Genomic DNA, 269,251 nt, shown 5'->3' on the forward strand with positions numbered 1-269,251 from the left:
CAGGGAGAGTTGAGAATTCCCTGCCAAGTACCCAGTGGCCTCAATGTGCGGCTTTTGTTGTTGTTGTTGTTCCAGGTTTTTTTTTGGGGGGGGGGGGGCGGGATGCTTCCTCATTCAACTTTGATCTGCCAGGCATATTAACCTTAGAAGAGTGGAGCTTTTTAGGGAAGGAGCACAGCCCAGTGGGACCTGGTAGGAACAAAGCAAGACTCCTCAACATTTCTGGGGGAGAGAGAGAGAGGCTTTGGCTGGTTGCCTCTGAGGCAGAGCCTCAAGAACGTGGAAGGCGGAGCTATGAGCAGCTGAAAATAAGCTCCTCCCACTCTTGCTTTTGGCTCCTCCCCTAGATAGGATAGTACTCATTTCCTTGGAGATTCTGAGCATAGCTGTCAACTTTTCCCTTTTCTTGCAAGGGATCCTATTCGGAATAAGGGAATTTCCCTTAAAAAAAGGAAAACGTTGGCAGCTATGATTCTGAGTAGGTCAAATTTTCAGGTCAAACCCAAAGACAGAATTTTAAATTGCCAGGGTTGGTTTCCTTCCCAGACACGGCTGAATTGTTCAAATGTCATGTGTAGTCTTTGTTCTTTCAAATTATTTCTTTCTTTTTCTTTTGAGGGGGCTGTAACATTGTCGTTCTGGATTTTGGAGCTGGTGGGGAGGGGAACATGATAGAACTGTATGAAGTTAATGTGCAGCATGTAGAAAACGGATCGGGAAATGTTTTTCTCCAATTCTCATAGTGCCGGAATTCGTGGACATTCATGAAACTCAGTGCTGACAGATTCGGGACGGGCCAAAAGGACTACGCACAGTGTGTAGTTTGGTTCCCACAAGAGGCAGTGATGGCTACCAAAAAACGGATTTGTGGAGGATAACTCTGTCAATGACTGCTAGCTGCAATGGCTGCTTCAGTATGCTTGTGAATACCTGTTCGTGGAAACCACGGGAGGAGAGAGATCTCTGTTGTACTCAGGTTTTGTGCTTTGAAGATACCTGGTTTGCCACTGAGAACAGGAGGCTGTGCTAGATAGACCAATGGCCTGATCCAACAGGTCTCCTGGGTTCTTACAAAGCAAGAGATGCTTCCTTTCTCCCCCCTCTCCAATAAGAGTAGAGCCTGGGAGTCACGCAGTGAAATTGGCAGTAGATTCAGAAAGCCACACTCAATGCAGAAATCACTTAAAGTTAAAGGGACCCCTGACCGTTAGGTCCAGTCGTGACCGACTCTGGGGTTGCAGCGCTCATTTCGCTTTACTGGCCGAGGGAGCCGGCGTACAGCTTCCGGGTCACATGGCCAGCATGACCAGAGCCAGAGCAGCGCACAGAAACGCTGTTTACCTTCCCGCCAGAGTGGTACCTATTTATCTACTTGCACATTGACGTGCTTTCGAACTGCTAGGTTGGCAGGAGCAGGGACTGAACAACGGGAACTCACCCTGTCGCGGGGGTTCGAACTGCCGACCTTCTGATCGGCAAGTCCTAGGCTCTGTGGTTTAACCCACAGTGCCACCTGCGTCCCTAGAAATCACTTAGGGCACTGGAATACCATGAGTGCTGGGTTTAAAATGAGATAAGATTAATTTGTGGCGGTTAGATCTAGTGGCCGAAAGCCATGAAAGCAAAGTGGGGGGGGGCGCGCTCTGATTCAGGACAGAATGCCTTTGAATACCAGTTGCTTGGGGGGGGGGCAACAACAGCCCCTTATATTCACCTCTGTGGGTACCTGTTCCGTTGCAGAGGATCTGTCATAATGCGTTCAGAGTGGCTCAGTCGCTAGAGCCCGAGACTCTTGACTCTCAGGGTTGTGGGTTCAAGGCCGACGTTGGGCAAAAGATTCCTGCGTTGCAGAGGGTTGGACTAGATAGCCCTCGGGGTCCCTTCGAACTCTGCAATTCTATGTTCTCCTTCTCAGTGCCACTGATTACCACCCATTCAAGGATACTGTCAACTATAGAAAAGGACCTGAATATGGTAAGTCCAAAGTTGTGTTCTACCTATTCTGGGGAGATGCAGCCAGGCATGTGACACACTCATGGGGTAGCTACAAGTCATATGTCACTGGCAGCTGATGGGGCCAAAGGCAAGGAGATCAACAGTAGGTGGCGTCAGAGCCAACCAACTCTACTTCTGCCCCCATCCTCCTCTCCGCTGAGTTCTCCAAGGGAGACCCAGAGACTTAAGGGAAACTGACAGGCAATGCCAACCCCTAGACAGGTTGTAAGTAAGGCAGTCAGGTGAGGACAAACCAATTGGTAAAGGTAAAGGGACCCCTGACCATTAGACCCAGACGCGGCTGACTCTGGGGTTGCAGCGTTCATCTCACTTTATTGGCTGAGGGAGCCGGCGTACGGCTTCTGGGTCGTGTGGCCAGCATGACTAAGCCACTTCTGGCGAACCAGAGCAGCACACGGAAACACCGTTTACCTTCCCGCCAGAGTGGTACCTATTTATCTACTTGCACTTTGACACACTTTCAAACTGCTAGGTTGGCAGGAGCTGGCACCAAGCAACGGGAGCTCACCCCATCGTGGGGATTCGAACCGCCGACCTTCTGATTGGCAAGTCCTAGGCTCTGTTGTTTAACCCACAGTGCCACCCGCGTCCCTCCAATTGGTACATTTGCCCAAATAGACCAGCATCCATGGTCAGATGTTGCTTTCTTGCTTTAGTTAGAGCAGAGCCACATCGAAGGAGGCAAGGATGAGATACAGGCTGCAAGGTTGTCCCCTTTTACCTGGGAATAAATATCTGCTTCACTGCTAGTTTGGGCTGCATGAACAATGGTGCACTGAATGGAGATCCTTCTAACATTTTGCAGGATGCTAGTATGTGAATGAACCATGCTTGTTGGAGTGGGGGGGAGGACGGGAACCGGGGCAGAGAAGAGGCGGGTGTATCCCGGCAGAGAGTGCTTGTCTGGCCAGGACCCTGAAGCAGAGCCCTGTGCAAACTGTAAGATTTTGTTGCAGAGACGCCTGGCCTTTCCTATGCATCTATTGCAACAGGGATAGTCTGCCACCTAGTGCCAGCATCTGTGATTGCATGACTGCATTAATGCTGCACAGAAATAGTAATAGTGCTGTAATGAAATGTTGCAATCTATGAGGAGCGCTTCTGGCTAGGCTGCCAGCCATACTTGCCTCCTGACAGTCCATCCCACCCCTCTCCTTATTTTCCTTTTCCAGATGACTGCTGTGCATGTTTAGTCCTTGTTAAGCTGTTCAGAAAACGGGAGAGACTTTTTTGTTGCTACTTGGGCGCATTTCAGTATTCCCTTAAACATGCTGGCCTCTCCTGCTTGTGGCTTTGCTTTAGGGATGTATGTGATGTCTATTTTGAACAGCAAGCTGCATCAGTTGAAGTCACCTGGCAAAGCTCTTTTTCCTCCTCCTGTACATCCAGCTCAAGGTTTTCTGGGAAGTGGTATGGGAGCTGTTCTGTCACTGCCAAGAACAGTATGGTGGCCTAGATAAGCCAGTTTTCTTTGGTTGGCTCAAGCAGGACTCTGGTATGATGACCTCAGGGTTGGACTCCTGCATTGCGCTCTGCATGGGGCTGCCTTTGAAAGCGGCCTTCGAGGAGCGCAGAACACGGCCGTCCTGGCAGCTGACACAATTCAAGTCAAGCAGATCATAGAACCACCAGTGCTGTCGAAACTGCGATTGACAATTCAAAAGGCTGCTTTTGAGCAATAGAGCTCATTACAGCTCAGGACCATGATATCTTCTGGAAGGCACCTCAAAATATGAACCTGCCCAGATGTTTAGACCTCCTTCTGAGGCCATTTTCTATGTCTCCCTCTGAGGGAGGCATGGAGGGTGGTGACACAGGAGAAGGGCCCTTTCAGTGGTGGCTCCCTGTCTCTGGAATGCTCGCCTCAGCGAGATGTTGTTTGTGGCTACTAGTGTGGGGGCCAATCCTTCCTGTGGCTGCTTATTATGGGGGTTTTTTGTTACATTTTTATAGTATGACCCATTTATATTAATATATTTAAATGTGCTGGAGTCTCGCTGGAGACTTTTGGTAACAAGCAACAAACAAGAAGAATAAGAAATAAGAAGAATAAGAATAAGAAACTACAATAATTTAAATGGAGTCTCCATTGTCAGAGGTTATGACCCTTGTTACAAAAGGAGGCAGTTCCTTGTCCACTGTAGGAAGTCTGGCCTAGATGTAACTTTTGGTCTGAGGTGGCAAAGTTACACTTCCATTCTTACAGGGTCATTGTTGTCATTTTATGAGCGACAAAGAAAACTTTACTCATTAGAAAAAGCTTTGACAATATGTATTTTCTTTTAATCCATTGGTTGCACTTAAAAGATAAATAAACTCTTGAGCAATAAAGAAAATATTCTGCTCCTGACAAAAATAAGGCAGTACACAATATTCATAAAATACTATTATGCAGAAACATTATAATAAACAGGTACAACAAAGTTTGCACAGTTAAATTCATTAATTTTTTGTGTGTTTTTGGTTGTGTTTCCTTTTTCTCTGTGTGTGTTTTTTTTACATAGTAAAGTGTCGTATATAATACATTCTCCAAAAATGTAGTGCACTGTGTTTTCATTTTTAAAACATGGATGAACCCATCAGGGTTTTAAAGGGCGTTTTGGGGATTTTAAAGACTTCTTCACCTTTCAACTGAATGAAAATGCACACAAAATCGGAAAAGCGGTTTCCTCGCCTGCGACACTGTCTGGCAGAACCATGCATGTTTTGAACACCTAACTTCGCACAAGGAAGAAAGAGAAAAAACAACAGGACTAAGGGACAAACCGTGTGAGCATGCCAGCATTAGCCAAAAAAAGAGAGTCAGTTTCCTGATTTAAGACTTTCCCCTCTATTGCATTCCAAGGGAAAAGGAACAAAACAAACCCAACTAGCTGGAAGTCAGCGATGCTTTGGGGGCTAGCTGCCCCAACTCCCATGTCTGTTTCTCCAGCAGTTAAGAGTACTGGGTCAAATCCCGCAACGGTCTATATAACAGAAAAAGCTGAAGAACAACGAGGCAGCATAAAAACTGAAAGATCCTCGAACTGGCAACAGAGAAGGAAACCAGGGCAAGTAGACATAATTATTTCATGCATTTGTAGAATTCAGCACCTCGTTGGGCTCCACAGCTTGGCTGGTTGGTTAGTTGTTCTCTTTTTTTAAAATAAAAATAAAAATCAAGGTTCTTAGCCCTCATTGTTGTGCAGAAAAAAACGGGACTACCTGCCTGCTGCCTTCCCTTTCCCACTATTTTTTTGGTGAGCTTTCTCTGTCTGTGGCTGGTTATCATAGTTTCCCTGTTCAGGGCCAAACACTTCAGGGTAAAATGCTTCATAGGGGTGACGTAAGTAGAGGGAAGCCTGTTTTTTGGTGCTTAACTTCCACAGAGCTTCCGCTGTGCCGCAAACGCTGGGAGATGGGGCTCTCTGGTTTGCAGACGAGCTTCAGAGATATACAGGCTCATTTTCTGGCATAAAATCCTTGCTCTATGCGCAACCTCAGAAGGATGCCCCACCTCGGTCTATGCCCAATCTCGTCACAAAATTTGGCGCAGCTTGACATAGATGCTGCTCGCTTATAACAGGGAGGTGCTCTTGAAATACTGGCAAGAAGGTGGGGCGTTGGGAAGGATCTCCTGCAAGTGGGTAGGTGGGTTCGGAGACGGACAAGACCTTGCACACATTACAGTGGGGGGGCACACATATCAGTCTCCCTTCTGCCCATGCTGGCCACCGTTTGACCATCCCTGTGCTGGGAAACTCAATTAACGCAACAAACCGGAGAAACGAAAGACACACAAATATTTTTTGGCCCTGAATTACAGAGTCTGCAGTGAAGACTCTCAGGTGTGTGCGTGCGCACAAACACACCAACACACAACTTCAACTCCTGGTGGGAAGCCACCTTGTTTTTCCTGTGTGCTTTTTCTTCTCCTGGAAAGAACTCTCTCGGGTATTTACAAACATTATTACATGGAAGAAGATGCCAGTAAACCATTAATTGAAGTGACAAGTGCAGGCAAATTCTCGTTCCCCCTTCCTCCCCCTAAAAGGGTGCAGGGCAGGTTGCAGTTGCTGCTGCTGCCGTAGCCTCAGGCAAACCCTCTCGTTCCTCCTCTTTGTCTGCGCTCACTTGTTCTCAATCAGCGTTTGCACTTTGCAGACCAGATCTCTCGCGATCTTCAGGATCTCCTGCGCGTTGTGGTGCTCTGCCATTTCTGCACAAAACGCACAACAACAGAAGTAAGAGGAGCAGGAGGACCAGTAGTGCAAGGAGCCAGAGGCAAAAGTGAGTGGAGGAAGCTGAGATTGGGAGTATACACTAGTGGCCAAAATTGTGGAAACCATTTGGAAAAAGTGCATTTCTGAGGTTTTTTGGCTCATAGCACCATTATTATTATTATTATTAGTAATACCATAAAATTATATATCAATGGAAAGATACCGGTAATTTAATGAAGAATGTAATGCAACAAAGTTTGTTCACTTATCTGTATTCTATCAAAAGTTATAGCCATATAACCCGAAAAAGGAAGCACAACTAAGTGTTTGATATGCAGCTTTTTTTTAGTTGATATGCAGTTGTGCTTCCTTTTTCAAACCTCAGAAATACACTTTTTCCAAAAGGTTTCCACAGTTTTGGCCACTAGTGTATATATCAGCTCTTTGTTTTTGTTGTTGTTTAGTCATTTAGTCGTGTCCAACTCTTTGTGACTCCAGAGCACACCAGGCACTTCTGTCTTCCACTGCCTCCCACAGTTTGGTCATGTTTGTAGCTTCCAGAACACTGTCCAACCATGTCATCCCCTTCTCCTTGTGCCCTCAATTTGTATATCAGCTCCTAACAAGCTCAATTGACCAGCTAGCTAAGCTTTCACTAGAGGAATACACAGCAAAACCTTGTTTGGGATTAAGGCTATTCCAGCCCCATTACTTGCACACTTGCAATTTAGAGGACCAGAGCTGTCCATGTAAGATAGATTAATTTCTTCTTGCCGCAGTCAGGTTGCGGTTACCCGGCCCACCTTGCCGAGTCACAATAGTCCATAGCACAGTTTTCTGGACTAAATTTGGCAAAGGAGTTCTGGATGCTTTAACTGAAGCACTACGTGCTCATGTAATGGCCATGTTAAAACTGCAGAGCACCCTTGGGTCGAGATGGCCTTCTAAGTGTTTCTTATCAGTTAAAAACGCTGAGCCAAAACAGCTGCTCTTCCAGCTCCTGTTCCCCAATTAAAGATATGGCTATTAAGCCCACACATAAAACAGATACGCTCCTTGCCTGCATATACCGATTCACATTAACCGCTGAGCTATCTTCACCTGGAAACTACAAAGAAAAACCCAACAGCCCCATTTTCGGAAAAGTTCCATGTCAAGGAAAATGCTAGACTAGGACGCTGACCCTGCTGAGATGCAGAGGGTGCCTTTTTCTTGTTGCATAGCAACACTCCATTCACAGGAGCCCCTTCTGTACTCCGTTGCACGTCATCCCAGAAACAAGTTCACAGCTTTCAGCTTGAGATGAGAATAATCAGAAAGGAAAGCATTGCTTTATTTCCAAGTGGAAGCCTTGTACCTGCCGTTGCTCAGGCATTTTAAGAAACAAAACAACCAAAAAATTATTAGAAGAAGCGCAGTTTTGAAAGTTGCAGCCTGCTCTCTTGATTCAAGGTGGCACCGGGTTGTATCCAAAAACAGACAAATGTTTGCTCCTGGATCTCAGGAACCGTCACACCAAATTTGGTGACAATCTCGAGTTGTTCTGAAAGGTTTGGTCCACCGCCTTGATTCAAAATGGTGTGTGGTGGTATCTGAACACAAACAAAAACCTGCTCCTCTGTCTCAGGGACTATCATGTCCAACCACAGAGAACAGGTAGAAAAATAGGCAGCTTTCCAAAATACAGATGATCGGGACTGAATTCTGAGCTGCTCCTGTCCTCCCTCTGCCCAAATCCCTTGCTTCCTAAACAAACAAATGAAAAGCTTTCCCTAAACACCCACAATCTTAAACTGAACAACATCGAAGTCCTTGATAAAGGAATAGAAAAAGAGAGTGAAATTGCATTGAGCTCGGCTCCCTTACCATTAAAAAACTTGATGATATCAGTAAAGTCCATGTTGTTATCGCGGATAATCTCTCGGTAGGCCTCTACCAGTGCTAAGGCAATGAAAAGGACAAAATGTTCTGAAGAGATGTGCTTTGCTGCCCAAATAACTTCCCACACTGTAAAAACATCCTCGTACAACAATTCTGAAGGGAAGGAACAAACATTGCAGAGAGCATCCTGTTACTCAAATGCATCATGGTCACAACAGTTTTCTTGACGACATTAATCCCCCCCCCACTGCCCTCCCCCTGGGGGGAAATTAAGACTAATATAAATAATCTCTAATGGCATCTTTAGACTTGGAGGGGTCACCTGCCAGGGATGCTGTTGCTGCATCCTGAAATGGCAGAATCTGCACTAAGCGCACGTTGGGGTCAGACTAGATGACCCCCAAGATGCACGCAACCCTTTTGGTCCCATGATCAACATGTGGCTCAAGCATCTTACCTCTCTTAAAATCCAGCAGGAACCAGCGGTAGCAAAAGTAGAAGTGAGTGTAATCCCCATTCTGGTGCATCAGTTCGAAGAGTTCGGAATCCAGAATCTTTGGGAGGAAATGTGAAAACAATAACAACAACACAGAGACAAAGTGAGTTCCAGTTTTAAATATTTGACAACACAGATATCCGAGCTACAATACAGCTGTGCAATCAGGGGCTTGAAAAGTCTCAGGATTTTGAACCGTGAAGATTTGGGAGCAGGCCACACCTACCATGGCCTGACTGTCAGGTGAGATTATTGGGCCTCCAACTCAGAGCGGGGAAGGGCTGGGGAGCTCAAGGCAGAAGGAGGTAGGACACTTGATTCCTAAGGTGCCACAAGGCTTTTCTCGGTGAAGGGGCTGCAGCTCAGGGTCCACGACAGAACCTGGCGACCTTGGGCAGATGATGGGTTCCCAGCTGGCCATCACATTGAAAAAGAATCCCAGCCAGGTGCTGTGACTGGCACTGGGGGCCATCTTAATTTCCCACAATGCCCTTCTTCACACGTTCTTCTCTCTCCCTCTCTCTCTGCCACTCTCCTTTACAATATCCTCTCTTTCCACCCTTTGGCATCCATTATTCCCCTCACTCGAACCCCAGTCAACCATCCTTCATCATCTCTTCCACCCAAGCGCACGGGCTCCGGATTTAAGTCTGCAGACACCTCCCTGCCCTAACGTTCCCTTCTTCCAGACCTGCCGGCCTGATCTCATGCATGTGTCTACTCAGAAGTAACGTCCCAGGGAGGCGTTTGAGCTGCCTTCACAACCCTGCCGCAGAGCTTCTGAGAATTGCACGGTTCCTATAGGAACTGGCCCCCTGCCCAGAGACAGCAGAGGTGGGGAGCTGCTCCAGCTCCTCCCTCCCCACCGTCCTCAGCTCTGGGCTGCCAGGTGTTCAGAGAGGAAACTGAGCAGAGGATGCCCATCTGCACAGACGCCTGACCACAGAGTGTGCCGGCTAGAGCATCTTTCCAAAGGATTCTAGGCCACTCTAGCTGCCACACTCTGTGGTTGAACCTCTGAGCGATGCCCTCCTCTGTGCAGGGATAATGGGAAGAAATGGGAGACGCCGCGCTTGTGAGCTGGGAATCAGATACAGTATGTCTGAGGGCCACGCAAAGCTTGCGTACCTCTGGGTTTCTACCCATGTGCTGATGGGGCCTAAAGGGAGTGCAAATGGGTGGCAGTGATGCCATCCTGCCCAACAGCCCAAAATCTGCAGCCAGAGCTGCTACAAGATCAACAGGAGCGCCATTGGACAAATGGGATGTCTGTCCCAGCGTTCTTCCAGGAGACTGAAGGAGGGATCAAGTCTTGTTTGGCCTTTAGGTGCCAGGCGAATTCTGTGCCATTGACTAAGTCTGCCAACCTGGTGCCCAACAAATGTTTGAGACTACAGCTCCCATCAGCCAGAGCTTGCTAGGGGTGAACACAGAAAGCTATCTTATATCGGTGGCTGGATATTGATTCATGTAGGTCAGAACTGTCTACAATGATTGGTAGCAGGATTTCAGAGAAGGGTCTCCCATTTCTACAGGAGATGCTGGGGATCATTCCCGAAGCCTTCTGCACATGCTCTATAGTCCCTGCAGTCAAAAACATATGGAGAGCACCAGCTGCACTAAAGCTTTGGGGGGGGGGCTTTAATTGTGGGCAACAAATCATTGGTTTAGTGCTGCTGTTTGGGTGGATTGTATTTAATTTGGTTTCAGTCTTTAGTCTTGTGTCCATTGTAATGTTGCTAAACTGCCTTCAGCTTCAAATGGACGGAACAGGACAGCTAAATATTGTTGTTTTTTAACATAGGCATGCAAAGCCCCACCTGGATCAGGGACCTCATGTTTGCAAAATGTGTGTCCATGGCGCCTCCGTTAGGGAAATTTTGACTCATTCTCTTCATGAGATGGGTGAAGCAACTGTAGGCCAACTCGTCTGAAATCAAACGCAGACAGATGTTAATTTAAAAAAAGAACAGTGAAGCAATGCTTTTTAAAAGGGCAAATCTGTTTTTAAATCAAGAAACAGTGCAATCCTATTATACATGTTTACTCAGATGTAAGCCCTGCTGTGTTCAATGGGGCTCACTCCCTAGCATTTAAGGTTGCAATCTAAGACTGCAATCCTAACCCCACTTTAAACCCCATTTAATCCAATAGGACTTACTTCCAAGTAGACATGTTTAGGCTTGAACTGTGAACCAGTACATCCATCAGTTGTATTTATTTATTTTTTAAAAAAATATTTATTGATACTTGCCCATAGATATACAAAAATTCATACTCCATGCAAATTATCTATTATATAATACACAGAAAAGAAATGCCTGATCTAAAAAGGAATGGAGGCAGAAAGAAGAAGAAATAAATAAAGGAAGACAGGAAAAAAGGGAAAGGAGAGAGAAAAGAATAAAGATAAAAGACTTTCAGTTCTCTGTCCTGCAGCTAAATATAGTATTCACTCATTAACATCCAACCATTCTGCCTTCTGTATACCAATATTTCTTCAAACTTCAATTCCAGATATTACAAGTTCATTTTCTCTCTCACGCAAAAAAAGTCCATCAATCAGTTGTATTTAGAATAAAATTGTGTCAGGGCCAGGGGCCAAGTCCAGCCATCTGATGTTTCCATGACTGGGCAACTGCAGGACATGGGCCAAAATCAGCAGAGTAATGGAAGTTCATCTTCATGTAGAGTACAAAGGAGTAAAACACACAGGCAGAGTTCTTCAGTAAAAGTTTACTGAGGTTTTTAAAAGCATACAGAAACTTGCTGGAATCCTCAACAAGGCAAAAACCTCCCTTTTGCAGAAGCAAAAACACATGGTATATACAGAAACCAAAATAGAGAGAGAAAAAGAAGACGATGAAGAATTCAGGCAGTGCTCAGTGGCAGGTTTATATCTCTGTCTCTAAGCACTGACCTTGAGTTCTTAAAGGACTCTAAGCATAACAACAGCTGTGGATGTGCTTTGTCCAGAAAGCACGAGAATATTCTAGTAACTTCTAGTAAATCCAGGAAGATTCTGCATCCACCCCTGATAAATTGAATAATCAGAAAAGGTGGCTTTGGGATAGCTTACGTCATTGTAAGCTAAGGTAAACTATGGCTTAGCATGAACGTGCAACTGTGGTATAAATGAATATATATTTTTATATGGGGCTGCACAGATACCATGAAGACTTCTAACCTTTGTCGAGTATAACCATGAGTGGAGCCAGCAGGTCACACATTCCTTGGACGTAGCCAACGTCTAAATGTTCCCAAACGTAACTGCAACAGAGGGAAGAGAAATGGAGTCATACGCTTGAAACGTCTCTTAAATGAACTGCTTCCGATTAAAGGGCAAATTTGCAAAATGCAGCTTGGAACTTTGGTCGAGCCAAAACAAACTAGGATCTGGCGGAAGGTTCTCAAGAAGCTCCTCTGAACTTGGAACGTCCTCCTGAAAATTTGAATTCTTATTCTCCTAACCGGGTTTTCGAACTATATTATCGTTATTCGCTTCTGTAGCTCTCCCAAGCTCCACTCCTTGCTCCAACAGGCTCCGCCCTCAAACTGTCAGGCTTCACCCCTGCTGAATCCCAGACTCCGCACCTGGGAGCATCCCGGTTCCACTTACCTGCACATAATGTTCCGTAGTTTCTCCAGGTTCTCAGCAGTGAAATACCAATAATTCCGATCACACCTCTGTACATCTTTATCGATTCTGTGCAAGTTTAAGGCAACAGTGTCCAACATTTCTATCTAGAAGATACAAGTACACGTCACAGAGGTGTTGCTGAATAAAACACGACTTCTCTGTTGCAATCTGATATTTTGGAAACTTGAGTATGTTTTAAACACACACACACACACACACCACTACCAAATTTTATTTATTATAATCATCATTGATTTATTAATTGCCTTCTGTGATGGGGGGGAAGAGAGCAAACCAAGGCTTTTAACCACCACCACCCAAAAAACCCCAAGAGGTTCAAATGCATTTTTCATTGCATTTCATTCTTTCTCTACATCCAACATGAGGACTAGTATCTTAGAATTCCTTTGGGAATTCTGTGTGGGACCTACTCAGTTCTGCAATTCCGTGTGATTGATGCAGATCTGTCAAAACATAGCATATGAAGGCCCCCCCCCTGGACCAGGTCTAAGGTTCCCCAACTTTGAGCTAATGCAGGGGTTGTCAACCTAGTCCTTACCGCCCACTAGTGGGCGTTTCAGGATTCTAGGTGGGCGGCAGGGGGTTCCACAGCACAAGCTGAATCCTCCTTCCATCGAGCACTGGTGGGCAGTAAGGAAATTTCACCATCAAGAACGATGCATTACTGGGCAGTAGGTACAAAAAGGTTGACTACCCCTCATCTAATGCATCCCAGTCCTTCATTTACATCAGGAACACGGCTTATTTCATTCTGTGTTCAAGTGCAAGAGCAACCCTTGTGAGGAGACAGCAAATCTACTGGACCCTTTTCTCCCATAAAAACACCCATTTGCTGAGCTCTTCAGCGGAGGCCCTGCTTCAGGCACCCTCGCTTATTAAGGCCACTGGGCGCAGGGCCTTCTCTGCAACAGCACCCCAGTTATGGGCACATACTCCTCAACCTGCAGAACTTACAGAGTCATTCCTCTAAGCAACACTATATTGCTTTAGATGCCTGCTGAGAATTCTTCCGTTGAGGCCTGTCTATCCAGACTCAAGATTGAGATGCTTATATTTCTTCTCGAAAGTTTTGTTGATTTTTAACTTTGTTAAAATATGTTCAGCTTTGTTTAACTTTGCAATATGCCCTGCCAAAAAAGAGGGCATTGTTTTAAGTTCGGGGGGGGGGGGGAGAGAGGGCAGGAGATGGCAGGGCCCAATGAAACAGACCTAAAGGGCTCAGACTTTTTGGATCACCAAAATGCAGTATTCAGAGAGTAGGATGGAAGAGTGAAGTTGTGGCTCTCTCTAGATGCTGTTGGGACTCCAAACCCCATCAGCCTGAGCCAGCAAGGCCAATGGTCAGGGATGATGGGAGTTGTAGTCCGGCAACATTTGAAGGCCCACCAGTTGCCCATCTCTACAGGGTCCCTCTTACCTACCGTATAAGACGCAGAACACACAGATATGGGCTCCTCTGCAGGTTCCTTACAGTCCATCTGGGAACAGAGCTGTTCCTCAGTTACTAAGTCCTGAGGTTCCGAGCCCTTGGCTTGAGGGTCCTGGTCAGAATCTTGCCTCTGTGGATCGGAGCCAGCTTCCTCCTCAGCCCCGTCCTCAAAGCAGACACTCTGCCCGTCATCAATGCTGGACAGGATGCCCGACGTGACAGAGTAATTCCGGGAGGACGGGAGCCCGGAGTCGGGGGAGTCAAATTCTACCGACTGCTGCTGCTCCACGGCCACAATGACTGTTGGCGCATCGCTGCAGCCCCCGGTCAAAGATGGGTCTTCCTGAACCTTCAGGTCTCGCTCTACCGAGTCCATTTCATCGACGGATATAAACACCTGAAGGGCAAGATGTTTACCATGAAAGGAAGGAAGGATTAAACGAACACAGCAGGAAGGTGAAGGTCTGATGCACCACCTGATACAGTTGGAAGAACCGGACATGGAGGAAGGGGTGAATTTATTTCATGGGCACAAAACACCCCATGTATGAGATAAGGCAAGAGGTCCAAGGTCAGCCAAGCCAGTCGCTATGGCAATGGCCCAGTACCCTCTATATAAGTGATTAAGGCATGTCAGCTCATTTGTCAGTCCATGAGTCCCGCCCATGAGTCCGAGTCTGTGTTACGTTTTGGAACTGCTGGAGCAACAGAAACGCTTTCTACTTGTATATATCTGTATCTGCAAAGGCTACAAGCTTTATGTATAAATCAACGTCCAGAACTGTATTGCTGAAGCCTTATCTTCCGCAGCAGTAAACTATTTTGGACCTTAAAACTGCCATGGTGTGGTGACTAGAACTTGGATGAAAAGCGGCACAGAAATATAATAAATCAAATCAAAATCAAATCAATCTGCTGGGGGAGAGGCTGCAAGCAGGCTGTGGATGGGCCTAGATGGGGGTCCAGAGCCAGAGCCAATGATGGGCAGGGTACCCTGTTCCCTCTCCCTCTCTGTGCCACCTCTTTCTCCCCATTCTCATTCCCTTCTTTTGCACCTGCATGAAACTAGGGCAATGGCCAAATGAAATTAGGCCTTAGGCCAACTGGGGCTCTCAGGCCTCTAGTTGCTGACCCCTGGTCTAGATTTATGGACCTTCGCTCTGACCCAGCAAGGCTCTCTGCACTATGTCACAGCAAAGAGGTGTGTAGAACAAGGCACATTGCCTTACATCGTTGCTGATGGTGGAGTCCCTGTGGATCAAGCGCTGCACGTGGCTGTCTATGCTGCTGCCAGAGGAGAACTTGGTGGCTGTTTGAGACTCCTTCTCCCGAAGCTTCACAATCACCTCGCAGGCTTTCCACTCGGCCATCACTTTCTGATACCTGAGCGCAATTTCCTCGTCAACCTTCAGAAAGGAAGGGGGAAAGGCTGTCAGGAAGTCATCTCTCGAAAGGCCTTGGGAAACCTCTGCAGGTTTTCATTTAAATATATATATTCTTTATTTAAAAAAAAATCAAAAGTACAAAATTACAAGTGCATAGAGATAAGACACACACAAAAAGAAGGAAACAAGAAATAGTATCCACGTAGAAAACAAGACAGAACAAATAAAAATATATATACTGTGTGCATTACAAAAAAAGGGGGGGTTCTGAAAGGTTTTCACAACAGGGAAAGCTGAGGCTCTTCAGACGATGCTGGACTACAACTCCCATCAGTCCCAGCCTGCCTGGCCAGTATTGAGGGATGATGGGAGTTGTAGTCCAGCAACCTCTGGAGAGCCACAGGTTCTCCACTCCTGCCCTAGACAACAACCTTAAGCCAAGTACCCTTGTTTAACAGCATTGGAATTAACTCGCAAGCTTTCTCAGAGGGCTTTAAATGAAGGCTTAACTTCTCCTCAGGTGCCTTTCAAATCTTCTGAAGTCTTCACTCTAGTCCAGGATCCACTGTTTCCTCAGCTCCACTGCAATCCATCACCACTGCGGCCTCAGCTCTCCCAAAAGTGACTGGGGGAGTCTTGCACGCCTCTCCTGCAGCAATTCTTAGCTTTTTCTCCCAAGTCAGGGCTGGGAAGCCTGTGGCCTCCCAGAGATTGCTGGACTATAACGGGGTGGCCCGTCCCATTTCGCCGCCTGAGGCAAAACAGGAACATGCTGCCTCCTGCTACCTCAGCCCTGAGTCGCACGGTGGCAGCTTCTAGCAGAATCTCATTGAACGCCACTGCTAGCACTTTTCCTCACTTCTGTGGTGGCAGTGGCAGGTCAGGCACCGACCCACAGGATTTTGCTGCCTCATGGACCAATTGGCCACGCTGATGGGAGTTTTGAGCCTGAAACGCCCCTGAATTATAAACTCGTCTTGTTCATGCGCACCCGGGGTTCTGGTGGGAGAGAAGGGGGCCCAGGGTTGGGCAACATCGCCAAATGAAAGCTTTCAGAACCCTAAGAGTCGCTCTTTGACTCGCCACTAATCTTATCTTAGCTTCAAGAAAAAGAGGAGGGGGCTAGCAGGCTGGGAAAAAGAGGCAAATTGTCCTCCTCCTCCTCCAGACTTTATCTGCACACTTGTTTCTGGCCAAAAACCCCAAGGTCACGCTGACCTTGCAGCCTGCAGGTGTTCCCATTTCTCTCCTGGGACAGAAATGAGAAACTTCAGGACTTTGCAGATGATCATTCATTTGTCATTAGCATCTTAACCTCCGCCAGTGAGCTCTGGGTAGATTCTTCCTGTTGCACATCTATTGCCGATTATAGCCATCATTTGTCACTCCCGCCTAGGGAATAATTACATTTTGGTTCGCCGTAGGGAGATGCTGGAGGGTTGCATACACACTGCACTTTCACTTATATGTTGTTGTTGTTGCTGCTGCTGCGAGCATTACCTGACATTTTCAGAAGGTACAATTAACATTATTTGGTTTTCAGGAGCAGTTCACGTGCTTTTTATATTTTAAACAATTCATGTTTTAAATCGCAACCCTGGAGATAAATATAAGCACAAGCTGGGTCTGCACAGCGACCCACACTTTTTGCTATTTTCATGGGGGCTGCTCAGAAGCAAATCCTCTACCTTATCTCTTGTGGGGGGGGAGGTAACAAGCAAGACATCACCAAACCCACCCTAGTAGTCTGGTGTACCCTCAGGAAAAACAATTTCTACGTTACCTCTGGGGGGGAGGGTAAAGGTTCTGATGCCAAAAAATAACACAATTCTCCTGTTGTTTATGTGGTTTTCTATTCAAACACAGATTTACCAAGCTAAATGTTATCCCATCACAAAAATAATGCCAGGTTTGAATTCCCCACACCCAAAAACCTAATTTTAAGACTCCTCACTGAAGCGGGTGGCACTGTGGGTTAAACCAGAGCCTAGGACTTGCTGATTGAAGGTCAGCGGTTCAAATCCCCACAACGGGGTGAGCTCCTGTTGCTCAGTCCCTGCTCCTGCCAACCTAGCAGTTCAAAAGCACCTCAAGTGCAAGTAGATAAATAGGTACCACTCCAGCGGGAAGGTAAACGGCGTTTCCATGCGCTGCTCTGGTTCGCAAGAAGCAGCTTAGTCATGCTGGCCACATGACCCGGAAGCTGTATGCCGGCTCCCTCGGCCAATAAAGCGAGATGAGTGCTGCAACCCCAGAGTCGGTCATGACTGGACCTAATGGTCAGGGGTCCCTTTACCTTTACTTATAGGTTTCGCTCCCTAAAACAACATACCCTAATACACAACGAGGCGGCTTTGTTAGGCCTGGTCTCTTCAGGGTACAGTCTTGTTCCTGGACTTCAGATTGGAAGCAGAAGGTTTCTCAGCCCAACTTAGAGGTGCTGTGAGCTGAACCTGGGACGTTCTCTGTGCAGGGCTCTGAGACTGAGCCAGCAAGAAGCCACAAGGAACTCCACACCCGGCTAGCATTAGCGCCAAAGTGATGTGCCAAGGAACCCAGGGGCAGGACAAATTAGGAGGACGGAGACTTGTCAAAAACCGTACAGCCCGGTTACCTGCCTGATGTCAATAGGCAGGGAGTTCCAAAGTGTAGGTGCTGCTTCTCTGAAAGATTGGGGGATTTAAAAAATGAAAGAAGGGTGGGGCTGAAGGGCTACAGCCTTTGGGGTTGGGCTAGATGACCCTTGGGGTCCCTTCAAACTGTATGATTCTAACCCCTTTGTATCTCAGTGGTTCCCGTCCCTTGGGGGGTATTACCCAAGGGGTTGCCTAAGTGGTAAGGGGCAGTGGGCGTAAATGACTCTCAGGCTTTAAAAAGCTGTTATTGCTGGATCGAGGTCATCCATCTTGTTGAATTAATTTATTTAAATAGGTTTCAAATGGATTTTGAATAAATGTGCAGCTAATTGTCAGCATTTTGTATTTTATTGCATCATTATCTTCCTTAGTGGGTTGTGCAGAATGAAATTCTGAATAATGCTTTTAATAGGATTGTTGTTGTTTAGTTATTTAGTCATGTCCGACTCTTTGTGACCCCATGGACCAGAGCACGCCAGGCACTCCTGGCTTCCACTGCCTCCCGCAGTTTGGTCAGACTCATGCTGGCAGCTTCGAGAACACTGTCCAACCATCTCATCCTCTGTCATCCCCTTCTCCTTGTGCTCTCCATCTTTCCCAACATCAGGGTCTTTTCCAGGGAGTCTTCTCTTCTCATGAGGTGGCCAAAGTATTGGAGCCTCAGCTTCAGGATCTGTCCTTCCAGTGAGCACTCAGGGCTGATTTACTTCAGAATGGATAGGTTTGGTCTTCTTGCAGTCCATGGGACTCTCAAGAGTCTCCTCCAGCACCATAATTCAAAAGCCTCAATTCTTCAGCGATCCGCCTTCTTGATGGTACAGCTCTCACTTCCATACATCACTACTGGGAAAACCACAGCTTTAACTATACGGACCTTTGTTGGCAAGGTGATGTCTCTGCTTTTTAAGATGCTGTCTAGGTTTGTCATTGCTTTTCTCCCAAGAAGCAGGCGTCTTTTAATTTCCTGACCGTGTCACCATCTGAAGTGATCATGGAACCCAAGAAAGTAAAATCTTTCACTGCCTCCATTTCTTCGCCTTCTATTTGCCAGGAGGTGATGGGACCAGTGGCCATGATCTTAGTTTTTAATAGGATAGGGATGTGTTTATAGAACCAAGGGAATGGGGCACCAATATAGTTTGAGAACCACACTGCCTTATCTGGTGAACCTGCACCATGCATCTAGGACCAAGCCTCCCTAGAGAAACCGAGATTGGCCTTTGTCTGTTGGTGCACACAGCACAGGATTGCTGCCAAAAGTTCTTCTGCAACCCTTTGTAATTCAAAATGCCCCGGGTGGAACTGAGAGTGCAATGGAGACACTTTGCCATTGAACCTCCCTGTCTTAACAGCATCTTCAAGCAACACTCCTTCCCCCACACCCACAAAAAAAGACCAGGTCGGTTACCAAGCATCTAAATATAACCTGAAGTACTCACCCGACCCATCTCCTTCTTGGTCATGCCAAACTTGTAGTGTCCCAGCAAGAACGGCCACACCTCCTTCCGAATGTCATGCTGCACCCCACCATAGTAAACTTGCCGGAGGAGCTCCAACTCCTTGTAATTCTGAGCCAAAGAAAGGAGGGAGAGAGATTTGTTTTATTATTTTTATTATTATTATTTTTATTATTATTATTATTATTATTATTATTATTATTATTATTATCATCATGAAGACTATTACAATGAGTTAAAGTAGAAAAAGAATACATAAAACATTTTAAAACAACATGACAGTAAAACATAATTCAAATTGCTTTATAACATATACGCAAATGGATGAACTTACCGTTTCCCTCAAATATACATTGATTCCTGGGTCACAATGGTTTCAATAAATACCGTAGGTTCCAAATATCATTACATTTTCCCACACATAATCTTTTGTCTGCAAGTGATCTGTTAATGGGCTGCAAAAGTTGTCACATCTTCCATCCATTGACTGAAAGAGGCCATATTTTCCTCTTTTCAATGTATCAGTATCAATCTTTTTGCAGATGTAAGGGCACAGAGAATCCATTTAACTTGCCCGATTGCCAAGCCCCATATATTAGGTATATAATTTAAGCTAATGCTATGTTCTGGAAATTTTTAACTCTTTCCTCATTATCATAACAAAATAATAATAAAAAATCCTTCCAATAGCACCTTAGACAGCTTTGTTTCGACTACGGCAGACCAACACAGCTACCTACCTGTAACTCATTATCATACTTATACAACCAAATATTTTCTTCCAGAAATTTGCCAGCATCTAACACTGTATAAACAAGTGTTTCAAAGAAGCATGGCTGCAGAAAAAACAATGCAATGACCCCAAACTGAATGTTGAAATCCCGCACAGAGCAGGAACGAACTCCCTGCGTCATCAGCAGATGTGTGTGCTGAATTCGACTTTAGAATCGTAGAACTGTGGAGCTGGGACACTCAGAGTCATCTAGTCCACCCCCTGCATTGCAGGGATCACAACCACCTCTCCACCTGCTGCACACCTGGCTTGATCTGTGAGGCAGGTAGGCATGGTTTAGAGATAAGAAGGCCTAAGAAAAAATGTGGGAAATTTGGGGGGGGGTCCTAATTTGAGCAGTGGGCCCAGAACCCCCCCCCCCCAGAAGGGTGTATGTGGCTAGTATTAATAACATTAATTTATTACAGTCGTACCTTGGGTTACAGGCGCTTCAGGTTACAGAGTCCACTAACCCAGAAATAGTACCTCGGGTTAAGAACTTTGCTTCAGGATGAGAACAGAAAATGTGCGGTGGCAGCAGCAGGAGGCCCCATTAGCTAAAGTGGTACCTCAGGTTAAGAACAGTTTTTGGTTAAGAACAGATCTCCAGAACGAATTAAGTTCTTAACCTGAGGTACCACTGTATTTATACCTCGCCCATCTGGCTGGATTTCCCCAGCCACTCTGGGCAGCTCCAAACAGAATGGTGAGGCCTAGTGTGCCAAGTTTCATCCTTACTCTAAAGCAGTGTTTCCCAAACTTGGGTCTCCAGCTGAACTACAATTCCCATCATTCCTGACAGGCTAGCTAAGGATGATGGGAGTTGTAGTCCAACAAAAGGTGGACTCCCAACTTTGGGAAACACTGCTCTAGAAGATTTCTGGAGGACCTGCCGGGGTCAATGACTAAAAGGCTCTTCGGTGGAGGCTCTCTTCCACTCCTGGCTATCTGGGGCTATCATTTTCCTGCCTTCCTTGGGAGCATCATGAGGCATCTGATAGAAAACAATATACAAGAGAAGATGGGTCTTAATCTGATTCAGCAACATAATAAAAAAAGGGGGGGGCGAACCCATCAACACTTAACCTGATTGCATCTCATAATGGTTTCTTAATGGCCCTGTTATCATCAAGTGCATCTTCAATGGGCTCAGGGCTATTTAAGCAAATTGATTTCAGAGAATCTGCCGAAGGACTAGGAGCCTTACGGGTTCGAGCACCAACTCCACACATCACGGCGGCATTCATGGAAGGCCTGTTAGCATTTCGACTCAGGACGCCCTGGGCCAGAATCTTCCTGCTAAGACCAGGGGAATCCTGCCAGATCAGACGACAACAAAATCCGCCCACTGCGTTTCCTTTGGTGGCCAGCCAGAGCCCGAGAGCAGGGCACAGAAGCAACAGATCTTTCATGCCATTGACATCTTCTCCCCCGGCAACTGATGCTCAGAGATACACTGCCATGGCTCATGGAAGTTCGATTTCTGCTTTCAAGCTGGGACTCATCATCAGAGCCCTCCTCCCACTCTGTGGATTTATCTACTTCCCTTTTAAGGCTGTCTAAGCCAGTTTGAAGTTTTCTGGGTTGTTGTTGTTTACAATTGAGTGTGTATGAATTTTACGAAATAGATCAATAAGCCGGTGGTCGTTGGCCACTTCCAAACTGTCTGCAAGAGAAAGTGGTCCTCAGAGTTAAAGTCTCCCCACATCTGATTTTATAGATAGATGGACAGAATGGAAAGAGGGAAAAGCTATTTGTGCGCATGTGCACTACACATGGTGTGTTTCTGTGTGCGCATGCTTGAGATTCTTATTATATCAAGCAGCAGAGCATTTCTATAAAATCGATCAGTACAGAAGACAGCCTCCTACCTTCTTGTCCTTCTGATATTTGCTCCAGACCTCTTTCGTCAGTCCCCCCGCGGCACTTGTGGGTTTGTCCGGAGGGATGATGGTGTGGCTTACCAGGGCAGACAGGTGCGTCCGGACGGTGGACAGGTGGCGGCAGTAGGCGAGCCCTGAGTTCGAGGGGGAGGAGAAAGAAAAGGATGGTTAGTGGAGAACTGAACGATCTGGCACTTTATGAGTGCTTCACACGCTTTTTAGAAAGTTCTTTAAACGGGCAGGATCTGGTGTATGGGGGTGGTGGTGAGGGTTTTAACCCTTTTCCCCAGTGCAGGTTAAGGACTGTAGGGCGCCATATGGGGGTTAACCCTTTCGACGTGCAGGTATGGACCGCAGTGCATGGAGAGGGGGAGAATTGTAACCCTTTCCCCATTCAGGTAAGGACCACAGTGTGCTGTAAGGGGAGGGTTGCAACTCTTTCCCCATGTACATTAAAGGACACAGGAGGGCACAGAAAAGGGGGAGGGTTTGGATCCTTTCCCCAGGTGCCGGTTAAGGACCACAGTGAACCAGGGTGAGGGTTGTAACTCCTTCCCCACGCAGGATATGAACCACAGTACATGGGGCAGGAGAAGGGCTTTTAATTCCTCCCCCTTTAATAATAATTTTATTAGTTTTCAATTACAGTCCAATAATAGCCTCATTTTAACAATACCAATTTATAATACAATTATTAATATCAATCGTTCAAATACCGAATTACATAATTTAGATAAAGTGCCCCCCCCCCCGCAAATGCTGATTAGATGGTTTGATGATTTTCTTTATTTCTGCGTTCCAAAATCTTATTAATTTCAATTACATTCCGGTCATCATCATAATCCCTCATACAACACCTGCAATATTAATAAACTTCTATTCGTGTGGACACATTAAATGATTTCTACAACTACAAGTGAGGAACTCAAAACTAAATCCTTGTTCTTCCAGTGTATGGCAATTATTCTGTCCGTGGTGTTTCTTCCTGGCCCTGTAAGATGTTATGTCTTTCTTTCCCCTGGCTGTTGCTGTTATCCGTCATGCTTTGGGCAGAGCTGATATCCCATTGTTGTTGATTTAAGAGGGGAAGGGCTTTTAAGACCCTTCTCTAGGCATTGCAGTACCACTGAATAAAAAGGCAAAGGTAAAAGTAAAGGACCCCTGGATGGTTAAGTCCAGTCAAAGGCCACTATGGGGTGCAGCGCTGATCTTGCTTTCAGGCTGAGGGAGCTGGCGTTTGTCCACAGACAGCTTTCTGGGCCATGTGGCCAGCATGACTAAACCACTTCTGGCGCAACTGGACACTGTGACGGAAACCAGAGTGCACAGAAATGCTGCTTACCTTCCCACCGCAGTGGTACCTATTGATCTACTTGAACTGGTGTGCTTTCAAACTGCTAGGTTGGTAGAAGCTGAGACAGAGCAATGGGAGCTCACTCCATCATGTCAACTCAAACTGTCAGCCTTCTGAATGACAAGACCAAGAGGCTCAGTGGTTTAGACCACAGCACTATCTGCTCCCCTAAATATCACCCTTGAATATCACCCCACGTCCCAGCATGTTATTCGCTCCAGGAGAGAACTTTCCATTGGTACCTGTTCCCTTCACAATTTCCAGAGCGGTTTAACCATTAATCCCTGGGGTCCTCTAGGAATTGTAGCTCAGAGGAGTCTCTTTCAAACATCGGAAGACTTATTTGCAAGCAAAACACGATACATCTCAATTGGGACAGCGGACTTACAACGCCCCCCCCCCCACTTGCAAACATTTACTTACATCCATAGAAGGCTCTGGAAATAATCTGTTTCTTCATGCTTTGGCATAACATTTTTAGAGGGGTCCTGTTGAAAGAAATATCCAAAGGCTTTAAACTGACAAATGCACATGTTAAAATTTATTTTTAGAAGAAACTTCTCAACAGCCTGGCATAAGCTTTTGTAGATTACAGTCTGCTTCATCAGATGCATGGTGCAGCTCCTGAGTTTATCATTGGAGGTGTGTGTGTTGTAAACAGTGAGGTTGAAAAGAAAGCACAGAGACAGTGCTGATTACACTAATTTTGTTTTTCTGTGTTCTCAACAGTTTTGTGAATTAACCCTCGTCAATCACGCGATTGCCGCCAAACCATGCACGCTAGCAATGAGGGATGGAGGAGAGATTACCGTATTTTTTGCTCTATAAGACTCACATTTTCCCTCCCAAAAAGTAAGGGGAAATGTGTGTGCATCTTATGGAGCGAATGCAGGCTGCACAGCTATCCCAGAAGCCAGAACAGCAAGAGGGATCACTGCTTTCACTGTGCAGCGATCCCTCCTGCTGTTCTGGCTTCTGGGATTCAGAATTCCACCCCCCCTTGTTTTCCTCCTCCAAAAACTAGGCGCGTCTTATGGTCTGGTGTGTCTTTTAGAGCGAAAAATACGATAAATTCAGTACGCACTTAAAGCACAGATCTGTAAAACCTGCACTTCCCACAGCCGTATGCAAACTGAAATGCACTTATTCTTTGATATTTGCACTAACACAGAGAGGCCCCCCCCCAAAGCAAGGTCAACAGATGGGCAGTTCATTTCACCTGTCGTGGATGCAGGTGCAGCAGCTGGGAACGTCGTAAGGGGAGCTGCCAGTGGAGCACGAGAGGCAGGAGGACCCCTGGCTGCACGGGTCCAGTTGCCACGACAACAAGCTGGCCCCAAACCCCTGCATCTCTGACGTGTCGCCGATATCTAGGCAAAAGAGAGAAATGGAGGGGAGGTGGGGGAGAGGGAGAAATATTTAGCGCTATATCCTATATCAGTCCTTTGGGCTGAGATTTGGAGGGGAGGGAAGAGGAGAAATATGCTGCAAAGATTTGCAGTGTGCTTCCCCTCCGATACACCCCCGACCAACATCAACAAGTTGCAACACTCTGATTTCTCCCTGCTTCTGTTTTGCTCCATTTGGGGCAAATATAGCTAGAAAAAGAAAAAGTAAACATTGCGACCCTGATTCCGTAAGCCACAGAGAGTCAGCATGGTGCCTTCCAGGTGTGTTGGACTACAACTCCCATCATCCGCAGTCAGATGGCTCGTAGTCGGGGATGATGGGAGTTGTAGTCTGTGGCATCTGGAGGGCACCAGGCTGGGGAACCGCCACCCCTTTATTTCCCCTCCCTCTTTTTAAACCGGATGATGCCTTTCATAAACAACTGGCTGTCAGCTCATCCATGATGTCCATTAAGGCAAATGGCTTGGGCCGAAACCAGGCAGCCGTACCGAAAACATGCAAGCAAGATGCGGGTTGGCGAGGTTATCTCCCCACGGCTGCGCTTTCAGATTTTGGCAGGATAGGGTTAGAAAATAAGAACGGAGGAGGAACTCCAAAAACATGCAACTTGGCTAGCTGACACAGTGTGTATTCACGTTTCCAAAAAGTGGCCTGTTTCAGGGTGGGGTTAGAGCAGTTAATGGATTCAGCTATTAATGCAACAGAAAGTGTTAACAGAAAGGTATATGGGTTGGATCGGAGAATGCGGTTAGTATTATCAAAAAAAAAGAAGAGAGAGAGAGAGAGATGTTATGTTCATGCTATAGAAGCCAAACTCCATTAAAGCAAAAGCGAGCAGGGAGGATAAAAAATGCTCTTCACCTTAATTCTTCAGGAAGGAGCTGAACAAGCCAGTATTTATGGCAACTTCCCCCACCCCAAATCCATTTGGCCAACCAATCTTAAAGGGGTTGGGAGTGTGGTTTGGGTTTTTCCTCCCCTCCTCCCCCCCACCCCTCCACAAGACAAGAAAAAGACAGCTTTGGAAGGTCTTTATTGATTAAAAGAAACCATATCCTTTTAAGGTGAACCCCACAGAACCTAAGAATTCAGATGAAAGGTACCAGAACTGGTGAAGAATTAGAGTGAACAGCATCTTCAGAAACGAGAGCTCATTTTTGTTTGTTTTTGCTTTTTGTTTTTCTTTTAAATCGGGTTTCCGCAAATCTTCCTGATCAATGGCCAGATTTTCAGCCGCATGCAAGAAATGTCAAAAGGGGGTGGCAAGGAACTCAAAAGCAAAATGGAGAGCGAGGTGGGTGCAAGAGTGCTGTCATTATGCTGTCCAGAGGAATGGTCAAGGCGCCAGGGGTAGGCTGGGAAGGAGAGACTCTGGACTTCAAGGTCTTATGGCATCTGCTTAAGTAATGCGCATTGCTTGGCAGAACAACCTGGATGTTTTCTCATCCTTGGTCCCAGTATTGCCTCTTGTAGCAGGGAAGAGGAGGGAGACAAAACTAGCATGAGTTGGCTCTGCCTGTCATTGGCTCTGGCGCCACCTACTGTTGGGCTCCTTGCCTTCTGTCCCATCATTTCTAATGTGCACAGGGCTCCTCTATAAACATTCCCCGTACACTGAAAACTAGGAAGTCAGGGAGACTTAGTCTTCTTCCTGACATGCTAATTTTATATGTGAATGGATTTTCTTCCCTTTATCCCTAAGAAATCATGTTCCTGACACTATAGATTGATTTATTTATGAGAGAGAGACTGACTTTGGGGGAATTTCCTTTTAAAAAATATTTATTTTGCTTGTTTGCAATCAGATTTATATCCCGCATTTTCCTCTTTCCAAAGAGAGATGTGCAAAGTGGCCATAGAAAGCCTGCAGGACAAAACAAAGAATAACCCAAGTCAATTTAAAAAGGGGTACAAGTATGGCAGCCCTGGCTGCCAATATTGCTACTTTTCGGGCGTTTTGGAGTGCCCCACCCTCAGCCCTATGGAGGGTGTGCGTTCTGGATGCCACGTGGCTCTTGCACACATGCATGTAGGTATGTGGAGCTATTGACATGTAGGTGCACACGGGGTTGGGGGTTGGACTAGACTCTACAATTCTATGATTCCATGCTCTTCCCTGCTTGCTCATCCAGACAGCAAATGTTGCTGGCCAAGTGCGCTGGAGTGACAAAGCACCAGGCCATAGGAGGACAAAGCAACCTCAGTCCTGGGAGTGGGGCAGGGGGGAGAGAAATGTGGCCCTCCAAGCTTCTCTGTTCGGCCCTGAGAACTCAAGCCAGGCCACACCCTTCACTGGCCCTACTTCACATCACCCCTGTGTGTTTTCTGCCTGGCTGAGATGTGTCTTCAAACTCTTGACCATGCCTGTTACTTGCCTGCATGCAGGAGGGTATATCTGTAGAAACTAGCCCACTGTACAACAGGTAGCATGACTGCCTGTCGCTCCACCCCTTTTTACCTCTGGCCACGCCCACCACAAGCATTTGGCCCCTAGAAGGCTTCCCAGAGGTGAATGAGGCCCTCAGGTTACAAATGGTCCTCCATCCGTGTTGGAATAGGATGGGAGGACAGAGGCTCGGGCTTTGATCTGGCGCCCCAATTCCCTTCTTCACCGTTTTGCATCCGCCCAGATACCAGTTGTCGGAGCCCGAGTGTGGACAGATTCAGACATGCGGTAATGGTTGTTATGGTTCTGGACAGTCAAGAGTTAACACTCCAAAAGCGTTCTTATTAACTGGGTGCACTGCCCACATGATCCGGGCATTTCCCTTTGATCTGTGCTCTGTGGGGGCTGAGCTCTCTCTGGAGAGCTGTCTATCTCAGAACGTGGGCAAGGTAGTTTCGTTTTTGTTAGAGACAGAAAGCTGCAAACACGCAGCTAGATTCTGTAGGTTTTCTTTTCTGTTTGTTATGCTTCTAAATAAAGAGTGTTAGAATAGAAGCACTGGTGTCGAGCTGAGTTATTGAAGACACAATGTCGACACAGGCAAGCCATTTTACGCTGCATGTGAACTCTGCTATTATCCGGCAACTGAGAAGAGTGGCAGCGCGCGAGTGGAAGCTTGTGGGCACCATTGAAGGTTGTTGGAGTGGCAATAAATTCAGATTTATTGCAGGGCCGTTGCAGCAGACTCAGTGGGTCAAAGGATTTACGACCCACAAACTTTAACAATGGTTTTCCTGGAGTGGAAACTGGAGACCTGCGTGCCACCATCTTTGGCAGGGGTGGGAAGCTTGTGACCCTCCAGATCTTGCTGTGCTACAACTCCCATCGTTTGCTACGGTGGTTGGGAGTCCATCTGGAGGGTTGCAGCTTCACTGCCTACAGTATAAACCTGGGTTTTGAGTAATGCTGGTACGAGAAAAGGCATTCGACCCGCAAAAAAGACTCGACTCGAAGTATTTATATCAGGCCTGACCAATCTAGAAGCTTCACATAGGCTGCCAATCAGGAGGCCCAATGTTACACCCACAGTTCCCTTGTCCGCCTGAAGAGGCCTTTGCACACACCACCTTAGAGGCATGGGCAGGAATTTGGAGGGGCAGATGTGGGGACAGCAAAGTAAACCCTACAAACATAACATAACATAAAACATAACATAACATAACATAACATAACATAACATAACATAACATAACATAACATAACATAACATAACAACATAACATAAAACATAACAACATAACATAATGAAAAAGGAAGGAACAGGCAAGTTGCTCTCTAAAGAAATTAGAAACAAACACAGACATTTTGCCTATCATCTCAGGTTCGACAAATGCGAGAAACCTTGTTTTAAAAAATGAAAACTGGGATTGTAGGGATTATGGGTTGCCCAGCAGGATGGGGGCAACTACCCCCTTCTTCACTGCCACCCCACTGTGGACAGCCATGTCTTCAAGCTTTTCTGGTTCAAGGTTCCTGAGTACTGAGTGCAGACTACCATCTAAGCCAGCCTTTCTCAACCTGTAAGTCCCCAGATGTTGTTGAACTACAACTCCCATCACCCCTAGCTAGCAAGGCCAGAGCTCAGGGATGATGGGGGTTGTAGTCCAACAACATCTGGGGACCCACAGGTTGAGAACCGCTGATCTAAGCAGAGAAGAGAAAGGAGTTAGTGACTGTAATGGAAACAGGGGACAAAAGAGCCACTAGTCTCTTAGGTTTCCATTTGCCTTGCAATTCCTCTGACCCGGAAGGAGGCGCATTAAGGCTGCAGCAATGCCAGCACCGTTGCACGTTGCGTGCGAGTGTGAGAAAGTATGTTTTGCTCTGGAGCTGTCAGGGGGTGGGGATGAAGAGGGAGTGGGGTTGCGGGGGGAGAAGGATAAAAACCTTTCATCCTTTTAGGATCTGTGAGGTTCCGATTGCAGATCATGGATAGCATTGCGTGCAGCTTGTCTTCGTCGTCCTCGTCATCGTCGACGGAGGCAGAGCGGCTGGCAGCTAAGTGGTGGTAGTTAATAGTTACTGCTCAAAGAAAATAGTGAAAGAGGAATAAGAAAAACAAAACGGGCATTGGGATCCACCAGTCAAGCTTTGAAAGGACATGTCTGAAGCAAAGGGAACTGGGTCCTCCACTCCACAAGGGGGCAAACACAAGATTCTGACATCATGGATTGGTTGGAAGGCCACCTTCCAACCAAAGGCCCATTCATCCATCACTAAGAGCTGAGCATGAACGGCGCAACAACTGGGGTTGGTGCTTCCAAAAGTTGTCGAAAGATGGCTTGCCTACTCAGCCAGTCAAGGAAGACTGCACACAATTGTATACATCCCCCCACCCCCAATGTCACAAACAACCTTCCAGAATCACAGATTTGTAGAGTTGGAAGGGACCATGACGTCCTTTAGACCAAGCCCCTGCAATGCAGGAATCTCAGCTAACACATCCATGGCATGATGAATCATTGGACTACAACTCCCATCACCCCTAGTCACTAACCATGCTGGCTGGGACTGTTGGTTTTGGGAGTCCATCTGCATCTGGAAGGTTGCAGGTTCTCATTCCCTGTGGTCGATTCTTCCATTTCATTTTATTTTTATTTTTAAAAAGAGAGACGCATGCTGCCAATGACTGCATTGAATGCTGCAACTCACAATTTTCTGTACGTGAGAATTTCTCATGGAAAATCAAATGCAATGCCAATTTGCTGGTAAGTCTCTCTATCTCTTTTTTTTTTAGACTAATTGGGTTTTTATTGTATCATATGTTGAAAACTCTTAATAAAATTGATATAAGAATAGAAGGCCACAGGTTCCCCACCCCTGACCCTGATGGTAGTTCATTAATTATTATTTTTTAACGGCGCTGTATTTTATGGTGTGATCTATTTTTACGTTGCCTCGAGGGCAATTTAAGTCAAAAAGGCACGGTGCAAATGTTCTAAATAAGATTAAAAACTTCAAGGAAATCCCCAATGTCACCGCTACCAAAGAAATTACCATCATCTACGTAAAATGAAAAATCAAAACAAAGGAGGTTCTTACTGTTGTCATGCCTATGGCCTGGGTAAATGATCCTGAAGACATAATCTGCAGCCGTCTCCATAGCCACCGGCATTTCTTCCAGATCCACAGACCTGTTGTGGGTGTTCCGTTTCCGGAGTTTGGGGAAAACTTTGCCCTACAATGTAAAACAGGGCAATCCAACAGGATGTGACTCAGAGAGAGGCTGTAGTAGAGAGTTCTAAATCCCTCTCTCATGACACTAGATCTCAGGGGTTTCCAGACAAAGCAGTAAATCCAGGGCAGGCCAAAGGAGGGCTTCCTTGCAAGATGTGGAAGTCAATAGCCGGAAGAGGTGGAAAAAGGAGCAGGGCAGTCTCTTTATCAATGGCTAAGGTGAAACCTCCATGTTCAGAGGCAGTCTATCAGTGAGTACCAGTTGCCAAGGAGCAACAACTATCGGAGAGGGCAATATAACCTTCAAGGCCTGACTGGGGGCTTCTGAAGAGCATTCGGCTGGCCACTATGAGAATAGGCTTCTAGCTTAGATGGCACTTTGGTGCAATCTAGCAGGGCTCTTTTTGGCCTCTCATGGAGAAGGAGGAATGGTCTATCTTGCTCTGGCTATTTTTGATGTGCAACAAGGGTGTGCCATCAGTTATATAGCCATAATGGCACTCCCCCCTCCCCACACACGAACACACAAAGGTCTGGGAAGGCTTGGATATCCTGGGGTTTGCCGATTGCATCCTCAAACAGTCCAAAGTGACTAACTGCGGGTGGTGGACTGGACTGGATATCCTGGAAAAGGGCACAGCTGGGTGGCTGGCTCCCAAGCAGCAGCGCTCCACCCTACAGTGGAGCAGTCCTCAGCAGCTGCTTGCCAAAATACAACCTCCCCCTTCATGAAATATAACCGAGTACTAGTTGGTTGGGCGAGGTACATAGCCGTCAAGAGCTGGTAAGCATATGGTTGGTCGAGACTGGAAGAGAGACCCTGATTGGACAGAGCAGAGTGGGGAACTGGGCAGGTCGATGGGGCCGCCCACCTATCAATTGCCGCTTGAAAATAAACAGTGCAGGTATAAGCAAGCTTCGAAGGTCCAACAGGGAGTTGATTGCTGGGGCTGCAAAGCACCTCACACAGCTTATGGGGACTCTCTGCATGGATCCCTACAGGTGCCAGCTTCTAGGCAGCTGATAGATGGGGAGCCTGTGACTCTACAGATGCTGCTGGACTACAACTCCCATCATCCCTCTCCATCGGCCTTGCTGGCTGCTGTGGCTGATGGGAACTGGAGTCCAGTGACATCACAAGGGCTGGAGGTTACCCATTACTGTCCTGTCAGGTCCATATGGAAGGCGTTATTTGCCAGGCTAGAGGTCTCACCTTTCCCTGCTGGGACCACAGTGGAGGCTCCAACTGTCCACGGGGCAGAAGGCCATTTTCAAGGCAAGAAAGGAAGGCAAGGAGGTGTCCGCCAGGCGGGAAGTGAAGCGGGGGCCGCTGGATGCCATCTTGACTCACCAGAACCAACGTCCCCCCTCGCTCTGCTGCAGGAATGAATATGCCTCAATGTTAGCTCTGTTTACGTAAGTCAAGAGGAATCTAAGTAGAGTGGTTAATGTGTGTGTGTGGGGGGGGAAACCTGGCCATTGTGCACATTCCTACCAGGCCTCAGGGAGAATGTGCACATAATCTTTCCATGAATCACATTTCCTGGTCAATATTCATAATCCCCAAAAGGCTTTGGAGAACGTGCATATTGCGAGTGAATTTTGTACATTCTCTTGTCATTGTGCATAATCCCCAGCAAGTCTTGGAGAATGTGTGCAAGCGTTTGACCTCCCCGGGGTGCAAGCCTGGGCAGTGTGTATGGAGGTCCTGGGCTGCCCAGACAAGAAGACCCCACCTCTCGCCCTCAATGATGTGCATATTGTGACTGAATTTTGTACATCTCTGGGCAATATGCATTTTCTCCAGTCAATAGGAAGGTGTGTTGTGGGCCGTGTAAGATTAGGCAGCGGACCAGCAGCAGCCTGAGGAGTGCAGATTGCACACTGCTGAACAAGAAATTGGAAAAGGTGGCATGTGTCTTGGAGAATCTGCATACTGACCGGAGAAAGTGCATATGGTCCAGAAACCCTCTGGAAGGTCCCAGATTCCCCATGACAAAGGGTGTATGATACTTACGTTGCTGATGGCAGTGGATGCACACGATTTGGCTAAATGGCACAATCAAGGCATAGTCCCAGTAGATGCTGAACGCATGTAATAAGATAAACAAACAGAAATACAAGAGGTGATCATTTCTTCAAGGCCCTGTCAACCCAACATAAATTTGTTTAATTACTAAAAAAAAAAAAAAAAAAAATGTCCAGTAGCATCTTAGAGAACAAGTAAGTTTGTTCTGGGTATAAGCTTTCGTGTGCATGCACACTTCTTCAGATACTTGTTTAATTACTGTTTGATTGATTGGCTAATAATCCAAGCTTTTGTCAAGGCAACGCACAACACACAAAATTAGTATCAGCACAAAGCACCCGCTTTGGGGCTAGAGGGGTTTTGCACATGCCCCTCTCTGCCCTCTGCCCAGGTGAGAAAGAGGCAGTATCAGGGTTCAAAGACACATCCTAGCCTGGGGAGCAACAAAGCAGAGCCAGGGAGGGGTGTGACCTGCAAAGAGATCTGAAGGCCTGTGTCAAAATCCGACCCAGCAGTAAATCACACCATTCAAAGCTGAAGTTATCTCTTTATTAGCAAAAGCACGATCTTCCCAGACTTGGCAGGAGATCAAGCAGCTCATTCCTAGTAGTCTTACTCCATGAAAATCAGAGACTAAAGGCACCTGTTTATGTCTCCTCCTCTCCAGGACCTTCCCCAAGCAATCAGAGACTGTGCCTGCATGTAGCCTGCCACTGCTCCACCCATTTCAGCCCTCTTCTGGTTCTGGGAGACCAATGGGAAGGGGAGCTTGTTGCAACAGGAAGGAGAGACACCAGGGTCTCTTCACCAGCCAGACTCCCCTCTGCCTCTGCTTCAGCTTCTGCCTCTGATTCTGGACTTCCCTCTGCCACCGATTCTCCCCACTCACTAAGCCCTGTTACCCCTCATCTTCCGAAACCACCTCCTCTTCCCAGTCTTCTCCCTCTTCTCCCTCATTGTCAGCCCACCACCACTCCCTGGGCTCTGAGTCTTCTTCCCTTGGGGGTTCCCCAGCTGGTTCCTTTCAGCGTTCCTAGGTGTCCAGCCAGTCTGTGGCAGCCAGGCAGAGAGCCCCAGGAGGACCACATCTGCACTCCCCTCCCAGGCCTGAGGTTCCCCACTGGTGCATTACAGCGAATGGGGTGCTTGCCCCAAACAAGCCCAGTCTGCCCTCAGCCAGCCCCCTGCCTGCCAGACTTCTTTCTTACACCCAGCAGTCGCAAGGGCCACTACTGCGTCTTACCTTTTCTCAAGCTCCGAGTCCCCCAGCGTCCCGTTCATGAGCTGGTTCGGCGTCCATTTCAGAGTCAGGGAATCAGCTGACTGGTGGAGAGAGAGGTAGCCCGGGATGGCCTCCATGTCATCTTTCTGTTTGGGAAGCCAGCCAAATAATAAGGAGAGGAAACGGTTTAGGACAAATGTAGGAGAAAGAGAGCAACGTTGTGCACTGCAAAAACGAGAAGAGCCCTGGTCAGTCCAGACACTGAGGTCCAGCTCCAGGGGCCTTCTGGCAGTTCCCTCCCTACAAGAAGTGAGGTTACAAGGAACCAGGCAGAGGGCCTTCTTGGTAGTGGCACCCACCCTGTGGAACGCCCTCCCATCAGATGTCAAGGAAATAAACAACTATCTGACTTTTAGAAGACTTCTGAAGGCAGCCCAGCTTGGGGACGTTTTTAACGTTTGATGTTCTATTGTGCTTTCATATTCTGTTGGGAGCTGACCAGAGTGGCTGGGGAAACCCAGTCAGATGAGCAGGGAATAGATAATAAATTATTATAATAATATTATTATTATTAGGGACACTGCTTCTGCACATCCATCCCCAAAGGGCCTCAAACCTTTCAACAGCACGGCTTTGAACTGGAAAGAAACTGGGAGCAGGTGAGGCCCTGGGCTGCAAATCAGAAAGCAAGCAGAGAAAAGTCTTTTGCTCCCTCTCTCATAGCACTAGAACATTTTCCTCCAAGAATTGATTTAATCTTCTATTAACGCCATCCAAGCCATTAGTCATCGCTGCCTCCTCTGGGAGAGAGTCCCGCAATTTAACTATGCCCTGACTGTGCGAAGAAGGACTTTATTTCATCAGTCCTGAATCTCCCGACATCCAGCTTCTGTAGATGTCCCACCAATTCTATTGTTAGGAGAGAGGGAGGTATAACATTTCTCTGTTGTTTGTCCTCAACTTCGAATACACAGCCAGCTTCTAGGCAGCTGTGAAGGATCAGTAAGGCTGCAAGATGTCCTGTTGAGCACAGCAAAGAGACAGAGAGCGAGGGAGAGGAAAAGGGACCAAAAATAGGAGATGTGTGATGTCAAAGCCGGGGTCTCCTTGACCCAGGTACCTAGATGTAAATGAAGCCAACATTCTGGTCTTCCCTTCATTGACTTGCATGAATTGGTGACTCATCACAATGCTTCCAACCCTCTCTGTCCTGTTTGTGACTCATGTCTTTAAATGAATTCCCTTGTCAGTGTCCACTTCATATCTTTTAATTCTGTCGTGAAGCGACACATGTCCCCAGCTGGCTTGAGATGATGCACTTAACAGCCAAGATTCTGGAGAGATCGTGATATTGGCAAACGAGGTAAATTAATATATACCCCTCGCCAGACTCTTTTCTCTCCTTCAGTACCTTGTTGGGATTATCAAGGCGTCAGGCTAAAAGTGACTTAAACTTGGGTTATAGAATCATAGAGTTGGAAGAGACCACAAGGGCCATCGAGTCCAACCCCCTGCCAAGCAGGAAACACCATCAGAGCACTCCTGACATATGGTTGTCAAGCCTCTGCTTAAAGACCTCCAAAGAAGGAGACTCCACCACACTCCTTGGCAGCAAATTCCACTGTCGGACAGCTCTTGCTGTCAGGAAGTTCTTCCTAATGTTAGGTGGAATCTTCTTTCTTGTAGTTTGGATCCATTGCTCCGTGTCCGCTTCTCTGGAGCAGCAGAAAACAACCTTTCTCCCTCCTCTATGTGACATCCTTTTATATATTTGAACATGGCTATCATATAACATGGGTTCATCTGCACTCCACATCATACCACTCTGGACACTCATGGCCTGCCCCTAGAGAATCCTGGGAACTGTAGTTTGTTGAGGGTGCTGAGAGTTGCAAAGAGGCCCCTATTCCCTTCCCAGAGCTACAATTCCCAGAGCTTCCCATGGAGAGTTATTTGGGTGAAGGCCCAGCTGCTTAAAGGGGTATGATACTGCTTTAAAGGTACAGCAGGGCTGGGTAACATCTGGTTTTCAGCATTGCGATATATCAGTAGCTAAATACGCGATATGCTGATACAGTGGAATCCTGGTTCTTGAATGGCTTAGTTGATGAACAAATTGGCTTCCAAACGCTGAAAACCCGGAAGTAAGTGTTCCAGTTTTCGAACATTTGTCGGAAGCCAAACGTCCGACGCAGCTCCTGCAGCCAATCGGAAACTGCGCCTTGGTTTTAGAATGGTTTTGGGAGTCGAACGGACTTCCGGAATGGATTAAGTTCAAGAACCAAGGTTCCACTGTATATCACAGTATGGAATGTATCTCAGCTGCTTCTTTCTCTCCACCTTAGGGGAGGAAGAAGCAGCTGAGATACATCACCCTAGCCCTACTGAACAAGCCCCCATACCCCTCTAGCTCACGCAAGTTGGGGGGGGCAGGATCTGTATGGGGGCTTGCTGTATGGGGGCTGGGAACAGAAGCAGGATTCCTGGCACCGTTTCCTCTTTCTAACACCAATATGAAACGTCACCCCAGGCAGATGTGCTCCTCTGCCCCACGCCACACGATCCAAGCACTTACGGGCTGAACCAGGACGTTGTTCTTTCCATACAGCAAGTGCGTCCGGGAATTCTGGTGCAACGACTCGACGTAATCCCTAGCTGAGGCAGCAAAGCGATCCTCCGACATGCTTCCGCTGGAGTGCCGTTTCCGTATCTGGGGGAGGACGGGGACACGTAAGGATACCGTTGCGTCGGCTGCAATGGGCAACTGTGAATAACCTGCTTTGTTGAGATAGGTGGCCTCACATTAATTATATTTTCATTGTTAAGTTGTGGTTATTCTTTGGCCCAGAGTTTCCCAAGCTTGGGTCTCCTGTTGGTTTTTGGACTACAACTCCCATCATCCCTTGCTAGCAGGGATGATGGGAACTGTAGTCCAAAAACAGCTGAGGACCCAAGTTTGAGAAACTCTGCCCTAACCCAAATGGAGTTTTGAAGGGCACGATCTCCTCATATCGATCCGCATTTGCTGCCACAACTTTTTTTGGGCGGGGAGCACAGCAAGGAACGAGACTCAAGCAATCGCCTGATCCTGTTCCCGTGGTCATGCTGGTTCAATGGGCAATGGTGATACAAGCCACCAAAGAGAAGTGCCCTTTTCTGGGATGGGGGAAAGCTTCGCTCCATATTAGATTTCCGAAAGAGGAACAGCGCCGCATTTCGCAGCAAGGCCGCCATCTGAATTCCTCAGAAGGAAATCCTACTGATTTTGATGGGCTTCACTGTCCAAGGAAGAGCATTCAGAAGTCCAGTTATATTTTAATGTTCAGTTTTATGCTTCTGGAAGAAGGAGGAGGAGGAGGAGGAGGAGGAGGAGGAGGAGGAGGAGGAGAATAGCATACCACCCATCTGATTTGGTTACACCAGCAATTCTGGGCAGCTTCCAACAAATATAAAAGCATAATAAAACATCAAACATTAAAAAATTTCCCTATACATGCAAAAAGTGACTTTCTTTCAAGTAAGCCCAATACTTGCAGAGGGGGGAGTTTTGTTGTGGGGGGAGAGAATCCCTTGTTGCATAGAAGCACGGCTTATGAATGAGGGCACAACAATCCTCCTGCAGGAATTGGACTGGGGACGGCCCCTTGGATCACTTTCAGTTCTATGAAAATATATATATACATATACATACATATATATATATATATTGCAGGTTGATATATACATACATATATATATATATATATATACATATATATTGCAGGTTGATCCCTATATGGAACAGCTGCACATTCCTCAGAGTCCCTTCCAGTTCTACAATTCAATGATTCTATAGTATTTCCAGTCTGAGGGGTGGGTGCCCCCTAAGGAGTCCCATCGGTGGAAGCCCTGCACAAGAACCTTTGTTTCCCACTCCCACCCCACCCCACTCTCCTCCCTCTGTGCCTCCCCTGCACCCCAAAACCAGCTCAGGGGGGCTCAGGCAAAACCCCAGAACACTGCCCAGGGGGAGGTTGTTCTGTCTGGCAAGCTGAAAAGCTCACACGGAAAGCACGTTCAACGTAGCACAAAGCTGAATTCCTTCCAATGCTTCCATACTGCATTTCAAGCGCACCCTCCCCAGATAATTCTGAGAACCGTAGTTTGCCCCCCCCCCCGTACCCACAGAAATCCAGTTCCCAGAGCCCTTAACAAACTACACTTCCAAGGATTCGTGGGGTAGAGCTGTGCTTCAGTAGTGCCCTAAACATACAGTGGGCAAGCAGCCTAAATGGGTTATAACCATGTTGGCCACACCCTTCCAGATATTCTGGACTTCAGCTCCCATCATCTGGCTGGGCCTGATGGAAGCTATAGCCCCAAAACATCTGAAGGGCCATGGGATGGAAAAGGCTGCGCTGCCGCATCAGGGAGAAAAAAGGACCCACTCCTAACGCTGGCCGTTTGGACGGAGAGTCTTGCCGGCCGTGGGCTCCGTGGATGCGATGCCGTTGGACCAGTTCGTCGGCCGAGGGGTCTGTCCAGAAGTGGTCGGCTGTTTTCAGCTTGGTGTATTCCAGGGCACAGGGTCCAACTGAGAACAGACCAGAGAGAGAGAGAGAGAGAATGGAATTGGGAAACTCCTTTTGTCTTCTCAGGGGTGGAAGAAAGCCAGTAGCTTCTCCTCAGCTAAAGAGATCTAAGCCAGTGATGGGGGCTCCAGATGTTGTGGGACTCCCAACGCCCATCATCCTTGACTACTGGGCCATACTGGCTTTGGCTGGTGGGATCTGGAGTACAAAGAGGTCCGGAGGACCTCATCCCTGGTCTAAAGGAACAGGCAAATAAATTGTTTCCCAGGTTATCTCAAATTTGGGTACTGCTTGATTTCCACTGGCAGAAGAGCAACATCTTTACTTTTCGCTCAGGGAAACTCTTCAGGGTGGCAGGAGCTTCTCGGTGGTGGCCCTCAGATTACACAACTAATTGCCTGTGGATGTCTGCCAAATCCAGCAACTTGGCCCTTGGCAAAACAGGATTTAAATACCTATCAGCCTTTATATCAGGGACAGCTAATAGTGGTGCCCTTCAGCTCCTGTGGACTACAACTCCCAGCATCCCTAACCACTGGCCATGTTGCCTGGGGCTGATGGGAGTTGGAGTCCAACGATGTCTAGAGAGTCACAGGTTCCCCAGACCCAGCTCCATAGAACATATAACCCACTCCTCTTTTACCAGAAAAGGAAAATTGGGATTTTTAAATTGTTGATGCTGATGCCAAAAGCTCAGCTGTGCCTCAGATAGAGCCCATCGCTTCACGAAACCTCCTCTCCCTTCCTCTCCCCGAATCCTTGCTCCTTCCTTTGGTGCAATAGCATCACGTTTCTTGACTCACGTTCATCATCTGTGCAAACGCCTTTTTGGCGAACCACATGGGGACTGTCAAAACAGCGTTCTTCCAAAGCACACAGAAATAACATTTGAAAGATGCTCACCCAACAGGCAAGCCAAGATGGGCCCACAGACCGGATCTGCCAGCAGAGCTTCTCTCTCGTAATATTTGCTGGAAGAGAGCAACCACACAAAACGACTGGCGATAAAATAACATTTACCTTTCAATGAAAAAAAGGAGCACGCGCGTTAATGAAGTTTGCCGTGCGGAGGAGAGAGAGGCTCTTCCAGTTATTATTATTTAAACACAGGCCATGTTTTGAAAGGAGCGAAGCTGGAAACAAAAAAAGCAGGGCTGGCTTTCTTACACAGGGGCCCCTGCCTTATATACCCTGGCAAAGCATTTGCTCCTTGAGCCTAGGGTTGCCTGCTCAGACTGGCAGCCGTTCTCCAGGCCAGAGTGGAGGCTGGTGCCTTATGGCAAATGGGAGGTCTGCCCCACCAACCTCAGTCTGCCCTCATACTTCTTAGCTCAGCTGCTTAGAGCAGGCAAAGGCAACCTCAGCCCTCTGGATGTTTTGGGACTACAATTCCCATCATCCCTGACCACTGGGCCTGTTAGCTAAGGATCATGGGAGTTGTAGACCCAAAATATCTGGTGGGCCGAGGTTGCCTATGCCTGGCTTAGAGCGTGGGTGCTGATAATGCCAAGGCTGCAGGCTCTATCCCTGCATATTCTTGTATCGCAGGTGGTTGGACCTGACGAACCTCAGGGTCCCTTCCGTCTAAAAGGTAAAGTGACCCCTGACCATTAGGTCCAGTTGTGGCCGACTCTGGGGTTGCGGCGCTCATCTCGCTCTATGGGCTGAGGGAGCCGGCGTACAGCTTCTGGGTCATGTGGCCAGCATGACTAAGCCTCTTCTGGTGAACCAGAGCAGCGCACGGAAACGCCGTTTACCTTCCCGCCGGAGTGGTACCTATTTATCTACTTGCACTTTGATGTGCTTTTAAACTGCTAGGTTGGCAGGAGCAGGGACCGAGCAATGGGAGCTCACCCCGTCGCGGGGATTCGAACCGCTGACCTTCTGATCGGCAAGCCCTAGGCTCTGTGGTTAAACCCACAGCGCCACCCGTGTCCCCCCTTCCGTCTACAATTCTACATCCCTCTGATTCTATGGTGGGAATGGTGGCATTTCACCACTAGAGGGAACAGGAGTCCTCACTCTTTCCCCTAAGAGTGCTGATGTCATTCCCACCGCCCAGGAATATTTTCCTGGTTTAAGAAAAGAAGAAGCCGTGGGCTGCCTTTGCAACTCGGTGGCCTGTCTTGGCTGCTGCCCATAAGGCAATTTTTTACAAAAATGAAAGAGGCAGCATCAGCATTTGTTCGTACGGATTTGGGGGCACAGCACACAGGAGCCTCTCTTTAAGGCATATTGCTAACATGGAAAGGGAACTGGCGCAATGGAAGCCAGCTGCTCTGCGTCGACCGGTGAGAAGGAAAGCATCGTCTCTAGTTCCAGGTGTGCTGCTATTGATACTCAAAGATTATGCCCAATGCCAGAATAAAAGAAGTGTTTAAAAAATCTAATCTAAAAAGAAACAGGAGCAAAGAGAAGAGAAGCAAGATGGAAAAAAGAAACAAAAGAAAGGAAAATAAAATATAGATATAGATAGATAGATAGATAGATATAGATAGATAGATAGATGATATAGATAGATAGATAGATAGATAGATGATAGATAGATAGATAGATAGATGATAGATAGATAGATAGATAGATAGATAGATAGATAGATAGATAGATAGATAGATAGAGATAGATAGATGATAGATAGATAGATGATAGATATAGATAGATGATAGATGATAGATAGATAGATAGATAGATAGATAGATAGATGATAGACAGATGATGGATAGATAGAGATAGATATATAGATATAGATATGATAGATAGATAGATAGATAGATAGATAGATAGATAGATAGATAGATATAGATAGATATAGATATATAACAGACAGATGATGGATAGATAGAGATAGATAGATACAGATTAGATAGATGAGAAAGAAAGAAAGAAAGAAAGAAAGAAAGAAAGAAAGACTCAGTCGAGTTGTGATTTTAATTTGTTTTAACTGTTTTTAACATTGCTTTTCAAATTAATATGGTCCATTCTGGAGTCTTAGGGTAAAAGATGGGCAATAAATCAAAATTATTACTAATGATGAGAGAGCCTCCATTCATTGCTCTGCCCACTAGTGGCACATGGCCTCTGAAACGTTGCCCAGAAAGGAATGCAGCCCTCAGGCTGAAAAAGGTCCCCCCCCCCCAGCCATTGATAGCTTTTTTATAACGACAGCATGCGCCACTCGTGGCTCTCTTCCCTTTTGGAAAACAAAACAAAGCCAAGCTCCGGCACGTCCCTTACCTGCAGTTGTCCACCACGTACTGCACAATCTTGTCCAGCACCCTTTCGATCAGAGCGGTGCGAACCCAGATGTGCTTGACGGCTTGTGGAGTCAGGACAGGGGCTTTGCTCGTGGTGGACGCCTGCCTCTTGAGGGATTCCTGGCCAGCCGGCTGACTTCTCCTGCTAAAGAGAAATAAAGAAAGCCCAAAAACTCTCAAAAAAGAGAGAGTTTAAAAGCTTCATCGCAAACACGGTTTAATTTGTCTGGAGAGGGACTGACAACTCTGTGCCCGCCCCAAATGCAAGGCCTGCATTCCCTCAAGGGGTCACTTCTGGGGGAAGAGCACCTATAAATGGCTGGTAGCCATTGACAGCCTTGTCCCTGATTTCGTCTAATCACCTTCAGAAGTCCTCCAAGCTGGTGGCCATCCCCGCCTGCTGTGGCAGTGAGTTCCACAGTTTATGCGCTCCATAAACGTCCTTCGCTCTGCCCTGAATTGTCCGACATTTGGCTCCATTGGATATCTCCCTGTTCTAGCATTAGGAAGGTGTTTGAACCACACTTGTGATGTTGTTATGTTCACCTTGTGCTCGTGCGTTGACTGGAGCTACCATTTCCAAACCAGAAGGCCTAATTGGTCTGTTTTAGAAAGAGTGTCAAAGCAACAGCTGATAGGAGAACATGCTAGCAGTAAAACAAGCCTTACTGACATTAGTAAACTAGTTTAAACCGGAGAGGATGGATGTGGGGGGGGGGCGGCAATGAGGAGGAGAAAAATAATCCATCAGAAACATTTTTCCTCCCTCCTTCAATCTGCCGGACTATGGGGAAAGAAAATAAAAACCCTTATTTGTCTAGCTCAGCCTTTGGCAATATGGTGCATGCTCTGGACTACAACTCCCAGCAGTCCCTGGGAGCTGGGGCTGATGGGAGTTGTAGTCCTAAACATCCAGAAGGCACCAGATTGCTGTAGGCTGGACTACCCCACCTTATTCTCACTTGACATAAACTAGTAACCTGAGGAGAGAAAGAGGCGCTGGCTGATAGCTGAAACTCCTCACTATATTCTCCAGCTTTCTTAAAGGTGACCTGAAAAGGGAAAAAAGAAAGATGGATTCTTTTGAGGGTGGGTGTTTGTGTATGAGCGTGCACATGGGCACACTTGCACTTTTGGGGGTCATGCCTTTGGGGTCTGGGCTAACACAGACAAAACAGTCAGCACCTAGAACAGTGTGTTCCCAGGGAATTCTGGGTTAAACCGGAACAAGTCTCAGAGGAGAAGGGGTGCGAGAGACATCGGCTCCCCGTGTTAAAACCCGAGCGACTGTACTCATTTTGTGACCCTATTTTATAGTTTTCTTTTTTCACCTTTTGATTTCTGTCTGCTGTTACGAGTTGTTCTCTCCATTTTATATACGTTATAAAATGTTTGTTTGTTTGTTTTTAAAATAAACACTCCCCCTCCCCTTTCAGCACTGATTTAATATCTGCTGCATAGCCATCATGGAACCTTTTCACATCACCACATGGGCTATTTAAATATAAACTTGTTCAAAATGTGGCAGCACAGCTGAAGCAAATATTTAAACAGGGCAAGGAATAAAAGGACCCGAAAAACCTGTCTGAGATGACCTCTTAAGAGTGCAAGTAAGGTCTCTCTTAGCCTTGCAATATGTGCCTGGAGCCAGTCTGTTAAAATGTGTCCCTGCAAATTGGCATCAAGGCCGGGGGCGGAGGCATGAGAGTGCTGGGATCCTTGGCCGCTGTGCAAGGATACCGCCCCCCCAACATAGCTGTCAACGTTCCCTTTTTTTGCAGGAAATTCCCTTATTCCAGTTCCGTTTCCCGCTCCTTTCCTGGATTGTTAGATATCCCGTAAACTGTCCCCGGGACAAGTGAGGCTGCTGATCCCTTATTTTCGAGGCTGCTGAGCCCTTATTTTCAAATCTGAAAGTTGACAGCTATGCCCCCCGATGCCAGCCCTTTGCAGTGTGCAGAAATCAACACGCTCCAGTCTTTCAGCTGAAAACACTGCAGATCTAACTCCGGGACTGGGCAGGGGGATGGGCGGGCAAACTCTGCAAAACAAGGTTTCGTCACTGAGCTGCGGACTCCCTTCAGAGGCGGACCTTAACCCTCACCTGCCTTCTACCTGCTGCAGCAGCTCCTGGGCTTTCCTGCACACGTCGCTGGCAACGTCATACGTCTTGCCGACCTTGGTGAAGAGGGCGGCGATCTTGTCGGTCCGCAGGAAGCCGGCTGCCCGTCTCTTGAGCATGTGCAGAAGGCAAGCTTCCACCACCCCTGGGAGGAGAGAAGAAGGCAAGAGTGTCAAGGAGCAAACCCCACTCCGCTGCAGAGTTCTGTGGTCTCAGAGCAAAGACAGGCTCCTGTTTAACAATAGGAGCAAAAGGACGATGTAGTTCTGGTGTGGTGTCCCCGGAAGCTCAGGGTGGATGGACTCAGTGGTCCATCAACCATAGCCAGCTATAAAATAAGAGCCTGGATGGCGAAGACTACAAGGCTACAAGATGGAGCTTCAGGGGGAGGAGCCAATTGCTTAACTGCATCCCATCCTAAGCTATGACCTGGGATGAGCTGGGCATACAAATGAAGAACTACCTCTGACTACCATCAGGCTCCTGTCGCAAAACACAATGACAGTGGCTGTGGTTCAGTGTTAGAAACTCAGATGTATAAGCTAGGTGCCAAATAGCTCCTTAAAGGTAAAGGGACCCCTGACCATTAGGTCCAGTCGTGGCCAACTCTGGGGTTGCCGCGCTCATCTCGTTTTATTGGCCGAGGGAGCCGGTGTGCAAGTTCCGGGTCATGTGGCCAGTATTACTAAGCCGCTTCTGGCGAACCAGAGCAGCGCACGGAAACGCCGTTTACCTTCCCACCAGAGCAGTACCTATTTATCTACTTGCTCTTTGACGTGCTTTCAAACTGCTAGGTTGGCAGGAGCAGGGACTGAGCAATGGGAGCTCACCCCGTCGCAGGGATTGAACCGCTGACCTTCTGATGGGCAAGTCCTAAGCTCTGTGGTTTAACCCACAGACCAAGGTTAAAGTTGCCAAAACAGAATGTCTAGCTGCCATTTTGGGGCAAGACGGCTCTCAAGTCTTATTTTTTCAAATGATGGACTGACTGTGATTGATTCTCAGTTAAACATCTGGCTAGTTCAAGTGGCAACCTAGAGCTAGGTTAAGAACTTTGACAACTTAAAAGAAGAAAAGTCACTTGATCCACAGACATTGGCCTAGTCCGACCTCTTTTTCTTAATGGTGACTGCTGCTGCTCGGGCTGCACAGAAAAAGCATTCTGGGTCCAGAAATTCATTCCCATTGTGCAGACAAAAAAGAACGGACAGAATTCTAAGGGAGAGGGTATTAGTGTGTGAAAACAGTCCAGATCTAAGGATTCCCCCGGCACACACCTCCAGATGGTGGAGATGTCAGGCTGGGAGATCCTGGTACCCAAGCATCTTCACGTGGTCAATAGCCAGGTGCAAAATGTGCCAGGCGCCTGGCTCATTTCAAACACTGCTGTTGCTTGCAAGCAAGGAAGAGCTCTTCATTCCGGCTAAGAGCAGGACAGGCTCAGCAAGGTCCAGAAGTCGAGATTCCAAGGCACACGATCAACAGAAGAGGTTCACAACCAAACAGAAGACGTCCCAATAGTGGCCACACCCCTCCCGCCAAGCTTTTAAAGATGAGGCCTCATGAGCAGGACCCTCTTGCCCAGCTGGCCAGCTGTGTGCCCACATGTATGGCCCACCTGGGCAGGTGCATGAACTGATCCCACCTATGAAGGCAGCGCCTGGTTCTCAGTGACAAGACAGAGCCCTGCCCTTTCTATTTCCTCCTTTCACCCCCTATCTGAAGCTGCCAGGCCAGACCAACGTTGCAGAAGGCACCCATGGCAAAAAGAGATCAGGGATTCAAACGAGTCTGTTTGTGGCCCACGTAAATTTCTAGTGTGCCCATTCCAAAGCATAAAAGGTAAAGGTAAAGGACCATTAGGTCCAGTCATGACCAACTCTGGGGTTGCGGCGCTCATCTCACTTTACTGGCCGAGGGAGCCGGCATACAGCTTCCGGGTCATGTGGCCAGCATGACTAAGCCGCTTCTGGCGAACCAGAGCAGTGCACAGAAATGCCGTTTACCTTCCCACCAGAGCAGTACCTATTTATCTACTTGCTCTTTGATGTGCTTTCAAACTGCTAGGTTGGCAGGAGCAGGGCCTGAGCAACGGGAACTCACCCCGTCGCGGGGATTCGAACCGCCGACCTTCTGATCGGCAAGTTCTAGGCTCTGTGGTTTAACCCACAGAGATACCCCCTCCCTATTTCCTTGTGAGTCTGCCCAAAATCCCTTCCTGGAGCAACAAACATAAAGGGCGCGGCAGACCAGGCGATACAGATTGGGATTCCTGAAGCGAGGGAGGTCAGGACCCCAGCACTGCTTTTGATCACCCGGAAGCAAGAAGCGTTTAACAACTCTGAGGCGCCGATAAAGAAGTCCGAAATGTGCTTGCAAAATTACTGGAGGCTGAATTTAGCTCTTCCCCCCAACCCCCACCTGCCCTTCACGATGAGTTCTCCTGCCGCTTCAGAAGATGCCCACGTATTGAATTCTGTAGTTACCAAATGGACTGAGCCGCATCGCAATCTTGGCGCTTAACACCTACGGAATGTTTCATCCATGATCAACCCCAGTTGATTGGTGATTAAATTCGGAAAGGGAGGAAAGAGGCAGGGAGCACGGACGTCTCAGAGACAGCATCCTCCGCCCCCCTCCCCGGTCGCTCCTCCAACCCCCACAGCCCTCCCAAAGAAAATGATAGCATAAAGCGGATTGCCTCTTTTCCAGATTGATCTGACCACAAGTTCTTGCCTTTGCCTGTGTCAATTACTGGGAGCAACCTCTGGGGAAAGAAACTCTCATTTTGCAGCCTTGAAGAAGAAGAAAAAAGGAGGAGGAGGGTGGGGGAGAAAAGCATTATCCATTGGGAAGATAGGCTTCATTTTGCTTTTTTTTAAAGGAAAAAAGGCTGAACATCTCAGACCCAAACTCGGAACATTCGTAGCACAGCAGTGGAAAAATACCAAGCCTTTGCATTCACACCCAGGCATGGCTGGAGAAAAACCACACACTTCATTGAAACATGTAAGGGGAGTGAGGGAGAGGAAACTCTGCGTCTTTTTTGGGGGGGGGGAATCTTTCTGCGACTTACAGGGCTCCATCGATAAGCACCAAAGGCTCTGAGAAAACGAAGCATGACTCCACAGGCTCTGTTTTCATTCTGCGTTCGTGAAAAATTGTGCTCATGGTTGTATTGGGGTTGGTTATAACACCACTTTCCTTCCTGTTTGCACTTAAAAAGGTTTTGCACCCTGTGTCGTGTCTAATTAGAACGTACCCTGCAGCTTCCTGCTGAAATCCGGTAACTTTTCATACCGCAAAACATTGCGGAGTTTTGTGTTCTGTCCCACTTTTGTTGCGGACTCTCCTTCCTTTGGAGGTTTTTAAGCAGAGGCTGGATGGCCATCTGTTATGGGTGCTTTAAGCTGAGATTCCCTGCGCTGCGGCGGGTTGGACTAGATGGTTCCTTTCCAACAATTCTATGATTCTAGGAAGAGCGCCCCTCCAGATGGCAATAATGGGGAAGACTCACAGGACAAGCGGAATGACGTGCAGACAGGGCAGTGTAAGTCCAGTAGAGATCCACCACTAAGCGACCATTATAGCATCAATGACATGTTACTGAATACACATGCCCCCCTCCCAAAAAAGTCTAGAGAGGTCCTTACACCAGTGGGGAGAACTTCCTGCTTTTCTTACCCTGCCAGTCTCAGCTCCCCAGTCTTAACCATATGGAGCTAACTGGGTTAGATGGGAGGAGGGTCTTTTCGGTGGTGACCTCCACCCACCCACCCACCCCAAATCATGGAATGCTTCCCCAAGTGAGGCCCTCCTGGTGCCGACATTACTGTCCAAATTTACTCCCAGAGATTCAGGCTGCATACACACAACACCTTTAAAGCATGTGGCACCCCTGGACACCTTCTGGCACTGTGGTATGCCTGGGGCAGCACTGAAACATACGATCTGGCCATTCCCTAGAGTGGCACCTTTCTAGATGAAAGTCACCGCCTTGGAAAATCCCTAAAGTGGTCAGATACTCATGTGTCAGAAGCCGGAATCAGGCACAGGTCAGCAATAAAACACTGAGTGAAGTTAACTCTTTATTCAAAGAAAGAAAACAGTGTGGGCCTAGTGATCACAGCAACTCTTCTCAGCAGGGAACTGTCCCAATGAGGCAGTCACGAGGACTGAAAATCCCCGCCTTCCCACTGCTCTCTAACGCTCCTCCTACCCAGTTCCTTCCCAAGCAATCTGAGGCTCCGTTGTCTTGTCTCTCTTTGCTCTGCCCTCTTCATACCTCTGCAGGGTCTGGGAGACCAGAGGGGAAGGGAGCTGGTCACAGCAGGAGGAGGAGAGCTCCTCCTCATCTCTGCCTCTTGACCCTGTCCGCTTCTGCCTCTGATTCTGGACTGCTCTCCGACATAGACTCTTCCTGCTCATGAAAGCAAGAGACTCTTAATCTCAGGGTTGTGGGTTCGAGCAAAAGGTTACCTGCTTTGCAGGAGGGCGGAATAGATGACCCTCGTGGTCCCTCCCAATTCTTAAATTCTATGATTCTAAACCCTGTCACCTCTCCTACTGCTGATATTTCCTCCTTGTAGTCTGTTCCCTCTTCTCCCTCTGACCACTGATCGTCGTCCCACCACCAATCCCCTGGCTCTGAGCCTTCTTCCCTTTGGGGTCCCCCAGCTCGTGTCGCTCACCACTTCTCCTCATCTAGCCAGTCCATGATGCCATGCTATATACGCAGTAATATTTCCAATGCTCTGGGCCTTGACGGAGGGGCAAAGTTAAGTGGATTCTTTATTGGTGGCCAAAAGACTAGTATTGCAATACTGGAGGGAGCATAAATCTTGCTGCAATTCTTATCCACTCTTGCAGCCCATGAAAAGGGTACCTTTAGCGGCCACCAAAAGAGAACAAACACTCGGAACATTTGTGTTCTGTATTTGGAATTGCTGGAGCCAATTCCCTCCCCCTTTTTCTTCTCTCCCTCTCTCCTTCTCGTTTATGACATCGGGTGGGGGGGGGCAGGCAAATACTCAGCTGGGCCAAAGGAGGTTTGCAGTCACCTGATCAGCGGGTTGTCAGGGGCCTGTACGGTGCTTTGCAAGCCCGGACAATACGTCGTTCTCCCATGTTGGGAAAACGAGACGTCTAACATCATGGCAATTGCTTCAGGAACTGTGTTTTCGGTGGGTTTACTTTTCCAGGTCCGCTGAATCAAAACTCTCCCCTGTCCGTACTGCTGACCCGTCTTACGTCGCCGTAAGCTCTCAACCGAGCCTGCCCCTGTCTGAGCATCCTTAAAACACCTTTATTTGCTGCCAGGGAACAGCCAATCTGCATGCATGTTAATTCCGTTTTGGGAACACACACACAAACACACACACGCCCTGCCTGGAGATGGCTTCTGTGTCTGCGAGGCAGGCTCCAGATTGCAGCCAGTGCCTGTGTGGGCGGGAGAGACAGGACATAAGGCTTTTTCACCTTCCGGGCTTCCCACACACAGCCTAGGCACGATTGCTGTCTTTGGCTTCCATCATGAGCTGGGGGCACAGAAGACTATCAGCTCCAACAAAATTACAAGTGGGGAGAAAGCGGGACAGGAAGCTTATCAGCTCAGTAGATTAGAACTGTTGGAAGGGCAATAAAAACTGTATTAAAAAAAAAGATTAATGTATTTTTACATTTTAATAAAGCAACATGAACAACAACAAAAAGAACTGTCGGAAGGGCTGGATCCACGGAGGGAGGTCCCCATGACCCTACAGAGGACCTGCTCGCTCAGCATCCATCCTGATTTGCTTCAGGGTGTTTGCACATCTTCCTGTTGGTCGTTCATTCACCCCACACTTCTCTGTGCCTTTCACTGTCACTTTCCAAACTGCAAAACATCTATTTTGATGGGTGGTTGTTTTCAAGGCACGTCTGTTGCACTGTAGCCCTTTAATCTCCCTTGTAATAACCAACCTTAAGCTCCAGTATGGGCTTGGATCCTTCCCAGAAAGCACCTGACAGTCTGGAGGCGCACGCTGTCACCAACGCAAAGCAGGGTCCAATCCCTGGCATCTCCAAGTAGGGTTGGGAGAGACCTGGAGCCCTGGAGACAGGAGAGTGCTGAGTAGGTTGGAATTCACTCTCAATTAGTAAAAACAGGATCTGCACAGGAGCACAGCAACTCATCTCCAGCAGGTCTTGCCCCCTTGAAATAGTTACTGAGACTGAAGGTCCCCCACCTCCCCACAGCTGCCTAAGTCCCCTCCTCTCCAGGGTTTCCTCCAAGCAATCTGAGACTGCACCTTCATGAAGCTAACTTCTCCTCTGCCCTCTTCATGCCTCTCTTGGTTCTGGGAGACCAGGAGAGTGAGGTGCTTCTCACAGCGGGTGGGGGAGACACCCATGCCTGTTCACCAGCTGGACTCATCTCTTTGGGCCTCCCTCTTCTTCTGCCTCTGAGTCTGGACTGCTCTCTGCCCCAGCCTCTTCCTGCTCACTAAACCCTGTTGCCTCTCCTGTTTCTGTCACCTCCTCCTCCCAGGCTTCTCCCTCTGACCGCTGAACATCATCCTACCACTTGGAGAACTCTGGAGGTAAAAAAAAAAAAAGAAACAGTCACTACTGGGAAAACCATAGCTTTAACTATATGGACCTTTGTTGGCAAGGTGATGTCCTCCTTGTTCACTCCTTATTCACTGCCCATGCCCTTCTGCAGAAGACTCCATTTTTCTGGCACCTCCATCCTGTTCTGGTCATAAGGCTCTTGGTGGCTGCCAGCCCATGGCTATGATCTCCATCCATTGTTGGTGGCACTAATGTTTCTGAATATCACTTGCTGGGAATTGCAGGGAGACAGAGTGCTGTTGTCCTCATGCTCTGCTTGTGGGCTTCCCATTGAAGCATCTGGTTGGCCACTGTAAGATGCTGGACCAGATGAGCCACTGGTCTGCAGGGCTCTGCTCTTAAGGAAAAGCTGGCAAATGTAAAGCCGGCAGTTTAACACTGGAGATCAATCCTGGATTCTCAGTTGGCTGACTTGATTAAGGGGCAAGAAAGGGAAGGGTGTCTGGGAGTATATTACATCCCTGGTCTCAACAGGACCATCTTGCTATCCCAGACTAACTAATGCCGAACATTAAGGAAAGCGAGCGGCCGTGGAATCAGCCTAGAGTCAGCACAACACCCACGGAGACGGGAGAGGGAACTAATGAAATCGTACGTCAGCTGCAAAGCTGCCCGTCGGCTGAGATAGCACCACATGCATCAAAACAGATAAGTGATGCAAAGTAATAAAAACCTAGACTCAGTCAGGAGGGTTCTTCCTCTATAATTTAACTCCAGGTGACAATTATGCAGCAAAGAAGACTTAATTGGACTTTTCCTGCCGCAATCGTGCTTGCTTCTCCCTTATTGCTTCAGGAAATCATTTCAACTACGACAGCCCAGAGCTGGCCTACGGCATGCTTCTGTTTCCTTGCAAGAATATTTCTGAAAAGCATGTCATCACCGCCTTCCCAGAGCCCTGAATCCAGGAGTTCCTAGATCTTGACTCTCTGAACAGAGCTTCCCCTGCCTTTGAAACATGGCCCTTTTGGCACCTTCCATCCTGAGATAATAGCTCAGCATGTTCCAACTGGGAGATACCACATTTTAGGGGTGTGCACTGTCCGCAATATTTTATCCAGACCCTGATTCAGCACTTTGGCAAACAGCCCGCCTTCATCTGAGGAGCATCACAGGCTCTCCTATCAGGATCTGAGTCCGTCACCCCAAAAGCTCCCACATTTGTTATTGGGAAATAATATATATTATATATAATATATATATTTTTCCCTCTTTTGGCAGAAGTAGATGAAAATTGCAGGAATGCTAGCCCCTCCAAGTGGATAAAGTTTGCCAAATTACAGGCAAATAAATCTCGGGTCTTTTGTGCTGGAAACATTTAAAGTTGATTTGGGGTGAAGAAGAACTATCAATCAATCACCTTTATTGGCATAGGGACAATACAAAAATATATGGGTCAAAGCATAAAATTGGCATCTGTTCATAAAAGGTAATGCTTTAAGACAGAACTATGCAGACCTAATGAAGTTTAAAAAGTTTTAAGTGTCTTTTTAGGGGCATTATACAAATGTGATACTAGATGGCAATTCAACTTATTTTTTAAAACGTGTTTTAAAAAAAAAGCATTTTCACAGCATTTTTTAAATATGTGCCTAGATTCCACCCTGGTAAAGATTCCACTTTGTGTCTGACCAGCCTATCAAGCAAAGGACATCAGCCTGGTATTTGGAATATATCCAAATCCAATACACTGATCCTATACACCCCTCAGAGAAGACTGTGATTAAGTAGTTTACAAATTGCTGGAATAAATAAAAATAAAACTACATTGCACTGCCCCCAGTTTTGAAACGTTCCTTCCTTCAGGAGGACAGAGATGGCCACACATTTGTCAGGAGTTCCCTGTTCATATTCTCTATTTCCCCCTCACTTTTGGTGGTTTCTGGGTGGCCCAATTTTGGAGCCTCAAGTCTGTTTCGTTTTATGGTGCTGATTTATAGCTTTATAGTACTGTCTTGTTTATTTGCTTTATAGCACTGCTGCTTATATTCCACTGCACTCTTCATTGCGTTCTCTGATTTGCAATGATGTGACTTATTTATTTTCATGTAAAACTGCACTGGGGTCTCTTGTGACAAAAAAGAAAGAAAGGAGCATACAGGAACATTAAATAAATAAAATTATTTACACAGAGCTAGGAAGACGTAGAGCCCCACCCCACCCCATTATTCTGTTCTGCAGAGGAGCTTATTTGGGAGGAATTTTCCTCCTCATCACAAATACAAAGGTAAGATAACGGGACTTCTGGCTTGTCCGGCTGTCTTCCAGATTTGCAAAATGCTTATCTTAAGAAAGGGATGCCCACCCCTGCTAAGTTTTCCACCACATTCAAGAAGCTGCCATTTCCAAACCCTCTTGGTTTGTTGTTGTTTAGTCGTGTCTGACTCTTCATGACCCCATGGACCAGAGCACGCCAGGCACTCCTGTCTTCCACTGCCTCCCGCAGTTTGGTCAAACTCATGTTGGTAGCTTCGAGAACCCTGTCCAACCATCTCGTCCTCTGTCATTGCCTTCTCCTTGTGCCCTCCATCTTTCCCAACATCAGGGTCTTTTCCAAGGAGTCTTCTCTTCTCATGAGGTGGCCAAAGTATTGGAGCCTGAGCTTCAGGATCTGTCCTTCCATTGAGCACTCAGGGCTGATTTCCTTAAGAATGGATGCGTTTGATCTTCTTGCAGTCCATGGGACTCTCAAGTGTCTCCTCCAGCACCATAATTCAAAAGCATCAATTCTTCGGCGATCAGCCTTCTTTATGGTCCAGCTCTCACTTCCATACATCACTACTGGGAAAATCATAGCTTTAACTATACGGACCTTTGTTGGCAAGGTGATGTCTGTGCTCTTTAAGATGCTGTCTAGGTTTGCCATCGCCTTTCTCCCAAGGAGCAGGTGTCTTTTAATTTCGTGACTGCTGTCACTATCTGCAGTGATCATGGAGCCCAAGAAAGTAAAATCTCTCACTGCCCCATTTCTTCCCCTTCTATTTGCCAGGAGGTGATGGGACCAGTGGCTATTCTTGGTACTTTTGCTTAAAAAGGGCAAACCAGCAGAAATGTTTTTTTTTTCTACAAGGGTGGTGACTCGGGTGTATGGACAATTCTGTTATGTTGTGAGCCACTCCTGCCAATGTTTGCTCTCCCAGAGAGAAAACTAGAGAGTGTGGTACTGCTCATTATTTTCAGGAATGCTTTGTGATCCTCTCCTCCCCGCCCGATTTGTTGCTCTTTTCCTGCAATGTTTTAAAGGCCATTGTTTGACTTCTCAGACCATAGCTGGACCTCAAGACCCTGAGGATAGCGTGGAGGAGAGTAATGCAAACACAGAGGTCTCCAGCTTCAGAAATCAGGCAGCCAGAGGCTCCTAATTGCATTTGTAAGACAGAAAGGGGGGGAAATCTAATTATCTCCCCAGCACAATTTCTCTCTGCCTTCAGTAGAAGATTCACAAAAGCAGCCTCGGCAGACATCAGATCAGCAGACATGCCAACCTTAATCTTCACAGTTAACTCTTATGTAACTGCATCATATATATAGCTTCCTATATACATAGAAATGTAAGGCTGTCGTCGCGCTGCCCCCATTGGAGGATTTGTAGTACCACATCACAATCCAGGATTTGCATCAAGATAAACCCAACGGGCCAGTAAAACTGAACTTAGTAGTTCTGCATGGGGTGGGAAGGGGAAGCTCTAGGGGTCAATACCGAGATCACAGGGGGTTGGTAAGCAAAATGAGCAGGGGCACAGCTGTGTGTGTCTATGTGTCTGTGTGTTTCTACAGGTAATCTTTATAGGTTTGCCAGGAATAGAATTCTCAGCCACCAAAACAGGAATGTTTTTAGATTCTTCCTAAAAATTAATTATGAGGATTGCCCAGTCTGGCTTGTTAGAGAACTACATTGCAATGGCCTTTGTCTACAAAACAAGAAATATCTGATAAATTAAATGCTGTACTATTACATTAAATATAATAATTAACAACAGCCCCAGTGTGGTATAGTGATTAGAGTGCCATACTAGGACCTGAGAGACCAGGGTTCAAATCTCCACAAAGCCATGATGCTTAGGCCAGTCACTGCCTCTCAGCATAACCTATGTCACAGGGTAATTGTGGGGAATTAAATGGGAGAGAACCATGTACGCCACCTTAAGTCATGGCCATCTGTCATGGATGCTTTAGTTCAGATTCCTGCATTGCAGGGGGCGGGGGTTCAACTAGATGACCCTCAGGGTCCCTTTCAACTCTACAAATCCATGTTTCCTTATAGTTTCTTAGAGAAACAGGTGGAATGTAAATGCAGTAAATGAAATCAAAATAACAGCCGCTGTCTTTTCATTTCAATACCCCATGTTTGCCAGAATATTCCTCAGGTTAGTGAGAGGGCTGCTAACTTCACAACCTCCTTGTAGGATTCGCTGAGACACCTGATTTGCCCCCGCAAATCCGCCCCTCGTTGCTTTGCAAAGAGACTTGAAATGCACACCAAATGAAGCCCCTGGCTTGTCACAAATTCTGGAGGCAGCTTTAAGCAGACTGCTTTCCCTCTAGGCTGCCATCTCCACTTCCCTCCCTCCAATCTGTAAAACGGGTACAATAAATACCGAGCCACTTTTGCAGAGCTGCTGTAAACAAATTACCAAGATAATGCGTGCTGAAGTGCTTTGAAGGCCCTGGAAAACACCGGATAAATCCTTGAATGAAGAACAATGCTTTATTACCGTAACATAAATAAATAAAATAGTGCTTACCTGGGCCCCTGCTGGCTAGAGAAAGGAGGTACAGCACAACATCCCAGAACCCTCCTAACAAAGGGAGTTGGTTAGGTGATACTAGTGTGCCAATCTGGTGTTACCACCTGATATAAAAGATTGGAGAGCTGGAATTTGCTGCCCCCCACCCCCCAGTTCTGAGGAGCATGCAATGGAGTGACACAATGGCACATCCCTCCTGCAGTATCGTCAGACGATCAGCCTTTCGCTTATCAGCTCAAAGTATCAGCATGCAGAAGCAGGCCACACCAGGCATGTCACTGCCCCTTTCATAAATACTTATCTCTTTCATAAATACTTATCTCTTCCTTTCTCTGCAATTTTGCTATGGCAAAACTGCAAATGCATTTGGCAGGGTCTCCTAATGAGAATATATTGCCTTCGCATACTTCTACGATGAGCTAAACATGAAAACAATAGCCAGGGGCTACACCTGGGGATTATATACAGTGGTACCTCGGGTTACATACACTTCAGGTTACAGACTCCGCTAACCCAGAAATAGTACCTCGGGTTAAGAACTTTGCTTCAGGATGGGAACAGAAATTGTGCTCTGGCGGTGCAGCAGCAGCGGGAGGCCCCATTAGCTAAAGTGGTGCTTCAGGTTAAGAACAGTTTCAGGTTAAGAACAGACCTCCAGAACGAATTAAGTTATCAACCCAAGGTACCAGTGTGTGTGTGTGTGTGTGTGTGTGTGTGTGTGTTGAGCGATCAGTGAAGTTTTAAAGATATATACCCTGTGACCTGGACTTCAATGATCTCCTAAACCAGAGGTCAGCAACCTTTATCAGCCATGGGTCAGTCCACCATCCCCCAGAGCATGTGGTGGGCCAGACTATATTTTTTGGGGGGGGGCGGGGAATGAACAAATTCCTATGCCCCATAAATAACCCAGAGATGCATTTTAAATAAAAGCACGCATTCTACTCATGTAAAAACACCAGGCAGGCCCCACAAATAACCCAGAGATGCATTTTAAATAAAAAGGACACACTCTCCTCATGTAAAAACACGCTGATTCCTGGACCATCCGCAGCCGGATTGAGAAGGCGATTGGGCCGCATCCGGCCCACGGGCCTTAGGTTGCCTACCCCTGTCCTAAACCTTGATGGAGTGATCAGTGCCGTAGAGCAAGCGCAGCTGAATCTTTAATGCTACATTCACCGCCCTAGCCTTCTTCATAGCTCCTTGTGTATTTTTAAAAATGATACACCTGTATACAAGTTCCCTGTGCATCTCTTGATCCTAAAACGATTCCTTGGCGGGGACGGGTTACCAGAGGTAAAAACAAACCATGCAAAACACGCACGCACAAACTCCCAGTCGTGCAGCAAGGGAAGCCAGCTGGTTGCTCTTAAACACACAAACCTCGCCAGATTCGGAAACTGAGTTGAAACGAGAAAGGGCCTGTCATGGACTGGCTGGATGCAGAAAAGTGGGGGGGGGGACATCAGCTGGGGAACCCCTAAGGGAACCCCCAGGGGAAGAAGGCTCAGAGCCAGGGAATTGGTGGTGGGATGAAGATAAGTGGTCAGAGGGAGAAGATGGAGCAGACTGGGTGGAGCAGGTGTCAAAAGCCGAAGAGGTATAATGGGCCCTCTGGAACAATATGCACAATGAAACAGCTATCCTTCAAATTTCACTCTTTTCTGAATTTTGTGGCGCAGGTCTCCAAGCAACCTATGTTCACGAAATGGCACGTTAGTTGGGGAAAGTGTGCACGGAAATGAAGATATTTGTGAAAATAACATGCAAAAATACATACTGCTAGGGAAACTGGCTTGCAAAAATGTGTACATTAGTCAAAACTGGATATAAAAATGCCTCTGCTAGGAGAAATTTGCACTAAAATGCTGGTGACCTTTCAGGATTTATTTACCGTATTTTTTGCTCTATAAGACGCACCAGACCATAAGACGCACCTAGTTTTTGGAGGAGGAAAACAAGAAAAAAAAATTCTGAATCTCAGAAGCCAGAACAGCAAGAGGGATCGCTGCGCAGCAAAAGCAGTGATCCCTCTTGCTGTTCTGGCTTCTGGGATAGCTGCGCAGCCTGCATTCGCTCCATAAGACGCGCACACATTTCCCCTTACTTTTTAGGAGGGAAAAAGTGAGTCTTATAGAGCCAAAAATACGGTATTTTTTAATAACAGATTCCTGCAAAATGTGAACAATGACAAATTGAGAGAACCAAAGTTGACAGATCCTTCCATCACTACTAAGAATACGCCATTCAAATGGCCTGTGCAGAACTGCTTTTCACCCCAGAAACTGAATAAAGCATGTTGCCGAACTTTGAGAATTACACCTGCCCCTTTTCACATACTGGGTCTTCTTGGAACACAAGCTCCATTAAAAAAAATTCACCCCCACCCCCCCATGAAAAAGGGAAGCTCGTTTAATACCAGAGTGGAGGAGGCGGGTCAGAGAGATGATTGCACTAATTGTCTCATTACCATTAGCGCCACGATCCTATTAGTCAGCTCAGAAAAAAACGGTTTGTTGATACACAAAGAACAATTAACCAATAATCTGCTCCTTGGCAGAAGAACACAACAGAGGGAAACAACCACGTCCTCAGGTGGCGAGAGGTATTTTAAAACATCAGGAGCACCAACAGCCGCTACTATGGCAACAAAACCGCAGGGGGAGGGGAAACGATTTCCAGATGTGCTCTGCAGGACCTGGCAAAATGTGGTGCATTCAAAGCGACAGGCCGCCACTCAAAGACAAACAGAGCCCGCCCCCCCCAATCCAGCACAATGTGCATAGCACCCCAGGGTGGGGGTCAAGCTTTTTTGCAAACCAAGGCAGAAAACCTTGCAAGCAACTCTCCCAATCCTTGCTGATGAGAGAGAGAGAGAATACTAATAAATTGAGGAGGTAAAAAATTGCTGGCCTTTCGTGACGCCTCAAACCAGCTGCCAAGGGGAGCTGCTTCAGACAACCAATTGATGGCTTTTGAGCAGAGGTTTGGCCCAGAAATCCATTTCCCTGAAACCAGAACCCCTGGGTCAACAGCTGAGGCATCGGCTGATGGGGAGCAGGTGGGGTTCGATCCTGCACTGCCTGTGCAGGCCAGTTCCCCGGGGACTGGTGTAGGCAGCCCATTCTGCAGGAGTTAACCCTCGCTCATCGGCTGATAAGTGGCGCAGGAGTTAAATCTTGCTCTGTCTGGCAAGGTTCCATGCAAACCCCTTCCTCTCAGCTTCCACCTCCTAGCAAAGTTTCCCTTGTAGAAGTCCACAGGGAAGAGGATGGGGGTGAGAATGAGCAGGATCTGCCTGCCATTGGCTCTGGCTCCAGCCACGGTCTGGGCTCCCTTCTACCCCAGAGTCCCAGTGAGTGTCCACAACCACTGCTGTCATTACCTCTGGCGCCACCTACTGTTGGGCTCCCTGCCTTCGACCCCACCAGGCCCAATTAACTGCATTATGCTACCCCCGGCAAACGGATATTTTATTTTAAACTTTTATTTATTCAGTTTCTATACCACCCTTCATCCGAGGACCACAGGGCTGTTTACAAGAGGAAAACACAAAAAAGACATACCAGAGGAACAAACAATAACAAACAAAAAGAATAACAATGTCCGTTCTCCAGACTTTTCACAGAGGAGGCACATGAAGAAAGGCCTCAGATTATGATTGCAGGAGGCTGATCAGTTCAAATGAAATGATGCAAACAAATAAGCAATAAAAAATAATAAAAAATGTATGTTTGTGTGTGTGAATTCTTACACATTTCAGGAAGTGGGGAAACAAGCCTACACAGCTTATTTTTTTAAAAAAAACTTTTTTTTAAAAAAAGTTCTCTCTCCTTCTCATAGGCACACTGGGAAAGAATTCCTTCCCTTTCCCTCGCAATACATTTCCCTCTGGATTTTGTGTTTTTTTTTTAATCGCCAAAGCCAATTCTGGAGATAAGCCTTCTCAACAGAATGTGGGCTTTTCAATTTGTCCACGGTTGTCTTCTGCGTTTGAAAATTACATTCGGTTTAATTGCCGGTAATAGGCTTTTGCTTTCAGGCAGGGAGAGAGAGAGAGAAATGCGTGTACGGTTTAGAAAGGCTGATATCCACTTTGTGAAAAGGGGAATTTGAAAGGCAGAGGCTGCCAGAGACCTGGGTGTCAGCCGCGCAGAGTAATTACGGCGGCAGTTCAGAGCCCCCTCTGCCACCTCCAGATATGTCACAAGCCCACACTGAACTGACAAAACAGGGCCTATGCAAATATATTTAACACTGGAGACGTAAATGCCCCCTTTTTAACTCCCTGCGGCAAAGCAGACGTGGGAAACCTCTGGCCTCCTCAGATGCTAATGAACTACAGTTCCCATTATCCCTGGCCATCAGCCGTACTAGTGGAGAATGGAAACGATTCCCTTCAGCTCCAGTGAGAATGGCAGCATAACATTGAGGTTGATGGGAACATAGCCACTAGGAAAGGTTGGTGTAGATCAGAGGTGGGTAGCCTGTGGCCCCCCAGATATTGTAGGCCTTCAACACCCCTGGTCATGGGTCATGCTAGCTGGAGGTGATGGGAGCCATGGTCCAAAACATCTGGAGAGAACTAGGTTGAAGAAGATGGGTCATACACCAAGGGTGTGGAATCTGCACCTCTCCAGAACTTGATGGCCACTAATTCCCATCAGTCCCAGCCATCATGACCAATGACCAGGTGTCATGGACTGGCCAGATGCAGAGGAGTGGTGGGAGGCTGGGGAACCCCCAGGGGAAGAAGACTCAGAGCCTGGGGAGTGGTGGTGGGATGACAATCAATGGTCAGAGGGAGAAGGCAACAGAGTTTAGTGAGCAGGAAGTCTATGGCAGAGAGAAGTCACGAATCAGAAGCAGAGACAGAAGCCAGAGAGAAGGGAGGCCAAGAGGCAGAGATGAGTCAGGCTGGTGAAGAGGCCAGGGTGTGTCCCTCTCTTGCTGGTCTCCCAGAACCAGAAGAGGCGTGAAGAGGGAGGAGCAAAGACAGACATGATGTGGTCTCAGATTGCTGAGGAAGGACCTGGGAGAGGAAGAGGCTTAGGCAACTGGGGAAAGGAAGCGACCTTCTGTCCCCACAACTGCCTCACAGAGGCAAGATCAACCGGGTTGAGTTGCTGTGCTCACTAGGCATGACCTCCTGAGCAGATCTTGTTTGAAGGGTTAACTTCACTTATGCCATGTGATTTATTGTTGACCTGCTCCTCACATCAGGGATGGTGGGATTCAGAGGCCCACAATATCTGGAGGGCCACAGGTTCCTTACCTCTGATCTACACCAACCTTCCATGTGGCATGAGTTTTCAAGGAACGCCTTTTCTGAGCATATCAGCGAGCCGTTTCCAGACAGGAGGTGGTTGCTGGGACATCCACAGCTCACGTCTGCCACTACAGAGAAGGTCCTGTGCAGCTTCTCCACAACCCACACGGAAACACAGAGGTCGTACGCAGTCTCCTGGTCCCTGCTGGTAATAAGCAACGTGCTGCCATTATATTGTACCATCAATGGCTATTAATAGCACTTAATGGACTGTGCGATTCAAAGAATTTACCCTGTGCCGGCAGTAAAGATATTGCCAAAGGCTTGGTCATCTAATGACGACAACAGTGTTTCTGTTGGCTCTACAAGATGGGACACAGAAGCGGAGCATATCCTGTCCCCATGGCCACATGGCCACATGGCTCCCTTAAAGGGCGTAACAGCTGCAAGTGAAGTAGCATGTGCCTCTTCACGCTGCAATGGACAGATCAGTCCAATCGTTCCACTGCACAGCAGCAGCTGGCAGAGAGCTTGAGAAAAAGAAAAAGGTCACACAGAACAGAGGGAGGAAATTCGCCGCCGGATTCTCCAAGCTCGCACCAGCAAAGCCTTCCAGTGTTGCACATTGGTGGAACATGCTTGTGAGATAGTGGCGTTAAGAGTCAGGGAGGGGAGGATGTCATGTTCAGCTCTGACCCAGAGCCAGACACCGAGTCCTCAAAGGATGGATGAGACAGTGCACAGGTGGAGGACCCAGAGGAGCAGGCAAGGGTCTCCTGGAACTGGTGCCAGAGATACCCTCTGGTGGGTGACCTGCTGGGAAATCCTTGGGGTTGTCCGAGGATGGGCAGCCAACCCTTGTTCCTTGAGCATTGAAAGGTCCAAGCCAAGGAAGAACTTCACTGTCGGGGGCATTATGCCTCTGGACAGTGTTTGTTGGGGGTCGCAAGTGGGAAGAGAGAGCTCTTGTGCTCAGCTCCTGCCTTGGGGCTTCCAAGTTGGGGCATCTGGGTGACCACTGTGAGCACAGGATGGCTAGACTAGATGGGCCTGATCCACCAGGGCTCTTCTTACATTCATCTATAGGTCCAGAGTCATCTCACAACTCAGGCGTAATGATTGTCAGCTCATGAGTAAAGAATCCCAAGAACTTGACCAGTTACTAATTATTGAATAGACTTATGCGCTCACATCTTCCTCCAGTGGAGCCCAGGGCAGCAACACTACCAGCAGCTAGGGTTAGGGTGTGGACTTGGAAGCCACTATATAGAAGGTCTCCCTATTAAACCTTCCAGAAACCACACAGGCCCCCGGTGCCTTGTACTTTGGGGCTGAGCTCCCACTTCTAATCCTCCTTCCTTGTGATATCGACTCTGGGCTGTTTCCTGATTGCTCCTGGATTATGTTTGGAAGCTAGATTGATTCTCTGTGCTTGAGATGGGCTGGGATAGCTCTGCCGGTAGAGCATGAGGCTCTTAACCTCAGGGTCGTGAGTTGGAGCCCCATGTTGAGCAAATGATCCCTGCATTGAAGGGGGGTTGGACTAGACGGCCCTCGTACTCTACAATTCTATGACCCTGACTAGTTCAGACTATGCTGCACCTGGAACCCTACTCTCTTGGATAAATGCTTTTGTTGAAAGGCTTTCACCTCTTTGGAGTGAGACCCTGGCCCCTGAGAGCACCTCCTAGACAACAATGGAAGGGAAGAGGGCAGTTGTCTCCGAATCCCAGGCCTGCAACTTTGTGTTCAGTAGCCCAGAGTCCTTAGGAGAGGGTTCCAGAGGTGGACCTTTGAGCCAGAGAAGGCAAAGTGTGGATCACAGCAAGGGAAAGGTCCTGCTCTCTGCACTGACCAAGTGCACAGCTGCCCTGCCCATATCACCAACCTGGGCTTATGGAAAGGACTGAGAAAATAACTCTTGTGTATTGTTTGGAACAAAGGCCTTGGCAGCTTGTGATGTTTTGAGCCAGCTAACTCTCTTCCTAGTAGGATATTATTTATTTAGGGTTTTTAACCTGACTTTCCATTCAAAGAGCACCCAAGGCTACCAGCAACTACAAAAAGAACAAGATCAGAATATTACACGCACGCACAAAGAATAGAACCTATTAGTCATATTCCACTCAAAAGCCCTCACTGGGTAAATATCAAATGAGCCAAAGCTCTGCTAAATGAAAGGAGAGGAAGGGTGTTCTCTAAAGCCTGAAGGATCCTGGAGCTTAACTAGAAAAGCACCAGATCAGCACCACGGACAGCTCCAGGAGACAATGCGGTTGCTTCCCTTCCTCTGATACCAGTCACTGCTCTAAGGCCTCTAGGGTTATTCTTGACTGCCAAACAAGATTCTCACAGCACAGGGGAAAACGGCTCAGATTTATTGCGGCACAAGCTTCAGGGGCTTACAGACAGATTGGAGAAAGTGGGCTGGGAATCTGCTAGCCTTTACGATGCTCCCAGACTTCATTCATAAAACTGATGGAGGGAAGCTGTCAAGCTCCAGCCCCAAAACGCAAAGGCAGCAGCTGTTCCTTGAAAAGCAAGGAAGAGGTCTTTATTCGGGCTGATAGTAGCTCAGGCTCAGCTGCAAGGGTAAGGTCCAGAAAACAGGACCCCAAGGAACAGGAGCAAGGCAAGAGCTTTAGAACTGAACGGAAGCAGACTGAAGAAACCCCAAAACCCCAACTGAAGAATCATGGCAAGAAAAATTGACGGACTATGCAGAACTGGCAAAACTGACATACAAGCTACGGGACAAGGATAACTGTGAGATGAGTGGGAACCCTTTACAAAGTATCTGAAGACGCAACAAAGTGAACTGGACTCCTTGGCAGGTTTTGAATAAACATTCACAAACCTTTTATTGATAATAATCAGCTAAATAGTTTGAGGATCTATACAACTTTGTAACATGCAGAAAACAGCAGTCTCAGAGAAACCAGAGACTGGAAGTGAGGGATGTCAGGGGGTGGGGGTGGGTGGGTTTTGTGGGGGAGGGTGGGGGGAGGGAGGAAAAATAGCGGGGAAAACAAGGGTGATATGTTTTTGGATAATATGCCTTGTTTTAATTTTGAATAAAAAACTTTTTTTTAAAAAAAAGAACTGAACGGAAGCTATACAGATGTCCCAACAGAGGACACATCCCTCCCACAGAGCTTTAAAAGAAGAGGCAGTAGACTCACTCAAGGGACTCTCTCCCCCTACGGCTCCACCACGTACCTGCTGGGCGGGTGTGTCTGATCCCACCTACAAAGGTGGCCCCTGGTTCATGGCTACAAGACTGTGTTCTGTCTTTCTGCCACCAGCTCTGCTGCCACCCCTTCTCCTTCTGGCAGGCCTAAGTGCTCCTCCCAGCCCAATAAGGAGGCTCTATACTCCATAAGGGGAGGAGGGAGAGCCTACCCCTCTCTGGCATCTCAGTACAGTTCAGTCGGTAGCAGCATGGGACTCTTAACCTCAGGGTCATGGGTTTGAGTCTGAAGCTGGGCAAAAGATTCCTACTTTGACCCTTGCAGTCCTTTCCAATATTTGAGAATTACAAGGGAAGAACCTCCCTCTTCCATCCCTTCCAGGCTCGCTACCTGCTCTTTCTCCCTCCATCTTCTCCTCTTCTGCCTCTGCTTAAACACCTCTGTGAGAGGGAGGGGCAGAGACAGGAAGCAGTGGCAAACTCTTGCAGTGAGGCAAACTCTGCCTGCTTCTGGCTCAGTCTCCACCTCTGTCCCCACCCCACCCCCACTGCATCACAGATGAATCCGATACTGCTTTGCTTCTGTTTAGTATCTGCCTCTGAATATGTGTTGATGGATATGATAATGCAAGTTAATCGCTCGCCAGCTGCTAGCAGTTGCTAAGGTCTCCTAGTGAGGCTTGGGAAGGAATCCACTTCCCCACACGGAATGTGAGAGGGTGCCTGTAATTAGTGTTTTTAAGCAATGGAGGTGAGGTTGGCTGTTGTGATCACACCTTGGCTAATTGAAAGGAGAACTGCCAAGCCTTTTCAACAGGTTTGGAAAAATGGCCTTGATTGGGGGGGGCGGGGCGGATTATGAATTGCGTGTGTGTACGAATAAGCAAATTCCATGCTCAGGATCATTGGAATTTAAAATAAAAACTGCCAGTATTGTAAGGCTATTATAGAAATCTACGGTGCGAACTGCACTTGGGAGTACTGTATAGGGTTCTGGTCGCCCCACCTCAAAAAGGAGTTGGAAAAGGTTTCAGAAAAGGGCTAGCAAACTGACTGAGGGGATGGGGCGATTCCTCTATAAAGAAAGGTTGCAGCGTCCGGGACTTTTTAGTTTAGAGAAAACACCAGTAAGAGGCGACATAATGGAAGTTTATAAAATTAAGCCTGGCGTGGAAGAGGTGGATAGAGAAATGTTTTTCTCCCTCTCTCGTAACACTAGTGGGCATCTGAATGATGGAAGATGCCGGGCAGATAAAATGCAGCATTTCTCCATGTGGTGCATAGTGAAACTACGGAACTCACCGCCACAGGAAGCAGTGAGGGCTACCAGCCTAGAGGATGAAACACATTCATGGCTACAAAAGGCTTCTGGACATGATGGCTGTGCTCTGCTCCCACAGTTGGAGGCGATCATGCTTCTGAATACCCCTTGCTGGAGGGAGAGAACGTTCTTGCGCTTGGGTCTCGCTTGCAGGTTTTGCACCTGCAGCTGACCGGCCATGGTGAGAACAGAACGGCGGACAAGATAGGACCAGCAGGCTCCTTCTTACGTTCTCATATTATCTATATCTGCTTACTTCCCTCTCATCCAGCTTGTTGTGAGGCTCGTTCCCGTTCTATTTTTGAAAGCCGCCCCACACAAGAGGGTGAGTCACTTGCCTGCAAGCACACTTCTCCTTACCCAACAGTTTGGGCTCTCTTGATTGGGTCTGAGGTTTTGCCAGCCTCGCTGCCAGTCAGTGGGGATTCATTCTCCCATTCTTCCTGGGTGCCAGGGGCAGCGTCGATATACAGATCTGCCTTTGGAATCCCGGTGAAAGCAAGCTCGCGCCTCTCACTTAGTTTGCAAGAGGCTCCTTTATCATTATATTGGGGGGGGGGGTGTTGAGTCATGTTCTTATGCAGCTGCATTGTTTTACAGTATACTTTCTGGATGCCTCACGGTCATATTATAAAGCAGTCGTGTTCTGTGTTACGAATCAAGCACTGGTAGGATTTGTTTCTTTGCATTTTCCAACCTATTTCTTAATCAATAAAGAATCGGGTGTGGCCCAAGCAAATTTTTACTCTGAAAGGGTGGCCGAGAGAAAAAAGTTTGAGAACCACAGGTCTACAGTGAATGGCAGCAGCCCTAAAGGGTTGCAGGCAGGGGCTGCTCCCAGCATCTAAATGCAAACCAAAGAGCTAAGGTCCCTTCCCCAAGTGCTTTCTTGCTCTCCTCCACATAAGCATCACAGAAGAGGAAGTGATTCTCAGGGAGGTGGACAGGTGAGCCGGCTTGGCTTCACAGCATCCAGAAACAGCGTTAGAAATTCCCCAGGTGCCTTTTGCGATTGGCGTCAGTCCAAGGGCGACCACCAAGTTGGTGACTCTCGTCTCCATCTGGCTGGCCCCTCTGGTTTTCTTAAGCAGGTAAGCGGAACAGCTTATTTATTGCATTTACAGTGGTACCTCGGGTTAAAAACTTAATTCGTTCTGGAGGTCTGTTCTTAACCTGAAACTGTTCTTAACCTGAAGCACCACTTTAGCTAATGGGGCCTCCTGCTGCCGCTGCGCCGCCGGAGTACAATTTCTGTTCTCATCCTGAAGCAAAGTTCTTAACCCGAGGTACTATTTCTGGGTTAGCGGAGTCTGTAACCTGAAGCGTATGTAACCTGAAGCGTCTATAACCTGAGGTACCACTGTATATCCCGACTTTTTCTCCAAGGAGTACAGTGGTACCTCTGGTTGCAAATGGGATCCATTCCAGAGGTCCGTTCGCAATGTGAAAAGCCCGCAACGTGAAGTGCCGTATCTGCGCAGGTGCGCGGTTCGATCTGGCACTTGTGCACATGCGTGAAGTGTGATTTAGCGCTTGTGCGCATGCGCGAGCGGTGAATCCCAGAAGTAACTCTTTCTGGTACTTCTGGGTCACCGCAGGATGCAACCTGAAAAAACATAACATGAAGCAAACTTAACATGAGGTATGACTGTACACGGTTCACCTCCCTCCTTGGTCAGTTCCCTACAACGGCCCTGTGAGGTAGGCTAAGGGGCTGTGGCTGACTCCAAGGTCACCCAGGGAGCTTCAGGACTGAGGGAGGATTTGAACCCTGATCTCCCAAGTCCTGGTCTGACACTCTAACCTCTACACCACACTGGCTCCCTAGAGCACTTCTGCTTGGGGCAGCTCTATAAATTAAGTAGGTAAACAAGCATGGAGAAAGCAAAATGTCACTTAGAGAAGGATCTGAAATATTTTCCTTGAAGCTTGAATTTGTTTTATTCTGGATTGTTTTATTTGATGTTTTAAAGTCTTGGAAACCATTTTGAGATTTCCCCCCTTTAAAAGATAGAGATATAGAAATGAAATGAATAATAATAATAAATTGCAATGTATAAAAAAGGACGCCTAGACACTCTGTTGTGGTGACCGTAACCTAGGTTTAAGGTCCCATTTGGTGATTAAAGGTAAAGGGACCCCTGACCATTGGGTCCAGTCGTGGCCAACTCTGGGGTTGCGGCACTCATCTCGCTTTATTGGCCAATGGAGCCGGCCTTCAGCTTCTGGGTCATGTGGCCAGCATGACTAAGCCGCTTCTGGCGAACCAGAGCAGCGCACGGAAACGCCGTTTACCTTCCCGCCAGAGCAGTACCTATTTATCTACTTCACTTTGACATGCTTTCGAACTGCTAGGTTGGCAGGAATTTGGTGATTAGCTTATACTATATCTGAGTTTCTAACACTGTCCAGAAAGCTGCATTAAGTTTGACTGGGGTGGCCTGCATTTAAGCCTCAAAGCCGCACCCCCACTTTCCAGACAGATGCATTTGATGCAGACAGCTCCCAGGCTCAGTGACCGCAGGCAATGAATGCCCTGAAGGCTGCTTGACTCCATCTCCTACAAGACAGACAAGAGATCAGGGTGTTGCATCGATTTTCCGGCCTCAGGAAGCACAGCGTCACTCATTACCAGGGCTGTCTATTGACCACAATACTCTGCAAGTGTGCAGAATGTGGAACTGTGCACAGAATCAATCTGTCTGCAAAGCTCAGGCTTATTTGACTTTTTTTTAAAGTGCTTATCAGGCTTGGTTTTAAATCAAGAGAGACCCGATTGATTTGCAAGTAGACAAAGCCATTTAATTGTTGATTCAGGCTATTCCCCTCGACTGATCCTATCCAGCAGAGAATTGGCTGCCTGGCTACAGAGGCTCCTAACCTGGTTGCGCTGTTCAATGGTAGGTCAGTGCAGGAGTAAGAAGCAGCCTTATCTATGATGTGATCATGGATGAGGGAACTGAACTGCCTTGTGTAACCAAGACCTGGGTAGGTGAATTGCTTTTCTGCAATGCAGTTCTCCAGCTAAGGAATGCATATAGCAGGGTAAAGGTGTTCACAAGAACGCATTAAAATGCACGTATTAGTGAAAATGACGTACAAAAATGCATCCTATTAGGGGGAATTGGTTGCAAAAATGTCTATATTGAGCGGAGTATATCAGGGAAATCTGCAATGAAATGCTGTGAATTTAAAGACTTAAAGAAAAAAGCTGGGACTGAACTGAACACAATAGGCAGGTTCATAATTGATCACTGACATTATTGATATTTACCCTAAGATTATTAAATAGTCACTGCTGTGATAATTAAGTACATTGGTATAATAATGTTTTCAAGAATAATGTGTTGATGTATGATTATGCTGCATTTCAGTTTTTACTCTTTTAGTATACATCTAATTGAAAAATGTAAAAAAGGAAAAAAGGGGGCAACATGCTACAACAAACAGACCAGATCACTTTGTCACAAGTGGCCAATAGTCCACAGCAAAATGCACTTTGCGCCCGGCTAATATCGAACACTGACCCCACTCATCTGACTGGGCTGACCCAGCTGATCTGGGCAGCTCCCAACAAATTATAAAAACACAATTAAACATCTTCCTGATAATTTGAATAATGTAATAATTTGAATGACGTTAAGAAGAACCCTGCTGGATCATGCAAGTGGCTCATCTACTCCAGCATCCTGTTCTCACAGTGGCCAATCAGATGCCTGTGGGACACCCCCAAGCACAACCTGAATACAAAACCTGCACTTTCCCTTCCTGCAGTTTCCAGCTGCTGGCATTCAGAAGCATAAAGATATGATACAATATCTTTATTGTCATTGTCCCATGCAGAACAACGAAATTGAAAAACTGCATAAAACTACATAAAAACTACATAAAAACATTCAGAAACCCCTAAAAACTCTGAAACCCCATTTTAAAATACACTATACTATAGAGACCCCTTATGCTGTGTTTAGAACCAGAATTGCATTTGCGTAGAAGCTGTTTCTCAGGCGGCTAGTCCTGGCCTTTATAACCCTATACCTTCTTCCAGAAGGCAGAAGCTGAAAGAAATCATTTCCGGGGTGTGTACTATCATGCGCTATCTCTGCCGCTTTCTTATGGCACCTGGCAGCATAGATTTGATCTAAGGTGGGAAGAGTGCACCCAATTATTCTCTCTGCAGTCTTTACAACCCTGGATAGCATTGTTTTTTCCCTGGCCGTGCAGCTCCCAAACCACACACAGACTGCTGCTAGCCTTCAAGTTAGAACATAGTCATCGTGGTGAGCAGCCCTTGATAACCTTGCCCTCCATAGATTTGTCCAATCCTCTGTTAAATCCATCCAAGTAGATGGCCATCCTTGCCTCTTGTGGCAGAGAGTTCCATAAGTTAACCATGCGCTGCGCCTCGCTGCCCTTCAGCACAACCATCCGACCTGCTGGGGATGCTCGGCATAAACTTTGCAAACACTTCCCATCTCTCCAGAGACTGCAAAAAGACATTCCTGGGGTACTGGGGAGGCAGACTGCAATACAACCCTTTTCCTAGCTGGGAAGGGCTGCCAAGCAACTAACGTTTCAGGTGTTGTTAACAAAAAGCGAAATGAAAAAAGGTTGCCAATAAAACTGTCACTTGAAGCACAAACCACAACTCCGCAAAAAAACCGAACAAAAATAAACCAGCCTCTGTGCCAGTAAAGAGGCCTAGCAGGGGGATCTTATTTTATTTCCTTAAAGTGGGGAATCAATCAAAAACCACTAGTGTTGAACAGCGGGTGTCAATCAAATGGAACAGCACTCGCCTCCGCACGGCGCTGAAGCAAAACATAAAATGATCCACTCAAATACTTGAGGAGGAGGGAATGTACTACATAGAAGGACCATGTGAAAGAGGTTTGTCCCAAATGGAAACTTTATCCATCTAGTGCCATGCTATATATCCACGATCCTCTCAACGAAAGAGATCAGAAACTGAACCTAGAGGTCTTTCAGGAAGCAGAAGGGGAAACCAACGAGGTGGAGACATGCAATGACCATCTTCAAATATCTTAAGGGTTAGTAGAGTGCCTGTACTTTCTAGGGGAGTTATTGTTATTAATTTGTTACTTGATTAGTCACTTTGCTCCTAAAAATGACTGAAAAGTGACCTGCTAACACAACAAAAATACTAAAACCTAAAAAACAAAACACATGCTTCCATACAAATAGAAGACAGCGCCAGCAGATCCTGCCCCACCAAAAGAGGTCAGAAATCCTTAAAAACCCTTCAAACTAAGGGCCAAGAGTGCCTTAAACTAAACTGAGAGGGCTCCAGGTAAGCCTCCACTGGGAGGACATTCCACAAGTGGGGAGCCACCACTGCAAAGGCCTTGCGTTGCCTCCCTCCTGCGGAGGGGCACACAGGGTATTCAGTGCCCACTGGTTCAAAACGGCTGGTGATCAGGGAGGGGCCATAGCACAGTGGCAGGACATCTGCCTTGTCTCCTAACAACGGCTCAGCAATAAAGTTCCTGGCTCTCTAAACTCTACAATCTGATTAAAGCCGGTGTATTCAACTGTGGCTAATGTAGTCATGATTTGCAACATGCATTCCAGGCACAGAACTTGTGGTTCTGTTGGGCTGCAAAGCTGTTGCAGCACGCGCGCACACACAGAGTGCATGGTAGTAAAATTACAAAGGACACCCTAGTTTACACCAGTTTGGAGCTCCAGCAATTTTGTTACTTACCACATAATACAGTGACGAAGCAACGGTTTGTCACTTGCTGCTTGATGCAATGATAACGCAACTGTTTTGTGCATGGCAACGCAACAATTATTCACTTACCGCACAATGCAATGACGTGGCTGCTGTCTTCGTGCACAAACTTCCGGGTGACAGCTTCTTCCATGATCTGCTTCACCTGAACAGGAATAAATAAAGAAGTTTATGCACGGAAAGCAACACTCGATGGGTCATAAAGACGCAGAGGGAGAACCTTAGAGAGTCCAGCAATAGGTTGGGCTGTTTGTCTAGGCAAGTTTCTCCTAAAGAGACTGCAGGTTTCCAGGCCTCAGGCAGAGTAAGTATCTTTCCCCACAACCTGGTACCTGATTCCTTCATGAAAGGGGATGCCAAGCACTGAGCGCAGAAGTTTCACATGCAAATGTGCTCTGCTTCTCGGCTGCAAGACCCCAGCTCACTCAGTGGTGGAGCATCAGGCGGGCCTGAAAAAGCTCGGTTGGTAGAGCATTGTGGGTTCAGTGGCGTAGCATGGGTTGTCAGCACCCGGGGCAAGGCAAGTAATTTGTGCCCCCTAACCCATGGATTTGCGCCCCCTAACCCTAACCCCCAGATGTTGCGCCCGGTGCGGCCGGGCCCCCCCTGCACCCCCCGCGCTACGCCACTGTGTGGGTTTGAGCCCCACGTGGGGCAAAAGGTGCCTGCACTGCAGGGGGTTGGACTAAATGACCCTCATGGTCCCTTCCAACTCTACAATTCCACAAGTCTACAACCTGCTATTCCATGCAAAAAAATAATAATCCAAGGATCAGTCCTCAACAGTATCTCCTGGTAGAGTGACCTAGACCCTGCAGAGCGGCTGCCAGTCAGTGCAGACAACAGTGAGATAGATGTTCTGATTCAGTAGAAGGCTGAGTTCTCTGTCCTATGTTCCCACTGACTCTATGAATGAGAGGAATGTATTGGCCATCTATCCCAATGGCATTGCAGAGGGTTGGACAAGATGACCGCTGGGGTCCCTTCCAACTCAAAAATTCTATGATTTTATCCCGGTATTAACCGCTTTGACTGGCAAAGGTCCTCCAGGGTCTTGGGGACTGATCTTCCCCAGGCCAATGTCGAAGGGGCCATTGCCAGGCTGCCCTCTGGTGCCCCCCTCATGCCAATGGGTGTCTCTGCCAATCCTTTATTTCCGCCAGATGACAGAGTGGTGAGCTCTTGCCACTAAGTCCTCTTAAGGGGGAGCAGTTAATTAGGAAAAGAGAAAAAGTAGCAGATGGAAAACTGCTAATTTTCCTCTGCTCCAAATCACCCCTCCAATCCTCCGAAAACAAAGCAGCTGTCTCGAGGGAGCTTTTATACCTGTTTCTGTCCAGCATGCAAGCCTGCTTTGATGTTCAGTCTAAGTGACAATCCCATGGCCCTCGCTAGTTTTTGCTGGGTGTTCCTGTGTCATTGTATTAAAGAAAGCAGTGCTCTAACCCTGTGTGTTTGGCTGTTTTTCGACAGCAGCAGAACAAAAACAAACAAATAAATCTCCACCCTGTGAGGAGGAACCAAGCATCCCCGAAAGATGTCTCGCAGTGACCTTTCACGCCTGCCTTAGAACAAAGCCAAATGAGTGCAGGATCAGAGCAAATCGAACAGGAGGCCGTGCAGGAAGGCACCGAGGGTTTCGTTTTTGTTTGCACTGACATTCTGCAGCAAGCACCACTGGGAGGAAAAGATGCTTCCCAGCACAGCTGGACAGAAAGCAAATTGAAAGAAGAATTATTTGCAAGCAATTGGCTTAAGGCAGAGGAGGGAAGGAAAATGAAGCAGCACACTGAACAGGCAAGAACCTCTGCAGGAAGAAGAAGAAGCATGATGGCAGCGTTCCAAAGCTGCCACCCCATCCCCTTCGCTTGCTTTGGAAAACATTATTGTCTCTGGATCTTTGGCCAAGCCAAATGTGAGTGGGGAGCCACAGCCAGGTTTGCCTGTTTGATTATTTATTCCTTCTTTTCCCAGTGTTCCGGCTGCAACCGCCATTCACCAGACAGCCAAAACTACACCACCGGTCCACAAAAGGAATGGATCAGCAGACTTGAGATTTGCAGAAGCGGAACATTTTTTCAGAAAAAAATTCAGAGACACTGACTCCCGCCCCCCCCCCCAAAAAAAAACCCACATCCTATTTGTGGGAGGTTGTGGTCTCTCCTTCCTTGGAGGGTTTTAAGTAGAGGCTGGATGGCCATCTGTCATGGAAGCTTTAGTGGAGGTTCCTGCATTGCAGGGGGTTGGACTAGATGACCCTTGGGGTCCCTTCCAATTCTACAATTCTGTGATTCTACGGTCAAATTCATTTGCTGGCTGTGGAATGCTGGCTAAAGTCCCATCATGCCACTTTAAATACAGTGGTACCTCGGGTTACATATGCTTCAGGTTACATACGCTTCAGGTTACAGACTCCCCTAACCCAGAAATAGTACCTTGGGTTAAGAACTTTGCTTCAGGATGAGAACAGAAATCGTGCTCCGGCGGCACGGCGGCAGCAGGAGGCCCCATTAGCTAAAGTGGTGCTTCAGGTTAAGAACAGTTTCAGGTTAAGAATGGACCTCCGGAACGAATTAAGTACGTAACCAGAGGCACCACTGTACTTTCAAACATGGCTTTCCCCCAAAATCCTGGGAACTGAAGGGCACTGAGAGTGGTTTGAGAATCTCTATTCTGTCCACAGAGCTACAGTTGCCCAAAACGGTTAAACAATCAATCCCTTTTTCCTGGGGAATTCTGTTTTGGGATGGGAGCATGACAGCTGGAAGCTCCAAACATCTGGAGGACACCCAGTTGGCGAAGTGTGTTTTAGAAGGACATGAAAACACAGCTGGAGTCTGTGCTTAACCAGTTCTGAGCCCAAGCGCTTGCTGCACAGGGCACTGAAGCCTGTCTAGGGTGTCTATCCGAAAAGGAGGAGGCAGTGAGGAGTAAAAACACTGCAGGATAAATCCTATGGGTTTCTCAAAAACAAGCCATTTGCCAGATGACTCTCGTTTCTTTGTTTCTCTCGTTTCCAACCAGTGCAGCATCTTAATGTAGTGATTTCCTCCTCTGCATCCCTTTCATAACTCTATTTTTATAAATCATTTGTCCATCCATAGTTCAAATTTTTACTACAAGTTTTCTGTCAATCCTACCAATGTATGTAACTCTTTACAATAGCTTTTCAAATAAATGATAAACTTTCCCCATTCTTCCTGGTTTCTAATTCTGCCTGTAAGCTTTGCCATCTAGATGTCGTTCATCAGTTTTGTCTGCCACTCTTCTTTGGTCGGAGTTGTAGACCCTTAGGATCATCTAGTCCAACCCCCTGCAAAACACAGTCAGTCGCAGCAAAAGCAGCATGGCTCCATCAGTGCCGGACTTCTGTATAAGCTAAGCAAAATCCCTTCTTTTGGCTGCTGATCCCTTATTTTCGAGGCTGCTGGTCCCTTATTTTCAAATCTGTAAGTTGACAGCTATGTGCCCAGCACAGCTGACTCACTGCCACAAAATGTGTGGGCAGGCCGGAGAGGCAACAGCGCTGTGTGTTGTGAAGGCCCAGCCAGCCGTGGATCTGATCCAGGAGGACACGAAATCAGGACAGAAGCTACATTGCCGAGCAGAAGGCAGATAGCAGTCGCCAATACACTCCAGGCTTGGAGTTTGGTCGATCAGGGAGAAATCCATCACTGGAAGCCACAGAAGGATGGAAGAAGAAGCAGATTTTGAAGGCTCAAGTGCTCTTGGCTAGGGGCTGCAGAGGATTTTGGTTGGACTTACTCTGCCATCGAGGAAGGAGCCAAGAGTCACACAGCCAAAGTGGACAAGCTGGCCCACAACCAGCACACTTGGAAAGCAAACACGGTTCAACCTGCATAAAGGCGAAAGGCTATTGGGAAATTATTTTATAATGAGTTTTTTTAAAAAAATGTTTAAAGTAATGATTCCCAAGAAACCTGAGGCCTTTCTGTTAGGTGTAACTGGTCCAGAGCTTTCGAAGGAATAGTTTTAATTTGTTTAAGTATGCTACAACGGTGGCAAGAATAGTCTATGTGCAAAAGTGGAAAGAAGAAGTCCCAGCGAAAGAAGAACAGATACGAAAACTTATGGAATATGCAGAAATGGTGAAACTTGCCGGAAAAATAAGAAATCAAGACAACAAACTTTTTTTATAAAAAAAAGAATGGAAATGGTTTATTGAATATTTATAAATAAACTGTAAACAGATAAGAACATTGGCAGGATTATTGTAATAACCTGCAGTTTTATAAGAAAATATATTTAAAGTAGATGAATAAATGAGTAAATTAAGTTAATTTGGAAAACGCAGAAAATGCAAAAAATAAATTTAAGGAACTGCAGAAAGAGGGGAAAGGCAGTCGAGCTTTGAAATGTTAAAATGATTGTAAAATTGCTGAAATGTATAAAATTGAAAATCTTAAGTAAAATAAAATAAGTTGAAAAGAAGAAGTCCCAATGAAAGAAGATTGGCTTATGAAGATGAAATAAACTGAGATGGCTAGACTGACTGATAGAATCAAAGAAGAAAATTTATTGAAGAATGGAAATATTTCGTGGAATATTTGATTTTAAAAAAACCGTGATTATGTTAAAACATATGCAGGATTTAAAGTATAGCAACAGATGAGAATTGGTAGTTTAATGTTAGAATTAATGTATAAGATAGGTAGAATATGAGAAATATAGCAGTTTTATATGGTAAGAAAAGAACACCATGGAAGGCTGATGGGAAGTCAAGGGATATGAGAGATTTGCTTTGATTTGTAAAATCTTTAAAAAATTAATAAAAAGATTATGAAGAAGAAGAAGAAGAAGAAGAAGAAGAAGAAGAAGAAGAAGAAAGCAACCACGGTTCAGAGATAGAGAACCTGCTTTGCAAGAAGACAATCCCAGGTGTGCAATGCCCATTCATCTCCAGTTAAAAGGATCTGCCTGAGACCCCAGCGAGCTACTGCCTGTCAGTCTCAATAATCTATCTATTCTATTTATTGTGTTTCTATCCCACCTTTTCTCTAAGGAGCTCAAGGCTTATACAGATTGAAGTTGAATCCTGACAAGACAGAAGTACTGTTTTGGGGGACAGGGGGCGGGTGGGTGTGGTGTAACTGTGCCACTAAAGGACCAGGTGCACAGCCTGGGAGTCCTTTTGGACTCACAGTTGTCCATGGAGGCACAGGTCAATTCTGTGTCTACCAGCTCCATCTGGTACACGGGCTGAGACCCTACCTGCCCGCGGACTGTCTCGCCAGAGTGGTGCATGCTCTAGTTATCTCCCGCTTGGACTACTGCAATGCGCTCTATGTGGGGCTACCTTTGAAAGTGACCGAGAAACTTCAACTAATCCAGAATGCAGCAGCTAGACTGGTGACTGGGAGCGGCCACCGAGACCACATAACACCGCTCCTGGAAGACCTACATTGGCTCCCAGTACGTTTCCGAGCACAATTCAAAGTGTTGGTGCTGACCTTTCAAGCCCTAAACAGCATCGTCCCAGTATACCTGAAGGAGCGTCTCCACCCCCATCGTTCAGCCCGGATACTGAGGTCCAGCGCTAAGGGCCTTCTGGCGGTTCCCTCACTGTGAAAAGTGAGGTTACAGGGAACCAGGCAGAGGACCTTCTCGGTAGTGGTGCCCAGCCTGTGGAACGCCTTCCCATCAGATGTCAAAGAGATAAACTACTATCTGACTTTTAGAGGACATCTGAAGGCAGACCTGTTTAGGGAAGTTTTTAATGTCTGACGTTTTATTGTATTTTTAATATTTTGTTGGAAGCCACCCAGAGTGGCTGGGGAAACCCAGCCAGATGGGCAGGGTATGTATGTATGTATGTATGTATGAATGAATGAATAAATAAATAAATAAATAAAATTAGTGTTAGCATTAGGGTTCATGGCCGAGAGGAGATTTTAACCCATGTCTCCCTCTAACCACTACACTACACCAATAAGGCTGTGATAGATGGACAGACAGTCTGGCTTGCCATAAGCTAGTTTGCTACGCCTCTAAGTTGCTCCATCCTTGGTCAGATTTGTCTTTTTTCTGATAGCACAGGCCATCTAGAACGGCTCAGGCTGGAGACTCCAGAACAGCAGAGCTCAAATATTGCTTCAGAAACCAGTGGCTCCGAGGGACCAGGAGTCACAAGATGGAAACAGAACCTCCTTGTGCCAGGAGATACTGGCCTCCTCTTCTGCAGGGGCTTTTTGTTCTTTACGTCCATCTGGGGCTGCCCCATGGGCAAGTCCTTCACTGCCTCAAATCTCCGGCCTAGTTCCCTGAAGAAGCCTGACTTCCCTGCTGCAGCCCCTCTCCAAGGACCATGGCAAGCACCAGGAACGCTTGCAGAAAAAGGAACCTGAAGTGAAGTGGGCTTTTAAAGCCTGTTGAAAATCCTGAACTGATGGGGCCCTATAGAAAGAGGTCCCTGAACGACTAGGGCCACGCCTGCCCCATACATCTGAAGCAGTGTTATAACCCTTTAAGCAGTCCTGGTTCCTCAAGCCACAAAAATCCTGGGGTCTGTCGTTTGTTAAAGGTGCTGAGGGATGCTAGGAGACCCCTCAGCCCCTCACAAACTCCCAGAGTTCCCCCAAAAGAAAGAATGGAACTGTATCGGGTTGTCTTTTGACTTCGAAAATGCGGGCAGTTCTGCCGGGACGCAAGCCAGTTCTCGGAGAAGTGGCAGGAGGCAAAAAGCTTGGCACGTTGACAAGCAGGAAGCGAGAAGGAGTGGAAATGGGCCTCTAAGTGGCATCGCTAAGGCAACACCTGGGCAGCCTTGTTGAACTATGGGGCGGCCCCCTCCCTGCTCGCTCGAACAAGCGGTGTTGTCTTAACCAGCTCCATTCCCTGTTTGCCTTGGCAGAAGACCCAGAAAGCACTGTCCTGAGATAATATAGATTTGTGCATTGGGGAAGGGCCAGGTTTTGAGGGGAGCGAGCAGAACAGAGGCAAAGGGCCAAGAGACCGAGACACCACGTGACAAGCAAGGGGACTCCATGTGGCAAGCCAGAGATACCACGTAGCAGGCAGAGACACCGCATGGCAACTGGAGACGCCACTTGGCAAGTCAGAGACACCTCATGGCAAGCAAGATACTACATGTGGCAAGCCAGAGACACTGTGTGGGAAGCCAGAGATACCATGTGGCAACCAGAGACTCCATGTGGCAAATCAGAGACACCACATAGCAGGCAGGGACACCACGTGGCAACCAGAGATGCCACATGGCAAGCCAAAGACTCCATGTGGCAAGCCAGAGACACCATGTGGCAAGTCAGAGACCCCTTGTGTTAGGCAGAGACCCCACATGGCAGCCAGTTCCGGGGGCAGACAAGAGCTCACTGCAGACTAGAAAAGTCAAGAGAATCCTTATGAAAGAAAGAAACGGGAGCAAAAATTGCCGGTGGCTGATTATTCACCCCGTGCTCAGAACTGAAAACGATCCAGCACAAGTTTCTCTGTGCTTGGGAGTCTAGAGGATTAGCCATCCATCACTGCAAAGAGGGAAGCAACAGCAACAAGCAAAATGTCTCCCAGATGGGCACAAATCCACCAAGCATATTCTAGTCCAACTGAAACCGCAAAATGCACATTATGTCGGGGAGGACTGTGATAGATCACACCTCCCTGCCCTCTCATCGAGGATGGGAGAATTACTCAGTGGTAATTCTCATGCCACCCTTGGCATGCTGGCAGTATTTCTGATCATGGGAGGGGGTGCCCCCCATACCTAATTCCAGATCTAGAAACGTACCATGCATTAAAACCGCAAAAGTTTTAAGATGCTACAGGCAGTGAAGGAACACAATCCATTCTCTCTGAATCAGATGCAGGTTGTTGGAGACAGTTGGGCATTTTTGCTTTGCTTTGCTTTGAACAAAAAACCTGTAAGAGACTTTCGCTGCCGCTCCCCCAAACTTCCAACCAGCTAGAGAATTATGATTCTGCCCTGAAAAACTGCCTGGAGATGCAGTTTGAAAAATGGGCACCATTCCTTTCATGCCCACACAGACCTGAGCACAGATGGGGTCTTACATGGGAGGCCCTGAACCCACTCCAAAACAGACAGAAATCCATTTAATTTAGCTAATGGCTTCCTAGCTAATAGGATCTTGCTGTCCTGGATATAGGGAAGCCTCTATTAAAATTTCAGCACCTGGCGAAAACAATGAAATCAGGGAAGAAGAAACATGGAGGTGTTTCTTTCCTGTGTAGTGAAGAGAAAGCGAGATACTAGGGCAAAATGAGGAATAAATAAGTGGTTTTTTAAAACAAAAAAGCTTACTTGTTTTAATATGACAGATTATTATAGGCTATGTTTTACTCTTGCTTCATTGATTTTTGTGTGCTGCTTTGATGATGATGATGATGATGATATACCATCCTTCATCACAAGATCTCAGGGCGGTTCACAAGATCTTTGACCACTTTATTCAGGGTGCTGGGAACTATAGCACTGTAAGGGTTAAACTACAGTTCCCAGTATTCTTTGGGGGAAGCCATGTGACCTTGCATAGAAAACAGGAGCAAACAGGAATTGGAATTAAAATCAGGGGAGCCCCACAACAAAATCCCACAGTGCAGAATGCCCTTGTTCATGATACTCCAATCCATTCTCCCTCCTGATTTTCCATTCCCTACCCACTGCAACCATCAGGTGACAAGCCAGGACTGGCAACTTGAACCAAGCCTGGAAACAAATTGGCATCCAGTTATAATGGTGACTTGCCAAGTCTCAAAGCTGCAATGGCAATAGAAGCCAAACATGATAAACTTTCCGGTTCAGGGTCCAGACTCTAGACCAGCCTTTCTCAGCCTTGGGTTCCTAGATGTTGTTGGACTACAACTCCCATCTTTCCTAGCCAGCATGGCCAGCAGTGATGGATTATGGGAGTTGTAGTTCAAGAGCATCTGGAGAACCAAAGTTGAGAATGGCTGCTATGGGCCTATAAGCCCATCAAGGATTTGGGGTCTACACTAGAGTAGATATGTGAAGGCCCAGAAGGATGTGGGAGAACACAGACCATTTTGTAGTCATGACTCTCTGCTCAATGCCTTCACACCTCTAGTCTAGACTCTAGTTTGACTATCATCCAGCCTGGAAACCCCCGCCCCCCAACTCCCCAATGATTTTGGTGGAGAAAGATAGACATGGCGTTGGGATAAGCAAAGATATAAAGTACCCAGTGCCACCCTGTAAAGTGAGTGCTGGGGAGCAGTGCTAGAAACTCAGTTATATAAGCTAGGTACAAAATGGCTCCTTAAACCAAGGTTGCAGTCGCCAAAACGGAATGTCTAGTTGCCATTTTGGGGCAAGATGGCTGTAAAGTCCCCAGGTATGCATCTCCAAATGGTGGAGATGTCAGGCGCCATCCTGGTGTCCAGGTATCTTCACTTGGTTGTAAATGGTCAATAAAAAGGTAAAGGGTCCCCTGACCATTAGGTCCAGTCACGGACGACTCTGGGGTTGCGGCACTCATCTCGCTTTATTGGCCGAGGGAGCCGGCGTACAACTTCCGTGTCATGTGGCCAAAATGACTAAGCCGCTTCTGGCGAACCAGAGCAGCGCACGGAAATGCTGTTTACCTTCCCGCCGGAGCAGTACCTATTTATCTACTTGCACTTCATGCTTTTAAACTGCTAGGTTGGCAGGAGCTGGGACAGAGCAATGGGAGCTCACCCTGTTGCTGGGATTCGAACCGCCAACCTTTTGATCGGCAAGCCCTAGGCTCAGTGATTTAACCCACAGCGCCACCCGCGTCCCTTTAAATGGTCAATAGTCAGGTGGAAAAGGCACTTGGCTAATTTCAAACACTGCTGATGAGGGGGAAAGCTGTGCGGAAAAGCGGTGGGTGAGAGTAGCTCCCTGGCCAAAAGAAGTTTGACTACACTGGACCCCTTCCCTGCACAAAGACCACCTTTTGCACTCTTCTGGGAGTTGTGGGTCTGGGAGTTGAGTGGTCGCCCAGGGTCAAAGCTGGATCGCCCATGTCGATCTGTTTCAGATTTGCAGAAACCCATAAATCAGCTGGAGAAAGACCAGCGAGCTTCACAGCACTTCTCATCAGGACAGGCTTCCCCACAGAGGAGGTAAACGTAGGGAGGCAACTGAGCCAAATTTCTCGAGACATTTTACAGGCCTGCCTTTCTCTTAAAGTCAAGGAAATAAATTGCTTCCCAGTGGGAACAGCAAGCAAGGCCGCCAGAAAATCCAAGCCAGCAAATAAGTTCTTAAATGTTCCCCCAAGGACGAAGATTTACCTGAAACGGATCGGTTTGAGGCAGAGAAACATATTGCTCAGGAAAAGGAACTCAATTTTAGCAGTTTCCCAAGCAGGGCAAGGGCAACAATTTGCCGCACGAAAAAGCCTAATTTACTGCTTCGGCGCAAAAAGATGCAGAGAATTAAATGCCACAAGGGAAAGGGGGAAATCAGAGTACACTTTAGCAAGCGAAACACATCTGCGTGGCCAGGAAGTGGTTTAAGCAAAGGTGGGCTGGATGTTCCCATAAAGGAAGCTTCCGGACCCTTTTGAGGGGGCAGGTTTGCCATCAGCAACAGGCACTCGGGGCACTACTGCCCTTCCAATGCCCACTGCCAGCGTTTGCCCTGAGACCACTTTTTCCTAGCGGTCGGCTGCCATTTAAATTTCCTAAAAATGGCCACCATGTAGTGTTGTACCAAGGCATTGTGGGATATCTAAAAGCTCCTCGGGTCCTTTTGCATGGCGGGTACAACTTCTATAATGCTGCTTTCTTGGCTGGACGGAGGGCAAAGAAGAGTGTGGAATAAAATTAGCTTACTCTGCTAGAAGGTAAAACTCACATTTATTGCTCCACCCACTTTTGCCTCTGGCCCCACCCACCAGGGCACATGGCCCCCCAATTGGCCTCCTAGAAGGGAGTGCGGCCCCCAGGATTCCCCAACTTTCCTGTTTGTCTACCTATCAGGAAGCAGGGGTGTGCAGAAAACTGTGTCTCCAAGACACGCCTCGATTGCTGGCTGTATTATATAAACCTTTATAAAACCCTCCATAAATGTAGGGAGGGGGAGGGAGGCAGAAGTCTCCTGGGAACCTGGGTGCAACTCTGCCAAAAACCTGGACCGCCCTGGGCCTAGGAGGACCCCGGAGAGTTGCACATATTCGGCAACTGCTTCATGAACTGCTGACAGCTGCCATCAGGCAAGCCATCTCAGCAGCCCGGAGAATCTCATTAATACACACAGCCTTGATTTCATTGGTCTGACTCGCTGCCATGGGCACAAGCTGGTTTCAGAAAGGGGATGCGTACAGGCAAATTCATGAAGGAGGAGAGGACTAAGAATGAGCCATAATGGCTGCGTAGAACCTCCATGTCCAGAGGCAGTCTACCTAGAATCACAGAATTGCAAGAGTCGGAAGGGACCCTCAGGGTCATCCAGTCCAACCCCATGCAAGGCAGGAATCCAAGACAGACTTCTGCTTAAAAACCTCCAATGGAATCCACCACATTCTGAGGGTGTCTGTTCCACTGTCGAATGGTTCTTCCTGATGTTTAGTCAGATTCTCCTTTCTTGTAACTCAAAGCCATGGGTTCGAGTCCTACCTCTGAATTCCAGCTTGCTGAGGACACCACCAGTAGAGGGCTGAAGCTTCAGAGCCCTTCTTGGGGTTTTCCCAGAGGCTTCTACAGTAACCGGCCACTGTGGGGCGGCGGACTTAATAGGACTTTGGTCTGATCCTGCAGGACTCTGCTCTTATTAACGACAGCTAGAGATAGAGTCTGTGTGTTGAGGAGCAGTCTACCCCTTAACTGCGTGAGTTCGATAGATTTGGCTTTAAATGCAAACCAAATCAACTTTCTTGCCCATCCCTAACTCTTAATATGGGTTGAGGGGGCCAGGACAGGGCTACTGGCTTCTTGCACTGTTTATGTGCTTGCCGGAGGTATCTAGTCAGTCACTCTGAGATGCTGGACTGAATGGACCTTGGCTTCCTCCCAGGCGAATTCTTCTTATGCCTTTAATCTCGATTTTCACATCTTCCTGGAGAGATTTCTGGCTTGCACGAAGTTGCCTGGGGTAGGCTATGAATTGATTAGCTGGATAGGTCAATCCGAGTTTTGATTGATTGAGTGAAAAGCTCCACCTTAATAAAAGCTCCGTCAGGAGAGCATGAGACTCTCGACCTCAGGGTTGTGGGTTCGAGTCCTGTACTGGGCAAAAGATTCCTACATCGTAAGGGGGTTGGACTAGATGGCCCTCGGGATCCCATCCGGCTGCACAATTCTAGGATTCTAAACATATTGGGCTACTCAGAGTAGACTCACTGAAAATATAGATCTAAGTCAGTCATGGCCATTAATTTCAGTGGGTCTACTCTGAGCACATCTAAACACTGGATACAACCAATAACATCTTTAAGATAATCATATTGCAATCCCTGATAAATCTGTGAGTGGAAGGGACTTGTGTGACTCTCTCACACAAGCAGCTTTTTCTAACTCTGCCTTAGGAAGATTTGTACCTCTCTCTTTCACACACACACACACACACACACACACAAATGGATGTGTTTTTGGGGGAACTTTTTTTTTGCACCAGCTAAAAAAAAATAACCTCCCCGGAAAAGATAATAATTCTTCTCTCCCTCCCATTTCAGAACCTCCGTTTGTCATTCATATGCAAATCTATGCAGCTCTCAGATCAATTAACTGATGGATTAGAACCCAGGTAGCTAATTCACAGCAGATCCCTTTAAATCAAGCTGTCTTGGCTACTTAACATGCATCAGGGGACACAGGGCTGGATGCGGCTCTTGCAATTTTTGAATGAATTCATGTCCCCGGTCCCCCCCCTCCACCAACACACTTCGATGAACACACACACACACATCAGCAAGGCAGAAGCATCTGCGTCACTGAGGACAAGGCAACTGATAAAGGGGTGGCGGAAGCGGAGAAGAGGAGAGAGAAAGCGTGGAGATGAACCCTCTAGAGCCAGCTGCCCCCCACCCCAAAACCAAAGCATCCATCGCCATCCTAGAAGCCCCCTCCCCACCGAAGAACAGATTGCTACTCTATCTCTGTGCAAGACTCACTGAAGGCAGGGTGTGTGTGTGTGGAAATGAGCTGGTGAAGACTTTTGGTGCTTTCAGCCAGTATGCCAGTATGCACACACACACCCCTCAAAAAAATGTATTCCAGACCCTCTCTTTTTACCATCTCCCTACCCACACAAATAAGCAACCTTTGCCTACAGGGGACAAGGCTTTCCAAAGGCATTTGCTCAGAGTCTGCAAAGTGAATCAGCCAGTAAAATGCCTTTATTGTCTCGCCTCCGGCCAGGTCACAATCCCCAACAGTAGGGCTGGGAACGTCCCCTGCCTGAAGCCCTGTTGCCAGTCAGTGTCGGCAATACTGAGCTAGATGGAGCAATGGTCTGAGGCTCCTTCCCTGGTTCTGCTCTGCTGGTCAGCCGCTCAAGTGATCTGCTTGGTATTAAGGCAGATCCCAGGTTTAGTGCAACACTGGAGCAATCTTCCTCCCTGAGAGCAATGTTGTTTTAATCTGTGAGATCTTGGGGGTTCAAAGCAGCCCCCAACACCACAACCTCTGAGCTGGCAGCTCCTGCGCCGGTCCAGACTTACAGAGGAGTTCTTCCAGCTATGTGTGTCGCGGTGGTGGGAGAACGGCACTCTGCACACACCCAGAGACACTATATCAGGCTGGCGACTGGTTACACTGCTGGTAGTAGGAAGGGGGAGGACTAATTGAAGATGCACCAGGGAAACTGCTCTCTTCACAGAGCCGAATGCTTGACAGCTGAGCCTGACAAACCCCAGGCTCAAATGCAAAACATCCCCAGCAGCTTCCAAACTGGGAGCAGGTTTGCTTGCTGGATGTTTCGAAAACAGAACCTAGGAAGAAAACAGATTCTAGAGTCTTAGGCCCCTAAGTCAAATCCAAGCTGTGGTTCTGTGTGCTCTTTACCAGAGAATCAGTCCCATTAAATACATAGTAAGTCCCATTAAGAATAAGGTTTAAGTCTCGCCTGCAGAATATATGTGAGAGCATGCACTTTGGGGGCACACACCCTATTCAAAGCACACACACCCCACAAGAATCCTGGGAACTGTAGCTCTGCAAGGAGTAAACTACAATTCCCAGGATTCACATGGGGAGGAGGTGCGCTTTAAATATATGGTGTTCACTGACAGACACAGAAAGAAAGAGTGTGTGTATGTGTGTTCATTTGAAATCCAAACATCACCTGCACTCAGTACCTTGCAATACAGAAAGTGAGCCTCTGAGCTTGCACAGAGTGCTTTTCCTTCGCCATTCGATAAACAGGATATATACACACATTTTTCCACCTGATCCCCAATTCTGGGCTGAGAAAGCGGGAAGGGTGGGTGCTGACCCCTCCGACCCACCGCAACCCCCAGGGGGCAGGCATGGCTGCCCAGAGACCTTTCTCAAAGCACCTTCTTGGTTCTTCAAAAACAAACCAAGCCCCCTTTCCGCACCCGAGACGAGCTCCGGCACCCCTGAACGAAACGCCCCACAAATGCCCACAAACAAACCCCGGAATTGGGGTGAGAGTTGGAAGGGGAATCTATCTGGCGACGTGGGGGGGGGGGGCGGAGAGACCCAAAATGCAAAGGAAGACTCCAGAGGGAGAGAGATGGGGAAAATGGAAGATGGAGGGATCAGTCTCTTGGGAGGGAACGACCCCCCCCAAAAAAAAAAAATGTGCAAAAAAAGTGCTCAGGACCCACCGACCCCTCTCTCTCTTACCTCCTTCTTCACATTCCAGAGCAATTTTTCCTTCACTGCATCTTCAGGGAGACTCATGGTGCTTCCTGGGCTGAGCGAGGGAAGGTGGCCAAAGGGAACTCTTTCCAAAAAAGAAGGAAATATAGAGATCAATCGATATAGAGGTTAAAAAATTAAAACCCAGGCGGCGATTGCAATCCCTGCGGCCGGTGCAAAAGGAGAGCGATGGGCGCTTCCTCGATCCGGCCCCAGCAGCGTCCCCCGCGCGGCCCCGCCAAACCTGCGCTCCGCTCGGCGCTGCGGTTGCAAGAGGGCATTCCCTCCAGCGCCAGCCATCTTCCGAGCCCGCCCCCACATTGACGTCAGCCGAGCGGGGCCCGCCTCCTTGGCGGGGGGGGGGGTTCCTCGCTGGGGTGGGGGCGGGGAGCCGGGAGGAAACGGGAGGCGCGGCGGGGGGGGGGGCATTATTTGGTAACAATGTGCTTTTGTGAGGGCGTGTCGCGGGGAGGGGGGTACGTTGCGCCTGCCTTACAGTGAGCTTGGGTTTTGCCGGGGGAGGAAGGAGACGAGAGGGATCCGGAGCATGGGCAGAGTTCTCGGACGCGCGCTTGCACACAAACACCCGCCGCCTGCCGCTTCCATGGGTTTGGGAAGCTGATCCTCCAACACGAAGGTCTTCATGGCGGGAGGGAGGGTTCGTTCTGTGCTTTTGTCTTCACAACAGCCTTGTGAGGTAGGTCAGGGTGAGAGGACCCTGAGGGTCATCTAGTCCAACCCCCCTGCAATGCAGGAGGTAAGGTAAAGGGACCCCTGACCGTTAGGTCCAGTCGTGGCCAACTCTGGAGTTGCAGCGCTCATCTCGCTTTATTGGCCAAGGGAGCCAGCGTACAGCTTCCGGGTCATGTAGCCAGCATGACTAAGCCGCTTCTGGCAAACCAGAGCAGCGCACGGAAACGCCGTTTACCTTCCCGCCAGAGCAGTACCTATTTATCTACTTGCACTTTGACATGCTTTTGAACTGCTAGGTTGGCAGGAGCAGGGACTGAGCAACAGGAGCTCACCCCATCGCGGGGATTTGAACCACTGACCTTCTGATCGGCAAGCCCTAGGCTCTGTGGTTTAACCTACAGCGCCACCCGCGTCCCCCAATGCAGGAGAGGGAGGGCTTAAACCTGGGGCTCTCTGTGGAGTCACAGGTGCTAACCACTGCACCACACTTCCCCTCCGATACGCAACCGTACAATGGGCAAAGGAATAATTTAAAAGGTAGTGTGGTGTAGCGGTTGGAGTGTCAGACAAAGACCGGGGTTCAAATCCCCCACACAGCTATGAAGCTCACTGGGTGACCTTGAGCCAGTGGCATTCTCTCTCTCTCTCTCTCTCTCTCTCTCTCTCTCTCTCTTCCTTAGCTTGCCCTGCCTCACAGGGTTGTTGTGCAAGATAAAATGGCGCTCGTAGGTGGGTGGGTTGGTGTCTGGCACAACATCCTGAAGTTTCTTGGAAGAAGGCTGAGGTAAAAATATGATCAAGAAATCAAAAATAAATGGTGCCCCTGGGCAAGTGCAGAGTGCAGGAATGCCATGTGAGGGAGAAATTTCCAAGTCTTGGTGCTTAAAGAACTCAGGGGTATAAGGCCCAGAATGCAACATTGCGTTGAAAAAGGGCTGTAGCTTATATTGTTTTGCATGCAAAACAATCAGGTTCAGTCCCTCGATTCCCCAGGTAGGAATGGGAGAGGCCCTCACCTGCAGCCTTGGGGAACTGTTGACAATCAGTGCATTTTAAAAAATAAAAAAAATATTGAGAATATTAAAACTGAATACTGGCAGGGAGTTCCACAGCACAGGGCCTGCCACACTGAAGGGTCAGTCTTAGGGAAACTCAGGGCCTTCATGGGGAGAAGTGCACCCCCACCAGCAGCAGAGGAACAGTACCTGGGTCACCTGCAAATCAGGTAAGCGCCTTTGTTGACATCTTCCTGCTTTGCTTTGCTTCTGTTCCCCCTGGAGGGAGAGGAGAGACTTTTTCTGGACCATCCCTGAGGACTCTGGACCCACCCACCACCAATTCGTAACAGTGGCTTTGACCCCAGACTTCTGGGTAAGTCGGGGAGGGGGGATATTGGTTTGATGTGAATGGTTGAGGGCTGAGGTTTTGCTTATTTGCAAATTAGTGGGTCAGTGTGTAGCTTTGTTTATTGTTTTGAGTATTGTTAATGCTGCTTGCTGCTATTTATATGGCCAGTATGGTTATTCCCACCACCAGCCCCATGGATGTTATGTTATATGAAATATTAATGTATTATATGATTCTCACCCCTTTCCCCCCTTACGTCATGTAGATCTTTTTTCTTTTTTTGCTGCAAGTCGCTTGAAGACCTTCGAGCGACAAGCAACCAATCTCCAGGGTGCAAACCTAGGCAGTCTGCATGGAGGTCTTGGGCTGCCCAGCTGACAAGCCCCCCCCCCCCTCTTCCTGGTTGATGTGGGCCAAAGGAAAGCAGAGCAAGATGTTTGGCACCAGCTTGGCTGCAGGAATTGCTGGAAGGAGGCAGGCGAGACAAGTACAGTGGTACCTTGGGTTAAGTACTTAATTCATTCTGGAGGTCCGTTCTTAACCTAAAACTGTTCTTAACCTGAAGCACCACTTTAGCTAATGGGGCCTCCTGCTGCCACCGTGCCGCCAGAGCACGATTTCTGTTCTCATCCTGAAGCAAAGTTCTTAACCCGAGGTACTATTTCTGGGTTAGCGGATTCAGTAACCTGAAGCGTAGGTAACCTGAATTGTATGTAACCTGAATCATATGTAAGCCAAGGTACCACTGTAACTAATAAGTAATAATACTACTAATAATGTTATAATAAATAACAACAACAACAACAATAACAATAATAATCCCCATCAGAAATCTCAGTGATTGAAATGGGGCATAAGAAATAAAGGAAAAATAAATAGAATATTTATTTATCTATCACTCTTCCTCTGTTTCTGGTTTTCAGTGCTCTTGCTTATTGTGCCACACGTAAGAAGGAGGTATTAGGAGGCTTTGCAGAAGCTCAGAAAAACAATTGTAGTAGTAGTAGTAGTAGTAGTAATAATAATAATAATAATAATAATAATAATAATAATAATAATAATATAATGCCCCAAGAGGAGAGGGGAATATGCCCTAAAACAGCCGATTGTAATCTAGTTGTTGGGATGCGGGGGAAAGAAAACTTGAGTGGGAAATGGAATGGAGTATCCTAAAAAGGAGCCCTCCACACCCTGCAGCTTTGGGTAGCCAGTCCCATCTGTCTTGTATCTTTCGTAAGTTAGGAACGGAGCTTCCACCCTCAGCGGCAGTCTACCCCAGCTGCTCAGACACGTTTGGAGAGGGTCTGTTGCTGCTTTCGTGCTCCCCCAGAAGCACCTGGCTGGCTGCTTTCAGAAACACTGGGCAAGATGCTGCAGAGAGGCTACCCTGAAAGAGCTTTCCTCCATTTATGAAAACACAGGCATGGGTGGAAGAAGTGATCTCTCTCTCTCTCTCTCTCTCTCTCTCTCTCTCTCTCTCTCTCTCTCTCATATGACCTCATCATCCGGATGCAGACAGGCGTGAATTTGCTGCTGCAGAATTTTATTTGTTTCTTATTCCAGACTCTGATTGCTGCCCTCTTGAGTTAGATAGGGGTTCAGAGGAGGACAGCAAAGATGGCAAGTGGCACGTTAAACAAAGTTATTTGCAGCAGAGTCAAAGGGACCAAAGAGGTTTAGCTCGGGAAAGATGCGAGAGGAGCAACAGATGCATCTAAGCCCTTCCTTCTCCTGACATTCCTAGCTATTTCTTCACCTATTCAAACTCCCAACCATCGATTTCTCTTTTTCTTAGGACTGACGCTTTCACTGAGAACAGCAACGTGGCTCGTGTGCTCAGAACAGGGGTCAGCAAACTTTTTCAGCAGGGGGCCGGTCCACTGTCCCTCAGACCTTGTGGGGGGCCGGACTATATTTTGGAAAAAAATAATGAACAAATTCCTATGCCCCACAAATAACCCAGAGATGCATTTTAAATAAAAGCACACATTCTACTCATGTAAAAACATGCTGATTCCGGGACCATCCACGGGTCAGATTTAGAAGGCGATTGGGCCGGATCCGGCCCCCGAGCCTTAGTTTGCCTACCCATGGCTCAGAACATAAAAGTCGCAGAGTTAATACAGGCGGGAGGGATCCTTAGAGGTCAGCCTTCCCGCTCAGCACAGGAATCTTGCAACTTCAGCAGCCCTGAGAGATGGGCGGCTGGCCGCTGCCTGGAAACCTCCAGCGAAGGACAGCCCACACACCACCTGTGGCGTCAGTCTGGTCCCCCCTCGGAGTCAGCAGGGCTCTGGATGGCAGCTTCTGGGAATTGCAGTGTGGCATTCAGGGCCTGGTTGGAGGTTTCCCACGCGAGTCTGGTTGGCATAGAATTGTAGATCTGAAAGGGGCCACCAGGCCCACCTAGTCTAACCCCTGTCGCTGTGAGAACAGGAGGCTGGAATATTCTGGCCAGAATTGGGGCATGCGGTGTGTTGTCACATGGCTCTGGGCCCCCTCAATCACGAACTTTCTCAATAAACATACAAGACTTAACCGGCTGTACTTTTGAATAAATAAGGAACCACTACTATGCTATAGGACGTGGGTGGTGCTGTGGGTTAAATCACTGAGCCTAGGAATTGCCAATCAGAAGGTCGGCGGTTCGAATCCCCGCGATGGGGTGAGCTCCTGTTGCTCGGTCCCTGCTCCTGCCAATCTAGCAGTTCAAAAGCACGTCAAAGTGCAAGTAGAGAAATAGGTACTGCTCCGGCGGGAAGGTAAACGGTGTTTCCGTGTGCTGCTCTGGTTCGCCAGAAGCGGCTTAGTCATGCTGGCCACATGACCCGGAAGCTGTATGCCGGCTCCCTCGGCCAGTAAAGCGAGATGAGCGCTGCAACCCCAGAGTAGGCCACGACTGGACCTAATGATCAGGGGTCCCTTTACCTTTACTTACTATGCTATAAGATCCACTATCCTATAATATTACATATGAGCCTGTTCTACTGATGAAGCCTAGGATGGTGAAACAAGGCTAATATTCAGGAAATCCTCGTCCTAGACTCTGTGACAGGATTCTGTGGAACTTTAGCAACCCTTCATGTGGATTAATAGACTCTATGAACTCTATGAAATAAACCCTTATACATGTATGGACCTTATGCATGAACTGACTAGAGAGTGAACTGATCTACTGGGTCTTCTGCTTTTTTTGGTGAACGTTATGAAACTTCCGTTGAAATCTATAATTTGATACAATGAATAGTATTCCTTATTTATTCAAAAGTACAGCCGGTTACGTCTTGTGTGTTTATTATGTTTTACGTAACCACAGGTTTGTTGTTGTTGTTTTGGTAAGGACTTTCTGGCAGTAAGAGTTGTTTGACAGTGGAATGGACACCCTCAGAAAGTTGTGGCCTCTCCTTCTGCTGAAGTTTTCAAGCTGGTTGATCATACACCTGTCATGTGTGATCTAGTGGAGATTCCTACATTGCAGGGGGTTGGACCAGACACCCCTTGGGATCCCTTCCATAGGACTCAATGGTTCTAGGATTCTTTGCCTACACTATTCTTTGCCTACACTATGCAAAGGAAGTGTGCCCCTCTCTCTCCCCTCCACCCCTCTAGTTGAAAAACCAACCAATTCAAGGAATCAACCACAATTCCTTTCAATGGGCAAAGGGTCTCAGTAATGCCAGCTCTCTTTTTAACCGGCAGCTGCCTGCTTTCCTAGGGGGTTGTAACCTGCTTAAAGGACTTCACAATCCAGAGTAGTTGAACCAGGAAGCTGTAAATAAAACAAATGGGGAGGAAGAGGGGGAAGGAATTAAGTGCTGTGTCAGTTTCAGGATGCCTAAGGAACATCAGTGACAAACCTAGACAGCATCTTAAAAAGCAGAGACATCACCTTGCCGACAAAGGTCCATATAGTTAAAGCTATGGTTTTCCCAGTAGTGATGTATGGAAATGAGAACTGGACCATAAAGAAAGCTGCTCGTTGAAGAATTGATGCTTTTGAATTATGGTGCTGGAGGAGACTCTTGAGAGTCCCATGGACTGCAAGAAGATCAAACCTATCCATTCTGAAGGAAATCAGCCCTGAGTGCTCAATGGAAGGACAGATCCTGAAGCTGAGGATCCAATACTTTGGCCACCTCATGAGAAGAAAAGACCCTGCTGTTGGGAAAGATGGAGGGCACAAGGAGAAGGGGACGACAGAGGACAAGATGGTTGGACAGTGTTCTCGAAGCTACAAACATGAGTTTGACCAAACTCTGGGAGGCTGTGGAAGACAGGAGTGCCTGGTGTGCTCTGGTCCATGGGGTCACAAAGAGTTGGACACGAATAAACGACTAAACAACAACAACAACAACAACAAAGGAACATCAGTAGCAAGGAATCCCCAGGGGGGAGAGCCTTGTTGTGCTCCTGTCCTGCTTCCCAGGTTCCCAGAACTGCCTGGACAGCCACTGTGGCAGCAGAAGCATCTTCCTTATGCTCTTAAAACAAAGTGATTTTTACTTCCAGTTGCATTTAGACTCCCCACATCTAAATGATTTTCACCATCCATTTCTCACCAGGATATACTGTTTGTGTGAGAAATAAACGGCCATCTCCCTTGGAGACGAAGGTGGAATAATGTTGCCACCTCCATGGAATGCTCAAGTGATGCGCAACAGCTACCGGATCTTTTTCACCTGATCCCTCCAGCTTGGCATCGGTGCAGCCAGGGTATAACATACATGCGTGTTTTTGATCTCATCTCCTCTTGTTCTTGAGGGATGCAGAGCAGGTAAAGGGATGTGCTGTTGCACCCAAGCAACAACTATCAGTGCAGGAGTGCACAGCTTATAGCTACACTGGACTCCTCATCGAGCCCGTGATCCTATACAGAAGTCTCACAGTGTTCAATGTTTCTCAGGAGACAGATGAGGTGATCAGGCACTCCCATTTCTTTAAGAACTTGCCATAGTTTGCTGTGGTCGATACAGTCAAAGGCTTTTGCATAGTCAATGAAGCAGAAGTAGATGTTTTTCTGGAACTCTCTAGCTTTCTCCATAATCCAGCATGTTTGCAATTTGGTCTCTGGTTCTTCTGCCTCTTCTAAATCCAGCTTGCACTTCTGGGAGTTCTTGGTCCACATACTGCTTAAGCCTGCCTTGTAGAATTTTAAGCATAACCTTGCTAGCATGTGAAATGAGTGCAAATGTGCAGTAGTTGGAGCGTTCTTTGGCACTGCCCTTCTTTGGGATTGGGATGTAGACTGATCTTCTCCAATCCTCTGGCCACTGCTGAGTTTTCCAAACTTGCTGGCATATTGAGTGTAGCACCTTAACAGCATCATCTTTTAAATTTTTAAATAGTTCAGCTGGAATACCATCACTTCCACTGGCCTTGTTATTAGCAGTGCTTTCTAAGGCCCATTTGACTTCACTCTCCAGGATGTCTGGCTCAAGGTCAGCAACCACACTACCTGGGGTGTACTCCCAGCAAAATGAGGTGGGGAAATGGGTCACCACCAACAGGGAAAGGACAGTTAGTGAAAATCCAAAAGGTTGCAATGATGCACAAACTTACAGAATTCATGAGAGCGAGAGATGGTAAGCTGAGAGAGGAAATTTTAAAGATAAATGGAATCCTCTAACTGGATTTGGAAATAGTAAACGCAGAATAAATGTGGATGAATAAAATCACTTTTCTGCATGGTGAAATATTAATAGTTCTACATGACAGGTGTTTATAATGTTTATATTTCGCTATTTGGTGTGGTTGCCATATGTTTCTTGAGAATTAATAAAGTTTAATGAACAATAATAAAAATGCAGAGGGAATTTCGTTAACGTTCCTGAATGGAAATTAGATCCGAGTCCTGTTTCTTGTGGCAAGCTCAAACCACTTCTCCTTCTAAGGCTGGCGTTGCCATCTGTTTGCTATAAACTTTCCTTACAGCTTGAAAACAACGACGAGGGAGCTTGGATCTTCGAAGAAGCTTTCACTTCTTACTCTTTTTTTTTAACACTTCTCCTCCTGCCAAGGAAATTATTGCTATCTAATTGCTAGCCAAAAGGAGAAGCTTCCAAGTGAGCAAACACACTCTGAACCTCTGCACACTATCTCTGAAAACAGTCAAATATTTACAAGTTAGAAATAGTCACTAAAATATCATCAATCAAAAAAAAAGACACAAAAAAGTATTTAAAAATAAATTGCTTTTAGAAAAGTATATTTGGCCCTATATCCTTTTTTCCCCTTCTTTTTTTTGGTGGGTGTGGAAAAAGTACTAACTTTAAAATGCAAGTTTTGAGGGCAACAGCTTACTGAGATGTTTCAGCACCACCACTGGAAGTTTAATAAATAATAATAATAATAATACCCTGCCCATCTGGCGTTTGATTCTTTGTTTAGGACTCGATCAGCACCAGGGCTTTGTATCCTAAATTGGGTGTCAACTTAGCATAACAAAACTAGAAAGATTATTATTGAATTTGTTAGTCGCTTATCTTGCCCAGGGCAACCCAGATTGTGTCATCACTGTTATGTCATTGTAAATTCACTGTGCTTCTCTAGTATAGGGTATCGCACAGCAAACTTGTTGGATTTCACGGCCATTTTGGCCTCTGCCGTTTGCTTCAATTTCCCTACAGTTACTCTCCCCCTGTGTACATATCTTCCAACTGAGGACAAGCATTCATGTGGCCTCAGCAGACCACAAAAGCTTATGCCACAATAAACCTGCTAGCCTTTAGGGCATGGCCAGTGGTCAAGGGTAATGGGAAGTCCATAATATTTGGCAAGCACCACATTGGCTAGCCCTAATATAAAGGCTAAGTTGAGCAACCTTTAGATCCAGTTTTCAAAAGGGCCAAGATGCTGAAATTTGGCAGACCTCCTCTGAAAGCAACTGGTTAGCTCAGCTGGGAGCCACCACCATAAAAGCCCTGTCATCCTGGTCAATGAAGGAATCATCAAGAGGTTCCCAGAGCAAAGCAACCATCAAAAGGATGACATTCTTCTGATGTCAGAAGCACCTGGATCTGAGATCGCCTGGGAAACCCTTTATTAAATACACATTTCAATCATAAGATGGGTCCTAAAAAACCTGCACATCCCAAAGATGCGTATCGTCAGCAAACAACCAAATTTGTTTCTGCTTGGGTTTTTTAGCTCTCGCAATATCTCATGGCTTCTATGCTGTTTGCAGACACTGTTGACAGGGAATGTAATTTAGTTCTTAAAGCAAGCTAGGAAAGAGCACTAAAGCACCAAGGAGACAATCGTGCAGCCTCGAGCAAATCACATTTCGCTCTTTTAATGGGATTTACTTCTGAGTAAGCTGGCTGAGGGGACGTGGGTGGCGCTGTGGGTAAAAGCCTCAGCGCCTAGGGCTTGCCGATCGAAAGGTCGGCGGTTCGAATCCCCGCTGCGGGGTGCGCTCCCGTTGCTCGGTCCCAGCGCCTGCCAACCTAGCAGTTCGAAAGCACCCCCGGGTGCAAGTAGGTAAATAGGGACCGCTTTCTAGCGGGAAGGTAAACGGCGTTTCCGTGTGCAGCTCTGGCTCGCCAGAGCAGCGATGTCACGCTGGCCACATAACCCGGAAGTGTCTTCGGACAGCGCTGGCCCCTGGCCTCTTGAGATGGGCGCACAACCCCAGAGTCTGGCAAGACTGGCCCATACGGGCAGGGGTACCTTTACCTTTACCTAAGCTGGCTGAGTAAGCCAGGCATGAGCCGTTCTGCCAAGTACTTTGTGCAACTGTTAAACATGCCATTTCATCGCCAATCTCTAAACCGGGGCAGGCAACCAGTGGCCCGTCACATGCTGCGGAACTGAATCTCCCATCATTGCCCCACCCCTGCCTCTGGGGATTTTAAAGTGGGTTTTTAAGGATGTGGAATTGAGAACCAAGGAAGCTGGTCCTCAGGAGACACTGAGCCTTATTTAAGCCAGCTAGCCCGCCAAAGTTTTGGAACACATAAGGAACAGAGGATGCTGTCTTAATAGGATTCAGATCATTGGTGCATCAAGCAGAGCATTGTTGACACTTTCTGGTAGCAGCTTCTCAGGCAGAGAAAATCCCTAGCCCTAGCTGGAGATGCCAGGGATTGAATTTGAGACCAGCATCTAGCTAGCTCAGTTATTTTGCACTGATTGGAAGTGGCCTTCCAGGTTTTTGGAGGGTGAACATTCCTCATTTTACCAGGAGATGCCAGAGGTGGAACCCGGGACCTTCTGCATGGCTAAGCACGTGTGGGAAACCTTTGACCCTCCAGATGTTGCTGGAATACAATCCCCATCAGCCCCTAGCAAGCACAGCCAGTGGCCACGGATGATGGGAGTTGTAGTTCAGCAACAACCTGGCTGGACAACAGGTTCTCCACATCTGCCTAATGAGAACGGGGGGGCGGGGGGTGCCTGCAAAGACAGAGGACCTCTATATGCTGCTGGACTACATCCACCAACATCCCTGGTTGCTGGGCATTCTGGCTGGGGCTGATTGGCGTTGGGAGTCCAAATAAACATTTAGGAGGGATATAGGCTCTCTATCCCTGGGGGTTGGTACTGGATTTCCTCTGGAGTTTGAAGAATTAAATATAGAAAGGACTTGTGCATTGGACACTCAATTAGACAAGTCCCAGACCTTGCAAAAGTGAGGACAGAACAGGTATTTCCGTCCTGGTCATCAGAATTTCATGCACTTGCAATAAACATACAGGCCACCTGCAGCAGGCAGACAGGGCCTCGGGTGAATTTCTGTTTAAAATGATTACAGATCCCACCAATGTATAAAACATTTTCCATCTAAGACCCACGTTTGTCTTAACGGGAAGAAAATTTGTGTTGGGAGGCTTGCATTCTTTCCTCCTGGGAAATGCTTATGAAAATAGCTCAAAAATAGGGAGAGAGGGGGCAGGAGAAAGAATGGCTGAGTTATGAGTAAGCAGTGATTGCACTCGGCTCTGATGTATTTTGAAGCTCCATTCTGGCACTGGGTGATGCAAAAAAAGGAGAACACATGACAGATGTTGAATTTGCCAGAAGACATCTAATTCTACAGCATTTTTGAAAGACACGGGTGGAGCGGAATATCCTTATTGGAACATTAAAAATAATCAAGGGGCAATTGCATCCATATTTTTTTTTGCAAGTGGAAGGTTGGGTATTGCGTACAGCAATACCGTAAGAATCCCCACTTTTTTTACTTTTAAAGAAAATCATATTGGCAGCCGTTGCAGTGAAGTCTTGAGCCCTCCCAAATAGGGGTGTGCATATAATATGTAAAATAAGTAAATAAATACATGCATGGGGTCATGCCCAAGCTGAGAAATCTAGCACAGGCTTCAGAATCAAGCCTCAGTTTTAAAACACCATCCCAACCTCATGTTTCTAGCCCTCATGGATATTTAGAAAAACCTTGAGTGTCTCCATGCTCTTCCTAGCCAGCTCCACAAGCAACAGGTGGGCAAGACCTACAGCTGCGAGGATATGGGATTCTTGTGCCTTTCTTAGTAGCTTGCTCCTTCCCACAAAAATGTAAAAACATATATATAAATCTTTCCATGATTGTATGCAGGTTACAAGAAAATTAGGCCTGTGTGATACAGAATATTGTTTATTTGTTCTGTGCCAGGAGCACACAGATGTCATGATCCGAGTTACCGGATATATAACCCATTGCACGTTCAGCCAAACATGGGTTAACCAGAAGCAGCGACTTACCTTGGGTGAAAATTAACCACCATCTAACCACCGAGGGTTAACAACCCGCTAACCGCTGCTATCAGTGACCCCACAAATTCTGGTCCAGCCTATATTTGTGGGGAAGGAGCCCTCCTCCCTCCTACGAACCTGCTGGCCTGGACCACGCAGGGGGAACCTTTTGGCCCTCAGGCTGAACTACAACTCCCATCATCCCAGGCTGCTGGCCATGCTTGCTGAGGCTGATGGAAATTGCAGTTCCGCCACATCGGGAAGGGCAAAAGGTTCCCCACACATGGCCTGGGGAGCCTGCAATGAGGTCTGATTAAACAAGGAGGTATAGAGCACAGCCAGCAGTCATCACGGAGAATTCAACTCACATGCTCTTTGGCCACACCACCAAGGGGTGGCCAGGATAGTGGTGTTTGCCAGATGTTCCGGACCACAACTCCCATCATCCCCTGCTCCCATACAGTATGAACCAAGGCCTATCCAGGAAGCAGGGCCAATGGCCGGGGGCCAGTTGTGGTTCAGCAGCATGGAGCCAGTAGTGCCCCCCCCCACCTGGCCTAATATCTCCCTCCCCACATCCTTGCCTCCATCTCCATCTTGCATACAACACTCATTGTGGTGTGGCTTCACTGCCGCAAACACAATGCAGTATAAAAATGTGATTGTTTTCCCCAAACTGAACTGACTGGCAATCAAGTAGGGCGTTGCCCCGCTGGCTTTTCACTGTATTTCTATAGCAAATCTGCACTTTGAGCAAACAGTATAATGGATGTGTCCCTCCACCACTGCCACCAATGTGCACTTTGTCTCACTCTACAAGGGGTCGTTTCAATCTCGTGGCAAGAGCCATCTCTCTCTCTCAGCAGTCCGCTATGAAGGGAGGAAAAGGGATGGAGGAGCAGGGTGTTGGAGGTAGAGAGGGTGGCCTCACCCACTTTGGGTCATGGCCCACACCCCCCAACAAATCAACTCGGAGTGAACATAACTCTGGAAAGAAAAAAAAGAAAAAAGGAGCTCCTGCCCTCTGATCTAATGATAATGCCCATTGACCAATAGCAGATGTTTAGGACTAGAAACAGCACTTTGAGGCAGGCAAACTTGCTGGATGAGCACCCCCTCCCCATGCACAAAACGCGTAAGCTCCTCAACCGGTTTGTGGGGCAAAATCAAAAAAGGCTGAATTTTGCCACACCCCCATTTCTCTTCTGCCTCTCCATCCCATCTCGCCGGACATGCAATCCTTTCAGGACTAGGGTAGAAGGATGGGCTCACTTTTCACCAGAAACCAGTCCCAGTTGGCTTTCCCATTGTTCCTTGGCAATACGTAACAAAATATTTAAGTCAGGGTTCGGGGCTGAAATTCTTCCAGCTCTGGCAAAGAGCATTCTGTAACGGATGTGTGTAGTGTTTGCCCTACGTAAGGAAAACTAGTGTTCGGCTTTCGCTCACCATCCTCAGCACCTAGATTCTAAAAACCTAACGAACAAAAAAAAGAGAGTTCTCCAAGCAGAGTCTGAGACCACCCAGCCCAAGATGGTTCCCCTCCTGCAAGAACCACTCTCAGAGGGGAAGGAAGGAAACGGCAGCTTCTTCTCGAGCCAGAAATAAGTTGTTCAGCAGCTTCTAGAAGTTAAGTCTCAGAAGAACAATTACAGCCGGTAAGGTTTTGGAAGCTGGCATTGTGGATTGCAGGCCTTCAGAGCACCTTGATCTGTTTTGCCGGAATCAGAAGCCAAGCGCAGCTCCGGCGCAATGAAGGAACGCCGGCTTGGGCGCAGGGCAGGGACCGTTCCGAGCACAAAATCGTTCTGGGGGAGGCAGGGTTGAAAGTAGTGGAGGTGCAAAGGACAGCCCCCCTGCTTCGAAGCCAGCCAGACCCTTGCGGAAAGGGTGTCATCCCTTGCGAGCTGCCCCCTCCCCGCACTGCGTGGGCTTAGTGGCCTATCTGCCGGTCGTCGTACGTGCTGTAACGCTTAACGTGGATGCGCCGGACGCGGTCGCGCAACTCAAAGCTGCCGTCATCGTCTTCGCTCTGGGAGGCCTGGGGGCGGCTCCGGCTGGTTGCCTCGAGCAGGGAGTTGTCGGGAACCCGGGGAGTCTCGTACAGCAGGACGTTCAGGGTCTCCTCGTAGATGCGGGCCTCGGGGAACTCGACCTGGAGGGAGAAAAGAGTCAAGGGGGTTACTGGGAGGAGCAAACGCACCAAAGATCACCCTTCTTCACCGACGTTTGTGGAACGCTTTCCCCAGGGAGGCTCGCCAGGCACCTCTGTTACGTATCTTTGAGCGTCAAGCAAGAATCTTCCCTTTTATCCAGGCCTTTGGCTTTTTACCTATGGCCTTTTAGAGTGAGTAGGATGCTTTCATGCATTATTATTATTTATTGAACCGCAATACCTCAAGGACCGCCTCTTTCCATATGAGCCTACTCAGACCATGAGATCGTCTTCTGAGGCCCTTCTTCGTGTGCCTCCTACACGAGAGGTCCGGAGGGTGGCAACACAAGAACAGGGCCTTCTTTGCAGTGGCTCCCCATCTGTGGAATGCTCTCCCCAGGGAAGTTCTCCTGGCGCCTTCATTGTACACCTTTAGGCGCCAGGCAAAAACGTTCCTTTTTAACCAGGCATTTGGTTGATCTGATTTACATCCTATGCCCTTTTAAAATTTGTGGATGGGTGGGGGGGGCTATTGGGTTGTTGTTTTTATTTTTATTATGTATTTTGTGGTTTTATATCTTGATTTTATTCTGTGAACTGTGCTGAGATCCCCGGGTATAAGGCGGTATATAAATTCAATTAATAATAATAATAATAATAATAATAAACCACCGTTCTGCCGTAGATCTCAGGACAGTCCACAGATTTAAAATACAAGATAAAAACACAGAATGCAAACAAGAACAAGAACAGAAAATAACCACCACCACCTATTTTAATGTATGGATTTTTAAAATATAAGCTGCTTTGACTTGCCATAGCAAAGAAAAAAAGCGACAAGCAAATTTAATAAATACTAATAACGGAGGCCAGAGGGAGTAAATCCTCTCAGCTATTTCCCCCTGCCCTGCTGCTGAATCTTATTCAAATAAATACAAGCCCAAGCTAAGGGCTTAGTTGCTTCCCCACCCCAGAATCCTCAGCTGCCTCCTTTGCTCCACTGTGCCAGACAGCAAGAGTGGAGCAGGGGTGCTGAGGGCAGGGAAAGAGGTTGTAGTGTCTGCCTCCGCCAAAGCGCCCTACACCCTTCGCCATAACTAGGAGCAGCAGAATCTCGCAAAAAGAAAGCCACCGCCAATCACAGTGACGAGATGCTTACATGCAAAAAGATGGGAGTACTTATTATTGCTCGCTATAGAAGAACAGCTATTGGAATTAATGGGTTTGGCTGAGATGGCAAAGCTGGCATGCTTAATTAAGAGAAAAATCACTGTTGACATTTATTAATGATTGGAAACCCATCAGGGGCTTTCTGCACAATAAGGAAAAAGAACCGGTGCGGTATCAGTTTTGAAGAATGAAAAAAGAATTGGCTATGGAAAGTGGAAGAGTTGAATGTTGTTATAAATTAAAATTTTTGCTCAGATTTTTAAAGCTCATAGACAGAAAATTGGAAGTTTTCTCCTTTTATTCTTCTCTTATCTATTTTCTTTTAATTTTCATGTTTAAAAATGCTTGATATTTGTTGCTTATTTTGGTACACTGCTTTTTTATTTTTATTTCTGTATACTGTGTTTTCAAGCTTTAATAAAAATTCAAGGAAAAAACCAAAAAACGAAAGCACAAACATGTCAAATTGGAGCCCTCTGCTTTCCCCTTCCCCAAGGACTGGTTAGTTGACACTGATGTGTGAAATTTGGCATCCTGCTCTGCTTTTTTTGTTTCACATGACACCCTCCCTGCTTCCGACTGTTGCAAGTCAAACGCAGTGGGGACAGTCAAAGCAAGACTGCCCAGAATTCCCTTGACTGCCTTTGGTCTATTGTTATTTTAACTTTTTGTAAGTTTTATATTACTGTTTTACATGTTTGTTGTTTTATATTTTTTATGTTTGCTTTTTACAATCAAGACATGCACAAATCTTCTGAAATAAATTAATCTGGCAGGCCGCTGTGAGAACAGGAGGCTGGACTAGATGGGCCCCTTGGCCTGATCAGCAGCCTTGTCTTATGTTCTTATTGGATTATAAAGTTATATATGGTCCAATACATGTGCTTTGGACCATATATAACTTAATAATCCATGTGCTTTGAGAGGGACGCAGGTGGCGCTGTGGGTTAAACCACAGAGCCTAGGGCTTGCTGATCAGAAGGTTGGCGGTTCGAATCCCCGCAACAGGGTGAGCTCCCGTTGCTCGGTCCGTGCTCCTGCCCACCTAGCAGTTCGAAAGCACATAAAAGTGCAAGTAGGTAAATAGGTACCGCTCCAGTGGGAAGGTAAACGGCATTTCTGTGCGCTGCTCTGGTTCGCCAGAAGCGGCTTAGTCATGCTGGCCACATGACCCAGAAGCTGTACGCCGGCTCCCTTGGCCAATAAAGCGAGATGAGCGCCGCAACCCCAGAGTCACGACTGGACCTAATGTTCAGGGGTCCCTTTACCTTTACTTACATGTGCTTTGATATAGGCTCTTTCCCTGGCCTATGGAGGCACCGTAAAATCCTCCCCTGAAATTTGCCCAGAAGAAGCCACACAGAAAGGGATGTCCGTGTTGATAGCCCCAGGCCCCAACAGAAACCGCAAGGTTAAAATACCTTGGTTTGCTTCTTCTCCGTAGCATAAACTATGGATGTGCAACAGACTTCGGCCAGCTTCCTCCCCTGACCGTAGAATGACCAGCAACAGATCTCATCCCCGATCACGTCTTTGATGAAGAGGACTCTCCCGTTGAAGCTGAGGGAGAGCTTATCGAACAATTCTATGTTCTTCAACAAATTGTCATCGGAAGTGCTGAAACAATGTTTTTTTAAAAAAAGAATGACGTATGTGGATCATTGGCTTGTGACAGGCAGGGCCTTTTTGGTGGCGGCACCCCTGTTTGTGCAATGCCCTCCCTGGGGAGGTATGTCGCCCACCCTCGTTATTGACTTTCAGGAGGATGTTAAAAACATTCCTGTTTCCCCCAGGTGTTTGATGGCTGAAAGACACACTTCCTGGCAACCCTGAAAGCACTGGTTGAATGTTTTGACTGTTTTTGGAATGCTTTTTAAAGAGAAGTTGCCATGATGTGTTTTCCGCCCTGGGCTCATTTGCAAGGAAGGGCAGGATATAAATTGAGTAAATAACCATTTTTTCACATCTGGATTCTGCCTTCACCCCCCCAAAAAAAGAGCTCAGATGTCCCTCTCACCATTTTAATCCTCACAATAACCCTTTTAGGTAGGTTGGGCTGAGAAGATGGGTGACTGACCCAAAGCTGCCTGGCAAGATTCACAGCTCAGCAGTTATTTGACCCTAGGGCTCCCTAGTTGGAAACTTCAACCCCATTACACAATTCTAGTCTTCACATGCTAAACATTCCAAGCACAAGGACCCCGTCCTCACATTCTTTATCTGAAGGAGACCAAGTGAGCAGTGGAAGATCCGCTTGCCCCAGGTACTCAACAAGAACAGGCTGAGCATTTCCAGTTAAAATAAAAATTAAAAAGAAAGAAAAGAACTGGTAACAGGTATGGCCACGACTATGGGCAGCTGCTGCCAGTCAGAGTGGACAATGCTAGGATTGATGGGCAAATAAAATAAATAGGAAGCTGTTTATCGCAGGTCAGCCTATTAACTGCCTACCCTCCCTGGTATTTTAAATTTAAATTGGGAGAGCTGTGCTGTTTCGTACAGCAATTAAATCAAACCAACATGGCAACAAGGTTTGCTCCTGCTGAAACCAACATGGAATAAATATGAAATAAGCCTGGGTTCATCGTCCTTCACATCTACTACCAGAAACAATAAATTCTCTCAGCGGGAGATGTGAGGAAGTCCAAAGAAGTTATGAAACTCTGTTGAGATAAAAGAAAGGTTGTTTATCTTTGTACTTTATTTTGTAAAAACCCCTAATAAAAATTTTATTAAAAAAAAAAACAGAAACAATAAATTCAACACTGTGGGGAGGGTGTCAGATACTTCTCAAAGTACTGTGAGAACAGGATGCTGGACTAGACGGGCCACAGGCCTGATACAACAGCCTTGTCTTATGTTCTTAGGGAGACAGCAGAGACTTTACCTTGTGTAGGAATACTTGTTGTTGCTCCTGTTATACAACAGCTTCACCACAGGCTGGAAGGAAGAGGTGAAATGTCAGAAATATAGAGCTGGAAGGGACCACAAGGGTCATCCAGTCCAACCCCCTGCAATGCAGGAATCATTTGGGGCCCAAACTCACCACCCTGAGATTAAGTCTCGGGCTCTGCCGACTGAGGAAGAAGACGGCTAGGTCACGCTGCCCAGTCAGGGCCTCTCCTGGGCAAAGGGGTCTCTGGTGAGGCCCCTTCGTATGGTACTTTTTTGAGCCTATTTGTCAGTAGCAGCAGCGGCAAACACACCCAAGGGCAGCCAGGAGGCTCCCTGTTTCTTCAGAAACAGTAAAAGGGAACTTTTTTTTGTCTTAGGGCCACATTCCCTCCTGGCTAACCTCCTGAGGGCCACATGCCAAGGGCAGGGCCAGAGGCAAAGTAGGCAGGGCCACACATGCAACTATTGCCTTTGTGTGGTCCAGGGGTAGGCAAACTAAGGCCCGGGGGCCGGATCCGGCCCAATCACCTTCTCAATCCGGCCTGCAGAAGGAAAAAAATCAGCATGTTTTTACATGAGTAGAATGTGTGCTTTTATTTAAAATGCATCTCTGGGTTATTTGTGGGGCATAAGAATTCATTCATTCCCCCCCCCCAAAAAAAAATATAGTCCGGTCTGCGGGACGGTGGACAGGCCCACAGCTGAAAAAGGTTGCTGACCCCTGGTGTAGTCGGTTAGTTTCAACACACACTGACATGCCCCTCCCTGTAGTCTCCCCCAAGGAGAATTTTTGCACTTCAAAGATATGTTCCAGCCAAGAAAAAACACTTGGGGGTGGTGAGGGATGTCTGGCCTGGCGGGAGCTCAGAGGGGTCCGAAGGGAGTTGTTTGGCTCCGGGGTCTGGGTTTCCCCACCCCTGGCTCCAGGGCACTGTGGAAAGTTAAAATGGTCGGGATCCTTTTGACCCTCTGGATGCTGCTCCCATCATCCTTGGCTACTGGCCACACTTGCTGAGGCTGATGGGAGCTGTGGTTCAGCAGCATATTGTCAGTCAAGGGCTCCACTCAAGCCTTCTATCTCCCCTTTCTGGGTCTTCCTGGGGTACCCCAACCCACGAATTCCCCATCTCTGGAAATTCAAGAACAAGGAAGGAAAAGCACCCACTTTCATGGCAGATTCGATGAGCCTCTCCTCTTCTTTGGGTGATGTGATGACCGGGATGTTGCAGACGGGCTTGTACGAATCTTTCTTGTCCTGCGGAAGAGAATTGCAGGCACACAGGCAGGTGAGTGCAGGTTCGGTGTCCCCTTCTTTGGGGGACCACAGAATCGTAGAGTTGGAAGGGACCCCCCCCCCAAAGGTCATCTAGCAAAACATCTAGCAAGGCAGGAATCTCCACTTAAAAGCACCCAGGACAGATGAGCCTGCAAAACGCAAAAGTCAATACCCAGCCTGAAAACCACGCTAAGCACACTTGCGAGGGGATAAGAGTTTCAAAGTTTAGCACTCTCTAAGATCCAATTGAAGAAGGTGGTTAAAAATGCACTTCACTGCCCTCCCCACACAGTTCCCGACTGTGTAAAACAGGTGTGGAGGAACCTATGCCCCTGCTGAACTACAACTCCCACCATCCTTGATCATTGGTCATGTTTGCAGGGGCTGATGGGAGCTGTAGTTTGGCAACAACTGGAGGGCCTAAGGTTCCCTGCAGCTGGTGTAAAAGAGGAATGGGGGACTGGAACCACACCCGCAGGTCTCTCACAATGTCGGTGGCCCTCAAAATCAGTGCAGGAGCTGGTCTACAGGGAGACATAGGAAGTACCGCATTTTTTGCTCTATAAGATGCACCAGACCACAAGACGCACCTAATTTTTGGAGGAGGAAAACAAGAAAAAAAATATTCTGAATCTCAGAATAATTCACTTGCAGTGAAAGCAGCAATCCCTCTTGCTGGTCTGGCTTCTAGGATAGCTGCGCAGCCTACAATTGATACATAAGCCGCATACACATTTCCCCTTACTTTTTTAGGAGGGAAAAAGTGAGTCTTATAAAGCAAAAAATATGGTACTTGCAGGAGATACTTAGGACCTTAGGAAGCTGACTTATACTGAGTCAAACTATTGATCCACCTAGTCTAGTACTGTCTACACTGACTGGCAGCGGCCCTCCAGGATTTCGGCCATACCAGGAGAGGCTGGGGATTAACCCTGGGACCCAGGTGCTCTATGGCCCATTCCATGGCAGAGGCTGGGCAGCCATCTGTCAGGGATGCTGCAGTTGGGGGATTCCTGCACTGAATAGCTGGCTAGTAAGAGCTGTTCAACAGCTGAATGGTCTCCCTCGGGAAGTGATGGACTCTCCTTCCTTGGAGGTTTTTAAGCAGAGGTTGAGTGGTCATCTGTCATGGAGGCTTTAGCTGAGATTTCTGCATTTGGGGGGGTTGGACTAGATGACCCCTGGGTGCCCCTTCCGACCCTACAGTTCTGTGATTCTATAACCCCCAAGGGTCCCCCTAACGCTACGCGCATGCAGCTCTCACCTGCAGGGCAGCCTGGCAGAGGTCTACCAAGCCCTGGATGAGGTAATATTTGGCTTCAGCCATTAGCTCTTTGACCTCCTGCCGGTTCTTCGGGAGGGCAACCGTGTTGTCTCGGAGGTAACTTAAAACTGTCCCAAAATGCTTCCCGCAGCGATCGATGAGGATCCAGCCTGTGAGAGCAGGAGAAGACAAGACAGCTGCAATCTGAGCTGGCATCCTGTAGGAGTGGAAGCTGATCGACAACAGGCAAGAAAAAGTTTGCGCCAGCCCCATCCCTGGTTTAAATGCTTCTTCATTGTTATATGCATTTATACGCCACCTTTTCCCCTAACGGTACTCAAGGCTGCTTACAGATAAAAACAAGAACAGTTAAAATGCAGAAAAATCTATCACTGGAAAACAAGTAAGTGTCGACAGAATTCAGGCTACAATGGTACCTTGGTTTACAAACTTAATCCGTTCCAGAAATCCATTTTTAAACCGAAACCGTTCTTAAACCGAGGTGCACTTTCCCTAATGAGGCCTCCCTCCGCCGGTGCCCTTCCACCATTCGGATTTCATTCTTAGATTGAGTTAAGTTCGCAAACTGGGACACTACTTCTGGTTTTGTGGAGTTCATAAACCGAACAGTTCTTAAACAAGGCTGATCTAAAACCGAGGTACCACTGTATATATAAAATCTGTTTAAAAACATACCAATAATTACAATAAAAACAGCACGGCACCAGCCCTTTTATTAAAATCAGTTTCCAAAATCCTGTTGGAGCAATAAAGTCTTTACCTGCTGGCGGAAGGGCAGCAAGGAGGGAGCCAGTCTGGCTTCTCTAGGGAGAGACTTCCAGAGTATGGGAGCAGCCACCGAGAAGCCCCTCTCCTGCATCCCCACAAAACATGCCTGTGAGGGTGGCAGGACTGAGACAAGGGCCTTCGCTGAAGATCTCAAACCCCGGGCAAGTAGAATTTATTATATTCTGTTTTATTTGATGCTTTAATGTGTTGTAAACCACTTTGAGATTTTTAAAATTTAAAATATAAAGTGGTATAGAAATGAAATGAACAATAATACCAGTAATACTAAATCTCATTGCAAAAAAAAAAAAAAAAGTAGCTTAAGACATGTGGCAACCACAATCTAGGTTTAGCTTTTGTACTCAAGCCTCTAACACTGGCTGCCAGCACTGGCCCCTGGCTCACCTTCTTTGTCCGAAAGCACCTCCATCCTGCCGCTGAACATGGCCTTCAGCATGGTGTCGTGCCGTGTCAGCACCTGCACCGTGGTGTAGTAGAGGGACCCGCCAACATTGAGCCGCACATACTTGTTGCCCAGGGTGCCGCCTTTGAAGCCGCAGCCCTTGGGCTTGGCTCCTGGCGAGGGACAGCCGGCTGCCAGGCAGGTGTCTCCGGACATCTCCTTCTGCAAGTAGATGACAACTCTGCAGAGGGTGGGCTTGACCGACTCCGCCGTGGTTGTGGGGGGAGGTTGGAGAGCCACGAGGTCACTGGCTGGGCAAGGAGAGTATTCCCAGAAGCAGTCTGGCCCTGGAGCCAAGAAACTGGAGAGAGAAAGAAAATGAGAGACATAGTGGATGGTCCAGAACAGATCTTTATTTCTCTTTGCACAGGGAATACAAGCAAGACTCTGATAATTCTGATATGAGCCCACGCAGGTGCCAAGGTTTGGCTGGCTTAGTGACCTAGCTTTCTGGGCTCAGTGGACGAGATTGTTATCTGTCCACAATCCTGGGAGCCAATATTAAAAGGTGAGTGGTGGCAGAACCCACCTATCAGTCGCTTGACATCATTATGGTGTCAGATGATTGACGGATGGGTTGCCAAGGCACTACAGAAAATGCTCCCGCCTGGTTGCTACCAGCCATGGCCCACAAGGTTGAGGGAATCTGGGGCTCAGGTGAGGATGACCAGAGCCTGGCAGGAGAAATGTACAGAAGTTGATTGTCCCCAAGGGACCCACATCCCAAACCGTTTGGGGTGTTGCCGGTTAACGGCAGTGCCCTGAACGGCAGCTGGAAACCAAATGGCACATCAGCCTCATTCCATGCAGCACTTCCAAAAAGCAAGTGGCCGGCCCTCATTGACTGCAAGAGGACGAGGCTCGGAAAAGTGCAGACAACGCTCGCTGAGTTCTCCAAAGGCAAAGCTTCCTAGCAGGGCATCATTCTCAAGCCTTATGCAAGAGCCATCTAGAACATTTGCTAAAGCCAGGTTTCTCACGAAACCAAGTTGCTAGTCCTTGTGATTACAATGAGGGCAATGAGCCCACTAGCTCCAAGTTCCCAGGCTGGCTGTTGAAAGCCCTACCGCTCAAGAAAAGGACAGTGTGGTCTCACCAGCAGAGAATGGAAAAAGAGGGCAGAGGAATTGGCGCCCCAGCAATCTTCATGTATTTGTTGCCCAGTTGCCCAGGGACTGCAGAGCTGATGGGCAGCACATTCTGGCTTCTGCTATCAGCCAAGGGTTTAATTGCCACTGGGAGGCTGAATCCCCAGAGAAGAGCAGTTCAAGCCCATCCAGTGGCCAAGCAGCAGCAGCAAAAGCAGGGAGCTAGCTTCCCCTCTTCCCACCGATAAGCACTTTCTGCCTAAGAACCAGCACTTGTGTTTGCTTTCCGCCGCCCTCCTCCAGCCCAATCCCTTTTCCTTTTGTGCTGCGTCTCTGGGATTGGAAGCCTGAGGGGCAGCGGCCCTTTTCAGGAGAGCAAAAATATTTTAAACAAATAATATAAAACAATACTTTGAATAAAAACCTTACAGGGGTGCCGTAAGGACAAATTGAGATGTGTAATACCTAAGCAGCTGCAAAAAGTTCTATAAAAGCTGGTGCTAAGCAAAGGGGGAAAGGTACCTGCCTTTTCTAAGCTGCAATGGTGCAGAGCCCCAGCCAGCCGGCAGATCAGTAAATTGCCGTATGGATGAGACCAAAGTCCGCAACTCGATCCACATATCTCCAAACAGCGGCAGGAACCTGGGGGCCCCTTCCCAGCCTTCCAGGATGACGTAATGGGCCTGACTCAAGACTGTCCCACACAATAGAAGCATTTCCTCTGCTTCCCCTAGTCCTCCAGTGCATTTTTGCATTTGTGACACACACACAAACTGGAAATGACTGAAGGCTTAACAAGCTTCTATTTCCAGCAGCCCCGTTTCCATATCCAAACGTGGCATGCAGATGGCATTTGGGAAAGGGCGTGAGAAGCCTGCTGTACCAAGAACGGCCACGGAAATATTCGATTGCAAGGGAATGCAGAGATAAGTGGCCTTTGGGAGAATGCAGTGGTTATAATAAACAGTCTGTGTACTGTGTCCTCCAGCAAACTGAGTCATGAGTGGGTCCATGGGCCGATAATGCAATTATGCAGCCCAACACCAGACATTTCTCTTATGAGAACAGGAAGTTGCTTTGTACAGAAGTAGACCACTGGTCCATCTAGCACAGTATTGTCTACACTGACTGGCAGTGGCTCTCCAGAGTTACAGTCCCTGTTGGGGATTGAACCTGGGGCCTTCTGCATTCAAAGCAGGTGTCCTGTCACTGAGCTGTGGTCCTTTCCCTAAAAATAAAAGAAAAGTCTAGTTCTCATGCTTCTGGATAAAGGACTGAAATAAGTAAGCATTGCACTGAGACACTTGGAATATCCAAGAGCTGACGTAGTTGGTACAGAACAGGCATAGGCAAACTCAGCCCTTCAGGTGTTTTGGGACTACAATTCCCATAATCCCTGACCACTGGTCCTGTTAGCCAGGGATCATGGGAGTTGTAGTCCCAAAACATCTGGAGGGCCAAGTTTGCCTATGCCTGGTACAGAACATATTGATGTGTAGATTTTAAATATTAGGCTTCAGCCTTCTGACCCAACATCACCCTCCCCTGAGGGGAAAGAATCTCAGCCAAGGCAGCAAGGAAGGCAAAAATTATATACCAATAGTAGCTTCATTCACCAAGTGCCAACGCTCATGTAGGAAAAACAGAACAAAACCAGGCTTCATCTCACACACCCATGTTGAAAAGGGAAATCGGAACCTTTCAAACTTACTTTCTACACACCAGATTTTCCCATTCTGCATTGTTGCCTATTTACTTAACTATCACTGACCCATTCATTAAATGTGATTTAATGAATGGCTGAAAGGGAGGGGCAGATGTTAGGCTAACACTGTAAAAAAGGTCAGTCAGCTGAGGGAGCGTTGGGAAGAACCAAGGCGGTAATGGTTACAGGCTGCAGGAAAAGAATGTGTGAAAACTTTAAAAGAATATTAATTAAATCAGGGATGGGGGCTGTTTTTTAAGTCAAGAGCCACATCGCCTGTGAGCAGTCCTCAGAAGTCCACATGGCAGTATGGGAAGACCCAGATGCAAAAGGTGGGGGAGCAAGTAATGTAAATTTGTACTGTGTGCACACACACCTCTCTCTTAATCCTCCAGTCAGGGAAGCAAGAGGCATTCTTCAAGGACACACACCCCAGCCCAGCAAAAACACTTAAGAGTTGGGGGTGAAGCAGGGCTGGTGAAGGATGCAGCCCCGACAAAGTTTCAAGGGCCAGAAAGAGAGGCCTGGAGTTGTCACAGATAGATCCCAGGGCTGAGGTTTACAAGTTTAAAAAAACGGAGCTCAGGGAGTGGGAATGAATTGCAATAAGGTGCCCAAATGCAAAATATCTTCATTGTGATGTTTTCAAAAGGGAGGGTGAATGGCAGGTCTTCTTTCTCTCCAGTGCTCCATATTTACTTGGCCCTCTTGCAGGTCGGTAACAGCCAGCAGAAATCCAACAGGTACAGCCTCCCCAGCCTCTCTCGGCCACACTGTGGGATTTCTATCGACCCCAGCTCTGCAGCCACCCGGCTCTCTTGCTGGTTTAAACAGCCAGCCAGGAAAGAAACCGGTGTCGCCTCTCCCTATCAGCGCAGCACCTGTGGAACTTCCTGCTCCCACTTTGCTTGTTGTTGTTGTTTAGTCGTTTAGTTGTGTCTGATTCTTTGTGACCCCATGGACCAGAGCACGCCAGGCACTCCTGTCTTCCACTGCCTCCCTCGGTTTGGTCAAATTCATGTTGGTAGCTTTGAAAACACTGTCCAACCATCTCGTCCTCTGCCGTCCCCTTCTCCTTGCGCCCTCCATCTTTCCCAACATCAGGGTCTTTTCCAGGGAGTCTTCTCTTCTCATGAGGTGGCCAAAGTACTGGAGCCTCAGCTTCAGGATCTGTCCTTCCAGTGAGCACTCAGGGCTGATTTCCTTAAGAATGGATAGGTTTGTTCTTCTTGCAGTCCATGGGACTCTCAAGAGTCTCCTCCAGCACCAGAATTCAAAAGCATCAATTCTTCAGCGATCAGCCTTCTTTATGATCCAGCTCTCACTTCCATACATCACTACTGGGAAAACCATAGCTTTAACTATACTTACCCCATACCCACTTACCCCTGTTTAAAGGAGCAACCACGCAGGAGAAAGCAGTCATTCTTTATTTCCGCCTCCCCAAATATTTACCTCCCTTTTCCTCCATGGCTGACCTACTTCTGACCCCCCCCCTTCCAATAGCCAATCAGCTCTCTCGCCCAAATTTACTCACCCACCCACCCACCAGCCAACTTTCCGCCCTCCCGCCCCACTTCCTTGCCCGCTAAACGCAAACACAACGCCACTTTCTCAAGCGGGCCCGCCCGCCTCCCCACTGGCCCCTCCAACCCCCGCCTGTTTACCTTACCCGACTCTCGAGTCAACCGGCGCTGCTGCTCCACGAAGGCCTCCGCCTCGCACCGGGAGGCGACGGGGGCTGAGCAGAACCGGCTGCGAGCGAAACCAGCCGGCCGGCGCGCCCCTCAAGCTTCCCAGACCCGGCCGAAAGGCGGAGCTCAGGAACGAGCAGCTCCAGCCACAAGCCGCCCTTCCCAGTCAGGCGCCTCGGCCTACAAATCCCAGCGTGCAGCGTGCGCCGGCAGCCGCCCGCAGACGGGACTACATTTCCCAGCATGCACTGCCCATTTTGTTTTTCCGCACCCTCTCCCTCTCCAGGCAAAAGCTTTGAGTCCAGAGCTGTCGATCGCCTTTAATTATTTTTTTTAAAAAGACCAAAGTAGTAGACCATGAAACACCCCACGCGGGGTGTTCATAAATGTGCAATTATTTGAGGTTTGTTTCTGATGCAAGGGACAAGCATGATTTTAAACAGTTTAAAATCAGGAGTGGGGAGCCTTACAGTAGCCAGGATTTATGTTTTAATTGGGGGAAGGGGTAGAATCTTAAGTATTTCAAGTTAAATATTTTAAGTATTTTATTGATTTACTTGGTCGGGAAGGCAATTGCACCCGCTTCCCCCCTTGGCTAATAATAATAATAATAATAATAATAATAAATTGTGTTAGCCGCCCTGAGTTTAATTAATAAATTAAACTGTTTAAAATCATGCTTGTCCCTTGCATCAACAAACCTCAAATAACTGCACATTTATGAGAGCGCCGCGTGTATAAAGTATAAAACAATTGATTAAAATACAAAGGTCCCTGTTTCTCTGGAGACGTCTCTGGCGCCATCCCTCGCGCTCCCCCTCCTTGCTTTTGGATGCTTCCTAGAGAAACTACACTTCCCGTGATGCCTTCTCTCTCCTCCATCCCCCCGCCTCGCTAAGTGGTACGTTCCTTGTGGGCGGGGCGGCAGGAGGAGGCGGAGCCAGTGGCGGCTGCTGCTGCTGCTGTCGCCGTGGCAGCGGAAGGCCGCGCTGGAGGAGGGAGGGAGGGAGGGGCAGCCGGGAGCCACCTGGCGCGTCCGCAGGGGCTGCAGGTGAGCCGGGCGGCGGGGACCCCATAGGGGTGGCATTGGGAGGCGGGGCGAGGAGGGTGGCAGGCAGGCAGGTAGCCCATGCCTCTGAGTGCCAGTTGCTGGGGGACAGCAGGCAGCCCGTCCGCCAGCGCTGCTTACCTGCCTTTGTGCCCATCCTCGTGGGCTTCCCTGGGGCACCTGCCTCGCTTGGCCAGCAGGCGATGGGGCCTCGGGTGGCGCTTGGGGTGGAATATGAGCCAGCAAAAGCTCGCCTTTAGCAGCTGCGGTAGGTAGAGACGAGCCTCCCTGTTCAGAGGGAATCTGTCTCACGGGACCAGCTGGTTATCTCCCGCTTGGACTACAGTGGTACCTCGGGTTAAGTACTTAATTCGTTCCGGAGGTCCGTACTTAACCTGAAACTGTTCTTAACCTGAAGCACCACTTTAGCTAATGGGGCCTCCTGCTGCTGCCGCACTGCCTAAAAACGGCCCTAAACGGCCTCGGTCCAATATACCTGAAGGAGCGTCTTCACCCTGAGGTCCAGCGCCGAGGGCCTTTTGGCGGTTCCCTCACTGTGAGAAGCCAAGTTACAGGGAACCAGGCGGAGGGCCTTCTCGGTAGTGGCACCCTCCCTGTGGAACACGCTCCCATCAGATGTCAAAGAGAACAACAACTACCAGACTTTTAGAAGACATCTGAAGGCAGCCCTGTTTAGGGAAGCTTTTAATGTTTGATGTATTACAGTATTTTAATAATTTTCTGGAAGCCGCCCATTGTGGCTGGGGAAGCCCAGCCAGATGGGCGGAGTATAAATAATAAATAATTATTATTATTTTGGGGTGGCTTTTTTGTGTGGGCTTCCGATTGCCAGAGTTTTGGACGCTGTGGCGAAACAGGATGCCGGGCTAGGCGGTCCGGGAAAGCAGGCTCTGTAGGAAGGGTTAGGTTGGGTCGCAGCCACAGGTGGGAATAATGGAGCATCCATGTTCAGGGGGAGTGGCCCATCGGATAGAGCTGTGAATCGGCTGTTTGGCAGGGCTGCCCAAGCCCCAGTCTGATTTATCATCAGTAGAAACACAACAGAGCTGAGCTGTAAAAGGAAGGTTTCATCAGCTGGCAATTTGTGTGGGTTTTTTTTTTTTTTTTAAAGAGTTGTCTTGATTTTATTCAACTTATTCTTATGATGTGTTTCATATTGTAACCTTGAGATGTGGTCCAAGAATACTTTAATAAAGTAAAGACACTCCCTCCCATCCTTCTAAACACATAAAAGTTTTGACGCTCCCTGCCACAAGGCCGGCTTCTATTTATTTATGTTATTTATTTCCTATAAATATGCATAATTACATAGCTAAAGAGGGGCCCGGTGGTGTGTCCCTTTGGAGGGAGTTCCACAGGTGCCACCAAAAATAGCTTCCGTCCTGCCCTGCTAGGCAACAACATCTACAGAGCTAAAGGTTCCCCATATTTGATTTATCTGAAGGGCAGAAGAATGGTAGGCCTTCGTTACAATTGTTAAATTGAGTTTAAAACCACATCCTGACTGGTGAAGTGGGTCTCGGCCCCGGAAAACTGTGGCAAAAATATTCTCAGAGTGGCTGAAAAATAAATCTCTCTGGGAAGCGTAGCTCTGTGAGAGGAATAGGCATCACCAAACAACTCTCAAACAACTCCTTACCAAACTACAGTTCCCATGATCCTTTGGAGGAAGGCACAACTTTTAAAGTGGGGTGATACTATTTTAACTGTATAGTACAGATGAGGCCTTACTCGGGGCTTTATATGCCAATAGCACGGCCTTATCCTTCACCTGATAGCATACTGGCAGTTCTTTCAGTAGAGATGTTATGTGTTGTCAATAAGGCACCCCCTTCAACAGTCTTGCTGATCCATTCTGCATTGGCTGCGGCTTCTGAACCATCCTTAAGGGAAGCTCCACACAGAGAACATAAGGATACATTGAAATAGGGAAATGGGCAACAAGCCTATTGGGAACCCAAGCATCAAAGCCTATTAGGAACCCAAGCATCCCAATATCTAGGGATGCAATCTCTCTCTTTTTCCCTTCTCTCCTTTTTTTAAAAAAAGTTTCTTGTGTTTGGTTATTTTGCACAGAAGCCTAAAAAGGATCCATCATGGCCAAAGATATCCTAGGCGAAGCAGGCTTTCACTTTGACGAACTGAACAAACTGAGGGTTTTGGACCCGGAGGTGTCCCAGCAAACGACTGAGCTGAAAGAAGAATGTAAAGTATTTGTAGACAGTAAGTTCCCTCTCTGCTGAGCACAGGCCTGCATCTCTCACTCTTTTGTGCAACATTAATGTTTGGTCAAAGGGCTGGTTCACACACATTGCTTGACTGTTCACTGCTTGGAATGGTTTACTGGTGAATTCTGATTCAGAAATCAAGAACAGTGATTAGCAATGACAGCATCTTCCTAACTTGCCTATGTTTGTTTAACAACCATGGTGGGAGAGAGAGAACCTTGGTCTTGATTGTATCTGTTCCTCCTTTCCAGAAATTGCAGAATTTAAGAAAATAGTGGGCAGCCTCATCGAACTTGTAGATCAGCTAGCAAAAGCAACCGAAAATGAGAAGATTAAGGTAATCTGACACGGCAAAGTGATGTCAGAATAAGTAGGCTAGCCCTTTGTTGCATGCGCCTTTTCTCCGGTAATTTTTTTGTCCCCCAACAGACATGCAGCATCGTGCGACTACTGTTAAAACTGAACAGTAGTTTGGTTTCCCGGTTGGGTATTATCCAAGGCCCTTTTGAAGCACAGATTCATAACTGAAGAGGAGGCTTTCCCTCCTGAGAGAGCGAGAAGAAGATACCTCTCTTGAGATGATGCCTTCTGCAAGACATGCATTGTTTAAAAACCAGTTACCCTTTATTATTATTATTCTGAGCAGTTATTTTCTCCTATGCACATTTCATTGAGTGACGCAGGTGGTGCTGTGGGTTAAACCACAGAGCCTAGGACTTGCCGATCAGGAGGTCGGCGGTTCGAATCCCTGCGACGGGGTGAGCTCCCGTTGCTCGGTCCCTGCTCCTGCCAACCTAGCAGTTTGAAAGCACGTCAAAGTGCAAGTAGATAAATAGGTACCACTCTGGCGGGAAGGTAAACGGCATTCCCGTGCGCTGCTCTGGTTCGCCAGAAGCGGCTTAGTCATGCTGGCCACATGACCCGGAAGCTGTACGCCGGTTCCCTCGGCCAATAAAGCGAGATGAGCGCCGCAACCCCAGAGTCAGTCATGACTGGACCTAAATGGTCAGGGGTCCCTTTACCTTTACATTGATGAAGTGATGAATGTACGATTGCGTCAATACAATTTTGGGTGATGGCCCTGCTATTTTCAGATCACAGAATCATAGAATTGTAGAGTTGGCAGGGACCACAAAGGTCCTCTAGCCCAACCTGCTTCAATGCAGGGATCTTTTGCCCACCATGGGGCTCAAACCCACAACCCTGAGACTAAGAGTCTGTTGCTGTGCTGGCTGAGAGACTTACAAGTCCGTGGCTGGCAAGCATCTTCTAAAAGGGTGCTTGGTTGTGATCGCAGGAAGGCGTCATCCCAGTGGCGTAGCGTGGGGGGTGCAGGGGGGGCCGGCCGCACTGGGCGCAACATCTGGGGGTTAGGGTTAGGGGCGCAAATCCACGGGTTAGGGGGCACAAATTCACGGGTTAGGGGGCACAGATTACTTGCCTTGCCCCGGGTGCTGACAACCCACGCTACGCCACTGCGTCATCCAAGTGGGGTATGTGTGTAAAAATACTTTTAAAAAGTTTTCTCCCTCTGCAATATATGTGCAGATTAAAAGCAGCCACTTCTTTAATCCATGGAAGCTCCATTCATTGTAGGTAAGATTTGTTTCATTGCATCACTAAGAATCAGTCCCCCCTCCACCCCCAAATTGGAGGGCTGCTAAGGTGCTCCGGGATCACCCAGAATAAAATCCCTCTTTCCGCAGGCAATTGGCGCGCGCAACTTGCTGAAGTCCATAGCGAAGCAAAGAGAAGCCCAGCAGCAGCAGCTTCAGGCGCTGATAGCCGAGAAGACAACACAGCTGGAAAGGTGCGAAAAGAAAAGGGATACAGGAAAGCTTTCCCCCATCTCTCATAGCACCAGAAGCCATGGACCGCCAAAGAAACTGAATGTCGAAAGAATCAGGAGAGACAAAATACTATTTCACACTATGGCACATCCTCCCATAAGAGGCAGTGGTGGTCACCAATTTGGAGGAGGAGGATGATGATGATGATGACGATAACAATAACAATATTTTATTATTTATACCCCGCCCATCTGGCTGGGTCTCCCCAGCCACCCTGGGCGGCTTCCAACAAAGTATTAAAATACAATAGTGCGTCAAACATTAAAAGCTTCCCTAAACAGGGCTGCCTTCAGGTGTCTTCTAAAAGTCTGGTAGTTGTTGTTCTCTTTGACACCTGGTGGGAGGGCGTTCCACAGGGCAGGCACCACTACTGAGAAGGCCCTCTGCCTGGTTCCCTGTAACTTGGCTTCTCGCAGCGAGGGGACCACCAAAAGGCCCTCAGAGCTGGACCTCAGCCAGTCATAGAATCATAGAGTTGGATGGGACCCTGTGGATTACCGAGTCCAGCCCCCCTGCAATGCAGGAATATGCAACTGTCCCATTAAGGGATTCAACCTTGGCATTATCAGCACCTCTCTCTAGCCAACTGAGCTGTCATGTCTCTTTGAATGTTTTTACTTTGTGGGCGGCAAAAATGAGAGGATCTTGTGGGGCACCATTGAGGCTAAGATGCGCCCTGTAGGAGTCTTGCCACTACCTGCACAATAAATAAGCACAAATCGATACAAATAGTATTTATATCATATAGAGAAAAGTTCAAGAGCTTGACAGTTGCAGAAACGCATACAGAATCCCTCAAAACAATAAATACTGTCAACCACCTGCTGCAGATCACTGGTTGTTTTTTTTTAAAAGTCCCTTTTTCAAGTTCATGCAACTGATTGACAGCTTCTATTTCCCGAGGGGTGTTTTTTTTTGGGGGGGGTGTCAATCAGGGAGTTCCAAAGGTGCTGCTACACTAAAAGATCGATTTCTTGCACTGCCGTAACGAGTGTTATTTGGCACCTGTAGCCATGCCAGTTCTGCAGGTCGGAATGGTCAAGTGGGCATACAGGGGATGAAGTAATCTAGCCCTACATTCATGCAGTTGGCTGGTGGTTTCTAATTCTGGCTGAAATCTGAGAAAAACCAAACTTAGGAAGGGAGCTTTTAACCTGTGATCTGTAGCAGGTGGCCAATAGTATTCCTTATCTGGAGAATGCTTTTGCATGTGCTTGTAAAACTCCAGTGCCAGCCTCTTGTGTTCATATAATAAGAGATACTGTTTGTATGTATTTGAGTCTTGCTTATTACACACTTTCAAAGCTGAAAGCCCTTCATGGCAAAAGCAGAGAGCCCAGGTGCCTAATCTGCAGCCTTCCAGGCATTGCTGAACTACAACTCCCATCATTCCAATGGCCAGGGATGGGACGGAGTTTGTAGTTCAGCAACATTCCTCCTCACCTGTCCTTGTTCATCAGGAGCTTGGCAAAAAGGGCAAGCTTTTACCTTGTGCCAAGAAAGAGGTTGGTTGAAGATGCCAGGTGGACCTGATTGGAGAGAGTGTTCCACAGATGTGGAGCCCCAACTGAAAAGGGATTTTCTCCTACAGTGCCATTCTTGAAACCTTCCCCAAAGAAGGGAAATAGCACACTGATTCAGACTGACGGAACCAAGGCTGTTCTTGTTGCATACAGCAAAATCTGGAAGGTCAAAAGTTAACGAGTCCTGAATAGAGCCCACTTTTTCAGACATGCTAAGTGGGCAGTTCCTGTCATTTCTTGACCCTCCAGCCATTTTGGCCAGCCGTGGCTGATTGGACTCGGAAGATGGCCGAGCTAACACATTTGCTCTGCTTTTTCTCCAGGTACCGCATCGAATATCAAACGCTGTGTAAAATAGAAGCAGACCAGAACGAATTCATCGACCAATTCATTTTCCAGAAGTAGAGAGAGAGAGAATGAGAGAGAGAATTTATGACCAGCACCAAACACACTGGGAAATCTTGAACCATTCCTATTGTCTAATGGGGTTTTTTTTAGGGGGGGAATGGGAGGGGGCAATTTTGACCTTTTTATTTTTTGAATTGACCAAGATCACCTCTCAAAAACAAAACAAAAAAAGTTTAGATCTTAAATACTCTTTTGGACTTACTTTAGGTCTGGCAATAAGATATTTCTAAAAGGGACAGCTACAGCTATTGTATTTTTGAAGATTTTTTTTAAAATGGCCAGTCATTTATATAGTCATCAGACTGTTCTGTGTTTTACACAACTTCCCATTGTTCTTTTTTTTCGTTTTTATAAAAAAAAAGCCCTGTAAAATACTTTCAAGGAAATCAGGAAATAAATTATTGTTTTTAAAGACGCCTCATTTCCTTTTTATGTTGCCCTTAGTACATTTGGGTGTGGGCTGGAAACATGATTGGGAGAGAATGTAAAATTAGCCTGGCATGGAAAAAGTAGGCACCACTCACGGTCCTTGTGACCCGAGACTTGAATTTTGTGCAATCTGCCGCACGACTGTCCAGTTCTGGACACTGCACTCTGAGGAGGAGATTGACTAGATGATTAAGGGTCTGGAAACAGAGCCTTACGAGTTACAGCTGAGGGAGTTGGGTGTGTTTCGCCTGAAGGCTTGAAAAGTGTTATTTGAATATGGCCGCCATATCTACTGCTTCCGAAGGCAGAACCCCAGCCAGTGGGTTCAAATGACAAGGAAGAAAGACCCCAATAAACATCAGAAGAACTTTATGAGGGCAAGAGCTGTTTGACAGTGGAAAAGGACTACCTCAGATGGTGGTGGACTCCCCTTTGTTGGGGAGATGTTGACCATCTGCCAGGGATTATGCGGCCGTGGTTCCTGCAATGCGGGGGGGGGGGAGTTGGCCCTTGTGGCACCTTCTAAAACTACAGTTCTCCGATTCCATCCTTCCATAATGTACTCACGTTTTCCTCTTGTGGAACATCATTTTGCCAGTAAAGGTAAAGGGACCCCTGACCATTAGGTTCAGTCGTGGCCGAATTTGGGGTTGCGGTGCTCATCTTGCTTTACTGGCCGAGGGAGCCGGTGTACAGCTTCCGGGTCATGTGGCCAGCATGACTAAGCCACTTCTGGCGAACCAGAGCAGCGCACGGAAACACCATTTACCTTCCTGCCGGAGTGGTACCTATTTATCTACTTGCACTTTGATGTGCTTTCGAACTGCTAGGTTGGCAGGAGCAAGGACTGAGCAACGGGAGCTCACCCCGTTGCGGGGATTCAAACCTCCGATCTTCTGATCGGCAAATCCTAGGCTCTGTGGTTTAACCCACAGCGCCACCCACGTCCTTACCATTTTGCCAGTGCAAGAAGTATAGTACCCTGTCTACAACAGGGATGTCCAACCTGTAGATTGCAATCTACCAGTAGGTCCTTCGCTGATCCTGGTAGATCACGGGATCCTTATCATGTACAATAAGTTAAGGGGGGGGACTAAAAAACCCTACAATCCTCCCCCCAAAAGCTCAACAACTCTGGGCAATCCACCCACTCCATGCACACTCCTCCTTCCTCCAATGACAATGGGTAGATCACTGCCTGTTTTTTAATACTGGGAGTAGATCAGTGTCTCTTGGGAGTTGGAAATGTCTGGTCTACAGTATTGGTTTGCAGAGTAACAGTTCATTCCGACAAAGCTGGTCTCAATCCCTCACCCTGGGGGAAAGGAGAAGCACACGACCCCTTTACTCTGGAACATACTGGGATAAGAATGAACCAAGAGGGTAATAGATTAGCATCGGTGCTCTTTCGACACAAACCCAGAGGTGAAACAACCTCTTTTACCAGATCAGCAGGTTGTTTCGAGGGGAGGACGTCGGTTTGGAAATGGCCAAATTCTACTTCCTCCTTGGTAAATAACAAGGGGCTTCAGTTATGTCAGGAATGGAGAACCTGGGGGCCAAAGAATAATAGAACTGCCCAGTTGGAAGGGAGCGCAAGGGTCATCTAGTTAGTGCAAACCCCTGCAATGCAGGAATCATTCTGCCCATCGTGGAGTTCGAACCCGTAACCTTGAGACTGAGTCACATGCTCTCCATCTGGCCCTGGGACTCTTCCCCAGAAAACATCCTTCACTGGCCCTGCTACACACCCTCCTCGAGTGTTTATGCCTGACTGAACTATGTCCTTCACTCTGAAAAGGCTTCTTGCCTGTCTGCATGGATAGGGTTTTGGGGTTTTTTGTGACTGCACACTGGCATGTGGCCCTCAGAAGCTTGCCCAGAAGAAAATGTGGCCCTCGTTCCGCAAGTCCCCCTCCCTTTGAGCTATACATCCATCCACCTCACGGACACCAACACAATAATAATATATAAAAATTTTTTATTGGCCCAGTTTGCAAGCTTCTGAATCCAAGGGCTGATTCCTTTCCCCTCTTTTAGGAAGAATCCTCGCCGGCTTATTTCTTTTTCCTTTTATCCACCTGGTTATACAGGGGGCTGAAGAGCATCGTGAGAAGAATGAGGCAGGGAATCAGGAAGTAGGGGCTGTAAATGGCGCAGAGAGTCAAGCGTTCGTGCAGCGTCTGGGGCGCAGGGTGCTTGGACCGCGAGAAATCGTTGAACAGGACGTGGCTGAAGATGGGGAGCAGCGTGGTCATGACGTGCGTCGCGTAAATGATGGCTGGGATTCGGATCCATTTGCAGTTGCCTGGATTTTTTTAAGAGCAGAATTTAAATATTCTTCAGATCACATCGCACATGCATACACATGCGTATCCTGCTCGACAACTCTCCCTATATTATTATTATTAAAATTTGTATACTGCCCTATGCCCATAGGTTTCAGGGCAGTTCACAACACAACGTTACAAAATAAAATTACAAAATACATAATAAAAATAATTTAAACAATTAACATTACTAATGTATTCAAACTAATAAAAAAATGGACACTGCCCAACAAGCCCCTAACCAATCCCCCAACCCACAAATACCCAAATAAACATATAACATTTAAAAACAATTTAAGACAGCCCCGCCCTCCTTTGCATCTCACCCAAGCCCCCATCCCGTCACAGCTCCTTCCAGCAGTGCCCACATAGCCTTACGGTTCTTCTGTGTCCCTCCACCCCTGCTTTATTCAAACTTCTGCTGTTGTTTGAAACCACCAGTATAAACCCCGCCTTCTCTTCTGCTCCCTGCCTCTACCGCAGCTACATGCAATCCAAAATTGCAATGCGGCGCAACAAGTCCTCCCACGGGGGCTGCATGATGACAGCCTTCAATTATTATGTCTATATGAAGATTTATTTGGTGTTACTGCGATCTACTCCCACTAAAAAAACAACTGGCAGTGGTCTACCCATTCTATTGACCAAAGTTGTTGAGCTTTTTTTGGGGGGAAAGATCCAAAGTTGTTGAGCTTTGGGGGGGGGGGGGGAATCAATCAAGGTCACACGGTCTACCAGGGATGCCCCGCAATCAACCAGTAGATCACGATCTACCTGTTGGACATCCCTGGCATATATATACAGTCATACCTCGGGTTACAGCCGCTTCAGGTTGAATTTTTTCAGGTTACACACCCGCCGAAACTTGAAAGTACCGGAACGGGTTACTTCCGGGTTTTGGCGGTCGCGGATGCGCAGAATCGCTAAATCACGCTTTGCGCATGCGCAGAATCGCAACCCGGGCGTGCGCAGATGCACCACTGCGGGTTGCGAATGTGCATCCCGCACAGATCATGTTCACAACCCGAGCATCCACTGTATATAAAATTATCTGTTAAAATGCAGATCAAAAGGCTATTTGGGTAACATGAGCAAAAGCTGCTGAGCTATTGGCCATAATGTTCATGAGAACCTTAGAAAGAGCCCTGTTGAGATCAGGCCCATCAAGTCACAGAAGCATAGAATCGTGGAGTAGGAAGGGACCCCAATGGTCATCTAGTCCAACCCCCTGCAATGCAGGAATCTCGACTACGGCATCCACGACAGATGGCCTTTCAAGCTCTGCTTAAAAACCTCCAGTGAAGGAGAGTCCACAGCTTCCTGAGGGAGACCGTTCCCCTGTTCTAATGCCCCCTGCCAGAAACCTGGCAATACTGGGCTAGATGGACCAAGCTTCCCACATTCCTAATCACAAGTGCTCCCCCTGAACCCCACCCCAATTGGCACACCAACCTTTCCAGAAGGCATAGGCTGCAATAGGAAAGAAAGGCAACTGTAGGAAGGCTTCGCAGACTATGAAGGCCCTGAACCAGGCAGGGGGGTCCTGCATCATGGGGTCCTTAAATGAAACCGTGTACCATGTTGTCAATTCTTTCAGCTTAGGGAGAGAAAGGGGGGGAAAGGGAATGTTAGCTGCAGCTAAACATAAAAATCTCCCGTCACTTATTTTGACCACTGTTAATATGCTATCAGTACAAATGGCTCTTCAAAGATAAATATAAGCAAAAAGAATAGGGGGGAACAGTCACATAGCTGCAGGTCACAGCGATCTAGCAAGCCACGGTTTATTAGACCCTCCCCTCTTTTCTTGCCTACTGCTTGTTAAACCACGGTTTCCTGTTACATTTGAACTTAATATTAATATTGGATTACAAAAGAGGACATGAAACCAGGATCAGATCAGCCACCTGCCCAATCTGCAACAGGGAGATATTACCCACATTACTGGAGACTGGGAAACCGTGGTTTAATCTGGGACTACAATTCAATGTCATACCACAAGGAATTATATTGTAACCTGGGGGGCAACTTTTGGCCCTGCGACGAGATCCTTCTGCAGGCCACATCGGCAGCGGTGCCAAAGGCCCCACCTGCAATATGCATTTAAAGCAGGATCATTCCATTCTGAACAGGGAGGGCTTCCCAAAAGAACCATGGGAGTTGCAGTTCGTTGAGGGTGCTGAGAGTTGTTAGGAGACCCCCCTGATTCTCCCCACAGAGCTACAATTCCAAGAGAGTGGTTTAACTGGAATTGTACCTCAGTGTGTAGGAATAAGGGGTCTCCCTAACAGCACCCTTAACAAACTACAACTCCCAGGATTCTTTGGGGGAAGGCATAGCTTTTCAAAGAGGCATGATACTGCTTTAAATGTAGTGCATATGGAATAATAATCTTAACAGCAAGATATTAACGGCATAATCTCAGGGATCTTTCAGCAAGCACTGCAATCAAGAATTCAGGCACATTGACCTAAGGGCAAAAAGCTACAGGCACAGAGCAAACACTCCACTTGGTTTTATAGGCCCTGGATTATAGAATCGTAGAGGGAAGGGACCCTGAGATCATCTAGCAACGCTGGAATATGCAGCGGTCCCATATAGGGATCAAACCTGCAACCTTGCAGCCATGTTCAGGGAAGTTTTTAATGTGTGACATTTTAATGTATTTTTAATCTTTGTTGGAAGCTGCCCAGAGTGGCTGGGGAAACCCAGCCAGATGCGCGGGGTAGAAATAATAAATTATTATTATTATTAATATTAGCACCACGCTCTAACCAACTGAGCAATCCAGGCTGGAAGGCGGAAAGCCTTCTGCATGCAGACCATATGTTCTGCCGTTGAGGTACAGCTCTTGCCCCTTTGGACTGTGTTGCAAGACGGGAGATGCCATCTTAAAAGGCACACTGGAAAGAAAAACGACAACTATTCCAGAATGCGGCAGCTAGACTGGTGACTGGGAGCGGCCGCGAAGGCCATATAAGACCGGTCTTGAAAGACCTACACTGGCTCCCAGTACGTTTCCGAGCACAATTCAAAGTGTTGGTGCTGACCTTTCAAGCCCTAAATGGCCTCAGTCCAGTATACCTGAAGGAGCATCTCCACCCCCGTCGTTCTGCCCGGACGCTGAGGTCCAGCACCGAGGGCCTTCTGGCGGTTCCCTCACTGTGAGAAGCCAAGTTACAGGGAACCAGGCAGAGGGCCTTCTTGGTAGTGGCACCTGCCCTGTAGAACGCCCTCCCACCAGATGTCAGAGAGAAAAATAACTACCAGACTTTTAGAAGACATCTAAAGGCAGCCCTGTTTAGGGAAGCTTTTAATATTTAATAGGTTACTGTATTTTAGTGTTTTGTTGGAAGCCGCCCAGAGTGGCTGGGGAAACCCAGCCAGATGGGCAGGGTATAAGTAATAAATTATTATTGTTATTATTAATTATTACTACTACTACTACTACTATTATTATTATTAAAAACAGCACAGCAGACAAGGGCGATCCTTCGCTTTTTCTACCTAGAAGCAAACCTCACCCCACTCGCCGCCTTGCAGGAATAGTAATAAAAGCTACATTCCTGAAGTTTCAGAAAGTACGGAAGGGATTGCAGCTTGAGCCACCCGTCCTCCGTTGACTTACGCTGCGGGGGTAAAATCCTGCCCCCGGGAGCGATTGCAAATCGACCAGCAGCGTGATGGGGATGTGAGTGAGGAAATAGAAGGCGAAGATCCATTCCAGGAGGCGCGTCGCTGCCCCAGCCGCCATCGCGTCTTCCTCTCTCGGTGCAAAGCAATGAGCTTCCCCGCAGCAGCTTCTCATCCGAGATCGGCCCACTTTCCTCCCTCCTCCATTGGTTTCTCCGAGAGCGGGAGGGGTGTTTCCAGCCCCCCTTTGTGCCCGCCCATTTTTAAAAGGGCTGCGGAATGCAAAGGGACCGGGCCACTTCTTGCAAAAGGAGACGGAGCTCAGCGCAGCTGCCTCGGAAAAGGCAGCAAAGCCGACGCAGGGAGGGAAGTTGTTGCGCGTGGAATCCCCGAAAAGAGGCTGTGCCTTTAAAGCGCAGTTTGTAGTTCGCCTCTCGCAGAGTTGCAATGCCTAGCAGCCCTTTACAAACTACAATACCCAGAATTCTTTTGGGGGAGGGAAGAAAACTGCTTTAAAGAGATAGCGTCTTTTTTCTTTTCTTATTAAACGCACTACTACTGAACTATGCCGTGCAGGGCACCCAAGATGAACAGGTCATAGTGGAGAGTTTTGACCAAACGTGATCCACCTGGAGGAGGAACCGGCATGCCACTCCAGTATCCCTGCCAAGAAAACTCCATGGACAAAGACAACAGGCATATAAAAGTTATGACGCTGGATAGTGTTCTCGAAGCTACCAGCATGAGTTTCACCAAACTGCGGGAGGCAGTGGAAGACAGGAGTGCCTGGCGTGCTCTGGTCCATGGGGTCACGAAGAGTCGGACACGACTAAACAACAGCAATTAGTATTAAAACCGTATAACAAAAATAATCAACAGATATTAAAGACAAAAAAATATACACTCATTCATTCCTTGTTTGTTACTTATTCTGTACATAGTTTTGTAATTAAGTTTGACATGACCTCCGATTTTCTCTTTTTAAAAAAATATTTTTTATTGATTTTCACAAAATTATAAACAAAACAAATAAACAAACATGGATCATAACCTTATTAAAATTACACTTATTAACATTGTTAAGTGACGTCCTCGCGTCCCCTTGGTTGAATTTCCATGCGCTTCCTTTTAACAGTTTTCCAAACCAAAGTTCTTATGAAATTTAACTTAAACATTAACATCCTTATATCCTTTAATTTTAAAATTAAACATATTGATTCACCACTTAACTTATATGAAATCCTAAGCCAATTAAATATCTGCAAGCTATTTCCAATTAATTTGACCTCCGATCTTCTCATTATGTTCCCGAATTAGATTCCTTAAATACGCACTTATTTTCTTGCTTCGGCAGCACATATACTAAAATTGGAACGATAGAGAAGATGAGCATGGCCCTGCCTATCTGCAGCCTTCATTGCAGCTAAGTAAGAATAGGATATTATTTGATAATAATTCATTGCACTCCAGGAGGAACAGAACTGTTGAGCTGGGGAGGGTGAAAGAAAACTTAAAGAGTGGTGGTGTGGTTAATAGCTTAATGGTGCCCTGGTTAGGCTGAAAGGCAGCAGCTGGCCAAAGGTCACCCAGGGATCTGAGCCCTGGTCTTCCAGGTCCTAGTTAAGACACTCTAACCCAGCCTTTCTCAACCTTGGATCTCCAGATGTTGGACTACAACGGCCATCATTGCTAGCCAGCTTGCCAAGTGGTCAGGGATTATGGGAGTTGTAGTTCAAGAACACCCAAGGTCGAGAAAGGCACTTCTAACCTCTATACCACAATGGCATCCCAAGGTACACACCAGTTTTAAAAGCATCACCAGTCACTTGGGTACCATCAAAACCACTGTGATTTCCTATTAAGTTCCCATCAGTGCAATGGGAAGCTGGCATAGCATAGCAACTTGGATGGAGCTCATGTAACCTGACATTCACAGTACGTCAATTCCTGCAATTAAGAGAGAGATCGTATTACTCTCTTGCCTGTGGTTAGGACCCACTGAAAAAAGGAAAACAAGACCCCATACCATTTTCAAGATGTGTTCGATGAAGATGGGTCCATTAGGACGAACAGGGTACTGCACCACCAACCTAAACTCAGGCAGGCTCCACCTGCCTGCTTCCTAAAAACCAGCCCATGGCATGGACTTCTCTCACAGTTTCCTCCTCCACCGCCTCAGTTACCTTTGTCAAACTCAGCAGTGCGGAGGATGGGGACAAAATGAGAATTGGTTCTGACTTTACCTGCTGTTTGGGCTTCCTGCCTTCTGGCCCACCAAATCCAATGGGCAGTTGTCACTACTGGTTGGAATAGCAAAGTTATGGGACGTACTTACCATGGACAATACAACTACTCAGCCGACAGCAATAACCAACCCCAAATATACTGACAATTTATTGGAAGTGTGTGGTGGGGAAAAACAACCCCCCAGATGGGTTTTTCGCCAATAGGATGTAACAAATCCTAAACGACCTGTGTTTAACCTCAATTGCTCCTTTATTAACAGCACACAAACCATTCTTTGATGTACTCTCCTTCTTCCTGTGAGTTGTATGTTTCTAGTTTTACAACCAGACGGGCAAAGTTGAAGAGTCTTGGAGCATGGATGAGATGGTGATGTGTGGGAAGAGGTTTTTGGATGTGCAAGGCAAAACGGACAAGCTCCACTGTTGGCACTCCAAATCCAAAAGGTTCCAGAGGGGCACTTAAAATAAATGCCAGTTTAGAATAAATCCAGTTCAGAATAAATCATCCCTAAGAGATGAGGGTTAAAATGTTTTGATTGTTCAAATGGGGGGGTGGGGGTGGGAGAGTAAGACAAGGCAATGAAAGTGCCGAAGAATGTGCTTCAAAGTGCTGTAGGGGCAATGCACATGCCAGAGGAATTGTCTACAGGTTTTATATGAAAAGCACATTGGAGGGCTACAGCTCAGTGGTAGAACATCTGCTTTGTATGCAGAAGGTCCTTAGTGCAATCCCTGGCGTGGCCAGGTAAGGCCAAGAGCATTCCCAGTATGAAATCATAGACTGCCGCTGCTGCTGCCAGTCAGAGTGGACAATATTGAGGTAGATGGGCCAACTGTCTGACTCTGTGTAAGGAAGCTTCCTTATAGGACAGAAGCAAGCAACAGCAAAAGCTCCTTGACAAGCGAAATCCCTATGATAGCCTGATGGGCAGTGAGGATGGAGAATAGTAGTAGCCTCACTCCCTTTCAGCTTCTATGGCCAGATCAGCCCTGACTAACCAGGAGGCCTTTAAGAAATAAACTCTACCCCCAAGAGGAATGCAGCCCTCCACAGGAAGGAAAGTCTCTACCCCTGCCCTAGAGGTCCACATCTTAAGTCTCCAGCAGCTGGCATGCAGCCTCTGAATGATCTGTTCATTTGACAACTCCATGTAGCAAACACAGCCCAAATCCCACATCCAAGAACGTAGATTCAATATAAAGGAGAAGTCAGCAAGAGAATCCACAACCCGCCTCGGCCAGATGGAGAACAGAAGACTTAGTCACGGTGCTTCTTTTGTTTGTTTCAAATGTCACATTTAATGTTTCCACCACTGTACTTCAAAATCTACATTGTACAAAGTGACCCGCAAGTGTGCCACATTTAACAGACCAACCTCTGAGATTTTACCTTTCATACCAGTGTCTTCTTGGGCTCATATTTAAGTTAAAACACGTTTTCTCATTCATTCAAGTGAATTGAAATGCTTCAGTTGGTTGTTGTTGTTGTTGTTCTTGTTGTTGTTGTTTTTAATTCTCAGGAGCCACATAAAAAACAAAGATATTTCATCATCTTTGTTCGAGAAATTCAACGTTTGTCTCTTTCACAGCAAAATAATTACTTCATTGAAGTTAAAACTTCCAAAACATAACTTAACTAATAGTATTCAGTTCCAGCTCAGATCACTCTTCTTGAAAATACTCTGCTAAATACAGATAACTTACAATAACTTTAACAGTTAATTGTCCATGACAAACACCGAGGTTTCTCTCTCTCTCTCTCTCTCTCTCTCTCTCTCTCTCTCTCTCTCTCTCTCTCTCAATATCCCAGACCAATGTTCAAAATTTAAGACCATCCATTCATTATTTCTTTGTACAGGTGAAAAACAGTCTTCAATTTTTCTTGCCTTTTTTTAAATATAAAAGTTGGGAGGGACATTCAAGTTTCAAGTCTCCACACTGAACTTAAAAATAAAAATAAAAATCATGTGGAGGTAAACAAACCAAGTTGTATACTCCAGGAGGTAGAGGCCTTCAGTTTGTGTTCATATATATATACACATATGCACAAAATAATTCAGTGTTTGAACAGAACACACACAAAAAAAGGAGTTAGCCAAAACGTAATAAAAGTCATTTACTACTGTGACATTTCAAGACTTCCACAGCTTTGCCTATGGACACAAATACAATTAACGTAATTCCCTATGTGCTTTTTTTTTTGCATTTTTTGCTTTTCTTTTTCGCTGACTGTCCAGTGCAGAATTAAAAAAAACCCCACAATGTTTCACAGACCTAAAAATGTGCAAGCTACTTCCTCTCTTGCTCTCTCTCTCTCTCTCTCTCTCTCTCTCTCTTTACACAGCAATGGATAGCAAGATTCTTTGACATTATTAGCCCCGGAAATGGAATTATTTACACACATTTGCAGATGCACGCGGGAGGTGGGGTAGAAAGGGATGGTTTATGTAAGAAAAGAGCAGAAAAAACTTCTAATAAAAATAGATTAAATATATATATATTTATATATATTTATTTATACCAGAGGAAGGGGGGTTAAAAAGGAAAGGGGAAAGGAGTCTCATCTCTCCCTAGTCACAAACTCATTCTTTCTACTCGCAACATCTGATTGGAAAACAGCACACAATCACCCCCACTAGTGAGAAGCTACGTAAAGGGTTCTTCTAAACTGCCAGATGACACCTGCCCACAGAAGCTGGGCTATTGTCATCAGGTGGGTTTCATGATTGGTCACAGTTTTTAAAACTTCTGTACTCCCTAAACTTTTTATTCTCTTGTTTTAGAAAAAAATCCCTAATCTTCAGGAATGGCTCAATATCAAAAATGACTTATCCACTTGGAAAAAAGAAGAAGAAAAGCCCATCATTTATTTATTTTTAAAGCAATTTCCCCACCAATTTGGTTCAAACCCTCTGTTTGTTCAGAGCCAAGCAAGATTACAGCTGCGCTACAATTCATACTTTAAAAACAAAACATGTGCAACTCTGGATAAAATAATTTTTTTTCTTCTCCTAAAAGCACAACCCCACCCGTGACAGGAATTTTAAAAGCCTAGTTAAACATTTCTAAGTCTTATTCATATATCATACAAGGATAGTGGTTGTTAATTTAAAACTTCATTAGTAAAATTACAGTACAAGCATGATTAAATGTCCAGAATTGCAAATCCCAGAATCCAGTGGAAAGCTACATTATGTCTTCAGTAGTACATCTTCCACGTTTACTCCCAGACCAGTGGAGATGGCGGCATCTCGGATGGCTGAGCGACTGTGGAACTGGAAGGCAGAAAGACACAGAAGATCAGTGTTCACCTGCAAGAGGCCACAGGAACACAGAGAAGGCCACGCCGCATGCTAGCATGGCAGTGGCATTTGCCACATGTCTGTGGGGCAGGGCGCGTGGAGGCAGGAGAGCCTTGGCAGCCAGAATGTACAGACTGCGGAAGAAATATCGCCCCCTAGTTCGAGAGGTGTGACTGTGGTTGCTCAGAGACAGAGAGAGAGATAGTAAGGCCATATGTTGCAAAAGAAGGATCTGCCTCTTAGGCTGTATACATTCCATACACTGAAAGCACATCCATGCCCACCAAGAGATTCATCTCAACTGTAGTTTGTGAAGGTTCTTCTGAATTCGGTGAGGTGCAAATTATAATTGTCAGGATTATTCAGAAGGGAAATGTGCTTTAAATGTCCCTTTGTATGAACGCTGTGCTCTTCCCTTACCTATTTCCCATCTTGGCTCTTGCAACCTTCCTCTCACATCTCAGTTCCCCTCACAACTCTCCTGTCAAGAGCAGGCTTACTCAAACTCGCCCCTCCAGATGTTTTTGGCCTACAACTCCCATGATCCCTAGCTAGCAGGACCAGTGGTCATGGATGATGGGAACTGTAGTCTCAAAACATCGGGGGGGGGGGGCTGAGATTGAGGAAGCCTGGTCAAGAGGCATTCAATCCCCTTGTTGATCAAGGTGTGTAACTTAATTCCTTCTACAGGCTTCCTATCCCCTTCTCTGCTTAACACCAATTCCTTTTCCTGGATGAGTGGCTGATTACTGCTTTATGGAATGCTTTTTGGAATGCTTCTAGCACACCTGATCAAGTCAAAGATTGAAAAAACCCCAAGGGAACAACTTGCCAAGTGCTCTCTGTTCCTGTTCAGTGAGGGTTTTGCATGGCAGCGGCTCTTGCTGGACAAAACCTAATCATGGTAAACATTAAAGCACTCAAATAATACGTTATCAGTGTTTCCCAACCTTGTGCCTCCAGCTGTTTTTGAACTACAACTCCCATCATCCCTGACTAGCAAAACCAATGGCAAGGGATGATGGGAATTGTAGTCCAAAAACAGCTGGAGGCACAAGGTTGGGAAACACTGCAGGTGCATGGCTAAAGTTGTTGCAGAGCCCTTAATTCAAATATAGGCTTCATTTTAAAAGTTGCTGCAACACTAAAAAAAAAAAAAAGGTGAATGAATATCAGATGTGATTACATACAGTTACCTAATAAAGCTCTTAAAAGCAGCAGATTGCGGGTTGATGCACAGAGGCACTCTGTTTCCTTTCTGCTGTTCCAAAATGAACTGATGGATTATTTCTGAAAAACAAGAAGTGATCGGGGATGAAAGGAAGCAAACCCGACTTCACACAAGCTGATAAGAACTGCATAGTACATTAGGGTTGTACAGGGGGGAAGCATGCAAAAAAGTCGAGCAACACCACTTGAGAAACACAAACATTAATCAGATCAGGATGTACTGCAGGAGCCCAAAGCTCCTCACCTCCTATCTCAGTTTGGTTTTTCTCAAAATATTCAGGAGTTCTACTGTGTTCTTTCTTTCTTTCTTTCTTTCTTTCTTTCTTTCTTTCTTTCTTTCTTTCTTTTTACTACTGAACAATCTCACAAAGTGTAATTAGAGTGGTCACCTGCTTAAAGGAAACTTAAGTTGATTAACACCATGAGTCATGGTCAATTAAGTAAGAAAATCTCTACAGTAATTTAAAAAAACCTCTTTGCTCCGAACATGCCTAGGAAAAACAGCAGCAACACCTTGTGGAGCAGAAATTTGCAAAATGCCAAAACATTCTCATTTTGCATGTATTTCAGAACTCACACATGATAGAGGGGCACTTCTCATACATATGCTGTAGTAAAGGATGCTCTCGACATTATGTTCTCCAGGCACAATGTGCACACATAATATGTATGCCCTGCTTTATACACAAATATTATACATACCTAGCTCTGTGTGCAGCTTTATCAATCTGACATAACAACAAAGCAATCAACAATAACCAAGAGGAATGAGACATTCCTAACCTAAAATACTGACCTTTAACCTGCCGAACAGAACTGAGGTTCTTTTCAAAAGTATCATCGAATTTGGGATTCGTGATGGGTTCAAAATCACTGGTGTAAACTCTTCCAGTAGAGGTGGAAAAACAACATTTACACATACAGGTATGATATCGCAAACGCCCTTCGTCAAGATATGGATGAGCTAAGGCATCCTTAGCGGATATTCTTTTGGACTGGAATATGAAGGGAGGGAGAGAAAAACACAATTAATTATTTTAAAGGGGGATTTTTATTTGCTCACACGTATTCACAACATGCAAATATAAAAACAAATCATTTTTCTAACCTCTGTGTACTACTACAAAAACCACTAGGAGGCAGTGTTTGCTTGAAATAGCGCTGCGAATAATTCAACTTTTCCCCACGTGGCGACAGGTGGCTCATAAGTTAAACCATATACTCTTCCGCACCCCACCCCACCCCACCCCACCAGAAATGCCTCCTGGAACAGTAGTTCTGATACTATTAAATAACTTTGTTGCAAACAGCCTCCAAGACTAAATTGACCCACTGGTCCCAAAGTGAATCTTATTAAGAGCGCTAGCTGTTTATAGATAGGTTGGATTAATATGTAAAACATATTAGGTGGGGAGAGAAAGAGAGAGCGAGAGATGGGGAGACATAGACATCCGTTTTATAGAGAAAGAAGGCATTTTCTGGGAGTCTGTACATGTGAGGTTCCACCCAAAAACCTTAAACTCATCGGGCCTGTCTATTCTCCTTACCTCTTGGAAATTTTGAAAGTTCATGCCTTGCCAGAGATGTGAGCCATTAGGGCACTGAGTGCAAGAGTTAAAGGACTCTTGTCCTGTGGCTTTTTTGCCTGCAGCCCCTGAGAGGATAGACCCCCGCCCCGCCAAGTGCACTCCTCCAAAGGGAGTGTGGAAAGGGGTTGCCTTTAATATCCCGTATGGGAAAAGACATCCTAGGCAATCTGGATCTTCTGTGGAACCTGCTGCCCCACCCCTCAGAAAACAACACAGAAAGGATTGATTTCTCTGAGGCTGAAAAAGAAGTCGAGGCTACAAAAGAGCTTGCTGCCTGGGACTGCGGTGCTGCAGCTGCTGCTCTGGGCAAAGAAGCCCCTTCCCAAAGAGAGTATGCCAGCTAGCACGGGGCTATTGCTCAGCAACCATTTCTGATACGGTGGTACCTCGGGTTATAGACGCTTCAGGTTACAGTGCTAACCCAGAAATAGTACCTCGGCTTAAGAACTTTGCTTCAGGATGAGAACAGAAATTGCGGTGCGGCGGCGGAGGGAGGCCCCATTAGCTAAAGTGGTACCTCAGGTTAAGAACAGTTTCAGGTTAAGAAGGGACCTCCAGAACGAATTAAGTTCTTAACCTGAGGTACCACTGTATTGTGATTGTAAGTTTGGATTGAACTGCATCAACTGTTTTGATGAATATGGTTGTTGTTGTTTTGCCTTGTATGCTATTGTCTTTTTGGTATGATTATAGCAATTTTAAGAATTGCTACTTTTTAATGCTATTATTTTCATATTGTGAGCTGCTTTGCGTTGAATGTTGTTGTTGCAAAACCATTGTAAAAGTATTAAAAGCAAAGCAAAGCAAGCCTCCGATGAGTTTGGTATGCCTTCTTGCCCCAGAGCTTCCCATACTGCTTGGTTTTGAGGGAGTGTGGTCTGCTTCCTAAGGGCCTGTTAACTCTGGAGCGTTGTAAAGCAAAACAGCGACAGAATTCCTCTTTAGGGAGCCTCTGCCATACCTCTCACCACAGGCAAAAAAAAACCCCAGGCATGCCAAATATGCTCTTCCTTCCAGGAAGGTCTGAGCAAAGAGATAGGGCTTTTTGGAGGAAGGAGTAACTCATCTGCTGTCAGCATTCCACAGCCACCCTCAAGAGTCCTCTAGCCACAGGCTGCCTCTCAGTATTGCTAAAATGAGGGAAAGCCAAGGATGCTTCATGGAAAGTGAAAAGTTGAAGCCAAGAACAAAGGGCTCGAGACCAAAGAGGAAAGCACAGAGCCCTCCACACAAGTGGCAAAAGGGAAGTGGAAAAAAACACTTGCTACAGAAAGGCAAGCGCCCACATGGTGCCAATCAAGTGTTCTGCCACCAACACTTAAGCTGAAGAAGGGAGCCCAGGATGAGTCACCAAACACCTTTGCATGATAGAATCCCACTTCCCTTCCAAGGGTGGCCGGTTGTAAAGATAGAAAATCCACAGCCGGGTAGATGAGTTGAAAGGAGCTCAGATGAGCTCAGTCAACAGAACTGTTTTAAAAGCAGTGTTTGCTTGCAGAATGAAGAAGAAGAAGAAATGGAGACCCATGAAGATTCACAAGGGGCTATGGAAATCTGCAAATTTGACATGCACCTGTGTTCCAGTATGAAATGGGGAACTATGTCCACACAGCTTCGTTGAAACGGTTTTTCACAGAGTGAGGACTGTGACTCATGGATGTGCTCTGTTTAAGCCCAGTGTCTCCTACTCTCCTTTCAGTGATATTGGAGCAGTTTCCCCCTTCACCTTCCCTCAGATGGAGATACTTGTGACCAAACAGTAGTTGTCACAAATCAGTGGGTACAGGGTGGGCTTTTTGCAGTTGTTTGTGTGCCTCTTCCAAGATGGCTGGGCTCACTCCTTCGCACAAGGATGTGCTGATCATGCCCTGGAACCATCCGGGCAAACCAAGAGGGGCAAGGGCTGAGGGAACATACGGCTGGCTGCATAATTACAAGCACCTTGTCCATGTGACCAGGCTGCATCAGCCACCTCACCGGAGACTTCAGTGAATGTGGACGTGGTGTCAAGATTGCTATGGAGCCAAGCGACCTTAACCCTCTGTGCACACACAAATGTATTTTTTTATTTCCACCCATTCCCCACCCTTTCAAAATGCAGAACACGAAGCACCAACTCACTGGATCAAAGACCAACATCCTACAAAGGAGATGAACAGCTTCATGTGTAGCTTGGCTGGATAATGTATACAGGACAGGAAGGGATGGCTGTGAAAAGAAAGAGAAAATGGGCTGAGCCTCATCTGATACATGCAATTCACCCTTAACATAAAAACCCAATGCAATTGTGCTACTTGTGTGAAGCCCAAATCTGAGCACAGGGGGACAGAAACGGGACAATGTGCTAAGCTCCTGTCCCCAGTCACCCTCCAAAATGTGGGAGAAGTGAGGTCTGCAGCAGAAAACCTCCATGAAGGGTTCTTAAGCAACTCAGATCCCCAATCATGCAGATTGTAACTCATGTGGGAAACTTTGTATGGGTAGTAGGGGTTCCCTGCTCACACCTTGCCCTTTCACAAGTGAGGGCAAGGTGGGAGGAGAGCTTAGCATGCCAATTTTGTCTCTCTGTGCTCACAGGAAAGTTTCACATATGAACAGAACACCTAGAGCAGGGGTGGCTAACTTGCAGCCACCCAGATATACTACAGCTCCCATCATCCATGGATATGCTGTCTGGGGCTGATGGGAGCTAGACTCCAGCAACATCTGAAGGGCCACAGTTTCCACATCCCTCTGCTAGAATCCACACAGGTATATAAGAAGAGCTCTGCGGGATAAAAGCAAGTGTCTCATTTCAAAAACTCATCAGGCCAATCCCACCTTCATTTTCGCATAGCAATATGCATTTGCTTTTTCACAGAGCTGCTAGAAGACTCGATTTTAACTTTCTTAAATGAGGGCAGGCAGGGGAAGAAATACAGGAGACAACCCTGCTAAAACTGAAAAAAGAAAAGGGAAAGAGCTTAGAAAAGCTCATCTTGTATCTTTTAAAGTTATTGTTAAAATAGGCCTATTATCTGGAGCAGAATGTGGGTTCAAAACCCCTCAGTATTTTGTTTCATTCAATGAAGCAAGTTTCTAGGTTTTCTAGGTTATGGAAATGTGTACACAAAAGGAGATAAAGAGGACAGCATTTGTAAGATTTAATCACTGCAGTTCTCTTAGAATTGTGAGGGTAAACTGGAATTAACACAAAAGTGAGCAATTGGGAAATTGAGGTTGGCTGTTGAACAAAACTGAAATCGTTATAACAAAAATGACCTTATTTCTATAATGAGTTAGATGGACTGGAGAAGCCAGTCAGGTGTTTTTGTTTGTTTTTTGTTTTTGTTTGTTTGAGTGGCAGCCCTGCTAGCTGGAAATCCAAGGTCAGTTGATTCCTGCATTCCAGAAATCTGTCAGGTCTGGAGCATCTCCTCCTCCCATTTTTGTTCAGTAAGGATTCCTGAAGCTTAGAATCCATGTAAGTATTCATATATATCGTCATTCTGAAGGTCACTGATATTGTCCAGTAATGCTGTACATAATTGGTAAATTCTATATATTTAAAGGTATGTAAACTCATCAACTTGCTGAGTGAAGTTTTTACAGTCTCTTTCTCCCCCACCCTCAGACATGCATCTTCAGTGGGAAGATAACCTGAACCAAACCTACAGGGGTGTTAAAAGGTCATTGAAATAATGTTCTAAGGGCTTCACGCAAGTCATCTATCTACTACCTACCTACCCACCTACCTACCTGCTAAGTATTATTATTGTTCATTTGGAGGACATCCCTCCTTCCAATCACAATACTACTCTTCACTGTCAGCATAGTCTCTCCATGCACGCACATGCACACTCAAGCGTACACACACATAGCATCCAATGAACACAGGCATTCTTACTTAGAATCTCCCTAAGAAACATAAGAACAAGGATTATGCTATGTAGTATTTTAAGACCACAAAACCCAGGTTTTCATTTATTTTAATTTTAAGCTTACTATCTTAGTCACTCCTAAGTTTCCTCAGAATGGATTTTGGTTACTTCCCCCCTTTTTACATACCCATGCTTGAGCTCAGGAAATGAAGTACTGTACAGTGGTGCCTTGGTTCTCGAACTTAATCCGTTCTGGGAGTCCGTTTGACTCCCGAAACCGTTCAAAAACCAAGGCATGGCTTCCGATTGGCTGCAAGAGCTTCCTGCACTGAAGCGGAAGCTGCGTCGGACGTTAGGCTTCCGAAAAACGTTTGCAAACTGGAACAGTTACTTCCGGGTTTGCGGCGTTCAGGAGCCAAGCTATTCGAGAGCAAAGGTACCACTGTACCTCTCCAAAGCTACTGTTGCTATTCACAGAACCATGTTTTGGGTGAAAACACGCATTATGGGTCAAGTTACTTTTGCTTCTTTCTTAATGTATATTAAATTCCGTTCACAGAACAAGCAAGTAATGCTGCCCTCTTTTTGTATAAAGACACTAGTATTTATTACATTGACAAGCTGATTTTCAGCCAAGATGGACACACACCAATGCATTAGTTAAAGCCCATCACAATTTAAGGTACAACCTAAGCCCATGGTTTGAGGGAGAGGTATATGAGGGGAGGAAGGCAGTGGCTGGCTTACCAGACAACCATTAGTTGTGGTCACCAACACACACACCCCAACATCCTCTGGCAGACAATGGGCTTGGGAGAGAGGCATGGTGTGATATCACAAGTGTAAAAGGAACAGCAGGCGCCTCTTTTCCAGACAGTGTAAAGACTCCTGCTACTTACTACCTTCTATTCAAGTTTGCCAATATTTTTGGGGACAAGGATCTGCAGAAAGCCACACAACCTGTTTGCTGGGGGGCCAGAGCTGCTTGCTCCTAGCAAAATTATTTGTGGAGACTTGTGTGCATATGGCGGAAAAAGAATGTAGCCCCCAGGGCAGAGTTTGCAGCTCCTTGTTCTAGCTTCATGTTTGGTTCTTGCATTTTGCTCTGCTCTTGCCAGAGCCACTTGGCTACTTTATTCCTTCTGCTGAACCTTCAAACCCTCACACACACCCCCAAGTCATTATTTCAATGACCTCCCTAGAAACAGAAGACTCTTCCGCACAATGAAAGATGTTTCACTAAATACTGCCAACATCTCTTAGGGCCATATGAACTACAGGAGACCAGGGACTACCCGTTGGAGATTATGGTGCGGAAGCATTTTGGACATTGGCCCTCCGTTCTCACCCTTACTTTCCAGTGGCTCAACCTAACAGTATCCACTGTCCGACAAAAAGACTAGTAGAAGCTATGCTCTTCTGAGTCACTATGTATTGGATCAAGGATGCTGAGAGATTTCAGCCTGAGGGTGCCTGATCTTAAAATTAGAATGAGAGCACAAGGGGGGAGTAGGGGAAACAGCTCCAAAATTAAAAGTAATTTTCACAGACAAAAATAGCCCTGACCTCTTTATGCAAATCTAAAAGCCTTGCCATTTTCTTTTTTAAAAAAGAACATTGCCTAAAATTCTGGGCTTTGAAGCTGTTTGTTCTCCAGCACTTCCTACACTATCATTTCCTTAGCATGGTGCTTTTTCTTTTTTAAAAGAAATCATCTGCTTTCCTATGCAAATATAAAAAGCAAAGCTTATTACAAGAGGTCTAGAGTGTGCAGGTGCTGGGAAAAAACCATTAGGAGCAAAGAAAGGCAGGGGGGAGGAGATTATATAAGAGTTTTCCTATTAATGGAAGATGATTAATTGTTATTGGTATGTGGGAGGAATATGCTGTATGCCAACCAAGGACTAAAACATACTCTGCCTGAAATATGATGAAGCAATCAAGCCTTTGCCTTATCTATTTATGGGAGAACATTAATAGAAAAGGTTAGGTGCTACAATAGCTTTACAGAAGCTGGCAAACTGTATTAAATGTTTCATGAAAGCTGTAGGGGAAGCTCCTTGGGCAAGACATCTTACACCTGCCACAGTTTATCCCCACCCCAAGCCAAAAAAGGCAAAAAAGCCAAGTGAGAATGAATGCTCTGCAGGGATGCAGAGGATGGCTATTGATTTATATCACATATTCAAACTGCTATAAAATCAAGCATGCCTTATATGAAGCTGCATTGTGTAAGTAACAGGGAAAGGTTACAGCTCATTGGTACAGAATCTGCTTTGCATGTTGAAAGTCCCAGGTTTAATCCCTGGCATCTCATCTTAAAGTTGGGTGGGGACCCTGCCTAAAACTCTGACCGAGAGGGACGTACGGTTCTGACTAAGTACAAGGCAACTTCCTATGTTCCTATGTCAAGCCACTAGTCCACTTAGTCTGGTACTGCCTCCTCCGACAGACAGGGTCTTAGGCAGGGCCTTTTGCCCAGTTGTCCTTTCGGGGAATTATTTAACAAGTGTGTGCAAAAAATGGGATTTACCACTCAGCTAGCAGGCCTCATATCTCAGGAACTGCAAAATTGACCTTCTGCTCCCATTCATTGCCTCTCCATCGTATTTACACACACGATTGATCCGTTCTATTATGGTTGCCTAAGGAAACAAAGTCTTTATCTACAGAGAGGTTTCCTTCCCTATTTTTCTTCAAAAGCTCTAATAAACTTATAATTCCTTAGCTGTATTATTTATGACCCTGCATGCACAAAATCATAGCTCTCTATACCCAATTCTATCAGAATTTCAGTGAATTCTGTTTTTTTTCCTCTTTTTTAAAGGCCACAGAGCTTGTTTGTGAGCTGGAAATGTTCCATTTGAGCTTCACATTTATCAGAATTACTTGTGCAAGTTAACATCCTCTGCTGAAGCGATACATTTTCTTGAATGAGGCAGCTGCTCCTCTACAGATTTACAAGTCACTTTATAGTCTCCAAGCATTATATTTAATTTCCTTATATCTTCTGCGGATATGCCCAAGACACAGATGGTGAAAGAAATTGAGGTTAAGTGGCTTGTTTAAGTAATTGGATTGTATTCATTCTAATTTAGCCTAAGTGTTATTGTTCATATGCTACCATCAATGCACACGAACTCAGAACTTTCTCGTGGTTTGCTATGCATGGTTCACTAGAACCACACACTGCCAGCTACACCTATACCCCAGGTCAAGCAGACCTACCTGCTTTCTCCAATAGAAACCTATTGTAACAGGCAACTATGTCTTGAATCCAGGAATAAAGAGTTACACATAAGTTCTCGTGCCATATATTTAGGTAATTCACTTTGTGACTGCTGCCTGGAACCACTTCCTGCTCCTCAAGTGTCCTTGGTTTAAAAGGTACCATGCATTCAGAAAAAAACTAAATACTGCAGAAACACAGAAATGAAAGAACCTGTGAGGTCACCTAGTTCTCTAGGTCAGAAACTACTTTTACTGGCCAAGAGATGGGCTGTGAAGCACAAAGCCTCATGTGATGTGACATACACAGGGATGGTTGGAAGGCATATGCTTCAGCAAAACTAAAGCTCTAAAAAGGTCTGGTCAGTGGTTGGGCTGGGAAACCACACAGAAGCACTAGGGGAAACACTCTGAAGATAAGGCAGAATGTAACTTAACTGAACTACAACCAAACTCTGTTTTAGGATACTTTCTAATTTCATAATCTTTATTAAAAATATGCTGAATATTGACAGAGAATGGAAATACCACAAGCTAAGAGAATGAATGGTATACCAAAATACAAGAATCAGCAATTCTGAATAAAATGTTTGTACATTTTTTTGGTGAAATAGGGTAGGTATAAAGTCAATGCACTGAACAGGAACTCGATGACTCAAAGTACTCTGAAATAATAAATATGGTTAAACATGAGGAAACCTGCTCCATTTATTATAATGAAACTACCACAAAGTACACTAAAATTGTAATGGCTTGGATTAAAAATACTCAACTTGTTATCTTGACCTAGAGTTTTGTATCTTAAATTGCCTAGAAGGATAAAATGTTTCTGAAGAATGTATGTTTGATAAATAATTTATATGATTAATATGTCTGAACTTCAATGTTCTACTTTTATGAAATGTATTGCCTTTTGTCCAATTTCACTAAATATATTAGTGATACAGCATAGTGTTTCATTGAAAAATGATTCCAAAAAGAGGATTCCTGGCTGGCCTTCAGTTATTTATCATTCAATCTTGTGCACACTTACTGCCATGAGTATTAAAATTTTACATTAGAATAGGCCCAGATTAGCACCTCCATAATGTGCTTGCAGAATGGGGCTTGTTGGGAAATTCAGAGTCATAGCTTTTCATCCTACCTGTTTATGAGGACCCCTGAGTATGTGTGCCTTGGCGCCTTCACAAGCCGTCCTCATTGCTTCCAGTGACGGTGTTCCTAAGAGATCTGTGATCAAATCCAACTGTAAAGATGGGAGAAATTGTCCACAGTTTTAATTTGGATAAAAGCATATTCTTTTCAAACAATAAGCACATACACACATTCAAATTCTCAGTATCTCCAGCTAAGGTTGGGAGAGAGTCACTGCCAGTTAGTTTAGACAATACTGAGCTAGATGCACTCAATGGTCCGACTCTGTATAAGGCAGATTCCTATTTTCCTAAATGAATACACAACTTTGCACAATCAGCCTCTTGCCTTCTATTCTCCACTTTCTGGTACTATTTGAAACATGTTTATACATGTATGGGATTTATATCTTGCCCTAGAACCACAAATAAACCCACAAAGATAAAAGACAGTAAAACCAGCAGATTAAAAGCCAACAAGAGGACATAAATTTCCATTAAAAGCATGACAGAACAGGGGAGACTTCACCCGGCTCCTAAAATATGACAAGAGATGGTGCCAGGAAAACACATCCAAGCAGACAGTTCTACAGTTTGGGCATTGCCACAGAGAAGTTCTCTTTATGGTAGACACCCACCTAGCCTCAGAAGGCTTTGTAATAAAGAAAGGCCCCTTAAGATTATCTTAAGTGGCAGGCATATTCACCTGGAGATGTATTGCAGCCATCACTGCTTATTTTAGGTGTCCAATGAGCATCCAGGAAATAGTAAGCTTTAGAGGGGGATAAACAATCTGTTAGGGCAGGCATCCCCAAACTCGGCCCTCCAGCTGTTTTGGGACTACAACTCCCATCATCCCTGACCACTGGTCCTGTTAGCTAGGGATGATGGGAGTTGTAGTCCCAAAACAGCTGGAGGGCTGAGTTTGGGGATGCCTAATTTAGGGATTCCTCAGGCCCCTTCAAAGAACTTCCAAGGACTCCATTACCTGGAAGGTTAGAAGGATCTGAAACTCTCTGAAAACAATAGGGCTGACATGTCCATAGTCCCACAGGGTTGTGTCCACCTAAGTTCTACTCAGACAAGAGCATTTGAAATTAATAGACCCAAGTTAGTCATTTCCATTAATTTCAATGGGTCTCTCTGAGTGGAACAAGCATGTGATACAACCCACGGAGACGCAAACCCCAAAAGAACAAAATAAAAAAATTCCTTCCAGTAGCACCTTAGAGACCAACTAAGTTTGTTATCAGTATGAGCTTTCGTGTGCATGCACACTTCTTCAGAAAGCTCATACCAATAACAAACTTAGTTGGTCTCTAAGGTGCTACTGGAAGGAATTTTTAAATTTTGTTTTAACTATGGCAGACCAACATGGCTACCTACCTGTACCCCCCCCCCAAAAAAAAAACAGAAAGAGAAAAGCTTTATAGCGAAAGTGCCAGATGCACCTCTGTGGGGAGGAAACTACAAACATAGGGGCTGCCAAAGAAAACCCCCTTTTCTGGGTCACCACCACCCAAACATCTGAGGACAGCAGAACCACCAGGAGGGGTCCCTCTGCTGATCTTAACACTTGACAGCATCTGTAGGGAAGGAGGCGGTCTTTCAGGTATTTGGGGCCTAAGTTGCTCACCATTTTGTAGATCCTAAACCAATGCAAAGAGTGGTAATTTTGCAAAGGTTTTGCAGAATGTGATTGTATTTGGTAGTTCTCCTTTATTGCCATTGCCCCAACAACGTATTGCACTGATTCCGGTTTTTGGCGAATGATGAAGATGCATCTCTTCACCCTGGCCTTTGACCTGTGTTTACAGGACTCGCCCTATTCCTGTGACTGCAATTTGTTTTAACTGATTATATTTCTGAATTTTAAATGGCTGCAAACTGCCCTGGGACTTGTTGGTGAAGGATAAAAATAATAATGAAAATAATAATGGGCATAGCAACCTACCTCACAAAGTGTTCCTGTGAAGGTAACAGACTTCAAAAATGTTGCACATTAAGCGTGCTACATCTGAGCTTGATTGGTTAACAGCTATGATGAGTGCAAGTAAAGTCAGGATGCAGCCTGAAAAACTGATTTAGGGCAGGTTTGTGTAGCCCAGTCCAGCTACTTTGACTGGCAACAGCTCAGGAACAGGTCTTTCCCAGTCTTGCTACTCAATATCCTTCAACTGGAGATGATGAGGATTGAGTCTGGACCTCTTGCATACGGAGTGTGCATCCTACCACTGAGCTATGGCAGCAAACTTTCTACCACAGTGTTACGGATACTCGCCCGAATATACCATTGGCAGAATGCAAATGGCAGCAACCAAGTCACAATTTGGGGGGTAGGTTTAGCTTCTCAAACTGTGTAGTGGGATTCAGTGCTGGATCTACAAGTTTTGATATAGAGGGCAAAGGTCTGCTCTGCTGCCCTCCAATCCTGCAGATGGATTGATGGGGCAGGGGATGACACAAAGGGGATGAAGTCTTTCACTCCTTCATGTCACATGCAGATTTCTTTTTCTCAGCTGCTGAGGCTGGACAAACTAGGCTCTATTATCTGAAGAACTGCACTTCCTTATCCCGTGCAGGTTGTCTGAAGCTATGGGTATACTTTGTAGATATTGTAGGCTTCATATGAATGAAATCCAGTTATACACCTTGAAACTCGAAGGTTTTGGCTCCCAAATGCCGCAAACCTGGAAGTGAGTGTTCCGGTTTGTGAACGTTCTTTGGAACCTGAACGTCCGACGCAGCTTCCGCGGCTTCCAATTGGAAGCTCCTGCAGCCAATCGGAAGCCGCACCTTGGTTTCCGAATGTTTTGGAAGTTGGATGGACTTCCGGAACAGATTCCGTTCGACTTCCGAGGTACCACTGTATTGCTAAACCTCAAACTCCATTTAGCCACAGCATGGTCTTCTTCACCCGAATCTGGCAGAAACAATTTCTTGATAACACTGTGCTTACTTTGTTACATACAATCCCCAGCAAATTGTCGCAAAACCCCTTCAACTCTGGAAATGACAGATTACAGTGGAAACTAGCATCCTTAATATAGTAACCACTGGAAGACTGTGACACTGTCAGTATATTTACCCAATCATTTTTATATTCTATGAAAAACTTCGGAATAGCATTTCACTTTTTCTCAACCAACTTTTTTATTTTTTATTTTTTAAAAGCACTTCTAGTTTGCAAATTATCAGCCACCCACACCTGTCCTCGCAACTCCTGGACAAGATGGGCGGCCTTGGGCAAGCTTCTCTCTCAACCTCCGTTCCCCATCTGTCATATAGGAAGGATGACAATCTACCTCAGAAGGTTGCTGTGAGCATGAATCAGTTCAGCAAGCTGCAAACTTGTTATCTGCAGGCAGGAGCTAAAGGACCCAGGAAAAATAAGAACCAAGGCTGTCGGCTCAGTGTTCTACATGGGCAGAAGAACCATTGCACAAACGTTCAGGAACCCCTGTTTATTTAAAACATTTGTATTCTGCCTTTCCACCAGTTTAGGTCCCTCTAATAATTAAACGGAATTCCCTACTATAATAAAAATGCAAAGCCAAAGGGGCAGCCACCATTAAAACTATGTATACATTTAAAAAAAACATCCTATCACAATGCTGCCAAGCGCTTAACCCAACAAAGACGTTTTTAGTTAGGAAAACAGGAAGTTGCCTTTTATGTACAGGGTTAGACCAACACTCCATATAGCTCAGTATTGTTTACACTGATTGGCAGTGGCTCTCCAGGACTTCAGGCAGGGGTCTCTCCCCAGTCTTAGCTGGAGATGCTCACTGGGGATTGAAACTGGGACATTCTGAAAGCAAAGAATGCCATCTACAGCTGAACAATGGTCCCTGGCACAGAAAAAAGGAAGAAACCTGAGAAATATACCTGGGGAGGAAATATTTCAAGTCTTGGTGTGACCACACAAAAGGACCATCACTGGAAGCCACTCCCCTCACCTCTGAAGGTGGAGAAACTTGGAGCAGGGCAAGCTCACATGGGAGGAGGTGATACCTTCAGTTCTGCTAGTTTGATATTTTGAACTGTGAAGTTTAAAACTAGTACCTGAATTGCATCAGGAAGCCATCCAATGTAAAGTCCAGAGAGAAAGATAGGACACTCTCCCTTATTTTGGACAGGCTAAGCTGCTTCAAAGCATACTTAAGACACTACAACTTCATTTATCCAACTGTCCACCCCAATGGAGATTTCAGGATGTTAAGAATGACCAGAATTTGACACGCACTGAATTCCATCCACTAGAAGAGTCAGAGAGCTGGGCATCACTTGCTAATCGACAGGGTTAGACTGAAATGCCTTCATACCTGCTGAATGGGACTTTGCGCTTGAAACAATATTCTCCGTCCTAGCAATTCTGCAAATATACAGCCTACGGACCAGATGTCGATAGCATTGCTGTAGTGACGGCTGCCCATCAGGATTTCCGGAGCTCGATAATACTGAGTGACAACTTCCTGAGTCATGTGACGAGATTCATCTAATTCTTCCACCCTGGCCAAGCCAAAATCACAGATCTGAAAAAAAGAAAGAAAGAGGTGAATAAATATTTGGTATATTTATACAGATTTAAGAATGGTGGCTGATATGTGATATCTGAATCTGCCTTCCTCCAAATAGTCCACATAAAACCTGGTTTGGGCCACACACATATGAAAACCAGGCATATGTACCTATGGGATGCACATTTGTTTAGCTAAATTTTTAACAGTTCAGGATTACCAGGATCTGAAATATTTCAGCAAATGCCTGAAACTTCAGCTAGTGGCAAGTTTTCAAATTTCACAGTTACGTTCATGCTAAATCTAGCTCTCCCAATATAGGGATGAAATGTTCACTAACTATTAAGTCTTCTTTGTGTTCAGACTTCTCAGGTTTCTTGTGTTTTTGAGATTTTTGTGTGTGCAATTAAGAGTTTGTCCTACCAAAGTATTAGCTGTGTTCATGTTTCTATATACAATCCCCTTCCCCACCAACTTCTACAAAGACTGTTTGGGAGCAGGATTCTACCCTAGCCTTTACTTTGACAGAGTTTTCCCTGCATATTATTTTTTAATTTTTGTATGGAAGAGCATTCAGTCCTGGAAGCCCCCATCTGCACAATAAATTGCTACAACCAAGATACAGGTATTTTGCCCCATAAGAATGAGGATGAGGAAACCCATAAGTGAGACCTTTGTGCACATAATGGATCTTAGAAGCAGAAGGGTGTGCACATCAAGTCAAATCATTGTATGATTGATAAATATCGGGATCAATTTAGCTTTTATGCTGCATCAGATGGAAGGACCAGGCTCCTGCTGGATTCCTGGGCTGCATTCCTACACCCACTCACTTAGGAGAAACAGGATGAGAAGATGTGCACAAGATTGTGTTGTTAATCTGCAGAGAAATGCTCCTGGCTTCTGAGCAGGAGGTGGGGAGAAATTATAGTCCTCCCTCTCCTTCAAGCCAAGTCAAAGCAAGGCATTGCTATTTCCCAATATTGTACAAATGTGAGAGTGGATTACAAAAACTCATGTGTTCAATGCCACATTCATAATGGTAACAATGTACCGGAATGAAAGGAAACAAACTTTTCAAATGAAGAGGCACCTACTTGAAGAGAATCAACTCATACTTATCACTAGGGCTTTTCCCTAGGAAGTTCAGGGTTCCTGGGTTTTGCTTTAAGCATCTCAGAGCTACAGACAACAAGCGGATTATAGAAGCGACCCTCTATTTCTATTTTTGAAAGAAATAGCAAAACCTTTTTGGACCTGGGCATGGCATGTGCAGTATTTTTTATATAGGTGTGAAAAAAACCACCTTAAGAACACAGTTGCTGTTCACAAGTAGGTTCCCTGGTTTAATGTCTCGATGCAAAATACCAGCCGAATGTAGGTATTTCAGACCTGCAAACAACAATAAAAAAGAGAAGCTGTAAAAAAAAGGCAAACTATGCATAGAGTAAAAGGAAATAACAGATCCTAGAAAGACATGCAAGGTGGGTGAGTGACTGTGTGATATAAGGCATGAGCTACATCTACATACAAAGTATGACATCATATTTACAATGTTTTTTCATAAGGTGTTGAGCAGTTACATTCTTCAGACTTCCATTAGGATGCAAAACTATCCCAGCCAGGCAACAGGTATCTGTTGCAAAGCTCTCAATGCAGAATTACAGTTCTCAGTAATAGTAGCATTTGATAAGGAATTTCCAGCTTACTAGCACACTCTATATCTCCAAGTTAACATATGTTTGGAAGGCTCTCTTTTGGCCAGCAGACTATTTGGAGGAGAATGTTAAGTTATCAAAGAACAGAGTCAACACTCCAGTATTTTTCCCACATTAAAAGTTAACGCAAAGTTTTGTTTCTTGGAAAAAAACCTGCTCCTTACTTTTTTTAATGAGACCTAAAATTTGTACATACAAAGTTAGGAGTTTAAGACATATATCAAGGTGCTACTATTAAGACTGACCATGGCCAAAAGGTCCCTTACTAGACTAACTCCAGCTGGTTAAATATTTTGGAAGCTTTGGGAGATATGCAAGTCAAAATCAAAACCATATATTTTCTAAGTATGCTCAGGCATGGTGGTTTTCATCAGAGTATGCATAGCTGAAGATTAAGCAGGTTTAGTTTTATTTTTCCTCTGAACACCAAAGACTGGGTTTGTTCAACTTAATAAATTCTTCCAAGCTGAACTGAACTTCAGATTAAAAGATATGGAGTTGTATTCAACTAAGTTCTGCTCAAAGTAGACCCACTGACGATAATAAACCTAAGTTAGGCATGCCCATTCATTTCAATAGGTCTAACTCTGAGTAGCACTAACTTCAGATATAACCCATTATTTTCACCAAGTTTAAATGCGGGGACATTTTAATTTTGGGAGGATAATTCATAGGGAATGAATTAACATATTAAAAATGGAGCAGGACCGATCCATAAAGTATACCACCTTTGTTAAAGGCTTACAAATCTCCCGACTTTCCCCACATCACCCTTTGCCACATTTTAACCAATACACCATCCTTGCCCCCCCCCCCCACTTTATGGATGGTCCCACAGCTGGATTCCACTGTCAGAGGTAATGGAGAAGGTGAGTTTACAAGTTGCAAATGGGGATAAGGTGGGATAAGGACCCAACACATTCATTCTGCATTAAAAACCAAAAACATGTTACCTCTTAAAATCTGGTAAAGAAAAACCTTTACATGATCCGAGCTGAGTGGCTGAGGAGAGACAATAATCTTATGGAGGTCGCTCTGCATCAATTCTGTAACAACATATCTTCAATTGCACTCATTAAGGAAAGTACAAACAAATGATTTCAGCTCCTCAACTTGGTGCAAGAGATGTCTGAAAAGCTGTCTCTTCTCGTTCTCTTTAACACATGATACAGAGAGTTAGCAAAGGCCAGAGCAGCAGCTAGTGGCACTTTATTCTACAGTAATTGTTATTTTGATTTACTTACTTAACTCCCCAGGTGTGCGAAAAACCAAACTTGACTTTAGGGAAAGTTAGTCTTACTATATCAGGCATGGCCAAACTTGGCCCTCCAGATGTTTTGGCACTACAACTCCCATCATCCCTAGCTAACAGGACCAGTGCTCAAGGACAGTGGGAATTGTAGTCCCAAAACATCTGGAGGGCCAAGTTTGGCCATGCCTGTACTATACGGACTCAAATGATCCCCAAGAGTTGACAAACCAAATTGCTTCCTTGTTTTGAAACCATAAACACATTGCCTCATGTACACAAGGACCATAAAGAAAAATCTCTGAAAGATGCAATCTTTAAAAACACACACACACATTGCTTTCAAATTGCTCACATTCAGAAATGTTATTCCAATGAACAATAAAAATGTAGCCCATTTTTCAAGTAACTTAAAGTAACTTCAATGTAGAGCTCATTTCTTTACACTTCTGCTGTTTTCAGAACCATCAGCAGTGGAACCTGTGCAATTCTTTTTGCCGATAAATAACTCTACCAACCCTTTTCGTGTGTGTGAAGAGGCACCCTGAAACTAGGCAAACAATACAATCTGGGTGCACATCTTTAAAGTTCCAGTTTTGTTTCTTTCAAATTGGCAGGCTCACATAGAGAAAGCAAGATAAAAGGAACCATTTAATAGACTGGCACAGTTGCAGAAAATGCAACTGCTTGTTGGCGATATACAGCAGTAGTTCAGCATGACAAAAATCAGCACCCCCTTCCTGCTGACATTTAAAGGTGGAGATGCAAATGAGCATCGGAAGCACCACAGACATTTACAGAGAGATGGCAAAAAACCAAATGTACTAAATCGAAATTGTTATCAGGGAGCCCGCCTGCTTCTCTCATGCATCATCAGGGTGGGAACACAGCTGAAAAAAGCACCTGAGAACAGCCGATAGCTGCTGCCTGTTTGCCTGAGTCATACCTGCTTAAGCGGTCTGATTTTCCCCACTGTCAGCAATAAAGTGCTTAGATGTAACTACAAAAAAGAGCAAGATGGTATCCCAGTTTCAACTCCCGTACCAATGTAATTGTCAGGTGAATTCTCTGATCCACAAGTTTGGCTGTTGACAAGAGCCTGGGAGGACACACAGCCTGTAGCAAAACCAGTGCGTCAGGATTTTCAGGAAACAGGTTATGCCTGCAGTGACAGAACTAGAAGAGTTCTGGGGAGGGAAGCAAGATGGAAGAAATCTCTTCTGGGTTTAAAAGGTCTTAACCTTTGTGGCTTAAAACGATGTGGCTTAGAACCCAAATACCTGCTCGACTATCAATCTGCCAAGCCCACTGAGATCACCATCTTCCTCCAGGGTTCCCCACCATCTGAAATGTTACAGGTCACGACCAGAGAGAGCCTTATCAGCAGTGTCTCCTCATCTTTAGAATGCCCTCCCCAGGAAGCACCTTGGCTACCAATCATTTCTGAATGCCAGGCAAAAAACGTTTGTTTTCCCAGGCTTTTAAGAACAGCTTGTGTTAGCATATATATAAAACCAAAGTTTTGATCTTACTGTTTATTTGAATGGAATGTTGCTATTTTAGTTGGTTGCATTTATATGCTTTTTCTTATTTTCTATTTTTAAACACTGTACTTTTATCGTCTCTTACTACTTTTCTGTAGCTGCCCTGGGACCATGCATTCAGGATGATTCAGGATATCTATCTATAGATATAGATACGCAACATAAAAAAGATGCACTTCCTTTGTCATTGTACTGCACACTTCAGAAAAAGCAGAGCGAACCTCCACAAATGAAATTTAGGGTACATGACAGTCACATAGGGTTTTCTAGATGAAGAAGCCCGGCATGTTACCTGACATACCACACCCACGCTATTTCATGCAACCCTTGAAGTGAGCCAAGTTGTCTATGCTTGTTTTAGGAGTTTTGTGTAAAGCGTCGCTTCTTTACATGTAGTCCAATTAGTGCCCGAATGACAGATCCCACTACATGTTGGCTTTTATATTTTCAAAGGGAGAACAGTGACTGCATCCACATATACCACCCACGTGGCTTTTGCTGCAAACGGAAATCCCGTTTTGCCTGCAGCACTGTCCCATCAAATTAAGCTTGCAAAGCTGCTTCCCCAGTTCCCAACTCACAAACCGTAGGACTATGATTCGTTTCATCATGCCCAGGAAAGTAGGTTTTCTATCTCCCTCTTTTTTGTTCCTTGCTCACTACTCTGGACATATTCAATGGCCGTAATAAAAATATTACTCGGCTGTTACTTCTGCCAATGATGGCTGCTAGGTTTGATGACTGCATGCTATCTGTAGAATGGGAAGCAGCATGCCCCTGCACACCAATTGCTGGGAAACCACCGCAAGAGAGAGCTACTGCCTTCTTTCTTTCCTGCTTGTGGATTTCTCATAACTTGGCGACTGTGGGGAACAGGAGCCTTTGGTCTGATCTAGCAGGGCTCTCCTTATGTTCTTAACCATCTTCGCAAAGCCTGGTCTTATGGAGAAATTTAAGAAGGGCTTACAGAATCTGCTCAGGAAACATGATCCTATTGTAAAATCCCCAACCATATTAGCATGCATTGCATTTTTCCTCTTTTCCATACAGATTTTCCCCACCCATCCCCATCCCCCCTGCCTGCCAATACACGCATTATTCTAGAAAACCAGTTACAATACTCTGTGCTTTATTATGGTATGACATCCTTGTTTGGTTCTCCCACCTAAATCCTCCTCAACCTCAATCCCAAGCATTAATGTCTCCCAGATGTCTCAACTAGTTGCCATGCCAACTAAAGCAGCTTAAATTAAACGAGGGCCTGGAATGGCACCTGCACAGCTCCAGGTCTGCTGTGCATTAAAACAAAAACAACCCCTCCAAAAACACAGCTTTTGATAAGGGCTCAGAGGTGCTATTAGCTTCAACAATAACTACCTCATAATTGTCTCTGGATAATTTAACAAGGCCCTCTAAGCAAGAGCAAAAGCAGGCCTCGCTTGATTTTCCGGTTTCACAAGTACAGCAACCTCTTAAGCAGCTGGTGTCTGGATAGGTCAATGTCATTTGCCTTCTCCAGTGCTTATAATTGTTAGTAAGGCTTGGGGGGGGGGGGGACTCCATAAAGCTAAAGTAAGGGCATTTAATGGAAGCAAGTTTCAGTGCATGTCTGTCTTTCTAAATTTAATGTTGAGCCATAAATATCATGGCCAGAGGACTTGCGAGGTTGCTCTAGTTTTTATACCCCCAAACAGAACAGCACTCCTGGATGGAAAATGCTGCTGACAGTAATAATTAGTGAAGGAGCTGCATAAAATTAGAAGTACGAAACACACCAATTTGCTTCAAAACAATTATCAAAGGCACAAAGCAGAGGACAGGAGAAAGGCCTTAATTTGTGCTGACTGAGAGACTTGTTGAAGCTAACAGACTATGCCATACTGACAAGCAACCCTAATGTACAAGCCTGACACATCACAACAGTATTGTTTGCAGTCCCCTTCCCTGAGATCTGCAAAGCTCAAAGAAATTCTTCCCTAAGCATGTTCCCTTTTTGCAAAATGTGGCGTCTTATCACAGGGGTGTAGACACAAGCACACTGCCTGCACCAGATTCATAGCAGTGTCAGACTAGCCTTTAGAAATCCTAAATCAGCTCTCCGGCCATATCCAACTGTTGCTTGCAGCCTTCTGACATATTGTAGCAGATTCCACCTAAGGAAAACTGCTCCATCTTTCTTTGGATGGGGCAATTCTCATTCCAGCAGCCAACTACCCAGAAAGACCCAATGCACCCTGCAAAAGAGTGGACTATGCAAAACCCTGAAGAATATTACTTGCCTTACAGAGTGCAATGGCACCAACTTCATGCGTCTCAAATTTCAGCTTTGAGTAGAAAATACATCTCTACCATGTTCTAAAAAGTCTAATTTTATGGATCATAAATTTCATATATATGTGAAATATAACAGAAAAAGTTCACAAGGATAACTTTTTTTTTTCTAATATAGTGATCATGTATCAGACTGCAGACCACGAAGACGAACAGTTCCTGTCAGTTCTCTTTAGTACAACAGTAAAAATCAGCATTGTGTGGCTCTTGGGACTGATTCTCATGTTGCATTTGTTTTCAGCTTGGTATGGGGAAGTGTTTCTATTTGGTAATGTAGAAGCAATCTAGCCAGCACATTTGTTTTGTCAGATTTTTGACACTGCTCAAGAAGATCCACGCGTACAAAAATTATACATGAGATCTGACTCCTGTTCACCCACTTCAGCTTGTATATGTGTATAGCAGTTCAGCCCACTAACTTTCCCCCATGCTCCAGATTTACGTCTTGAAACATTAGAAATTACAGGAAAGCCACCCGAAACAACTTGCATTAATACGAAGAGCTTCGGTACAGATCTGACTCCTGTACTTAGTAAGTAGAAGGCTCAGGGGTTGATTGTGGTTTAGCCTGATGATATCGTTGCTGCCGGGCTACTGAGCCATACATACTGCTGATGAAATGTGCACTTTGTGTAAAGCCCAGCACTCACGCGGTTCAGGCAATTTTTAACCACTCTCAAATGGTATGGCCACAGGAAGAGCCATAACACTTCAGTACCACTGCACCAAGTAACTCTGCGGTTAGACATCTTGTGCTTCTAGATGTGAAACATCACGTAGCTGGAATAACACATAGGCCTGAAGCAATATCCAATGCTCAAGACACTGTGAGTGAAAACCACCACCGGCAGAACGATTGTATCACCCTAGGTCTCTTCATACAAAATTTTTCAAGGAGGCAATCATTAATCAGGGTAGAGCAATTTCAATAATTAAGAAAGAGGGTAGATAAATTAAGCTTCCAACTTTCTAATCCATGTACAACCGCACATACCAACTGAGCACTATAAAAATTTAAATGGACTTTTGAAATGGAATGTGGCTGCACTACTTGGGGCATAATCTAAAAATTCTAATCAAGTAGCCCACGTGCCTTTTATACTACAGTATTTATATCTGCTTGTGGGATTGTGAGATTAAGGATTTCTGTTTGGCTGTCTCTATGTTTGTTAACGGACTCTCTATGACACTTTGTAACTGTAGTTCTCTGTACATACTCATGCAAGGGGACTGAGCAAGTTCATTTACTTAAAGACTAAGGTCCCTAAAACTTTGCAGGAGCAAAGGCCAATAGATGCAAGTTAGTACAGTGTTTCTACATGACATAGATGGTATCTGGCTGAAAGTCTAAATTGTCATGATACAATTATAAATAGTATTTTATATTATAGTGTTTAACAACAAGAATTGCATATTTCTGTTTCTGGTTGATTCTTTTACAAAGAAAAACTGGTTTGACAGAAGATCATGCCTTCAATTTGTATATGCTTTTATTACATCCAAATATCTGAAGATCAAAGTAATGTTTTGTAAAGAATAAATAAATTTATTTTTTAAAAGATCATTGATTTTTACCGACTCTGTAGAACACAATCCCTTTATTATTTCTGTGCGTGCGTGAACACACACACACACTAATACGCTAGCATCTTTTCTCAACAATAATAATAGTATCAGCCCATCCATCTTGCAAGAGGATGGTTTTTTAGTATCTCTCTCTATGGAAATAAAAGCCTTGTCAGGAAAGGCTATTTTATGATAGCACCATAGAGCCCTCAATATAGCTTCCTCTTTCCACACAGATGGACAGAAAAAGGAATAAAATAAAGGGATTCACTTTATCACAAGAGCTCAGTTCCCCTTTGGGCCTTTGATAAATGCACTGGGACCATCAATAGGTGACGTTGGGAGCTCTTGGCTTTCATCAGGCACAAGCAGAAGTACTCATTGTTAAAAAAACAAAACAAAAAACCACCACATACATCTTCAGGTAGTCCTAATCATGTAAACAAGCGACAACAGTGAAAGCGCCACGCTTTCTAAATGGGTAGCAGGCCACCCTGACAGTTGGCTACAAGTTTAAGCGTATCACAGAACCAGAGTGTACATCAAAAGCTCAAATATTAGGGAGCAGGGATCTGTAGCCAGCTGGAATCCTGCCCAGAAGCTCTTTGTATTGCTTGGCTTTGCCTATGGTAATGGGGAATGTGCCATCAATGCCAGCTCAGAGATGGATTAACTGGAGGTGGGGGCAGGAGAAGAGATGAAAAAATCCAAAAATAGCTTTTCCAACCGTGCAGGACAAATTGCTAGAACCAATGTATTACGATTAGGGTTAACACCATGGGGAATAGAATGTGAATGAGTGAAATATAACTGGAATTGTGCTGCCAAACAGATTCTCTTGCAAATAAAAAATAATAATAAATCACATACACAAACCAAAAACAATTCCCCCCATTTCAAAAGTAAAGACAAACAATGAGCAATATGCAGCTCAGATTTTTAAAAGCTGGTTGTGAAGCTTGACCAAGTGATTAATGAACACGTCAGTGGTGAACTACCCTTGTACTTGTGAAAGCACACAGGCCGACTAAGATCTTCTGCCCACAGCCAGATCATGCAAGCCACAGCTTTGCCCATTTCTCTTTCAAATGCTTGCTGTATTATGGGATGGCATTAAGATGAACATCTCAAAGTTCTAGCCATTAAGTTTTAAACCTTGCACTTCATAATGCCTGACCTAAAGCTTCTCTTATTTTCTTGTGCCACACTTCTCAATCTCTCCCTCCAGTTCAAATAATTTTATCTCGGACTCTCATCTTTAAGCTGTTCCCTATGCCATCTATCATTATGTGCTTAGAAGAGCAGCCCCTCCTGCAGCTTGCCACATGTAATGATCCTCAGCCCACCAAGAAGAACAGTAAAATGCAACTAGATACCCTCCTGTCATCTAGCAATAAACTTGATGTTTTCTGACTATGTCTAATTTGGACTGGTAGTGGGATTTCAACACCTCAAGTAGAGTTTCTTTAGCTGGAGATGTTGGACACAAAACCAGGGACCATTTGCATCCAAATCATGTGCTAAACCAATGAGCCATGCCCCACCATCTTAGTTTTCTTTCCACCACCATTTGTCACCTACCAATCCACCCTCATCCTCACTTGTCAACCCACATCCATTTTATTTCCAATATATCATTGCCTGGCCCTTTAACACCTTTATAGCCCCAAGCAGAACACTGCAAACCTGTGTGAATGGAAGGAGACTAGAAGCAAGCCACCTTGCAAGTTTCATTACTGAGGGTTGCACAGAAATGTGAAGATTTGTTAACACAGAAGTGGCTAAGGTTAGACAACAGTCCACAGAAATGAATGCCCTTGGCCTAGTTTATATTTCAACGTTGATTTGCAAGTGTCTTCATTCCACTATCAAGTTTTTAGGGTTGTTTTTTAAGTTTACTCAGGCTCTGTGACAATTAGAAATGCCTCTCTCTGAATCAAAGTGTTCCTGCTAGAACTAATTACTATCAAACATGCTAAGCAATGACAGCCCTTTGAAGAAATAGCTGGAAGTCACCTTACAAAGACCTCAGACTCAAACACCTCATTGTTGTTAGGGAAACCAAGTCTTAGAAAAAGGGTGAAACTGCAACTGATAACATCCAAAAAACAACATGATGGTACAAGAATCCATTTGGGATCAATACCACCACATATTTTTTCAAAAGCACTTACATATTTAAAGCTTATTGAAAATTGTTAGTATTAGAAAACAAAACAACTTAAACAATTAAAAAATCCATTAACTGATGCTGCATTACAAGGAAAGGAAGGCGCACATATTTAGTATGTTACAGGGTAGGGGAAGGGTGCAGTTTCTTCTGTCTCTCCATTACAATTTCTTTTAGTGGAATGGAAAGAACGATGAACAACTGAAGCAAAGAAACTGATATATAGCTCAACACCAGCTGTTACAACAGGGGTGGGGAACAAGTGGCTCTCCAGAGGTTACTGAACTACAACACCTATCATCCCTAGCCACTGCCAATGCTGCCAGGAGCTGATGGAAGTTGGAGTCCCAACAGTATCTAGAGGCCTGCAGGTTCTTTGGCACTGTGTTACAAGAAGCACTAACCAGCAGTTGCCCTACCACCTCTTGTTTCCATTGAACTATATGAAAGAAGGGAAACTTGGGAGGAGGGCAAGGGGAAAAGGCAATGCTTCAGAGACACATTCAGCTGGCATATCTGCCCTCAGCATCTTTCCTGCTGGAGTTCACCTTGACAAAAAGCAGGGGTGCAAAGAACAAAAGACAGAAGGACAAAGCACTCAACTCTTCCCCTTGCAGGTGCCTCACAGAATATTTGCAGCTCTCTACAATTGCCTCATTTCAAGTTTTATCACGTGGGAGATGCTAAAAAGGGACAAGCCTGCCAATATTTTATTGTATCACATTCATGCCAGAGCTTCAAAACCTAGAAGATACACACTCACTAAGAAGAGATTGTGTATAGATTGACTTGAAAGGTAATAAAACAGAGATAGCATTGGCTACAGTACATATGTTCATTTGTTTATTTATTTTTGTCCTGCTATGATCTCTGGGCAAACAGTTCTTATTTTTGTATTTTTAGCAACAGAGCAAACGGTTTGCATCATAATACCAACACATATAAATAACATGATCACTAAGGGGAACGAATTATGAAGACTTACAGTACGCACAATAGAGGGATTAAAGAAGTACGGGGGGAACCTCAAAGATCAGTGTTGGAAACTGTGCTTTTTAACTTGTGCATATATATGAATTAAGAGTAGAGAGTGAGAAGTGAGGTACCCAAGTTCACTGATGACACCAATTTGTTTAGAGTGTTAAGAAAGTCCCAGGGTATAGCCTGAAGGCACCTGAGGCCACCAACTTGCTGAAACTAAGGAGGTGACCACCTGGGAACAACATATACACTGCCTTTGGTTCCATGGTGAAAGGAAGGTGGGATATAAACAAAAATAAAAAGGGACTGTGAGGAGTTCCAAAAGGGTATGTCCTAACTGGATGACTGGGCTGTAGTAAGATGGCAAATGTGATTCAGTGTAAGTAAGTGTAAAATGATGCACAGTGGGGCCAAAAAAAAATCCTTTACTTCCCATATGTGCTTAAGGGGTCTGAACTGGCAGTGACTGACCAAGGAAGAAGATCTTAGGATTTGTGGTGGATAACTCAATGCATATGTTAACTCTGTGTTTGGCAGCTGTGAAAAAAAGCTAATTCCATGTTGAGGATTGTTAAGAATAGATTGAAACTGCCAATGTCATAATGCTGTTATACAAAACTATGGTGTGACTGCATTTTGAATACTGTGTTCATTTCTGGAATACAGTGTTCAGTTCTGGTCGCCGCAGCTGAAAAAGGAAATTGTAGAGTTGGAAAGGAACAACCAAAATTATTGTGAGCTTCTGGATTGACTGGAAATTAGCCACTGATTTGCAAAGGGGCAGGGGGGAGGAGGACAGCTCCATCCTAGACTTGTTTGCAGTATAATGCCACAGTGGGCTGTATCAGTCTTCTTTACTGTGGGCCAATGCTTCTCACAAGTTTCTGAAGTACAACAAAAACCTGTTGGACCTGACATAAGCAAACCATGAAGGAAATAATGAACTTGTTTATTATTGTGCGGGGAGTTGTACTGTTTCGCCACCTGCAAGCCCAGGGATGTGTTACACTAGCATATGGTCATTAACTTACTACTGGACCTATGGTTGCCACTGACCCTTTTTGCTTGGGAATCCACAGTTTGCTACATTTGATGCATCACATTTTGCTGCCTCTGCTTTTTAAGCTCCCACAGTAGCTCTGAGCAAGTTCGGTGGAATGGAGTTGGGACAGAAGCATAAAAACACACACAATGGCATTACTTTCAGAATTCAGAGTGTCTAGTTGCCCAAAGAGACAAAGCTGGAATAGAAGTAGATTCACTTTTTAAAGCAAATAATTTCCTCTACTCCCTTATGCATTCCAACGATCAGGACAGCCACCTCATGAAACTCTTGACAGCCAAAGAAATAATTAGTGACCTTATCTGGTTGTTTATTTAAATTTATGAAGGCTGCTTTCACTCTGGTCAAGAATCTGAAACCCACATAGAACCACCTTCTAAGCTGTAAGATCCTAGCACTATTCCTTTGTACCAGGTTGTGAGTTAATTTCAGTTTACAGTTCCATGTAGTTGGTTTAATCAGCAGGGAAAATGCTTACATTGTCTAATATATACACCTTATTGCAGCTCTTGTTCTCTTTGGACTGTGTTGATGATAACACATGTAGCAACACAGAACTAGCAGTGTTTCAACGTGAACTGTTAAAAGTGTATCCTAATAGTTTCACTTTAGCTACATCACTTGAAGAGTCTTTTAAATACGATGGAAATGCCTGAACAGATTAAGGTTTTGATCTCTTACGCAAACTAAGATTTAAATAATTAAAACTTGAAAGGGTTTCTCCACCCAACTTGTAAATTGAGGAAACTGGCATTTCCAATTTTGTACACTGACATGCTTACAACATATCATTGCTCAACTTCCTTGCTCAAGCTCTTAGTGCATGTGGTTTATAAAAGAAAGCCAAGCTTCATTACACCATAGGCACTGCTTTTTTCGTACCATGCTGAAACTAGTTGACAAAGCCAGCTCAATGAAGTGAAAAACAAAAAGGCAGTAAGATGTCAGGGTCTCTGGGAAATGCATTACTTCCATCTGATTGCCTATTTTCCTACACTAAAAAAATATATTAAAAAATTCTTGCCCAACACCCTATAGGCAAGCATTCGTGACAATACAGGCAATATTTTATTCATCTGCCTCAGGCAAACATTTGCCTAGAGTGCAGATGGCCAACTGGCAGCTGCTCATGGACTGCGTTCCCCCTGCAAGATGACTTTATAAAGCCCTGAGACCTACCTGCAACAACACAGAGAGGGCCGGGGTAGAAAAGCAACTGGCTCCTATGAGGGAGGATAGATCCCATCTTTTCTGTGATGTACAGGATTATAGAAAGCTGCCTTATATTGAATGAAAGGTGATGGCTGGAAGCATCTCTCCAAGGTTGTAGAGAGCAGCCCTATCTGCAGTTGCAGGGATCTAATCAGGGTCCTTTTTGCATGTAAAATGCATGATATCTGGTGCTCATCCCTTACTAAAACAAAGTCGGTTTACCCTCATCTCTACCTGATCCCTCTGTGGCCTCCCTTTCCTGAATTTTGGGCTTAGCTCCTTAAGTCAGAGATCTGTCTTCTGTTGCTCTGTAAGGCATCATGCACACAGTGCTTTATCAATATAGGTCACCAGCCATAGACACCCACCAGATCCTGCCCACCTCTTCTTTCCCTGCTGGAATTAAGCTTGCCGGATTACAGCACATGGGGCATTTTCAGAGAGAGGGAGTGCAGCTGAAGGAAGAAGCTACTCTCTCCCCTCCCCAGCTATTCCACCCCCATCTAAACACACTGAAAACACCTCTCTCACACCATAATTAGGCTTCAAAGAAGCCTTTTTACCAACTACAATAGCCTTTCTTGAAGCTGAATTACAACAGAGTAGAGCAATTTCAAGGGGTTTCCAGCTGTGACCTCCCCACCCCCCAAATCCCCCTTCCCTTGTTGCAATTAGGCTTGAGGGGGGAGCCTCCCATATATATAATTAATTAAATGGGTATTTTATAGTACCCGTGACATTTTCTTAAAATTCCAAATCTTTCCCCAGGCTCAAGGGGTGGGGGCTGGGCTGGAGGCTGATCTAAAGCAAATCATGCTCCATTGGGTTGAAGCTGGTTGTTCATCATATTTGTTTCCTCCTCCCAGGCCCCATAGATTAGAAACTCGCTCCAAAACCTTTGATTTTCATCATGAGTTAAGTGCAACAGAACAACACTTCCATCACCTCAAACCAACATCTCAAATGGGAGTCAAGCTAGGATGTGGTTATAAGCAATGATTAATAGTGGAGGAGGGTGAAACACCCCAAAGAACGCCATCTTTTTAGAAATATTTTCCAGTGTCCATTGTGGGAAAGAACATATCTCTGTACAACAGAGTTTGCATTTTCTACTCAGAGGCCCTAGATAAGCTGCACTGGGTAGATCACAGAGGACTCAGGGAAGGCAACCCTTTCTAACATTCTGTAGGGCCCCAGCCATATGCCTCTATCTAGAGGTAAAAGCAGCTAACCAACAGCAAAATGAGCAGACCTTGCCTTTCTCCAACAAGGGATACCTCAAGCATGGAATGCTGAATCACACTGAGGAACAGGATAACTTCTGTCTGTGCCAAAAGCATTAAGTATAGCAATGGGTGGGTTTGCCTATATTATCTAGGACTTGTGTCTTTTTAGCATTCTTCTCTGATGCAGTGTATGTTGCTCACAAGCACAGATTATCTCTCTTTCAGTACACCATAAGGTCAGGGCTGGAAAAATCCTTGACACCTAGTCTCTAAGCACCAGCACTGCATCTCTATTTTACCCAGTTTTTATAGGGTTGGTTCCTGCTTCTTTTGGTGCCGAAGTATTCAGCTGCCAAGAATTCAAATATCTGATTTTGGCTCCTAGGAATCTGAATATATTTTTAGTCCTTTATAAGGGTTACCCACTCCCACTTAGAGGGATTTAGCAATTAGGTTTTCAAGGAAATATTAAAAGAGTTATGGCTTTCCACCACTACAATCGGTGTGCCTCAGTAATAAGTTTTAGGTCTAAATGAAAAGAAAAGTTTCACAAGAGCCTGCTTTGTAGTAAAAGTTTGACCTGCAGCAAATCATTTGATTAGCCCCATTCAAACACCTTCTGGCCATTTAACGCAGCCCACCTACCTTCTTGCCTTGCACTGCATACTCTCAAAAGTGATCTGGACAGTTCCAATAGTCAGGAACATCTGGATGCTTCGTCACCTTGCTTATTTCCACAGTTGTCATCTTATACAAGCTTTTCATCTCCTTCCAAGCAAGGCTTATATGAGCAACATGTGTGTTGTTGTTATGTATTTTAAGAAGCAATTTGAGCAATGAGGTTTGCTTCCCCACCCATGCCTTTCCCAGTCTTAAGTCTTAAGAGTAAGAGATAAAAGATGACAGAACCAGTAAAGATAAAACTAGTAAATTACTATCAGCTATAAATCACCCAAGCCATTTCTGAGTTCCCCTTTATTACTCTAGTAAAGGAAAGACCCTTGCTCTGAAGAGGTATTGGCTTTAAAAGAGCATGAATATCAACAAGTCTGGTCAGAATTGGAGCTGTGGCACTCCTATCGTGTGCAGGATTCACTTGTGATACCGTATTTTTCTGTGTATAAGACGCTCCCATGTATAAGAATGACTCCTATTTTTGGGGGACTGCAACAATAATTTTTTTTGGGGGGGGGGGAATTGACCAAAGTTGTTGAGCTTTTTTGCTCTACTGCATGCCCACCACTGCAAATCGCACGCATCGCAGCAAACACCAATCATCTGCACGCTCGACGCCAAAAGCCCATCTGCCCACTTGACAAATCCACAGACAATTGCACGCATGCCTCGCCGCTGCCGTAAATCAATTGCCCAATTGCCGCAGTAAATCGTCGGCAGGCCAATCTCCTGCTGGCTGTTGCCACCAATCACCCGTTCCCCCTCTGCTATCCACGTATAAGACAACCCACAATTTTTGCCTATTATTTCTAAGGAAAAAATATTGTCTTATACATGGAAAAATATGGTTATTGATTATTGTTACAGTCTCAAGCCACCATTAACCCCCCCAAACTATGTTTTAAAGTATGTGGCACTTTGTCATCAACCTGGCATTCTTAACAGTTCAAAGATTTGTAAAATCTACCCAGAAATGAAAGCTTTTTTTGGGGGGGGGCACAAAATGATATTCCACACTGCTCTGTCTGTCTACTTTGTGTCTTTTACTCACCCAAATAAGACCTGGCAAAGCCTTTTCCAAATGTTTTGTAGCAATTATCTTTTCATCTGCTCTAATGTTTTAAGTTAACTCTAAATATAGTAATAGATTAGCCGGATGAGTCTAGGCAGACTGTTGCCATTAAGATCTTTAGCACTGTAAGCTGGTAAACTCCCTAAGAGGAACAAAAACAATTCTTATTTAAATCACTGTCCTTGGCTAGGTGGATACCATCTACATCCTCTTTGAACTGACAAAAGGAATATTAGCAAATTCACTTTCTGAACAATGCAAGTATATAAGAAATTGGGGGTGAGGTCCTTAGGAATATATCATTTCTACATGATCAGCATACCCACAAATAATGCAAATACAGAAAAAGTTATTGAAGCCAACAAGAAGCAAGGATCATAATTTGTTAATTACATGTCCTATTGGCCCATATACATTATCTGTTATAAGGCCAAGTTCTTAGACACCTGGAAGATTTTAATTTGAGGAGCTGAGGATCAAGTCTGAGCATTTAGCCCCTCTACACTGGAAGATCCACAAGCCTTTTTTTATTGTACCATTTTGAACCTAAAACTTCATATATAAGGCTTGGCGCCAAACTAAATGTGATTACTAAACGAGAACTAATCAAGAATCTCCTGTAGGTTAAAAACCCACACTGATTAGCAGGGGTAGGTGACAGCTGTGTTAGCATGTAAGCATGTGTGAGTGACAGAATATGAATCTGATCAGTATCTTGGCATCAAAGGTGATGCCACCAAGCAATTTTGTTGCTTAACCACACACACACACCCCAACACCACCAAAGGTGGAAGGAGTAGAAAGATAAACGGTTTATCTTCAGCTGCTATTGAGTTTTTAGAAGACAGCAAGAGATCCTGATCACAGACTTCTCGTGTCATACGCAGTTGAGGCTTTAAAGGTCAGCAGTGAACAAAAGCCAATTCTTGGCAATGATCTTAACCGGAAGCATCTTATGAACCCAAGATAACCTGCTGCCGAAAACATCTAAAATATAGCCAGAGTACCAACAGTAATGGGTCACTGCCCAAGTAACGTAGACTGCAAAGCCAGGCAACTACAGACTTATGCTCTGTTATACAATATGAACTAAATACCACCCCTTTATTCCATACAGTATTGAAAATCAGAATACTCTTTGGTCATAAGCAAGCATTAAAAGGGTTAAAAAAAAGAAATCTACACTTTGACCATAACACTTTAAAACCATTGATAATGTAACTAACTCCACTCTGCATGTGCTTCAAGGCACAGTCACGTGTTTCAAAACTATTATGTCAGCAACAATGCATTACAAAATCATTTATCTGCAGCCATTTTGGGGAAACTCTCCTACACATTTTCAGTAGATAAGGGGGGAGTGGTGCACTCTAAACCCTTACCGATGGGATTATTCATTCATGTTATCTAAAGATGACCACAAATACTTACACTCACACCCGCCTCCCTAACTGCCCCTCTGATCAGCAACCACTTGCCATATGGGCTATGACAGCTGGCCTACCTACCACCTTTCCAGAGGCCAGAAAGCTCAAAGATTAAGAAATTCAAAAGCAGCAGGCATTTTTATAGGCTGGAGTCAAATCAACACCTACCTCATTTAAGACTGTTTATTTAGTGTTTAGGATACATTTCTTCAAAGTAGTCAATGTGTGGTGGCTGGAGTATGTCGAGAGCAGAGAGCACCTACAAAACAAGGGGGAAACTAATTTGGTTACATGTAATACACCAGAAATCCTCACTTTAGAGAAGCAACTGTGAAATCAAAGACAAGGCTTTCTTTTCAACTCACAACTACGCTGCCCCCACCTTTAGTTGAGGGGAGAGATGCAAAGTTGAGAGGTCTTCACAAAGAAAAAGGGCACTACTGATGTCTGATCAAATAAAAAATTGCAGAACTGTCGTTTCCAGAAAATGATGGTCCTTGTACTGCTATGTATGTCACAATCCTTTATGTCTGCTTTATTCAGATTTTCTCAACCCACAGACTATATGCACAATATCTTTGCTCATAACTTCTTAGGCAAGGTCTTCTCCAAAGTCTGCTACTTTATTACACTTAAGTATTTGCAACTTAACTTCCTCCTCTTTGCAACAAATTTACTTCATTTTATTTTCATATCCCACCTTTCCTCCAAATGAGAACAAGGTAGCTTCATGGGGACACGGGAAAGGGCCTTCTTGGTGTCTCCTCCAAAATTCTCCCTGCCTAGAAAAGCTAAATGGGCTCCCTCCTGGTCCTTCTGCTGGCAGGTGAAGATCTTGTTCCCAACAGGATTTTGGGAACTGACTGCTTTTAATAAACACTATGCTGTTTTATTGTAATTATTTGTATGTTTTAACAGATTTTATACATGTACATAGTTTTAATTCTAGTAATGATTTTTTATGATTGGTTTTTCTATGTTTTTAGCAATTGTTGGTTTTATCTGTTTTTATCTGTAAGCTGCCTTGAGTCCCATCAGAGGAAAAAAGGGTATAAACAACAACAACAAAAAGCAGCAATGTACATGGTAATGAAAAAAATATAATATATAATAAAACCATAAATCCATTACAACTCCAATCAGCATCAAAATCATCAGGTTTCAAAGACCTGGATAAATATTTTTACCTGTCATCTAAATACCTCTAATGTGGAGGATAGTCATCTCTCAATCAGGAGGAAGTGCCTTAAATTGGGTGCCACCACCAAAAATGCCCCATCTTTTATGACTGTCCTGCCCACCACACTACCTGCGGGGACACAAGCAGGGACTTTCAGACAGATCTTAGGGCTTGGAAAACCAGGTACTAGAGAAGGTGTCCTGCCAAGTATTTAGGTCCCAGGCCATCTAGGATTTTACAGACTGACGTCAACCCCTTGTGTTGGGCCTGGTAGCTTACTAGCTGTCAGTGCAGTGCCTTCAGAGATATGACCCTGTCGGGCTGCACCCACTAACTAGCAGGCAGCAGAATCTTGCAGCAGCTGCTTTCGGGGGAAGTGCCACATGGAATGCACTGTAATATGGGGAATCTATGGAAAGTTATCAGAGCATAGATGGCTGATACTGGTCTGGGAATGGCTGCAGCTGACGAACAAACTGTAGATGGGTACAGGTGCTCCTCACCATTGTAGTAGCTTGGCCTCCAGTGGCAGCTTGGACTACAAACCTGCTCTTTCCAGAGAGTGCTATTCCACCTGAACTGAATACAGCAGATATTCCGGTGAGTTCTGTTGGTCCTTATAGTAAGGCATTTGAATACCGTTTGGGGTTACCAGATTATTTCTAGTTATGCTCCCTCCATTTGAAAAGACTACTGTGATGATGCCTACTTTTGGGAATGACTGAATGCAAGCATTCTTTGCACAGATTAAAATATCACAAAGCTAGGAGATTTCAGGAAGAATCCTGAAGGTTTGCAAAGCCCTTGGAGTAAGGAATAATGGCCTGCCAGACCTTCACTCCCTATTTCTTCTCCACCACGATTAACCAGTTTGTCAACAAAAAAAATGTTTTCCGTTTAGGTGGTAATCCTAGTCAGTCTCAGTCATGATTAATGTGGTTACAGCAAGCTCTTGATCTCGGCTAGTGTGTGTGAGGGTGCATGTTGCCAAGGAGTGGCTCCACATTTGTCAACTATGATTCACAGAGCACCAGAGCTGTATCTACACCAGCTCTTACATCTGGCACTCTCACTCGACACAAATGAAGTGTACAAGTTCTCTATGGCAATTGCACAGATATAAGAGGTTGCTTTTCACTAATGGGTAGTGCATTTTGTGAAAGCTTGTAGGAGAGAAAACTTCTGTTTGGTTATGCTCTGCATTATTAATGTAAACAATCACACTATACCAATCTCCTCCCATCCCTGTCTATAAGTGGCAGTTGATGATACAATAAAATAAGAATATGTGCAGAGCTTTACAAGCTAAGGTTTGCAGGAAATGCAGCTCGCCCGCCCCCAAAATAAGGCATCTCCATGTTAATAGTGTTTTTATTTCTATAGGTTCCTATGATTTCTATTACACCAAAAGTCTGGAATGTATTGCTGAAGTCTCTGGTCCCCTTTTTTGTCTCTTGATTTAATGTATTTAACCTATTTTCTGTAGTGACTTTGTTCATGCTCGATTTTGCATTTAACAAATAAACAAGAAGGTAAAAAGTTTTAAACACAGTCCCTACTGGTTAAAAAGTTAACAAAAATATCTCCACTGGTAACATAATTAGGCACCTTGCTCAGAAAAAGCTTAAAGTAATGATTTCAGAGTCATTACCGAGACACTAATATTGGCTTTATTCTTCTCCTAAAGGTGGGAGAGAAGGGACTGGGTGTAATATGCCATTTGCACACTTCATTGGGGGCATCTGCTACTTGCCATAAATGAGGAAGCCGGTCAAGTCTAATTCAACTGCTTTTAGCCTAATAGCGAAGGCGTGACCATAGTCCTTAAAAGAAGCCTGCCTCATTGGGGCGGAGGAAGGGGGGTGCGGTGGGTGCGGGTCACTCTGGGTGTCACCACTGTGGGGGGTGACAAAATGCGGGTGACACTCACTGCGGGGCCTGCAGCACGCCCGAGCCACGGGGAGAGATGCGGTGGCTTGGATGCACGCAAGCTCCACACTGCCCAAACAGTCCACCCAGGCGCCCAAGCAGCTTCCTCTGCCGCTGTGCCTCATTGGTATTTGAATTTTGTATTGAAGTTCATGCAAAGCAAGCTGCAGGCCACTTACATTGTCATGCTTAAAAAAACACAACATCTTCAATTCACGGAAGACCCTTTTGCAAGAGACCAGATTTTGGAAGACGTTGGGCATCTTTTTGAGTGCAACTCTCTTTCCATCTCGCGGATCTGTTACTGACCTGAAGAAGAGGAGAAGAAGATTAAGCATATAATCTGACTTTAAACAAAGTTCTTTCATTCCACCCCAAGAATACCTATGCTAAACAAAAAACAAAAAACAAGATGAATCTGGATGCTCAAAGCAGAAAATCAAGAGAGGCATGTAGAATTCTTAAACAAGTCTCGCTGCATTTTATTCTGTATACAAAGTGAATTCAATCCACGCTTCAGGCAACTCTGCATGTTATTCAGCAATGAGATTACTATGCATTCAAGTCCTTGCGTCTTCCATCAGTAAAACTATTCACCTCAACTGTACACTACTATTTAATGTCTGGTCAATAAATGGCAGTATGTGATTACTTACATTTTCTTCTCTTTAATTACTCTATTAGTTCTAGGACACCTTTCCCATTACAAGACTTTTCAATATTAAATTGCCACAGTACATTGCTTTTCAACATTGCCTGCTAACAAGATTAATTTTGTATGGAACTATTGAAAAAAGTTGCTCCCTTGGCATCAAATTAGACCATAGTGCATATCTTCTGGTGGGGTGTTCTACATGCAGTTTCTGGTCTGCATTGTGAGGGAGGGCCAGGGGAAGACACTGAATCCCTTGTCTTCCTTGATACTTCATGGCAGCTAATGTCCCCCCATGCAAAACATAGTAAAATCCTACCTATCTGCAATGATTACAAAATATTTCAGGAAGAGGATAGACACTAATATATGGCTTGCTACTTCCAAGAACTCTATGAAATGGCCCAAGACAAGAAAGCCACCCAACTCCTAATTCAGGCTAGCTATGCTGGAACATAGGAAGCTGCTTTACACCAAGTCTATCTAGCTCAGTCCAGTGTGATACTTTTCTGCAGGAAAAAAAATCTATTTTGTAAGCTCATTATTAACAATGAACAACATCAACTTCAAATACAGTGTTAGACAAGATCCTAAATTACACCACTCTCTAGGGCAGGTTTCCCAAATTTGGGCCTTCAGCTGGTTTTGGACTACAACTCCCATCATCTCTACCTAGGAGGACCAGTGGGAATTGTAGTCCAAATATAGCTTGAGACCCCCGTTTTTGGGAAAACCTGCTCTAGGGCATCAGAAAATTTTCCGACGAAGGCTGAAAATTTTCCAAAACGACTACCTTAATTTGCACAGGAAAATTTCCCAGAAAACCCACACCCCTGAGCTTGGGTACTGTCCACAGTGATTGGCAGCAGTTCTCCAGGGTTTCTGGTAAGAGCAGGGGTCAGCAAACTTTTTCAGCAGGAGGCCGGTCCACTGTCCCTCAGACCTTGTGGGGGGTTGGACTATATTTGGGGTGGGGTGGGGGGAATGAACGAATTCCTATGCCCCACAAATAACCCAGAGATACATTTTAAATAAAAGGACACATTCTACTTATGTAAAAACACTCTTGATTCCTGGACCGTCCGCGGGCCGGATTGAGAAGGCGATTGGGCCAGATACGGCCTCCTTGCCTTAGTTTGCCTACCCATGGGTAAGAGTCTGGAGAGGCAGAGGATAGAACTTGGGATTTCCTGCCAGCAAAGCCTGTGCTTTATAAATATTGAGAAAAACAGCAGTTTGCTCATATGTGTACCAAAGATGAGACACGCACAAATGTCAGCAAGTGCCACATTTTATACTCAGGTTCCCCCTTGATAACCAAATCCGCATGTGAATATATTTGCATATGAAAACTGATTCGGAAGCATGCCTTTTCATCCAGGTATCTAGAAGCTAATGCTTAACACATTTGAAATATTTTTCTCTCCAAAAATCTGAGGGCTAGCTTCCCCAAAAGTTTTTTGTAATACTTCTCCACCAATATACAGATGTAGATTAGCAATTTGTGTGCAGCAAGTGCCATACTCGAAGTTATGAAAAACTCCAAGCTCTACAAAGAATAGTTATGTACTGATGAAAGAAGACATCTGACTACTTAAACTGGGATAATTTCAACATGTGAGAACTAGTGCCTGTACTTTCTAAATAGCAGTTCCATGTTTAAACAGTAACTTAACACACTTTCCCCCCCAAATGGTTTAATGTTGGGGTTATCTTACATAAATGAAGTTATTTCTTTAAAACAAACAAGCACAAAATCACTCTTCTTTTAAATTTTGAACAGACACAAAACCTGCTCCCCAAATATAGGGCTGTAGTTTGTTAATATTGTAAAGTTAACACAAAATCACAAAGCAACATTTCTTTTAAATATTCATTCTAAGACCAACCATGCTTGTAGCTGGAGCAATATAACCTAATGAATGTGAATGGCAGTGCAGTAATTTCATGCCATGTTGAGCTTGTTCTCTCTTAACTCGGGGTAGCAGCTGCTTTGGTTCAGCACAAATAGTACCAGAAAACAGATAAGTGCTGAAGCCTGTTACACAGGAATGCTTTTATTTTCTTTGTTGCTGAAAAGGCTTGCTGTGCTGAGCTCTTCGGCCAGTTATCTCCATCTGTATGAGCTAATGAGTTACAGGCGGTAAAGATAACAGCCAGTTCTGACAGCACCTTTCACTGCCTCATTTTTGAAAGAGGTCATTCTAACAAGTCTAAACAGGGCAGTTTCTTTAAAAGTTAAAGAGTTCTACAACATAAATGTGACTATTAGACTGCTAATAATACCAGACTGTGCGTCTTATGAGGGAGTGGGGACAGAGAGAAGAAAATGACTGACTTTTTAGAGCACAGAAAATTAATTTGAGCAGCACTCAAGGGGCAAAAAAGTAACATGACTCCTGAAAGGCTAATTGGTTTGCAGTGGCATGAGCTTTTGTAGGCAAGAGGCTGAATCATCATATGCTCATATATCTGCCATGACACACTGAAGCCTACGGAAGCTCAGGCTACATGACTATTTATACAGCATCATTAATTGGCCTTTTACAGAATAACATAAGCAAAAGGTCAGACTCAGGCCCCTGTACAGAAGACTCTACAATATGAATTTTGACAGATAAGAGGAAAGATAACAGAAGTAGTGGGACAAAGGCACTGGGGAAGTATACGTGCCAATTTCAAACCAAAACATTCCTGGGGAAAGGTGGATTTTGAGGTTTTTAACTATACATGTCAGAATACTAGTCATGATGTTCTGCAGCAGCAAGAAAGCCAAGGGCTGCAACACATTAAGTTATATCCTGATCACAATCCCACCTGTTTCAGGCTTCTGAGACGGGTAAAACTGTGGGAAAAATAGGGATGATGAGATGGGAATAACCTGTTTATTTATTTATGAAAAATATTATGAAGAGCAATTTTTGCAATCATATCACACCTTTCAGCCAATAGCATTCCCTTTGTTCCCTTCAGAGTTCCCTCTGCTCTCCCTCCTACATTTCAACACCATATGTATTAAACATTTTAACTACAGTGTTTAACCATACACAGTAAAATTAGGACATAGTATCAAAAGATTAATCTTCTTAGTATAAGCTCCTCATCATGATGTGAATATAAAAATGTTACAAAAGAAACCTGCTGTGCCATAAACATGCAGGTGTGAAGAGGAATACAACAAAAAGGAATAAGGAACAGCGTCCACAAAGAGATCACACTCACATTGACCTACATAAGAAAGGCTAAAGCAGTGAGAGAGACAGGGAAAATGTTCATCTAGTTGCTGCAAAACACATTAGTTGAAAACTAAAGGAGGAGTTCACAACAGACCATAAGGCTTGCAGATTCTTAGACTTAAGCAATGTGCCTGAGCACCAGCTTCCTATTTAGAGTTCTAGGATGTTTCAAAGCTTGCTTTACGCAGATGCAGACACATACCATATTTACGCAAATCTAATGCGCTACTGAATCTAATGCACACCTTGATTTTCAAAAGGTTGAAACCAAAAAAGTATTTGCTGGCGAATATAAATGCGCCATAAAATCTAATGCACACCCTAATTTTTGTAACGTAATTTGGCCAAAAAAGTGTGCATTACATTCAAGTAAATACGGTATGTGTGACTACATGGAAGCCATAAATAACTATTTGTTCATTGTATGCCAAACTGGTTACTGAGCCTATATTTAACTGAGCAGAAAGCATGAGAGAGAGAAATGCAGTGTTTTGATTCCATAGCCCCACAAAAGGAGTGGTGGGACCTTTTTCTCTGCCCATAATTTAGAAACATGAAGTCTAAAAATACTTTTGGAGCTCCAAATTTTATAAAGTCAGAAAAAGAACCTTATATTAAGGCAAAAGTATGGAAAATAGTTCTTATAAACCACCTTGGCAAAGTTTCTCAAATATTCTGGGTTTTACTCTTTTCCAAACAGTAAAATTATAATTCTGTAAAAATAATAAGCATTTGGAAAGCTCCAAAATCCATACTCAGAAAACAAGTTTTTTTATTTTTGTTTTTAAAGTTTACTTGGTAGCTACAGTGTCTTGCATATTGATAAGAATTCTAATACTTAGTAAAGTGAGATGAGTTTTTGGCTCCAGGGGCCTGCAGGCCAACTATGACAGGTGGTGGGCAGGGCAACCCACCTCCAATTCTTTCATCCTGCAACATTGGGGGTTGAAAGGGGAAGCGTGTGAAAGGGCTTTGCAATCCTCCCTGCATGGCTCTTTCTACCTCCTATAGAAACTGCTTCCCTTTAACCAAGCCACATTCCCAACACCCATCAACTGAATAACTGGGAACCTACTTTAAACTCCCCAATGTTCCATTGAAGCCCCCCACTTACCCACCTCACACCTGGGGTGTTATGTAGGATGTTAGGTAAGGCAGATGGGCATGGCTCCCCCCACCCAAAAGCGCAAAGGTCTGGTGGACCATGCTTGTCCTGAAGGCCAGAGGTTTCCCATCCTTGAATTAGATCTACCAAAGTGGATAATCCATTCCACCAAGGCAGACCAGTCAGTATGCCCATTTATGAAGTATTCAGGCTATTTATCAGCCACTTCTGAGCTGTTGGGAACCAGAGCCACTTTCCTGTGTTCAGTGTTGACAATTCTTGCAGCTAACAAACTTTTCAGTAACTTCACATAACATCCCAAGTCTTCTTCCACGACATATAAGAGCAAGGTTCATTTAACTGTTACTTGAAAAGTTACTTCTGTAATTTATCAATCTCTGAGTACAAGAGCACCACATATAAAGAAAACCTCACATTATCATTGTCACATTTCCTTCGTCTGACAGTTCAATGAGAGCACAGAAAGGAAACCAAATATGCCTCCTCTAGAGGACATACGGTACATGATAATATCCTTGTTTATTCTGGCTACATCTCCTCATTTAGATACATACATTGCTATCTTTAGAATCACATGCAACCAGTAAGCATGGACTGGAGGAATGAGGAGAAATATTTACCTAAAATCATATCAACCTTATTTGACCAACAGTAATAACAGTGAGGGACGCGGGTGGCGCTGTGGGTAAAACCTCAGCGCCTAGGACTTGCCGATCGCATGGTCGGCGGTTTGAATCCCCGCGGCGGGGTGAGCTCCCGTCGTTCGGTCCCAGCTCCTGCCCACCTAGCAGTTCGAAAGCACCCTTAAGTGCAAGTAGATAAATAGGTACCGCTTTATAGCGGGAAGGTAAACGGCGTTTCAGTGTGCTGCTCTGGTGCCGGTTCGCCGGAGCAGCGTCGTCACGCTCGCCACGTGACCCAGAAGTGTCTGCGGACAGCGCTGGCTCCCGGCCTCTAGAGTGAGATGAGCACCCACCCTAGAATCTGTCAAGACTGGCCCGTATGGGCAGGGGTACCTTTACCTTTTAATAACAGTGATTAGTTAGCTGTTAAATCATCTATCAGTGCTAAGCTATCTTGAGGAGGGGCTGCCCATCTAGTATCATTCAAGAAAAAAATACTACCTCCAACATAAGCAGTAGGCATAAACTATTAATGCATTTCAATATGCATGTAACTACAGCTTTCACTAAGGCATGCAAGGCTGAAGAGTATCAGCATGATCTAATTACTGCACAAAGTTCAATTTGTCTTCAGCAGATAAGCAATCACATTTGGGAGTAGCAATTTCTCTTTTGTCTTGGTAGTTTAACAGCCAGTGAGTAACGTAAGTAGTGCACTCCCAGGGATAACTACTATGTGCCAAATTTTGCAGTACCGGTATATGCATACTGAACAGTCACAACAATTTTTCTATTATTTCAGCCAGAACCTAGTCCTTAAAAGAAAGAAAAAAGTGCATGTAAAACCTATTCCCTGGAAATGTAAAGTTAGGACCAGTGTGCAATTTAGATGTACCACTGAGACCCCAAATACAACCAGATTCTCTAAGTGTGTTTAGGATCTTGCTCTTAATCAGGTTTAAAAGCGGTAGCACAGATTATCGCAAGTGTGTCTGCATGCACAGTGCATATGTGTGTGTGTGTATGTATGCAAGAGAGGCCTAGAAGCATGAACTAGGCCTAGGAGAAACACTGTTAATAAAGCCTGATAAAACTACCGGTACCAATCCCAACAATTCTGTATGTTCTGTTCTGCTTGAAGCATTCAGATTTTATCTGTAGTTTTGCAAGCATTAATGTATTTGAGGAAAGTATTTACATACTGTCCCCATGCTGCCACACTTGGGAGACAGTTCAAAAGAATTCCCATTGAGACATTTAATAGCTAATGCATTCCAACAGTACTTTAACAGCTTCAGTTGTGGATTTCTAATCCTGAGCCCTGAACTGACAGCTTGCCACATGAACACAGCATACAGTGCAAAAAACTAAAAACCCAGCAAAGTATTGTACGTAGGTGAGAGAGAGAAATGGAGAAAAGGCATTCCTCAAGGAAGTCACAAAATGCATACAGAGTTGGTTACTGAACCATTTAAAAAGGCTTGGTCAACTGACAAACTAAACAGTGAATCTTTGACCAGTATTTTTAAACCATTAACTTTATTAGAACAAAAGAGGTACTTTAAAAATCAGCCAGCTTGATGCTTGTGCTTTTATAAAAACAAATATATGCAAACATAGCCAATGAAGTGTACCCTGGCTATATTGAAAAATGACACTATCTAGTACACCTAGAATTATTCATCAATTTCCACACTCCACAGTGGATCAGTCAATCAAGTTTCAGAAAACAATCATGGGCAGAGTTGACACAAACTCCAATACAGTATTATGTTTCTTTCATATTAAATAGAAGTGGTTTATCAAAGTAAGTGAGATCTAGTCTCCCTCCACTGCTGTATCCAGACTACGTTCTTCTCACAGTTACACAGGAATCTTTCATATACATTCTAGAACTCCAAAAATGAAGAACATAAGAACCTGCTGGATCAGGTGAATGGTTCACCTGGTCAAGCATTCTCTTCTCACAGTGACCAAACAGATACAACAAAACTGGAGTGTAAGATGCCCAGCCTCCAGGCCAGCTTCCCAAAATAGAGCCCCTCCCCATAGAAGAATGAAGAGGTTCCTCTTTTACACAAAAATATGGGGTGAGGGCTTTTCTCTATAGCAGGAATAAAGAACATCCTTGGCCTTCTAGATGCTGCAGACTCCAAATCCCATCAATTCCAGCCTGCATAGCCAATGGAAAACATTGAAGTCATCCTGCACAATCAGACCAAAGGTCCACAGACTCCTGCTCTCAACAGTAGCCAGAGAGATGCTTCCAGCATGTCGAAAAACAGGGCAGGAGAGCAGCAACCCTCTGCAGTTTGACCCCACCAACTGGTATTCAGAGGTAACCTGTCTCTAGACATGGAGTTTCAATTTGGTTAATAGCTACTGTGAACCGCCCTGAGATCTATGGGTATAGGACAGTATACAAATCTGAATCTGAATAAGAATAAGAAAGCCTTATCTTGTTCTATGACTTTGTCTAATCACCTTCTAAAACTATCTGGAAGATCAAAAATAGTCCCTCAGTCCTAGAAAGATGTATTTAAATATGCACATATTACATTAGTATCCTTGGGCAGCTGAAGCAGCTGACAAGTCACAGCATTCTAGGATACATACCAGCAGCAAAGGAGTGATAGAGGGGAATGGGTATGTGGCACTGGCAAGAGAGCTGGCAAGAGTCATTGCCAAGTACATACCATTTTTATGTGGTGAAACAATCAAATGTTAGGCCATAAATTCTGGGCTACAGAACTACGCATCCTTACAGACAATGAAGGGAGGGAGATGGGTCTGCAATTGCTAGCTACAAACATCGTGTATCATTATTTTGGATAAGGTTGGTAATTTAGAAGCAGAGCAGCACCATTTAATTTTATTTTTTAAAATACACCATTTGGAAAACATTTGTAAGGTGAAACATTTAAAAATTGGGTATGGGTATGCTAAAAACATGTACACAAACGATTACTGCATGGAAAATGTCTGTGTAACATGCAGTCACAACAAGCCTACCAGTGCTGAAAATGACCCACGCATGTGCCTGACTGTATGCACACACAGTGTAAACGTGTGGATGTGTGCATTTGCATCTTCTGGTGCAAAAAAGTCCCCCACCCAAGGGTGCTTTGCAAGGCAGAAGAGTCCATTAAGGCTACATGCAGCTACAGTATAAAGGCCTGTTTACCCCTCCTTCACATGTGCTCCTGCTGCACACTTTACAAGCATGCCCCCAGACTCTGTAGTGCCAAGCTATGCATGGTCTTGGCTGACCTATGGTCCATGGACAAGGCATGCCACCCACTATGGCAAGAGCTAGAAAGGAATGAGCAGAAAGACACATGGAGAGCAGTTCCAAACAAAGCCCCCTACTCTGACGCAGAGCAGTAGCACTTGTGCTGTGCCTCTGCAAAACTGAAGTATTCACATGCAATGAACCGTGCTATGAACAGGTGAGCAGCCTTTGTCATATTAGAATTAACAGCCTGTGTCCAATAGGATAACAAGACTTTCCAGAATGACAAAATAATTTAGGGAGGGGGAATCTCAGGCTTGAATTTCAGTGCACCACCTCCTCCATCTGGCCTTCTGCAATCTCCTTATGGCTCTGATATATCAGCCTATCCAAAAGCCATGGGAAGCTTCAGCCAAGTTGAAGGTTCAAAAGGTAAGATGAAGCTGATGGACAGAAGGCCAACTTGTAAGCAAGGATATGTGTGTGCCCAGATATGAGAATGAAACCTCTTTTGTGGATAATAGCGCATTTGTATTCATGGAAGAGAGTGACAAGTGGCCAATTAAAACTTTGAAAGAGTGAGTCTTAATTAGAGGGTATTTATTCTATTTATCATTTAATAAATTACATGTACATTTATACTACTAAATTTAAGGTGAAAACACGTATGTTGTAACAGATACAAAAGCAGCTTTAAAATGTACTTCCTGCTCTAAAGCCCAATGGAAAAATCAATAATGTTTCTATATTTATGGGTTAGACAAAAAAAACCCCAAACAAACCACGCTCATAGCAACTTTCTGCTGATATGAGGAAAGGCCAGGTGACATAAAGGGTTTGAAGATTTGATGTCCAAAATATATTTCATACTGGGTAGCTTTTTAAAATCACAGCACAGACTAATAATAATAATAATAATAAGATCCAGTAACTACAGCACAACCATAGTAATGTATCTGTGCAAGTGGTGACTTGATATTTTAATGATCCATAATAAAGGAAGTTAGTAATAATAATTTGACTTCCCTTTTAAGAGAGAAAGTCCCTTAGTCAGTTTTTCAGAGATCTGCCTTCCTGTTAAACAGTATACAGTAAGTCATAAGGTGACAGTTTTATTGGTAAGCACATAATTTTTTAAGGCTCACACAGTAGACTGTCACGGTGATACAAATTTCTGTTCATTGTCATTTGAATTTTAAAGTTGTGCTTTAAACATTTGATGTCTGACATCGGGCTTTATGTAATTTGATTGCTGTTAATTCTTAACAATCTAATGTTTCAACCTGTGGTCTTAAAACAATATCAGCCACCCATGGGTGTAGCCAGGATTTATGTTAGGGGGGCAGGATTACTGGGGAGAGGCAGAACCCAGCTCTCTGTGACATGGTTTGCCAGTTTTTAAAATATTTTTATTTCTTTACTTGATTTAGAAAGGAAAGCTGCCCCCCACCCCTCTTGCCTACACCCATGCTATCACTAGCGATGTGGGGGAATATGGGATGAAACAGCTGTAAGATGCTCAATGGAAGAGAAGAATCTTTGCCATTTGCTTAAAGACAGAAAGAGATAATAATAATAATAATAATAATAATAATAATAATAATAATAATAATCACAATCACAATCATAATAATAATTTATTATTTATACCCCGACCTTCTGTCCAGGCTTCCCCAGCCACCCTCGGAGGCTTCCAACAAAATATTAAAAGACCGTAATGCATCAAACATTAAAAGCTTCCCTAAGCTAAGTGCATCAATTCTGGAAGAAAAATCCAGAAACCAGTTGCTGCTGTAGAGAAAAGCTCACATTCACCAACTTAACCCCAGACAGAGGTGGGACACAGTTCCGGGCCTCCCATCCCCAAAGATCTTAGTGGTCAGGCACTCTCAAAAGGCAGCAAGTGGTCACAGATGCACAGAAGTGGTCATCACACGAACATGGTAAGTGAAACAAAGTGGAGTTAGAATCAACTTTGGAAGTCCAAAAAACAGAGATGCCCTTATAAGTAACAGGGTAGTTTTTTTTTAAAAAAAATAGTTCTCTGGTTGAAGGAAAATGTTTGCCTTTTTATATAGTACATATATGGATACCATCAAAAATCAGGTCACAAATACCCAAAAGAAACCTGTGAAAGCATGAAGTCTCCTAGGAGCTAATTGAGAGAGAGTAACTTTACTTACTGTTGTTCTCAGAAGAGAACATTTCAATTCCCTACCCAGCTTTGTTAGGATGTTGCATGACTCTAGCGACAAAGTGAGCAGCAGGCTGGGAACCCATCCATCACTTAGTTCAGACTCAACAAGGGTGCTCTTTTAAGGAACTACAGAAGCCTGCTAAAGGTTTTCACATATGAAGCATAGCTGTAAATGAGTGATAAAAGACTAAAATCATTTAACTTAAAATATTTTTAAAATATTCGAGATCAAGGTATTTGAGGTAAGAATTAAAGGAGCTTCTATAGTCACAGAAAGAATTCATGCAAGACCCCACATACAAAGCTCAAGGAAGGTGTGGAATCCAACAAAAGGACACCCACAAATTACAGCATGCATGTATCAGACTTTCAGTGTCCTTCTCAGAAGCTTTTCTACCAAACACATTTACTGTATAAAACTAGGTACAAGTGACACATGAGTCTCTGGATCAACACCTAAGGCTTTGCAGGGGATTTATTCGAGAAATGTGAATGTTTTCTGATATTCATGATCTTTAGATTTCTTCCAATATGTCAGAGTGACTACTATTTAAAGAATCATATAATTGCAGAGCTGGAAGGAACTCAAGGGTCATCTAGTCCACCCCCCTGCAACGCAGGAATCTCAACTAAAGCATCAGGGAGGCTACAGCTTCCTCCTTACACCAATTATTATGTCATCAGGTTGGACCCTCCTTTCCTTTTGGGTGATGGCAGGCAAAGTAGGTGTTCAGCAGTTTCATGTTCTCTCCGTTACCCAACAGCATTCCTCTTTTTTCTCCACACAGAGGACCTACTTGCTTGTTCTTTCTCTTGCTTTGAACAAAGCCGAATAAACCTTTTTGGTTTTTATTATTAAATGTGATTTATTACAATATATAGTGATCCCAGGCTTTCTCCAGAGTTCCTTTGCAGGTTAAGACAGGATAGGGAAGGAAAAGAACAGCTGTAAGACAAAATTTCAGAACTCTAGCTAACACCATTTACATAGGAATGCAAATGAACCTAGCTGCTTATGGTAAGTAAAAATTGTGCCCAGCAGACCATGCAGCCTTCCTTCTAGAGAGATGGGAGTAAGATCAAGGAAAGCATAAAGACGAGGCTAGGAAAACAGAATAGACTTCCTCAAAGCAGATCCTTGAGTACTTACAGGTTTGATGGAGTTGGTCAATCACAAGCTGGCCAAGAGCAGCATTAGTTCCCAGTAAAATAATCATATCTAATAATCAGAAGCAGTGTTTGAAACTCCAATTGTTCTAGGCGCATTTTGCGACAGGGAAATTCATTAGCACGAACAGTTTCTGAGCTCTGGGTGCAGTACTGCGCCTAAGATTTCAGATTAAAACTGCTGAGTGGAAGGTAAGGAGGACCTTTTTTTCTGCTTCACCACTTCTAGATACTCTCTGAACACTGGAGAGGAGACCCTCTTAAGAATATTAGGGAGGTGGTCCAGGGAAGGACTAGACCAAGGGGAAAATGAACATAATATTTTAACTGCAGTTCATTCATTTTCAACTTTGTATCCTTGTTATAAAGACGTGTGCCTAGACATTCCGTTGCTACACCCATAAGCTAGGTTTAAGGTGCTATTTAGCTCCAAGCTTTCATATCTCAGTTTCTAACACTGATCAGAAGAGGGGAGAATCCTTTTCACTTTTGAAATTGCAACTTTGCTTTTGACATACACACTCACATATAGAAAAGCAAGACAACGGCAGAAAATATCACATATTTTTTCCTGGGCACATTCAAAATTTACATAGTTTATACTTAACAACAAGCTATGCTTTTTTTTTGTAGGAATGTGTCTGCAAAGCCTCAGGCTCATGTACACACATCTTCCTGCACATGTGAGACAGTCAAAAGGTTTCATTCTTTTTGTAAATTGTTTTGAGTTATTTTTTCTTACAATCAAGTGGTATATAAATTTTATAAAATAAAATAAACAAAAACCCAAGCACCATTCCCTGTTTCATCCAAGCTTAAAGAACACAAGGATCAGACACTGGTCCTGCTCCTTTGCTGTTACAGCTAAAGTGTAAACGTAAGTATTACCATGTCAGCTCTTAAGGGTAGCTACCACACTAAGACAGAACGAATACGAGAGCCATGTGCTTAGTCTAATACACCAGCAGCAAGACAACTGCCACTGTTTCCCCGCAGCTGTGGGAATCAATTGCATGGAGCCTGGCCCTGTGCTCAGCATCCCAGCAGCAGGAACAAATTTACTACATCTGCCCTTGGCCTTGACAACTTTAAAATAGACTCAAAAAAAATCCAATACAAAATAAAATTAAAAACAAAACAAAAATTAAAAATAAACCTAATTTAAGCTAAAACTGAATTGAGCACACTCTTAAAACTCTTAGGCATAACTTGCTACACTACACTGATCATTTCTGTTCAGAGTTTCCTTGCAACTAAAGCACATAGTGCTGTTCTATATGTTACGTATTGGTAAGCATCTTCTAAGAGAAAACAGGTAATTTCTTGGTCAGGGTAGGTTCCTGCACCAGACAAAGTATTTCTCAGAAATGTTTCCCTTGGGCCAGCATATAATGGACATTTCAATACATAGTGGATTACATTCTCCACCTTTAAATTACAGGTGCAAATCCCTGGCGAAGCTGGTATCTGTCTGAATATGTAATCCAACATCACATAATCTGTAGGCAGAGAAAGCATCCCATTGTGGGATAGGGTGAACTATACAAAAAATGACGGTGGCCTCCCAAAGCTATCCAAACATACCACAAATTAAATGGCACAATCCTATGAGTCTGCCATATTTTACAATCCATCTACAGAAAAGCATGGAAGGGTGAAACACGAGCCAGGACAACACAGTCTCGGGACCACTGTTTCTAGCACATGTTCAGATTACATGAACTGGAGGATGTAAACAAAGATGGCAGGATGATTAATATAGGGAGGCAATCTCAGTCTGAAGTTTGTTGGTCCCAGGCTGTGAAGAGGTTTTATAAGTTAAAAACAATACTTTGAATTGGGTCCAAAAGCACACTTTAGCCAGTTGCAGGTGACAAAACTGCAATTGTTGTTACCTGCTGTAGGACCTTAGGGTGCAGGGCAGATAATAAATAAAAATCAAAAGTCATTCGTCAGGAGATGGGCTGTAGCACTGTGCACAGTTGAAGCTGTCAAGTCATCTTCAAGGGCACCCCAACATTTCAATTCTCAAGCTTATATGTTAAAACAGGGTGGCATAATCCCTGCTCTTCATGAGGGTATGCAGGCTGCACAGCAGATGTAGCTGACAGAAAGCTGCTTTAGAGACCTCAGAAACCTGCTTATCAAAGAGCAAGACAGGGTCCATCCAGACTGACATGCCTTGTGCCTGCTAAGCAAAGATTAAGAGAGAAAGAGAGAGACCAATGAGATCTTTTGCTTAAAATAGACAGTTCAGCAGTGCCGACCAGAAGAGATATATAACGCCAAAGACTCTCTAATTTTATTTGAAGACTATTTAGTGGTCTCTTTCATGATAATCAGCAAAATTATAGCCATGAAATGTACGAACTGCTGCTGGAGGGTGGGCTTGCTTATGGAAACTTGTGTTAGCAGTTTACTTAACTCTCGCCTCATCAATTGGTTTCCAATGATTAAAGATGACTCCTAAATTCAAGTATGAAAGTTAGAGTCTGGGTTTGGTCAAGAGTTGGAGGGAGAGGCAGCCCAAAAGTACATACCCCCTGAAATTCAGTCATGTCCAAACAGTTACCGGGTACTTCAGTTTCATAACACCATTGTAAATCCTGGTTTGTTCTCAGACAGGTAAATTAGAAAGTCTGCATTCCCAAGAAAAAAGGTAAACAGCTCCAGGACATCTTTGGAAAAAGGTTGTCCTTCTGTAGGGACTGGAGAATATTTGCAACTACACAGATACACAAACACACACAACCCTCTATGAGAATGTTCAGTGACATGCTGCTGGTCCAGCTAGTAAAAGGAACATTTGGAGGGGAACATATTGTTGCCCTGTTACCTGTTTCCTTTGTGTTCCCTTGCAATAAATTCCAGCCCTCAAGAGCCGGGAGTAAGATCACAGTGTAAGCAGCCCCCTGCTCTGCAAGTCTTTTGCACCCTGCTCCATTTAGCTAAAGCTGGGAGACAGGCTAATGTCCTAGCACCTGGAATAAATGAGTGGCTGTTGCTCAGTGCAGCCCATGGTGCTCTGGGTCTCTTTTCTTCAGGTCCTAGAGGCTGGAACAATGAAAGGAGGGCTGGGCAAAAAATATAGTGCAGCCCCCTCAATAGAGCTACTTCTCTAACTCAGGAGAGCCCATTTGAAACCATCCTTTTATAGAAGAGAACAAAAGAAAACATGGAGTGTTCTCAGCAGAACTGAAGCCCTGCAGTATGGTTGGTCAAGAGCAGTTGGGTGAGTTTTCCTGTGGAAGAGTCAATTGGCAACTGAACCTAACCTCAAAGAATACTGAATGCCTTCTTGTCTCCATGATACAACTGAAATTGTTGAGAACTTTTTTTTTTTGCCTGATCCGGAATGACTTCAGTGAGAAACAAGAATGAGAAAAGAAAAGTGATTGGATTGATTCCCTGCTTTTCAAACACACAACACTGAGGAGAGAGCCACCCTATATATTTAAAGCACATTCAATGCACATTTAAAGCATGTCTTCCCACAAAGAATCCAGAAAACTGTGGTGTGTCAAGGGTGCTGGGAATTGTAACTCTGTGAGGCGGGGGAGATGGGGACGACTGCTATTCCCAGGATTCTTTTGGGGAATGAGGCCCCTGTGCATTAAATGCATGTTGGATATGATTTAACTGTATAATGTAGGTCTGCCCTGAAAAAAATAAAACTGTTGATTAATGGCGCTACAACTGTGAATTTATGCATTCTCTCTCAGTTCTAATGAACATCAATTTATTTTCAGCAATAGAGATAACAGTCCTGGATATGATGCTTACTGAATATTATGTTGTACTAAAAAGGAAGTATAAATTCTTAGTAGTATGCTACTTAGTAAACCTTCCCTAACTTAAAGTTCACTTTCCAAAACATAGGCACTCTTTTTCCATCTTTACTAAAAGACAAATGATTATTCTAGTAGGGCATATCTGGCAAGCTGTAATACATTTACCAGGACTGTTGGGTTAACATATGGCCACATACTCAATCCAATTTAAAGTATGTTCACCTGGAGGGCAGATGAGGATTTTTTCTTATCAGATCAGCGATTGCTGTCACTCTGGCTCTCTGCATCATAGGTCACAGAAATACTTTAACAAGCCTTCCTAGAAACGGGCATTCATTGCTCCTTGGCTAAGCATACCCCATCTACCACCTTTTATCAGACCTTCAACATATCTAGCCTGATTCAACATATGCTCCAGTCACTGATGGATGTCAACTCCCACTACACCATCCTTTTACTTGCAATGTTTAAACACTGTCAAGACAGTAATCAAGGGTGCAGATGTGCCTATAGAAACCTCCCTGGTGCCCTCTGGGTAGCTCCTCCCCTCCAATGAAATTCGGCTTTAAAGCAGCATTATGTCATAGCCAATATAGTAAGTTGCAGAGCATGGTGCCCATGACAGTTTATCCAGTTTGATGGATAAACTGGATGGACCTCAAAAAGTTGGCAACCCCTGACTTAAGTTGATCCAGCAGGTGTCCCACTCTGGCTGCCTCTACCTTCAGAAGATTTCCTGCTTTATTTTATTGCTGATGGTTTTGATGCTGGTTTTACTGTTATTTTATTGGCATAAATGTTTATATTGTACAAAGTCTCAAAATATTTAGTAAAACAAATTATGATTAGCCCAAGGCTGCCAAGTGAACTTCATAGCTGATCAGGGATTTGAGTTTGGGTCACCTTTGTTCTAAACCAACTTTGCATGATGGGTTAGATTCATCAAATCCCAGATCAGAGCTTCTCAAACTTTATACACCCAAGGCTCACTTGGGATGGCTAAAAATATTGAGGCCCACCAGTCACAAAATAGTAGTGCAGTGGCAGGACCAGTCACAGAATAGTGGCAGGTGGCAGTAAGGCTTAGCTAATCAGCTGGCAACTAGATATAACTTTCTACTAACATCCAACACCATTTTGGAAATTGCCAAGTTCTTCACCACAAGCAATTTCCTTGTGTCAATGAGTTCCGTAAGTCATTTTTCTTCCAGCCAAGTATAGACATTGGCTCTGGAAATATTCCACCTCCCCAATTTAGGCAGAATTTCCTGATTCACAGACTCTAAGGGAAGAAATATTTTCATTTAATTATTTCCCCTCCCTGCACCATGCATCAAAAAATGTTTTTACCTGTCTCCTGACATTTTACTCACACTTATCTTGTAAATATTCCCAGCCACCCCAAGCTGCCAGCTTCTTTGATCTCTCCTTCGTGGTCCCTTTTCATTCACTTCTTTTTGGTAACAGCTTTCTTCTCTTATCCCAGTGTTTCCCAAACTTGGAAACACACCCTCAAACTTATTTGTTGCCAGACCACCTTTAGTCAGCATGCAAGGAGTTCCTGGTGTTGGCACTGCTGCAACAAAAAGGCTATGGGGTGACTAGAGGGTGGAGTGGGCAAACAAGGAGGCCGTTGAGACTGAAAGTGGTCCAATGACTACATGAGGAACACTGTCCTATACCCAACAATGGTATCATCCAAGGGGCAGAATGTTGCTAGGAGTTAGTTGCTATTCTAATCAATTTCTCCACAGCGAAGCAAAATAGTTGTGCCTGACAGCGGGGAGGAAACATGACTGTCTTAACAAGGACTGTCCGTTATAACATCTTTTTCAAGCTTTCATTGATACTCTCTTTAGAGTTAACACTGCATTAGGTAAGGGACCCTTGGAGTTGAATAAAACAGGGTCAGTGGGTTAACCCAGACTCCTACTACACTCAGAATTCAGGTTTATATTGAGTAACAACTGGTCTCCCAGGAGGCTCAAGTGACTACATTACACCCCGTAGTGCTGTGTCTCTCCTGTTCTCCCTCACCTCCTCACTTTCTAATCCACTTCATTTAGTACTTTAAATTCCTGACCAATTAATTAAAAAAACAAGTTTGTGACCACCTCATGACAACAATAAAACACAAAAAATAAAGAATGTTCTCAAAGAGTGGAGAGGGGAAACTTGATTGAGTGCCTGCCTCCTTGTGTTTTTATAGGCAACACCTGGTCATTTATACTGAGGAAACAGAGCACAGAAAACATTTTCAAACAAATTGGACTTGATAAACAACAAAAGCAATTAAACATTTACCTAGTCAAGATTGTTTTAAGATGCTAATTTGATATCAAATACTTTCTCTCTCACCTGCCTGTTCCCCAGGCAAATCCTTAAATCAGAACCAGGCAATCAGTATAACCCAGGGTCAGAAATGACCTTCTATTTGATATTTTTCAGAATGGTAAGATAATTATTGTTCAAAGCAGAGTTCTTGTGCATAGAGAAAACAATAATCTCTTTCCATCATGATAGATAAGACAGATAGATAGATTAGATTAAAAACACTACTTTTAGGTCACCATATAGATACATTCTAGGTTAAATAATACTTCAATCTTACAGAAACTACTGAAAAATGTACTCTGTGTTGGAGAAGTTAAGAGAACTTTGAGCACATTAAAACAACAATTATTTCAATTATTAATTCCCAAGATCCAGAGGTTGCAACAGAAGTAAAATGAAACCAATCTAAATTTGTGCCATAGATATCCCACACAACCCTTTACCAAAAGAGATCGGGTGACTTTATTTTTCTTGATACTAAACCTGCTCCTTTCCCTTTTTAAACCAATACATTTAGTAGGCCACAATACTTTTACTAGGGTAACATCATATACCAGTAGTAATGCTATTTATTTGGAAATATTTTTTTTTCGCATTTACAGAAGCTTCTATGTCTGGAGAACATGCCACGCAAAAACCAATAGATAAAGCTATCTCATTGAGCTACTGACCTTTTAAAAAAACCTATTACACCACCTAAAATTAATCTCTGGTTTTGCTAATCTAACAATTGTTATAGTTTTCTTTACTGCTGTTCTCTACCTGAAGGATTTTGTGCATTTCACCTTAGGCCGGAGACGGAGCCAGAGAACTGCTGGATTTTATATTTTGAAAAATGGGTAGTCAGCAATGATATGTTTCTTCTTTCCAGCATCCCCAGGCATAACCTGAAACCTGCATAACACCTAATCTATGGAGTCAGCTATCTCTTTCCACAATCCATCTTAAAACCAAGGCTAATGCAGACTTTATGGCTTTTTGCAACAAGCTAGCTCCCCTCTCCCTCCCTCCCTTCCTCTTCCATACCCCCTGCTTTTGTTAACACCTAGCCTGATGAAGAGTTCTGGAAAACTTGAAAGCTTTCTCCTTATTTTGTGACATTTTGGTTGGCCCAATAAAAGAATCACCCTGCGATGGAGTTTGGAATTTTACTTACCACAGGTACTCAGCCAGAGGCCATTTACAAGGTTTGACTATGCAGATGGGTGGACAGAAGTTTTGGATCAGCCTAGAAACTGCACCCTCAAATCCTGAGGGAGTAGGAAACCACAAAGTGATTTTCCTTCTAAGCTGCTTCCATTCCATCTTTCTATCCAAACAGTTTTTTTATTATTCCCAAATCCTGCTGCTTCTTCATTCTTTCCTTCAACCTCACCTGTAATTACCACTATCATGCTCCTGTTGCCGCTTCTAAAGCCTGTTCCACATGATCAAGGCACAAAGCTCTATATGCTATCCAAATATACAAATGTGGGCATGTGGGACAGGGAGAGAGAGGATTACAATAAAATTGGGTGAAATACTGGACGTGGGACCTGACATCTTTACTGTCATGCATCCTCACTAGTCAAACTAATACCCCATAACACTCCAAATTCCTGATCACAGGTTTTCAAAATCAATCAATCAAGAGTCACAATAGTCTCAAACTATTTTCCTTAAGCAAATAAGAAATGCTTGATTAAACAGGATCAATAGTTGATCAGAAATATTGGTAAAAAGAAACCAAATTAACTTCCCTGGACAAAGAGTTCTACATTCTGGTTGCTATGACAGGAAAAGCCCTCCATACCAGTGTTCAAAATTCACCAGGTGCCAGGCACATTTTGCACCTGGTTATTGAACACTTGTGACCAAGGGAAGATGCCCAGGTGCCAGGATGCAATCTGACATCACCATCTGGAGCTGCATGGCTGGGATTCCTTGGATCTTGATTGTTTTCACACACTAGCAACACATCCTATAGAATTACATCCAGTATATTTTATCTGCACGATCAGAATGAATTTCAGGAACCAAAACATTGTATTGAAAAATATGACTTTTTTAGCTGTCTGGCCCCCAAATGGCAACTAGGCATTATGTTTTGGTGACTGTATCCCTGGTTTAAGGAGCCATTTGGCACCTAGCTTATATATCTGAGTTTCTAACACTGCCTTACATATCCCTGCCAACCATACTTCAGAAGGTGGTAGGACGTACAGTGGGGGGAGGGGCATAGACTAGTCTTACCATACATATCAGGGGCATATCAAGATTTTTGGATACTAGTCTCCCGAGTTCATGAAATTATATTCCTATCTTGTTACGGTGGACAGAAGGGGTTGAAAATGTTGCCTCAAAGGCAAGGAACAGCCATTTTAAATTTGTCTGAATAGATTTGAAGCAATCCCTTTCATTATGACAGAATTTACTTGCTCCAAGTAAGGAATGACTGTTTGCTCTGTAAAAGCACTCTAGGCTGGTGTCACTGCCAAATAGATGCTCTTTTCTATGACTAAGTACAGTGCACAAGGTAGTCATAGCCAATTTGTACTCCCTGATTCCTGCATAGGCTTTTTTCTACAATACTAGGAATGCCATGAGAAAATGCTTCTCAGCTGAATGACAGCAGACAACTTGCCTTGAACAACCTCTCCTGAATAATATACCTTTTACATTTTGAAGCTCTGGTAGGATATGAACATTAACACATCTGTAAAATGTATATGTCAGTGATGGCCAAACTTGGGCCTCCAGCTGTTTTGGGACTACAATTCCCATCATCCCTGACCACTGGTCCTGCTAGCTAGGGATGATGGGAGTTGTAGTCCCAAAACAGCTGGAGGGCCAAGTCTGGCCATCACTGGTTTAGTTCTTTAGAGCTGGGTAAAATGGGCCTTTTCTGCGGTGACACTCACACCCTCTCAGGGGCAGGTGCGCCAACTCTAGTAGATGGAGGTGCCATCAGCCCCCTCAATATTCTTTGCAAGGGGCTAAGCCCCCCAAATATTGATGTCAGTGGTTAGAAGGAGCTCTTTTCATTGTAAGGCTTTTATAGGTGAATTGAGCATGTGTTTGGACCCTGGATGAGAACCCAGAGGCTTTGAGGGAGAATGTGTCATAAGGAAAATAAACTGATATTGATATATATATATATATATATATATATATATATATCAGTAACTCTGTATTAATTTAACTGTGTATTTTTGTAATATTTTGTTTAAGTTGACTATTGTTGCTTCAGTTTTCTGTACACTGCTTAGAGATATTTTTAATATATTAAGCGATACAGAAGTAATCAAATAAAATGGTCAAAATAAAGCTCTAAAACGTAACACTTACACCAATTACATCAATTAAATAAAAACCACTGTTACCCCCCCCATCAGTATTTCAGTTCAACTACTTTTGCTATTGCAAAAATATTTTCAGGTGTTTAACATTTTGGCACTTTTAATTGTGAGTACAATCCAAAACATACTTAAATTCCATTTTTAAATCAACGGAAATAAGCATTCAGCAACAGAGGCAAGTGTTTACTTTATAGTGATCTTCAATGAGACTGGAGTCAGATTTTGTATCATGCTGAATCCAAGTACCTTAGCCACTTAAAAAAACCTTCAGGATCCATCGCATCCTGGTCACTGTCTCTTCGAGCTCCTGCCGTCGGGACGGAGATACAGGACGATGATGACAAGAACGAGCCGTCTCAAGAACAGCTTCTTCTCCAGAGCGATCTCGGCCCTGAATGGGAAACCTGGACTTTGAAAGTCATCTAATCTTCCTTGCTGTATTATATTATATTGTTTTAATTAGTGTTTTTATAGTTGTTCTGATTTTGAGTGGAGTGCCCTATCTGGGTGGATGGAGCAGCCAAGTAATTTCGTTGTCCCTGAGAGGGGGCAATGACAATAAAGATATTATTATTATTATTATTATTATTATTATTATTATTATTATTATTAATTTCCACTGCAGCTTTAGACCATACTCCAGCTGAAGGTTGTTCATCAAGAAACTGTCCTTACCCATTTCTTTCTATATCCTGCCTATAGAGATGGGATGAATATATTAACAGACAAAGGCAAAAACAAAAGAAAACCCATGTCTTACAATTATAATTAGACATCTGGGACCTGTAAGCTGCAATTTCCCCAGCTAAATATTTTTCTTTCTTGCCACTGAGGTGGCAAATCCAAGGATTTTGGATTGATCACTAGCAGTGTGGCCATACAAGCAACTACAGAGAGCGGCTTTTTTTCTTAAAAGAAAAGCAGTCTACCAAAAGGATGCAGACCTAGTTAACACATTGCATTACAGTTTAAAATAAAGGTAAAGGTAAAGGTAAAGGTAAAGTTACCCCTGCCCGTATGGGCCAGTCTTGACAGACTCTAGGGTTGTGCGCTCATCTCACTCTAGAGGCCGGGAGCCAGCGCTGTCCGCAGACACTTCCGGGTCACGTGGCAGCGTGACAAGCTGCATCTGGCGAGCCAGCGCAGCACACGGAACGCCGTTTACCTTCCCGCTGGTAAGCGGTCCCTATTTATCTACTTGCACCCGGGGGTGCTTTTGAACTGCTAGGTTGGCAGGCGCTGGGACCGAACGACGGGAGCGCACCCCACCGCGGGGATTCGAATCGCCGACCATGCAATCGGCAAGTCCTAGGCGCTGAGGTTTTACCCACAGCGCCACCCGCGTCAACAGTTTAAAATAGTTAATACTAAAGTAGGATTTTAGTCTCTTTAGCAAAAAAAATCATCCTCAACAACATGCACACATTTGACAAGCGCTCACACCTTCAAAACTTGGAATTAGTTTTAATACAACCTGTTCACACCATTTGATTCATGGACTTAGGATCTGCTGGGACTGACAGAGCTGAAAGATGTCTAATGCATGTGAATATGTTGTTACAAAAGTTGGGTGCCTCCCCCTCTTTCTGCCAAGCAGTGGCAGGAGCCCATGGGGTCCCAGGCACCCATACAAGGTCTGTGTTCCTTTGAAGGATGGAAGACCCGGAGGAGACTGTTGGGACTTTAGGAAATATGGTTTATTCACCTATTTACACTTTCAGTCTGCATGGAGGGAGTCCAGATCTTATGGCATAGTCATTTCAAGAGCCAGCAGCGCAGGCAGCCTTCAGCCTGTCTGTCCAATATGAATCTCAGCCTTTCTTCCTCCTCTTTCCTTCCAGCAACCCTTGCCCCACCCCAGCAGTTACCCTGGCAACCGTCCAAATCCCCAGTCTCTGTTCACACCTGGGACAAGGGGGAAGGAGTGAGTTTGTTTGTTTATTGACCGACTGACTTTACATACCACCCTATACCCACAGGTTTCAGGGCAGTTCAAAGAATAAAATCAAAATATAAAACCACAAAATACACAATTAACATCATGTAGATGTTAAACAACATAGGGGATAGGATTGAGCCCTGCGGAACCCAACATTGAAGGTTCCACCGGGCTGAAAAGCATTCTCCAAGCAACACCCTCTGGGAACGACCATCCAAGTAAGACTGGAACCACCACAAAGTGGTGCCACTCACCCCTAGTTCAGACAGCTGCTCCAGAAGGAAGAGGAGGAGGAGGAGGAGGAGGAGGAGGAGGAGGAGTTTGGATTTGATATCCCGCTTTATCACTACCCTAAGGAATCTCAAAGCGGCTAATAATCTCCTTTCCCTTCTTCCCCCGCAACAAACACTCTGTGAGGTGCGCGAGGCTGAGAGACTTCAGAGGATACCATGTTCGATGGTACCGAAAGCCACTGAGAGGTCAAGAAGAATTAACAGGGTCATGTTTCCCTTGTCTCTCCCTAGAGTCTGGACAGGGAAACCAAAGCAGTTTCTGTGCCAAAATCGGGCCTACCCTCTCACCCCTCATTGAAATGGATCCAGAAAATCAGTTTCTTCCAAGGCTCCTGGATCTGGTCTCTTGTACTGTTAATGTCCCACAACTGCTCTTTTGATAGTCGCAGCACAACCAGATTGTTTTGCATTAGCTTAGCCTAGGAATTCCTTTGCAGCTTTCATTCTCCCTTCATATCACAAGTAACAGAAATCCTAGCATTTATTAATTTCTAGGGTGTAGGGGGATCCCTCCCCCAATCTATAAAACCATAGAAAAAATCCCCTACCATGAGTCTGTGTTAACAGGAAACACAAAATAAATGGGTTAAGCAACTTGCACTGCACACTATACTTCAAAGGTAACCTTCATTCACATCTCACTCAGCTGCCAACTGCAGTCATCTCCAGAGCTTCTTTTCAACTGAATATAGCATTAAAAAGCCCTTTAGAATGCATTCTAATCAACTCTGCAAGCTTATGCACCATTACCAGTTATTCTTTTTTTAATAAAAGAAAACCAGCGCTAAAAGCAAAAATGATTATTAACTCTAGGAAGAAAAGGAAATTAAAGTGATATTCTCACAGCCAACATCTTCTAAAAATGTTTCATTTGCTCTTGTTCTAGGAAGCTTCAAAGCAGAAAGACTTTTCTAAATCAAGATTTTATTTATTCTTTCAAAAGCTCTTTTCATTCTTAGCTTTCTAATTCGCTTTATGAATCACAACACACTGAGTACTATATCTTTTTAAAAGCAGAAACTCTTAAGAGAGCAAGTTACTGTGAATAGATACAGATACAATTTTTATGTATGTTATTTCACTGGACTTTTACTTTTTTCCTTGATTTTTTCTCTCTCTGAAAGTCAAATAATGGACTTACCAATCATTAATGGCACACACCTAGAAAGACTCAGTAGGTAAATAAGGAATTATTCAGAATGGGTGTACCAGCTCCTGCAGCAGCACATCAAAATATACTGCACAATTTGGATGTGGGCACACTTTCGAGATTTGCCATCTGATATGCAAGCAGTGTGCAAATTAAAGCAGTAAACTGAGAAGAAGCCACTCAAAATTTTAAGAGTGCTGCATGATGGCTGTTTGAATTGGTACCATCCACAACCCACAGAGTTGAAACTATATTTCAAATTCCTACGGTCCAACACCTGACCTTTAGGGTGGTATCCCCCACCAGATTTGGGGGAGAAGGGAAATAAGAACTTTCCAGGAAGTTTTGAGCCTCCTTTGCTAACTTCATATTTTAACAAAACTTTAGAGAGCCAGGAGACCACAAACCTAAGATTTTGTTTCCAGTTCATCCCATGTACAAAAGAATAAGTGTTGGGCAATGCAGTATCTCACAGAGATTAGTCAAAGGCTCCTGCCCATTATGTCACAACCCAGCTGAAGGGAAAAGCCTAGTCTCAGGATGTTCAAATGTCCATTTCCAGCCATATCTCCACTAAAAGCAGCTTTTTGCTTATTTTGGGCATTGGCCCTCCATGCAAAAGAGCCCAGGTTTACACAAAAAGAGTATAAGGAAGACTGGCAACAAGAGTAGATGATACTGGGAGACGTCATCCAAAATGAAGGTACCGTACCTTATTCCAAGTCAGACTGTTGGTCTATTTAGGCCAGTATAATTCATTCTCATTGACAGAGGCTGCTCCATATTCTATTTACATCATTATGCCAGGGATTGAACCTAGAACCTTATGCCCCAGAGGACCCTCATAGGGAAGAAATGACATAAAAAAGAGGGGGGAAAGGTAGTGTATCTGCTCAGACTTCATCTGAACTTGGGTGGCAGAAGGGAAACAGAAGTTCTTTCCAGGTTACCAAACACAGTATGGTTGGATGCTTCTGGATCTCATTTCTAGGCAGGGCAGAGTATAGGTTGAAACTTGTAAGCAAAGTGGTTTGGAAAGTAGCATCACAGGTTAAAGCAACTTCAAAATGGATACGAGACACCCCACAATACAGTACAGATACAACATGATGTCACTTGCTTTAGACTACGCTTGATCTGCACAATATGTTCTGACCAAAGCATTTGTTTACTTGAATCCCTAAACGATAAGTAGTTTGGAGGTGAAACTATGACATTAATCTTGTTCCAAACATAGGCTGCCATCATCATGCTATTTAATTGTTTGAAGTCCTGTTGAAATGTATGCTTTAACAGAAAAGTTTTAAAAATCCAATAATCCTTATTTGCAGATCTCAATACCTTTACCATTCCCTCCATCCAATAATTTGCAGATTGGCATTTTTTTATGCCAGCTGCAAATTCAATGCAACTGACTTATTTAACCCAATACAGTAGCTTAAATGAACACTCCCCAACCATCTTCTTCTCCTCCACAGTTGAAAACTCTAATTCTAACCCATATTTATCTTTGTATGAGACACCAAGGCAATTTGACTTAAAAACAAAACAAAAACTGCATACACTGTCAACTATTTCCTCCGCCATTCAAACCCTACTCCCCTGCAAAAACCAGAAACCTAGCAGACGTTTTCCTAATGCTACCTGGATCTGGCAGCTTCGGTCAAAGGATGCTCTGGCATGAGAGCATGAGATATTGAAGTTATCTGAGATACCACATGATTTGTACTTGTACAAATTGGAGCTATCTGGGTGACCAGAGTCAGCAGTTACCTGGTGTGGTTGCTAGGATAAAGAAACATGAGCTCTAGACAAGCATATAGTAGCTAGGAGCCAGCTGTTCAGCAGATGCATTAATCTTCAGCAAACAGATTTCATTCCTTATTCATCTCTTTATTAGAGGCCTCACAGAATATTTCCAGGGAAGCATACTGTGTTTAGGATGAGGCTTCTAAACACTGCACAGTACTAATAGGTACCGATAGCTAAGGTACAGTACAGCCTATGAATTACTTGCAAAAAATGAAATGCAAAGACAATGTTTACAACGTGATGCTATCATTTTCCATCTTCATAAAAGGATAGTCTGGAAAGAAGACCACACAATTTCTCACTGTGCATCACAGATAAACCAATTCCAATGTAAGGAGCTACTGTATGTCCAATTTTTGAAAGTCTTCAAGGTCTTCAAAAGGTACATTTGGCTGAGTGGCCAATAAATTAAGTAGACCACAGTTGAGAGATGATGATCAGGATATGTGATCACAAACTTACACCTGCAGCTTCTCTTGCACATAGGTTCCTTCTGTACTCCTCTTGCCAACCCTAAGTATGTTTAGCTGTTATGTCTGTACTAGCAGTAATCCTATTTAGGTACAGCAGGGGAGAAGGGGGAATTCAGGCATGAGAGAGAAAGGGAACATGCAATAATATGTATATAATGCTTTCAAGTGTTTAGTATGCTTCAATCAAATCAGCATAAACATCCAACCTAGACCAGAATTACTGTTTAGTTTTATGCGAACAAGCTGCTCAGTTAGAAGCATCTGTTTCTGCGTTAGTTCAACAAGGTCAAATTGTAGTTCGTTTATAATGTAAATGATGCTTCATTGAAGCAAATCAAGATCAAACCATGGTTTCTGATCCTGAATTGTTCCCGAAAACCAGAGTTTAAGCCAATGGTTCTCAAAGGGTGTGGGGCACAGGTGTGGCAAGAGAGGGTGGCAAGTATGGCAGGAGAGGATGGTAAATGTGGTAATAAGATTCAAGAAAAAGCAAAGAAACATTTACTATATTTTTCGCTCTATAGGACGCACCTTGTTTTAGAGGGGGAGAACAAGAGAAAAAAAATCTCCCTCTCTCTGCTCAGCGCCCCTTCAGCGAAGCCGCAGGAAAAACGGAGCCCCTACCATTTCTCCTCCCGCTTGGCTGAAGGGGCGCTGCACAGCTCTCCCTCTCTGCTGAAGTCAGGAGAGTCTTGCTCTCCCAGCTTCAGCAAAAGGAACCCGAAGCCTCCGGAGCGCAGCGGGACCTCCTGCTGCGCTCCGGAGGCTTCAGGCGGCTATCCCTGAAGCCTGGAGAGCGAGAGGGGTTGCTATCACTGAAGCCAAGGAGCCTGCATTTGCTCCATAGGACGCACACACATTTCCCCTTAATTTTTGGAGGGGAAAAAGTGCGTCCTATAGAGCGAAAAATACGGTAAACATTTCAGTGTAGTATAATATAGCATAGTATCAAAATAAATATCAAATTATTGATTTTGCTTATTTGCAGAATATGGAAAAATATGTTTTCAAAATGAGAACAAGAGCATCAAGTGATACTGAGGACAATCCTAGTTGTGATCGAGAATCGAACAGAGTGCTGGAGAATAGCCTGGCTATTCTTCTACAGGGATTTTCAACTCTGACAAATATGAAATATCAGAAAACAGAAAGGAGAAATCCAAGAGTTACTATTGCACCATGGCTAGAACAATTTCCAAGCTGGATTCATTAAATGGCTTCTTTTATACTGTCCACAAGATGGATTAAAACAAAAAAAATATCCTTCCAGTAGCACCTTAAAGACCAACTAAGTCAGTTCTTGGTATGAGCTTTCGTGTGTGCATGCACACGAAAGCTCATACCAAGAACTGACTTAGTTGGTCTTTAAGGTGCTACTGGAAGGAATTTTTTTTTAATTTTGTTTTGTTTTGACTATGGCAGACCAACACGGCTACCTATCTGTCACAAGATGGATTGTTCCAGTAAGCTCCCATTTTGCAACATATCAAATCCAATAGTTAAAAACTGCCAATTTAGTTGCAAAACAACAAATTTACTACATGTAATTCAATTTAAAAGTAGTGAATAAATTCTACTGCCTCACTAACAAAGCTGATCTTATTAACAATAACTTTTTTAAAAAAAATGTAACGAATTCTGAACAACAAAGCTCTAATCACAGAGTTCAAAATCTAATGTTACTTGGAACTGGACTTTGAGACTTGCTGACATAGGATTTTCGGGCACATTATTAAATTACAAAACCAGTTGCTTAACATTTTAGCATGACAGTCATCATCCAAAACAAGGGATTTAATCCAATTGCAATATCCAAGGGATTAAAGCATAGTACAGTGGACGCTCGGGTTGTGAACATGATCCATGTGGGAGGCACGTTCACAATCTGCAGCATCTGCAACCTGCAGCGCCGCATCTGCGCACACGCAGGTTTTGATTTGGCGCTTCTGTGCATGTGCGAGAACCGAAACCCGGAAGTAACCCGTTCCGGTACTTCCAGCTTTCGGTGCGTCCGTAACCCGAAAACACGCAACTTGAAGCGTCTGTAACCTGAGGTATGACTGTACAGTGGTACCTCAGGTTACAGACGCTTCAGGTTATGCATTTTTGGGTTGCGCACTGCGCCGAACCCGGAAGTACCGGAACGGGTTACTTCCGGGTTTCGGCACTCGGCATGCGTGGAAGCACTAAATCACGCTTTGCACATGTACAGAAGCGCTGAATTGCGACCCGCACGTGCGCAGACGCGGCACTGTGGGTTGCGAACGTGCCTCCTTCACAGATCACATTCGCAACCCGAGGTTCCACTGTACCACACAAGATGGCATAGTGAAGGCAAAACAGAAACATGTTGCTATCCTCACCTGATAAAATAGCCTCCAGGAGACAGTTGGGGCTTCACTGAATTCAAAGTCAACAATTACATATCCAGGAATTTAATAGCCCAAACCTGAAGTTCAGACCCTACTGCTTTCCTGGAAGCAGTGGAAGAGTTACAATTTGTATTAGAACTCCAAGCAACTCGCTGTTCAAATCCTTCAGAGATACCAAGTCTCCAGGATGGATTTGAAAGATGCCATGACCTACTGCTTGACATTTCAAGTGTAAGTCGTAGTACTTTTAACAAGTGAGAGCCCTTTTAGCTGCAATGCTAAAACAAAGGATATATGAGCATTTATGCCTTAAATATAATGACAGATTCCAGCAGTTGATTTGAATAGTTGAAATAATGAGGACAGTTCATTATACAAATAAGACTTTCTGGTTTTTCATCATATGTCAGGGCTGTGTATTTGCCATACACATGGAGGAAGTTTGGAAGAACATCAGCTTTCATATAAATAAATAAAAGAGCAAGTTTCTAGGTCTTATGGTTGAACAGATCAACTTGGAAGTATGACCAACCCCAGATTTATAAAAAAAACTAGAGTTGAGACGTGAGAAAATTTGAGCACTCTCTCATTACCCTACAAAAATAAGGAAACTGCAGAATTTCTGCAAATATGCTACGCTATTAATAGTGTGTGGAGGTTACCACTCGCCACCCAAAAATGCTCAGAATGCCCAGGACACTGTGGAGATTGCAGAATGGTAGCCAGCAGAATTGCCAACACAGCTTCTGCCACTTGGGGTGATGGGTGTAGAAGAAGCTGTGTTCTTGCCACTGCTAATAGGGAGCTCCACTCCTGAGAAATTTTTCAAGAATTGATCTTCTCCTAGCAGAGAGTAAACATCACCACATTTGGAAGGGCAATCCCAACAACCAATTCACCTAATTAAAGTTTTCCACTCACTGGTACACACTTGTAAGTGATTCCCGTATTAAAATGTAACACATTAATATGATCTGCTTTCTCTACAAGTCACGCACTATGAATTTCTAGAGCCATTTGTAATTTAAATGGTAGTCATTCGAAGTGTCTTTCATACAGGCAATTTGGAAAGCAGGCAATTTTCAAGTTCTTAAACTGGAACATCTGTTTCCAAGAGTCATTTCTGTCAGAAGGAAATGTGGCATCTAGGCTGTCCTCATGGGGCCCCTCTCTCTCCCTATCCTGGGGGTGGGGTGGAGAGATGATGGTACTGTACTTCAAAAAGCATAAAGTGTTAACATGCCAAATTTGGCATTGTGAGGTAACACATACCACAGGGCTAGGAATTGACTATGTTTTCACTATTAAGTAACCAGAGATGGTAAAGCACAAGTTACTGACTTAAGAATTGTATTTAGTTGCTTCACCACTGAGAGTACCAATTACAATTTATTTTTTACACAGTATTGGGCAACAGCTCAAAAAACAAGTAAGGAGCAGGTACATATAACTCCAAGCAGGAGATTCATGCCATCGCCAGCACCTATGTTTACATTTGTGCAATAGTATTTAAACTGGATTTAAATACATGTGGTATATCTCTTTCACACACCCTTTTAGTCCTATCAAAGGTTATACACAGACGTGCAGTCAGTAGTAGTTTTAACTCCTGTTGCACATGGGACAACATTCCCATGATCCAAAGGTATTTAATACTACCACTTGTGATAATAATATAGCTGTCAACGTTTCCCTTTTTTTAAGGGAAATTCCCTTATTCCGAATAGGATTCCTCACAAGAAAAGGGAAAAGTTGACAGCTATGGATAATAAACCTAAAGAACAATAGCACCATATGTACACCCATTCACCATCAGCACCTCGGTTTTCACTCCTTAACAAGATATGTCTGTAGCCAGTTTTCCAAGTTATCACCATCGGTATAACATACATTTCAGCATTATCACTGCGCATTTGGGGAGTTCCTGCCTCCATTCTTCTGAAATATATATATGACTTACACGTTATTCCCTGAGCAGTGACAATATTTGGCTGTTTAGATATTTGACCTTAGTTGCACAGTGGCTGCATTTCATTTGAAGATCTTCTAAAATCAGTAACCATGGAGACCAAGTTCAGACAAGTTCCACGTACAAACCTCCCCCCCCCTTTTTGTCAGTCAAGACAGATTCCCAGAGCATGTTATACAATGATTATAATGCATCACAAGATAGACAGGTGTCCTTTAGGGGGAAAATAAAATTCAGAAGGGACAAGGGGCTTAGGCAAGCAGCAAGGAAAGTGTCTAAGGTCCCTGGGGTGTCTATAGATGCCATTCTGTGGGCCTCAAACATAAGATATTAGCAATTCATGTGTGCGTGTATGGCATGGACTCTGGTGCTTAGCTTGTCCTTCCCCAAAAAGGGGCCAAAATGAGCTGTAGGTAGACTCAGGGGCGCACCAATCATAAAAATTTCACCACAGACATAGTTTAGCCATTGTAATTATTAGATAAGGGACTTGAACCTGTTCGCTGTTATTTAGACCTCTAACGTAAAACAAAGCATGAACCTGTCTTCCAAGGATGAGATGGCAAAGTGATGTTACTTTATAGCGATTAGTATCCAGATTCTTAAAGTATAAAAGTGCAATTGCTCTGTCATCTCAATAGATGGTTTTGGGGCATGGACTTTTATACCACAATAAATCTTTCAGTTTCATGGTACCTTAAAGACTCTGCTGCATTTACAAATAAGATTCCCAGAGAACAGTAGCAAAAAAACTAAGCAAGGTATTCATTTGCTAGTGATTAATTAAGGGGCATCAGTACAACAAGCCCAAGGGGAAGAATTCCAAACAACTAGAAGCCTTCAGCCAAAGTACTGGCTTGTTAGTTCAAATCAATATAGGAAATTCAGCATCATCCACAGTTTTGTCCTTGCTGTTCCCTTAGTGTTGCCAGGGTCACAATGCTGCAGTATCAACAGAAGTCATTTCTGGCAGAATACTCCAGGCCCTATGCCCCCTTGGTGCAGTTCTCCAAATGCCCCCTTGCCCATCTGCTTTCTTTCTGCATATAGCCTCTTTGGTCTCCAACTTCTTTCAACTTCAGTTTTTGGTTGCTAACAGCAAAGGTCTACTTGGTCTCACTTTAACTCCTTTTCTCTTGATCAGCCTACTTAGCACACGCTCCTCCAGATTTTTAAAATGTTTCCCTGCTGCAAACCTCTCCATTTGACTCAGTTCTCTGTTCCCTCAGGCCCCTTCCTCCCACCAAATTATATTGTGTACTGAACTTTCTCCCACATTTCCCTCCCTTCATTTCCTACTGTGTATTTAGCCCACTTACCTCTATCCTGTCCAGCTTTCTGATCTCCTGGAACTTCTTCCCAGTCCTCTGTGAGGGTTTTCATCTTAGGGAAACCCAACACAAAGTGGTTGCTGTTAGCAGACACACATATTTCTCCTGGGACACCTAAACTTGCTCTTGATAAAATTTTGATTTCATTCTCCTTTTTAAAAGCACAGTTTGCAAAATTCAGCCATTATAAGCCCAATACCACATTGGAAAGCAGTGGGTAGTCATCTCCATTACTCAGTCGCTTTTACAACCTTTTCCTTGTAATTTATTCTTGCTGCTTGCTAGAGCTTAAGTTATATATTTTTATGAATGTTAGCCACAGACATCTACTCTTTGTGTGAATTCACCCTGCTTGACATAAATAGCTTGTGTTTATAGTGCAAGTACCTCAGCTCAGGGGACCTACTTCACAAAATTGAATCTAATTGCCACTTCAGCACACAAGAAAGGCGAACAACCCGTCCAAAGCAGCAAGCTACAACCTTTTTACAAGAGGAGACCTCAAAGAACTGAACAATCAGAACAGTAAATTCACATTCACAACACAAGGACAAGATGGGGTGCAATAGCAGATAAAATTAAGCGGTGCAAGGCCTACCCAATGAATAGGGAAGTCTACAGCCATTAATATGCTATTTTAGGCACCATTCTTTACTGACAAGTGATAAAATTGTCATATATATGGTAAACTCTAACATGCCCTTGCCTCTAGTCTAGCAGAGAAATGCCCAGTTCAGCCATGAAGACCCAATAAGTTAGCTTGGATAAGGCAGCCCCCCTCAGTGTCCTTCCAAGAAGGCACTTGATACTGCACTTGAATTAACAACACTCCATACTACTTTGGATATTACAAGAGGTGTCAAGAACTCAGTAATGTGGAGAGGAATGTTTTCCAAAATGGAATGGAAAATTATCCAATCTTTTATTTTTCCACAGAAAATTTTCCATTTCTTAAGTCCATCAGTTAATGACGAGGTGTCAACTGAAAATACAATTGCATTGTTTACTAAATACATGTCAAATAAATATTCCAAATTAGATCACTCTCTAGTGTGAACTGTTCCTATGCAGATTAGCCTAATTCAAAAAAATCTGGAAAAACTATATCACTTCAGGAACAAATTTACATGGTTTCTAATAACTTTCCCTGCACTTTCAGCACTCAGAGTCCCGTATAACTTGAGACCAAGCAAGTCAAATGCAGCACAAGAGCCATGTATGATGGTCTACCAGAGGCTCAGTCAAAGTCTAGCTTTTGCTGCCAGGGACTATAAAAACAATAGGATCACAGTACATAGCTTACAGACTAAATAAGTGAGGAGCTACATTTAGTCATGTTCCTCGCAAGCAATTGAACACTTTTCCAGTAAATTTCAGAAGAAATGTTAACATCATAAGGCCAGCCTTAATCATAATTTGCAAACTGAATGTGTAGCCTAATAAGTACTTTTAAACAATCCAAAATAATGTGGCATTCATATCTCTGGATGAGACATTGTCTTCAGTAATAAATATTCAAGTGTGGATTATGCTTACACAATGGTGTATTTATGGAAAATGAGCTTAACAATGGAATTACTGAGTACAAGAACTAGATGATACATACACACACCACTAGCTTAAAGTGACTTACTCATGTCACAGCCTGATATTTACTATATTTGTTCTTCCATGTACTATGGAGTTTTAAATTAGAATCCAGAGTTCTTCCAATTGATTTTCTTGCCTTATGTGTACCCAGACTAATCCTTTAAGCAAACTCTTCCTCACAATTTCAGCCTCAGGTAGGTTAGAAGGGGAAAGTAAAATCTACCAGGGTGCTGCAAAACTGCACCCCCCCCCCAAATACACAACCTTCACTGACAGAATCATAGAATTGTAGAGTTGAAAGGGACCCTAAGAGTCATCAAGTCCAACCCCCTAGGTGGGCTTGAACCAACAACATTCTGGTTAACAGTCAGAAACACTGACCCATTATGCTACAGGAGGGCTCAGTTAATCATTTCTAATTCTAAAGTTGCCCATTAGTTTAATTTGAACATTTCATTTTATAAGGTCATTGTGCAATAAAATGCCACAAAATAAAGTGACTAAGGGTTGCAATCCTGACATCACTTACCTGGAAGTAAGCCCCATTGAATTTAAAAGAACTTACTTCTTAAAAGACATGAGTAGGACTGTGTTGTGAATTATTGTTGGCAAAGCATTCATTTAAGGTAGCCCAGACCAAGAATGAAACATTTAAGAAAGGGTTTAATATTATTAAACAGGAGTAATCCACATTAAGAAAAAATCAGTGCAAATGTCTTGGGTCCCCATCTCCCCCACCCCCAGCAAGGTAAGTTACTGTCACTGACTTCCTTTCTTGTTCCAAGCCAGAGAGCCAGGCAAAAATGGCATAGAATAGAAGCATGGCCTGGAGAAGGGGAATGGCCTAGGAAGGGTCCCAAGAGCCGCATTTGGTTCGCAGGCCTAAAGTTCCCTGCCCCTGTTCAAAGTAAAGCTAGGGGATCACTGATTTTATTTGAAAACAGAAGAGATGCTGAGTAACTACTACAGATGTGTAGTAAATACAGAGACCCTCTAACAAGACTCCATGTTGATACTCAGTGGAAGCCTCTGCAAGTTATCGTTGTCTTTTTAGATTCAGGACTAGGCCATGATACTGGAACTGAACACGGTTCAACCTTGGGCAGTGGAAAGGACATTTAAAGAAACTGTAACTGTCCATATTCTTTTTGTATTCCTCACACCCATACTTGAGAGCCAAGACATTCTGGCTGGGCTGCTTAGTGCATTTGTGATACAGCTATAAAGCAAGATCATCCCAGGGTTCAAAATTAGCAGAGCGCCAGGCGTATTTTGCGCCTAAAGTTTCTCCATTTGCGAGCACCTCAAAATGTCTGGGTGTCATTTTTTGCACCTGACTGACACTCAAGGATTACTCAAATGTATGTGATTTGAAGCCTCAAAGTATATGTTAGGGATAGACAATATGTTAAGGAGTTTAACAATAAAGAATATAGTGTTGCCGACCCATCTCCCCAGTGGTGACTAGACATTCTGTTTTGGTGCCCACAACCCAGGTCCCAGAAGTCATTTGGGTCCTAGCTTTTCTACCCGTTTCTAAACCTGGATCACCCCAATCCCAACACATAAAACCCAACATTGTGGGAGTTGTCCACAGTCATACAGCATCTGCTCCCCACAGCACTCTGCTTGAAACTATATTAGTCACTGGGTCATGAAAAAGGGGATTAGCAAGTGCTAGTTGCTAACTCAGAGAGCTGTGTAGCAAATTTAGTGCTAGTGGCAATGGGAGCTACTTTGAGGTATGGTGCAGTGCATGCAGGCCCACTGTCTTCTTTCCCTCCTCAAAGAAACCACCTAAAGTCACTTGTTGACCAGGGACTCTATAAAACTTTACCTATAGCCATACAGTTTATCTAAACGTTTTCACAAGGAGGGAATGGGACACATTTAAATACTTCAATCAGTATACGTGTTGTGGGGAGGGGGACAGAATGCACAAGAATGAACTCAAAAGGGGGAAATCACATTTGAAATATAAATACCTCATGAAAAACTAATTTTGGTTCCCAATATAGTTACAAGCTGTTCAGCTATAACATTTGCAGAAGAACTGAAACAAATATTGGATTCTGTCTCACTTCTGTGTGTACTGCCAACATACAATTACCCAGACACAAACAATATCAAGACCTGAAAACGATGTACTAGAACAAAACAATCAGGTTAGTCATAAGACTGACCTGGACAATTTTTTCCGAACACTGACTCATCAAAAGAGACTTGTCTACAACCCCTGGAAAGAATTTTGGGGGGTGGGAGAAATGAAGAAACAAATGAGGCCTTCCACATTTCTCCATTCTTAAAGTTTGCAACTAGAATAACATGCTTGCAGTTTAACAGATCAACACTTCGTTGTATGACTTGACAGTAGGCAGCAAGAGCTTGTAAAACAAAGTAACTTAAGTTAATATAATAGTCTTTGTTCATAAAAACCCAAATATTTCAGCATTCGTCTTCTGAATGTTTAGGCCAGTTTGCTATTAATCAAGGCAGCAGAAGTACAGTGTGTTGTATCCAGTGTAAACCCTACTCAGAGCAGACCCATTTAAATTAATAGGTATGGTTGAGTTCATTAATTTCTTTAAGTCTACTCTGAGTACGATGAAACTAAGCATCTGCTATGAGAGACTCTAGAAATCATGCTGCTCCTTATTCAGCCTTTTGCATGAATGTTGTTTGAAACTGGTTCGTGACTCAAACAACTGATGCCATTGTCTAAGAAGCTGCAGTGTCCCCAACCCAGAAATGATTCTTTCTAGGATTAAGGCATGCAATGAATACCTTTCCAGTTTGCGTTCGTATACTTAAAGGCATTATATACCTGATTTATTCAGCAAGGCTGGTGGGGGACACTGAATTTCTGTACCTGAAATAGGCTTCCAATGTTCATTATGTAAAAACTTGCAAACAGGCAAACACAGCTTTTCAATTAGGTCACATTTATGTTAAATGGGATTCTGATCTATCCTTGTAGGATGATGATGGAAGTCACAGCCCCCAAGGAATTTAAACAGGGCATTCCTTGAATACCAGGACAGCCTCATAAGGATGTGGCATGAATAATTCTTAAATAGCACAGCCATCAGAATTAGGTTCAATATATACACTGCTTTATCATGTGCTCATTGAGGCGCTGCACCATTTGCCTCAGGCACTCCCATGGTTTCCCTCCAAGCAACAGAGGATCAAGCTGACAGACTCAGTTAGTCAGGAAATCCCTGTTCATCTGCACTAGATGTGCCAGACAAAAGTACTTGCTACACCATCATACAGACAGACAGAAATTCAACACAGCGATTTAGTTTTAAAGTAGTACTCCATGGGTTTGTCTGCAGGCATTTAAATAGTTGCTACTTGTGCTAACCTCAAATTTAGTAGCATCTATTCTAAACACAGGAATTCATGGAGACATCACAGCAAGATCTGTCTTCAACTTTGAAGTATCGAAGTACTTGGTAGGGCTGTCAGATGAAATATTGCTTCAGAAAATCTGCACTGCTTTTTAATGCAAAACTGTATCAAATAGCTATGGCTTTTTTTCTTATAAGTTTTCTTACCTGCCCTTCACCAGAGGCAGGTTACAACAATATAATGTACAACTATAAAAACAAATAAAACCATTCCAAGTATAAAACAAGGAAAACCATTCCAAATAGATCAGAACAGTATAAATTCAACAAATAACTGTACCCCACAAAACACCTTACCTGTCAAAACCAGAAAAAGATGTGCATATTCAGCATATAGTAAAATTGTACTGTACAATGAGGATGCTAGACACACCTGTGTGTGGAAGAAACTCCACAAGCAAAGTCTGCCACAGGGAAAGCCCCCTCCCAGGACACCAACCCCAGAAATTCTGGAGGGTGGAGGAACTATCAGCAGAAACCCCTCTGAAGATCTCAACTTCAGAGAAGGTGGATAGGGATGCAGACAGTCATTCAGACAGTCTTTAAACACTAATATAAGCACCTTTAACTGGGCTCAGAAATAAATAGGCATCCAGTGCAGCTGTTTTATAACACAAGGTTTGACTTGATATTCTTATTTCTTGCCCAATTTGCTTACAAAAATGTACACCCAGTTATCTTCTCCTTGCTCACTTTTGCTTCCCTTTTTATCTTCTTCCAGGTCATTAGTTATCTTTCTACTTATCTGACTGAAAACAGAAGGCTGGATTTTCCATAATACCACAGAAAGGCAAGACTGTAACAGGAGCATAATTTATTTATTAGAAGTCCCGTTACATTCTGATAGCTATATCATTCCTTTGAGTGCTATAAAACTTTTTTTTCCTTCAAATTTTCTGCTTTGCTCTAATTTTAAATTTCTTTATTCTGACAACATTCCTATATTATCTGTAATGATAAAAAAAGAAAAATCTTAAACTATTGGTATAGAACACAAACACCCAGGCTTCTACCCATTATTTAAAATTTGCAGTTAACAACTGGAAGAATGGAGAAATAATTGTGTGGGGGGGGGGGATACAAAATCGTCTCAGATGCCAGTTCTGTGCCAATAGCACACAATTGATCTTTTCCCAACACAGAATTCACACACTATCAAATCATTGTTTTCCACAGCAAGAAGAAACTATAAATTAAGAGCTTGTTCACTGTTCTATTTCAAAACTGCTTTGAATAAAACTGTCACCAATGAGCAAACCAGTAACAGTGCTCTACCTTTAGTGACAGTTTTGTCATTCCCTTCTTACCATGTTAGAAAATAGATCTAAAAATCAGGTAATCTGTAACAGGGAGAACATTTTCCAAACATCCAATATGAAATAGCATGTTACAACTTCAAGAAATGCACCAAGGAGAAATAACCAATTTGAGCATATATGCAATATTTTTGGTCATCTGAAACAAAATAGCAGCACAAGCTGAACCTGAACAAAAACCAGTCTGAGAGCCTGCTTGCAAATCAAGAATTATTAATGTAGCCTTTTTGGATTTGACTTCTTCGCTTTTTAAATAGTTACTGTAGTCTTCATGAGAAGCTTTGAAACTGATCATTTTGTTGCTCATTTCCCAGTTGTAGTAGCCAGCCTTATCCTCAGTAAGAAATCAAAGGGACATGTTTATAGTTACGGTAGGTTCTTCCCCAACACTGCACCTCCTTGCTGCCTACACTCTTGCTGCCACAAACACCCTATCTTCCCCAAGCCTATTTCTTCCTAGTACCGCATGCTAAGTGTAAAACTACTTTGTATAAAATAGATCAATTTTATGGGGGTGATTGGGAATTGCATGCCTGGCAAACCTACTGTTAAAGCTTTAAACAAGGCAGCCCTCTAATCATTGAACTATAGAGCTTCTATACTTTAATAAGCTAGCACTGGGATTTTATAGCTAGAATTAATATTACTACAATGGAACAAACTGCGTAATTCTAGTTCCCAGCAAGTGGGGCAAACTTTGTAACTCTCAGACATTCCAGTTCAATGGGTTTTTCAGTATCTTTCTGCAAGGCCTCTGACAGCTGAGAGAAAAGAAGGCAAGATCAACAAGCTGCCGTTTCACTCAAAGCCTACTGGGTTCAAGAGACAGAAAACGCGGCTTAAGCTATGGACAGCAGTTCTCAAACTCCCACCCTACATAACCCAGACCTGAATGTTTCTAGGAGCCTCAGAGACCCCCTTAATACGGGTGTCCTTTTTGTTTTTTACATTCTACAAATAAAAACACGTACATAACTCATGTTATCAACTTTCTTCCCTGCAGTCTAGGCACTGTCATCAAAGCCACCACAATATTATGAAAATCAAAGGCTCTAGGCCAGAGGCTTGTTATGCCATTAAATAATGTGGCTGTGGTCAAAATCAAGAGCAGGGTCAAGTGCAGTTAATCTTAGCTGTTCAACAACCTTGCTCTGGACCACATAAATGAGTTGTGGCCAAGTAAGTTTTACTCAGAGTAAAACAAATGGACCCAAATTAGTCACTGCCATTATTCGTAATGGGTCTACGCCGAGTATGACTAATACTTGATACAGCTCTCTGTGCACCCACAAAGAACAATGGCCATTTTCACTCCACAGGTAGATCTTGCCAACATATTCTCTCAACCAACATATTCTCTCAACATGTGCATGCTGTCCATTAGGAAGCACTGCTTCAACAGTAGTAGCAAAAGAAAGACCAAGCCCTCCCAGGAAAGACTCCTCTGGACTAAACTGAGGGCAGTGAATGTTCAGGTCTGAGAATAAATGATGCTTCAGGCACAGTTCTTCCCACAGACAGCTAGCTGACTTGATAACACTTAGAAAGAATACCATGCTGGGAATGTTCTCACCCCACTGTTCAGTTGCCCTTCCCCATTATCCTGAGGGGACTTCTATCCATAGAAAGGATGAGTTCTCAAAAGTTCCATAGGAGGTATTTGGTTCCAGTAAAGGTAGAAAAAATATATGCTGAGAAAAGAAAAAGAACTCTGGGATAGCTACATTTTCCTTTGCTGCAACTGGCTCTTCTGTAAAACTAAAGCAATTATAATCTGAAAGTGGAGACAATGTACGTATTTCTGTAAACCAAGAAAACCTTTAATAAAAACAATTTAAAAACCTAAATCAAGCTAGGATATTATTATTATTTGTAACCCAAGTCCATGCAATAATAATATTTAAAAAGGTGTGTAATGCTGAGCAACGTTTCTGCAAGACCCAAAGCTGCTTAAATTAATTCAAAAAATATGTTTAGCAGATGCTTGCAAGGCAAGGGGAGCTACTCTTCACCAATCTACCTCTCAAAGACTATTTACATATTGACTAACACCCATGAAATCTGATGATCTGCCCTTACTCAAGCATATTTTTGCAAACAATATTAGGGAGGAGACCGTAGCTGAGTAGTAGAGCACACACACTTTGCATGCGAAAGATCTCAAATTCGATACCCAGCATGTCAAGTTAAAAGGATCAGGTAGCAAGTAACAGAAAATACCTGCCTGCGATCCTGGAAAGTCACTACTAGTCAGAGAAGACAAAATTCAGCTAGATGGACATAGCCTGGCCTAATATAAGGCAGTTTGCTAGGTCCTTAAATTAAATCAAACTTCAGCCAGTTTTTAAATTCCTGATCTACCGTGGAATCTTCCCATACTGCAATATGGCCACCATGCTTTCATTGTGCAACTTAATCAATTAGAAGTTTACCCAGAATCCTGAACTGATGTGTCTTGGCTAGAAATGTCATTATTCAGCATTTTTAAACCATACTGACTTTTAAAGTGCCAGATCAGAGGGCAATTCTCTACAGGGAGCTCTGTACTGAAAGGAACTTTATGCGCTACAGAGCTTCTACTTCATGGTTTGACTAAGGATATGTTACTATTACTCTCCACAGAATACTGGGTGCTATCCAACTAGTACTTGGAGAAAAGCATTGAAACTAATAAGTATAAATTAGGCGTGTCCAATAATTTCAGTGGGTCCACACTTAGGACTAACTTTTAGTACAGCCCATTGTGTAATGCACAATGCTTAAAACCTGTTTTCTGTTCCCAACAGAGAACAACTCGCCTTCTGAAACAACAAGACTCCCTAAAACAAACACTGGTTCTTCATCAGCCCACCAGTGACATAACTAAAGCAGGTCTCTGGGAGAGTTTCACAAGAACCATTAGCATTTCCCCCCTACCAAACTCTGGAGGACTCCTCTTTTAAATAGGAATACTTTGGAGAATATGTTTTTCAAAAGCTCTCCACAGTCTAGCTGTCAACACTAGACTGCTTTGGTTAAGAGTCAGGATTTACAGTAACATGGCATTCAGGGAAAGCTACCAATAACACTTTTAAAAGACACAGGCATGAACTCTCTCCCTCACTTTCAGCAAGCAACTGAGATTGAGGATTCTGAGCCAATTAAACAATGGACTGTCAATTCATTGGAGACCTTAGTTACAGCACTGTTAAATTCTTGCTGTTACATTATTAAAGTTCCCCACTTTTCACCAAGCTTTTATAAATTCAGTGGCTAGTAAATGAACCCAACACATGCTTACTTGTTGTCAGTTTATTCTGAACCACACAAAATGTAAGAGACCAGTTTATAATGCTGTTAAATCTACTGGGATTCTCTTACTGCCTAAGCAACTGAATTACCATTGCCTCAAAATCCACATGCAGCCAAAAGGGAGGTGATATCTGTCAATGATAGCCAACTTATCCTGCAAAGCCAAGCAAAAAGAGCAAGAGAACACAATGGGGCACATGAACAATCAACAGTAACAGCAGACTATGTATGAAAGTCTGCCAAGACATCATGCTTTAACAGCTTATGGCTGATGAACTATATCAGTGAACTGGAAAAACAGAAGTCAGCCTGCATCAAAGAGGCTATGAACACCAGGCATTTCAACTACAACCTAAAAGGCTACAATGGGGATACCAGAACTCAGACCACATTCTAAATAATTGGGTTCAACATTATCCTAAAATCGCTCAATGGGGAAGAACATTCCCTCAAGCCTCTCATTTAATTTTCCACATTCCCACTTCCCCCAATTGGTAGCAAAATGGAAGAAGCAGAGAAAAAAGACAATTTGCATCATATTGTGCATTCCAAAACTCCTTAATAAGACAGTAAGCATTCAGCATGGACCAAGTATCTGCATAAATTGGCACCCCTTCATTTGGCTTAGAATTACAGTGGTACCTCGGGTTAAGTACTTAATTCGTTCCAGAGGTCCGTACTTAACCTGAAACTGTTCTTAACCTGAAGCACCACTTTAGCAAATGGGGCCTCCTCCTGCTGCCGCACCGCCGGAGCACAATTTCTGTTATCATCCTGAAGCAAAGTACTTAACCTGAAGCACTATTTCTGGGTTAGCGGAGTCTGTAACCTGAAGCGTATGTAACCCGAGATACCACTGTACCACAATTCTACACTAAAAAAATAACATTCTGCAACAGACAGATTCACCAGTTATATCCTTTTAAACATCATTCTACATGGGTGGGCTACACTCGATCAGAAATTTCCAGCATCAAAAATTGTTTGCTTACATGAACAACCCAACTTTACACTACTCTCAAACACACATTTGCAGCTGAACTTTCAGTGTTCAGCTCTAATTTAAATGACAGACCTCAACAGAGTTCAGAATTATCACTTACACAGCATTTCAGTTACAAGTTTCTAGCCACATACACTACAAAATTTAGCATGTGTTGTGCCTCTGAAAAGATGCGAAGTAAGATAATGAGGGCCTTTTATAACTTATTTGAAAAACTGGTGGTGTTAACTTTGCATTTAAGAAAACTCACTGTATTTTTTAAAAAGCAACCAAAACATCTTTTATGGGCTTCCACTCCTCCATCAATTACTTTACCTTCACCAAGTGCTGACTGAAAGTGTAACTAAGGCTGCAACCTAAATAGATATATTTTTTTAAAATAAATATTTATTAAAATTTTTGATACAAATGCACAAATAATAAACAACATTACTTATATCAAAACGTGATTTCATCACTTCTTTGGACTCCCTCACGTCTCCCGCTCCCACTTACATCGTTAAAAAGTTTTTCCAAGCAAATTATCAACTTGTTTACAATCTTATATCCACTCATTTAAATACAATCTAGCAATTCTCCAAAAGGTTTTTGTTTTCTTTAATCTCACTTATCATCAAATTCAAATCTAATTTAGTGGTGGCCGGTTATTTATAATCTAGCATCCTTCTTAACATTCAACCAAATTACAATATTTTTGTAAATACGTCTTAAATTTCTTCCAGTCTTCCTCGATCCTCTCTTCTCCCAGGTCTCGGATTCTGCCAGTCATCTCGGCCAGTTGCATATAGTCCATCAGCTGCATCTGCCACTCTTCCAGTGTGGGTAGATCTTGCGTTTTCCAGTTCTTAGCGATGAGTATCCTTGCTGCCGTTGTTGCATACAGAAAAAATGTTCGGTCCTTCTTTAACACCTTCTGGCCGACAATACCCAGAAGGAAGGCCTCTGGTTTCTTAGTGAAGGTATACTTAAATACCTTTTTCAACTCATTATATATCATTTCCCAGAAGGCCTTCACTTTATCAACCTAAATAGATATAAAGTCCCATTCAACTCAGTACTTCTTTCTTAGAATTATGCTTTGAATGAGCTGCTGTAATTTTTATATCATTCTCTTATAAGAAAAGCTACTCAATTTGAAAATGTTTTATTTCTGTTCCTGTCAACCTGAACACACTCCTTGCCAATTATTCTAGATTTTGATCCTGCCCAAAGCATCTACACTAAAAATAATGCAATCATATTTTTCAATAAATAACATATAACTAGAAGTGCAAAAATGCAATTCACAGGTAGTAAGTCTTACTAAATTCAATGAGAGCTACTTCCAACTAGACATCCCTAGGATTCACTGTTAAGATTCTCATTCACAGCATTTATTAAATAGTCTGCAGTAAAGTATAATCCAAGAAGAGGATAGACAACTATAAATCTTAATTTTTAATTCCAGAAGTGGTATAAGAAACACAGAATATACACTTGACAGAAATCAAATCATTAACTTGGAAGCATTCACTAATTACAAAAAGATTCATCTTAGGCCCTTAGCTGTTCCCTGCTTAACTAACACTTCTATGCTGAAACCTGTTTAAGCAATACATTTGTATGATACTATCAGTTACCAGTCTAAATCCAACTGTGCCTTAGCTGTCAAAACCACTCTACTCCACAGCACTCTATTACAGCACATATTAATCCAGTGAATCATAGCATTAATACATGCAATGATTTTAGTTCAGCTAAGTGAAAACTACAGCATGACAGCTGAGGCAAGCAAAGCATTCCTTAAAGTACAAAAGAGGATTTTTTGCTGATTCAAGAATTGTTATCCTGGTGGTAAGAATACAATACAAACAGGGGGTAGCTTTTTATTGGATCAATTTCCTGCACAACTGAAAACCTCTCCCCTTATACATTTTGTGCCTCTTACATTCAATGGGCCACATGACTGTTTAGCTCAATGCAAGAAAAGTTACAAATACAATCCAAATCCATTTTATAAATGTCTACATAGATTTTTGGTTAACACTCTGCTTTGATACCAAGACAGGGATAATTTCCCTCTTTTAAAGCCATTCTTAAACAAGGCCAAGCAGAGAGTCATTAAAACATTTTGTTTCCTACACAAGGCTCCTAGGGTTTTGTAGCTATGACGGCCCATGCCAAAGCAAAGCAAGATGAAGAAAAAAATCTGAATGAAGTGCAAAGTCCTAAGATAACTTTTAGGAAATACATTGTGTGATACTGCAGGGGAAATGCAGACTCTAGTCACCTGCCAAAACCAAGAGTCCAAAAGAAATTGCTTCCAACTCCAGTCACTGGATTGAGAAACCAACTTTTCTCCATTTGCATTTAAGACACACATGAATGAAATTCTATTACTATAAAAAATGGCATTCTGATGCAACCCAAGCTACTGACCTCTAAAACACATAATAAATGCTTCGGTAGTAGCAGCAGAATGTTTTGGAAAATCTAAGCAGCTTGTATTTGTCTCAAGGCAATGATGTCGGACATAATCCAAGCCAATTTAGGTTGTGATTTTACACTCACTCACCTGGGGCTGCAAATAAGTCCCACTGAATGCAATGGGACTAACTTGCATAGGATTGCACTGTTGAGCTGCAGCTATAGAAGAAGCAAGAGCAAACCACCTACTGCACAGGAGTAGGCAAGGACCTGCAAGTACCAAGAATGCCAGCTTCCACTTTTTAAAATAAAGTTTTTTTGCCCTCCAATAGGAGAGAAGGCGAGGGGAATAAAGTTTGGAAATGTAGACAAGGCCCTAAATGGTAAAAATCCAAGAAATCCAAATGAATTAAAGTTATGAAATAGAGATGTGCAAATTCACCTTACTATTTCTCCAGGAACTGATCCATTTTTTCAAGGTACACAGGTGACCAACCTGATGACAATCATTACAGCAAAAAGGTAGCAACATTTTGTTTTGATACCTGCCACAATAACAGAAACACTTCATTGGTGTTAACTATGTGCCACATACAAGTTGAAGCTCCCCAGCTCATACATTTCTAATGCACTTTCTAATCTCCCTTTTTCTGGTGGGGGTGGGCACCATCTGCTACAGACTTGAACAGGCACCTGTTGAAAAGTAGCGTGTTGGCATTCAAGTTCAAATGGCAACAGGAATATGCTGTGGCTTGGAAGCCACCAGAGTGCAAGAGCTGTTTGCTCTCCATACTCACCAAACTACACCAAAGGCTCCATATCCAATAGGCCTGTCTGGTTCAATATCCAGTTGCTGTTGTGGATGATGCGAGTGCTGATGATGGTGCGCTTTGACTGCAGCAGCTGCTGCAGCTTGTACCTGAGCTGGGGCTGCTGCTGCTGGTCCAGGGGCTTGACCTGGTGCCGGTGATGGAAAATATGGCTGCTGCTGCCCTGGGTTTAACATGGCCGCAGCGGCCGCAGCTGCGGCTGCAGCAGCAGCCGAAGAAGCATGTTGCTGTACGGGATGTACTGCAGCCGCAGAGCCTGGGTGCAAGTGGTGCTGAGAGTGGTGGTGGTGATGGAGATGAGGAGGGGGGAGATGAGGAAGGTGGTGGTGGTGGTGGTGGTGGTGACCTGCTGCTGCTGCAGATGTACCGCCATTGTAAGCCGCCATCATTTTTGCGCTGGCTGTGGCACTACAAAGAGACATTCAAGGTGATGCCCTCTCGTTGGATAACAACTGGGTCAAGCTGTCATTTGGCCACAAAAAAAATGAAGTTTGCTACACTACCACAAGCAAGTTGCCCACCTTCAAAAACATGGAGCTCAACAGGCCTTTATGTCTTCATCAAGTCAAGAAAAATGGAGTGCGCATGTGAGCATGCAATAAACCCCCTACCCCCCAAGATGGCCAGTGTAGTTGGTACTAGAACGCCATCCTTATGTTTCCTCTGTGCCAGTCTTGAAATTTGTCAGTCCCCTTCCCCCCCAGAAAAAGGATGAAACTTCACCCCCCTAGAAAATGTTAGGAGTACTGACAAGCCCACCCCTTCCATTCCCACATCCTTTTCATTTATCTCTTCAAAATATGTAGGAAGGTCTTCAAGGCCTTCTACAACTCTACTCTCTGTTCTGTGTATATATCCATCCACCTTTAATATTAAACGTGGATATGAGCAACTTCCACTATAAGGGGAAGGAAAGTGGCTAATATAAATCAAGGAAGGCTGTATAAATGGGAAATGAAAATAAATCAAAAAAATTGAAAAGGGGATGAAAAAGATGGGATGGAAGTGGGAGGAAGAGTCAGTGAACGATATTCAAAATGAGGCAGGGAGGGGGAGTGAATAAAGAACAAATGAAGCTCACAGAAGAGACTTAAAAATCATGTGCAGAAAGCAAAAAAGTCAGGTAACACAAGTTATCAAGGACAAGGAATAAAAGGTTTCAAGAACTTTTGGAAGGGGAAAAAAAAAGAAGAATGAAAGAAGATAACCAAGAGAAAAATGGGGTAGGAAAAAGTAGTTTAAAGGAGAAAAAACCTGGGAAGGCTAAAAAAAATGCAGTTAAGGGAGAAGAATATGGAAATTAGGAGAAAGAACATGGAGAAAGAATGAAAACAGGGCTGGAGCAAATGATGCTTCAATATGGGGGAAAGAATAAAAGTGTGATCAAGCCACAAACAAGAGATGAGAGAATCCAAACACGTCGCAGTAAATTAAATAAATGGATGCTTTTCCTGTAAGGATGGGAGATGGAAAATACAAGGAAGAGGATGCAAAAACAAGCAAGAAAAAGTACAAGGGGGACAAGGAAATGTTAGGGAGAGGAAAGCATTAAAATGTGAATGAGGATAAAATAATCTAAACTGGCTATTTATAGAGAGAAACAAAAACAGACTATAGGAAGCAAACGTATAAATGTGGAGAGAGCCCTTTAAAAAGTGGGGAAAGCGCTTAGGGATGTGAATATTTTTATTTTTAAAAAAGGAAAGCACTGTAGGTAGATAATAAAAAGCTAAGAAATAATAAAGAAGCAAAATAAAGAATGAATGTGTCAAAGTGAAGGGTTCCCCCCCCCTTAAATTAAAAAGATTATGGAAGCTGAGATGAAGTATGATGAGAGAAACAGGGAGAGAGACGGAGCAACTAATGTACAAGAAAATACGAGTTTCTTGAAGAGAGAAAAATTTCAATGGGTGTTGACCGGAAAAGCTAAAGGAGGAACTGAACTGAAAGGTGTGGGGGGGTGAAACTTATTTATCAAACAGATAATTAAAAGATGCAGGAGTAAGGACTGCAAAAGATAGGGAGAAAGAGAACGTGGTAGAGAGCGAGAAAAGAGAATAAGGGAGGCCGAATGGAGAGAGAGAGAGAGAATGTGGCAGGTGCCAAGAAAGGAGAGAGAGGCTATGGAAGGTGATAGAAAAGCGATAAAAGAAGGGAACGCGGAAGGTGGCGGTGAAGGGGGACAGCAGGCAGCAACGCTAGCGAGCCAAGTCAGCCAGCTTCAGTTCGCTTCCCACCCACTCCTCAACCCCCACTGCCTCCCTGGGTGGGTCTGAGGTGGGCGCCCTTGCCTTGACAGCCTGACCCAGAGCGGGCGGAGGGTGAGGAGAGAGACAGATAGGAAGGGAGGACGGGGGGAAAGGCAAGGCAAGCTGAGGGACCGGGGCGGGGTAGGGGGGGGGACGGGCACACGGTTGGCGGCGACGGCGGCAGCTACAGGCCCCCCCGCCCCGCTGTGTGGAGAAGCCACAGGCGGGATGGAGATGAGGAGGGATGGGGGGCGGGCGCCGGCCGGGGGAGGGGGTCGCGTGTGGGGCGCCTCGGCGGGGTCTCTTCCGATGGGGGGCGGAAGGAATGAGGGGAGAGGTCGGGTGGGGGGGTCACTCAGGCCCCACAGCGCCGCTCCACGTCGACGACGGCGCCCCCCCACTCCTCTTCCTCCTCCTCCTCCTCCGGCAGCCGTGGCCGCCTCCTCGTCTTCCTCCGTCGTCCCCTCAGGCCGCCGGACCGGCCGCGACTCCTCGCCGCCGCCACCTCCTCCGCCTTCTCCTCACGGGAGCCCCAGAGCGGAGCGCAGAGCGAAAGAGCGGCGGCGACGGAGGCGCGCATGCGCGCACCCCCGGCCTGCTTTCGCTTTACTCTTTTTTCCTCACCCGCCTTCCCATAGCCGGGCGGCGGCGTGTGTCTGTGTGCGCGCGCGCGCGCGCCTCCCTCTCCCTCTCTCTCTTTTTCTCTCGCACACTCTCATACACAGAAACACGCTCGCGCTCATCCTCTCCGTCCCGTCGCCTCTTCCTCCCCAACCAATGGGACCCATCCCCTCGAAGGCCGCGGCGGCCAATAGCAGAGCAGCGCCCAGCCCACAAGCGGGACTTGGGATTCGACTCTTCTCTCGCTCCTCTGAAGAGATCAAAGAGGGTGGGTTGGTGGGTGGGGTAATAGGCACCGCCCACCGGCTAATCAAACGCTCCTCCAAGTTGTCGCCCCGCCCCTGGTCCCGCTTTTTTTTTTTTTTTTTTTTTTGCCGATGAGACCCCGCGAGACTCTCTCACCTCACGCAACCTTCACCTACATATTCAGCCCGTGGAAAAGGGGCGGGTGGCGATCGATTTGATTGGCTGGCACCGCCGCGATTTAAAAGGCACTAGCCAATTAGGTAGCGCGTCTCTTGTAGGGCTCGAAATCCTGTTTCGTTTTTGTTTTTAATTTTAAACACGCACAAAGAAGGAACACGCTTCGAACGTGTCCCTCTCTCGTCTCCGAGTTAATGAGTGAATAATTTTTAAAAGGTGCTCGAAGACTTTAGAAAGCGTTATACCGGCAGAGTGAGGCAATTGGTCACTAAGTGAAGATAGACAGCCAAGTTGACGAATCAGAAGGTCAATCTCTGACAGTAAAGGCGGCGCCATCGAGAAACTGTCCTCCACAGGGACCAGAGTTCCGATAATAGACTAATTAGAGGGTGGGACTGTGACCTGATGAACAGAGAAGGAAGCCAATAAAAGTGATGGGGGCGGGGTGAGACGAGGACACTGCAGGGTGAATGGGGAAGGAGGAGATGGGGGTCAACTTTGGGCCTCCGAACGTGGGAGGGACTTAAGGTTTAAGTGAGACAGCGAATGAAGGCTTGGCAAGGCGAAGGGCCTCATTGAGGAGAGGTTTGTCGTGGGGGGGGGGGAAAGAGTAGGTTAATACATATGCTAACTTTTAATGCACCTTAGAGGAATAAGCAAGGTATTGTTTTATTGGTTTTTTAAAATGGTTTGGGAGTTTGATCTATTTATTTATAGAACTTGTTAATTCATAGTCTGCTCTTCAATTTTTAAAAATGGTTTGAATATATTATATATGAAAAGATATTTAGATATTTTACTATAAAATTTAAGGAAAACCTTAGAATAAACTCTCTTTTATTTTTGGCCTGATTGTCATTTATTTTGAAGTATCATAGCTGTTCATGACAGGCAGTTGAACTGATATTCTTGTTCTGCACCTGATCTGGTGCTGTTTTACCTCCTACCACAAAGCTACATTGAATCTTACTGACTACGCCATCGTATCATCTTCTTGATTTGCTTTTTAATATTAATAGTGTCTTTACAAAAACAAATATTGAACAATTGTAGAATGATGGTTTCAAGTGTTCAAAGTACTTTGTGTGTATTTGCTAATCATAATCTTTACTACTACAACTCTGCCAGTATTAATATGCCCTAATATTGCACATGAAGGGACGGATGTGAAGAGAAAGTGGCTTGCTAAAGAATGCTTGGTGAGATCATGGAAGTTGTAACTCAGAGCAGAGATTTCCCAGTCAAGAGCTCATTCATTCTCTTAGCCATTATTCCACCCCAACTCATGATCAGGATAATAGTTCTTGATTCACCTTGTTGGTGGCGCTGAAGAAGCAATGTGGGATTGTATCCAACTCAGATTTACTTGTTGAAATGGATGGACCCAAGTTAGACCTGTCAGTTCTTCAGTGAGTGTACCCTGAGTTAGGTATAGCATTGGCTGAAACCCTTGATTTCTCAGCCACCATGGCATTCTTGTTGTCTAGTCTAGATTAAGCCAAGGACTTGCTTAGCAGAGTATTTTGTTAAAACCACATCTACAATATGACTCTCTTCTATGCAACTGCTTAGGGTAAAGTAAAGATAAAGAAAACCAAATCCAGAGCTGGTTTTCCTCAGCTAGAATCTCCTCAGCTAGAATGCCAGAGGAGACCTAGGTTCCAGTGGCATAGCGTGGGTTGTCAGCACCCGGGGCAAGGCAAGTAATTTGCGCCCCCTAACCCGTGGATTTGCGCCCCCTAACCCTAACCCCCAGATGTTGCGCCCGGTGCGGCCGCCCCCCCCTGCACCCCCTACGCTACGCCACTGCTAGGTTCAAATCTACATTCAGCTTTGAAGCTCACCTTGGGCCAACTATTGTCTCTCTATCATAAACTACCACACAATATTATTATAAGAGAGGAAGAACCATATTTGCCAGCTTGAGATCCCTGGAGGAACAGTGGGTTAAAAATCATGGAGTCACAGAATTGTAGTTGGACGGGACCACAAGGATCATCTAGTCCAACCCTCTACAATGCAGGAATCACAGCTAAAAAATCGCTGACGAATGGCCATCCAACCCGTGTGTTAAAACCCCAATGAACAAGAATCCAGCTCCTTCTGAGGTCGTCTGTTCCACTGTCCAACAGACTCTTAGAGATTTATTTGTTGAGACCATAATTAAGAACCGTGAAACCATGCAATTAAAACCATACTGTGCAATTAGTCTTCATAGGCTAACATAATAGAAACAATATACAGCATTTCACATTCTGCTTCAAATGTTCCGTGGCTGCTTCCTAAGCAAACACGAGTTGTCAATATTTCTTTTAGCAAGAAATAGGTTAAATATTTTTGTTTGTTTGCATTGTTGTTTGCATTTGCCATATTTCTGGATTGGCTTCCAGCAGAAAACTGTCCACAGGGTGCTTTGCAACAACTTAAAAATACAAATAAGCAACCCACACAAAACTGAAAAAAATGAGACAAACCAAACTAATGGAATAAATAGATATTTAAAATGCAGAGGGAAGCAAAGTCATACAGGAGTATCTGGAAAACAAAAATGGTTTCTGCACACCCTAACTGTGGCCAAAAGTTTAATATTGATGAATTGGAAGGATAAAGATAGGATCCTCTTTAATCAGTGTATTGATGACATGACAACACTCACAACATAAGAACGGATTACTTGTAGCCGTAGACTTTCTTTGGATAAATATATTGATATTTGGAATGAGTTTATACAGAATACACGAGGTTACTAATTGTCAGGGGCTGGACTGAGGAGGAATGGTGGGAGCCGCCACCCACCCTCTCTGCACCTTCCCGAGGAGGACAGTATAGATTTAGAACAGTGGTTTGAAGAAAGGGCCGTCAAGGAGAAAAGCTTGGAAATATTGGGGAAGCAGCAGAAGGAAGGAGAAGCACTGGAGGAGAAACAAATAACAGACTCAGTGCCTCTTTAAAGCATTCCTGACCCCTCCCCTCCCAAAACCAGATGGGCCCTGAGAGTAGCAGAAGAGAAATCTCAAGAGACAGAAAGCACTGACCAGCCAGTGCAGGGAGGATGTAGATTAGGAGGGACAGAAGGGATGGGACTTTATTTGGAGCATTATGTAGTAGAGACAGCGTTCCATGCTTTTTTTTTCTAAAAAGAAATGTTTAGGGATACTCCCATTTTCCTACTCACATTGAAATACTGGCCCTCAATCAGGTCAAACTTAGATTCACAAAACTTTTAGGGGTTTTCCTGCGTAACCCCAGGAAAAAACCACACTGATTAGGACAATATTATGTATGTGTGTAGGGATGCGGGTGGCGCTGTGGGTTACACCACAGATCCTAGGACTTGCCGATCAGAAGGTCGGCGGTTTGAATCCCCATGACGGGGTGAGCTCCCATTGCTCAGTCCCTGCTCCTGCCAACCTAGTAGTTCAAAAGCACATCAAAGTGCAAGTAGATAAATAGGTACCACTCCGGCGGGAAGGTAAACAGCGTTTCCATGCGCTGCTCTGGTTCGCCAGAAGCAGCTTAGTCATGCTGGCCACATGACCTGGAAGCTGTACGCCAGCTCCCAATAAAGCGAGATGAGCGCTGCAACCCCAGAGTCTGTCATGACTGGCCCTAATGGTCAGGGGTCCCTTTACCTTTACCTTTGTGTGTGTGTGTGTGTGTGTGTGTGTGTGTATATACTGTATGTATGTATGTATGTATATGTGTACGTGTGTCTAATATTTTAAAGTGTGTCTAGAACACTTTATTATTGATGTCATGTGTTTGCTGAGGAAGGAAGGATGAGCTATAAATAAATGGTCCCTGACTGTTGTCCCCTCTGGCAGGGGATGATGGAAGATGAAGTGAAATGACACTTTGTGAGCCACAAGTTTCTCACCAACAACTCCTCTGCTCTAACCACTACACCACATCCCTGGGCATGGGGGGGGGCGCAGTTTAACCACTGGTCATGAGTGCAAAGGTTTGACCAAAATATCTTCTCAAATCAGAGCTGCAGTGAGCGCCCTTTCAAATTGCTGGTGCCTGCTGACTCTTTCTGACCATGGCTTCCAGCTCAATGTTTTAATCATGTGCAGGCAAACAAAAGCAGACTTGCCAGATGAGCAGAGGAACAGAAAAGTCACACCAAGAACGGGCGCTGAGCAGGACCCATTAATTGGCCAGTGGTGGTAGTGTGTGGGTGTGTTTGAGGACCATGAGGCTGCTGTCCCCTCCCAGCAAGCCTCTCTTTTCAAAACAGCACAGCATCCAGGAATTCAAATGCCTCAATCATATTTTATTCATAAATGCGGGTGCCGTTATAAACATCCCAAGGGTGGCATTGAGAGACCTCCCGCCGGTCATGAATTGGCCTAATATTTCTGCATGCATGCTCTCTGGGTTAAGTCAGTCGCAGGAGCCAAATCAATACCAGCCTCCCTGGAAGTAAATAAACAAACACCAACACCCACTCCCCAAAGCTCCTATTGCTGCCAGCAGCCAGATGTCTATGGGATGCCCACAAGCAAGATTTGAGCGACACTCTCCACTCTTGTGGTTTCCAGCGACTGGAATTCAGAAGCACTTCCAACCTCCGACTATTTTCCAGGGATAGTCCCAGATATACCAAAGCAGTCCTGGTTTCTGATTTCATCCCGGAATGTCCCACTTCTCCTTAGGACATTCCTATTCTCATCGGATAAATGTCGTATGGAATTATCCGACCACTGAGCCATGTTTTTAATGTTTTATTATGGTTTCATATATGTTGGAAGCCACCCAGAGTGGCTGGGGAAACCCAGCCAGATGGGCGAGGTATTATTATTATTATTATTATTATTATTATTATTACAGTGGTATCTCTGGATGCGAACAGGATCCGTTCTGGAGCCCCGTTCACATCCTGAGTCGAACATAAGAAGCGACTGCACGTGCTCTGGTCGCGTTTTGCCGCTTCCGCGCATGCGCGTGACGTCATTTGGAGCATCTGCACATGTGCAAGCGGCGAAACCCGGAAGTAACGTGCTCTGTTACTTCCCGGTCGCCATTGAGAGTAACTTGAAAACGCTCAACCTGAAGCACATTTAACCCAAGGTATGACTGTATTTAGAATGTCCCTATTTTCATCAGAGAAATGTTGGAGGGTATGAAAAGGATATCAGGGTTTGTAGCTGCCAACAATAGCCTTATGCTCCATGAATTTGTCAAATCTTTTTTCGAAGCCATCCTTTGCCTCCTTGACCAATTGCCCCTCACCCTATATCATCTGTCCCAGGGGAGAGGGACCTTTATCACCCTAATGGCTTCTTTTCTCCTCTGGGTAACCTCCCGTGGGTCACATGCCACTGGTGGGCGGGGCCAGAGGCAAAAGTGGGTGGGACAGCTAATGTAACCTTTGTACGATTGGCTACTTTGGACTGTTGCCTCCCAGTGGGACGGTCTCCCTTGGGAGGTGGTGGGCTCTCCTTCCTTGGAGACTTTAAATCAGAGGTTGGATGGCCATCTGTCAGGGATGCTTTAGTTGAGATTCCTGCATTGCACAGGGTTGGGCTGGATGACCCTCGGGTGTCCCCTGCCACGCTGTGATTCTACTTTCTACATGCTCCCCTCTGTAACCTCCAACCAGACAAGCAAGAGGCACTATCGGAGTTCATGTTCCAGCCAGATTATAACACTCAAAGCAGAGGCCCCGAGGGGTGTGGTCTGGGAAGATTTCAAAGGGCCAGATAGGGGGGATTGAGGGCCACATTCAGCCTTGGGCTCCGAGCTTCCTTGCTGCTGGCCTGTTCAAAGTATGTGATCATATTGCAATTGACCCAGATTTTCTCTGATGGTTGTTTTGAGAAGCAAGAACGGTGCTGTTCTATTACCATTTTTCTCTATTACAAATTTTCTCCGTTGCAAGTTTTCTCAATAAGATTACAAACGATTTCAACAAATAAAGCAGAAGATGGCCAAAGTACCCAGAACAAGCCATTATGCTGAGTGGGAAATGAAGAGGTGTTGGAGGGGGGGGGGAAGGGGGAGAGGGGTTTTTTTGTTTGTTTTGTTTTTAAAGACTTTTTGCAAAGCTGCCACCATCAGTGATAATCATGATCACTCAGAACGCAAATGTCTGAGAAGATAGCAGCCTTTCAGTCACTGACAAAAATAACCGGCTCATTTGCATTTTTGTTCCAATTTGTTTTTGTACACAGGAAGGGATCTTAACAAAAAGACACCTGCTGGAAAAAAAGATGTATATATATTTTTCAATGCACTTGGGTTTTGCACCACCTGTCAGCTCGGTATCAGTTAATGGATTACCTCTGATGCCCTCGTGCCAACTTCAGCTGGGACAAACTTATGCATGCAGCTTTAAGGGGGAAGAGAGAGCAAGACAAGGCTCATAGCTCAGTGCTGAAGCATCTGCCTAGTCCCAGGCTCAATCCCCAGTATCTCCAGGTAGCATCGAGAAGGATCCCCTGCCATAAACCCTAGAGAGCTGCTACATGTTCTTGCAGGTAATATTTTGCTAGGTAGACCAATGGTCAGACTCCTTTTTTCCCCATTGCTGGTGAAAGGCTATAAACTTTTAATTTCCTCCAGGCACTTTCATTTGTCGCAAGACACCCCCGCCGCCCCCAATCATTCAGTTTGTACAAACACGACACACACACACGACATACGCGACATTTCTGTTATAAATACATAGTAAATCAACCATACATCGGATTTACACCGGTTCACTTTTATTTTACTCCATGAAGGAAGGACTATCAAAGGGGGATGGTTTGATACAGGATGGCCATAATCCCTTAACCGTACCAGCACATACACAGGAGCCCTACCCAGCTGGCATGACAACCTTGATGGACCCAGACAGAAGACCATCAAGGTCACAAAGGACTTGCATATGGGAGTGGATTCAACATGCACTGGAACAAAGGACAATGATCAGATCTTCCCTCTGGGGACAGGAAACTGCCAGCTCCCCTTTGTCCTCTGGAAATGACTCATGGGGAGGGGGAAAGGAGGAACCAGCCAGGTGACAAGATACTCAGGTTACCTCCACAACTCCTCCCTCAACCCCTCCTTTTTGTGATGTGTCAATGATGTAGTCATTATGTAGTTGTGATGTAGTTCTAGGGGTGTAGTTTGGGGGATTAGTAACTAATAAAAGTTGGGGTCTTCTTTTGTTCTGGGCTTCCATTTTGTTTCACCTGGTGGCAGGTGGGAGTCTTGTCGCGACAGTCTTCAATAAAGACCAAACCTACTGGCTGCTGTTTTGCTCTGGTATTCCTGGCTGGTGTCCTTGTTTTTTTGTCCAAGGGAGCCCTTGGATTTCTCCGTTAACACATTGTACAATGAATTTCAAGAGCAAAAGGCTCAGCAAAAGTTCTTTCTACCTGCATTGCCATTTCTCTTCCAAGGATGCCCGACTCAAAAGATCTGAGTTGCTTCCAAGCACTAGAAGGCTCAAGGACGGGGTCAGCAAACTTTTTCAGCAGGGGGCCGGTCCACTGTCCCTCAGACCTTGTGGGGGGCCGGACTATATTTTGGAGAGAGAGAAAAAAATGAACGAATTCCTATGCCCCACAAATAACCCAGAGATGCATTTTAAATAAAAGGACGCATTCTACTCATCTAAAAACACGCTGATTCCCGGACCATCCGTGGGCTGGATTTAGAAGATGATTGGGCCGGATCCAGCCCCTGGGCCTTAGTTTGCCTACCCACGCTCAAGGAGGACACCTGACATACTCTGGCCTCCTAGAGTAGCCCTAGTCACAGCTGCTGGTTGTAGTGGAGTTTCAGAGGTTGCTTGCATGCTCGGAGGCTTCCTACTGGAGTCATCTCCCCCATCAAACTACGAAAATAAGCTACCAGCCTCAAATCCCATCTCCTGCAACACACAAACCAACTGATGCTGGGAAAACAATGACCCTGACAAAGGTGGGGAGGGCAACACACATCCATGCAGATGTTGGGAGAATGTGGGGCGAATGTATGATGAGGACATGATTTTGTTTCAACAAATAGCAGATGTGGGGGTCGGGCAGCAGCCGGCAGATGTGTTGCTTTTAATGCAAAAAAAAAAAGTCATTAGGCGGATGTGCCTTGGAAATCAATGGCAAATTACCAGCTCTTTCAGCTTTTATCCAGATTGAAGCTACTCTGTCATTTTGCTTTACCAGCCTCTTTCGTTCCATAATCACCTCATACACAATTTGTTTTCAACATTGGGGGGGGGGGATCAGCATGGGTATTTTTTAAATGTATGTCCTTTCTCCTGTTATGATATGTCTGTTTCTGGGTCTGATTAAGGGAGAACGGCTTGAGAGTTACAGTGGGGGGGGGGGGAATCTATCAGTTTTGGTTTCTCTCGGTTTCTCATTTTTCCAACCTCGAGTTCTGTTCTCTATCTTTCCATATATTTGTGCTTTTGCTAAACACACACACACACACCACCCAGTCCTCATGAAAATTCATCAGGACTTTAGTGTGAACTTCTCCTCACATGCAAATGCTTATATGCAATTTTGCACATTTTTGCAAAGCCATTTCCCCCAATCATGGCCTTTTTGCATGTTATTTTCATCCACAAAGGTATTTTTATGCACGCACTTTGCCCTCGCGCATGGATTTTTGTGCACGTTGGCAGACAGGAGAACTGTGCTGGAAAACTCAGGAAGAGCAAATCTAGAAGGAGGGCTGCGTTTTGGTTCGATGTGTTGTTACAGAAAGTGCCGCTTAGGTTAGACCTGCCTTTAAATGCAATTTGAATCGAATTTCTTCCCCATTTCTACTTGGGTACAAATTTTGCTTCTGGGCCAGTGAAGATGGCAGTGGGTCCAGCCACAAACTGGGAACCAGGAACCTTAGCCCTTGTGGGTGCCTCCCCTAGCCTGTTCCTGGCCTTCAGGATTCTCCCCATGCTGAACACCTTCACCAGCCACACTTTATACCCAACCTTGGGTGTTTTCTTGCCTGGCTAGAGAGGCTACACAGCTGGCTGGAGGGTGTGTGTGTTTATAGAAATCAGCCTGCCATAAAAAGATAAAAATATAGATGTGTTGCTCCACCTACCTTTGCCCCTGGCCCTGTTGTCATGTGACTATTCCCCAGAAGGAAATGTTTACATCAACTTGAGATGGATGCAAACCTGTGGGTTTTTCCAAAGGTTAAAAATGGGGTGTGGACCTGGACTCAGGACACCCTTGACAAACACCCCTAGCCCACCAACAGGAGGGCACTGCAAATCAGTGTAACATAGTCAAAGCCTACACAGAAGTAGCCCCAAATCTCAATTCACAGCTGAGCCAAAAAAGCTGCATGTTTGACGTCAGGAGCCGGAATCAGGAGTAGGTCAGAAATAAAAAACATTGGGGGCAAAATGGCAGACGGCAAAGGAGGCGACATGAAGCTGAAGCGGCCACTTCTTGACGGAGGACCCGAAGAAGGAGGCAGAAAAACCTGTGAAAACTAAGACTGTTCTTTCCAGTAATGGAGGGGAAAGTTTGAGTCACAGTGTGGAGAAGTCAGCAGCTGATGAAGGAACTGACGACCTCGACGCAAAGCCTGCTCCTGCCAAAATGTCTGAGTTCGGGTTTGCCATTGGCACACAGGTTTCGAAGGAACCAACTGCCTGAGATATCCATCAAGCTCGGAGCAAATACAGTGGTTCCTCCGGTTACATACGCTTCAGGTTACATATGCTTCAGGTTACAGACTCCGCTAACCCAGAAATAGTGCTTCAGGTTAAGAACTTTGCTTCAGGATGAGAACAGAAATTGTGCTCCAGTGGCAGCAGCAGCAGCAGCGGGAGGCCCCATTAGCTAAAGTGGTGCTTCAGGTTAAGAACAGTTTCAGGTTAAGTACAGACCTCCGGAACGAATTAAGTACTTAACCAGAGGTACTACTGTAAACCTAAAGAGCCTACTCTAAGCCTAGCTCCAAAAACACTTTCTGTAGCAGCAATCTTCAATGGAGATGAAGATAGTGAACCTGAACAGAGGCTAAAATGTGCATGAAGAACGTTGGAAGGGATGCTCCCAACTTCAACAAAGGAAATCATGGGTATTCTGAAAACCAGAAGTTATGGGAACGGAACATGGAATCTCACCTTGGAAATGTCTTTGATCATGACGACTAGTTGTGTATTGAGATCTGAGTGTCGTGAGAAGAGGGAAGGTATGGTATTAAAAGAACAGTTTCCTTTTTTTAGAGTGGTATATTGCTATTTTGGGTGCCACTTTTAAAAGTTTCTACGTTGCGCACAAAAAAGCTGAGTTTAAAAGTACAGTGGTACCTCTGTCTTGTCTTGTCTCTCTTTGCTCCACCCTCTTCACACCTCTTCTGGTTCTGGGAGCTTCGGGTGGAGAGGAGCTGGTTGCAGCAGCAGGAGCAGACTCCCTGGATTCTTCAGCAGCCAACCTCACCTCTGCCTTTTGGCCCTTGTCCTCTCCAGCCTCCTCTTCTGCCCCTGAGTCTGGACTGCTCTCTGCCACAGTCTCTTCCTGCTCACTAAACCCTGTTGCTCTTCAGCTTCCGACACTTCCTCCCCCGAGTCTGCCCCCCTCTTCTCCCACTGGATCATCATCCTACCACCAATCTCCTGGCTCTGAGCCTTCTTCCCCTGGGGTGTCCCTTGGGGGTTCCCCATCTGGTGCCTCCCACCACTCCTCTGCATCCAGCTAGACTAGCCTGTGGTGAGTGGAGCCCATTGAGGACTGGTTGGGAAGAAGGTGGGGAACCCAACAGCAGGGGGCGCCACAGCCAACGACAGGCAGAGGCAGCTGATTCTAGTTTTGTCCCCATCCTCCTCCTCCCTGCTGAGTTCTAGCCTGTGGTGAGTGGAGCCCATTGAGGACTGGTTGGGAAGAAGGTGGGGAGCCCAACAGCAGGGGGCGCCACAGCCAACGACAGGCAGAGGCAGCTGATTCTAGTTTTGTCCCCATCCTCCTCCTCCCTGCTGAGTTCTACAAGTCCAATACTGAGGCCAAGGAGCAGGAAGCTGACCAGCCGCTCTTTGGGCTGGATGTCAGTAGGCAAGCAGAGGAGAGGCTGTCTCTGGGCTTTCTGAGGCTGGTGGGGCACAGCCCCATTTGCCCTGATGGGCCAGCCTCTGCTTCTTATACCTCCTGCTTTAAACAGACCGATGATGCATGGGGAATCCAATGCATAAGTCCTCTTCTCCTCCCCTCGAAAGAGTTAATTTGGTGACCCAAATATGGAGACCCATTTTGAAGTTGCTGGAAATTGCTTTTTAATCCTGGCTCTCGAGGATTGTCTCCGAAACCATCTGCCACGCGCCAAGGGTGGCGGTGGCTGGGTTGTTGTTATTCCTGAAGACTTTCAGTCCTGTCAAGAGTCCTGTTCTTCGAGGCCTTTGTTCAGCAAACAAAGGCATCGAAGTGGGGGGGGGGGGAGACGACTGCAAAACCATCATCGGCTGGTGGGTGTGCACCCTCTCCTGCACGCACAAGGAAAGAAGAGGGAAAGGTTAGCATCCATTTTGAAAATGATCACCTGACTTTAAGCAGCATACTTAGGTCCTAGTCTGTCCCAAACACACCACAGATGTTGGCCACATCCGTGCCATGCAATGGAAGCAACATGATACCACTTTAAAGAGTTGTGGCTTCCCCCAGAGAATTTTGGGAAGTGTAGTTTCATAAGGCTGCTGAGAGGTGTTAGGAAACTCCTGTTCCCCTCTCAAAGCTACAGTTCCCAGAATGGTTTTAACAACCAATCCATAGCTGTCAATATTTCCCATTTTTTAAGGGAAATTCCCTTATTCCAAATAGGATTTCTCACAAGAAAAGGGAAAAGTTGACAGCTATGAACCAATCCCTCTTTGCAGGGAAGCTCTGGGAATTGTAGCTGTTGGAGGGGAACAGAAATCTCCAAACAACTCTCGCACCCTACTGTTTCCAGGACGCTTTGTGGGAAGCCATGGCTGTTTAAAGTGGGGTGATACCGCTTTAGATGCAAAGTGTTAAGTTGTGGGTGAACCTATCAGACGACACAGCGATTCTTCGAACAGCTCTTCTTTATTTGTAAACTGGAACAGAAATGAACTGAAGGCCTCAGTCAGCCTGCTTATATAGAGCTCCAGTACCTTGTTACTGTAACAACTTTCTAAAACTATCCAATCACTGAACGTCACTTTCGATCCTTCATTTGCATACTAACTATCCAATCACTGAACGTCACTTTTGATCCTTCATTTGCATAACTATCTACAGTATCCCCCTGCTGGCCCAGGGTGAGAACTTCAGTACATAACACAAAGTGCAGACGAGGTGAAGAGTCATTGGGATTTCAGGCCATTTCCATCACCCATGAAGGGTGAGAGAGAAGAGGATATTTGTGCCCAACTAGTTGCAATCCTATGCATGCTTCCCTAGGAGTAAGTTCCAATGAACACAGGCATAGGATGGTGCTACAGAGGTGTATGTGTTTTTTTAAAAAAAGTGATTGCAAAAATGGTTTGTTGCCCAAGTTGTGGTGTTGTCCAACATGGAATGCCATTCTTATGGAAGAGAAGACAAGATGGATAAATTAAATTTTCAAAATGAACTTCAGCTGGTTCTATTCAGAGGACTTCATTTGGAAGACAGAGGTGAGGCAAAGACCTGCCTTTTCCTGCACATCTCTCAGAATAATACTCCCAGAAGTACAAACATGCACACAGAGTAGGAAATGTTATATTGCAGCGCATTATGAACCGAATTAATAAAAAGTTGGAGGGAATTCAGATGAGTATTATGCAGTCGTAAAACAGGTAGAACCTTGGATCTTGAGGAGAGAGCTATTCAGCCCATACACCCCCTGTTGTTTTTACCTGAAATGGAGACCTCCTATCACATCGTAAAAATAGCACAAGTCACTTGGCCAAATTACACAGCTTTGTGCTTTATGACTCTGTGCCTTTTGATTATGGGGCACAGGCCCACACCTTTTTTCCTGGAGCAGCGTTGTAGTACAAGGTGCAAGCTCCAAATGCCTAAATTCAGGATTCTTAGATCCCTAGCTGGTTTCTGCCAAACCAGCCCCAGTTATAGGTTATGTAAAACTAAGCTAATGTTTGCATAGCCTTTGACATTTCTCTGATGAAAATGGGGGCATCCTATTCAATGATGATGGTGATGACGACGACAACAACAACAACAACAACAACAACCACCTCAGGCACTGTGGGCAGCTTCCAACATATATAAAAACATAATAAAACATTAAACATTTTTTTTTAAAAAAAACTTCACTATACAGGGCTGCCTTCAGATGTCTTCTAAAGGTTGTGTAGTTACTTATCTCCTTGGCTTGGGGGGGGGGTGTCGCATAACGCCATACCTTCCAACATTTCTCCGATTAAAATAGGGACATCCTAAGGAAAAGCTGGGACATTCCGGGATCAAATCAGAAACTGGGATGACTTCTGTAAATCCGGGACCATCCTGGAAAACAGGGACACTGGGAGGTCTGTGTTAGCCACAGGTCGACTTTATGCTGTAGCAAGTGTGAGCTGCAACAAAATGCTGCAGTGCAGAATGCTCTTGTTCAGTGTGTCATCCAGTCATGCCTTTCTTGCAAGACAATGTCGTCCGCCAGGAGTAATCAACCTTAAGTTTCTTTATTCTTTCGACCATCAGTCTTACCAGCCTATTTGTTTCTGAACTCCACTGCCACCTGAGGTACCACTGTAGTCACCTTTGACTGGACTTAATTGTCCAGGGGTCCTTTACCTTTACCTATTATGAGAGCAACCTCCCACTCCGTTTTCAAAACCCAGGCACATCAAGTATGTTAAAAAAAAGTTTGTGTTCTTCTGTAGCAACTTCATGTGCCTCTTTCGGAGTTACCCCTACCGCCATCAACTTTGCAGACTGTGTAGATTCTGATCTTCCCACTCCTGTTTTCACCACCCTGTTCCCTTTTGGGATTTGCCGCTCTGCAAGAATTCCAGTTAATTAAACTGCATCTCAATGTCAGATTTTATTTCGGGGTTTTTTATTATTATTATTTCAGCTCCCCCTCCTTTGAGAGCCAACAGAAGTTCCCTCACGAACTCTTTTCCTTTAAATGCCTTTCTTGCCAAAGAGCTTCTCAATGTGAAAAGAGATGTCTCTATATCTGTAACAACATTTAAGTTTCACTGTGCAGGGAGGCAAGGTTAAATAAAAAAAGGGGGGAGCGTTTGGCAACAGGGGAGAATGTGGCAAGGATAGTTCTTCATTTAAATGCGCTCCGAAGAAAAAGCACAATGACTTTGTCGCATTGCTAAAGTCAATGTTATGCATCTTGTTTGCATATATGGGTGTGAAATTAGAATCTCTATACTCCCTGAGGCTCAATTGTCTCCCTTTCTGATCTCCCCACAACCGAAAGCAAAAGAGCCACCACGTTAACAGCAGCTGTATAGTGGTAAACCTTTTGAAGGGCAAACGTTCCTCAACGCAGTTCCCATAGCCACACACCCCCACAAGCAGATTTCGTAACCACGCCTCCCAATAAGCACCCCAAAATGTAGGCGGTTGTGTCGATCCATTATTATATGCACACGTCAAAATACGTTCATAGCATAATGACCAGTTTTTATTAGGAGCTACATGAGCGCAATGCTGCCTACGCAAAGGGCTTTGCATGCACAGTGACATTTTAAGCTTTATTTCTAGTCGGTACGTGTCTCGATTGTAACTGATGACTGACAGCCTGTAACTTTTCAGACCGCGAATGTTTTGGGTTGTTGCTTTTGTCCTGCTTTTAATGCGCTGTAGCACAAGAGTGTCCAGTGAAAATAGGGACATCCTGTTCTGCATCAGGAAACATCTCCCACGATTGAGCTCCCACACACATAAATGTCATATATGCATCTCCACCTGTCGCCTTGAGCCACTTGCAACTGTGGGATGTAATCCACTGGGAGCAGTCAAATACAACATTCCTTGTTTTCCTAGAGTGGACATGCAAGGGGATGTTGGTCCAGCCTGTCGAAACTTCCTGTTCCTCCTGAGCTGGAGCATCCTTTCTTTGCATGTGACTAGAGGTGGACGTGACCTTACCTCTCCAGGTAACAAAAGGATGAGTCACGCAGCACTCTCTCCCTTTTTCACTTCCTTCTTCGTTTGACCAGCTTCTTAGCTAGGAATGCTCTGCTAGCTCTCAGCTAGCAGAAGCACTGGGATTATTCCCCCATATGGGGTAGATCCACATGTACATATTTGTAACTAAGTCTGCCTTCAGGAATCCAACTGTGAACTGATGTGAGTAAACTTATTTTAGTGACTTTAAATGAGATTGTCGTGTCTTTATTCTTTTAAGAGGGATTAAAGGGAACTTACTAGGAACGTACAATTCAATCTGACGCAGACTGGATTGTATAATAGTGAAAGGCTTACACGAGCCTGCAACCAGCTATCTGCTTTGCATGTAAGAAAGGGGAATGTAACTCTGCTACATGAAGGAACTTGCTAGCGCAAGTTAGGAAGGATATTAATAAACAATATATCCTCTCCTGCCACCCTGAACGTTCCCACAGCAATCTCTCAGCTTATCCTACCTCACAGGATTGTTGTAAAGGAAAAAATGTGTGAGGGAAAGGATAATGTACAACACCTTCTGCAGATAAATGGAATGGAATAAAATTTTAGCAGTAAGCTGCCTTGAAGTCCCTGTCAGGGAAAAAGGTGGGAAACAACAACAACAACAACAACAACAACAACAACAACAACAACAACAACAGAAGAAGAAGAAGAAGAAGAAGAAGAAGAAGAAGAAGAAGAAGAAGAAGAAACAACTGTGGGACTGAACAGGAACACACCAGTAAGTAAAAATGCTTCAGATTGCAGGGTAAGGCTGCACAGTCTTTACCCAGTTACTTGGGAGTAAGGTAAAGGTAAAGGGACCCCTGACCATTAGGTCCTGTCGTGACCGTCTCTGGGGTTGCGGCACTCATCTCACTTTATTGGCCGAGGGAGCCAGTGTACAGCTTCCAGGTCATGTGGCCAGCATGACTAAGCCGCTTCTGGCGAACCAGAGCAGCGCACGGAAACGCCGTTTACCTTCCCGCTGGAGTGGTCCCTATTTATCTACTTGCACTTTGACATGCTTTCGAATTGCTAGGTTGGCAGGAGCAGGGACCGAGCACCGGGAGCTCACCCCGTCGCAGGGATTTGAACCGTCAACCTTCTGATCTGCAAGTCCTAGGCTCTGTGGTTTAACCTACAGCGCCACCCACTTCCCACTTGGGAGTAGTCTCCATTTAATACAGTGGGACGTACTTCTCAGTAGACAGTGTAAGGCTCCATCTGCAATAAAGAAGTAAACACTCCACATGTTTCCTAAGAAATGGCTGGCTGCTGAAGCAACACAATTTAAGTAATTAAAGTGGATTGGTGACCTTTCCCTTCATATGCCAGCTTCACCATTTCCTTCATTGGGTGCTGGACTCCATTTTTGCGCACACACACACACACACACACACACCAGTTTTAATTGTTCTCTGAGTCGTGGAGGGGAGGAAAAAAAGAAAACGGGGACATTCCAAGATAAAACCAGAAACCGTGATGGCTTCTGTGATTCTGGGACTATCTCTGGAAAATCGGGAAATTCAGAGGGTATGAGAAGGCAATAATGTGGTCACATTTGGGAGGTAATGCAGAACTGTTAATAAAGCTGAATGATGTGTGGATGGTCCAGTATAAATCCACCACAAACGCAGGATTATTGTGTTGGTTACATCTTGCAGACTACATACCCTCCGACATTTCTCTGAAGAAAACAGGGATGTCCTGTTTAATAATAATGATGATAATGATATTTTTCATATCCCACCCATCTGACTGGGTTGCCCCAGCCATTCTGGGCGGCTTCCAACATATATAAACCATTAAACATTAAAAAACATTAAACTTAAAAAAAAAAGACTTCCCTATATAGGACTCCCTTCAGGTGTCCTCTAAAGCTTGTATAGTTACTTATCTCTGGAGGTGGGGCAGGGTATGTGTGTCACATAACTCCATACTCCCCAACATTTCTCCGATAAAAATAGGGATGAGGCTACACCTGCAAACACCCCCCAGACCCTCCAACTACCCCTATTTTCCGGAGACAGTCCTGGATTTACAGAAGTCGTCCCAGATTCTGATTTGATCCCAGAATGTCCTTATGATGTCCCTATTTTCGTTGGAGAAACGTTGAGGGGAATGGAGTTATCCGAGCCGCGAGCCATCTGAAGGCAGCCCTGTATAGGGAAGGTTTTTCAATGTTTAACGTTTTATTATGTTTTTATATATGTTGGAAGCTGCCCAGAGTGGCTGGGGAAACCCAGTCAGATGGCCGGAGTATAGATAGTAAAATTATTACGATGAAATGGGACGTCCCTATTTTCACCAGAGGAATATTGGAGGTTATGACACCGGTTTGGAGGGGCCCTTGCTTTTCTGATGCAGCTCAACAGTGGATAGAAAACTAGAAAATCCAGCTCAACCAATAGATCAGATTTCAGGGGCAATTTGGCAAGAACTTGTTTCTTCACCAGCCGGTTTGTTTCTTCACCTTTACCTTCCTGAACCCAAGAGAATCCTGCAAAAAAACCAAAAACGATTCCTTGTCCAATCTGACCAACCCAATTATTTAGCTTGCCAAGTTTAATTTTGGTGTTATAAGCTATGAGCAGAGAAGGCTTGCCAACAAAGTGGTCGGGGTTCCTGGTTTCTTGCAGAGAGAGAGAGACACAGAATTTTAGGGCCTTTCCCAATTTTTAATAAAGGACAACAACAACAACAACAACACTTCGCTTTTGGCTGCAGCTCTGGCACCCAACATTTCGCATTGAGTGAAATCTGAAGAGTTCAGCATTCTAGAGGAATTTGAATGGCAACCGAAGCCCTCTTCAGTGAGAGTGTTGAAAGCGTTTCAGATGAAACTGTGAAATGGGGAGGGGGGGGAGGTTTGGCTGAAAAACAGGCGCAGCTGGAGGAGAGGAATGAATCCCAAGAGCATCTGATAGCTGAGGTGTCACGCGGTGTCATCTCTCGCTCACATTGCCTGCGCTTGGGCCTGAATCGGCCAATTGACAAACTTGGGCGTGCAGAGATTAATTGGGCAAGGCTTTCCCTGGCGCCGCTGCCCCAGCCTCCCTTATCAGGGGCAGACACTGCGATGGAAGGCAGAAGAGCGTTGCAATAGCCAGAGCTGGGCTCCCTTCATGCCTGCCTCTTTAAAGAAAAGAATCAGGAGCTCTTTATCTAAATGCAAATGTGATCTGAGCTCTCTGATGAGGGCATCATTATGCAGTCATCTATTCCACAAGCTGCGCAATTAGCAGATTTCTTTCTTTCTTTTTTTAAAAAAAGAAAAACTCTGAGTCTACTGAGCTTTGCTTAGGAAGTTCTTTGGTGCTGTGCGAATGCTATTTAAGTCGGAGCGAGGAAACTTGTGTCACTAGAACATGGCATGCAGGCAGATTATCCCCACCAAACCCAAGTGATTACTTTTTTATTATTTAGTGGACTCACTATTGTTAGGAGACCTTGGTAGCCTGACTTCTGTCGCCTAGGCTCTGGCAACTTCTAGGCTAGATTACTGCAATGTGTTATACGTGGGGCTGCCGTTGAAGACAGTTTGGAACCTGCAGGTGGTGCAGAATTCAGAAACCCGGTTGCTCACCGGGGAAAGACAGCCGGAGCACATAACACAAATTCTGGCCCATCTACACTGGCTTACAATTAGTTTCTGGGCCCAATTCAAAATGCTGGTTTTGACCTATAGAAGAGAAGAAGAGTTTGGATTTGATATCCCGCTTTATCGCTCCCCTTCAGGAGTCTCAAAGCGGCTAACATTCTCCTTTCCCTTCCTCCCCCACAACAAACACTCTGTGAGGTGAGTGGGGCTGAGAGACTTCAGAGAAGCGTGACTGGCCCAAGGTCACCCAGCAGCTGCATGTGGAGGAGCGGGGACGCGAACCCAGTTCCCCAGATTACGAGTCTACCGCTCTTAACCACTACACCAAACTGGCACTCTATAAAGCTCAGGACCTGAATACCTGAAGGACTGCCTGTCCTCACATAAGCCAACCAGGACCCTGTGTTCTTCATCTGAGGGGGACCCACCTGAGTGTCCCTATTTCCAGGGACAGTCCCAGATTTATAGAAGCTGTCCCGGTTTCTGATTTAATCCCGGAACGTCCTGCTTTTCCTCAGGACATCCTTATTTTCATCAGAGAAATGTTGGAGGCTATGCCATCCACACACAACCTTATATCGGGGTGCTTTGCTCCATTAGAAAGAAAGGAAGGAGCAGAAATGTCCTTAATTTTTAGAATACGCCGTTCTTAATCACAAAATCATGTGAATTAATCATTGGCGAGTCTGTGTTGATCATTACCCTGCTTGGTTTATATTAACAGGAGCCATGGAGTTCTCTATTAACTGCACAAGCTGCCGCCAGACCCAAGTGGGCCTTTCAAAAACTGTTTTTTATTGCATTTATGCCTCCACGTATTTCTCCAAGGAGCTCAAGGAGGCAAACGTGCTTTGCACCCAGGGCCAGATTTAGGTTTGATGAGGCCCTAAGCTACTGAAGGTAATGGGGTCCTTTATATGTCCAGCTGTCCTTTGTCAACAACAAATTGTCGCTGTTTTTTGTGTTGAACATATCCTATATGGTAATTTATGGACCCATGAGCATGGCACCAGCAAAAGACACAGCCGTGACAGCGGAGAGGGACTGAGGACCATAGCTCAAGCTGAGAGCACAGGGACCCATGTTTAATCCTTGGCATCTAAATGGATCTCAAAAGAAGGACTGGAAGAGGCTGTCGTTCAGTCAGGGCCGATGAAGGTGGTCCAGATGGAGCAATGGGATGCATTTAGAATCATAGAATGGTAGAGTTGGAAGGGAACCAGAGAGTCATGTATTGCAATACAGGAATCTCGACACACAGTCCCCCATCCAATTTGAAACCATGCCGGCTGCTGCTGAGCTTTGCAAATGCGCTAGCAGTTTTATTGCATTTTATCGCATTTCTATAGCGCTTAATATTTCAAAAATTCTCAAAGCGGTGTACAGTCTGAAAAACAGCCACAAACCAATTTAACATTCAAACGAAAATACACAACCCAAAACGAGTCAAGACAGCACTATAAAAACCACACCAAAGCATATGAAAACATTTGTTGCATAAAAGCAGATGAAACTGAAATTCATGAAACAGCACCCAGTCTTATGGCTTAGGGAAAGCCTGGGCATAAAAAATGTAAGCTTTTACTAAATGTCAGAAGCAACTTAGGGTTGTTGCTTCCTGTGTCACAGAGCGGAAGGCACCCCCTGGTACAGGAGCAACAGCAGAAAATACCCGTTTTTGGGCCACCAATCTAAGAAAAAAGGGCTCTGTTCCAGTGCACTGCGAGATTTTGTTGCTGCAACAATTTAAGTGTTGGCAAAAACTTAACTTGTAGAGCAGAGCTTTCCAAAGTATGCCCACGACACATTAGCATGTCTGTGCCCCACAAACGCTCCCCGCATTCCTCCCATGGCTGGAAAGGGGTCAGTTTAACCACTGGTTTGCTAAGAAAGCTGAATTATGGTACTATGTCATGTCTAAAAAGTGTGTCACCAACTTGAAAAGTTTGGAAAGCTCTGTTGGGAAAATAAGAACGCCCAATTCATGCATACATTCTTCTAATACATGGAATCATAGAATCGTAGGGTTGGAAGGGACCCTGAGGGTCATCTAGGCCAACCCCCTGCAATGCAGGAATCTTTTGCCCAATGTGGGGCTTGAATTCATCACCTTGAAATTAAGAGTCTCATGCTGAGCTATCCCAATAGAATCCCAAATTAGAGGGCCTTTTGCCCATCACCGAGGCATCACAGCTCACCTCCTCAATCACATCTAGGATTAAAGCATGAGATGCTATTTCGCAGGTCCCTTTTCTGTGGCATTGCAGGCAGATATCCAACAGACAAGGCTTTCCTGGAAAAACTGCACCTGTTGGATTACCGTTTATCACACAGCCTTGGTGTGGCAGCAAGAGGGCACGGGATTTTCCTGCAGAAACTGCTGTCAAGAGCAGGCCTGCGTCTTGCTCGCCAGAGGGCGCCCTTTCACTGCCTGAAGCACGCCTGCGTCAATCTCCCAGTCGCTGATTATGTACCACAGAGATAGAAAAAGATTAGAGCCACGCACGGACTAAAATTCGTGTTGCACTGAGTTTTTTTTCCATCCAAAATTTAGGCGTGATTGAGGTGAAGCTTTTCGTTGCATGGAGTAAGCACGATCATTCGCTGATGCGAACTCATTGAGCTACTGTTAGAATCATAGATAACAGAATCTAAGAATTGTAGTTACTTCTTTTGCAACCCACCCACAACAAAAAACATAGCAAGAAGAGACGATTTTGTTTTGCTTAACCCCCTTCTATGTGTACTTATTTCTCTTTTCTTTCTTTCTTAAATGAATTCTCAATAAATAATCAATACAAAAAGCAAGGTTTTATTTTGCAGAATATTCATAGCAATAATTTTTTATACATACAAAACAAGGCCCGTTGGAAAGAATATTGTTGCTTTTCTGTTAATAATAATAATAATAATAATAATAATAATAATAATAATAATATAATTAATAATAATACTATATTAATTATTATTAATACTGATGGTGATTGTGATTCCATACAAAATAAAACCTGAGTTAGAAAGAATTAATTCTGGATAATAATAATAATAATAGTAATAATTTATCCACAAGCAGGCTCGACTTTAATCAGAGATTGGCTGGGCCTCTGTCATGGATGCTTTAGCTGAGATTCCTGCGTGGCAGAGGGTTGGACACTAGATGACCCTTGTGGTCCCTTCCAACTCTACAGTTCTGTAATTCTGTAATTGCTGATGGGTGCCCTGGGACCTAAACCCAAGCAGCTACTGTGAAATTCTGAATATCTTTCGTGATCTGCATACAAAGCTTTGCTGCATACATTTAGAGCTCACGATTTCTCTCCAATAATCCCTTCCCTCCCGCTTCCATATAGAGCCACACTCCTTAGCACCCTTGGCAAACCTCAGTTCCCGGATTCTTTGCGGGTTTTGTGCTTGGAATGTGTGTTGAATGAGATTTACATACTGTATATGCTGCGGATCTGCTAGGAGAAGACAGTCTCATCCCACTTCCCTAGACCAGGCACCCCCAAACTCAGCCCTCCAGATGTTTTGGGACTACAACTCCCATCATCCCTGAAAACTGGTACTGTTAGCTAGTCATGATGGGAGTTGTAGTCCCCAAAAACATCTGGAGGGCCGAGTTTGGGGGTGCCTGCCCTAGAATTAATCCACACTGAACTCAGTGAGATTTACTCCTGAGTAAACGTGTGCTGAGTAGGGCGGCTTCCAACGAGAACCCGGAAGCATCGTATCCAGCAAATAGGATGTGTCCCTCTACAACTTTTTATCTCTACGTTGCCCGGAGAACGGACGGCAGAGGTGTCCTGGAAAAAGGAACTGCGCATGCGCCAGGAGGAGGTCAGCTTCTTGGTAAGGGAGCTTTTGCAACAGGGAATGTGCATATATGCGTGTGGCGGAGCTGGGGTGCTTCGTGCACAGGGGGCCGTCGTGCACAGGGGGCTGTATACTGGGGAAGGCCTGTAAGACAGATTGGGAGGTGAAGGGGAGGGTGGAATGCAATGCAAAGGTTGCAAACCCCAGAACGCAAGAGGGAGGTCCCTGGATGACACTCAGCTCTACCTCTCTTTTAAATCAGAACCAGTGAAGGCAGTGAAGGTCCTGTGTGAGTGTCTGGAGGAGGTTGGAGGATGGATGGCAGCTAACAGATTGAGGATAAATCCTGACAAGACAGAAGTACTGTTTTGTGGGGACAGGAGGCGGGCAGGTGTGGAGGATTCCCTGGTCCTGAATGCGATAACTGTGCCCCTGAAGGACCAGGTGTGCAGCCTGGGAGTCATTTTGGACTCACAGCTGTCCATGGAGGCGCAGGTCAATTCTGTGTCCAGGGCAGCTGTTTACCAGCTCCATCTGGTATGCAGGCTGAGACCCTACCTGCCCACGGACTGTCTCGCCAGAGTGGTGCATGCTCTAGTTATCTCACGCTTGGACTACTGCAATGCGCTCTATGTGGGGCTACCTTTGAAGGTGCCCCGGAAAATGCAGTTAATCCAGAATGCGGCAGCTAGACTGGTGACTGGGAGTGGCCGCCGAGACCACATAACACCGGTCTTGAAAGACCTACACTGGCTCCCAGTACATTTCCGAGCACAATTCAAAGTGTTGGTGCTGACCTTTAAAGCCCTAAACAGCCTTGGTCCAGTATACCTGAAGGAGCGTCTCCACCTCCATCGTTCTGCCCGGACACTGAGGTCCAGCTCCGAGGGCCTTCTGGCGGTTCCCTCACTGCGAGAAGCCAAGTTACAGGGAACCCCACCAGATGTCAAAGAGAACAACAACTACCAAACTTTTAGAAGACTTCTGAAGGCAGCCCTGTTTAGGGAAGCTTTTAATGTTTGATGTATTACTGTATTTTAATGTTTTTTTTGGAAGCAGCCAGAGTGGCTGGGGAAGCCCAGCCAGATGGGCAGGGTATAAATAAAAAATTATTATTATTATTATTATTATTATTATTATTATTATTATTATTATTATTAACATTGTGCAAAGCAGCAGAGGCAGCCCCCAAGTTAAGGCAATGCGGGCTGAGCGCGTTTCTACCCTTCTCTTACTCCAAAGAGCTTGAGGCTGCGTAAAGAGTGCTCCCTGCTTGCTTGCAGGCGCACAACAACCCTGTGAGGTAGGTGAGTCCGAGAGGGTGGGAGCAATAGGTCAGCCCTTTTAGCTTCATGTCCTGCCAACCTAGCAGTTCAAAAGCATGTCAAAGTGCAAGTAGATAAATAGGTACCACTCCGGCGGGAAGGTTTCGCCAGAAGCGGCTTAGTCATGTTGGCCACATGACCCGGAAGCTGTACACCGGCTTCCTCAGCCAATAAAGCAAGATGAGCGCCACAACCCCAGAGTCGTCTGCGACTGGACCTAGTGGTCAGGGGTCTCTTTACCTTTTTATTAGCTTCATGGCCTTGCAGGGATCTGAACTCGGGTCTCCCAGGCTGATGCTCTTGAACCACTGAGCAATGCTGGAGGCAGGGGTGGGGTTGCAAATCCGACACCCCCAGGCGTCTCTGGTGGGTGGGTGCAATGCAGCTGCCTTGGTGGGAGGGGAGGAGGCTATGGGTATGGGTGGGAACACACCTTTGGACTTCAAGGTGTAAAAATAGCAAATTTAACCTCAGGCAGCACGGACCACAGGAGGCAGATTGCGCATGGAAGCGCACGGAATTGCACCAAGGTGCAGTAAACAACCATCGTGGAATGTGAGCATGTGCAAGCCTGTGGCACAGTGCGCTCACTGCGTCCAACATTCCTCCTCCGTGCTTTCCTGATTTATTGGCGGAGCAACTCGTAAACAAATCTGCTTTCACTAATGTATTAATTTTTAGGTGGCAATCTGAGCAGTAAATTTAAAGCTTTGATCGGTGCTTTTTAGGTGACAGTAAGCCAAGTTGTGGCAAATATGTGCGTGTGATTTCTACAGGTGGGAGAGAGAGCGAGAGAGAGCAGAAGCTGATATGTCTCAGGACTTACGCTGTTTGTTTGCAGGACATCTTGAATCACATAATTATTGTTTTTCAGGATTCAAATACATTTTAGAGCTGGAAGGTGTTTTGCAGGCTGTCTCGTCGAACAGGCATCTTCCTCCTCCATATCATCAGTGTTGTCCTGGTAGAACTCAGCAAGGGACAGGATAGGGACAAAACGAATTGGTTTTGCCTGTCATTTAGTTTGCTCTGCTTGTCATTGACTCTGGCGCCACCTACTCTGGCGCCTTCCCTTCCACCCTACCAGTCTCAATGGGCACCAGCCGCCAGGCAGCTGCAGTTGTTTAAACTGTTCTTGTGTAGCCAGACATTTCAATGATCATTTTATACAGCTTTTAATAATTTTATAAGCATGCTTTTGCATTGTTGTACACCGCCCTGATAATTTATGAGAGAGCAGTATACAGATACTTTTATTAAATACATAAATATAAATAAAACGGTTTTTAATCAATCAGTTATACATAGTGTAACACATCTTATAAATTGATATATAGGTATACATAAACGAGGAGTCACCTTCACCTTTCGATTAGAGATGCATGAATAATATCTGTTATACCATAATAAATACCAGAATTGTATTTTGAATTAAAGACAATATTTACTTACAGAACGCTATACTTCTATTCAGAGCATTATAAACCAAGAATTTATTTCTGATATCAAGTTTAAATTTTTACTGTACTCAATAAAATTTTCTCATTTTAGCACAAAATCCAAAAAATTCCCCAGTGTAGTGAGTCAGTTTAGTCACTGCTGTGAAACCTCAAAAACTTTCTATCCATTCATTCAGAGGTGGTGTAGTAGTCAATCTCTACATTTTTGCAAAACGTTTCCTATCAGCAGCCAAAGACACCATTTCTTTTTGCTCTGATATTGCTGACCTTTCTGAAATGAACCATATCTGAAGCGTTCTTTACTAGGGAGCAAGGCCTCTGCAACTCAGTGGGACTTACCTCTGAGTAAATATTTTGCCTTTAAAATTCCAGCTCCTCTAAGATCAGATTCAGAAGCAGAGCTGGTTACAGTGTCCTGGCAAAAAGGACAGGACAGCTCCTGCCACACAGTCGAAAGTCCTTGAATTTGTGGATGATTCTCATGAATATGAAAATATATGAATAATAATAATTTATACCCCGTCCATCTGGCTGGGTTTCCCCAGCCACTCTGGGCGGCTCCCAACAGAATATTAAAAACACCAAAAACTAAAAACTTCCCTAAACAGGGCTGCCTTCAGACGTCTTCTAAAAGTCAGATAGTTGTTTATTTCCTTGACATCTGATGGGAGGGCATTCCACAGGGCGGTCACCACTACCGAGAAGGCCCTCTGCCTGGTTCCCTGTAACCTCACTTCTCCCAGCGAAGGAACCACCAGAAGGCCCTCAGAGCTGGTCCTCAGTGTCCGGGCTGAACAATGGAGATGGAGACTCTCCTTCAGGTATACTGGGCCGAGGCTAATGAATGACTAAATTGCAGGCTGAATGACAACTGTTTTAGCTGTCGCTTCAGGGATGCAAACCTTGACATTGGGGTCACTTATGCAATCTGACTAATACTCCTGCAATTCTGTCGTGCTTTCTTTGAGGAGCTGATCGATCGCAGGCGATGGCTCCCCTCCCGGGAGCGGAGCTGGTGAAGAGCCCTCTGCAGCTGTACCGATACCTGTTGCGTTGCTGCAAGTTGTTGCCAGGGAAGAACGTCCAGGAGCACTACAAGCACATGATCCGGCAGGTAAGGAGGAAGACTTAGACCTGTTGTTGTTATTTAGTCGTTTAGTCGTGTCCGACTCTTCGTGACCCCATGGACCAGAGCACGCCAGGCACTCCTGTCTTCCATTCCCTCCTGCACTTTTGTCAGACTCATGCTGGTAGCTTCAAGAACACTGTCCAACCATCTCGTCCTCTGTCGTCCCCTTCTTCTTGTGCCCCCCATCTTTCCCAAAATCGGGGTCTTTTCCAAGGAGTCTTCTCTTCTCATGAGGTGGCCAAAGTATTGGAGTCTCAGCTTCAGGATCTGTCCTTCCAGTGAGCACTCAGGGCTGATTTCCTTCAGAATGGAGAGGTTTGATCTTCTTGCAGTCCATGGGACTCTCAAGAGTTTCATCCAGCACTATAATTCAAAAGCATCAATTCTTTGGCGATCAGCCTTCTTTATGATCCAGCTCTCACTTCCATACATCACTACTGGGAAAACCATGGCTTTAACTGTACGGACCTTTGTTGGCAAGGTGATGTCTCTGCTGTCTAGGACTTAGACCTAGGATCATAGAATTGTAGATTTGTAAGGGGCCACGAGGTTCATCTTAGTTCAATGCCCTGCAATGCGGGAATCTTTTGCTCAATGTGGGGCTCGAACCCTTGACCCTGAGGTTAAGCATCTCATGCTGTACTGGCTGAGCTATCCCAGCAAGTGTCCCTGGGATGCTGAATACTGGGAGCTTGCTTTGTACCAAGTCTAGCTCAGTATCACAGTAGCTCTCCAGGATTTCAGGCCGGGAACAAGCCCAACTTGATCGCCCTGTCACCTAAACGTAAAGTCATGGCTATCGTCCTACTCAGAGTAGACCCACTAAAAATCTTGAACAGGGCTAACTTGGCCCCCTTAGTTCCAGTGGGTCTCCTCCTAGCTGGATGCAACTCCAAGGCTCTAGTCCTCACGCCTCAAGATAAAGGACTGGATTAAATAAGAACCTAGGAAACGGTCTTGTTCAGAGTCAGCAGAAAAAGGGAGAAGCGTGTCTGCAAGGGGCTGGAAAAGATGGATGTTCGATATGATGTTAGCCTGACACGTTTTGCCTTGCATGAGCTTCCTTCAAGGGCTTATCTCACTGATTTCCTTTGGGTGGCCTTTGTGCAGCTTGTGGAGAAATTTGCAAGACCAGATGGTTCCTGTGTGCGTATACTGAGTCAGATTGTTGGTCCACGTAGTTCGGAATTCGTAACCTAGACCTTGGCTGAGAGCAGTTACAAGGCCATTGGAGAGAGCTGCCACTGGGGAAACAGAGGAGGCTGCTTTAAACAGAGTCAGATTCTTTGTCCCTCAGTATTGCCAACACTGGCTGGCAGCAGCTCTCCGATAAGGGTACTTCGGATAAGGAGCATTCCTGGCCCTACCGGAATTGAGCTAGGGACCAAGATCATTAGGCCTGAACTGTGTGTTAAGAGATACTTAAAGGTAAAGGTAAAGGGACCCCTGACCATTAGGTCCAGTCGTGACCGACTCTGCGGTTGTGGCACTCATCTCGCTTTATTGGCCGAGGGAGCTGGCGTACAGCTTCCGGGTCATGTGGCCAGCATGACTAAGCCGCTTCTGGCGAACCAGAGCTGTGCATGGAAACGCCGTTTACCTTCCCACCAGAGTGGTACCTGTTTATCTACTTGCACTTTGATGAACTGCTAGGTTGGCAGGAGCAGGGACTGAGCAATGGGAGCTCACTCCGTCTTGGGGATCCGAACCGCCGACCTTCTGATTGGCAAGTCCTAGGCTCTGTGGTTTAACCCACAGTGCCACACACATCCCCCTAAGAGATACTTGTTTTCTAGTAAATGCTCTCTGGACTGAGTACTCCATTGTCCTTTAACTGAACAGGTCACTCTCTCCTTGCAAATTGTTTTGCAGAGTTTTCACGTCCATGCTGATGAAGACAACCCAGAGCGGATCCGGCAGATCATCAAGAGATCTATTGAAGATGCTGATTGGGTGATGGAAAAAGTGAGTATTCCTTGCAGTTTTCTGGTTTTGTGAAGAGGGACTGATTGCCAAACCAGTCCAGGAATTGTAGCTCTCTGAAAGGAACACATCTCTCAGCACTCTTAAAACTACAGCTCCCATAATCCTTTGGGGGGGGGTAAGCCACAGCTGACTGAAGGTGGCTTCTGCCTGGATTCTAAGGAGGACCTTCAACCAAAGACTTACAATGGGGGTGTGCTTCTGTTCAGAATGCCAGCCAGCCAGCCTTGCCCTTTTCCAGCACGCTCCATTCCGGACTCCACTCTCTTCCCATTGAGGAGAGACAAAGCTGGCCAAAGTCACTCCTAGCCACAGAGGACAGTTGGGCCCATGGGGACAAAGACATATCCCACAGCACCCCCAAGTTATGCCATTGCTCTTTCAGAGGGGCTGCGACCCCATCCAGCACAGGTAACCTGCCTGTGTCCCAGGCGTTTTGCTTATTTCCTGCCTGTTTCCCTCTTTCCCTTTTAGTATAAGAAACGAAAATAGGCCGGAAAGAGTTAGATGGAGAGAAGACGCCTCATTTCTTGAATCAATTTGGGTTCAGAGGACCAGAGTGGATCAGCAGCCCTCGTCTTTCTCCGGTTGCAAAATGTACGATGGCGAACTCTACCTCGGCCTCCCTGGGGTGAGCTTTTCAAAGCTCTTTGCTTTCAGTGATCATCCATTGGCACAGACAAGCAGGATGCTGTCGCGATTTACCAGATTTCGGTTTCAGACATAAATGCTGAACTCCCTTGACAATGGAGTCAAGGCTTCTAGCTGAAATATAGGGAATGCTCGAATCTCGAAAAAGGAGTTGTTTGAGATCTCAGGATGGAAAGTTGTGTTTACAGGATTCTGCTTAGGGCTGAATAATGAATGTCACTGTGTTTTGCTGGAATTCAGATAAACAAAACACCCTTGGAATGGAGACTGCTGCTTGCTATGAAATCTTCATTAAAAACAAGTGCATGGTAGCCACATTTCTGCTTACAGCCAATAAATCAGGTACCATTCACACGTTGAAGAGTCAAGGATCTCTTTGCTGATTTAAATTAAAACACCCACACGCTGTACAAAAAAAAATGTATGTGCCATTTGTAATTCAGTTTTAAGAAAGTGTGCCAGGTTACATTACACGAGATTGCGTTTTTTGGTAGCCAAAAGGCAAGGAATTCATATTTACTTTAAAATGATATGCCTTGCTTTTCATTTCATCTGCGCTTCAAAGTGTCCTACAAAGATCTAAAACGCTGAAAAATAAAACGTAGGAACCCCAAGAGTCATCTAGTCCAGAATCATTGACCTCTGTTTACAAACAGACTCCGTCACCTTCACTAATCCTTTTTGGGCTGGGAGGTTTGTCTCCTAAACTGTTTTTAAAAGTAAGGGTGTTTTTTTGGTGACTCTGCAAACCACAAGATTCCCCTGAGCATGTTCCCCAGTGTCCCTTTGACTCCCATTTCCGTCAGCACTCACCCCCCAAATTTGCTGTTAGAGGGAGTGATTTATTTCATTTTTTACTCCAGTTGCCTATAAAATATTTAGGGTGGTTAAATAGGGTGGCTAAATCAGTAGCAGTCCACATGACCGTGTGCTGATACGGAACCACCCATCCTTAGAAGGAAAAAGGTATTCTTTCGATATTCGTACATCAAAGTTCCCAATTACCGCTTGCAACCACATACTAAAGATTGTGTAGCCAATTCTGGCCACACACTCAAGTGTAGACCCATTGAAATGAATGGGCATGGCTACCTTAGGTCCATTAATTCCAGCAGATCTACTCTTGAGTGAAACTTCGTTGGATACAAGCCTAATGGAGATTTTTCCAATCTCATGAGACTTCAGGAGTCTGGAGCATTGCAAATTCACCCCAATAACAGGTGGATTTAAGGGAATGCGAGCAGTTCGCGTAGTCCGAGAAGGCTTGACAAGGGATGCTGCAACAGTGACAATCAACAGAAGGCCAAACTTTGCAGGACGCTGCTGAAATTTTAAAGCCCAGAGTCCACCACTGTCAAGTGTCCTGTAGCATTAAACAATAGCCTTTTGTTCTAGTTGAAGATGCTTTCATCTGCCTGCAGAGGGCAGCACAGGAAGCCCTTGGCATCTTCCGTTTAGCATCTTCTGATTTCTGATGCCTTAAAAAAAAAGTTTGCTTCCTTGACTGGAAGATGTTACAGTGTAGCCTCTGCAACCAGAAGCCAAATTTAATCTCATGGATAATGAACACCACAGCAAAAGAACCGGCGGTTGACCATTTCCACCTCGTTTGTGATTTACCGGGGCGGCATCTATCTTTAATAGGAATGTCTACTTTTTCGTGTTAATGGTTGGTTGAATCACTGCTACAATAACACACGAATGTTTTGTTGGTTTATAGCAGATTAGGGACTCGGCAACCCCAGGGAGAGTACAAATGAATGAATCCAAGCAATCCTAAACTGCTTTAAGTGCATCGTACGTACTGAATAATGAGCTGTCGTCTTAAGTCGACGCAATCCCTCGAGGCATTGGTTGCTGCCCTGATAATCTGGCAGATTTGGCCTACTCCTCCGTTGTCCCTGCTCAATTGAATTAGGTGGCTTAGGTAGCACTCACCATGCTCTCCCTACCCAAGGGGGAAAGTGTGGGCTGGATTAAAACTCGGCACCTGCGTAGATTCTGCGAGCTGAGAGGAAAGCTTGTTGATTCTCAAGTGTCAAAGGCTGACGCCCTCAATGTTTGCTTGTATCGTTCAAGGAAAGGGGAAGGGAGTTGCGCAAGGTGATGGATGTGTCAGAGGTCACGGGCGAGGTCACAGATGTGTCAGAGGTCACGGGCGAGGTCATGGATGTGTCAGAGTTCATGGGCGAGGTCACAGAGGTATCCTAACAGGAGCTGTTGGCCCCAGCTTCTGTGGAAAGTCTAGTGCAAAGGTTGTTTTTTTTAGCCACTACCTGAAGATCTTGAACGTGAGAGATCGGGAGAAACAGAGTTTTGAAATAGAAGGGAGGCAATTGACAGGTGAATGATGGAATCCACTTCCAGGGGCAAAACTCAAATTAGGGGATTGGCATGTGAATTCGGACCACCCCAAAAGACAGTTTTTGAGTCCACACGATTGGGTCGACCACAAAGCCCAGCCAGGTGGCTGTTCTCTACTTTCGCTGGCAATTGATGTGTGGCAAAATTCTCTATGCCGCTTGATCGACTGATATTTATCCCTCCCTTATCAATACTATTGCTACCTTCTAGCAGCGAACACAGGTGGAGGGTGCCTGATGTTTGCAGAAGGACAATATAGATCAGTTCCAGGAGCACTAAGCCACTGACTCTTCCGGGTTTCTCTTTTTAATCCTCAATCAATCAATCAATCAATCAAATAAATAAATAAATATTGGGGATACTTTTCTGCTGCACAGCATCAAAGCTTAGGGATGGAGGAAAAGTTTGGGTTCAATTTGCCTTGAAAGGCAAAACCCACCTGATTTGTAGTTTCTGATATGATAGGCAAACCCGAAACGCATCCATCCTTTGAAAACGACGCTTCTTCGAGTTTTGCTATGCAGTTCTCTAGCCAGGTAATGTGTTCAAACTTTTTGAAATCAGCAACGCTACCCTAGACCAGGCTCTGGGTCATGGACACCAGGAAAAACCGCTGAAAAGTGGAAGAAGAGCTCAGCACCTTCTGAGGTAACCCGTTCCACTGTTGAACCAGCTCTTACCATCAGAAAGTTCTTCCTAATGTTTAGTCGGAATCCCTTCTTGACGCTTGAGCCCATTATTCCATCTTCCCAAAGTTGGATGGGCTGGCTTGTGTTTCGATGTTCATTTTTTAAAAAATAACAACAACAATAAAATATACTTTTAAAAGAAAAATAAATGCCAATTCGGGATTTTTGTGTGAAAATCGGAATTCCCCCCCACACACTCTGTTTGTAGCACCACAAAAACTGATGCCCTTTTTGTGACACCAGCCACTGCCCCTGGCTAATTTGGCTGCCAGGTTTTTTATTGGCTGGGATCGTTTAGCAGCCTGAAAATGTTTTCGTTTGCAGGTGAATGCAAAAACAAGAACATTCCTCGATGGGCGCATCAAACACTTGGTTCAAGCTGCACATAGCAGATGCATTCGTCGTTCACGGGGCCTTTTTCTGTGCCTATTATCAGCCAGCCTTTCAGCTTTCTTATTATTGGATTACATTCCCCACCCACCCACCTCCGGTATCTTACCTGCCCATCGCACGAGCTTTTTAATGAAGCTGTGTTAACTGATGTGCACCTGAGTCATCAAAAGCTCCCGTAAGCTGGCATTTTATCAAATGGGGTGGGGTGGAGGGACAAGCAAAAAAAAAAAGCAACCTCCCAAAGCATGGACATACCAATTCTTTCACTCTTCTTGCACTTGGGAAAAACACAGCCTTATTTTTCTCGGCTAACTGTTCTTGTCTCAGGTTCCACCTCTACGGGAGGGCAGGGGGAGGGCGGCGGGGGGGGGGCGCCTTGGTATTGTGAACCATCTTTAAAGATGGAAATGCAAATTTGAGACCGAAAGAGCTAATTGCCTTGCTTTTAGTAGCCACTTGACAACTTATTGCTCAATTTTTTTTAAAAAAAATTTTTTTACAACTATTACAGTGGAAACAGAAAGTTTGGACAATAGCACTTCTGGAAAAACTGACCAAGGGAGTTAAAGCATTAGCTGGGAAAAAAGAGATGAGGGCAACTTTCTAGTGACAAGATGCCCTTTCATCACACACTCAACAGAACATCATTAGCCTGGATAGCTAATAATAACAACAGTAGTAGTAGTAGTAGTAGTAGTAGTAGTAATATAACAATAACCAGTGCTTTTTTCTGGGGGTAAGACGGTGGCTCTGTGGTCTAAACCACAGAGCCTCGGGCTTGCCAATCAGAAGGTTGGCGGTTCAAATCCCCGCGACAGGGTGAGCTCCCATTGTTCAGTCCCTGCTCCTGCCAACCTAGCAGTTCGAAAGCATGTCAAAGTGCAAGTAGATGAATAGGTACCACTCTGGCGGGAAGGTAAACGGCGTTTCCGTGTGCTGCTCTGGTTTCGCCAGAAGCTGCTTAGTCATGCTGGCCACATGACCTGGAAAAACTGTGGACAAAACACCAGCTCCCTCGGCCAGTAAAGAGAGATGAGCGCCGCAACCTCAGAGTTGTTCGTGACTGGACTTAACTGTCAGGGGTCTTTTACCTGTTTTTTTACTCAAAGGTATGCAATACCAGCACCGTTTTTCTAGAAGAAAAGCACTGATGATGATGATAATACACTAATTATATGCCACCCATCTGACTGGATTGCTCCTGCCACTGTGGACGGCTTCCAACAAAAGTTTACAGTCCAGGTCCAGCAGATGCCATTCACAGAATCATAGAATTGTATTGTTGGAAGGGACCCTGAGAATCATCTAGTCCAACCCCCTGCAATGCAGGAATATGCAGCTGTCCCATACGGGGACTGAACCTGCAACCTTGGCGAAATCACATTCTAGGCAGGTGGTTCCTCCATCCACGCAGCCTGCCCGATCTAGACCTCGTGAGCTCCGGCAAGGTGGCCCTTCATATTCTGGTTACCCAGATTGTGAGGCTCAACATGTTTCATAGAATCCTGGAATTGTAGAGTTGGAAGGGACCCCAAGGGTCATCTAGTCCAGCCCCCTTTCAATGCAAGAATCTGAAGGTAGGTCCTTGACCTTGTTGCGCAACAGAAACCAAAGGGCCTGCAGGAAGCCACGTGGGGCTGTGGGGTGTGGCAGTTGCCTGCTCTGGTGTTGCTTTCGCTTTTGAGTGGAAAAGCCAAGTGATGATGCTTCGGACAAGTGGCGTTTACTCAGACCTCTAGGAATTCCCCCCAGCAACCCAGCCGGAAGGCAATTTCTCCCCACACCTTTTTGTTTGGAGAGGCGATGACTCCTTCCAATCCACGATGCTTTGATTTGGGGTTGTGTAATTTTTTATATAACGTTGCTTTCCACTGCATCTGTGGCTTGGATCTGGAAGGTTTCTCAGAACTCTGGCATTTTTTTTCAGGCAATGGAAAAGGACAGGAGGAAAAGCCCTGCAGCTGGATCACAACAATGACCCGCCTGGCCCAGCTTCCTGGACTGGGGCAAGCACTAACTAGGCCTTGGGAAGGAGGAGGGGGGTCTTTAGGACCCTGTCAGAGCCTCCCACCTCCTTCCCAATGCCCAGCACCTTGTTTACCAAGACATCCCCTTTGGCTCAGCGCATATTTCATGCGCATCACTTGCACAGCCCTAAATCTGCCCCTGATGTATCTTTGAGCTCCTGCTTGCCTAGGTGTGTGAGTTATAACTTTTTGACTTAAAAAAACAACAAACCCAATTTCCTATACAGTGGTACCTCTAGATACGAACGGGATCTGTTCTGGAGCCCCAATCGCATCTAGAAGCAAATGTAACTAGCGATGGCACGTCTGCGCACACGCGTGTCGCTTTTTGCCACTTCTGCGCATGCGCATGACGTCATTTTGAGCGTCTGCGCACGCACAAGCGGTGAAACCCGGAAGTAACGTGCTCCGTTACTTCCGGGTTGCCGCGGAGCGCAACTCGAGCGCGCTCAACCCGAAGCGCATTCAACCCGAGGTATGACTGTATCCTAAAGGGATGAACTTTTGCTTAGAACAGGGGTCAGCAAACCTTTTCAGCAGAGGGCCGGTCCACTGTCCCTCAGACTTTGTGGGGGGCCGGACTATATTTTTTGGGGGGAAATGAACAAATTCCTATGCCTCACAAATAACCCAGAGATGCATTTTAAAGAAAAGGACACATTCTACTCATGTAAAAACATGCTGATTCCTGCACCGTCCACAGGCCGGATTTAAAAGAAGATTGGGCCGGATCCGGCCCCCAGGCCTTAGTTTGCCTACCCATGGCTTAGAAACACTGAAAAAGGGACTAAGATAAGAAAGAAGGTCACCCCAAAATGAAAATTGGGAACCACCGTATCTGTAACATTTCTGCTTACTGTAAATGACTTCAAGACCTTGTCAGAAATATTGAAACCTTACAAAAAGGCCTTGGGTTCAGGAGAAGCACTGGAAACAAGAGCCATCTGCCCTCCAGATACCAATAAGTTAATCAGTGCACAGAACATGCAATCAAAGATTTTATGGTGCTTGCAGCAGAAGCAAAGATAAACCGCAACCTTGATTTATTCTAAGCAATAAGAAGTGATGTACAACATTTTGTACAGTACAAAAAAAACTGTGCAAGTATTATAAAATTTGCAAGCTCTAATCTTCCTGCATTATAACACATAGCTATAATTGTTATGTATAATTACATAATACATTATGCTGTTGCATATACAAGAACTGATTTATTGATTTTGGGATGAGCTTTTCCCCAAAGATTTTGAAATGATGGTTCATTGCTTTTAGGCAAATGTTCATCTAATCTAAGCTATAGGAACATGAGGTTGCAAAAAAGGTATATCCCTAGCAAGTAAATTAACACTTGTCACCCCACTCCTTTACTTATGCCCCTCCCCATCATGTGGCCCTCATAATGTTACCCAGAAGGGAACTGAGCAGAAAAAAGATTACCTGCTCCTGTTCCATACCTTGATCATGCCCCCTCTTTACAGTGGTACCTTGGGTTAAGTACTTAATTTGTTCCAGAGGTCCGTTCTTAACCTGAAACTGTTCTTAACCTGAAGCACCACTTTAGCTAATGTGGCCTCCTGCTGCTGCTGGAGCCCGATTTCTGTTCTCATTCTGAAGCAAAGTTCTTAACCTGAAGCACTGTAATGTAACCTGAAGACTGAGTCTGTAACCTGAAGCGTATGTAACCTGAAGCGTATGTAACCCGAGGTACCAGTATACTTGCCTTTTCCTCTAAAGGCCCAGATGTTGTAAACTTTCCTCGTAGGGGAATCATTCCACCCCCTTGATTGTTTTGGGTGCCCTTTCCTGAACTTCTACCTCTGCAATATCCGTAATGAAGCAAGGCATCCAGAACCCTAGGACAGACCATTTGGTCATATAGCCTGTATTGGCTACTTTGGTGGGCAGCATCTCCTTTGAAGGAGGGTCCAAGGGGGAGCCAGCCAACTAGCTAGCTAGCCAGGAAGGACTTTCCTATCTCCTGCAATTAAGAGATATTGAGAACTGTTCCTGGGTTATTCCGCATGCCGAGCATGTGCTCTGCCACTGAGCTACGATGTGGCCCCTCCTTCTTTTGAACGTGCAGACAGAGGTTTGGATGGGTTTTCCAAGCTGAGTCAACACGATGACAGGCACCCCCATCAAAGGAAGAAAGTGAGTTTCATTTTTTTGGTCCTTGCCCCCCTCCATTCTGAGTCAATGTTGATTTTAAGGCGAGCTTTGATCCTCTAAATAAAATAAATGGGTTCTTGTTGGTGCATACTTGAAAATACCCTTTTGCAGTCCCAAAGGGAAGGCTAGGATTAGTAGACGTGAGACAAGTCATGGTTATGAAAGCAAGAGCAGTCAGAGGAATAACCCGCTCCTGTTAGCCGGCTTGATGCCAGATATTATTTCTGGTGATTTAGAATGCTGTTTTCTTTCCAAATCGACTTCATCTGCTGGAAAAAGCAAAGGTTGTTGCAAAAAAATTAAATCATCCATTTATAAATCTTAGAATTCCCGAGTGACACCAGGTACCGCCCGCTAGCAATAATTTTATGATGATCGACAGTTACCCCACCCAAAAAAAAGTGGGGGAAGACATCTGCGAAATCGTAGTATGAACCAGTAGCGAATGCGTAGCAAAAATATGTCTCATTGCTTAAGTTCCCCAAAGTGGAATTATCTCCCAAATAAGGGGGAGATATGAGGAGGCTTGGGTGGGGGTTAGAGGGGGAACGAAGTGAGCAGACGTGCAACCCCCCCCCCCACAAAAGATCCCAGCTCAATGAGGATATAAAAATAGTAAACCAGATGAGCATGGTTCACATGGGTTCATTAATTTTGGTGGGTCTAGTTTGACTAACACTCATTCGTGCATGCATTAAATTTATTATTCCACCCTCCCTTCCAAGGGCAGCAAACCAGGTAAATCAACACTGAAAGCATCTTTTTAAACACAATTCTGATACAAATACAGACCGGGAAAGATATCTGCTTTTAAAAAGTTTACAACAGGGGCCAACAAGACCACAGAGATGGCCCCCATCTAATATTCAAGGAAGGGGACTAGGGTTAGCACCACAATGCTCAAGACCTGATTCTGTCACTGTGTGGAATGGACTTCCTGAAAAGGTGGCAACTGTGGGAAGCTCTTGCCTGTAGAACGCAGGGATTGATTGGGTACATAAGGGGTGGGACAATCGTTCAGGTATCCTGGTTCCAAGCTGTCACGGACTGGCTGGACACAGAGGAATGGGGAGGGGGAGGCAGCTGGGGAACCCCCAAGGGAAGAAGGCTCAGGGACAGGGGATTGGTGGTGGGACAACATTGAGTGGTCAGAGGGAGAAGACTGGGAGGAGGAGGTGTTGGAAGCTGGAGAGTCAACAGGGCTTAGTGAGCAGGGGGAGGTTGTGGCAGAGAGAAGTCTAGAAAAATAGACAGAAGCTGAAGCAGGAGAGGAAGGAGGCCAAGAGGCAGAGATGAGTCTGGCTGGTGAAGAGGCATAGGTGTCTCTTCCTGCTGCTGCAACAAGCTCTCCTCCCCGCTGGTCTCCCAGTACCAGGAGAGGCATGAAGAGGGCAGAGGAGAAATTAGCTCCATGTAGGCGCAGTCTAAGATTGCTTGGGGAAAACCTTGCAGAGGAGGGGAGTTAGGCAGCTGTGGCGAACCAGTCTCGGCAACTGCCTCATGGGGAAAAGACCTGCCAGAGATGAGTTGCTGTGTTGATTAGGCCAGAAACTCCTGTGCAGATCCTGGTGTGCGTTTTTCTAATTAAGAGTTAACTCCACTTACTTCGTGTGATTTACAGCTGGCTCGCTCCTGACACAAGCTGTGTCAGGTTTTGTACACTAAAACCAGTGTCTTCGACTCAGCCCAGGAGTGAATTGGCAGGCAGGCAGTGGCGTAGCGTGGGTTGTCAGCACCCGGGGCAAGGCAAGTAATTTGTGCCCCCTAACCCGTGGATTTTCGCCCCCTAACCCATGGATTTGCGCCCCCTAACCCTCAGATGTTGCGCCTGATGTGGCCGGCCCCCCCTGCACCCCCCACACTATGCCACTGCAGGCAGTGCCAAGTCTCCTGCCATCATCATCATCATCATCACTGCCACCACCGAGCTTGCCTAGGCCATGAGAGGTTTAGCCCAGGAGCTGAAGAAAAGGACATCTAACCCCACCCCAAACAAAGCCTTGAGTTGACATGCAATCGCCTCTCACGAACAAGCTGCATATTTCTCTCTGTGTGTCTGTTTTTTAAATCTTCTGCCCCAATGGTTTGTTGCCCCCAGTGGGCTTCCTTGGTGAGCCGGCTGACAGCCCCGCTACCCCCAGCTAAGAAATGGCAGATGTTTCAGCTTCCATCAGCTGTGAAATCAAATCATTAGGACCTTAGATCTTGCCTCACTGAGCCTCTCTTTGAGTCGAGGTGAGTCACCCCGCAGGTGTTCCTCGCAATTTGCAACGCCAAAACGAAACACTGGGAAACCCCCCCTGTTGTGTATTGAGTCAAAGGATTTTATATCTGTATTATTATTGTCTGTATTTGCATTAGGGTAAAGTAACTGCCTTTTGGTTCCAGAGGGTACAGCTACTATTGGTTCATTTAAGCTGCTGTATTTGGATCCTCTGTCTTATTGGTTGCCTCCAAAAGGCAGGACTGTGATTGCCTGATATTGTTCCCTCCAAAATGTATCCTTTCTAGCTTGTTCCCTGTGCCTATAAATGTAGCTCTTCCCTCCTCAAGTCTCAGTCTTGTTGCGTTAATAAAGAAGTGTTACTAGAGAACTGTCTCCAGCATATTATGTCAAGAGAGCTGAAATCACAAACCCCACGTCACAACACCCCCAAAAGCAACTGTGTTTCTTTCGCCACCATAACCCCCTACTCATATTCAGGGTGAGAACCCAAATCGTCAGCTGGCTACTTCCTCGTTGCTTACTGGGCGGGGGCGGAGCTTTTCCCTGGGTGGTGGAGTAAAAGATGAGGAGGTGAGCAGATGACTTTCCTTTCTACAGTCGGTCCCTCTGGAAAAAAAAAAAAGCACAGATCCTGCCAAAAGAGGCACAAACACCCTCACCCAGACTGCAGCCAGGGTGCTTAGTGAGACGCTCTGAACTTTTGACATAGACAGATTGAGCGTGGGCTGATCATGTGAGACAACCTTCCTTAAAACTTTCTCTCCTTTTTTATTTTTTTTATAAAAAAGCAAGTCTGTTCTCAGATAGCAAAGTGTGGCGGAAGTGACACCCGAAGCAGAGAGAGGAGATAGGATAAGGTTACCAGATCCCCCCCCCCCCACTGAATCCGGGGACACTTTTCAACTTCAATGGGTTTTGTATGGGGACTGGTTTGTAAATCTGGGGACCATCCGCAGGAAACAGGGACATCTGGTAACCTTAAGTTAGGAACTGTTTTGGTTCCGTAATCCTTCAGGAATCGCAGGAGGAGTCAGTCAGAGGCCTTCGTTTCCCTTCAGCAGCCTCTTCTCTTGAAGATCCAGCTGTCATCTGCAATATCCTGGCTGTCCACTAGAGATTCCACGTGGAATTATTATTGCATTATTGCCATGGGGAGAAGCCCTCTGGCGCTAGAGCCTGACAAGGGTGAGATAAAATAAATAAATAAAACAGAGTGTTTATGGTGTAAAGCCTTACAGGATTTCAGCAGGCAGCTGCAGGACTGGTACCTGCCAGAAATAAAGCAGTATGCCCACCTTGAAACTTTTGCACGCGCTGTCGAAAGCGGGATCACGTAGCGCTGCCCCATGAGCAAAAAGAGAGAGAGGAAACCACCACAATGAAATGGGCAGGGGGCGGCGTGTCCCTTTTTGCCACTTGAGGCAAAACAGGAAGTGTTTGGGCACCAACCTCTGGCAAGATCTTGAATCTCACAAGAGCTCTTGCAAGAGATCTTGAGAGATTTTGGTGAGATCTTGCTGGAATTCACGTCAATGCCCACATTGTTTCTCTGGCAGTGGCGGCAGGGTGGAGGGCACCCCCAGGAACACCCCCCTCTGCCTCAGGGACTTCAGCCTCATGGGTGGGCCTGGCCTGTAAAAGGGTCAAGTAACCCAAAGGAACACAGTGACTATGACAAGGGATCTGAGTCCCTGAGCATCTCACAACCAAATATTGCACTGGCTCTGTGTTCCAGGCAGGAGCGATTTGTGATGGGCCAAATACAATGAAAGCGTGTCAAGAAACAGATGGTGTTTGTTATGCACTGAAGTTCTCACCCTGGGCCAGCAGGGGGGATACTGTAGATAGTTATGCAAATAAGGGATCGAAAGTGACGTTCCGTGATTGGACAGTTTTAGAAAATTGTTACAGTTACATTGTACTGGAGCTCTATATAAGCAGGCTGACTGAACCCTTCAGTTCAGTTCTGTCCTGGCCTGTGAATAAACAAGGGCTGTTTGAAGAATCGCTGTGTCGTCTGATATGTTCACCCACAACTTAACAGTGTTTTGGTGCTCAGAAATGCGGATTGTGGGGGCTTTTGACCACTTCAGCTTCCAGCAGGGACTGGTGCCCCCGAGACCCCCTGGTGGGGTGCAGAGCAGGGGGCCCAACCAGCGGGTGGCGCCAGAGGCAGTGACCAGGACAGCCAACTAAGTCTCGTTTTGTCCCCATCCCTGCTGAGTTCTACAAACCATGTTGCTATTGGTGAGCTAAATGTGCATTTAGTTAGTAAATGAGAGCACTAACAGTACTGATTTGTTAAATTTCATTTTTGAGCTGCGGAAGAAAAATTGGGATGTGTGGAAAGCCAGCTGTGATCTGCACATTGGTCAAAGTAGGGTGGATCAGGTGTGTTTGCGATGTGCCAGGGTCCAATCATCTCTACCAAACTCGAATAGTGTTGCTGGCTTCATCCTGCTCCCACCACCCAACTCCAACTCTTCTGTGTGTTCTGTGGGGCTGACTCCCATGCAAAAGATTCCTAGCCAAATTGGGATCAGAGGGCACTCCCTTACACCAAGTCCATCTGTAGCTCAGTACACTGACTGGCAGCAATCAGTCAGTCTCCCAGCCCTACCTAGAGATGTTATTGAGGATTGAAACCGGAAGCTTAGGCATGGAAGGAAGATGGTCGACAACTGAGTGTTATAAGAATTCTAAGGTTCTAATATAGAATAAATGTTCCTAAATGTACGAGGCAAACACACGTACACAATAAGTATATAAACCACGTGTCTGAAATAGTACAGGAGAGCAATCCTGAAGTTATTTTGACTCTCCCAAATTGACCTCAAATATTTCTCTGAAAGGAGGGAAGAAATGGGGAAAGCCTTCCCTTTGTCTTTTCCTTACAAATCCTGTCTTAAGGGCATATTTGTGTATGAATAGGGTGAGCCTATGACCTGGATTCAGGAACTAAACTATTAACCATCACAAAAGAATGGCCAGGCTGCCCAGGTAAAGTAATCAGTGACCATTATCAGGTATCTTGGCAAACAGGATTTCTGCTGTAGACCGCCTCCTTCTGTGACGTATATGATGTTTTGGGGGGTGGTCTCGGACTACAGGGTGGGCAACTTCAAAAGTCTATAAAAGGGCTTGCACACCATTGTTCTGGGTTCTCTCCTTCCTCCTGCATGTGGTGAGTAGGGAGACCCTGTTGCAACAGTTAATAAAGATCAGGCTTACTAGCCACTTTGCTTCTCAGTATACTCTGGTTGGCCTCTGTTATTTTCTCCTACCGATAGGGGACCCACTTACGGACTCTATACAGGCTCTTGGATACCCCATAAGGGAAAAGGAGCAGGTTTTTTCTTATAACATGAGCAACGACCCTTCCTCTAAGTTTGCTCTGAGTTTTAATACGTTTAATACGTTTGCTCTGAAAAGAGGCTGTCCACTCCCAGTCTTTGCATTCCCTTCTTCTCCAAGTCTTGCAGAAAACCACCATTGGAATAACTAATGCATCTGAAGTGGATTGTTTTTTTCTTTTCTTGCTGGGGGGAAATGTGCCAACTCATCTCCACCCATGATGACTTTCTGGAAAACTCTGAGGTGCGCCATGTGACTTCTGAACAAGCCTGCAATTCGGAGCACCTGAAAATGAAAACGAAAGCTCGTTTTTAAAAAGGCATCTGGAATTGGCGTTGCATTGTGAATTTCCTCAGACATTGCGTGCATCTTCACTTACCCGTTTTCCTTGGCATACATGCCAGCAGCCTGGCACTCAGCACTCCGGCCTGAGTTAATCATTTGTCACTCGTGGCAAAGACGGCAAGACCAGGCTCTGCCAAACACATAGAGTGAGGAACCATGTAATGAACAGAGCCCCACAGAACTTTTTCAAAAGTCATAAAATTTATCCACCGATTGATTGTAACAAACAAACAAACAAACCTCAGAGCAGTTTACAAAAAGATAAAACCAGGAAAAAAACACATAAAAAGATAAAGGTAAAGGGACCCCTGACCATTAGGTCCAGTCGTGACCGACTCTGGGGTTGCGGCGCTCATCTCGCTTTATTGGTCGAGGGAGCTGGCGTACAGCTTCTGGGTCATGTGGCCAGCATGACTAAGCCGCTTCTGGTGAACCAGAGCAGTGCACGGAAACGCTGTTTACCTTCCCGCCGGAGTGGTACCTATTTTTCTACTTGCACTTTGACGTGCTTTCGAACTGCTAGGTTGGCAGGAGCAGGGACCGAGCAACGGTCGCTCACCCCATCCCAGGGATTCGAACTGCTGACCTTCTGATCAGCAAGTCCTAGGCTCTGTGATTTAACCCACAGCGCCACCCGCGTCCCCATAAAAACATATAGGAGGTTAAAATACAAAAAATCCACACAAGCATTTATAAGCATCTAGGCAGGCTTATCTAAACAAGGACATTTTTAGTAGGTGCCGAAAAGAGTACAGTGAAGGTGCCTCTTGATACCAAGTGGCAGGGAGTTCCAGAGTCTAGGTGCCACCACACAAATAGATTACAGTATTACAAATGTGAAATGGTTATTCTGTGGCACCTGTATTAGTGCAACATGAGATGCGAAGTTGCAACATCACCTTTCAAACCAGTGGTGCCCAGTGCCCACTAAAGACTGGTTGGGCGGAAAGTTGGCACCAGAGCCAACGGCAGGCAGAGGGAGGCCCATTTTTCCAGAATTTGGCACCAAGGAACCTGGACTTCCCTAGTTGCTCTGAAAACTAGGGCTTCCCTCTTGCCTCATCATCAGTACGGCCTTGAGCGACCGAGTATATCATGACTTGCGGGGCTGTGTCCTTATTCTGCAGTCAACAAACTTATGTTTACAAGAGACAAGGCCGACCCTGGAGGCTTTGCTGCTAAAGGCAAAACAGGAAATACCAGCCCTGCCTCCTCCTCCATATGCCTGCCATGTGCCCATTGTTGTGCACCCACCCACTGCCACCTAGTGTGGACAATGGGCAGGCAATGGGCACATAGCAGAGTTAAAGGAGGAAGAGGCCAAGACGTGCCGGCTGATGCCTGAATATTGACCACAGTGACTAACACCTTCCTTGCATCCCGTTTGGATTACTCTAATGCACTCTAAAAGCACAGACATCACCTTGCCAATAAGGGTCCATATAGTTAAAGCTATGGTTTTCCCAGTAGTGATGTATGGAAGTGAGAGCTGGACCATAAAGAAGGCTGATTGCTGAAGAATTGATGCTTTTGAATTCTGGTGCTGGAGGAGACTCTTGAGAGTCCCATGGACTGCAAAAAGATCAAACCTCTCCATTCTGAAGGAAATCAGCCCTGAGTGCTCACTGGAAGGACAGATCCTGAAGCTGAGGCTCCAATACTTTGGCCACCTCATGAGAAGAGAAGACTCCTTGGAAAAGACCCTGATGTTGGGAAAGATGGAGGGCACAAGGAGAAGGCAATGACAGAGGACGAGATGGTTGGACAGTGTTCTCAAAGCTACCAGCATGAGTTTGACCAAACTGCGGGAGGCGGTGGAAGACAGGAGTGCCTGGCGTGCTCTGGTCCATGGGGTCGCAAAGAGTCGGACACGACTAAACGACGAAACAACAATGCACTCTGCATGGGGCTGCCTTTGAATAGTGCTCAGAAACTTCAGCTGGCTCAAACAGCCACAGTCAGATTATCAATAGGGGCTGGTTATAGGGAGCAGGTGACCCCCCCCCCGGTTGTAACAGCTGCACATTTCCTCATACAAACCTGGCCAGGTTTTGAGATCTTCAGCAAAGACCCTTGTCTTGGTCCTGCCACCCTCACAGGCACGCTTGGTGGGGATACAGAAGAGGGCCTTCTCAGTGGCTGCTCCCTCCCTAGACTCTCTTAATTCTTCCCTAGAGAAGCCAGACTGGCTCCCTCCTTGCTGTCCTTCTGCCGGACTTCCTTGTTTCTACAAGCTTTTCGGAACTGACTGCTTTTTGGGAACTGACTGCCGCAGTGCTCTTTTTATTGTAATTACTGGTTTGTTTTAAACAGGTGGTGTTAGTTTTAATTCTCCCAATGTTTAATGATTGATTATAATGATTGATTTTGTTATCTTTTCAGCGGCTTTTATTTTTTTAATCTATAAGCCATCTTGAGTCCCTGTCACGGAAAAAGACGTGTGTAAATAAATTAATCATCATCATCAAACGCAGATCTCAGTGATCTGGAGCTTGCCTCCCTGAGGCAACTTCCTCATCTCACCCTGGCAAGAGGGTTTCAAGGATCTACCGGGAATTTTAGGTTAGAGCAGTTAATGGGCGCTCTGTCTCACCCTAGCTCAATAAATTCACCTTAATTATTTACAATTTTTGTTTAACCCGCAAGAAAGAAGGGCTTTTTTTGCTGACTAGGTTCAATTCTAATCCTTCTAACCTCCTTTGGGGTAGTTTGTGGATATGGCAGAAGGAGATAGGATCTGCCCATGTGATGGCCACCTGATGGAAACTCTAGCTCACATGGCCCTTAAACGTAAAATGTATGATGCTCTCCGCCAACAATTTTTAGACCATCTATGTATTCCAACATGGAAACCAGAGACGGAGGTTATACACTTCTTATTACAGGGCAGAGACTAGGAGCTCACCAAGCCAGTAGCTAAGTTCCTCTATTTGACTTTTTGTCGCCAAAGGACGCTACAGGATCCTGCCCTTGCTGGAGACCCACAGAGATGAAATTGATTGCTCGCCTCTTCTTCCCTTTGGCAAATGACTGTACTGTTGAAGTGGCAATGAGATTGCACTGGCTTATTTATTTTGAATGTTTGTAAGTGATTCCAATAAAGGTTTGATGATGATAATGAATCAATTCACTTAAAAAAAAGAAAGAATTGGACTTCTTGCAGTTTGGAAAGCAAGGGGGAAATCGTTGACAAATGTGAGGTGAACAAATGACTAATGGGAAAGTGTGTAAATTGGGATGGATGCAAGACAGATGTTCACTGTTGTGTAACCGTCCCACAAACAAACCAGAACAAATGCTCAGTACCAACTAGATACAGTCTAGCCTCCACCTACCTAGGAATGGAGGAGAAATTCAATTCAATAAGCACTTAAAGGCAAGCCAGCCTAATTTGCAGTTTCCAGAACAATCTGGATGAGACTCTTAATCTCAGGGTCGTGGGTTTGAGACCCATATTGGGCAAAATATTCTTATGTTGCACAAGGGTTAGTCTAGATCTCCCTTGTGGTCCCTTTCACCTTTACAATTCTGTGATTCTAATGTGATAAAAACACACAGCTACCCTTCGGAATTCACACACCTCTGAATTTTGCACCACAGCTCTCCTGCCAAGTGACAGGTACAAAAATGCATTATGTTATCTGTTCCTATGCATACATTAGTGAAAATGACAACAACAAAAACCGCTGCATTATATTATGTCGCTCTTCCAAAATATATTAAGCTTTGCCATTTCCTACTGCTGTAGGTGGTGCAGGACTTGCCAATCAGAAGGTCGGCATTTTGAATACCCACGACGGGGTGAGCTCCCGTTGCTCGGTCCCAGCTCCTGCCAACCTAGCAGTTCGAAAGCATGTCAAAGTGCAAGTAGATAAGTAGGTACCGCTCTGGCAGGAAGGTAAATAGTGTCACACTGGCCACATGACCCGGAAGCTGTATGCCAGCTCCCTCGGCCAATAAAGTGAGATGAATGCCGCAACCCCAGAATCGGTCACAACTGGACCTAATGGTCAGGGGTCCCTTTACCTTGACCTTTTATTGCTGTATAATAAGTTTTGTGCAACCAAATCCGGATGAGTGAGGAACAAGGCAGCCTAAGTTTACTTTGTAGGTTCCATGATGCCCTGTATTCTTTTCAAAGTCCTCTGTAAAAAGTGGTGGATAAAGTTTATTTCCTTCTCAGTTTTCAGCTATCGATATCTCTTGGCTGCTTCAAAGGATTTACCACCAAAAGAAGAATTGGGGGTGTTGGGAATGTGCCTGTATTTTTCTTCTTCTTTGAAATGGAGATCTGAAGACCACATGCGCTCCAAGGCCCATTGCACCCACTGTTTTAACAGAGCAGGGTGTTATCTCAAGGCTGCTCGCTCCGCAGCTTGTTTTTCATACCGCCCTTGCTATGTCTCCCTGATAAGTTGAGTCACGAAGAATGCAAATAATTTTGAAATTGGCACCAGCTGAGCAATGCCACCAGTCTGCGAAGCTCTTGCCATTTCACGTGTTCCAGGTTCATTGAGAGCACCCAGCACATTCCATTGGATGGAGAAGGACACGGCTGTCTCGCCTGGGGCTGGAAGGGGGCACAGCTTCCACCCCCACCCCACCCCCCACACCTTTCCTGTGGGTCTCATATAGCCAGCTGCTCAATTTGCAAGTCCTTACTTCCCCAGCTTGAATTCTGCACGCCGGACAGCACAGCAAAGATTCAGCATGTTGGCGAAATCTAGACCATCCTGTAATACAGCCTTGCAAATTGTCTAAGTTTCTAGTCCATGGCTGTTGCTTTCACTTGTCTGCTTGTGTTTAACAGTGGCTAGACAGAAAAGAAAAATAAAGCAGCTCTTTTGCATTTTAAAAACGCTTCCCTCCCAGCTCACCTGCAGCCACCCTCCCTCGCCACACAGGCAGGGATGAGCAAATCCATCAATTTCATTTTCTCTTTGCTACCATCTTAAGTTTGGTTCTCCACATTGCCACGTCACTTTGCTTTAAAAAAAAAATATCCTCATGAAAATTAATCAGCATGTTTCCATTTTGTCCTACAAACACCCATTTTTGCAAAGCAATTTCCCCTAATATCGTGCATTTTTGCAAGAATTTTCTTGAACAGACACATTTTTTACACACATATTATATGCATTTTTCATGGACGTGACTTGGCGGGAGACCTTGTGCTGCAAGATTTGGAGGGGTGCAAATTGCCAAAGATGGCTGTACTTGCGTATCGGTCCCCAAAGTGCCAATTTGGTACATTCCCCTTTAAATATGAACTGCATCAGATCTGTCTGCATACTTACCAACTTCTCCTGAATAGACACTTGAGACGCACACAGAGGGCAGATCCACTCCACACATTTAAAGCCCATCCAATGCACATGGCTTCCTGCAAAGAACCCTGGGAACTTTGGCTTGTTACAGGTGCTGGGAACTGGAGCTCTGTTGAGGGGGAACTACAGTTCCCAGGATTCTTTGGGGGTGGGAGTCATGAGCTTTGTTGTTTTTTTTAATAACTTTTTAAATTCAAAGTAAAAACAAAACATATTATGCAGAAACATATCATCCTTATTCCCCCCATATTTCCTCCCTCCCCCCACAGAAACCCCACCCCCACCCCCAACTTCCCTCAGTTCCAGTCTTTGATTTCTCTAAAAATGCTGTTTCCTGCATGTTACACAGTTGTATAGATCCTCAAACTATTTAGCGGATTATTATCAATAAAAAGTTTGTGAATGTTTATTCTAAGCCAGCCAAGGAGTCCAGTTCGCTTTGTTGCGTCTTCAAATACTTAGTAAAGGGTTCCCATTCATCTTTAAAGTCACAGTTATCCTTGTCCCATAGCTTGTATGTCAGTTTTGCCAGTTCTGCATAGTCCATCAATTTTTCTTGCCACGATTCTTTAGTTGGGATTTCTTCAGTCTTCCATCCTTGTGCTATTAAAACTCTCGTGGCCGTTGTCGCATACATGAAGATGTTTTTCAGCTTTTTTGGCAGATCTTTCCCTACAATCCCTAACAAAAATACTTCAGGTTTTTAAACAAATGTTGAATGGGGGAGTCATGAGCTTTGAATGCGGATTGAATGGGCTTTGTGGCGTGGATCTCCACACATGGAGACAGTCACAGGCTTACCCCACCTCTCTGTTAACCCCATGCCAAGAAGAGCTGCTGAGGCCCTTTGAGTCTATCGTCTTGCTTTCCCGACTCCTCCCCTTTCTTGAGATCCCACCAGAACTGTTCCATGCTGCAATCTCTTTTCCCAGGGGGAAGCGTGCCGATTTGCACAGAAGCTCTCTTGCGCTGGTAACGATCCAAGCTGTCTGATGAAGGGTTCTGCAATAGGAACATGGGTGGAGGAGCCAGAAGACTAAAAAAAGAAAAATGAACCCAGTTACTAAAGTTAGAACCAGACCCAATCGTTTAGAAGGTCAGATTCGGGTTGGAGGCGTAAGGGCACTCCCTTTTTTAATGTGATTCTTTTCCATTGTCTGACTTGCAAATTAATGGCCCCCAGCCTCATCTGGTCACCTGCAACTAAGGATAGAAGGAGAAATAGCCTTTTATTCTTACTTCTATCATTGGATCAAACGTTCTATCAAATGTTTTTCACGCTGTCTTTTTGCTTTGCTTTCTTTTTTTTAAAAACCCCTGTTACAATCAGTTTCGATCGTTTAATTGACCCATCCTGTTTCAGAAGTCAGCTTGGGGCAGTCTTTTGGCAAGCACACAAAGGTCTTCCTGTCCGAACACGATGCGTTCTCAGGAAATCGTTCATTAGTTGAGTGTTTGCATAATGAGTCAATGATTTCTGTGGATTCCTATGGGGGATTTTCTAATGCGTTCCCAACCTCAGCAGTTTTATCCCAAAATTATGAAAAACCCCAGGAAAAGCATTGCAAAAGGTAAACAAGGAAGGGAGTTAGGGTAATATAGGTACAGTGGTACCTCAGGTTAAGTTCTTAATTCGTTCCGGAGGTCCATTCTTAATCTGAAACTGTTCTTAACTTGAGGTACCACTTTAGCTAATGGGGCCTCCCGCTGCTGCCAAGCCACTGGAGCACAATTTCTGTTCTCATCTTGAAGCAAAGTTCTTAACCCGAGTTACTATTTCTGGTTAGGGGATTCTGTAACCTGAAGCGTAGGTAACCCGAGGTACAACTGTAATAACTTTCATTAAGGAATGGCAGGATGAACCTGTCTCTCCCAGAACCAGGGCCGGCTCAGCCATAGGGCAAGGTGAAGCAGTTGCCTCAGGGCGGCAGGTTCAGGACCATTGGCGGAAGCGACAGATTTGTGCCCTCAAGGAACGCACAGCTCGCCACTTGCCGGCTCGTCCTCTGCCCGCCTTGTCGCTTCTACCTCCTCCCCATCCTCCTTTTCCTCCCCTTTTTCTTGACCTAGACATTGGGAGGGGGAGCAGCGGAGGAATAATTGAGGACGAGGGATTAGTCAACTCCAGCAGAGGGATGTAGGTATCAGTGGGGAAGAGGCAGAACTTTCCATCTCGCCTCAGAAGCAAAACATACTGGGACCGCCCTGCCCAGAGTGAAGGGGAGGGCTTAATTCTCACAAAAGTAAGAGATCTCAATCCCTGGCTTTGCACCCCGCTTGATCATAGAGCTGGTCTTGCCCTCCGTGTTATTTTCTGTCTTTTGAGTGTGGGTCTGTGGCACATTGTCTCACATTGGATAACGAAGGGCTCTCTATATTTAAGGTGTGCATGTATGCTTAATGGCAGCGTTGGCTGCCTAAAGTAAAGGTAAAGGTACCCCTGCCCGTACGGGCCAGTCTTGACAGACTCTGGGGTTGTGCGCCCATCTCACTCAAGAGGCCAGGGGCCAGCGCTGTCCGGAGACACTTCCGGGTCACGTGGCCAGCATGACATCGCTGCTCTGGCGAGCCAGAGCCGCACACGGAAACGCCGTTTACCTTCCCGCCAGTAAGCGGTCCCTATTTATCTACTTGCACCCGAGGGTGCTTTCGAACTGCTAGGTTGGCAGGCGCTGGGACCGAGCAACGGGAGCGCACCCCGCCGCAGGGATTCGAACCGCCGACCTTTCGATCGGCAAGTCCTAGGCGCTGAGGCTTTAACCCACAGCGCCACCTTTCTGTCTGAATCAGCATCTGGATCTCTCTTTATTTCCGTGCAATAAACCTGCTTTTCTCTGCTTCCTGGTGCGATAAGTTCTTTATAAGGCATAAGGGTTAAAGGGACAGGGTCCTTTTGAACAGGTGCACGTACTGGCTCCATGCAAAAGGTTCTGGTCCTCTCAGAGCTGTACGTCACATACGTGAGTGTGGCAGACACATGTGTTTGTTCAGACGAATCCATCAAATCCGCTCTATCAAAAAACAGTAGGCAGCTGTCCTTCAAAATTCACACAAATCCAAATTTTGCAATGCACCTCTCCAGTCAAACAGCGTTTGCGAAAATTGCACATTAGGAGGAAAGCATGCGTCAAAATGAAGATATTAGTGAAAATGACATGCAGAAATGTATTATGTTGGGGATAATTGCTTGCAAAAATGTGTACGTACAAAAATGTGTTTTATAGGAGGACTTTGCACTCAGATACCAGCGATTTTCCAGAGGATTTAAAGAAAAGTAACCACTGGAAATGTGGAGATCTGAATTCATGATAGGAAAGATAAGAAACCAGTGGCGTAGCGTGGGGGGTGCAGGGGGGCCGGCCGCACCGGGCGCAACATCTGGGGGGGGTGCTCGCAATCGCAGCTCTCTGCCCCCTGCTAAAATCCACAGGTTAGGGGGCGCAAATTACTTGCCTTGCCCCAGGTGCTGACAACCCACGCTACGCCACTGTAAGAAACCAATAATGAACTGAAACCTGTCTGCTTCTCATGGCATGGACACAGTTGTTGTGGCGTGGCGAATTCGAGAGACAATTCTTGCTGTGTGAGAACAGCAGTTAGTGGGGCATTTGTGCTTCTTCGTTTTCATCTGGGAAGTGATGGAGGATGCTTTGCAAAGCAGGCCAGGCAACTGAGAGAGAGAGAGAGAGAGAGAGAGAGAGAGAGAGAGAGAGAGAGAGAGAGAGCTTTCTTAACTTATTTCAACTTTGCTTGATAACTTCGCAGCCGGCTTCTTACACACAGACTGCTGCACCAGACTGCTTCATTTGTTGCGTATGCCCTTCCTAGGCTCACTCGTTCCAAAAATAGCATCAGGAGTGACCGTATTTCCTTATTTCACGATTCAGGGAAGTTTACGTGGAAGGAGGATGGACTCA

The 269,251-nt window shown here is 45.1% G+C and overlaps 6 protein-coding genes and 1 pseudogene across 25 annotated transcripts; 3 read left to right on the forward strand and 4 right to left on the reverse strand.

Annotated features, from left to right (window-relative positions):
- Positions 1-4,277: 4,277 nt before the first annotated feature.
- On the reverse strand, positions 4,278-85,466 carry SGSM2 (small G protein signaling modulator 2). Of its 16 annotated transcripts, none has more exons than XM_083714375.1 (25): positions 85,089-85,466; positions 70,371-70,446; positions 43,386-43,548; positions 42,262-42,333; positions 41,262-41,423; positions 38,931-38,998; positions 37,884-38,029; positions 36,032-36,166; positions 33,478-33,602; positions 32,223-32,290; positions 31,419-31,582; positions 30,071-30,206; positions 28,916-29,050; positions 24,392-24,542; positions 23,596-23,660; positions 21,807-21,952; positions 19,146-19,274; positions 14,915-15,091; positions 13,678-14,082; positions 12,215-12,339; positions 11,783-11,865; positions 10,416-10,525; positions 8,557-8,653; positions 8,085-8,252; positions 4,278-6,214 (listed from the first exon to the last, which is right to left on the reverse strand). In XM_083714375.1, the coding sequence occupies exons 1-25, from the start codon at positions 85,143-85,145 to the stop codon at positions 6,126-6,128; spliced, it is 3,252 nt and encodes a 1,083-aa protein (XP_083570501.1). In that variant the 5' UTR covers positions 85,146-85,466; the 3' UTR covers positions 4,278-6,125. The 16 variants fall into 16 exon arrangements, with proteins under 16 accessions (XP_083570501.1, XP_083570502.1, XP_083570505.1 ...); XM_083714376.1 differs by having other exon boundaries at positions 28,916-29,026; positions 41,262-41,426; XM_083714379.1 differs by having other exon boundaries at positions 8,085-8,159; positions 41,262-41,426.
- Positions 85,467-96,719: 11,253 nt separating this feature from the next.
- Positions 96,720-111,527, reverse strand: TNFAIP1 (TNF alpha induced protein 1). Of its 2 annotated transcripts, none has more exons than XM_083714733.1 (7): positions 111,311-111,527; positions 106,788-107,146; positions 105,594-105,763; positions 104,219-104,308; positions 103,046-103,098; positions 101,580-101,775; positions 96,720-98,988 (listed from the first exon to the last, which is right to left on the reverse strand). In XM_083714733.1, the coding sequence occupies exons 2-7, from the start codon at positions 106,999-107,001 to the stop codon at positions 98,767-98,769; spliced, it is 945 nt and encodes a 314-aa protein (XP_083570859.1). In that variant the 5' UTR covers positions 107,002-107,146; positions 111,311-111,527; the 3' UTR covers positions 96,720-98,766. The 2 variants fall into 2 exon arrangements, with proteins under 2 accessions (XP_083570859.1, XP_083570858.1); XM_083714732.1 differs by lacking the exon at positions 111,311-111,527 and adding an exon at positions 110,015-110,560.
- A 724-nt stretch (positions 111,528-112,251) lies between these two features.
- IFT20 (intraflagellar transport 20) lies at positions 112,252-118,822 on the forward strand. The gene is made up of 5 exons (XM_083714904.1): positions 112,252-112,383; positions 114,478-114,624; positions 114,881-114,966; positions 116,336-116,439; positions 118,326-118,822. Exons 2-5 carry the CDS (start codon positions 114,498-114,500, stop codon positions 118,405-118,407), a joined length of 399 nt encoding a protein of 132 aa, XP_083571030.1. The 5' UTR covers positions 112,252-112,383; positions 114,478-114,497; the 3' UTR covers positions 118,408-118,822.
- Positions 118,823-120,803: 1,981 nt separating this feature from the next.
- On the reverse strand, positions 120,804-125,145 carry TMEM97 (transmembrane protein 97). The gene is made up of 3 exons (XM_083714201.1): positions 124,798-125,145; positions 122,622-122,766; positions 120,804-121,147 (listed from the first exon to the last, which is right to left on the reverse strand). The coding sequence occupies exons 1-3, from the start codon at positions 124,975-124,977 to the stop codon at positions 120,897-120,899; spliced, it is 576 nt and encodes a 191-aa protein (XP_083570327.1). The 5' UTR covers positions 124,978-125,145; the 3' UTR covers positions 120,804-120,896.
- Positions 125,146-128,319: 3,174 nt separating this feature from the next.
- NLK (nemo like kinase) lies at positions 128,320-217,162 on the reverse strand. Of its 2 annotated transcripts, none has more exons than XM_083714611.1 (11): positions 214,105-217,162; positions 167,433-167,562; positions 164,348-164,403; positions 148,582-148,688; positions 147,217-147,302; positions 145,716-145,925; positions 141,402-141,503; positions 135,291-135,377; positions 132,377-132,575; positions 131,547-131,640; positions 128,320-130,323 (listed from the first exon to the last, which is right to left on the reverse strand). In XM_083714611.1, exons 1-11 carry the CDS (start codon positions 214,557-214,559, stop codon positions 130,269-130,271), a joined length of 1,581 nt encoding a protein of 526 aa, XP_083570737.1. In that variant the 5' UTR covers positions 214,560-217,162; the 3' UTR covers positions 128,320-130,268. The 2 variants fall into 2 exon arrangements, with proteins under 2 accessions (XP_083570737.1, XP_083570738.1); XM_083714612.1 differs by having other exon boundaries at positions 131,541-131,640.
- Positions 217,163-226,566: 9,404 nt separating this feature from the next.
- Positions 226,567-227,688, forward strand: LOC310832804 (PEST proteolytic signal-containing nuclear protein-like; annotated as a pseudogene). The gene is made up of 2 exons: positions 226,567-227,069; positions 227,318-227,688. The product of its transcript is annotated as a PEST proteolytic signal-containing nuclear protein-like (transcript).
- A 12,153-nt stretch (positions 227,689-239,841) lies between these two features.
- Positions 239,842-247,055, forward strand: LYRM9 (LYR motif containing 9). Of its 2 annotated transcripts, none has more exons than XM_083714913.1 (4): positions 239,842-239,927; positions 243,645-243,790; positions 245,678-245,770; positions 246,263-247,055. In XM_083714913.1, the coding sequence occupies exons 2-4, from the start codon at positions 243,665-243,667 to the stop codon at positions 246,278-246,280; spliced, it is 237 nt and encodes a 78-aa protein (XP_083571039.1). In that variant the 5' UTR covers positions 239,842-239,927; positions 243,645-243,664; the 3' UTR covers positions 246,281-247,055. The 2 variants fall into 2 exon arrangements, with proteins under 2 accessions (XP_083571039.1, XP_083571040.1); XM_083714914.1 differs by having other exon boundaries at positions 239,874-239,927; positions 243,648-243,790.
- The last annotated feature ends 22,196 nt before the right edge of the window (positions 247,056-269,251 follow it).

Source organism: Podarcis gaigeae (genome assembly GCF_964106915.1).
Source record: "Podarcis gaigeae genome assembly, chromosome: 15".
Taxonomy (NCBI): domain Eukaryota; kingdom Metazoa; phylum Chordata; class Lepidosauria; order Squamata; family Lacertidae; genus Podarcis; species Podarcis gaigeae.

Bases quoted from the DNA above. Each gene is read 5' to 3' on its own strand.
- LYRM9 (XM_083714913.1), top strand. From the start codon at position 243,665: ATGGCTCCCCTCCCGGGAGCGGAGCTGGTGAAGAGCCCTCTGCAGCTG. The intron at 243,791-245,677 runs GTAAGGAGGAAG...ATTGTTTTGCAG, and splicing joins ACAAGCACATGATCCGGCAG to AGTTTTCACGTCCATGCTGA.
- TMEM97 (XM_083714201.1), bottom strand. From the start codon at position 124,977: ATGAGAAGCTGCTGCGGGGAAGCTCATTGCTTTGCACCGAGAGAGGAA. The intron at 122,767-124,797 runs GTAAGTCAACGG...TCTCTCCCTAAG, and splicing joins CAGGATTTTACCCCCGCAGC to CTGAAAGAATTGACAACATG. The intron at 121,148-122,621 runs GTTGGTGTGCCA...AAAAAAATCCAG, and splicing joins AGCCTATGCCTTCTGGAAAG to GCAACTGCAAATGGATCCGA.
- NLK (XM_083714611.1), bottom strand. From the start codon at position 214,559: ATGTCTCTTTGTAGTGCCACAGCCAGCGCAAAAATGATGGCGGCTTAC. The intron at 164,404-167,432 runs GTAAGTGGCCTG...CTTGTTTTGTAG, and splicing joins GTTTTTTTAAGCATGACAAT to GTGCTCTCTGCTCTCGACAT. The intron at 141,504-145,715 runs GTATGAAGGCAT...CCATCTTTACAG, and splicing joins CGCAAAGTCCCATTCAGCAG to TTGGATTTGATCACAGATCT.
- IFT20 (XM_083714904.1), top strand. From the start codon at position 114,498: ATGGCCAAAGATATCCTAGGCGAAGCAGGCTTTCACTTTGACGAACTG. The intron at 114,967-116,335 runs GTAATCTGACAC...CTCTTTCCGCAG, and splicing joins CCGAAAATGAGAAGATTAAG to GCAATTGGCGCGCGCAACTT. The intron at 116,440-118,325 runs GTGCGAAAAGAA...CTTTTTCTCCAG, and splicing joins AAGACAACACAGCTGGAAAG to GTACCGCATCGAATATCAAA.
- SGSM2 (XM_083714367.1), bottom strand. From the start codon at position 85,145: ATGAGTCTCCCTGAAGATGCAGTGAAGGAAAAATTGCTCTGGAATGTG. The intron at 23,661-24,391 runs GTGAAATGAACT...TTCTTTCAACAG, and splicing joins TGCACCTGCATCCACGACAG to GACCCCTCTAAAAATGTTAT. The intron at 12,340-13,677 runs GTAGGTAAGAGG...TGTATCTTCTAG, and splicing joins TGTGTTCTGCGTCTTATACG to ATAGAAATGTTGGACACTGT.
- TNFAIP1 (XM_083714732.1), bottom strand. From the start codon at position 110,052: ATGCCTCTTGCTTCCCTGACTGGAGGATTAAGAGAGAG. The intron at 107,147-110,014 runs GTGTGTGTGCAC...TTCTCTCTCCAG, and splicing joins ACTGGAGGATTAAGAGAGAG to TTTCTTGGCTCCAGGGCCAG. The intron at 98,989-101,579 runs GTATTTTAACCT...TTCTCCCTCCAG, and splicing joins CGGAGAAGAAGCAAACCAAG to GTCGAGTTCCCCGAGGCCCG.